The 252509-nt window shown below is 43.5% G+C and overlaps 3 protein-coding genes across 3 annotated transcripts; 1 reads left to right on the forward strand and 2 right to left on the reverse strand.

Annotated features, from left to right (window-relative positions):
* The first annotated feature begins 10756 nt into the window (after positions 1-10756).
* On the forward strand, positions 10757-106316 carry ACSBG1 (acyl-CoA synthetase bubblegum family member 1). Its single transcript, XM_069765564.1, has 14 exons — positions 10757-10930; positions 38587-38661; positions 54207-54427; positions 58333-58421; positions 62590-62710; positions 63748-63828; positions 66753-66902; positions 68101-68277; positions 74364-74545; positions 94465-94698; positions 102349-102566; positions 103431-103570; positions 104024-104270; positions 104575-106316. The coding sequence occupies exons 2-14, from the start codon at positions 38604-38606 to the stop codon at positions 104655-104657; spliced, it is 2001 nt and encodes a 666-aa protein (XP_069621665.1). The 5' UTR covers positions 10757-10930; positions 38587-38603; the 3' UTR covers positions 104658-106316.
* LOC138676364 (lamina-associated polypeptide 2, isoforms alpha/zeta-like) lies at positions 91318-92756 on the reverse strand. Its single transcript, XM_069765566.1, has 2 exons — positions 92634-92756; positions 91318-92556 (listed from the first exon to the last, which is right to left on the reverse strand). The coding sequence occupies exon 2, from the start codon at positions 92515-92517 to the stop codon at positions 91423-91425; it is 1095 nt and encodes a 364-aa protein (XP_069621667.1). The 5' UTR covers positions 92518-92556; positions 92634-92756; the 3' UTR covers positions 91318-91422.
* Position 106317: 1 nt separating the features above from the next.
* On the reverse strand, positions 106318-146017 carry IDH3A (isocitrate dehydrogenase (NAD(+)) 3 catalytic subunit alpha). Its single transcript, XM_069765565.1, has 11 exons — positions 145895-146017; positions 141557-141619; positions 132888-132971; positions 118327-118441; positions 118051-118238; positions 112909-113042; positions 112483-112585; positions 112310-112374; positions 110138-110222; positions 107901-108053; positions 106318-107411 (listed from the first exon to the last, which is right to left on the reverse strand). The coding sequence occupies exons 1-11, from the start codon at positions 145925-145927 to the stop codon at positions 107328-107330; spliced, it is 1107 nt and encodes a 368-aa protein (XP_069621666.1). The 5' UTR covers positions 145928-146017; the 3' UTR covers positions 106318-107327.
* Between the last annotated feature and the right edge of the window lie 106492 nt (positions 146018-252509).

Below are 252509 nucleotides of genomic sequence, written 5' to 3' on the forward strand. Positions count from 1 at the left end.
TCAATGTAGAATTGTCTGGAATTGAGATTGGAAGCCATGTCGCGTTTGGAGAGCCCCTGATGTGCCTAAACAGTGGAAACCCCCCACAAGTGACCCCATTTTGGAAACTAGACCCCCCATGGAACTTATCTAGATGTGTGGTGAGAACTTTGAATGCCCAAGTGCTTCACAGAAGTTTAGAATGCAGAGTCGTGAAAATAAAAAATATTTTTTTTTCCACAAAAAAGATATTGTAGCCCCCAAGTTTTTATTTTCAAAAGGGTAACAGGAGAAATTGGACCGCAATAGTTGTTGTCCAATTTATCCCGAGTACACTGATGTGCCATATGTGGGGGTAAACCACTGTTTGGGCGCAAGGCAGAGCTTGGAAGGGAAAGAGTGCTGTTTTGGAATGCAGACTTAGATAGAATGGTCTGTGGGCGTTATGTTGCGTTTGCAGAGCCCCTGATGTACCTAAACAGTAGTAACCCCCCACAAGTGACCCCATTTTGAAAACTAGACCCCCCAAGGAACTTATCTAGATGTGTGGTGAGAACTTTGAATGCCCAAGTGCTTCACAGAAGTTTAGAATGCAGAGTCGTGAAAATAAAAAAATATTTTTTTTTCCACAAAAAAGATTTTATAACCCCCAAGTTTTTATTTTCACAAGGGTAACAGGAGAAATTGGACCCCAAAAGTTGTTGTCCAATTTATCCCGAGTACGCTGATGCCCCATATGTGGGGGTAACCCACTGTTTGGGCGCACGGCAGAGCTCAGAAGGGAGGGAGTACCATTTGACTTTTTGAGCGCAAAATTGGCTGTCGTGTTTGGAGACCCCCTGATGTAACTAAACAGTGGAAACCCCCCAATTCTAGCTCCAACCCTAACCCCAACACACCCCTAACCCTAATCCCAACCCGATCCATAATCCTAATCACTAACCCTAACGATAATCACAACCCTTACCCCAAAACAACCCTAATGTCAACCCTAACCATAACCCTAATCAAAACCCTAAATCCAACACACCCCTAATCCTAATCTCAACCCTAACCTCAAACCTAACCCTAATCCCAATACACCCCTAATCACAACCCTAACCTTAACCCTAATCCCAAACCTAAACCTAATCCCAAGCGTAACCCTAATGCCAACCCTAACCCTAATACCAACTCTAATCCAAACCCTATCCCCAAATCTAACCCTAACTTTAGCCCCGACCCTAACCCTAGCCCTAAGGCTACTTTCACACTTGCGTCATTTGGCATCCGTCGCAATCCGTCGTTTTGGACAAAAAACGGATCCTCCAAATGTGCCCGCAGGATGCGTTTTTTTGCCCATAGACTTGTATTGCCGACGGATCGTGACGGATGGCCACACGTCGCGTCCGTCGTGCACTGGATCAGTTGTGTTTTGGCGGAGCGTCGGCACAAAAAACGTTCAATGTAACGTTTTTTTGTACGTCGCGTCCGCCATTTCTGACCGCGCATGCGTGGCCGTAACTCCGCCCCCTCCTCCCCAGGACATAGATTGGGCAGCGGATGCGTTGAAAAACTACATCTGCTGCCCACGTTGTGCACAATTTTCACAACGTGCGTCGGTATGTCGGGCCGACGCATTGCGACGGCCCCGTACCGACGTAAGTGTGAAAGAACCCTAACCCTGAATTTAGCCCCAACCCTAACCCTACATTTAGCCCCAACCCTAACCCTAACCCTAGCCCTAACTCTAACTCTAGCCCTAACCCTAACCCTAGCCCTAACCCTAGCCCTAATCCTAACCCTAGCTCTAACCCTAGCCCTAACCCTAGCCCTAACCCTAGCCCTAACCCTAACCCTAGCCCTAACCCTAACCCTAATTTTAGCCCCAACTGCTCTTCTCCTGTCGGCCGGCAGATGGTGATAGATGGCGGGCGCACTGCGCATGCGCCCGCCATTTTCTTTTCCCCGACATCCAGGAGGAGCAGCAGGAGGATCATGGGACATCGGTGAGTATGGCAGGGTCCCCGAATCCCCCTATTTCTCTGTCCTCTGATGTGCGATCACATCAGAGGACAGAGAATTACACTTTGATTTTTTTTTTTTTGCGGTCGCCGGTAAACAGTTAATTACCGGCGATCGCAAAACAGGGGTCGGTAAAACCGACCCGATCATGTTCCTTGGGGTCTCGGCTACCCCCGGCAGCCGAGACCCTAAAGATTCTCCCAGTGCCGGCCGGCGGGCGCACTGCGCATGCGCCCGCCATTTTTAAGATGGCGGTGCCCACCGGGAGCCACGAGGAGCACCGGGGGAGATAGGTGAGTATCGGTGGGCTATCTGGGACCCCTTTTCTCTGTCCTCTGATGTGCGATCACATCGGAGGACAGAGAAATTAAAAAGAGATCGCGTTTTGTTTTTTTTGCGATCGCCGGTAAACGGTTAATTACTGGCGATCGCAAATGCGGGGTCGGTTAAAAACCCCCCGAATCATGTTCTCTGGGGTTTCGGCTACCCCCGGCAGCCGAGACTCCGGAGAAAATCAGACTTTGGGGGGCGCTATTCACTTTTTCCACAGCGCCGTTAATTAACGGCGCTGTGGTTTAAGTACCCTTAGCGGCCGCCGTTAAACGGCGTATCGGCGGTCGCTAACGGGTTAAGTTACATGCTGTCCATTTCCTTGGGATCCTCCTTGAGATGGTTCTACTCCTTCATTGGAGTCCAGCTGTGTTTAATTAAACTGATAGTACTTGATTTGGAAAGGCACACACCTGTCTATATGTCTTTATATTTCAACGAGAAGGGTCTATGTAATAAAAGAGGGCACTGTGAATATACTAAAAGCCGGGGCTATCTATAATATAACGCTGGGAGAATCACTCTGTCCGAAGCCTTTATAGACTGCGCAGGCGCAAGATGGGGACGCAGGATGGTTGCAGCACATACCAGGATGGGGACGCAGGATGGGGACGCAGGATGGTTGCAGCACATACCAGGATGGGGACGCAGGATGGGGACGCAGGATGGTTGCAGCACATACCAGGATGGGGACGCAGGGTGGGGACGCAGGATGGTTGCAGCACATACCAGGATGGGGACGCATGATGGTTGCAGCACATACCAGGATGGGGACGTAGGATGGGGACGCAGGATGGTTGCAACACATACCAGGATGGGGACGCAGGATGGGGACGCAGGATGGGTGCAGCACATACCAGGATGGGGACGCAGGATGGGTGCAGCACATGACAGGATGGGGACGCAGGATGGGTGCAGCACATACCTGGATGGGGACGCAGGATGGGTGCAGCACATGACAGGTTGGGGACGCAGGATGGGTGCAGCACATGACAGGATGGGGATGCAGGATGGGGATGCAGGATGGGTGCAGCACATGACAGGATGGGGACGCAGGATGGGTGCAGCACATGACAGGATGGGGGCGCAGGATGGGTGCAGCACCTGACAGGATGGGGACGCAGGATGGGTGCAGCACATACCAGGATGGGGACGCAGGATGGGTGCAGCACCTGACAGGATGGGGGCGCAGGATGGGTGCAGCACATGACAGGATGGGGACGCAGGATGGGTGCAGCACATGACAGGATGGGGGCGCAGGATGGGTGCAGCACATGACAGGATGGGGGCGCAGGATGGGTGCAGCACATGACAGGATGGGGACGCAGGATGGGTGCAGCACATGACAGGATGGGGACGCAGGATGGGTGCAGCACATACCACGATGGGGACGCAGGATGGGTGCAGCACATGACAGGATGGGGATGCAGGATGGGGATGCAGGATGGGTGCAGCACATGACAGGATGGGGACCCAGGATGGGTGCAGCACATGACAGGATGGGGGCGTAGGATGGGTGCAGCACATGACAGGATGGGGACGCAGGATGGGTGTAGCACATGACAGGATGGGGCGCAGGATGGGTGCAGCACATGACAGGATGGGGACGCAGGATGGGTGCAGCACATGACAGGATGGGGACGCAGGATGGAGCAGCACATACCAGGATGGAGACCATATACCAATGTAAATGCTCGCCACTCGGGCGTAGAACGGGTTCAATAGCTAGTACATAATAAGGCTACATTCCTGTATGCATTGAGCATGTCCTATTCTGATCCTCAAAATCGCATCAGAACAAAACATTCTCTGACCCTCACAGATCTTATTCTCAGATCCATGACTTTCGCAGATGTGTGAGTGGATCCATAAGACTCTATGAGTCTGTGTGTCATACGATAAAAAAGTCTGGAAGCACACGGACATTTCACACAAATGTGAGACTGTAGAATAAGGGATTTTACAGATAACATTATCTCTCCACATCACACAGTGCAGATACAGAATAATATTTACATCCAGGCACTTACTGCTGACGTCCCGTCTGATTAGAAGCGTTTTCTACTGTTTCTTCTCCATCTGGTCAGACCTTCATGTCGACATCTCCCATCCACAACTTGTCTTGTCACAATGATCGCCGCAGCCGGTGGCAAAAAAATAAATGTGTATTTCCTGCCAACACATTAGGACATGCAGCAGAATATTCTCCTGCAAATCCTGAATGGCTGCACATAGCCTTAGTCCCTGTCCTTTGTCCCTTCCATTCATTATAAGTTCTTGATAACATCATAATGAATTTGGGGGTGGGAGACTTAAATGAGTTGTGAGACAAAGGAGGACACTATCAGGGGCTTAGCAACCTCCTCCACCACCTAATTCATTTTACATCCATATCTAATGTTCTCCTCCCCCTCCCCCATTCATAAGTCCATTATAAGCCCCCTTTACTCTGCCCTCTCCACCACCTCCATAATTGCCCTCTCCACCACCCCCATTATTGCCCTCTTCACCACCCCAATCATTGTTCTCCCACACTACCTCCATCATTGCACTCTCCACCACCCCAATCATTGTTCTCCCCACCACCTCCATCATTGCCCTCTTCACCATCCCAATCATTGTTCTCCCCATCACCCTCATCATTGCCCTCTCCACCACCTACTTCATTGCCCTCTAGACCACCCCAATCATTGTTCTCACCCACAACCTCCATCATTACCCTTTTCACCACCCCAATCAATATGCTCCCCACCACCTCCATCATTGCCCTCTCCAACACCCCAATCATTGTCATCTCTACCACCTCCATCAATGCACTCTCCACCAACCCAATCATTTTTCTGCCCCACCACCCCATCATTGCCCTTTCCACAACCCCAACTAATGTTCTCCCTCACCACCTCTATCATTGCCCTCTCCGCCACCTCCATCATTACTCTCAACACCACCCAAGCATTGTTCTCCCCACCACCTCCATCATTGTTCTCCCCGACCACCCCAATCATTGCCTTCTCCACCACCTCAATCATAGTTCTCCCCCACCACCTCCATCATTATCATTTCCACCACCCCAATCATTATTCTCTCTCACCACCCCTAACATTGCCCTCTCCACGTCATTGCCCTGTCCCCCACCACCTCCATCATTGCCCTCTCCCTCACCACCCCCATCATTACCCACTCCACCCCCAATCACCTCTATCCGCACGTTCTCACACAGCCGCAGCATCATTGTTGCTGGCAGCTTTCTCTCAGACACAGGCGCGTGCTGAATGCTGATGTCATCCAGCTGCGCAGCTGTGCCAGACAGAAAGCGCGAGGCAGGAAGCAAAGAACGGATCCCTGCAGATCTGCTCTGCTGCCATTTTCTCCTGTAGGCAGTGGAGCTGCAGGAATACCTCCCTGCCCACCTCACGTGAGAGTAATCTGGCCATGGTCCCCCCCAGAGCCTCAGTGAAGGATAAACAGGCCAGATTGCCCTTATTATTAGCTGCCTTGCAGGGCCCCCCCTCCACCTCCAGGCCCTGGTGCAGCTGCATCAGCGGTATGTCTGTCCTTGTCCCCAGACATGGATTATGGTGTGGGACAGAAAAACGCACATGTGAGGGATATGATTGTTTTTTATTTTTGTTTTATTACAGGAGACAAGCGCTTCAATGGAATGGGCGTTAAGTGAGTATAACTGTGTTTGTTATTTTTAAATAGAAAGGAAAAGTGTGTTTTGTTTTTATTTCAAATAAAGGACTTTATTCTGGCTGTGTGTTTATTTACAGTATATCTAAAGGATTAGTAATGGAGAGGTGACTTAAATTGCCTCTCCATTACTAAGTAGTGGGCTTGATGGCACCGAACATGCTGCTTAGTATCTCGTGGTGAACTCCTATGACCTGACTGACGTCACCTTGAGCGTGAGAAACTTCTCATACTCGCGGTGCCATTAAAAAGGTTCTTGGTATTCACAGCCAGTGAACTCAATTCAACTCACTGACGTCAGCGCAAGCGCCGTTACAATTTTTCCCATGGCGCTCGCGCTGACGTCAGTGAGTTGAACTGAGTTCATTGGCTGTGAACTCCCAGGACCTTTCTGATTGCACCGCGAGCATGCAAACTTTTTCACGCTCATGGTGACGTCAGTCAAGTCATAAGAGTTCACTGCGAAACACTAAGCAAGTGATGGCGAACCATTTAGAGACTGAGTGCCCAAACTGCAATCTAAAACCCACTTATTTATTGCAAAGTGTCAACACGGCAATTTAACCCTGAATACTGAGGTTTTAGATTAGAACAACTCTTACATTAGCACGCTATTGCGTCTATAGCAAAGAGCTGCACTCCAAGCCTAAGATACTAGCCACCGATTGCAGTGGAGGTCTGTTCTTGAGAATGAAGGGGATTTTTATTCAAAAGTAAAATTGACAAGTTGCTTGTTTTTTACAACCTCTTTGCAATTGAAACCCTTTATCATGATGAGAATAACCCTGTAAGCATGGGATGTCAAACTAAATACACAGAGAGCCAAAATTAAAAGCTTTGACAAAATTGCAGGCCAGCCTTGATATTTATTAAAGAAAATGGCTACAATTCAGAAAGTTTTTCCTTATCAAATAAAACAATTAGCTTTTGGAATTATAGTGGAATAATATAATAATGTTATGTAACAGCGGTAAAGAGCATATGGCCCAATGGCCGGATATAAATATGTAAAGGATACATAAACACAGTATTCCTCCATACACAGTATGATGACCCTACTTTATCCCCCTCCCTCAATTCCCCCAACAAAGAGTGATGACCCCATCACAGTGTGATTCTCCAAAGGTATTCCCCACACAGCTCTCCATACAGTATAATGTGCACAAAATGTCCTCCATAAAGTAAAATAATTCCACATAGTCCTCCATACAGTGTAATGGGCCCCACATAGTGTTCAATACAGTATAATGGGCCCCATATAGTCCTGCATAAAGTGTAATGGACTCCACATAGTGCTCTATGCAGTATAAAGGGGGCCCTGCATTGCCTTCCATACAGTATTATGGCCCCACATAGTGCTTGATACAGTACTATGGCCCCACATGATGCTCAATTATGTATAATGGCCCCACATAGCGCTCTATACTGTATAATGGCTTCACATGATGCTCCATAATGTGTAATGGCCCTACATGAGGCTACATTCTGTATAATGACCCCACATGATGCTCCATACTGTATAATGGCCCCACATGATGCTGCATACTGTATAATGGCCACACATAGTGCTCCATACTGTATCATGGCCACATATGATGCTGCATGCAGTATAATGGCCCCACATGATGCTCCATACTGTATAAAGGCCACACATAGTATTCCATTCTGTATAACGGCCACATATGATGCTGCATACTGTATAATGGCCACACATGATGCTGCATAATGCATAATGGTCCTACATGATGCTCCATACCGTATAATGGCTTCACATGATGCTGCATACTGTATAATGGCCACACATAGTGCTCCATACTGTATCATGGCCACATATGATGCTGCATGCAGTATAATGGCCCCACATGATGCTCCATACTGTATAAAGGCCACACATAGTATTCCATTCTGTATAACGGCCACATATGATGCTGCATACTGTATAATGGTCACACATGATGCTGCATAATGCATAATGGTCCTACATGATGCTCCATACTGTATAATGGCCTCACATGATGCTGCATACTGTATAATGGCCACACATAGTGCTCCATACTGTATCATGGCCACATATGATGCTGCATGCAGTATAATGGCCCCACATGATGCTCCATACTGTATAAAGGCCACACATAGTATTCCATTCTGTATAACGGCCACATATGATGCTGCATACTGTATAATGGCCACACATGATGCTGCATAATGCATAATGGTCCTACATGATGCTCCATACTGTATAATGGCCCCACATGATGCTGCATACTGTATAATGACCCCACATGATGCTTCATACTGTATAATGACCCCACATGATGCTCCATACTGTAAAATGACCCCACATGATGCTGCATACTGTATAATGGCCCCACATAGTGCTCCATACTCTATAATGGCCACATATGATGCTGCATACAATATAATGACTCCACATGATGCTGCATACAGTATAATGGCCCCACATGATGCTCCATACTGTATAATGACCTCAGATGATGCTGCATACTGTATAATGGCCCCACATGATGCTGCATACTGTATAGTAACCCCACATGATGCTGCATACAATATAATGGCCCCACATGATGCTGCATACTATATAATGTCCCCACATGATGCTTCATACAGTATAATGGCCCCGCATGATGCTGCATATAGTATAATGGCCCCACATGATGCTTCTTACTGTATAATGGCCCCATATGATGTTGCACACTATATAATGGCATCACATAATGCCGAATACAGTATAATGACCCCACATGATGCTGCATACTGTATAATGGCCCCACATGATGCTGCAAACGGTATAATGACCCAATATACTGCTCCATACCGTATAATGGCCTCAAATTAAAAGAAAAAACTACTCACCTCTGCCCGATCCAATGCTGATCTGGTCTCTTCATATATCAGTCCTACCTGTGGGCACACGCGCCATCTCAGCAATAGCACCGCCACTCTCCTCAGCCCGCACGTCATCCCCATCCTCAGCATGTGCGCAGACTCGTGGAGCGGCACGCGGCCTGATGGGAGAGTTAGGAGAAGAGTAGAGTGACTGCAGTGTCAGTGCTAGTGATGAGGGAGACTACGAGCGGGCTGAGGAGAGTGGTGGCGGCATTAGTTTTGAGGAGATGGCACGTGTGGCTACCGGGAGGGCTCTGCGTGCCACCTCTGGCACGCATGCCATAGGTTCGCCACCACTGCACTAAGCAGTGGTAGCATATGCTGCATAGTGTCTCTGCTGGATGACAGGCTGTATAGATCATGCAACAATGCAGCCTGCCATCTAGATGTAGCAGGGCTAGACCTGTCGTGGAACAATTGGATTATTAGCTACTCAGCGAACAGGTGAGGAATATGGTCGTTTAATATTTTAATTCTCTTACAGGGGACAATGGCTTCACTGGAACGGATGAGCTTCATGTGATATTTTTATTATTTATTTATTTATAGCATGGACTCTGTACACAGGCAACAAGCAACGAGTGATGTCACATGCCAACTGCTCTCACACGTGGCACAGACCATATCAGGTGCGTCACCGGCCAATACTCCCTGTATTGAGGTTTGATGCAACGCAACTCCTGGACTTTCTTGCCAACAAAAGAAAGTTTATTCCTCTACATTGACTGCAACTTGGATGTGAAGGTATTTGGCCATTATCCCTAAATGGCATAAGCACTGCCTCAAGCATATTTATACATAGGATTTGACTATCAATACTAGTTGCCTGAAACCTATTGAATAATTCTACGTGACCATCACAGCCTATTAAAACCATAAACTACACAGGATCGTGTGCAGACCTCAGGACATTGTTTTCTATTGAAGTTGAAACAACAACCCAAGCTGTAGAAAAACCACATTAACTTTATGAGACTTTTTGAAGTATGTTTGCCAATTGTGGTAACCAACTCAGATATGAAGACAATGCATGCATGTAATGAGGTGCTTATTGGTTTTTGATCACTATTGTATACTGCATAGTGTATAACTATAAGTGCATGGTATTTCTGATTTTTTTTAATTTACTTGTCTGTGTTTGATCATCACTGTCAATACCAAACCGATTCCAGTGCTTTACTTTTTAGCTCCATATGGGTTTGTACAGTGCTAGGCTCATGACCACTTTGTTGAGGTTTGGCCCCATTATTGTGTCAGAACTTTGGATCCTTTCATTATTTGGTTTACTGGGCATACACTGGAGTTTATGCAAAGTGATTGAAAGATGAAAAGTATTTTAAGAGAATAAAACGTTTGATACAACAACCATAATACAAAATCAGGGAGTTAATACTGCCCAGTGGTCATGACAGTATCAATTAGAAAAGTTACTCGTTATCATCAATATGTATCCAACTGAATGAAAATGGAAGACTCATTACTCAACTAAAAAAAAAGAAAAAAAAAATACAAAACTTCTTATTGTGCTGAAAAATCCCACTAGAAGTGTTCCCCCTTTTACTAATGGCCACAATTAATGCTTTGGCACTATTGGCTGATTTTCAGGGAAAGGCATTGGGGAAAGATTGTAAGCCTCAACGTCTCACAAAGATCTGCTTGTTCACTGCTCTAAATCTCATCCTAATTCCACTGTGTCTCTTTTATCCGTCCACACAATGACTTATAGAGAGGCGCTGATTTCCACAACTTGGAAAATATCACTGATTGGTCAATGTGTGGAGAAAGGTCGGATTTGCATGTAAATAGCTTAGTTCTCATTGAAATTCTTCACATGTCCAAACAGGGAGAAAGCAAGAACTTTGAAGGAATCCAAACATATTTTAGACAAGTTCAATCAACTTCTCAAGGGAGAAACGTCCTTGGTGTCTAGTCCGGTGTCTTGTGGATTAAAAATAATATCAATGTGCTGATATCATTCCCTCTGAGGATCACCCTGCAAGTTTCCTTTACCTCCCAGGTAAATATTGCATTTTGGGTCAAGCATTGCAGTATAGGAATGAAACATTTCAGATGTTCTCTGTAGAAAAAACATGGAAGAAGAATTTCTAAAAAAAAATGATGCAATGCACATTATTCTATATTTAAATAATGACTAATTTATATTAAACAACTATTGTACTTTGGCTTACTTTTCATAGGAGTTTCTTCATTGGTATTTGACTTTTACAATTCATATACATTTAGTGATATTACCTGAGCTGTTTTGATTTAGCACTCTTCTTAGGACTCTTTATTAGACTAGGATCAGTGATTTGCTGTATGCAAATATACAGTTATATGAAAAACTTTGGGCACCCCTATTAATCTTAAGCTTAATGTTTTATAAAAATTGGTTTTTTTTTGCAACAGCTATTTCAGTTTCATATATCTAATAACTGTTGGACACAGTAATGTTTCTGCCTTGAAATGAGGTTTATCATACTAACAGAAAATGTGCAATCTGCATTCAAACAAAATTTGACAGGTGCATAAGTATGGGCACCCTTATAATTTTCTTGTTTTAAATACTCCTACCTACGTTTTACTGACTTACTAGAGCACTTTTTTTTTTGTTTTCTAACCTCATTGAGCTTTAAACTTCATAGCCAGGTGTATGCAATCAGGAGAAAAGCTACTTAAAGTGGCCACTTGCAAGTTGTTCTCCTGTTTGAATCTCCTCTGAAGAGTGGCATCATGGGCTCCTCAAAACAACTGTCTAATGATCTGAAAACAAAGATTATTCAACATAGTTGTTCAGGGGAACGATACAAAAAGCTGTCTCAGAGATTTAACCTGTCAATTTCCACTGTGAGGAACACAGTAAGGAAATGGAAGAACACAGGTACAGTTCTTGCTAAGGCCAGAAGTGGCAGGCCAAGAAAAACATCAGAAAGGCAGAGAAGAAGAATGGTGAGACCAGTCAAGGACAATCTTCAGACCACCTCCAGAGAGCTGCAGCATCAACTTGCTGCAGATGGTGTCACTGTGCATCGGTCAACTATACAACGCACTTTGCACAAGGAGAAGCTTTATGGGAGAGTGATGCGAAAGAAGCCGTTTCTGCAAGCACGCCACAAACAGAGTCAGCTGAGGTATGCAAAAGCACATTTGGAGAAGCCAATTTCTTTTTGGAAGAAGGTCCTGTGGACTGATGAAACCAAGATTGAGTTGTTTGGTCATACAAAAAGGCGTTATGCATGGTGGCCAAAAAACACAGCATTCCAAGAAAAACACTTGCTACCAACAGTAAAATTTGGTGGAATTTCCATCATGCTTTGGGGCTGTGTGGCCAATGCCAGCATCGGGAATCTTGTTAAAGTTGAGGGACGCATGGATTCCTCTCAGTATCAGCAGATTCTTGACAATAATGTTCATGAATCAGTGACAAAGTTGAAGTTACGCAGGGGATGGATCTTTCAGCAAGACAATGATCCAAAACACTGCTCCAAATCTACTCAGGCATTCATGCAGAGGAACAATTACACTGTTCTGGAATGGCCACCCTAGTCCCCAGACCTGAATATCATTGAACATCTGTGGGATCATTTGAAGAGGGCTGTCCATGCTCGGCGACCATCAAACTTAACTGAACTGGAATTGTTTTGTAAAGAGGAATGGTCAAAAATACCTTCATCCAGGATCCAGGAACTCATTAAAAGCTACAGGAATTGACTAGAGGCTGTTATTTTTGCAAAAGGAGGATCTACTAAATACTAATGTCACTTTTCTAGTGGGGTGTTCATACTTATGCACCTGTCAAATTTTGTTTGAATGCAGATTGCACATTTCTGTTAGTACAATAAACCTTATTTCAAGGCAGAAACATTACTATGTCCAACAGTTATTAGATATATGAAACTGAAATAGCTGTTGCAAAAAAACAATTTTTATAAAACATTAAGCTTAAGATTAATTGGGGTTCCCCAAACTTTTTCATATAACTGTATACCCTGCATTATTTACATGTGTTATTATATATTTTTGTGTGACTAAGCCAGCTCTCATATACGCTATTCTCTACTCATATATACAAATATTCCATTTGAGTCTATCTTATGTTAGCTTACATTGTTTTTTTTCTTTATGTTTTCCTTGGTCTGATGAAGGTCCTATTAGACCGAAAAGTAGCGTAATATTTGGATTGCTATCTCAATAAACAAAGATATAGAAAATCTGTTGTCCGAGTTAAGCTGAAGGATGTTCTGGTAGTATCGGTCCTTCTAAAGATCGAATGACATGCGATGGAATAGTAATGCAGTGCTCGCCATATAGTATGTGTCTAATGAAAGAATAATAAAGTAGTATATGGCATGCAGAATCTGTATAATGTAGTGGATTGTAGTGTACTACCTGCCATATAACAAGTATCTCATGTAGTGGGATAGTGATATAACGTATAGAATGTGTAAAATGTAAGAGGACAGTAATGTATTGTCTGCCATATAATATGTGTATAATGTATAGGCATAGTAATGTAGCAGCTACCCCATAATATGTGTATAATGTGCATAAATGAATGGCCTACATTGAACTTAAAACAAGAGGTCATATACTGTTTTTACAGAGTCCTTGTGCTTTATGTGTACTCACATGTAATAGGAATGGGATAGTGATGTACCGCCTGTCATTGAGTAAGTCTATTATGTAATGGATTTGTACTGTGGTACATACCATGTAGTGATGTAATTGGATAGTAATGTAGTTGTAATATAGCACATGCCATGTAGTATGTGCATAATGTGATGGGATAACACATACCATGTAGTGATGGGATAGTAATACCATGTATTGTCATGGGATAATAATATATCTGCCATATAGTATAGAAAAAGGAAAAAGTAGCACCGGTTATATAGCAGACAAGAGCAAATGGGGGTACAAAGCTTCCCAGGCAAAAGCCTAACCTGAATAATAGAATCAAAATATGGAAGTAGCACTGCAGAACTCCAAAAATAGTGTAAATTATAGGACTGTAATGGCACATGCCATGTAGTAAGCAAACAATGTCTGTAAGTGTATAATGTGATGGGATAATAATGTACCACCTGCTATTAAATGATAAAAAAAGAAATAAAATTGTATTTATATATAAATATATAAAGAGATGTAAAGTAGCACATGCCATGTGTTAAGTACATAATGTAATGGGATAGCTATATATGACCTACGGTACCATAGAGTATGTATATAATATATTAACGTTGCAAAATAGCATGTGCCATATATTAAGTGTACAATGTGGTGGCAGGACATCACATGCATGTGGGAACCCCTGCAAGATTAAACCTTATGAGTCCGGGTAAGCATACTGTCTAGCGAGAAGGGGACCTTGGGACAAGGTAGTGCCCTGCTGTGGGTACTGAAACAGGGAGCAACGTCTCTACGAGCAGTCCCTGTGAATGAAGCAAGGGCACAGGGTATCGGGGTCATATCAACACACCAAGACCCAATTGACTCTACACCTAGTAAAATGCAGGCATTTCAAACTTTCACCCTTTCCTTTGCTGTACCTGCTGCAGGGAACAAAATGCTAACTGTAACTCTGGGAAATGAGCTGGTATATTGTATGAGGGGCGATGAAGAATGCATAACCTGTTACTCCCTGTTCCCCTGTTTGGCCAGGCATAAAAAGGATATTGTAAGAACTGGTCTGGCTTCCTGATTGAAAGGGTTAGAGAGAGCACTGCATCAAGTATATCAGAATGGACTGATATCCGATTCAGGAATAAAGTCGCACATTCATACCCACGACACTCAATCTTCGGTAACTGGCCCTTGTGAGGAAAGGGTGGCCCACTCACGTGACTACTGTCAGGGCCAGCTTACAAGCACACACTGCAAACATGTTTTATCAAGCAGAAGACTTCTATCCATTTAGCCAAACAAGCCTTTCCAAGAGAAAATTAACCATATCCATCAGGACATTTTCACACAAGCCTCTCACATCTTGAATCCCCTTCCCTCCCTCACCTCAAGTTCATGTTCTACCTTGGTAAAGGTCACAGAAGAAGGAGTTGTCAGGCTCCTCACATCTTCTTGACCAGCAACCTGCACCAATGACCCTATACTCTCACATCTCCTTCAGTCTATTTCAACAGTTGTCACTGCCCACATAACTAAAATAGTTAACATCTCTATTTCTTCCATAACCTTTCCCTTCATTCAATCATGCAGTCATATTTGGTCCCACAGATTGAAAAAGGTTAATAGTAGGAGTATATACAATGTGTGCAGAGTGCAAGTTGTATTTTGATCACATGATCCTTTTATACATGTTGTCCTACTCCAAGCTGTTCAGGCTTGAGAGCCAGCTACCAATTAAGTAAATCAGGTGATGTGCATCTCTGTAATGAGGAGGGGTGTTGTCTAATGACATCAAAATCCTATATAAGGTGTGCTTAATTATTAGGCAACTTCCTTTCCTTTGGCAAAATGGGTCAGAAGAGAGATTTGATGGGCTCTGAAAATTCCAAAATTGTGAGATGTCTTCAGGGGCGGACTGGCCCAGGTGGAAAAGGGGCATTTGCCCCCTGGGCCGGTCACTAAGCAGCTGATTAAGGCCGCCAGGGGGCCGCCTTGTTTTAGCTGTGCAGGCAGCATCACAGTGGAGGAGACACAGACGCAGGCACAGCTCCCTGTGTGCGGCCGTCTGCTCTGCTGGAGTGGGGGAGCGCGGCTGTATATCTTCTTCAGGCCGGAGAGGAGCTTGTGGGCGGCTCAGACAGGAGACCTGATGGTGAGTGCTGTAGAGCTTCTGTGTGGTGAGCAGGGGATGCTGATAAGTCCAGGGCGGCTTCTGTATAGAGTCAGCGGCCGCTCTGCTGATCACTGAGATTTATTGCAGGAGAGTGAACTTTCAGGGTCGCCCTGTCAGTGACAGGTTATCAGCTCCAGGGTCACCAGATCTGGAGGAAAGTTCAATCTCCTGCAATAAATCTCCATCCCTGTACCTCAGAGTGACCAGAGACACAATACTGAATCCTGCCCTGGACTGATCCAGCCGGAGCCTGGTACAAAGAATAATACAGAGATCAGTGGTTATACCCTGTACACACTATCCTAGATCTGTATTATACATACAAAAATGCATATACTGTATAAGGCTAAGTTCACATTAGCGTTTGAGTCCCCTGCGTGGTGCTGCGGACTTCTTTCCTTAAGTTCCACCTACTCTGCATGCGTCCTGCGTACCTATCTTTAACATTGTGTACGCAGGGACATGCATTGTATGTGGATGCATCCGCGTGCATCATTTTGACGTCCCCTTAGAACACAAGAAAATGCAACATGTTGCATTTGGCAGGCACATCAAAACGTCGCACCGCATACAACACATGTCCCTGCGTACACAATGTTAAAGATAGGTAGACAGGACGCATGTGGAAGTAGGCAGAGCTTAAGGAAACAAGTCCACAGCACCACGCTGGGGACTCAAACACTAATGTGAACCCGGCCTAACAGTATATCAAATGCCACTTATATGTTATGTTGTATGTGTTAGGGCCTGTGCACACGCTGCAGATTGTCGCAGATTTTTCTGCACAGATTTGTCACAAAACCTAAAGGGATTCCTAATGCCATCAAGTGACTGAGAATCCTGATGTCTCGTGCAAACATTCCTTATGTTTTTTCCTTGCAGATTTGGTAGAGATGTAAATCTTCAGCATATCACTTTTATCAGTGCTTTTGCTGCAGATTTCACGCAGACTAAAGGTACCTTCACACTGAGCAACTTTAGAATGATAACGATAGCGATCCGTGACGTTGCAGCGTCCTGGATAGCGATCTCGTTGTGTTTGACACGCAGCAGCGATCAGGATCCTGCTGTGACATCGCTGGTCGGAGCTAGAAGTCCAGAACTTTATTTTGTCGCTGATCACCCGCTGACATCGCTGAATCGACATGTGTGACGCCGATCCAGCGATGTGTTCACTTGTAACCAGGGTAAATATCGGATTACTAAGCGCAGGGCCGCACTTAGTAACCCGATATTTACCCTGGTTACTATTGTATATGTAAAAAAAACCCCACTACATACTTACATTCCGGTGTCTGTCGCGTCCCCCGGCGTTAGCTTCCCTGCACTGTGTCAGCGCCGGCCGGCCGTAAAGCAGAGCACAGCGGTGACGTCACCGCTCTGCTTTACGGCCGGCGCTTACACAGTGCAGGGAAGGTGACGCCGGGGGACAGACAGATACCGGAATGTAAGTATGTAGTGTTTTTTTTTACATTTACAATGGTAACCAGGGTAAACATCGGGTTACTAAGCGCAGGGCCGATATTTACCCTGGTTACAAGTGAGCACATCGCTGGATCGGCATCACACACAGGGTGGCGCAGGGCCGCGCTTAGTAACCCAATATTTACCCTGGTTACCATTGTAAATGTAAAAAGCTCTCCAGCGACCACACAACGACTAAACAGCGACGCTGCAGCGATTGGCATCGTTGTCTATATCGCTGCAGCGTCGCTTAATGTGACGGTACCTTAAGGCCGGAGTCACACTACAGTGAGATACGGCCGAGTCTCGCAGGTTAAAACCAAGCTCTGGCACCGACACTCCAGAGCGTGCGGCTCCATGTATTGCTGTGCGGCCGCATGCTCCGCTCTGGAGTGTCGGTGCCAGAGCTTGGTTTTAACCTGCGAGACTCGGCCATAGCGCACTGTGTGTGATCCCGGCCTAATAAGTGGGGACAAATCTGCAATAAAATTGCATGTAAAAAACACCTCAAAAACTACTATATGCAGCCTTTTTCCTGCAAAGAAAGACAGAAATGGGGCAGAAATATCTGTGGACATACCCTTGGGGAATGTGCACAAAGTAAAATTTCAGCCTTTCTTTGCAGGAAACACGCAGCTACAAAACCAGTATTTTTTATCCCTGCGCTTTTAACTGATTGTGAAATCAATGGTGAAAAACGCAGGGAAGAATGCACAGAGAATTGACATGCTGCAGATTATTCTCTGCACCAAATCTGAAAGGGTAAGTTCACACTATGCGGTTTTTCTGCAGCAAAACCTGATCTCTTGGCAGGAAAGAAGCTGCAGAAAAACGTTTGTTTTTCCTGCGTTTTTTGCTGCGTTTTTAATGAGGTTTTTGCTGCGGTTTTGGCATCCTAGATTTGTCTCTTGTGCATGCTGATAAAGCTAAGTGTTGAAAAAAAAAGTCCTATTCTATAGAATCAGGGTTTTGGCACAAAAACGCAGCAAAACCTGATACCTGAGTTTTTGGTGTGTTTTGTCAGCATTTTTTCACCACCCATTCATTTCAGTGGGTAAACAAATGGTGAAAGTGACATGCTCCATTGTGCAAAAAAACATGCAAAGCACAAAATCCTGATGACAAAAAAACAGTGTGCATGAGATTTCTGAAATCTCATAGACTTTGCTGGTTCTGTAAAATGCAGCTGAAAATTTGCATAAGAAAAGCATCAACAATAACATACATTGCAAAAACGCCCTGTGTGAACTAAGTCAAGAAATACTCAACATCTGCAGGACACTTCACGTTTCTCATTCACTTTGCTGGCATCAGGTTTTGTTAACAAATCTGCGCAGAAAAAAAACATGGCAAATATGCGCAAGTGTGAACATGGCCTTATACTTTGCGTACAGACATGAGATGCTATACAGTATACACACTGTCATGTATACGTATCTACATACATACACATGTGTATACCGTACAACATCTGATGTTTGTATGACAATGTTTCATATGCAAGTAATATATTATCCTGTATGTGTAAGGGCATGTTTCCACGTGGCATAATACATCAGGATTTGCTGCGGATTGGACACTGTGTATATCCGCAGCGTCCAGATATTACAGCATAGTGGAGGAGATTTTATGAAATTCCATCTCCACTATGCGTGCAGGGACGCATCTGGCGGCCCTGCATTTATGCACATGCAGCGCGTCTTTCTAGATCGCAGCATGTCTATCTTGCGGAGAAGACGCTCCGTCTCCGCAAGATAAATAACCCACTCTATGTACAGGATGCGGTGATTCCGCATGCGCATGTGCTCAATGAACACAGGCGGAATCACCACGCGTACAAAGGGGGGCAGCACTTTGGGCGGAGCGGGGTATCCGCTGCATCCAAAGAGCTACGTTTCCTGACCATGGAAACATACCCTTATACTATGTGTACAGATATCAGATGTTATATAGTAGATAATATTGTATGTGATGGTCAAACACCTGATGTCTGTACTCGTAGTATTATATACAGTATACCAGTCACATACTATCCTGTATATGACATCTGATGTTTGTAGACATATCACCCACCAGTCACATATCCTGTATACTATATGTAATATACTACGTGCACAGACATCTGATGGTATATACTGGATATGTGACTGGTGTAATATCTGATGTCTGTAGTCATTGCGTAATATACACCACTTACATATTATCCTATATACATAGTGGGTATGGAAAGTATTCAGACCCCTTTAAATTTTTCACTTTTTGTTTTATTGCAGCAATTTGGTAAATTCAAAAATCTTCATTTTTTTCTCATTAATGTGCACTCTGCACCCCATCTTGACTGAAAAAAAACAGGAAGGTAGAAATTTTTGCTAATTTAATAAAACAGAAATACTGAAATATCACATGGTCATAAGTCTTCAGACCCTTTGCTCAGACACTCATATTTAAGTCACATGCTGTCCATTTCCTAGTGATCCTCCTTGAGATGGTTCTACTCCTTCATTGGAGTCCAGCTGTGTTTAATTAAACTGATAGGACTTGATTTGGAAAGGCGCACACCTGTCTGTATAAGACCTCACAGCTCACAGTGCATGTCAGACCAAATGAGAATCATGAGGCCAAAGGAACTGGCTAAGGAGCTCAGAGACAGAATTGTGGTAAGGCACAGATCTGGCCAAGGTTACAGCAGAATTTCTGCAGTTCTCAAGGTTCCTTATAGAACAGACGCTTATAAATGGAAGAAGTTTGGGACCTCCGGAAGTCTTCCTAGACCTGGCCGTCCAGCCAAACTGAGCAATCGTGGGAGAAGAGCCTTGGTGAGAGAGGTAAAGAAGAACCCCAAGATCACTGTGGCTGAGCTCCAGAGATGCAGTAGGGAGATGGAGTCAACTATCACTGCAGCCCTCCACCAGTCGGGCCTTTATGGCAGAGTGGCCCGACAGAAGCCTCTCCTCAGTGCAAGACATAGGAAAGCCCCAATAGTTTACTAAAAAAACACATGAAGGACTCCCAGATTATGAGAAGTAAGATTCTCTGGTCTGATGAGATGAAGGTAGACCTTTTTGGTGATAATTCTAAGCGGTATGTGTGGAGAAAACCAGGCACTGCTCATCACCTGCCCAATACAATGCCAACAGCGAAATATGGTGGTGGCAGCATCATGCTATGGGGTGTTCTTCAGGTGCAAGGACAGGATGACTGGTTGGCATTGAAGGAAACATGAATGCGGCCAAGTGCAGAGATATCTTGGATAAAAACCTCTTCCAGAGTGCTGTGGGCCTCAGACTTGGCCAAAGGTTCACCTTCCAAAAAAACAATGACCCTAAGCACAAAGCAAAAATAACAAAGGAGCGACTTAAGAAAAACTGTGACCATTCTTGACTGGCCCAGCCAGAGCCCTGACCTAAACCCAATGGTCATCTTTGGAGAGACCTGAAAATGGCGTCCACCAACGTTCACCATCCAACCTGACGGAACTGGAGAGGATCTGCAAGGAAGAATGGCAGAGGATCCCCAAATTCAGGTGTGAAAAACTTGTTGCATCATTCCCAAGAAGGCTCAATACTGAGCAAAGGGTCTGAATACTTATGACCATGTGATATTTCAGTTTTTCCTTTTCAGTCAAGATGGGGTGCAGAGTGTACATTAATGTGAAAAAAATAAACTTTTTTGAATTTACCAAATGGCTGTAATGAAACAAAGAGTGAAAAATGTAAAGGGGTCTGAATACTTTCCGTACCCACTGTATACAGAGCTGGTTGGGAACCCAGAGGACATTATTTGTTATAAATAGGGAAATTAATAGTTTTCATAGGGGCACCTGAATCAGAAAAAAACGTCATCTGTAAGTTACTATATATGACTGTACTGTAATCACATGTATGTGCAGGGCTGGGATCTACCAATATACGGTTACTATAAGGTGGTATTATTGCTCTTTAGTAGCATTTTTGTTTTCTTTTTTTTATTTAGTAACAGCTTAATGTGTTTCAGTCATTATGTAGTAGAAGGTGTATAGTGGTGTCATTGGTATTTATATAAAGTGTTTTGTTATGTAGAGGTAATGGTAATATGATAATATTATGTATTCGCTGTGTAGTGGTTATGGTAGTTGACATTGTGTAGCCGTATTATTTGTCATTTTATAGCCGTAATTTTATAATATTGGTCATTGCATTGTGTGTTTTTGGTTAGCAACAGTATATACTGTAATTATACACGTATAGATGCTATTTTAAATAGCTAGAGGGGGGTCGTATGGGGAGACATGCACTTTGGGGCTTGGGCCCCTGATCTTTTATGACCCTAGCAACACCCCTGCCATACTGTGTGTTTTACATGTCCGTGTTTCTGGAGTTGTATGTATGTTTGTAAATCAGCTCAGTTATAGTACCATATGTAAGCAGTAAGCTTGGTTCTGGCACTGTATCAATGTAGTAATCTAGATTCTGGTACCATATGTATGCGGTAAGCTTGGTTCTGTTCCCATATCTACGTAGGAGTCTTGGTTTTATTGCTCTATCTATGTAGTAGACTTAGTTAGCGAAAGCTTGGCTCTGCTCCCTTATCTCTGTAGTAAGCTCCGTTCTTTTCCCATAGCTTTGTAGCAAGCTTGATTCTGCTCACATATCTTTTTTGTAAGCTCATTTCAGTTCAGGTATGTATGTAGTAATCTTGGTTCCATTCTCGTGTCTATGCAGTCAGCTTTCTTCTGTTGCAGTATCTATGTAGGTAGTAAGCTTGCTTGTGTTCCCATATCTATTCAGCAAGCTCCGTTCTGTTCCCATATCTATATACCTTCCCATTTTTTAAAGCATGTTATTTCTGCTGCTTTAATGCAGGGACCAGAGATAAGGAGGGCAGGGGTGGTCCACCGCAACTGGTGGGCCACTGCCTTGTGATTGCCCCCCAGGCTGAAAAGTGCCAGCCAGCCCCTGGATGTCTTGCAGAGGGATGCAGCAGTCTTGAAATTGCCAAACTTTTGAAGCGTGATCACCGAACTATCAAGCGTTTCATGGCAAATAGCCAACAGGGTCGCAATAAGCATGCTGGACAAAATAGGCGCAAAATAACTGCCCATGAATTGAGGAAAATCAAGCGTGAAGCTGCCAAGATGCCATTTGCCACCAGTTTTGCCATATTTCAGAGCTGCAATGTTACTGGAGTAACAGAAAGCAGAAGGTGTGAGATACTCAGGGACATGGCTAAGGTAAGGAAGGCTGAAAAACAACCACCTTTGAACAAGAAACATAAGATAAAACGTCAAGACTGGGCCAAGAAATATCTTAAAACTGACTTTTCAAAGGTTTTATGGACTGATGAAATGAGAGTGACTCTTGATGGGCCAGAGGCTGAATCAGTAAAGGGCAGAGAGCTCCACTCCGACTCAGACGCCAGCAAGGTGGAGGTGGGGTACTGGTATGGGCTGGTATCATCAAAGATGAACTTGTTGGACCTTTTCGGGTTGAGGATGGAGTGAAGCTCATCTCCCAGACCTACTGCCAGTTTCTGGAAGACAACTTCTTCAAGCAGTGGTACAGGAAGAAGTCGGTATTGTTCAAGAAAAACATGATTTTCATGCAGGACAATACTCCATCACATGCCTCCAACTACTAAACAGCGTGGCTGGCCAGTAAAGGTCTGAAAGAAGAAAAAATAATGACATGGCCCCCTTGTTCACCTGATCTGAACCCCATAGAGAAGCTGTGGTCCCTCATAAAATGTGAGATCTAGAGGGAGAGAAAACAGTTCACCTCTCTGAACAGTGTCTGGAGGCAGTGGTGGCTGCTGCACGCAATGTTGATCTTAAACAGATCAAGCAACTGATAGAATCTATGGATGGAAGGCTGTTGAGTGTCATCATAAAGAAAGCTGGCTGTATTCGTCACTGATTTTTTGGGGTTTTGTTTTTGCATTTCAGAAATGTTTATTTCTAAATTTTGTGCAGTTATATTGGTTTACCTGGGGAAAATAAACAAGTGAGATGGGAATATATTTGTTTTTTATTAAGTATAAACAAGGAAAACAAAACAGGCAAAAATATACACACCCTCTAATCATGATATCATAAAAAGTATAAGTGAGAAATAACTAACGCCTGTAAATGGAGTTGTGCAAGACACACCAAATGCTAAAAAGCAAAGAGACACTGAAAAAATGGTGCAATAAAGTCCGAGATATAATATTAAATATCTTTATTAAATATACGTATAACAATACAAGGTATCAAAATAGTAAAGAGTTAAAAACTGCAAACACAATGCATGAAACGCATGGAGTCAGACTCCGTAACCCACACTTAGTAACTGAGTACAGCATACTGGGAAATTTAGACCACAATATTGCCCTTGCATACTCCATCATAGTGCCAGTACATAGTATCAAAGCAGGAGTATACAGGTAAAAGTAACAGGATAATATATATTACAGTATCAGGAGATAGTAGCCCAGATAAATACCATATCAGCAGATGATGTGGGGAACGTGTCCACTCCAAACCCACTGGGTTTAATAAAGATATTTAATATTATATCTCGGACTTTATTGCACCATTTTTTCAGTGTTTCTTTGTTTTTTATTAAGTTGCCTAATAATTCTGCACAGTAATAGTTACCTGCACAAACAGATATCCTCCTAAGATAGCCAAATCTAAAAAAACCCCACTCCAACTTCCAAAAATATTAAGCTTTGATATTTATGAGTCTTTTGGGCTGATTGAGAACATAGTTGTTGATCAATAATAAAAATAATCCTCTAAAATACAACTTGCCTAATAATTCTGCACTCAGTGCACACACGTGGTCAAAATTGTTGGTACCCCTAGTTAAATGACAGAAAAAACCACAATGGTCACAGAAATAACTTGAATTTGACAAAAGTAATAATAAATAAAAGACCTTTGAAAATGAACAAATGAAAGTCAGACATTGCTTTTCAACCATGCTTCCACAGAATTAAAAAAAAAATAAATCTCATGAAATAGGCCTGGACAGAAATGATGGTACCCCTGGAAATACTGTGACAAAAGGGACATGTTATATCATGATGTGTCCCCTAACTATCATCACAGGTGTCTACAATATTGGAATCAGTGAGTGGGCCTGTATATAGGGCTACAGATACTCACTGTGCTGTTTGGCGACATGGTGTGTATCACACTGAACATGGACCAGAGGAAGCAAAGGAAGGAGTTGTCTCAGGAGATTAGAAAGAAAATTATAGGCAAACATGTTAAAAGGTAAAAGTTATAAAACCATTTCCAAGCAGCTAGATGTTTCTGTGACTACAGTTGCACATATTATTTATTTATCTGGACGTGGCTGCTATTCAGAAGTGTAAAATCCATGGGACTGTAGACAACCTCTCTGGACGTGGCTGAAGGAAAATTGATGAGAAATCAAAGAGATGAATAACACAAAGGGTAGCAAAATAGCCCAGAAAAACTTCTAAACAGATTATAGGTGAATTTCAAGCTCAAGGAACATCAGTGTCAGATCGCACCATCTGTCTTTGTGTAAGCCAAAGTGAACTTCATAGGTGACGACCAAGGAGGACACCATTGTTGAAAAAAATCATAAAAAAGTCAGACTGGAATTTGCCAAACTACATGTTGACTAGCCACAAAGCTTATGGGAGAATATCCTATGGACAGATGAGACAAAAATGGAACTTTTCGGCAAGGCACATCAGCTCTATGTTCACAGAAGGAAAAATGAAGCATATCAAGAAAAGAACACTGTCCCTACTGTGAAACATAGAGGAGGCTCTGCTATGTTCCGGGGCTGCTTTGCTGCATCTGGCACAGGGTGTCTAGAATCTGTGTAGGGTACACTGAAATCTCAAGACTATAAAGGGATTTTAGAGAGAAATGTGCTGCCCATTATGAGAAAGCTTGGTCTCAGTCGCAGATCATGGGTCTTACAACAGGATAATTATCCAAAACACACAGCTAAAAACACCCATGAATAGCTAAGAGGAAAATCTTGGACTATTCTGAGGTGGCCTTCTATGAGCCCTGACCTAAATCCTATTGAGCATCCTTGGAAAGAGCTGAAACATGCCGTCTGGAAAACGCAATCTTCAAGCATGAATTAATCTCACTAGTTCCAAAGCCGGATATTATTTTAGTGAATGGGCACTTCTACAAGAATTACATTACACAAGGGAGTGTACCGTGAAGTAATTAAAGAAAAACTACAGCTCAACGAAGAGATCCCATATAAAAGTTATAAATTTGTTGGTTTACAGACAATTAAAATTAGTACACTAACAAAATGTCATGTAGGGGACTCTGTTAAAAGAAGACACAGATACATCCATTATACGAGGATAGATAGAAAAAGAGGCACTAAGTCATATGCATTTATACCGATCAACATATTTCAAAAGTCCATCTATATACAGTATTTTATCAAGCATTGAGGTAAATCATGATAATTTGTACCAAGAGGAGGATCAAATCACCATAGGTATATAGATACGGTGCTCTAATATACTAATGCATTCAATTATTTAGATTGATATTGATATAGAAGGGTTAATAGTTTGCCTTTAAGTGCCTTTTGCCTTTAATTGTTAGAATTACTAGAATCTGTTGATGCAGTAGTCTGATGGTCTCCACTTCAAGGAGACTACCCTTCTTATCATGTATGTTCTCAATAGTCAGTCACAACATGTTATTTGGTACGTGAGAAAATAAAGGTCAGTATGACCCTGGGTGATGGTGGGGGCTACATGCATTGCATTGAGAATTACATTTGTTGTAAATGGTATAAAATATTGCTTCTTGCTCTATTACTTCAAATAAAAGTGACTTGCACACAGGATATGTGTGAGGTGTCTTTTTGTCTCCAAGCGCGCTTGTAAAATGACGGGCGTAATTCTACAATTTGGCCCTCACTGGTGATCTGTCAGCTGACATTGGTCAGAACGAAAACAGCTATAACAAGATTGTCGAATATAATGAATCAAATGCTCTATTGCACTGTTGTAATGGCTTGTTAAAAAGGGTTGAATAGTAAGCAGCATATAAGCAGGCATCCGGCCTCTCTGACCTTTCCCAGCGCCTGCGCACTGCAGTACTTTGCTCTGCCCTCAACATGGCAGACAAAGTACGCCTGTGCCAAAGCCGCAGCGTGAAGACAAGAAGAGGACGTCATCGAAAGAAGATGGGAGGCCCGGACCGGACCGCGACACCCATCGGACCGGACCGCAGCAGGAACGCCCCTGGGTGAGTATAATCTATCTATTATTCTGTGGAAGCATGGTTGAAAAGCAATGTCTGACTTTCATTTATTCATTTTCATAGATTTTTTTTATTTATTATTACTTTTGTCAGATTCAAGTTATTTCAGTGACCATTGTGGTTTTTTCTGTCATTTAACTAGGGGTACCAACAATTTTGCCCATGTGTGTAACAAGTAGCTCACTGTAGACTCTATACTGTATCTTGGAAAATAAAATAAACTTTTAATTTTTCCAATAAAATATATATACAGTGGGGCAAAAAAGTATTTAGTCAGTCAGCAATAGTGCAAGTTCCACCACTTAAAAAGATGAGAGGCGTCTGTAATTTACATCATAGGTAGACCTCAACTATGGGAGACAAACTGAGAAAAAAAAATCCAGAAAATCACATTGTCTGTTTTTTTTATCATTTTTTTTGCATATTATGGTGGAAAATAAGTATTTGGTCAGAAACAAACAATCAAGATTTCTGGCTCTCACAGACCTGTAACTTCTTCTTTAAGAGTCTCCTCTTTCCTCCACTCATTACCTGTAGTAATGGCACCTGTTTAAACTTGTTATCGGTATAAAAAGACACCTGTGCACACCCTCAAACAGTCTGACTCCAAACTCCACTATGGTGAAGACCAAAGAGCTGTCAAAGGACACCAGAAACAAAATTGTAGCCCTGCACCAGGCTGGGAAGACTGAATCTGCAATAGCCAACCAGCTTGGAGTGAAGAAATCAACAATGGGAGCAATAATTAGAAAATGGAAGACATACAAGACCGCTGATAATCTCCCTCGATCTGGGGCTCCACGCAAAATCCCACCCTGTGGGGTCAGAATGATCACAAGAACGGTGAGCAAAAATCCCAGAACCACGCGGGGGGACCTAGTGAATGAACTGCAGAGAGCTGGGACCAATGTAACAAGGCCTACCATAAGTAACACACTACGCCACCATGGACTCAGATCCTGCAGTGCCAGAAGTGTCCCACTGCTTAATCCAGTACATGTCCGGGCCCGTCTGAAGTTTGCTAGAGAGCGTTTAGATGATCCAGAGGAGTTTTGGGAGAATGTCCTATGGTCTGATGAAACCAAACTGGAACTGTTTGGTAGAAACACAACTTGTCGTGTTTGGAGGAAAAAGAATACTGAGTTGCATCCATCAAACACCATACCTACTGTAAAGCATGGTGGTGGAAACATCATGCTTTGGGGCTGTTTCTCTGCAAAGGGGCCAGGACGACTGATCCGGGTACATGAAAGAATGAATGGGGCCATGTATCGTGAGATTTTGAGTGCAAACCTCCTTCCATCAGCAAGGGCATTGAAGATGAAATGTGGCTGGGTCTTTCAACACGACAATGATCCAAAGCACACCGCCAGGGCAACGAAGGAGTGGCTTCGTAAGAAGCATTTCAAGGTCCTGGAGTGGCCTAGCCAGTCTCCAGATCTCAACCCTATAGAAAACCTTTGGAGGGAGTTGAAAGTCCGTGTTGCCAAGCGAAAAGCCAAAAACATCACTGCTCTAGAGGAGATCTGCATGGAGGAATGGGCCAACATACCAACAACAGTGTGTGGCAACTTTGTGAAGACTTACAGAAAACGTTTGACCTCTGTCATTGCCAACAAAGGATATATTACAAAGTATTGAGATGAAATTTTGTTTCTGACCAAATACTTATTTTCCACCAAAATATGCAAATAAAATGTTAAAAAAACAGACAATGTGATTTTCTGGATTTTTTTTTCTCAGTTTGTCTCCCATAGTTGAGGTCTACCTATGATGTAAATTAAAGACGTCTCTCATCTTTTTAAGTGGTCGAACTTGCACTATTGCTGACTGACTAAATACTTTTTTGCCCCACTGTATATATATATATATATATATATATATATATATATATATATATATATCATACAGAACGTGAATAAACACACCACCACCAAAAAATATATACTTGGACACTATTATAAAAACCACAGGGAGGTGCCTGCTCCTGTATTATCACTGAGTAGCCCTACCTACCAGCAGATGTTGGCACCCTATCCCTGCGCATTGGCACCCCCGCTCGTCGACGGCTCACCCAGCTGGCCCTGCAAGGCCCTTGATGGAAAAGGGGAGCAGAAGATTATAGACAAGAAAAGCATATAAATTGTCTATGTCAGCAGAAATGTAAAAAGGGATATTATTACATCCAAGATATGATGATCTGTTCAATGGAGTCTATACAATCTTTGTCATGTAATATTTCCAGGATGGTCTAGGAATAGAAACATCACCCTAGTTACTCCTATATATATTTGCTTGCCTGGCTGCAGGGGTTGGCACCATGTAATAGCGAGATTGGCGCCCCTGATCGTCTGCAGCTATCCCTCCTGTTCTGAATTATGACAGAATCACCGACTTGGTGGATCAGGGAAATGCTGTAGATATAGTATATCTTGACTTCAGCAAAGCAGTTGACAAAGTATCTCACACAATCCTTATTGAAAAAATGACTAAGTATGGAATGGATAAGGCAACTGTTAGGTGGATTCATAACTGGCTTAGTGATGGGACCCAAAGAGTGGTCGTAAATGGCTACACATCCAGTTGGAAGAATGTCTCAAGTGGGGTACCAAAGGGCTCTGTCCTGAGCCCTGTATTGTTCAACATCTTTATCAATGATTTAGATGAAGGAATTGAGGGTAAACTGATAAAATTTGCTGATGACACAAAGCTAGGAGGGATAGCTAGTACTAGAGAAGAGAGAGGATTCAAAAAGATATAAATAAACTGGAGCAGTGGGCAGCAACTATCAGAATGGTTTTTAACAGGGAAAAATGCAAAGTGCTACATCTGGGCAATAAACATGAAAATGCATATGCGGAATGGGAGGAATAGGGCTAAGCAACAGCACATGTGAACAAGACTTGGGTATACTAATAGATCACAGACTGAACATGAGTCAACAGTGTGATGCAGCAGCGAAAATGGCAAATACAATTCTGGGATGTATTAACAGAAGCATACAGTCTAGATCACGTGAAGTCATTATTGCCCTTTACTCATCTTTGGTCAGACCTCATCTGGAATACTGTGTCCATTTTTGGGTACCGCAATTTAAAAAAGACATCAACAAACTGGAGCAAGTTTAGAGAAGAGCGACCAGAATGGTGACCGGTCTGCAAACCATGTACTATGAGGAACGTTTACAGGATTTGGGAATGTTTAGCTTGCAAAAAAGAAGACTGAGAGGAGACTTAATAGCTGTCTACAAATATCTCAAGGGCTGTCACATTGAGAAAGGATCATCTTTATTCTAATTTGCACAAGGAAAGACTAGAAGCAATGGGATGAAACTGAATGGGAGGAGACACAGATTAGATATTATAAAAAACTTTTTGACAATTAGGGTGATCAATGAGTGGCACAGGCTGCCACGAGAGGTGGTGAGTCTCCTTCAATGGAAGTCTTCAAACAGAGGCTGGACAGACATCTGTCTGGGATGATTTAGTGAATCCTGCTTTGAGCAGGGGGTTGGACCAGATGACCCAGGAGGTCCCCTCCAACTCTACCATTCTATGATTCTATAAACTGATGTGTTGGGAAATAAAGTGATGAGGAGGGGACATAGGGAATAAATTGCTTAGTGCTTCACAAAGATATAAAAGATAACTCTGCTGATATGCCCATTATGGCGCATTTCAGTGGAGGTAGACAGTGATAGACTAACATAAAAAGGGATTCCAATGTGGAAATAAAAGACTTTAGAGTCAGTTATAGAGAGGCATAAGGTATGGTATGCAAAATTTTACACAAGAAGATAATAAACCCACTTAGTACAATGGGTGCAGTACAAAAAAAGCACAACTGGAGGAGTGGAAGATGCCACTCAATCTTGCTCAACAATCCATGTGGTAAAGTACATTAATATTACAGCTACAGGGAAGGATTAGAAAACCACAAGCTCTATATCCTTATCTATATCTTATCTATACGCTCATAATGCCACTCGACGCGTTTCCCCTCTTCCGAGGTTCATCAGGAGTGAGATATTTAAAGCATGACTACTTAGCTTTCAGTCGTCCATAGTCTGAAGCAGCAAAGTGTCCGTGTGATTTGGGACATATAGGGTCAATACCCACTGATGAAATGCCTATGTATATGTAGGGGGGTTGCCATAGTTTAGCCTTTCTTGCGTTAACCTCTTCAAGTGACGTCCTGGCTTGAAGTAATATTAATGATGTATATTACTGTGTATTTATGTAGAAATATTTGCTGCTGCTGTTGAACTATATGTGTGTTTAGATAGGGAAAGTGCAGTGTTTACAATTGGCCACTAGATGGGGGTATTATAGTACCTAGTTGAAATAGTTAAACATAGGAGGGGCACGGTGGATAAGGCAGGGAAGACTTCCTGGCAGAGTCAGTGAGGCCCAAGGCGCCATTTGAGCGCAGAAGGGCTCTATAGCCCCTGGGCAGCACCATGTCACATAACGTTTGCCACAAGGAAAGGGCCCAGCCATCTTTTTTCTGGGTGGAACATCAGCAGTGGAAACAGTGCAGCAGTGCTAGTGGTGCAGTATAAGTGGGACTGCAGTTGCTACGGGAAGACTAAGCAGTATGGGCAGGTCACTTATGTGGCAGCTTATGGCGTGGGCAGATGCCCTCAGAACCGCGGTGAAACGGCTGAGGGAACAACTTGAGCCTGGCCAGGTAGGACGCTGAGGAACCGAATGGTACGGTTCATCCCGGAAGCGAGCTTAGTGACCAGAACAAGAATGCAGGGAAAGAGACAGAATCGTGTAATGTGAATACCTGTAAATCGTATAAGACGTAACTGCAGTGAAGAGAATCGTTTCCATAAGGAGGCAAGATCTCTCACATCCTGCTTTAAAGAAAGGGGTTATCCTAAACGAATCATTGCACAGGCCTTTCAAGCATCGGCACATAAAGAACAAAGTGAATTATTGAAATCTAAACCCAGAAATGGACTCTCAAGTACCAACATCATTACCCCGTACAATAATCATTGGACATAGATCTATGGTACCTTGAGAAATAATTGGAACATATTACTGAGTGAACCAAGAATTGTTCCTTTCATTAGTGATCGCCCAAAGCTTATTGCAAAACAGGCTAAAAACTTTAAAGGCCCATTATGTTCCAGTCACTTTAGACCCCCAACACAATCTTTGGGAAGGGAGGTCAAACTTGTTCGCACATACCCTTGTGGAGGATGTACTATTCGTCCGTATGTTGTTTTAAATAGAACAATTTCCGTTTCAGTGTTTCCAGGGCAGGTTCATACAAATTTTTATTCGAAGAAATATGATGATGTACTGTATGTTCTTGTTTGTAGCTGCCCCAAGATATATGTGGGGTAGACAGGCCAAGAACTTCATTGACGCGTTCAACATCATGTCTCCAATATTGCATGTGCATGAAAGAACAAGGGCAAACCAATCACGTCATTGGCCAATCATTTTCTAGTACATCACAATGGTGCTCCTGGACATTTATGTATTATGGTAGTGGATAAGGTTGAAACTTCAATCAGAGGAGGCTGTTGTACTGATGAACTACTCAGAAGAGAGTCAAATGGATTTTCAAATTGAACAGTTTGGCACCTAATGGCCTAAATGAGGAACTATTATTTACTGGTTACTATAAAAAATAGATTTGTTATATTTTTCATTTGTGTCACTGTTATTTCAACTATGATGACCTCGTTTTGACTATTTATATATTTTTCACTACTCCACTGTGTTAGTTTATATCACAAACGGCGCTGCACATGATATATTCTCTCAGATTTTTCTATAGTATCCTGCTTATTTCAGCTGTTTTTCAAATATTATTATACTTAGGCCATTAGCTACTAAGGGAGTTTTCAAAGGGGAAAGGGCATTAGTACTAAGAGTTAAAGAAAGGGGTGAGTAGAGGGAATAGGATGCGCGGGTTCCTTCCTCCGACTGCCGTCTCTATGTCAGCTTCCGTGGTTACGGCTTCCTGGTCCCGGATAGCCGCGCATGCGTGGCTGCTGCTTCCAGACGCCGTTCCTCGGACGCATCGGCTCATGTGAAAGGTATTTCTAATCTATTATGTATATAAAAAGGACATGAATCTGGACAGATTAATCCACTTCTTCTTTCCCTTGAGGAAGCCACGCTTAACTACAAAATGTCCGTGTCTGCAGTTATTGATGCAAATCGATGAAAGCTGGTGAACCACTAAGCAAAAAGCCAGGAGGTTTAGTTTATCATGAAATACATTGCTCAATTTGCCTGTATGTTAGAGAATATTGTGCATCTTGCTGAACGATGGCAATAATCAGTTCTTAATGAAAAATCAATCACATGCCTGCAACCTTAAAGGGATTGTTCAGGCTCATGATGAAAGTTTACAACCCACGCTGTCAAGATTCTCCTGTATGCGATTTACATACATGCGGTTATGTGTCGACTAGACGTGCGCGGCCTCGCTCTAGTCGGACTGTTTACTTGCGGTCACATGACCAGCCACTGGAGAATCCTAACAACATGCAGTGCGCTCACTGTGATGAACAAAAGTCTGCAGTCATGTAAAGTGACTGCAGACTCTCATCACAGGCCTGAACAACCCATTTCAGGCTATGGTCTGTTTTTACACACAAAACTGTTATGTCAAAAAAAGTGATGTGCAGGTAACAACCATTTTTTCCAGTGGGATTCAGTTTTGATTTTCCATTTCCATTTCAATGTTCAACTGGACCAGACCACTTCTAATCTTCTGTAGTTGGAGGAAAAAACATTTCAAATATCATGAGTGGCAACTAGGTGATGCCATTAGAATGCTGTCTAAGTACTTTTATATATATATTGTGAGATAGCGCTTACTGAATGTGTTGGGGGACACTCGCTTAGCAACGGGACTCAGTCACACAGGCACGTTTTTCTCACAAAAGCAGTCCATCCAGTTTATTTTAGGCAGCATAAATCACACTGCAGGCCATGTTGCACATCACAGGTCTAACACACAGTTCATTTATATACATTTTAACTTTGATACTTCATATACGGCTTTGAAGCGCAGTCAGTAAACACGCCGGACCACTTTGTCCAGTTACCGTGGCCGACCGCACGCCGAACAGTTCATTAATGTCCATGGAGCACAACAGGCACCAACACAAGACATTAGGTTGCAGGCACTACACATGCTGGACATTACTCCGTCCAGTTACCATGGGAGACCACACAGTTCATTACTGACCCCCTGTCAGTGCACACAGTTCTCCATACTCTGGGTTACCTTCCAGGAGCTCCTGCTCCACACGCTGACTCCGATCAGTCCTCTCTCTCTCAGGGAAGCTGCCGACCAGGGATCACCATCCTGGACAATGTTTTGCTCACTAGGCCGCTTGACAGTCCAGATCCTCAGACGGGCTGTAGCTTCCCCAGTGCAGTGCCGTTGCAGACTCTGCCTCCACTCCTTCCCATGTGCTCCTCAGGAATCCTACTCCCAGGACTTCCAACACAGGTTGTGCTATTCAGGAATCCTACTCCCAGGACTTCCAACTCACAGGAAGTCTGTCCCCACCTGGGACCGTCCACCACACAAGTCTCTAAGTGTGTTTTATCAGGGATCCGAGCCTACTCTCAGGATTTGCCAACACACCAGTCTTCAGATCCACGGCCTCCCAGTGCGCTATTCAGGGATCCAGTCCACACACAGGAACTCCCAACACACAAGTCATCCAGGATCTACACAGTCTCCATTACCGAGACCATTACACCACCATGTGACCACATCATGATTACATTATGCAGTTGTAATCACTCCCATAGATGGAAGCAGGTCCGGACTGGGACTAAAATTCAGCCCTGGCATTTGAAGTTACACAGGCCCACTTGTCACACCGTGACTGTATAATATCTTTGTAAACTTGTAGGCAGGGCCGGTTTTAGGCAAAGTGGGGCCCTAGGCAAAGTTTAAAATGGGGGCCCAAATGCTAACATATTGCACATCACACAAAAGCAAGTATTTACAAGCTCTGAGTTCAGGCCGCTAAATGAGTTTGATCGACAATACTGAAGTTATTCAACACTTGTTTCCCGGCCTCTTTCCACCAGCTGAGGAATAATAATGGGACAGAACCATCACTAACAGATCACTAACAGATCACCATACAGTATCATGTTATAAGCAGCACATCTACAGTTTATGCTGGCGATGTGCTGCTGAGAACAAGGATTTTTGTTCCGGCAAAAACAATCTGAATATGCAGCATTTTACTTGTTTAGTAAAATACACCCCATAGTCCTCCATATATTATAATGTGCACCACAGTCCTCCATATAGTATAATACACTCCCTATAGTCCTCCATATATTAAAATACACTGCTCAGTCCTCCACATAGTATATTACAGTCCTCATAGTCCTTCATACAGCATAATACACTCCTCATAGTGCTCCATATAGTATAATGCTCTGCCATAGTCATCCATGTAGTACAATTCACTTCCCATAGTATAATGCACCCCATAGTTCTTCATATAGTATAATGTATTCCCCATAGTCCTCAATACAGTATAATGCAGCCACCACCCTACAGAGTATAAAGCAGCCACCCCAGAGTATAATGCAGCCACCCCAGAGTATAATGTAACCCCCCAAAGAATATAATGCAGCCCCCCCATAGAGTATGATGCAATCACCCCTCATAGAATATAAATATAATACAGCCCCCCATAGAATATAATGCAGCCCCGAATAGAATAGAATACAGCCCACCTCCCAATAGAATATAATGCAGCCCCATCAAAGAGTATGATGCAATCATCCCTCATAAAATCTAATACAGCCCCCCATAGAATATAATGCAGCCCACCTCCCCATAATATACTGTATAATGTAGCCCCCCATAGAATATAATGCAGCCCCCCATAGTATATAAGACAGCCTCCCCCATAGAATATAATATACCCCCCATAGTATATAACACAGCCTCCCCCATAGAATAGAATATACCCCCGCAATAGTATATAACACAGCCACATAGTATATAACACGGCCTCCCCCATAGAATATAATATACCTCCCATAGTATATATCAAAGCCCGCATATAATATAGCACAACTTGCATAGTATAGACAGTAGCACAGCCTGCATAATATAGCACAGCCCGCGTAGTAGTATACAGCACAGCCCGTGCAGTAGTATACAGCACAGCCCACGTAGTAGTATATACAGCACAGCCCGCGTAGTAGTATACACAGCACAGCCCACACAGTGGTATATACACAGCACAGCCCACACAGTGGTATATACACAGCACAGCCCACACAGTGGTATATACACAGCACAGCCCACACAGTGGTATATACACAGCACAGCCCACACAGTGGTATATACACAGCACAGCCCACACAGTGGTATATACACAGCACAGCCCACACAGTGGTATATACACAGCACAGCCCACACAGTGGTATATACACAGCACAGCCCACAATGTGGTATATACACAGCACAGCCCACACAGTTGAATGCGGTGGCGGTGCCACTGGTGGGGGGAGGGGGGAAAGAGTGCAGCGGCCCACTACTGGCACCGGCCCTTCTGGCATTTGCCAGAAGTGCCCGATGGCGAGTCCGTCCCTGGATGGGAGTTGTGTGTGGATAGTCCAACCCACCCAGCTCTCGAACTAGCCCAGTAAGCCTCCCTTGACTATTATACAAACACTTGTGGGACTACAGGTCCGAGAACAACAACATTACTTCAGGCTTACAGCACAGACTCCCTCTGCGACACATATATATAACAATAGTAATGTTATATTACAAAACTAATAATCTAAAAGAAAAATATGTAGACAAAACTAACTTTAGAAATTAAATGAAATTTGTCTTCCATTAAAAAAGAACAATGAAAGCTAGAGAGATGCATTATTTATTGCTTTGTTCAAGGATTGAGAACGAATTAATCCCAAGGTCTTAAGTAAGACAAACAATCCTATTGAGTTTTTTTTCTTGTATTTCTTGGTGAGAACACTGTGATAAGGTGCAGTGCTCATAATGAACACAATTGAGGAGAAAACATATTGTCAAGAACCAGTACATGAAATTAACTGATAATAGATAGGCCTTGAAATGTACTATAGCCTTGAAAAGAAGACTTAAGGTACCGTCACACTAAGCGACGCTGCAGCGATACCGACAACGATCCTGATCGCTGCAGCGTCGCTGTTTGGTCACTGGAGAGCTGTCACACAGACACCTCTCCAGCGACCAACGATGCCGGTAACCAGGGTAAACATCGGGTTACTAAGCGCAGGGCCGCGCTTAGTAACCCGATGTTTACCCTGGTTACCATCGTTAAAGTAAAAAAACAACCACGACATACTTACCTAACGCTGTCTGTCCCCGGCGCTCTGCTTCTCTGGTCTGGCTGTGAGCACAGCGGCCGGAAAGCAGTGCGGTGACGTCACCGCTCTGCTTTCCGGCAGCCAGGCGCTCACAGCCAGACCAGAGAAGCAGAGCGCCGAGGACAGACAGCGGTAGGTAAGTATGTAGTGGTTGTTTTTTTACTTTAACGATGGTAACCAGGGTAAACATCGGGTTACTAAGCGCGGCCCTGCGCTTAGTAACCCGATGTTTACCCTGGTTACCAGCGAAGACATCGCTGAATCGGTGTCACACACACCGATTCAGCGATGTCAGCGGGAGAGCCAGCGACGAAATAAAGTTCTGGCCTTTCTTCCCCGACCAACGACATCACAGCAGGGGCCTGATCGCTGCTGCCTGTCACACTGGACGATATCGCTAGCCAGGACGCTGCAACGTCACGGATCGCTAGCGATATCGTCTAGTGTGACGATACCTTTACCTTTTACATACGATGCATATCATATCTTTGCAGCACAATTTGTAGAGTAAATTTTATATGAATCTCATTATCATGTGCACACATACAGACATCTCATATAATCCATTAGATTATGTTATCACCAATGCAAGTAGTAATTGTCAATCATTTCTATAATTTTCCCATGTGTTTAGGCATGTAGGTCATAGAAAGTTTAGAAAGTTAAATAAATGGCACTATGATATCTGTGATCCGATGTCTTATTCCAGGGAAATCCACATTTTTTTAATATGTAAATAAGCTGTTAAGATCTATAGGCCGGACACTGATCTGCATGAGAATCTGCCTACAGAGCTTATTTTAATGAAAGGAGGAGTTACCAGTGTAGGACATGTAATGACTGACAGTCTGCTCTCCTGATCTACATGTCTCACACTGGTAACTCCACCCTTCATTTAAAATAAGCTCTGGAGGCATATTCGTGGCGAGATCTCTGTCCCGCCCATAGATCTTAGCATATTAAGAAAAATGTGGATTTATCTGAATGAAGACATTGGACTAACTAACTAATGGCATCATTCTTCTACTATTCTTCTATTTTTCTATGAGAGCTTTCAAAATGCGGTCTCCAGTGCAATCAAATGATCGCCCTTGGTCCTGCAAACAGCAGTGTGGGCCTGCCCCTTCAGTGGAAATGCAGTTGTGTAAGGCTACGTTCAGACTAGCGTTGTGCGCCGCTGCGTCGGCGACGCAACGCACAACGCACGCAAAAACACTGCGTTTTGCGACGCGTGCGTAGTTTTTTGACGAAAATCGGACGCAAGAAAAATGCAACTTGTTGCGTTTTCTTGGTCCGACGCTTGTGGCAAAAAAGACGCATTTGTCGCAAAACGCAACAAACAAAAACGCATGTGTCTCCCATGTTAAACATAGGGGCACATGACGCGTGCGTCGCCGCTGCGTCGCCCGACGCTAACCCGACGCACACTAGCACAACGCTAGTCTGAACGTAGCCTAAGGCAGCCAGCAAACAAATAGCAGTCCATTCAGTACAATGACTGCTTGAGACCATCAGTACAGGTAATCTTTAGCTTGGATTATTGAGGACAGATCCAAGTACCGTAATTGATCCACTCTCTATAATGTGCATATGGCCAAGTAGGACAGATAGACAGGGGATGTGTCAGGGAGACCACTCCCATAAATATCTCTCTTTTCCAACTAAAATGTATAAAGCTAATCATATTTATGTTTATGATAAAGCAATGTAATAATATATGTAATGTATTTTAAAGTAAATAATTTCATTTCCTCCATTTCTTGTAATTATTCCCCCGGTATAATCTGCAGGTTAGATCCTAAGGGCCATGGACTCCCCTGATGCTGAAGCAATCCTGGAAGTTTCCAGCGCAATTTCTCATAAAGGTGAAGAGAGTAATAGCGGTAATAGTAATAATTGGAGAATGCCGAAATGTTAACTGTTATCTATATCTAATTACAGTTTTTCAATAAAATTGCATAGGCAAATTAATGTCTAATTGATTTAGATGGCAGAGTCAAATAGCCTGTAAATTTGGAATCTGTGAGGTAAAGCTTACTCAGTACCTGGTGTACCACTGCTCCTTGGTCCTCTCAGTCTGTTACTGTGCAAGAAGGACTGTAACAATTATGTAGGTGCTAAGGAATCTGATAGCGTGGAATAAAACCAGTCTGAGAACAAAGCTGCAGCAAAAGTGTACTTAACAAAATAAAAATGGAAACAGAACTAACATTATTATTATTATTTATTTATTTATATAGCACCATTAATTCCATGGTGCTGTACATGAGAAAGTGGTTACGGAGTTATAGATATCATTTACAGTAAAAATGTTTACAGTGACAGACTGGTACAGAAGGGAGAGAACCCTGTCCTTTTGGACTCACATTCTATGGGATAGCGGGGAAGAGGCAGAAGGTAGGGGCGAGGCAGTGGCGATGGCAAGGCGGCGGCTCTGGCAATGGCGAGGCGGCGGCTCTGGCGATGCGGCAAAATGGTTATTGCAGGCTGTAGGCTTTCTTGAAGAGATGGGTTTTCAGGTTCCGTCTGAAAGATCCGATAGTGGTGGATAGTCAGACGTGTTGAGGCATGGAATTCCAGAGGATGGGGGAAATTCGGGAGAAATCTTGGAGGCAGTTGTGTGAGGAACGATTAAGTGTGGAGGAGAGTAAGAGGTCTTGGGAGGATCGGAGATTACGTGAGGGAAGATATTGGGAGATTAGTTCAGAGGTATAGGGAGGTGAGAGGTTGTGGATGGCTTTGTAGATCAGTGGTAGTAGTTTGAACTGGATTCGTTGGGGAATTGGGAGCCAGTGGAGGGATTTACAGAGGGGAGAAGCAGGGGAGTAGAGAGGAGGTGGATTAGCCGGGCAGCAGAATTGAGGACAGACTGGAGTGGTGCAAGAGAGTTAGCGGGGAGGCCACAAAAGGGGGGTGTTGCAGTAGTCAAGGCGGGAGATGATAAGGGCATGCACAAGAGTTTTGGTAGATTGTGGGCTGAGGAATGAACGGATTCTGGCAATATTTTTGTTGGAGGCAACAGGAGGTGGCAAGAGTTTGGACGTGCGGTTTGAAGGACAGGGCAGAGTCGAGAGTTACCCCGAGGCAGCGGATTTCAGGTGCAGGAAAGAGCGTGATGCCGTTTACCATAATAGATAGGTCAGGTAGGAGGGATACGTGAGATGGGGGAAAGATGAGGAGTTCGATTTTGTCTACATTGAGTTTTAGGAAGGGAGTGGTGAAGAAGGAGGATATGGCTGACAGACACTTCGGGATTCTGGACAGCAGAGAGGTGACATCTGGGCCAGAGAGGTAGATCTGAGTGTCGTCCGCATACAGGTGGTACTGGAAGCCATGGGACTTTATGAGCTGTCCTAGGCCAAGGGTATAGATGGAAAAAAGTAGGGGCCCTAGGACAGAGCCTTGAGGGATTCCAACAGAGAGAGGGCGGGATGAGGAGGTGGTGTGGGAGTGGGAAACTTGAGCATGGACATGCTGCTCAAAGAGTTTTGAAGCAAACGGGAGCAGTGATATGGGGCGGTAGCTGGGCATAGCCGTTGAGTCAAGGTTAGTTTTTTTGAGGATGGGTGTGATGGTGGCATGTTTAAAGGCAGAGGGGAAGGTACCAGAAGATAGCGATAGGTTGAAGAGATGGGTTAGGGCTGGAATGAGCGTGTTAGTGAGGTTGGGGAGCAGGTGGGAAGGGATGGGGTCAAGTGCACAGGTGGTGAGGTGCGATTTGGAACAGAGGCGAGTAAGCTCTCCTTCAGTGATGTTGGAGAGGGAGCTTATTAGGGAAGGGCAGAGGTCTGGTATATGGAGTGGTTGGGGTCGTGGAACAGTTAGGGTTTGCCTTGTTTGGTCGATCTTGTTTTTGAAGTAGGTGGCAAAGTCCTTGGAAGAGATGAGGGGAGTTGTAGGTGGCATTGGTGGGCGGAGGGAGGTAAATGTGCTGAATAGTTGTTTTGGGTTGTAAGATAGTGAAGATACAAGATTAGTGTTATAGGTCTGTTTAGTGGAGGTGAGGGCTAATTTGAAGTCAAATGTAGCTTGTTTGAAAGCAGTGAAGTCGTCTGGCAAACGTGTTTTCTTCCAATGCCGCTCCGTGCTTGTTGAAGTTTTTTTAGTGAGATTGCTATGCCAAGGTTGCCTATTGGTTCGTCGCACTGTGGCATGCATGAGAGGGGCGACTGAGTCTATGGCTGATGTGAGGGTGGAGTTATAGAAAGCGGTGGCGCTGTCCGTGTCGTGGAGTGAAGATATGGAGGCCAGGGGTAGGAGAGAGTCTGAGAGTCTGTGAATGTCTAGATGTGTGAGGTTTCTGCGATGATGTGGTAATGGCTGGACATGGGGGGCAGGTGAGGAGGACAAGGATGAGGTGAGTAGATGGTGGTAAAATAGGGGGAAGGGAGAGGTTGTGAGATTAGATAAGGAACAGAGGTGGGTGAAGATGAGGTCTAGTGTATGTCTGTCTGTGCGGCTGGCTGTGGAGGACCACTGAGTGAGTCCAAAGGATGAAGTAAGGGCCAGTAGCTTGGAGGCTGCTAGCTGGCGGGTGTCAGCAGGGATATTAAAGTCACCCATGATGATGGTGGGGATGTCAGCAGAGAGAAAGTGAAGAAGCCAGGTGGAGAATTGGTTGATGAAGGCAGTGGCTGAGCCCGGTGGTCGGTATATGACAGCCATTTGGAGATTGGAGGGAGCGTAGATACGGACAGAGTGAACCTCGAAAGAAGGGAGGATAAGGGAGGGTGGGGGTTGGATAGGGTTGAAGGAACAGTTTTTAGAAAGAAGGATACCCACTCCTCCACCATGTCTGTTGCCAGAGCGAGGAGTGTGAGTAAATTGGAGGCCACCGTAGCTCAGTGCTGCAGGCGAGGCCGTGTCAAGGGGCGTCAGCCAGGTCTCAGTGAGGGCCAGGAAGGAAAGGTTGCGGGAAGTGAAGAGATCATGGACCATGTGGAGCTTGTTGCAGACAGAGCGGGCATTCCAAAGTGCCCCAGAGAGAGGAAGCAGGTGGGTGGGGGTCAGTGGCACAGATTTTAAGTGTGAGGGTTTGCCATAGTTTCTCATAGTGTGAGAAGGATAGGGGCGAGGATTAGTGATGAATGAGGGGGGGGGGGCAGGATTGGGGGATGTGTCGGCCGCAGTGAGAATAAGCAGGGAAGGAAGCAGGTGGGTGAAGGAGAGTGATTGGCTTATATTATATTTTGGTGGTAGAGGTCTGAGGTTAGAGAGCAGGTCTGCAGATGAAGCGAGGTGGGGGATAAGAGAGAGGGGGAGATAGTTATGTGGTTTGAGAGTGCGAGGGTATGGGGTTAGTGGAGGAGAGTGAGGATTAGTGGAGCAAAAACAGTGGGGGAAATGCGAGCATGGTTAAAGAGCAGGGGAGAAAAAGAAAGGCAAGTAAATTTAGAAGACAGAGATTAGTCTTACCGTCTGCCCGATTTCTGGACTATTTCTGGTATATTTCAGATGATACACTTAAAATATGTCACTTGAAATTATGTCACATCTGACTAAAGTCAGATCTGACCCGTTCCATGCAACTTATACCATTCAAATGTCCAAGAAATGAAGCCAGGTGAGAGAGGGAGGGGAGGAAGGAGGTTGTGGAGGACAGTCCACAGCAGGGGACAATTAGCAGATTGCAGTTAATACAACATTTGACTACCCAAAATGAAGACAGAGGTATTAACATAGATATTCCTGCAATTGAAACGAGGTGCACAGCACAATATAGTAAATCACAACAAACTGAATAGCGCGGTGCGACCACTAGTACGAACCAGTCCAGCAAGGATATGACGCGGGAGCGAACAAGACACTTAAACGAGGAAGTCCAGTAAGGATATTGGTTTGAATGCACAAAGTACTTAAACGCGAGAATCCAGCAAAAGTGTAGTGGGAATGCACACAATACTTAAATGAGGAAGTCCAGCAATAACTTGATCACACGTGCGCACAGTACTTGTTTGTGGAAGTTCAATAATACGCAGATGGTACGTTGTGAGAATGAAGTCCTGGGAAAAAGAGGATAAGGGGAAAAAGAGGGAGAGCGCTATCTAAGCATACCAGATGAGGAAATCTTTCTTGGAGAGAAAAATACAACTTTAATCTTGCTCATCTGATGAGGTTGTGCAAGGAGACACAACACTATTAAAAGTATTGCAACCTTCCACTGGTGTGCTGCCCATCACAGCAGTTCCAGAGGCGAGAGGAGCACCCAAGACAACCCCGGTCAGGATCCAGGAGCACACAGGAGACGGAAGGCAGCTGAACGTGGCGAGGCAGACAACCGAGTAATGTACAAAGAGAAAAGATGAACAGCGCTCCAATCGGGTGTAGTAGTATCAAAACGAAATCTTTATTGATCCATGTAGAAGCAACGTTTTGACCAGTATCCTGGTCTTTATCAAGCATACAAATGAGTGCAATGTGCCGGCTTAAATGGTGTGGATACCACGCAGGGCACCAATCACCAAACAGCCACTAATTACATATACAAACATAACAAATAACATCAATCAGACCACACCAATTGCATTAAAAATAGATGCAAACAATGTCCGCAGTGTATAAGTAAAGAAAAACATAGCACAAAACATAAATCATATAGCACTACTGCAATGTTTATATTCCGTCCAACCAATTAGGTTCCGGCATACTCATAGCCATGGATACAAAGCTCCAATGGAAAGGTCATATCAGCGGTCCTCATAACCAATCCAAATCCTTCCCGTGAGTGGCGCCAGATTCCAACCAGCCTATCCGGCCCCTTCATGTTCTTGATAGAGACCTAAATAGCAAATCAGGCAACCACTTACAAAATGTAACAGAGCCGCATCATCATCCAGCGCCAACCCCCCGGCGGATCACATGACCGCAAAACACTCAGGGACACCATGGCGTGTAAGGCCGCGCGTCATGGCAACAGTCGACTCCCCCTCTCATGTGACCACGGCATAGGAATCACCCCGCTGTGACGCAACCATCCGTCAACCCCGGTGAGAGGGAAACCATGGACGTGCGCAGGCGCAGAACCGCCGGAAACCGCAACATCGCAAGTCGCGATGTAAGCAGATCCAGCGGCGCCGCGAGCACCACACCTCCCCGGCCACTCCCACACAGAAGAGACGCAGGCGTGCCGCCACCAGGACGTCGCAGCCGCGACGTCACGGAGAAGGCAAAGTGCCTAGATGCCAGTGCGCAAGCACCCAACACACCCATGTGTCTGATTAACCATGGCTAACAGAAGTTGCCATGGAAACTCAGAGGGCATGCATGGACTATTAACTATTATGAAAAATGCAGCTCAGATGTAATACACAAAAATAACCATCATGAATATATATGTTTTTCACAGTTATAGTAACCGAGGACGAAAAAAACAGCAAACATTGTTATCTATAATTAAAAAATATTAAAATAGACACATTAAAAACAAAATACCGATGAAGATGCCATAGCCTAGGGGAGAGAAATCATCTAGGAATACAAACCTGTAAATTAAAATCTAAATTCAAACCCCCAGGTTGTAAGGTCCCCAATGAGTAAATCCACCTCATTTCCTTTTTTCTAAGCAATAATAGCCTATCCCCTCCTCTCCTCAAAGCTGGGACACTATCTATTACTCTAAAGCGTAACTGATTGACAGAGTGTTTATTGTCCAAAAAATGTCTGGGGATCGGCAAATCTGTAAGACCCGTACGTATCGTGCTCTTATGTTTACTGATTCGTGCCCGTACCTCCATTGTGGTCTCCCCCACATAAGCCAACCCGCACGGACACGTAATCATGTAAACAACGAAGCTAGAAGAGCAAGTGTACCGTTCCTTCAGATACATTTTCTTACCCGTATGAGGGTGATGAAAAAACTCCCCTTTTAGCATATTGTTGCAACTCGCACAACCCAGGCATGGAAAATTTCCAAGCCTGGGTGTGCTAAGAGTTGTCTGAATGGAGGAGCTCTTAGATGACCCAATATCAGATCTCACTAGACTATCACCCAAGTTGCGTCCCCTCCTATACGACATTAATGGATAGTTGTTAAACGCCGGTATCGATGGTAAACCGCGCTGTAACCCCAACCAGTGTTTCCTCAAAATTTTATCAATGTGACAGCTAACTGAAGTATAGGTGGATACAAAGGGGATACGTTCCCCAGGACGTTTAGGGGAGCCTGGTTTACAAATAGATTCCCGTGTTAAGCTCCGAGCCTTACAGCTAAATCTACGCAGCTCCTTCTTAGGATAACCCCTGCTCGAGAACTTGAGACACATCTCATCCAGCCTCCGGTCGACCACAGTGTCATCAGACACTATTCTCCGCACCCTCAGGAGTTGGCTCCACGGTAAGGAGTTAACCATTCTCCGGGGATGGTTGCTATCAAATAGCAACAGGCCATTTCTATCCGTCTCTTTCACAAAGATGTCTGTCTTCAGTTTATCTCCTTCCTTGTATACAAGGGTATCCAAAAACTGGATCTGGGAAGAGGAAGATGTCAAGGTAAACTGTAACTCCACATAAATCCCATTAAGATACTAATGGAACTCATTCAGCTCTGTTATGCTACCGTCCCAAATAAAAAAAATATCATCAATGTAGCGCCACCAGGCTCTGACGTGGCGCCAAAGGTTGGAACAGTACACGAACCTGTCCTCGAATACCGCCATGTAGATGTTGGCATAAGTGGGGGCCACATTGGACCCCATGGCGGTACCCCTTAACTGCAAAAAGAACTCATCCCCAAAGAGGAAATGATTCCTCATGAGGATGAGCTCCAACAGTGTGAGGACAAGTCGTGCACTCTCCGGGGCCACGTCAGAGCCCGATAGCGCACAAGAGACCGCATCAAGACCCTTGTCATGCTCAATCGACGTGTACAATGATACAACGTCGAATGATGCAAGTAGGGTAGTTTCAGACACAGTGATGTCTTCAAGTTTTTTAAGAAAATCGTTTGTGTCACGAATATAGGATTTGGCAGATGTGGCATAGGTACGTAATACTTTATCCAAAAAGATTGCCGTCTTGTTAAATAGAGAACCCCTCCCCGACACAATGGGTCTGCCGGGGGGGTTTAGCAGGTCCTTATGAATTTTCGGTAGTACATATAATACCGGAATTACCGGTGCATCAACGATCAAATATTCAAACAACTTGTGGTCAATGAGTCCCATGGCCAGGGAGTCACTGACCACAAGTTGTAATTCCTTCTGGAACCGATTGGTAGGATTACTAGGGGAACGTATCCCCTTTGTATCCACCTATACTTCAGCTAGCTGTCACATTGATAAAATTTTGAGGAAACACTGGTTGGGGTTACAGCGCGGTTTACCATCGATACCGGCGTTTAACAACTATCCATTAATGTCGTATAGGAGGGGACGCAACTTGGGTGATAGTCTAGTGAGATCTGATATTGGGTCATCTAAGAGCTCCTCCATTCAGACAACTCTTAGCACACCCAGGCTTGGAAATTTTCCATGCCTGGGTTGTGCGAGTTGCAACAATATGCTAAAAGGGGAGTTTTTTCATCACCCTCATATGGGTAAGAAAATTTATCTGAAGGAACGGTACACTTGCTCTTCTAGCTTCGTTGTTTACATAATTACGTGTCCGTGCGGGTTGGCTTATGTGGGGGAGACCACAATGGAGGTACGGGCACGAATCAGTAAACATAAGAGCACGATACATACGGGTCTTACAGATTTGCCGATCCCCAGACATTTTTTGGACAATAAACACTCTGTCAATCAGTTACGCTTTAGAGTAATAGATAGTGTCCCAGCTTTGAGGAGAGGAGGGGATAGGCTATTATTGCTTAGAAATAAGGAAATGAGGTGGATTTACTCATTGGGGACCTTACAACCTGGGGGTTTGAATTTAGATTTTAATTTACAGGTTTGTATTCCTAGATGATTTCTCTCCCCTAGGCTATGGCATCTTCATCGGTATTTTGTTTTTAATGTGTCTATTTTAATATTTTTTAATTATAGATAACAATGTTTGCTGTTTTTTTTCGTCCTCGGTTACTATAACTGTGAAAAACATATATATTCATGATGGTTATTTTTGTGTATTACATCTGAGCTGCATTTTTCATAATAGTTAATAGTCCATGCATGCCCTCTGAGTTTCCATGGCAACTTCTGTTAGCCATGGTTAATCAGACACATGGGTGTGTTGGGTGCTTGCGCACTGGCATCTAGGGACTTTGCCTTCTCCGTGACGTCGCGGCTGGGACGTCCTGGTGGCGGCACGCCTGCGTCTCTTCTGTGTGGGAGTGGCCGGGGAGGTGTGGTGCTCGCGGCGCCGCTGGATCTGCTTACATCGCGACTTGCGATGTTGCGGTTTCCGGCGGTTCTGCGCCTGCGCACGTCCGTGGTTTCCCTCTCACCGGGGTTGACGGATGGTTGCATCACAGCGGGGTGATTCCTATGCCGTGGTCACATGAGAGGGGGAGTCGACTGTTGCCATGACGCGCGGCCTTACACGCCATGGTGTCCCTGAGTGTTTTGCAGTCATGTGACCCGCCGGGGGGTTGGCGCTGGATGATGATGCGGCTCTGTTACATTTTGTAAGTGGTTGCCTGATTTGCTATTTAGGTCTCTATCAAGAACATGAAGGGGCCGGATAGGCTGGTTGGAATCTGGCGCCACTCACGGGAAGGATTTGGATTGGTTATGAGGACCGCTGATATGACCTTTCCATTGGAGCTTTGTATCCATGGCTATGAGTATGCCGGAACCTAATTGGTTGGACGGAATATAAACATTGCAGTAGTGCTATATGATTTATGTTTTGTGCTATGTTTTTCTTTACTTATACACTGCGGACATTGTTTGCATCTATTTTTAATGCAATTGGTGTGGTCTGATTGATGTTATTTGTTATGTTTGTATATGTAATTAGTGGCTGTTTGGTGATTGGTGCCCTGCGTGGTATCCACACCATTTAAGCCGGCACATTGCACTCATTTGTATGCTTGATAAAGACCAGGATACTGGTCGAAACGTTGCTTCTACATGGATCAATAAAGATTTTGTTTTGATACTACTACACCCGATTGGAGCGCTGTTCATCTTTTCTCTTTGGACTACTCGAATATCCAGGTTGGTTCCCTGGATTAAGGAACGAGCGCCCCTTTGTGTGAGTGCTGTCAGCCCCACTTTTTCTCTACTACATGGACTGAACCTGGACTGATGTGCACCCCTACCATAAATATGGACGTGAATACTAATCTAGAGGTGGGTGGCCTAGATAATGCCATGATTTTTTCGTATACCGATGATGATGCCAGACGGATACTTTCTGGCTCTAGTGCGGACATGTCTTTCTTGAGTAAACCCACGGCAGACATGCTTAAGAAGAAATGGGAGAATGACAAGAGGAGATACATTTCCCTGGAACTCCATGTGGTGACTCTGATGGAGTATTTCAGAGCGAGGAGGATTCCTCGTGGGTTACGACCACATCTTAGGCCTACCCTGTTGCCAGATAATGAACAATTTTGCTCTAAGTTTGAATCAATTACCAATAAGTTTGCATTTGACATCATGCTATTGAATATTGAATTTTTAAAAAAGGAAATGGAGGTGTTGAAGAGAGGTACTATGGAACTGGAGGAACAACTTAAGTCACAACTGACAGCACAGGATTGGGGTTCTTTACAGAGTAAAGCCGAGGCGAACTTGGCGAAATTCCGATCAGATATTGAATCCACTAAACGTGTTAAGTGGTTCCGTGATATGGAGGACTACAAGGCTGGCTGGGTTTTCTCATGGCACATAGGTCCTAATCATCTCCCCTACAATGGTAGGGGTAAACCCGGGTTGCCAAGGAAACGTAGGAAGCCACAGATGAGGAAACACGCAAATTTTGGCTTTACCTCTGCTGAATCTGACTCTAAGGAGGATTCCAATATGGAGGGTGCTAGGCGATTGCATTTTTTAGAGAGAGAAAAAATGGACAAAGCAGATCCAGGAGGAGGGGCCGAAGAGGAGGCCGGAAGCATAGAAAATCGGAGTATGCACAGAGAACAACGTCCAACGAGGAAGAACACGATGAAAATGAGGAACATGAAGGACAGTTAATGGACAGTAGGAGCTTGGTGGTAAATATTTCTTCTGTTACACTGTCAGAGACTGAACTTAAAGTATTGTCGAAAGGTCTGTCATTTTGCCCGTCCAGTAACCCTGATTGGTTTTCACTAGAGATTGATTTACATGCCTTCTTTAGGAGGTTAAGATTATCTTCATTTTTTGCGGACAAACGCAATGATGTATCCTCTAGTATGTGTAGACCTTCACAGGGTTTTGCTTTACGTGAGTTGGGGTTGTACACTAAAAGTGATTTCCAGCCACCCAATAGAGATCACTTTGTAGAATCTTATGTTGAACTAGTACAGAGAGATAGTAATAAATTGAAAAAGACATTTAAACCTCCGGGCAGTCAAAATATGACACTAACTGACAGGAAGGTACTCAGGGCCTTGGCAGACAATACTTTATTGACCATCAAACAGGCCGATAAGGGTGGGGCGGTTGTCGTTATGGACAGTGTAAAATACAAAGCAGAAATTTTGCGGCAATTGGGGGACCGATGTGTCTATGAAAAACTACCTAGTAATCCTACCAATCGGTTCCAGAAGGAATTACAACTTGTGGTCAGTGACTCCCTGGCCATGGGACTCATTGACCACAAGTTGTCTGAATATTTGATCGTTGATGCACCGGTAATTCCGGTATTATATGTACTACCGAAAATTCATAAGGACCTGCTAAACCCCCCGGCAGACCCATTGTGTCGGGGAGGGGTTCTCTATTTAACAAGACGGCAATCTTTTTGGATAAAGTATTACGTACCTATGCCACATCTGCCAAATCCTATATTCGTGACACAAACGATTTTCTTAAAAAACTTGAAGACATCACTGTGTCTGAAACTACCCTACTTGCATCATTCGACGTTGTATCATTGTACACGTCGATTGAGCATGACAAGGGTCTTGATGCGGTCTCTTGTGCGCTATCGGGCTCTGACGTGGCCCCGGAGAGTGCACGACTTGTCCTCACACTGTTGGAGCTCATCCTCAGGAGGAATTATTTCCTCTTTGGGGATGAGTTCTTTTTGCAGTTAAGGGGTACCGCCATGGGGTCCAATGTGGCCCCCACTTATGCCAACATCTACATGGCGGTATTCGAGGACAGGTTCGTATACTGTTCCAACCGTTGGCACCACGTCAGAGCCTGGTGGCGCTACATTGATATTTTTTTGATTTGGGACGGTAGCATAACAGAGCTGAATGAGTTCCATGAGTATCTTAATGGGATTTATGTGGAGTTACAGTTTACCTTGACATCTTCCTCTTCTCAGATCCAGTTTTTGGATACCCTTGTATACAAGGAAGGAGATAAACTGAAGACAGACATCTTTGTGAAAGAGACGGATAGAAATGGCCTGTTGCTATTTGATAGCCACCATCCCCGGAGAATGGTTAACTCCTTACCGTGGAGCCAACTCCTGAGGGTGCGGAGAATAGTGTCTGATGACACTGTGGTCGACCGGAGGCTGGATGAGATGTGTCTCAAGTTCTCGAGCAGGGGTTATCCTAAGAAGGAGCTGCGTAGATTTAGCTGTAAGGCTCGGAGCTTAACACGGGAATCTATTTGTAAACCAGGCTCCCCTAAACGCCCTGGGGAACGTATCCCCTTTGTATCCACCTATACTTCAGTTAGCTGTCACATTGATAAAATTTTGAGGAAACACTGGTTGGGGTTACAGCGCGGTTTACCATCGATACCGGCGTTTAACAACTATCCATTAATGTCGTATAGGAGGGGACGCAACTTGGGTGATAGTCTAGTGAGATCTGATATTGGGTCATCTAAGAGCTCCTCCATTCAGACAACTCTTAGCACACCCAGGCTTGGAAATTTTCCATGCCTGGGTTGTGCGAGTTGCAACAATATGCTAAAAGGGGAGTTTTTTCATCACCCTCATACGGGTAAGAAAATTTATCTGAAGGAACGGTACACTTGCTCTTCTAGCTTCGTTGTTTACATGATTACGTGTCCGTGCGGGTTGGCTTATGTGGGGGAGACCACAATGGAGGTACGGGCACGAATCAGTAAACATAAGAGCACGATACGTACGGGTCTTACAGATTTGCCAATCCCCAGACATTTTTTGGACAATAAACACTCTGTCAATCAGTTACGCTTTAGAGTAATAGATAGTGTCCCAGCTTTGAGGAGAGGAGGGGATAGGCTATTATTGCTTAGAAAAAAGGAAATGAGGTGGATTTACTCATTGGGGACCTTACAACCTGGGGGTTTGAATTTAGATTTTAATTTACAAGTTTGTATTCCTAGATGATTTCTCTCCCCTAGGCTATGGCATCTTCATCGGTATTTTGTTTTTAATGTGTCTATTTTAATATTTTTTAATTATAGATAACAATGTTTGCTGTTTTTTTCGTCCTCGGTTACTATAACTGTGAAAAACATATATATTCATGATGGTTATTTTTGTGTATTACATCTGAGCTGCATTTTTCATAATAGTTAATAGTCCATGCATGCCCTCTGAGTTTCCATGGCAACTTCTGTTAGCCATGGTTAATCAGACACATGGGTGTGTTGGGTGCTTGCGCACTGGCATCTAGGGACTTTGCCTTCTCCGTGACGTCGCGGCTGGGACGTCCTGGTGGCGGCACGCCTGCGTCTCTTCTGTGTGGGAGTGGCCGGGGAGGTGTGGTGCTCGCGGCGCCGCTGGATCTGCTTACATCGCGACTTGCGATGTTGCGGTTTCCGGCGGTTCTGCGCCTGCGCACGTCCGTGGTTTCCCTCTCACCGGGGTTGACGGATGGTTGCGTCACAGCGGGGTGATTCCTATGCCGTGGTCACATGAGAGGGGGAGTCGACTGTTGCCATGACGCGCGGCCTTACACGCCATGGTGTCCCTGAATGTTTTGCGGTCATGTGACCCGCCGGGGGGTTGGCGCTGGATGATGATGCGGCTCTGTTACATTTTGTAAGTGGTTGCCTGATTTGCTATTTAGGTCTCTATCAAGAACATGAAGGGGCCGGATAGGCTGGTTGGAATCTGGCGCCACTCACGGGAAGGATTTGGATTGGTTATGAGGACCGCTGATATGACCTTTCCATTGGAGCTTTGTATCCATGGCTATGAGTATGCCGGATCCTAATTGGTTGGACGGAATATAAACATTGCAGTAGTGCTATATGATTTATGTTTTGTGCTATGTTTTTCTTTACTTATACACTGCGGACATTGTTTGCATCTATTTTTAATGCAATTGGTGTGGTCTGATTGATGTTATTTGTTATGTTTGTATATGTAATTAGTGGCTGTTTGGTGATTGGTGCCCTGCGTGGTATCCACACCATTTAAGCCGGCACATTGCACTCATTTGTATGCTTGATAAAGACCAGGATACTGGTCGAAACGTTGCTTCTACATGGATCAATAAAGATTTCGTTTTGATACTACTACACCCGATTGGAGCGCTGTTCATCTTTTCTCTTTGGACTACTCGAATATCCAGGTTGTTTCCCTGGATTAAGGAACGAGCACCCCTTTGTGTGAGTGCTGTCAGCCCCACTTTTTCTCTACTAAACCGAGCAATGTACAGCAGAAGCAGGGGGTTCTCCAGCAAGCAGGCAGAAGCCCTGGAGCCAACAGCACAAAATACTCAGGCACAAGAGAACACATGACCTGGACTTAAATTATCAGAACAGACAGGAAGTTCTGTGATAGGGCGAGATACAAGACTCCATCTTGGATGAGGGCGAGCAGGCACAAAGGAAAGTCTGGAATCCTTACAAGGACATTGGATCAAGTAGATGTTCCCACCTCCTGTCGAACTGAGCAAGAAGAGGAAGTCTGAGATCAATTGCATGTTCAATTTGTCCGAAAGCGGACACAGTGACTCTGTCGCTGATTGGGTGACTGCGTCACATGTCACCACAACCGCACGTAAGTCCTGGGACCACGAGTGCCAACACCGCGGGAACTGCAACGGCATTGGAGGTGAGTATAGGCGTTTTTATTTTATGGGGGCCAAACATTTTGATCAAGAAGGGGTTGTTCTAGTAGGGACAACTCCTTTATTGTGATGACCTATTTGGGAACAGATTGTTTCCTAAACCTCTGTCTTAGGATCATTATCACATTTTACTGCCCAGACGTTGAGAAGTTCACACTTTCAGTTACTGTGAAGCTTCTAAAGGATTAATAGACTTCTTGAATGTGGTTTGAGTATTTTGAAGGGTGCAGTTTTTAGAATGGTGTCAATTTTGGGTATTGTCTGTCACATACATAGGTCCCCAAAAGTCAATTCAAAAGTGATGTGGTTTTTCAAAAAAAAAAAAATGGTTTTGTAAATTTTGTTGGAAAAATTAGAAATTGCTGAACAACTTTTAACCCTTCTAACTCCCTAACAAAAACTTGTGCTTCAAAAATGATGCATATGTAAAGTAGACATGTGGCAAATGTTATTTATTAACCATTCTGTGTGACATAACTCTCTGCTTTAAAGGCATAAAAATTCAAAGTTTGAACACTGTAAAATTTTCACCAAGTTTCCAAAATTTTCACAAATATCAAGTCATATTGCACAAATTTTACCACTATCATGAAGTACAATATGTCATGAAAAACTGTCTCCGAATCAGTGGGATCCGTTAAAGCTTTCCAGAGTTATTTCCACATAAAGTGACACTGATTAGATTTTAAAAATTTGGCCTGGTCATTTCGCTCTGTCACTAAGGGGTCAAATCCTCCATACAGTTCCAGAGGTATAAAACGTTTTATTTAGTGCTAATTTTTATTGTCGTTAGCAAGAGGGCGTGCCTCACAGGACTCTGGGGCGTGTCTTTAGATGCACGCCATTAATACCCTGTGCGCTTTCCCCCTTGGTAAAAAAATTAAAAATTAGCACTAAATAAAAAGTCCTATATCTCTGGAACCATATGGGGATTTTTAAAAAGCTACAAAATATAATTCTCAGAGGAGCAGTGAAGGTAACAAATATCCATATGATAGGTGATAACTTGCTGATTGCTAAGGGTCCGATAGCTGAGTCCCCCAGCGATCCTGGGAAGTGGGGCTCTGCATCTCGTTGTGCATCGAGCGGAAGTGTGCATGCCCAGCCTCCAATCCATTCATCATATATGGTTCTGTCAAGCACTGCGCTCGGCTATTTCCACTAGATGAACTGACAATGAATAGAGGCCACATGTGCGCACCTATGCTCTATTCATGCTGGGGATAATTTTATTTTTTGGGGAATAACATTTTAATACTTTGTTTCCTCTTTATGTGTTATTTTGTGTATAAGCAGATCATTTTAACCATGCTTTTTACCATATTATTTTATTATTTTACGTTTCATTATGCTCAGAAGAGAAATTATGGACCACAATAGCCGATGGGTCAGTTCGACTTCGAATTGACTCCTCCTGTCCTCAGACACCTGTAACTGTGCATGAAATGTTTTTGGACTCAGTGGATAAATATGGCTCTCTAAATGCACTTTCAAGTAAGAAGAATGGCGTGTGGGAACATATTACGTTCAAGGAATATTATCAGCTATGTCGTCAATCTGCCAAGGCATTTCTGAAGGTGAGATTATTACAAGTGCTGTTTTTTTCTCAGAAAAAGGGTACCTTTGGAATATCATGCCTCTCCTGCTGCATACAGCTGCTATGTATTCTCTTGTACAAAAATCGGATCCGTTTGTATCATGTTTATCAATTGGACATCAAAAAGGAGCCTGATTCCTTTTTGTCCAGTTGCTTTCTGTTTTAAGGTTCATTTTGATACAATAAAAAATACTTATTATTAAAAGGGTTGTCTGGCCATACAGTATTGATGACCTATCTCCATGATAGGTCATTAATAGCAGATTAGTTGGGGTCCAATATCTGACGTCCCCACTGATCAGCTGTTGTGTTATCTGCTACTGGCCAGATGTAAACACTTTCAACGCAGCTTCTAAGTGCTGCTCCGATCAAAGTGTTGTGTCTGCTGTTGGCCATTGCCGGCTACTGCGGCACAGCTTTTATGCAAATGGATTGGAGCTGCGCTACACTTTGATCAAAGCTGCACTGAGCCGAAAATAGTCGGAGGAGTCAGGTACCAGATCCCCACCAATCTGCTATTGAAGACCTATCATGTAGATAGGTCATTAATACTGTACATCCGGACAACCTTTTAAAGAAAAATGTGGTCTGAACCTACTATAACGCATTGAGAAATATATTCATGTTATAAATGTCTGTTACCAGGCAGCAAGAAATAACATTCAATTGCATGATAAACAGGGATGAGATGGACTTAAGGCCTCTACATTAGAAGCAGTGAGGGAGGCGGCTGACCGTCTACTGTTTATGGGGACCTCAGGACTCTTCCTTGACAGAATCGGGTAGTTTAAGTTGAAACACCCATGCCCATTGTTCTTCCTGGATAATAATAAAGTTAATCTTCCTCTCTCCACCACATACAGATCACATGTAGGGTCAGATTAGCTGGTCATACTGTATATTTGTAGAGGTAAGTTAGCAGAGATGACTCATGGCCTTTAGTGACCTATTGGTCAAAATGTATACAGACCAGACCATTCTCAATACATGTCGATGAGGCTAGGTTCACACATATTCACTGTTCTACGCTGAGCATAGCATTGGGTTTTCTATCGGAATCCCTGATGAAGCCATTCTATGAAATGGAAACCAACAGAGTCACTTATGACTCCATCGGTCCCCCTTCTTGGCAGTGTTTGTCTTTTTCAGACATCCATATTAGAGTGGTCTGCCACCGTTTTGTGCACATCTGAAAAAACAAACACTGCTGGGAAGGAGGCCAGATGGATTCCAAAATGACTCTGTTGACCTCATAATTATTGATGAGTGCAAGTTCTCGTTACTTGAGTTTGTGTAGGTTGCTCAGGTTTGTACAGAGTATCGCGGGTGACATGTTCGAGTCCCTGCGCTCGCATGTTTTGTGGCTGTTAGACAGCCACAAAACATGCAAGGATTGCCTGACATACCCGGGCAACGGCCACATGTTTTGTGGCTGTCTAACAGCCACAAAACATTCGGGTGCAGGGACTCGAACATGTCACTTGAGCACCTGCGATACTCGGTGCATACCCGAGCAACCTACACAAACTCACGAAACGAAAACTTGCACTCATCACTACTCATAATAGCGAATGACTCTGTTTGATTTCCATCAAAATGATGTGTATATCATGTACCGTATATATGTGTGAACCAAGTGTGATCTGTACACCATTTAAATTTAATGCATTTTTTAAACACATCCTCCTTGGATCAAATCTTCTTTACCAGTTACAGTATTTTCCATTTTTTGCAATTTGGATTAATCTTCCCAGTGTCCCTGTGTGTGGAGTTCTGCATATGGCAGTGCTATGTGCACAGCGCCTGTATAGCAGTACGCAGAAAAGTTTTGTAAAATATAGGTGCTCCATGGGCTGCCATCTGTTGCCTTTGTCAGGCATTGTGTTCTATGCTACAAGCAGTGCTATATGTCTGTGTCCACAAGCATTAGTTCTACAATAAAAATATTTAGAAGGGACTGAACAGTGTTTTTTGTAAAGTTGGAATATAATGCTTTACACTGCATAGTCTTCCAGTTACTGGCCAATATCTGGAATCAATTCAATATTCTCCTAGTTTGAACCTGATCAAAAGTGATTTCTCCTGATTACTGTACTTTCTGAGTGCTCCAAAAGTTTTACCCATAAGGCCATGGTTTGCTTAGCAGAAAACGTGGAACAGCTATAGTCCTCCTTCAGATATAGTGCTACACATATCAATCGATTACACACAGTATGTATTTACAGTTAAGTCCATATATATTTGGACAGAGACAACATTTTTCTAATTTTGGGTATAGACATTACCACAATGAATTTTAAACAAAACAATTCAGATGCAGTTAAAGTTCAGACTTTCAGCTTTCATTTGAGGGTATTCACTTTAAAATTCGATGAAGGGTTTAGGAGTTTCAGCTCCTTAACATGTGCCACCCTGTTTTTAAAGGGACCAAAAGTAATTGGACAGATTCAATAATTTTAAATAAAATGTTCATTTCTAGTACTTGGCAATTTGTTGGCAATGACTGCCTGAAGTCTTGAACTCATGGACATCACCAGACGCTGTGTTTCCTCCTTATTGATGCTCTGCCAGGCCTTCACTGCGGTGGTTTTCAGTTGCTGTTTGTTTGTGGGCCTTTCTGTCTGAAGTTTAGTCTTTAACAAGTGAAATACATGCTCAATTGGGTTGAGATCAGGTGACTGACTTGGCCATTCAAGAATATTCCACTTCTTTGCTTTAATAAACTCCTGGGTTGCTTTGGCTTTATGTTTTGGGTCATTGTCCATCTGTAGTATGAAACTACGACCAATCAGTTTGGCTGCATTTGGCTGGATCTGAGCACACAGTATGGCTCTGAATACCTCAGAATTCATTCGGCTGCTTCTGTCCTGTGTCACATCATCAATAAACACTAGGGACCCAGTGCCACTGGCAGCCATGCATGCCCAAGCCATCACACTGCCTCCGCCATGTTTTACAGATGATGTGGTATGCTTTGAATCATGAGCTGTACCACGCCTTCTCCAGACTTTTCTCTTTCCATCATTCTGGTAGAAGTTGATCTTGGTTTCATCTGTCCAAAGAATGTCCTTCCAGAACTGTGCTGGCTTTTTTAGATGTTTTTTAGCAAAGTCCAGTCTAGCCTTTTTATTCTTGATGCTTATGAGTGGCTTGCACCGTGCAGTAAACCCTCTGTATTTACTTTCATGCAGTCTTCTCTTTATGGTAGATTTGGATATTGATACGCCGACCTCCTGGAGAGTGTTGTTCACTTGGTTGGCTGCTGTGAAGGGGTTTCTCTTCACCATGGAGATAATTCTGCGATCATCCACCACTGTTGTCTTCTGTGGGCGCCCAGGTCTTTTTGCATTGATGAGTTCACCAGTGCTTTCTTTCTTTCTTTCTCAGGATGTACCAAAGTGTAGATTTTGCTACTCCTAATATTGTACCAATTTCTTGGATGGGTTTTTTCTGTTTTCGCAGCTTAAGGATGGCTTGTTTCACCTGCATGGAGAGCTCCTTTGACGCATGTTTACTTCACTCCAGGCCTTTTATCTGCTTAATTGAGAATAAGATAACAAAGGGATTGCCCACACCTGTCCATGAAATAGACTTGGAGTCAATTGTCCAATTACTTTTGTTCCCTTTAAGAATAGGGTGGCCCATGTTAAGGAGCTGAAACTCCTAAACCCTTCATCCAATTTTAATGTGGATACCCTCAAATGAAAGCTGAAAGTCTGAACTTCAATTGCATCTCAATTGTTTTGTTTAAAACTCATTGTGGTAATGTCTATAACCAAAATTAGAAAAATGTTGTCTCTGTCCAAATATATATGGACTTAACTGTATGTATGTCTTAGGATAGTTAATTCTGTCTGCTAAGCCATTTGTATTTTCTATTTGCAGCTGGGATTGAAGCAATTTTATAGTGTCGGTATTCTTGGCTTTAATTCACCAGAATGGTTTATTTCAGCAGCTGGAACAGTGTTTGCTGGGTAAGTACCATCCTTTACTTTAACAGGAATCACTACAATAATGGTCAGCAGCACTGCAGGATTAGTGTTGAGAAGATTGAGCAGCAGGCATGGTACACTGTGCAACAAGTATTAGATCATTTGTATTTTTTACGATAATTTTATTATTGACTACAGTGCCTTCAGTGAATCCAAGAGGTTATTAAACCTGAATATTTAAAAAAGTGAGGTTTTATCTTTCTTAGAAGAATATCTACAGTGGGGGAAATAAGTATTTGACACACTGTCGATTTGCAAGTTTTCCCACCTACAAAGAATGGAAAAGTCTGAAATTTTTATCGTACACACACTTCAACTGTGAGAGACAGAATCTTAAAAAAAAAATCCAGAAAATCACACTGCATGATTTTTTACATAATTAATTTGCATTTTATTGCATGAAATAAGTATTTGATGCAATAGAAAAGCAGAACTTAATATTTGGTACAAAAACCTCTGTTTGCAATTACAGGTCAGACGATTCCTGTACCTCTTAACCAAGTTTGCACACACTGCAGCAGGGATTTTGGCCCACTCCTCCTTTCAGATCTTCTCCAGATCTTTCAAGTTTCGTGGCTGTCGTTGGGAAATGTTGAGTTTCAGCTCCCTCTAAAGATTTTTTTTATTGGGTTCAGATCTAGTTAGGCCACTCCAGGACCTTGAAATGCTTCTTACAGAGCCACTCCTTAGTTGTCCCGGCTGTGTGTTTTGGGTTATTGCCATGCTGGAAGACCCAGCCATGACATATCTTCAATTCTCTTAGTGTGGGAAGAAGGTTGTTGGCCAAAATCTTGAGATAAAACGACCTCATCCATCTTCCCTTCAATACGGTGTAGTCATCCTGTCCCCTTTGCAGAAAAGCACATCCAAAGTGTGATCTTTTCCCCACTATGCTTCACGGTTGGGACTGTGTTCTTGGGGTTGTACTCATCCTTGTTCTCATCCTTCTTCTTCCTCCAAACACTGCGAGTGGAAGTGGTACGAAAAAGTTTTATTTTGGTGTCATGCGTGCCTTGCGGGATTTTAATCCATGACGGTGTAGTGTTAGTACAGGTAATGTTTGAAACTGTTGTCCCAGCTTTTTTCAGGTCATTGACCTGGTTCTCCTATGTAGTTCTGGGTTGATTTCTGACCTTTCTCAGAATCATCCTTACCCCACAAGGCGAGATGTTGCAGAGAGCCCCAGACTGAGGAAGATTGACAATCATCTTGTGTTTCTTCCATTTTCTAATAATTGTTCTAATAGTCATTGCCTTCTCACCAATCTGCCTTCCTATTGTCCTGCAGCCCACCCCAGCCTTGGGCAAGTCTACAATTTTGTCTCTGGTGTCTTTAAACAGTTCTTTGGTCTTGCCATGGTAGAGAGGTTGGAGTGTGATTGACAGAGTGTGAACGTGTGGACATACAAAAACACATACCTCGCTCCCATTCCCCTGCACTCTGTTCCGGTCCCCAAGACTCCACTTCTGATGGCTGGCATGTACATGCTAGTGCGATGACGTCACAGCAGAGGCGTGAGCTCCCCTGGAGTTGCACTGCCATTTTGTATCATTGGCGGTGCAGTGCCAGGAAAGCTCCATGCTGAGATATGTGCGTTATAATGAGGGCAATCTGGCGATGAACCCCCCAGAGTCATGGGCCCCGGGCTGTAGCCCAGATTACCTTCATTATAATCTGCCTATGAAAGAAGAAATATCTTTGTATGGTTGTCAAAAATATTTTCATATCGACAACTGAATTCTTCAAAACAAGTTTCAGCTTCATTTACGAAATAAGAAACATTCTTCCTGGTACATGGCACATTTTACTTAGTAATTTATCTCTGGACACACCAAAACTCTACCAACTATGCATGTCATAGACACAATGTAGCATAAACTATCAAGTCTCTCCACAATTATCTGGCCTTATTTATGATAACAACAAACAGCCTTTCTATTGTTCTATTCTCACAATGGACTCAAAGCTCCTGATACATACAGGCGTACAGCTCAGTTTTTTTTCTAGATCTCTTTCACTGTCATAGGTTAGCACTCCAAAGCTCAGCAACCTGTGGCACTCGGGCTGTTGCAAAACTACAACTCCCAGCATGCCATGACAGCTGCCGGGAGTACTGCAGATTGCTGGTGCCTGCCCTACAGATGCAGGATGGAATGCTGCTTGTCTGGTTGTGTGATGTCTATAGTTAATATACATAACTTGTGATTTCTGAAGGAATGCAGCATAGTATGCTAAAGGTGTATTCCCATTTAAAAAATGAGTATTATTAGATCATTCTTCTAGTTTTGCAATTTACTGCTTTGTAACATTTTTGCCCATTCTTGACGTATTAACATGTTTGTTTACAGCTTGTTGCCTTGGAGACCGACCACCATTGCTGGAAAGCATTGCATAATTAGTGCTTACAAGCTCTTTTCTATTGAACTTTTTGTTTTGACGCTCTCTAGAATCTCTGGAACGTGTTGTTTCCTCCGCTCGGGACCCACACATACTCAGTCCTGTTTAGGCCTGTTACCTTGTTACCTTCTGCTTTACCAACTCTTGGGTTTGTGACTCAACGTTCTTCCCAAGGACCCTTATCCGGGCAGCACAGTGGCGCAGTGGATAGCACAGCAGCCTTGCAGCGCTGGAGTCCTGGGTTCTAATCCCACCCAGGACAACATCTGCAAAGAGTTTGTATGTTCTCTCTGTGTTTGCGTGGGTTTCCTCCGGGCACTCCGGTTTCCTCCCACATTCCAAAGACATACTGATAGGAATTCTAGATTGTGAGCCCCAACGGGGACAGTGATGATAATGTGTGCAAACTGTAAAGCGCTGCGGAATATGTTAGCGCTATACAAAAATAAAGATTATTATTATCCAGGAGACCGCTCTGTCTCGTCGGTAATGTCTCTTCACAATCTCACCATCCCTACCCCTTGCTATACTCTTACTATGGATCACCCATTAGGCAGTTATGTCCACTTTGAACTCCAAAGGCTTTCTCACTAACTTGCTGAAAGCAGTGACTTCCCCTAACACTAATCCTATCCCTATGGACTAGTCCCAAACAACAACTGTCTCTGACCCTGCAGTATGTTGCTGGGCAGACTTAACCTTTCAGACAGTGCTATGCAAACCTTAACACCTATCTCTATCATGCATTACTTTACTATATATTAAATTACCTTACATTATCACATATTTTATTATTTCTTACCAGCATTATCTATAACACTGCTGCACACTATGCATATTATACGTCACATTGCAATACAAAACAGTTCACATTACATCACAATAACACATTTCAACAATGAAGTTGTCTCTTCAAGGGGTAAACGTTAGTAGCATGTCCATATCCTTACATATACACACTGGAGATTCTGAATATGACAGGTCTACCTACCTGCAGTCCATGATAAAGTCATATGAATGTCATAAGTCATAGTGCAGGACTCGTTAAAGCGTTGATTGTGACTTGTAGGATAGCTACTTCCAACAGGTGGCGCTATAGAGTTTAAGTCCTCTTTTTCTCTGAAGAGGCAATTTGCATATTATATTTCCCAAAGGAACATTGCACGGTGAATAAGCCTCCTTACCTTGACAAGCCAGAGCTGGTATGTCAATCTCCATAAAGAGAAACATTACCCCTTAGACCCCAGTCCAGAGCCTCTCACCTAGCCAAATCAGTTCTCATGCTTCGCACTGACGAGGGCCAACAGCCCGAAACACCGTGTCTGCGAATTGAGATACTGATTTGGCTTTTATCCTAAGTCATATTGCACGACTCGTTAAAGGGTTGATTGTGACTTGTAGGATTGCTACTTCCAACAGGTGGCGCTATAGAGTTTAAGTCCTTTTTTTCTCTGAAGAGGCAATTTGCATATGAAAGGTTAGACATCAGCGGTATCTAATATCTTCAGTGTCTTTTATGGATACTAGAAAATTAAATTTTATTGTCTTAGTTAATATACTTTTATCCCGCAGTCCGTTCTCCTACTATTTTATAATGACAAGCTTATGAAGCTTATGCACACACCAGAACTTTTAGAAGAATTTTTTTCTATGGCCAAGTACACAAAGCCATAATCAGTTGTGAAAAGCTTTAATTAATGAATGTTGCTTCATGTAGGTATAGAACATATTTCTTTCTCACTTTATGCTTTAGGGGAATTACAACTGGGATTTATTCAACCAACTCCCCTGAAGCTTGCCATTATGTTGCAAATGACTGCAGAGCAAACGTTATTGTGGTTGAAAATCACAAACAGTTGGAGAAGATTTTACAGGTAAACACAATTTTCATCTTGTTTCTTCATCCTATTCAGATAATCATGGCCATTCCACTACACTTTCAGAAAGAGGCAGCAAATGCATGGCTGGCGCAAATGTTTAAAAGAAACAGTGACCACTGACCAGTGAAACAAAGATATTCAGTAAGGCTGGGTTCACATTTGGCAACAGATTCCAAACTGAGCGCTGTCAATCAACATAAGTTAAAAAGTGAACAATGGTAATTGAGGGGGTGCAACGGCACACTGAGTCTGTATGACTTTTATAGGGGCCTCCCACGGTGAGCTTTCAGTGAGTTTTTCATGCTGAAGAATTTCTGCACCACTTCTGTACCTGTCATGTAGATTACAACACTTGCGGATTTTCATTGCCTTTTTGTGATCGCGTTTTTATGTCGTTTTTTTACTCTGAGCTTTTTTTTTTCTCTTTTTGATGGTGTGTCATTCTTTGCATAAAGTTGCTTTGTTTTTGACATACCATTACGTTATTGATGCGCTTCCACGGTGGATTTTCTGCATCTAATGAAAGTCTATGGGGAAAATCTGCACATAAAGCTCAGTGTATCCCCAAGGGAAATTAATATCCTGCGGATTTGAAACATGCACCAAAGGTCAGTTTACGCTGAGTTAAAAAAAAAGCACAGTGGTCATGAGATTTCTATAAATCCCATCCACTTTAATGTAGCAAAATTACACAGCGTCAGAAATGCACCAAAACTCATAGTGGGAAAGTAGCATCATTGTGGATTGGAGATCAGCAGTTACTTTATGCTGCTGCCACAGGATTTAAAGGTCCCTGCTTAACTCTACTGTTTTAACAACGACATATGCAGCAGATACTTTGTGGGAATGTACCCTTACTATACAAATTTCATATATATCTATGTATGTGTATGCCTGTCTGTAAGTGGTTAGGTCAAATATTACACTCTATTGTGTGGCTGGTTATATTCATATGAGTATTGAAATGTCTTGACTTTTGTTTTAAGCAGTCGATAAAACCTTATTAAGAACAGAAATTAATTTATTCACAGATATGGGAGAAGTTGCCACATCTTAAAGCTGTTGTGCAGTATAAAGGCAGTTTACAAGTCAAGCGCTCAGATCTATACACGGTATGTCATAAATGCAGGTTTCACCAAGGACATCAAGTTCAGACCTTTGGTTGGCAGTAAACAACATCAACATTTATGTCTATACCTGTACTCACCCTTTACTTCAGGAGGTAAAAGAGAGACGTCTTAAGTTGTTCTATGATGTACACTGCATAGCCACAGTACATGTAAGAGATCACAAATGTATACATAGTCTACGATCCCTGAATCATCGCATTGTACCCCTTTGTCTATAGCCGATCGGTGGCTGTTTAACGGCCTGGATCAGCCATTTATAAATCTTACAAATCTATATGCAAGCCAATCAGAGGCCATATACTGACTTGGTTACAGAGGATGACGAACATTGTACGGGCACAGATCGATCTTTAATACAATATTCATGTAGAATATTATGTACTGATGACTTTTCAACTGGCTTAAGTCATCACACACATGAACACACGTTTTGCTCATTTATCACCTTATCGTCAGCCTGTGCATATGCAGATATTGACTTTAAATTACCGTATAGTAGATGTAATATATACAAGATTGTATTAATCCCTTAATGCACCGTGATGGATATAGCTGTAATGGAGCCATTCAGAGTGTGTGGAGCAAACTTAGGATCTGAGCCTGCTCCACACGCGCAATTCGCCATCCATGTTAAAGCACCACTCCAGCATTAATATGTCATTAATCTACGTTCCCTGCCCCTAGTCTTATACTTACCAGCCTCCATCTTCAACTCTGACAGCTCCGGTCAGTCTTCTGCAGGTTGTGACCTGACAAATGGCTCCAGTGTTTGCTGGGTTGAGCCGGATGTCACAACTCAATGTAAGACTGTGAGAGGCAGAACGAGGCCTTCATAGATTTACATTGAGAGCTTACTTGGCCATTACGTCTAACTTCCGGTGACTCAGGAGTTGCGGTCACGAGATGGCGGAATGGGACCAGAGTGGCACCAGGAAGAGCAGAAGACAGCAACCAGTAAGTATAATACTAGATCAGGGACCTTATGTTTGTGGCACCACTACTGCGCTGAAATAAAAAAACATTGGAGTGGTGATTTAAATAGCCAGCCTCTGCTTATAAAATCAGGAGCTGGAACTAAGCTCTGTCTGTGGCTGTTAACCATTTAGATGCCGCTGTCAATCTCTGATCTCTCCCGCGATCATTGGGCACCAATGGTTAAAATGGTAACTTGTTGAAGGTGTCTGGTTGCTGCCATCTTAGTACTCCTGTGATGCCATCCACAAACCGGGCATCATAGGAGTCCATGATTCACACCATATACTAAAATACACTTTTATTTCAGTATGTGATATAAGCAATCAAACAATCGCAGGTCAAAGTCCCCCTAACCTTCATCAGGCTGCATAATTTTACAACGTTAAGAGGCTGCAGAGGTACAATTGTACCTTCATATATATTTTATTGAAATTTTGCCAATATATTCTGGACCAAAACTGCAGAGATGTCACGAAATTTCAGCCCTCTACGGCTTTTCGAAAAAAAAAGTTATTGCAATTTTAAAACGGAATAGTTACAATTGTACCTACTCAGCTGGACAAAGGTTAAGGGACTAACAAATGGAGTAAATAATAAAAAAAAGTTTAAAAAATATAATTCAAATCACCCAGCTTTTCCCCATCAAATATGAAGAAAAAAGAAAAATAAACATATTCGGTATCGCCATATTCTTAAAAGTCTGGTCTATGAAAATTAAAAATTAACAAACCCATAAAGGATACACTATAAGGAAAAATATAAATCAAAATGCCAGAATTACAATTTATTTGTTCACCATGCCTCCCAAAAATACAGATCAAAATGTCATACTGTATATATCCCAAAATAGTATTAATAAACCGTCCTCCCAGAAACCAATTTTTTTTCTTTTTTTTACAAATTTCAGATTTTTTTTTCACCATTGAAATAAAAATAATAATTACAGAATGTACGTCTGGCATCAGTTCGTAATTGTGCTGACTGGGAGAGTAATATTTCTAGATCACTTTTACCTTTCAATAAATGTAAAAAAAAAAAAAAGAAATGGCGGAATTATTTTTTTTACCATTTTATCCTAATTAGATTTTTTTATACCCAATTTTTAATACATAATATGGCAAAATGAATGTTGTTACTCCAAACTACAACTCATTTGTCAAAAAGAACGAGCCATCAAACAGCGGTGTAGATGGAGAAACAAAAAAGTCATGACTCTTGGAAGAAGGAGAGGAGAAAAGTAAAGAACAAAATGCAAAAATTGCCTGGTCCTTAAGGGGTTATTATTATTATTTATTATTATAACGCCATTTCTTCCATGGCGTTTTACATGTGAAAAGGGATATACATAACAAAAACAATTACAATCAAAGGGGTTAATGGGAAATACACTGTACTGCATGTAAGACGCCCCCTGAAGGAATACTCCGAAACGCGCGTCGGGGTGGGTTGGAGTGGACACGTTCCCCACATCATATCACTGGTATGTTATCCATCTGGGCCACTGTCTTCGGGCATTGGTGTGTATATACCTTTATTACTTTTACCTGTATGCTCCTGGTTTAATACTATGTATGGCTACTATGATGGAGCATGTAGGGGTATTATTATCGATCAAGTTTCCCAGTATGATTGACTCAGTTGTTGTTGTAGGGTACTATGTCTGACTCCAGGCGTTTCATACACTGTGTTTGCAATTTTTAACCTGCTATTGTCCTGACACCTTGTGTCTATATATTTATATTCAATAAAGCTATTTAATATTATTCTTTGGACTTTATTGCACCATTGTTTTAGTGGTTTGTTGCATGTAAGATATACCAAGTCATGTATACATTGTAACACAAAATACTAGGGAACATAGAGTATACAAATAAGATATATAACCCTTTATAAGGTACTCCTCAGTAATTCTGCTTTTTATTATATTCTAGTGGAAAGAGTTTATGGAACTGGGAAATGACATCAGTGATGAGCACCTGGATGACATCCTACAATCACAGAAACCCAACCAATGCTGCGTCCTAATCTATACCTCAGGGACCACGGGAAACCCAAAAGGAGTGATGCTAAGTCATGATAATGTATGCAGAAGATGATGACAGACCCTAGGCTGTGGCACAAAGTTTGATTTTTCAGCCTGAGATCCATAGTGCATAGTACTGAGCAGTATTTCACAATCAGATTTTACCAACATTTTGGAGAATCCCATCGTAGTGACCTGATTCTTCCTTTTTCTATCAGATTCCTACTTCACTATAGGGAGGTCCTGAGAATGCTTATACCAAATCTATATGTCAAATGCGATGTATCACTACATATATACAGTATATGGCATCTGATCATACTTTCAATGAACCGTGTATCTCTTTAAGTCCGTCTTACGGAATGTCAGACAGCCTGACTGTCCTTCATTTACAGACATAATAGATATATTTGGCCGAGCTGAATGTGCAAGTTGAGGATATGAAAAAGCTGATAAATGTGCAAACATCAGGAAAGCAGAAAATGCAGTCTCTAGCCTTTCATTGCATAAATAATTGTGGGCAGTAACACATCACAAATGTTACAAAGGTGATTTACATTATAGGACCTTTTTTAATGAATGTTTATGAGAGGGCAAGAAGACTAAAGTTGGTCAATTTGGCCAATATTGTCAAAGTGGTTTGACCATTTAATGTGTATGGGGCATCAGGGGAGAGAAGGAATGGGCAGTTGGAGTGTAAAAAGCTGATCCTTACGTTTCAGCAAGAAATAAGCTGCTGCCAAAGATGTCTGCCAGCAGCTTTTTCCTCTTTTTTTATTGACAACACATGAGCACTCGACCAAGTCTTCACGTGTATGGGAGAGTCAGGGGAGCGTTTGCCTAAAGCTGTATGGGCAGTTTTAGGGCTTATGCACACATAACAGTCCAGAGGTTGATGCCTTTATGGCAGTGTCCATTGGCTATATGGCTTTATAATATGGAGTCATACAGCTTCAGTGCACTGATGTCCAGGTTTTGTTCTGTATGTATAGGCATATTCTCCTCTGGAAGCAATGAGGGTTTTTTATAAGCTACAGAGAAAATTAGAGTACATGGGGTAGAAAAAGGTAGCAAAATAGCCCAATGGAATGAAGCAAACCAGATGGCTAATTGCATTAGAGTAAAATATCCTTCATATAGTCTAAAGTGATAGAGAAAGTGTATGCGGAAAGAGATTATACATTTTCAGAAATTTGATCGAGAAACATTACATTTATATGTTAGAGGAAAGATAACAATACATTATTCTCACACAGATCACCTGGACAGCCGCTCACGCCAGTCGTGCCGGAGACATGCAGCCTGCAGAAGTCCAACAAGAGTCTATTGTCAGTTACCTGCCACTTAGTCACATCGCGGCTCAAATCTATGACCTGTGGACAGGAATCAAGTGGGGAGAACATGTGTACTTTGCAAATCCCGATGCTCTAAAGGTATTATGTGTATGTATTTTAAGTAGTGATGAGCGACGGTGTTATAGGATAAGGTGTTATCGGGCATGCTCGGGTGCTAACCCAGTGACTTCGGCGTGCTCAAACAATATGTTCCCCGCGTCTGCATGTCTCACGGCTGATTGACAGCTGCAGCACATGCAGGGATCGCCTAACAAACAGCCATACCCTGCATGTGTTGCGGCTGTCGAACAGCTACGAGCCATGCAGGCACGGGGGCTTGAACATATTTTTCGAGCACGCCAAAAACACTCGGTTAGCAAATGAGCGTACTCGGATAATACCTTATTCTATGACACCTTATCCAAGCACGTTTTCTCATCACTAATTATAAGCTGCAAAGAAGCAGTGCTAAATCAAGGCAACTCTGGCTTCATGGATTGGCTCTCATACCTGTCCTTTTATAGTCCCCTGATACTAAGAAAAGAAAATCTGATCTATCTATTTGTATGTTATATTCCTGTGAAATCATGTTTTATCTCCTCCTTTGCCCTGTTCCTATACTTCTTTCATATACTGCATCCACAGTTATGCTAAAAAGTTTTGCTTTCTTGGCATTTTTTTCAGAGAATATGAATGATAACACCAAAACTTTTGCTTTCCCCATGGCTCACAATCCAGAAATGCCAGTGGCTGGATGAAAGATGCCAGAGTCTGTCTGGATCCCAGAAACTCACTCAGCATTTATGCACACACACTGATTACAAGCAAACAGGTCACAAGTGAGGATGTTACCTTTAGTAGCCATTCAAACCCATTTGTGCCAACTTCTGTGCATGTTATCAGGCCAAAATCACCAGGTTAAGTGAATTTTTGATCAGGGTCATTTGGATGTTTTGGGTTGTCATTATGATTTAAAAAGAGAAAACATAGTAGTTTGACTGTAAATGGCTTCACCCAACCACTAACCATGAGTGCAGAAAAAGTTTTGGTGTTATCATTCATATTCTCTGAAAAAAGGCCAAGAAAGCAAAAATTCTGCCGGGTGTGTAACCTTTGAGCACAACTGTATACTATACTGTATACTATGCTGTATACTATGTGTTCACTGAAAATAGTTTGAAACTTGAAAGTTCACCTCCAAACACTACAAAAATGTCCCCTGAGCTGTTCTGTTCTCCACTTTTTCCTTAACCCTGCTGTTGTCTTCGGTCTGGGGAGACTGATTTTGAACTTTGGTATTTTTTGGGGCGTTCAAGATGCGGTTCTGAAACTTGTGGTTGATTAATTGACTTAAATGAGGATGGGTCAGTTGGCCACGGGTTCCAGAGCCGCATCTTGAATATTTTAAAGAATATTGAAGTTCAAGGTCGGTCGTTTTTGACCGAAGACAACAGCAGGGTTAAGTAATAAAAGTTAACAGTCCTTTTTCCATGTCATGTTCTAGATTTTAATGTATTACTCTGTCTGAAAAATATGTGCTTAAAACACTTAAAGTGGTCATCTCACAAAGAAAGTGCATTTTAATAGATCTTTGAAAGAAAAATAAGTTGCGCAATTGGATGTGTTAAAAAATGTTCCTGTGCTGAGATCTTATAAATGTGCCCTTGCTGTGTACTGTGTAGTGGTTGTGTCTGACCGCACGGGAACATGGTCTGATCATACCACAGCTCCTGGTAAGGGGAGGAAGCAAAAGAGAATATACAGACATTACAGCACGGGATTGCAGCTGATTCTTTCTGTGAGATAAAACAAGCAGGGGAATATTTTTTCTTACAGAAAGCAGCATCAGTGATCCCGTGCAGTCCTGTCTGTTTACTCTATTTTGCTTCCCTTGCCAAGGAGCTGAGGTATGATAAGGTCACGTTCCTGCACGGTAAGATACAGCCATTACACAGTACACAGCAGGGGCACATTTATAAAATTATCGCAGCACAGGAACATTTTTTTGAACACATTGAATTGTAGAACTTATTTTTATTCCATGATATATTAATTAAAATGTACTTTGCTTGTGGGACAACTTCTTTAATCCCTTTCTGACATCGGACGAACTATCCCGTCGAGGTGGGGTGGGCCCATATGACCACCGACGGGATAGTACGTCCAGCGCGATCGGCGGCGCTCAAGGGGGGAGCGCGGCCGAGTGTCAGCTGCCTACTGCAGCTGACATCCGGCACTATGTGCCAGGAGCGGTCACGGACCGCCCCCGGCACATTAACCCCCGGCACACCGCAATCAAACATGATCGCGATGTGCCGGCGGTGCAGGGAAGCATCGCGCAGAGAGGGGGCTCCCTGCTGGCTTCCCTGAGCCCCCCGCAGCAACGCGATGTGATCGCGTTGCTGCGAGGGTCTTACCTCCCTCCCTGCCTGCTCCAGACCCGGATCCAAGATGGCCGCGGATCCGGGTCCTGCAGGGAGGGAGGTGGCTTCACAGAGCCTGCTCAGAGCAGGCACTGTGAAGCCTGCAGCACTGTAAGTCAGATCGGTGATCTGACAGAGTGCTGTGCAAACTGTCAGATCACCAATCTGTGATGTCCCCCCCTGGGACAAAGTAAAAAAGTTAAAAAAAAAATTTCCAAATGTGTAAAAAAAAAAAAAAAATATTCCTAAATAATGAAAAAAAATAAAAATATTATTCCCATAAATACATTTCTTTATCTAAATAAAAAAAAAACAATAAAAGTACATATATTTAGTATTGCCGCGTCCGTAACGGCCCGACCTATAAAACTGGCCCACTAGTTAACCCCTTCAGTAAACACCGCTTTATTATCATACCGCCGAACAAAAAGTGGAATAACACGCGATCAAAAAGACAGATATAAATAACCATGGTACCGCTGAAAACGTCATCTTGTCCCGCAAAAAACGAGCCACCATACAGCATCATCAGCAAAAAAATAAAAAAGTTATAGTCCTGAGAATTAAGCGATGCAAAAATAATTATTTTTTCTATAAAATAGTTTTTATCATATAAAAGCGCCAAAACATAAAAAAAATGATATAAATGAGGTATCGCTGTAATCGTACTGACCCGAAGAATAAAACTGCTTTATAAATTTTACCAAACGCGGAACGGTATAAACGCCTCCCCCAAAAGAAATTCATGAATAGCTGGTTTTTGGTCATTCTGCCTCACAAAAATCGGAATAAAAAGCGATCAAAAAATGTCACGTGCCCGAAAATGTTACCAATAAAAACGTCAACTCGTCCCGCAAAAAAACAAGACCTCACATGACTCTGTGGACCAAAATATGGAAAAATTATAGCTCTCAAAATGTGGTAACGCAAAAAATATTTTTTGCAATAAAAAGCGTCTTTCAGTGTGTGACGGCTGCCAATCATAAAAATCCGCTAAAAAACCCACTATAAAAGTAAATCAAACCGCCCTTCATCATCCCCTTAATTAGGGAAAAATTTAAAAAATGTATTTATTTCCATTTTCCCATTAGGGCTAGGGTTAGGGTTAGGGCTAGGGCTAGGGTTAGGGTTAGGGCTAGGGCTAGGGCTAGGGCTAGGGTAAGGGTTAGGGCTAGGGTTAGGGCTAGGGTTAGGGTTAGGGCTACAGTTTGAGTTGGGGCTAAATTTAGGGTTAGGGTTGGGGCTAAAGTTACAGTTAGGGTTTAGATTACATTTACAGTTGGGAATAGGGTTGGGATTAGGGTTAGGGGTGTGTTTGGATTAGGGTTTCAGTTATAATTGGGGGGTTTCCACTGTTTAGGCACATCAGGGGCTCTCCAAACGCGACATGGCGTCCGATCTCAATTCCAGCCAATTCTGCGTTGAAAAAGTAAAATAGTGATTCTTCCCTTCCGAGCTCTCCCGTGTGCCCAAACAGGGGTTTACCCCAACATATAGGGTATCAGCGTACTCAGGACAAATAGGACAACAACTTTTGGGGTCCAATTTCTCCTGTTACCCTTGGGAAAATACAAAACTGGGGGCTAAAAAATAATTTGTGTGGGGAAAAAAAAAGATTTTTTATTTTCACGGCTCTGCGTTATAAACTGTAGTGAAACACTTGGGGGTTCAAAGTTCTCACAACACATCTAGATAAGTTCCCTGGGGGTCTAGTTTCCAATATGGGGTCACTTGTGGGGGGTTTCTACTGTTTAGGTACATTAGGGGTTCTGCAAACGCAATGTGACGCCTGCAGACCATTCCATCTAAGTCTGCATTCCAAATGGAGCTCTTTCCCTTCCGAGCCCTCCCATGCGCCCAAACAGTGGTTTATCCCCACATATGGGGTATCAGCGCACTCAGGACAAATTAGACAACAAATTTTGGGGTCCAATTTCTCCTGTTACCCTCGGGAAAATACAAAACTGGGGGCTAAAAAATAATTTTTGTGGGAAAAAAATTTTGTTTTATTTTTACGGCTCTCCATTATAAACTTCTGTGAAGCACTTGGTGGGTCAAAGTGCTCACCACACCTCTAGATAAGTTCCTTAAGGGGTCTACTTTCCAAAATGGTGTCACTTGTGGGGGGTTTCAACGTTTAGGCACATCAGTGGCTCTCCAAACGCAACATGGCGTCCCATCTCAATTCCTGTCAATTTTGCATTGAAAAGTCAAATGGCGCTCCTTCCTTTCCGAGCTCTCCCATCCGCTCAAACAGTGGTTTACCCCCACATATGGGGTATCAGCGTACTCAGGACAAATTGTACAACAACTTTTGGGGTCCAATTTCTTCTCTTACCCTTGGGAAAATAAAAAATTGGGGGCGAAAAAATAATTTTTGTGAAAAAATATGATTTTTTATTTTTACGGTTCTACATTATAAACTTCTGTGAAGCACTTGGTGGGTCAAAGTGCTCACCACACCTCTAGATAAGTTCCTTAGGGGGTCTACTTTCCAAAATGGTGTCACTTGTGGGGGGTTTCAATGTTTAGGCACATCAGGGGCTCTCCAAACGAAACATGGCGTCCCATCTCAATTCCAGTCAATTTTGCATTGAAAAGTCAAATGGCGCTCCTTCGCTTCCGAGCTCTGCCATGCGCCCAAACAGTGGTTTACCCCAACATGTGGGGTATTGGCGTACTCAGGACAAATTGTATAACAATGTTTAGGGTCCATCTTCTCTTGTTACCCTTGGTAAAATAAAACAAATTGGAGCTGAATTAATTTTTTGGTGAAAAAAAGTTAAATGTTCATTTTTATTTAAACATTCAAAAAATTCCTGTGAAGCACCAGAAGGGTTAATAAACTTCTTGAATATGGTTTTGAGCACCTTGAGGGGTGTAGTTTTTAGAATGGTGTTATACTTGGGTATTTTCTATCACATAGACCCCTCAAAATGACTTCAAATGAGATGTGGTCCCTAAAAAAAAATGGTGTTGTAGAAATGAGAAATTGCTGGTCAACTTTTCACCCTTATAACTCCCTAACAAAAAAAAAATTTGGTTCCAAAATTGTGCTGATGTAAAGTAGACATGTGGGAAATGTTACTTATTAAGTATTTTGTGTGACATATCTCTGTGATTTAATTGCATAAAAATTCAAAGTTGGAAAATTGCGACATTTTCATAATTTTCGCCAAATTTCCGTTTTTTTTCACAAATAAACGCAGGTACTATCAAAGAATTTTTACCATTGTCATGAAGTACAATATGTCACGAGAAAACAATGTCAGAATCACTGGGATCCGTTGAAGCGTTCCAGAATTATAACCTCATAAAGGGACAGTGGTCAGAATTGTAAAAATTGGCCCGGTCATTAACGTGCAAACCACCCTTGGGGGTAAAGGGGTTAAGTGTTGGAATTTCCATCTTAAAAATGATTAACCTGCCTCTAGAATATGCCTTCTCTCATTGATTCATTGAAGTTCAAGTTGTGGGAACCTGTCTTTTCCTGGGAATAATGGGTGCAGGGAAATGCGGTACTGTATCATTCAAGTGAATGAGGCTGCTGCATTTTCCTGCACAGTTGGGTAGCCAAGAGCTGAGAAGTCCAGCACTGCAACGTCTTAATTCCCAGAATAGGTGGAGCGCCAGTGATTGAACCTGCACCAATCATAAAGCGATGATGTATCCTAGTGTGTGCCATCACTTTAGAAGATAGAAATACCCCTTTACTGTAGACCTTTGTGATTTAGTAGTGAATGTGCTGTATTGTGGTAACAGGGGACCTTGGTGGATACACTGAAGGAAGCACAACCAACGTCCCACATGGGAGTCCCAAGAGTTTGGGAGAAGATCAAGGAACGTATTAAAGAAGCGTCAGCACAAGCAGGAACAGTCAAAAGAAAGATGTTGTCCTGGGCAATGTCTATCAACTTGGAAAGAAACTTGAATCTATCAAGGAAGTATGAAATACATAAAACTGATATTTCTTTTAGAAACATTACACTCTGGTAAAAAAATAACTTACGGTATTTGCTTTTTGAAGTGGACCTACAGTCATTGATATAAAGTTTCAAATGGTAATGTCCTGCAGTATATTGTTATATGGCTGGGTTCACACAAGCACATTTAGCGCTCTGTATGCGGACCACAGGCCCGGTCTGGCGAGGGAGAGGTCTACTGATCTGAACTTATGATGCATTTCTGTGGATGGTGCAGTGAGTGCCTGGTTCCCCCCACGCAGACTGATTGAGGCACTGACTCCTTTATAATATTGGGGGGTTTTCCTAGTAGCTTTTTTGAGTACAGCACTCAAAATGACTTTGTCAGTGGTTACTGCATTCTTTATAGGCTGTGATCAAAATAACAAAGGTCAGTGTAATCAAGTTTTGAATGAGCTCTCATTTTTCACATCAATACTTTAACATACTGCGCATCATCATCTCGTTTGCTGCCTATGCATAAGAATCCAGGACACCAGATGTTCTCCTTTATATAATCATTTTATTGATAACCGCGTACAAAAAAAAAAACTTACACATAGCCTTTATTAAGCCATAAAAATAAGATATGTGCAAGCACACCTCTTTTTTATGGGTTTATTATTTTTATGGCTTAATAAAGGCCCTGTGTGGCAGACACAAAGGGGTGGATTAAGGGTAGCCAGGGCCCTGGGCTGTTCAGACACTGTGCTACCCCCCCCCCCCCCCCCGATCATGTGACGGGGGTCATGTGACAGGGGTCATGATATACCTGAACCAGATTATTCCAGAAAAATGGCCGGGCCCTACTCTACTGTAACCTATTAAATATTTGTTAAAATATGCAATACAATTTAGGTATATTTTGATTTATTTTTCAATTTTTAAAATGACCAATAATCTAACATACAAGGAACAAATACCACCACACCATGACCACACCACAAATTACAACCACAGTGATCGAATAATTTCACATACAAGGAACAAATACCACAGCACCATGTCGAGACCACATATTACCACCACACAGTGACTGAATACTACAATACTGATCAGTAATAAAGAAAAACAAAAACACAATACTATCACCACACGAAGTCGGGGTCCCACACGGCGTCTGCGATTAGCGAAAAGCTGAGCCTTCTCCTGGGACAAGGTCAAATTGTCCACTACCTGAGTCCAGATCTGCTGCAACCTGTCCACCACAGAATCCACACCAGGACAGTCCGAAGACTCAACCTGTCCTGAAGAGAAACGAGGATGGAACCCAGAATTGCAGAAAAATGGAGAGACCAAGGTAGCCGAGCTGGCCCGATTATTAAGGGCGAACTCAGCCAACGGCAAAAATGACACCCAATCATCCTGGTCAGCGGAAACAAAACATCTCAGATATGTTTCCAAGGTCTGATTGGTTCGTTCGGTCTGGCCATTAGTCTGAGGATGGAAGGCCGAGGAGAAAGATAGGTCAATGCCCATCCTACCACAAAAGGCTCGCCAGAACCTCGAGACAAACTGGGAACCTCTGTCAGAAACAATATTCTCAGGAATGCCATGTAAACGAACCACATGCTGGAAGAACAAAGGCACCAAATCAGAGGAGGAAGGCAATTTAACCAAGGGCACCAGATGGACCATTTTAGAAAAGCGATCACAGACCACCCAAATGACCGACATTTTTTGAGAAACGGGAAGGTCAGAAATGAAATCCATCGAAATATGTGTCCAAGGCCTCTTCGGGACCGGCAAGGGCAAAAGCAACCCACTGGCACGTGAACAGCAGGGCTTAGCCCTAGCACAAATTCCACAGGACTGCACAAAAGCACGCACATCCCGTGACAGAGATGGCCACCAGAAGGATCTAGCAACCAACTCCCTGGTACCAAAGATTCCTGGATGACCGGCCAGCACCGAACAATGAAGTTCAGAGATAACTTTACTAGTCCACCTATCAGGGACGAACAGTTTCTCGGCCGGACAACGATCAGGTTTATTAGCCTGAAATTTCTGCAACACTCTCCGCAAATCAGGGGAGATGGCAGACACAATGACTCCTTCCTTGAGGATACTCGCCGGCTCAGATAACCCCGGAGAGTCGGGCACAAAACTCCTAGACAGAGCATCCGCCTTCACATTTTTAGAGCCCGGAAGGTATGAAATCACAAAATCAAAACGAGCAAAAAATAACGACCAACGGGCCTGTCTAGGATTCAAGCGCTTGGCAGACTCAAGATAAGTAAGGTTCTTATGATCAGTCAAAACCACCACGCGATGCTTAGCACCCTCAAGCCAATGACGCCACTCCTCGAATGCCCACTTCATGGCCAGCAACTCTCGGTTGCCCACATCATAATTACGCTCAGCAGCAGAAAATTTCCTGGAAAAGAAAGCACATGGTTTGAACACTGAGCAACCAGAACCTCTCTGTGACAAAACCGCCCCTGCACCAATCTCAGAAGCATCAACCTCGACCTGGAACGGAAGAGAAACATCAGGTTGACACAACACAGGGGCACAGCAAAAACGACGCTTCAACTCCTGAAAAGCTTCCATGGCAGCAGAAGACCAATTAACCAAATCAGCACCCTTCTTGGTCAAATCGGTCAATGGTCTGGCAATGCTAGAAAAATTACAGATGAAGCGACGATAAAAATTAGCAAAGCCCAGGAATTTCTGCAGACTTTTTAGAGATGTCGGCTGAGTCCAATCCTGGATGGCCTGAACCTTAACCGGATCCATCTCGATAGTAGAAGGGGAAAAGATGAACCCCAAAAATGAAACTTTCTGCACACCGAAGAGACACTTTGATCCCTTCACGAACAAGGAATTAGCACGCAGTACCTGGAAAACCATTCTGACTTGCTTCACATGAGACTCCCAATCATCTGAGAAGATCAAAATGTCATCCAAGTAAACAATCAAGAATTTATCCAGATACTCACGGAAAATGTCATGCATAAAAGACTGAAAAACAGATGGAGCATTGGCAAGTCCGAACGGCATCACCAGATACTCAAAATGACCCTCGGGCGTATTAAATGCCGTTTTCCATTCATCTCCCTGCCTGATTCTCACCAGATTATACGCACCACGAAGATCAATCTTAGTAAACCAACTAGCCCCCTTAATCCGAGCAAACAAGTCAGAAATCAATGGCAAGGGATACTGAAACTTAACAGTGATCTTATTAAGAAGGCGGTAATCAATACACGGTCTTAGCGAACCATCCTTCTTGGCTACAAAAAAGAACCCTGCTCCCAATGGTGACGACGATGGGCGAATATGTCCCTTCTCCAGGGACTCCTTCACATAACTGCGCATAGCGGTGTGTTCAGGTACGGACAAATTAAATAAACGACCCTTAGGGAATTTACTACCAGGAATCAAATCGATAGCACAATCACAATTCCTATGCGGAGGTAGGGCATCAGACTTGGACTCTTCAAATACATCCTGAAAGTCCGACAAGAACTCTGGGATGTCAGAAGGAATGGATGACGAAATAGACAAAAATGGAACATCACCATGTACTCCCTGACAACCCCAGCTGGTTACCGACATAGAGTTCCAATCCAATACTGGATTATGGGTTTGTAGCCATGGCAACCCCAACACGACCACATCATGCAAATTATGCAGTACCAGAAAGCGAATAACTTCCTGATGTGCAGGAGCCATGCACATGGTCAGCTGGGCCCAGTACTGAGGCTTATTCTTGGCCAAAGGTGTAGCATCAATTCCTCTCAACGGAATAGGACACCGCAAAGGCTCCAAGAAAAATCCACAACGTTTAGCATAATCCAAATCCATCAGATTCAGGGCAGCGCCTGAATCCACAAACGCCATGACAGAATACGATGACAAAGAGCACATTAAGGTAATGGACAAAAGGAATTTGGACTGTACAGTACCAATAACGGCAGAGCTATCGAACCGCCTAGTGCGTTTAGGACAATTAGAAATAGCATGAGTAGAATCACCACAATAGAAACACAGTCTGTTCAGACGTCTGTGTTCTTGCCGTTCTACTTTAGTCATAGTCCTGTCGCACTGCATAGGCTCAGGTTTACTCTCAGGCAGTACCGCCAGATGGTGCACAGATTTACGCTCGCGCAAGCGACGACCGATCTGAATGGCCAAGGACATAGACTCATTCAAACCAGCAGGCATAGGAAATCCCACCATTACATCCTTAAGAGCTTCAGAGAGACCCTTTCTGAACAAAGCCGCTAGTGCAGATTCATTCCACAGAGTGAGTACTGACCATTTCCTAAATTTCTGACAATATACTTCTACATCATCCTGACCCTGGCATAAAGCCAGCAGATTTTTCTCAGCCTGATCCACTGAATTAGGCTCATCGTAAAGCAATCCGAGCGCCAGGAAAAATGCATCAACATTACTCAATGCAGAATCTCCTGGTGCAAGAGAAAACGCCCAGTCCTGTGGGTCGCCGCGCAAAAAAGAAATAATAATCAAAACCTGTTGAATAGGATTACCAGAAGAATGAGGTTTCAAGGCCAAAAATAGCTTACAATTATTTCTGAAGCTCAGGAACTTAGTTCTGTCACCAAAAAACAAATCAGGAATCGGAATTCTTGGTTCTAGCATCGATTTCTGATCAATAGTATCTTGAATCTTTTGTACATTTACAACGAGATTATCCATTGAGGAGCACAGAGCCTGAATATCCATGTCCACAGCTGTGTCCTGAAGCACTCTAATGTCTAGGGGGAAAAAAAGACTGAAGACAGAGCTAAGAAAAAAAAATGATGTCAGGATTTCTTTTTTCCCTCTATTGGGAATCATTGGTTGGCTCCTTGTACTGTTATGGCTGGCAATCAGGCAACACAGCGTGCAGTAATCAGCGCACATACAGAGATCTGGCAATAACCAAAAACAATAGGACGAGCTCTGAGACGTGGAATCTCTGTAGACTGCAGTACCTGATCTATCCTCACACAACTATAAGCAGCAGTGGATTGCGCCTAACAACTACCTATGCAACTCGGCACTGCCTGAGGAGCTGACTAGCCTGAAGATAGAAATACAAGCCTGACTTACCTCAGAGAAATACCCCAAAGGAATAGGCAGCCCCCCACATATAATGACTGTTAGCAAGATGAAAAGACAAACGTAGGAATGAAATAGATTCAGCAAAGTGAGGCCCGATATTCTAGACAGAGCGAGGATAGCAAAGAGAACTATGCAGTCTACAAAAAAAACCCTAAAACGAAAACCACGCAAAGGGGCAAAAAGACCCACCGTGCCGAACTAACAGCACGGCGGTGCACCCCTCTGCTTCTCAGAGCTTCCAGCAAAAGACAATAGCAAGCTGGACAGAAAAAAACAGAAAACAAACTAGAAGCACTTATCTAGCAGAGCAGCAGGCCCAAGGAAAGATGCAGTAGCTCAGATCCAACACTGGAACATTGACAAGGAGCAAGGAAGACAAACTCAGGTGGAGCTAAATAGCAAGGCAGCCAACGAGCTCACCAAAACACCTGAGGGAGGAAGCCCAGAGACTGCAATACCACTTGTGACCACAGAAGTGAACTCAGCCACAGAATTCACAACACTCATTCCTGGCTCCAGCCATATGTTCTCGCATCCTGCCCTCATGAGTATCCATTCTACCCCATATGATCACCCCATCCTGCCCCATCTGTCTCCATCGTATCCATCCTGCCCCATGATCCAATCCTGCCCCATGTCTTTCATTCTGCCCCATGTCTCCAATCATGCCCCGTATCTACATTCTGCCCATGCCTCCAGTCCTGCCCCCAGTGTGTCCAGCAATCTGCCCCAGTGTGTCCTGCATATTACCCCCAGTGTGTCCAGCATATTGCCCCCAGTGTTTCCAGCAATCTGCCCCAGTATGTCCAGCATATTGCCCCAGTATCCAGCAATCTGCCCCGGTGTGTCCAGCATTGCCCCCAGACAGTGTGTCCAGCAATCTGCCCCAGTGTCTAACTCCAGCATATTGCCCCCAGTGTGTCCAGCAATCTGCCCCAGTGTGTTCAGCATTGCCCCCAGTGTGTCCAGCAATCTGCCCCAGTGTGTCCAGCATTGCCCCCAGTGTGTCCAGCAATCTGCCCCAGTGTGTCCAGCAATCTGCCCCAGTGTGTCCAGCATTGCCCCCAGTGTGTCCAGCAATCTGCCCGTGTGTCCACCATATTACCCCCAGTGTGTCCAGCAATCTGCCCCAGTATGTCCAGCATTGCCCCCAGTGGGACCAGCAATCTGTCCCAGTGTGTCCAGCATTGCCCCCAGTGTGTCCAGCAATCTGCCCCAGTGTGTCCTGCATATTACCCCCAGCGTGTCCAGCATATTGCCCCCAGTGTGTCCAGCAATCTGCCCCAGTATGTCCAGCATATTGCCCCAGTATCCAGCAATCTGCCCCGGTGTGTCCAGCATTGCCCCCAGACAGTGTGTCCAGCAATCTGCCCCAGTGTCTAACTCCAGCATATTGCCCCCAGTGTGTCCAGCAATCTGCCCCAGTGTGTTCAGCATTGCCCCCAGTGTGTCCAGCAATCTGCCCCAGTGTGTCCAGCATTGCCCCCAGTGTGTCCAGCAATCTGCCCCAGTGTGTCCACCATATTACCCCCAGTGTGTCCAGCAATTTGCCACAGTTATGTCCAGCATATTGGCCCAGTGTCCAGCATTACCCCCAGTGTGTCCAGCAATCTGCCCCAGTATGTCCAGCATTGCCCCCAGTGTGACCAGCAATCTGCCCCAGTGTGTCCAGCAATCTGCCCCAGTGTGTCCAGCATTGCCCCCAGACAGTGTGTCCAGCAATCTGCCCCAGTGTGTCCAGCATTGCCCCAGTGTGTCCAGAAATCTGCCTCAGTGTGTCCAGCAATCTGCCCCAGTGTGTCCAGCATTGCCCCCAGACAGTGTGTCCAGCAACCTGCCCCAGTGTGTCCAGCAATCTGCCCCAGTGTGTCCAGCAATCTGCCCCAGTGTGTCCAGCATTGCCCCCAGTGTGTCCAGCAATCTGTCCCAGTGTGTCCAGCATATTACCCCCAGTGTGTCCAGCAATCTGCCCCAGTATGTCCAGCATATTGCCCCAGTGTGTCCAGCATTGCCCCCAGACAGTGTGTCCAGCAATCTGCCCCAGTGTGTCCAGCATTGCCCCGGTGTGTCCAGCAATCTGCCCCAGTATGTCCAGCAATCTGCCCCAGTGTGTCCAGCAATCTGCCCCAGTGTGTCCAGCAATCTGCCCCAGTATGTCCAGCAATCTGCCCCAGTGTGTCCAGCAGTCTGCCCCAGTGTGTCCAGCATTGCCCCAGTGTGTCCAGCAATCTGCCCCAGTGTGTCCAGCATTGCCCCAGTGTGTCCAGCAATCTGCCCCAGTATGTCCAGCAATCTGTCCGAGTGTGTCCAGCAATATGCCCCAGTGTGTCCAGCATTGCCCCCAGACAGTGTGTCCAGCAATCTGCCCCAGTGTGTCCAGCATTGCCCCAGTGTGTCCAGCAGTCTGCCCCAGTGTGTCCAGCATTGCCCCAGTGTGTCCAGCATTGCCCCAGTGTGTCCAGCAATCTGCCCCAGTATGTCCAGCAATCTGTCCGAGTGTGTCCAGCAATATGCCCCAGTGTGTCCAGCATTGCCCCCAGACAGTGTGTCCAGCAATCTGCCCCAGTGTGTCCAGCATTGCCCCAGTGTGTCCAGCAATCTGCCCCAGTGTGTCCAGCAATCTGCCCCAGTGTGTCCAGCAATCTGCCCCAGTGTCTCCAGCAATCATCTGCCCCAGTGTGTCCTCCAGCATATTGCCCCCCGAAAGTGTCCAGCATTCTGGCCCGCCCGGGCCCCCCGGATTGCCGTTAACAAAGAAAAAAAAATCGAGTTCTCCTCTCCTGACCTGCGCTCCAGGCGGGGAGCTCCCTCCAGCAGCGTGCACTCGCCAGCGACTGACAATGACGTCAGACGCCGGCGACGTGTTTGCTGCGCCTGCGGCCGACTTCAGCTGCCAGACTCCAATTGTCTGGCGGCTGTTAACTATTGACGTGCGGGGCGCGCCCGCACGTCAATAGGTGAAACTGCCGCAGTGCCACTAGGGGCCCAGTGAGCAGACGAGACGGGGCCCGATGCGGGCCCCCTCTGCCCACCGGGCCAATACGCCAGACAGGGCAATAATGCCCTGATGGCGGCGGGCAATCTGAGCGGTAGCCCAGGGCCCCCCACACCACTGGGCCCTGGGCTACCACCCAGATTGACCCTATTATAATCCGCCCCTGCAGACACATTGCATGAATGTGTTTTTGTGTACACTGTTGTCAATAAAGTGATTATCCAAAGGAGAAGGTCTAGTGCCTTGGTTTCTGGATTCTTATATTGCTATGTTGGGCAAGGTTGTACTGCCATCGCAAGGACTACAGAGTTGTGCATAGGATATACCATTTGCATATGCAGAGTACAGAAGTCTATGACAAACTGATCTCGTATACTGCACTTTGGATTGGTAGTGACCAAAATGTCAAAGGCTGAGATTAATATAATGAAGTACTGAATCATGTGCACAGCGTAGTAGAGCTGCCAATGAAATAGTCTTCTCGCCTGATGCACTTGCTTATTATTAAGGAGAAAGCAAATTGCTCTGTTGCATAAAAATCTTGTTTTCTGTTGCATAGAATCCTATTGCTTTGTTGCATAAAAACCTTGTTCTTTGTGGCAAAAAATCATATTGCTTTGTGCTTTATAAACTTTGTACTCTGAGGCAAAAAATTATCATAGAATCATGGAATGTTAGCATCGGAAGGGACCTCCACGGTCATAGTGTTCAACCCCCTGCTCAATGCAGAATTCACTAAACAGTCTCAGACAGATGTCTGTCCTGCTTCTGCTTGAATAATTCCATTGAAGGAGAACTCACCAACTCTCGCAGCAGCCTGTTCCACTCACTGATCACCCTGTCAAAAAGTTTTTTTCTAATATCTAATCTGCATCTTCTCCCTATCAGTTTCAATCCATTGCTTCTCGTGTTTCCATGTGCAAATGAGAATGAACGACGATCCCTCTACACTGAGACATCCCTTCAGATATTTGTAGGCAGCTATTAAAGGGACACTGTCACCTGAATTTGGAGGGAACAATCTTCAGCCATGGAGGCGGGGTTTTGGGGTTTTTGATTCACCCTTTCCTTATCCGCTGGCTGCATGCTGGCTGCAATATTGGATTGAAGTTCATTCTCTGTCCTCCATAGTACATGCCTGCACAAGGCAATCTTGCCTTGCGCAGGCGTGTCCTATGGAGGACAGAGAATGAACTTCAATCCAATATTGCAGCCAGCGGGTAAGGAAAGGGTGAATCAAAAACCCCACCTCCATGGCTGAAGATTGTTCCCTCCAAATTCAGGTGACAGTGTCCCTTTAAGTCTCCTAGTGTTAGCTAACCCTCTTAGATTTGCATCGTCTGCAAATTTTGATTACTTTATCTTCAGTTCTCTTACCTAGATCATTTATAAAAATGTTGAACAACACCAGGGCCAGGACAGAGCATTGTGGTACCCCACTTGAAACACTTTTCCAATTGCATATGCAACCATTTATTAACACTCTTTCAGTATGATCTCTGACCAAGTTATGAATCTACCTAACCGTAGCCTTGTCAATGCCATTCTTGGTCATTTTTTCAATAAGGATAGCATGAGATACTTTATCATATGCTTTGCTGAAATCGATATATACTATGTCTACAGCATTTCCCTGATCTACGCAGTCAGTGATTCCATCATAGAAGGAAATTAGATTAGTCTAGCATGACTTGTATGCTACAAACCCACGCTGGCTCTGGTTAATTAATGTATTCTTATCCAAGTACTTACATACATGCTGTTAGCCAGCATAAGTACATGTGGGGATTCCCTAGCAACCAGGCAACCCCCACATGTACTTATGCTGGCAAACAGATGTAAATCATTCAGCTGCAGCAAGTAAACTAAATCTCCGAGCACTAAAAAATACTCGGAGGACCCCTGAGCATGCTTGGGAAATCTCGAGTAAAGAGTATTTTCGCTCATCACTAGTAATTTCCTTATCCACATTTGTTTGCAGAGCAATTGTCTTACCTCCATAATGCATCCTTTTTCAGCCACGTACCCCTTACTACCACCATTTCACAGCACAAAATATCAGGCACCCATTGCTTCTTGGGGTGAAATCTGAATCGGCGTCTGTGGTAGTATTGTTCCCCATGCTCTGTGGCTGAATTTTTTTATAATCTTATGTGGGGGTATTGTTCCGAATGCTCTGTGGGTGAAATTTGAATCAGCTTCTGTGGGGTTCTGTGCCCCATGGTCTGGGGGTGAAGTTTGTAAGCTGCTTCTGTGGGGATACCTTCAGCCGTGCTCTGTGGGTGAAATTTTTAATTGAACAGTCTCTGTGGGGGCACTGTTAAAATTTTTTATGTTATTCATTTACTTCCTATTTTACCATGATTGCTGTGGTGAAACAACCCCTTTAAGTCATTTCCCTATTTACATTTGTTTATAGTGAAATTGTCCTGCTCTTACCCCCACTTTGCTTGTTTTTGCAGCCTCCTAGCCCTTACTACAACCATTTTACCTGAAGTTCGGGTCTCCATTGACTTATATGGGATTCGGAATCAATTAAGATCAAGTTTGCGACCCAAACCAGACTTTTTTTATAAAAAAGTCTGCCCAAAGCAGACGAACACAGACATCTCTACCTCAGTCACCTATTGAATTACAAAGAATTTATATTGACAACCAGAAAAGTTTATTCTGTTCAGTAAAATACTGAAACACAGCCAGAATCAAAAGGATGTGAAATGGAAGCTTTAAAAAAAACTGTCTTGTTTTTAAATCAAATAAATTCATGTTAGAATGGAGAAAAATACTTAAAAGTTTGCATTTTTCTTTACATTTTTCCACTGTTGCTTCTGAGCCCGTGCTACACAGAGACCTAAGAGCATGAATCCCTTCTGTCTGTGTGTTGGGTGTGGGAGTCAGTACAGCAGGTAATTCCTACCAAGTAGCTCAGAAACTTGGCAAAAATAAGAGAGTATGCGCAAGGAGAATCTTAAAATATGACACAAGTCATATAATCTCCAGATAGTTTTTTTTTTTCTTTCATGCACGCACACAGGACAGTTTAATCTGGAAAGTCACCTGAAATGACAGGTATGCTCTAGCTATTTCCACCCTACATATCCATTAACTTATTTAAAGAGGTCCTCTATGAAATCTGTATATAAGCCCAAACCACTTTTAAAATTTGTTTGATTTGAAATTCCCTTACAGTTCTCCCTATGCTGCTCATCCCTTTTACTTCGTGTGACATTTCGTTTGAGGGGAGTGTCAAAAGGGACGCCGCAGTAGGACGGCACTGAAGTCACTTCCTTGCAGCTTATACAGTCATGGCTGAAAGTGTTGGCACCTTTGAAATTGTTCCAGAAAATTACGTATTTCTCCCAGAACATTATTTCAATTACACATGCTTTGTGAAACACATTTATTTCCTTCGTGTGTATTCGAACAACACAAAAAAATTACCATTACTGTAGCACCCCTCCAAAAACAGGACTTCATCAGGGGGCGATACTTAGCCCAACTTCTGTCACTGCTGTCCCCTGTTGACATCCGGAATCAATCGCAGTGATAGAGGCAGAAAAGTGATCACACCACCACAGATTCTATCACTGTCGCCACCCCGGTTCTGTCCCGGACACATCTTTCAATGCAATGAAACAAGACATCAGGCAGAGGTAGAAGCAGGAGAACTTCTGTCACTACCCTGAAATGAATAGTCATCAAAGGCCATCGCTGCTGTCACTCACCCTGCTTTTATCATATCAACGCTTCCTGTTGACATCTCCTTTCAGTAAAAGAACCTATGAGGCGGAGATGCTGTCACTTACCCTGCTTCTATCACCACCCCTTGATGACGACTCTTTTCAGTGAAAGAGGTGTCGGGGACAGAACTTGTGCAGCGGCAGTGAAACAAGCTGCAGAGCTGTAGTCCTCAAGGGAAGTTCAGCGAAAGAAGCTCTAATAATTGACAACACCGCCCAATGATGGCATCCTGTTTTAGTAATGATAGAAGCTGTGGGGAAGTGATTGCATAGACATCCTCCTGTGGTGTGACATTTAGATATTTACACAGGACATTTTATGTATCGGACAATTCCCTTAAGTTCATGCTTATTCCTGTTATTCATATTCCTCAGTGTAAGAATAGTTTAACTGGTTGTAAAATTCTATTTTATGCATCCATCAAAGGCTTTATGGCACCATAATCACTTTTTGATTCAGAGATTACTGAACCATAAAAGCAGTGGACTAAATACCAGTATTGTTTTACTAGCTCATAGATTGCATTTTGGTGTTGTATTCGCCTTGCTAAAATTGGAAATTCATCTAAAAGAGAGACATTAAGGCTATGTTCACACTTTGCGGATTTTGCTGCGGATCCGCAGCGGATTTGACCGCTGCGGATCTGCAGCAGTTTCCCATGAGTTTACAGTACAATGTAAACCTATGGGAAACAAAAAACGTTGTGCACATGCTGCGGAAAAAACCGCGCGGAAACGCAGCGGATTACATTCCGCAGCATGTCACTTCTTTTCTGCGGATTTTCACCTGCTCCAATAGGAAACTGCAGATGAAAAACCGCAGTAAAAATCGCGATAAATCTGCGGTAAAAACCGCGACGGGTTTTCACTGCGGATTTTGGAATTTTGCTGCGGAAAAATCCGCAGTGGAATCCGCAAAGTGTGAACATAGCCTAAAAGCTTTCTCTTAAAGAGGTTTTCCACTACTAATTTCACCCCTTTCATGTCCTAACACTATCTAACAATCAATATTCTAATATACTTCTATTACCTACGCTGCTCCTGTAATCTCATCGCTAAGTGGGTCATCTAGTCTTCTGTTGAGATTCTGGTCCTGCTACTTCCAGTGTGGAAACCGGAATCAGACATGCTGACAAGCATACATTATTGGTGGGGGCAGAACTACCTCTGTGAGTGACAGAAGCCTGAGCACACATGTTCATATCAAACTTCACTCTGCTCTGCCTGTATCCTGCCGATGCTTTGGAGTGCCGTGCCTTTAGTAGACAGCACTGTGATGTGCTGGTATTAGAAAGCATATCACAAGGCATGTCAGTTTAAGGTACCACACTCCAAAGTCTTAGCAGGATCCAAGCAGAGTGAACACACTCCAAAGTCTTAGCAGGATCCAAGAAGAGTGAAGCCTGAACTGAGCTCAGTCATGCGTGGTGCAGACTGACTTTGCTGATGCTTTGAAATGCCATCATTTCAATTGCGAAGCCCTGTGATAATCTTTCTCAGCTGCTTGTTCTGAGCATGCTTGTTCACATTACTGTCACCCACAAGGTAGCCCCACCACCACCAATGATGTGCACATCTCAGTACGTCTGATTCCAGTTTCCACACCAGAAGTAGCAAAGCCACAATCACTCACATAAATAGAGATGAGCTTACAAGAGCAGAGCAGGTAATAGGGGTATATTAGAAAATTGATAGGAAGAGTTACAACATATGAGGGGGTGAAATTAGTATTGGAAAAGCATTAAGCTACTTACTGGTAGCGGCATTTCTCGGAGGCCCATGACAGCACGACGAGAGAGGGGATCCGCCCATTAGGAACAGGAAACCTACAGATACAAAAGGGCGGTACCTCTCCCTTGCCTCAGTTGTATTTCAGAGTCTTGAGAGGACTACCGCGGTTAGTGGTACACAAAAATATACACTATATACAGATTATATACAAAAATAGCAGACATCTATTGGGACTGGTATCATATTGTGAAATATATACATTTATATGGAGTGCAACCCGCACGTGAATAGGGAGGGAACTAAGGGTGCTGTCATGGGCCTCCGAGAAATGCCGCTACCAGTAAGTAGCTTAATGCTTTACTCGGACTCCCATGACAGCACGACGAGAGAATTACAGAGATGTAAGCTTCCTTAGGGAGGGACTATGGCCTGTAGCACCCTTAACCCGAATGTGAGATCAGAGGAAGCCCCCAAATCCAACCTATAGTGCTTAAAGAAGGTGGACGGGGATGACCATGTGGCCGCCTTACATATCTGGTCGATTGATACTCCAGACTTTTCCGCCCAGGATGTAGCCATGGCCCTGGTGGAATGCGCCCTCAGATTCTGCGGAGCCGGACCCCCACCTGCAGTGTAAGCCAAAGAGATAGCCTCCCTAATCCACTTTGCTAGTGTGTACTTGGATACCCTAAGTCCCTTTCTAGGGTTTTGGAAAGATAAAAACAACGCATTATCTTTCTTCCAAGTGTCAGTAATAGAGATGTATTCTAGCAGGCATCTCCTAACATCTAATGTATGGAGTAGTTCTTCTTTAGGGTTGGAGGGATTGGGAAGGAAGGATGGTAAAACTATCTCCTGTGTCCTGTGAAACCGTGATGATACTTTTGGTAAATAGGCTGGGTCCGGTCTGAGGATTACTCTGTCTGGTAGAAACTCTGTATAAGGGGATACCCTGGAGAGCGCTTGTATGTCTCCAACTCTACGAGCAGATGTAATTGCCACAAGAAAGGCTGTCTTAAGAGATAGGGCCTTAATTGAAGCTGAATGTAATGGTTCAAACGGCTCTCTAGTCAATGCTGACAGGACTAGGTTGAGATCCCAAGGCATAGATCTATCTTTATGTATGGGTCTAGATCTAATAGAAGCTTTAATGAACCTTGAGATCCAATAATTATTGGCGATGTTACATGAAAATAGAGCCCCTAGGGCCGAGACCTGTACTCTTAGAGTACTAGTGGATAGATCTAGCTCTAGGCCTTTTTGCAGAAATTCTAAGATTTGTTTAATAGGTAATCCCTCTTCTAAATTAAAATCAGAAGAGGCCAGAAATTTCTGCCAGGTCCTAGCGTAGATTGTTGTGGTTATTTGCTTTCTACTTTTCATAAGGGTCTTAATTAGACTCGGGGAGAACCCTTTGCTTTTTAGTAACGCCCTTTCAAAATCCATGCCGTTAAATGGAGATTCTTTACTTGAGGATGGCTGATCGGCCCCTGGTAGAGCAGATCTGGAATGTCCGGAAGTACCCAGGGGTCCTCCACTGACATGATCCTGAGCCAAGTGAACCAGGCCCTTCTGGGCCAGAATGGGGCAATCAATATAACTCTGGCTCGATCTTCTCTTATCTTCCTGACTACTAAGGGTATCAGGCCTAGTGGAGGAAATGCATATGCCAGTTGAAAATCCCATCTGATCAGAAAAGCGTCTACCGACAGAGGATTTTCTCTGGGATTTAGGGAACAAAATTTTGTTGTCTTCCGGTTGTCCCTGGTAGCAAATAAGTCTACTTCTGGATGTCCCCATTTGTGGACGATCTGATCGAACACGTAATTGTTTAGGGACCATTCCCCTTGTCTCAAGGTGTTGCGGCTTAGAAAGTCCGCTTTGATGTTTTCTTTTCCTCTTATGTGTAGAGCAGTTAGGGATAAGAAGTGATTTTCTGCTGTCTGGAACAGACGATCCTCCACTCTCATCAGTGACTCGGAATGAGTTCCACCCTGATGATTTATGTATGCGACCGCCACCTGGTTGTCCGATAGGATCTTGACATGATGACCCTGTAGATATATGAGGAATTTTTTCACTGAAAGCTCTACTGCCATTAACTCTTTCTGGTTGGAGGAGGCTGATGTTAGGGGAGGGGACCATAGACCCTGAACCATCATGTCATCCATGTGTGCTCCCCAACCCGTAGGGCTAGCGTCTGTAGTTACCACACGTGTTACCTGTGACACCCAGGGAACTCCCGCCGATAAGTTTTTACTGTCTAGCCACCACCTAAGAGAAGTGAGTGCTTTTGGACCTAAGGTAATCTGATCCTGCAGGGACCCCTGTAAGATTCTATCATTAACCAGCACCTCGGATTGTAATGGTCTGGTGTGGAACTGGGCCCAACGGACAGCGGGAATGCAAGAGGTTAAAGAACCCAATAGTGACATAGCCTGTCTAAGGGTCATGGATGGCTTATCAATTGCCCTAGACACCTGTTGTTGGATATGTAACAACTTGTCGGGTGGAAGACAACACTGTTGGGATTCTGAGTTTAACAATAGTCCCAAAAATCTTTGTATTTTCTGGGGCTGTAAACGAGATTTTTCGTAATTTACGATCCACCCCAGATGCTCAAGTTCGGATGTGGCTGTCTCTAGCTGAGAACGGCAATGGTCTTCAGAGCTCCCTACTATAAGAAAGTCATCCAAGTAGGGAATAATTAGGATGTCAGACTCTCGTAAGTGTGCCATGACTTCTGCCACTAACTTTGTAAACACCCTAGGAGCTGCTGATAAGCCGAAGGGAAGAGCTCTGAACTGGAAATGGCGAATCTGGCCCCCCATTGACACAGCTACCCTCAGGAATCTCTGGAAGTGTTCATGTATTGGAACATGATAGTATGCATCTTTTAGATCTACCACTACCATGAAACAGTGATTAAACAACATTTTTATTGCTGAATTGATTGTTTCCATTTTAAATGATTCATTGACCAGGAACTCATTAAGACATCTGAGATTAATGATCGTTCTAAAAGATCAGTCTGGTTTCTTAATCAGAAAAAGAGGAGAATAAAATCCCCTTCCTCTTTCTGATTCCGGAATTTCAATCAGCACGTTCTTGGAACATAAGTTGATAACCTCTGCTTCCAGGGCTGCTTGCTCAAGGGGGGAGGAACGTAAAGGGGTTAATTTAAATTTTTCACGAGGCCAGTGATTGAAGTCCAGTTTTAGACCTTCAGTAATGATGCCTCTGACCCATTTACTGTTTGTAATGTCAAGCCAAGCTGAAGAGAATGCTGACAGTCTACCCCCCACAGGGATCGCTAGTCATTGGTCCGTTTTTTTCTGATCCTTTGAGGAACGGCGAAACATATAGCCCGTACCTCTACCGCGTCTGTCTTCCCATCTGAAACTTTCTCTAGTGGGAGAGGACCCGCGTTTTTTCCCGCGACCAAATCTCCTTCGATTGAAGGGCCGGCGGTAAGATGAATATAGACTGGGGAATTTCTTTTTGTCATCCCCTGCTTTTTCCAACAACTCGTCCAGAGTTGGACCGAAGAGATATTGTCCTTCGCACGGAATGGCGCAGAGCTTGGTTCTAGACTGAATGTCACCTGACCAGCATTTCAGCCACAAGGCCCTGCGAGCCGCGTTGGATAGTCCTGCCGCTCTGGCCGCCATTCTGACAGAGTCCACCGATGCGTCCGATAGGAAGGCTGCAGCATTCTGGATGGTCGGTAGAGCCTTCAGAATAGTATCCCTGGATGCACCGTCCTTAAGCTGAGACTCTAACTGATCTAGCCAGACCATTAAAGATCTGGCCGTACATGTTGCCGCTACGGCTGGTCTGAGAGATCCAGCCGCCATCTCCCAGGTACCTTTAAGGAATATATCTGCCTTTCTGTCCAGAGGATCCTTGAGGTTTCCCATATCCTCAAAGGGTAATGAGGCCTTTTTTGACGCCTTTGCAACAGCCGCGTCCAGTTTAGGAGCTTTATCCCATGTATCCACAACCGGATCGTCAAAGGGATACCTGCGTTTTAACGCTGGTGGTAAGGCCCCCTTTTTTTCTGGTTTCTTCCATTCTCTAAGGATTAAGTCCTGAATCTTTTCGTTTACCGGGAAAGATCTATGTTTTTTACGATCAAGTCCGCTAAACATCATCTCCTGTTTCGAGGGCTGTGATTTAGGTTCCTCTATACCCATGGTGCCTCTGACTGATTTGACGACTTTGTCGATTCTATCCAAGGGTAGACAGAATCGTCCTGACTCCTCATCTGATGAAGAGGAGAGAGGACTGGAGAGATAGGAATTCTCCTCTCTTTCTTCCTCTGAAGAATTAGAGTCCAAGAGAGTCCTATGCTTTGAGCCTTCCGCTTGGGATAGGGACCGTAGTGATTCCCTTACTTCCAGCCGGATCATTTCCCTCAGATTTGCCGGAGTTACGGACTCTTCTGCTACCTAGGGGAGGACAATATAGGAGATAACTAATATCTGACCTAAAGTCACTACCACCAACCCGCTCCTGTAGACCTCACCGTCTGCTGTATACAGGGGGCACATAATTTTTTTGAACAAGAGTCAGGTAGAGGGACTCCACAGAGGGCACATTCCTTATGTTTAGACTTCCCCGTACTCTTCTTCCCCTGGAATGATAAAGTATAAAGGGGCCCGCGTCACAGAGTGAACTTTCACGTAGATCACTTACCCGTGCGCCAAAGTACAATACCGGAATCCGAGGGGTCTCTTTAGTCGAAGCTCTGGATCCTTGTTCAGAAGAGCTCTTACGACTGGGCTGGTCGCCTCTATCCTTCTGTTTGGGCTTCTGACGTACCTCGTCTGGCAGCTGCTGCTGCTCACCACCACTCTCCATGACGAAATGCGACCAAAAGCAGGGATCTGACATCTCCACCTGCATAAATACCCCTTGGATCCGGTCAGCAGATGGGCCAGCGCTGTCCCTATTGGCCCAGGATACAGCAGAGGGCAGGAGATCTTGCGGTCAAAAACCGGCACACAGACGCGATGGGCGCCGCCATATTGGAACGACTGCGCATGCGCAGACGTCCGGCGACCCGGAAGCGGCCGCTAACTCCGCCCCCCCACGTCACTGCACCCGGAAATGCTCCAGCACGCGCTGAGAGCTGTGCAGGACGCCGGGGAATGGAGCGCAGCGCTCCGGGAGCTCACCCACACGCCTGAGCCCGGCACCCGCAGCCCCACCATACCGCTGCACCACCAATGGGAATACTTACCTGCGCTGACGCTGATGGAGGCAGGAAATCCTCCGGACTCCACTCCCTGCTGCGAACGCCACTGCCGTGAAGTCCAGCAAGGACCACCGTGGCGTCTCCAGGGATCTCCGCACCGGCCGAGGTAGGAGACCCCCCCGCTACCGTAATCGGCCGGCCGGCCTGGGCCTTCTGTCTGTAGGCACCCGTCCCCTCAGGAACAGGAAACCAACTGAGGCAAGGGAGAGGTACCGCCCTTTTGTATCTGTAGGTTTCCTGTTCCTAATGGGCGGATCCCCTCTCTCGTCGTGCTGTCATGGGAGTCCGAGTAAACCTCATGTATTTCAGTGGAGCCATGCATAGTGCCATACAAATATACAGTGGTATACAGAATACACAGGGTTTACATAAAAAGATACAACACTTAATATGGAACTATACATCCTAGAAAACACTTCCATATTGTGCACCGTATAGTTAGTTGAAATGACCATTGGAAGCTTTAGGCTCTCACAGAAGGGATGTTTTAGCTGTGGGTCCCACTTGCAGGTGGGAAAAAATCTCAGACTGATGATAAGGCTGTGTGCACACGTTCAGGAGTTTTTGCGTTTTTTTCGCTATAAAAACGCAATAAAAATGCTTATAAAACGCATACATATGCATCCCATTATATATAATGCATTCCGCAATTTTTGTGAATATCGTGGTAAAAAACGCAGCATGTTCATTAATTTTGCGGATTTCCCACTATATTATTGCATTGGGAACCTCTGGAAAAACGCAAAAAAAAAAAGCGCAAAAAACACATGTGGATTTCTTGCAGAAAATATCCGGTTTTGTTCAGGAAATTTCTGCAAGGAATCCTGATGTGTGCACATAGCCTAAAGGGAAATCTTTATCAACCACTACTCTCTTGAACAAGATCTTGCTTTTCCTAAGAATATCTAAAGTGCAAAACCAGTTTTAATAGAAATTTATTTGCAATTCCAAGTCTACAAATTGTTGACACGGCCCATACTGTTTTCATTCATTAAAATATGACTTATCTTTATTGTTGGTAGTAGTACTTGAGTTTTATTAACGAGCCCATGAGAAAATATACAATGCTTTAACCATTGGTGTTCTCATCTGTTCTCAGTGGTGAACTAAAGACGTTTCTCCCAGCCGTGGCTGATTTCTTGGTCTTGTCCAAAATTCGCAAGATGTTGGGCTTTTCCCACTGCCAAAAACACTTCTCAGGTGCAGCTCCAATCTCTGCAGAAACACTGGAATTTTTCCTGGGACTCAATATTACTTTATATGAAGCATATGGCATGAGTGAGACCTCAGGGCCCCATGTTATGTCTGGCCCTCACAACCATCGCTTTCAGTGGTAAGAATGCTTTATTTTTTTTAGCCTTTAAGGATCATTTAGACGAACCTACATTAGGTCAGTGTGCTGCCCATGTGCTGATTGGAGAGCACACTGATCCAATAACTGGTAGGAAAGTACACAGGAATGAGTTTTCATATGAACCAATAGTCCATGTATAAAAAATGACAGCAATGACAAGTCTGGTCTGTTTTATTGCCTTGACTCCTGCATATGTACACTATCTGGATGAACCCAAAGAGCTAGTCACATCTGCCATCTGTAGCTGTGATGGGACCAAGATATAGTGCAGGTCACATGAACCCTGGACTTAGACCTCCAAATGTATTGTTAGTTAAACATTCCTTTTCTTACAGTATTTTCCATGTAATAATTAGTGCTGCCGAGCAATTGCTTATGACAAATGTAGTTAGAATTATCCATCTTTGTCCAGAGCTGCTCCCTTCCCCATCAGAACTAAGTGGTGTTTGTAATATAACTTATCAGAGAAATCTGCTTCTTTCTCTACCAGGACTGATCTTTCATTTTCAATTTTCTCAATTCACAGGCAAAATTTGTCTGCAGTGAAGACATTTTTCCCATTACTGGTATAAGAGATGGCTGTGGGGATATTATACTGTGTGAGCGACACCATACTTGTTTTTGGGACCATTATACTATGTGATAAATTACAGGAACATCATACTGTATGTGGGACAACATATTGTGTGAGGGGCTGTGAGCATATCATACTTGTGTGTGGGGCCATGGGAAAAAAACTTGAGTATGGGGATACCATACGGTGTGAGGTGCTTTGAGAACATTATACTTGTGTGTGAGGATACCATACTATGTGAGATGTATTGAGGATATCATACTTGTGTGTGGGGATACCATACTGCGTGAGAGGTAGTGAGGATATCATACTTGTGTGTGGGGATACCATACTGCGTGAGAGGTAGTGAGGATATCATACTTGTGTGTGGGGATACCATACTGCGTGAGAGGTAGTGAGGATATAATACTAGTGTGTGGGGATACCATACTGCGTGAGAGGTAGTGAGGATATCATACTTGTGTGTGGGGATACCATACTGCGTGAGAGGTAGTGAGGATATAATACTAGTGTGCGGGGATAACATACTGCGTGAGAGGTAGTGAGGATATCATACTTGTGTGTGGGGATACCATACTGCGTGAGAGGTAGTGAGGATATCATACTTGTGTGTGGGGATACCATACTGCGTGAGGGACTGTGGGAGCATCATACTTGCGTGTGGTGGAGTCAAACTGTGTGGGGGATGTGTGGCATCATACTGTGTGCATAGGACTGTGAAAACATTATACTGTGGCTGGAGAGGTGGCTGTGGGGACATCATACTGTGGGGTTGGCATTTACACCCCATTGCCAGCCAACTATGCTGACATGGGTGTGGCATGGATGTGAAAGCCAATGGTCATGCTAGCCCGTCAAATTCATTATAAGTTGCGCCACTAAAGTGGTGTTACTCATTCCACAAAGCATAAAAACTGTAAAAACAAATGGGTTATTCTGCGCTGCAGTTAAAGGATGAAATATACCAATACAATTGCAGGTTATTTTATTCGTCAACACGTTTTGAAGTAAGAAACTTCATCAGGACAAACCACGAGCGTGGTTTGACCTGTTGAAGAAGTTGCATACTTTGAAATGCATTGACGAATAAAACAACCTGTAATTGGATTGGTCTCTTTCATCCTTTCTTCTACGGCAGTGCAGAATAACGCATGTTGTTCTAGTTTTTATGCTTTTATCTCCTCGTGGGTCTGCAGCAGCCTCACACCTCAAGAGTGGTTGCTTGCACACAACCCAACCAGGTGAGCTCAATCGTGCATATCTTCCAACACTGTCACCCAGATAAGACCCTGTTTGCGCTTTGTCTCCTCTCCAGTTTCTCTTTCTTGGACTTACCCCACAAAGGTTCACCAGCCCCGGCTGGCGTACATTTCTGGTGACGGTGCACACTGGGTACCAGACCTGCCTGAAACAAGCGGCGAACGTCACTTAATGAATCAGGTCATTATACTCCAGGAAGCACATCTTTAAGACTGACATGCACTTTGCAAGTCTGAATGAATCACCCCCAGTGTTTCTTCCAGTAGAACTGAAAAGTGAAAGTTGCATCCAATCGGCTGCTACTGACTGGCTGTAGTGATCACATGCCAATGTTTGTCAGGAGGTCGTAGGGGGACACCGGGCTGGGAGCAGAGGAGTGATACTGGGCTGAGGCCATTAATTTGGAGGCATGGGAAGGCTATACAAATCCAAAATGAAGGCAAAAAATGCAACATGCAAGCATACCCATTCTCTCTGTGTGGGTATGGTTGTACCATGTAATAATAAACCAATTTATCTCTGAAACGGTGTGCATAGGCATTCAACATATGTCCACACCCTCATATGGTTCTACATAAGGTTATGTAAACAGCTTTTAACAAACAGAACAATACAGAGGACATGACAAAGTTCACAAGACACTAATACTTTTATGCTTTAAATTGCCTGAATGTGTAAAGGGTTTTTCACCTCTTTTTTGAAAACTTGCCAAGAGGAAATGATCTTCATAAATGTAAAAAATGAGGGTTACTTACCCCTCCAAACCTACACCATTGCATTGGTCTCTGTCAGGACCGAAGTGATGGTGAGTTGTCCATTCAGTCACTTGACCACTGTTTCGCTGCAGGCAGGGCCGGACTGGCCATCTGGCAAATGCCAGAAGGGTCTGTCTGGTTGTGGGCTGTGTTGCCTCCTACGTTGTTAGCAGAATCTAAGTTCTCAAGACATCCATACTGCTAAGAGTTGTGATGAAGCACAAGGTCGCTGACTTCGTCACTTACCCCAAGCAGGCCACGGGTATCATTAGAAATATTGGTCTTGTAATAAATCTTCCTTTCCTCCATCCAGGGTAATATTAGTAAAATATGCCCATACGGTGCTCAGGGGCGGGGACACCATGGGCCTGTGTGATTTCTAATGCCAGGGCTGAACCTCAGTCCCAGTCCGTACCTGGCTGTAGGGTATAGTGACTAACAGGAAGAATGTTATGACTTCTGGTCCTGGCATAGAAGACCAAAGCAGCAGGATTTTGGAACTGTAACTATTTCTTTATGTTATAAGGGTCCATTCTTTCTAGCCAGATTGGGGGAAAAAAAGCAGTGGAGAACTGCAATAGACAAACATTTAGTTCCAAGATGCAATTTTTTGGTTTAGGTGAAAAAATTCTAAACATTGAACAGTCACATTGTTCTGTCACTGTTCAAAGGCCCAGTAATCTTAGCTACCCTTCTCCAAATTTATAAGTAGTAAATAGTAGTAAACATATATGATACGTAGAGATGGGCGAACCCAAACAGTAAAATTCGGCGTCCATCCCTACTGTTCGGGCACGGACACCGAACATGGACTTCACCAGGAAGTCCATGTTACTGTTTGGGTTCAGCTCCCCGAACAGCGGGTGTTTGCATGAGCATGACAGCACAGCAAACACTGCTTCTGTCAAATAATAGTACGAACCTGCTGCTGTGATCGGAGGTATAAAGTTTAACTCCGGTCACTGGGTCCAGCTGAAAGGGACTACTGCTCCAATCAGCATATGCCTACTGCTGCTAACAGTGAGAGCAGTAGCAGCTGATGGGAGTATTCATCAGCCGGTGCCTGCACTCTAAATAATAAAAAAAAAAAACGACATGGGTGCCCCTGCATTTTTGATAACCAGCCAGGCAAAACTGACAGCTGGGGGCTGCAACCCTCAGCTGTCAGCGTTAGTAAAGTTGGTCAATAAGACTAGATGGGTCTCCACGTTGTTTTTTTTTCTAATTCTTTCAATAATTTTAACAAACAGCGTGGATTCCCCATTTTTGACAAAAAGCCTTGCTAAACCAGACAGCTGGGGGCTGGTATTCTCAGGCTGGTAAGGGGCCATTGATATTTGCCCCAGCCTAAAAACAGCAGCCCGCATCCACCCAAGAAAAGGCGCATCTATTAAATGTGCCAATTCTGGTACTTTTCCCACCTATTCCCACTTGCCCTGTAGTGGTGGCAAGTGGGGTGATATTTGTGGGGTTGATGCACCAATTGATCCTTTAATTTAAAGAATGACACAGACTGCTTTAATGATTCTAAATTAAACCATACTCACGTCATTGCCCATTCTTTTGAAGCCATGGTCTCCTGTAATAAAACTAAAATAAAAAACAGTCATATCCCTCACCTGTACATTGTTCTGTCCTATGCCGTAATCCATGTCTGGGGATAAACAGTTTTCAACCTGGAAGGTGCTAAGATGCGACCGTGCAGGCTGAGAACCACTGGGAGAATGAGCTGCTGCGAGAGCAACATTAGCGGGGATGTCATTGATGTTAAAGCAGGTCACTGAGGCTGTGTTTCCAGCCGAGCCCCTGAACTGCGGTGACCTTGGGGAGATACCCACTATCACAGTGAGAAAAAGCCTCACAGCGCAGCGGTGAGTTCACAAGGAGAAATATCTCACAGTGAACTGCGGTGAACTCTCTGAGCTCAGCGTTGCACCAAGAGACTTTCTCACTGTGCTAGCGAGGATCTCACTGAGGTCACCACAGTTCAAGGGCCCCCTGCTGGGAATGCAGTCTCAGTGACCTGCGGTAACCTCAATGACATCACCGTTGCTCACTGATGCTGAGACTTATTCATCGGTGGTTTTCAGCCTGGACCGTTGCATCTTGGCACTGTCCATGTTGTAAACTGTATATCTCCAGACAATGGTACGGACATAGCTTCCCCACTTTCTTACAGGCACCACCTTTATTGGACTGATTCCTTTTTTCCTCTCTGCACCCTTACCACAAGTGAGGTTTTGACAAAGACCGCCCCCGGTCAAAATGTTAACTTTATTGTCCGCAACCCATATACGTCATAAAGCACCTGGTGATGTCTGTACGCACAAATAAAGATATAATATTTTTGGCATAAATCTTCAAACTACTTGAGTGCGGCTGCTTTTCATGAACACTGGATGCGATCATGACGGCATCCGGTCACCATGGCAACGATCGGGACCCCGCGTCACGCCGGGGGGTCTCCAATCCAAAGGTAGAGGGACTGTCAGCCCTCTGCCAGCTCCCGGAATGCTAACTATCTCTCAATGTTAAAATTAACCTACCCTTAAAATTATAGTCTGTTCATGTCTGTCAGTGGGCAAACTTACAAAATCAGCAAGGAATCAAATACATATTTCCTTCACTGTACATATCCACATATTGCCTTATTATTTAATCTACACTGTGTGCAGAATTATTAGGCAAGTTGTATTTTAAAGGATTATTTTTATTTTTAATCAACAACTATGTTCTCAATCAACCCAAAAGACCCATAAATATCAAAGCTTAATATTTTTGGAAGTTGGAGTGGTTTTTTTTTTTTAGATATGGCTATCTTAGGAGGATATCTGTTTGTGCAGGTAACTATTACTGTGCAGAATTATTAGGCAACTTAATAAGGCTACGTTCACATTTGCGTTGTGCGCTGCTGCGTCGGCGACGCAATGCAAACAAGAACGCATGCAAAACGCATAGTTTTGCGACGCATGCGTCCTTTTTTTGCCGGATTTTGGACGCAAAAGAAAATGCATCTTGCTGCGTCCTCTGCGCCCTAATGCTTGCGGCAAAAAAGACGCATGCATCACAAAACGTCCATGCGCCCCCATGTTAAATATAGGGGCGCATGACGCATGCGTCGCCGCGGTGGCGCCCAACGCACCACCGCAAGACGCTAGTGTGAACGTAGCCTAAAAACCAAATATATTCCCATCTCACTTGTTTATTTTCACCAGGTAAACCAACATAACTGCACAAAATATAGAAATAAACATTTTTAACATGCAAAAACAAAACCCCAAAAAATCAGTAATCAATATAGCCACCTTTATGATGACACTCAACAGCCTTCCATCCATAGATTCTGTTGATCTATTTACGATCAACATTGCGTTCAGCAGCCACCACAGCCTCCCAGACACTGTTCCGAGAGGTGGACTGTTTTCCCTCCCTGTAGATCTCATTTTATGAGGGACCACAGGTTCTCTATGGGGTTCAGATCAGATGAACAAGGGGGCCATGTCATTATTTTTTCTTCTTTGAGACCTTTACTGGCCAGCCATGCTGTGGAGTAGTTTGAGGCATATGATGGAGCATTGTCCTGCATGAAAATCATGTTTTTTCTTGAACTATACCGACTTCTTCCTGTACCACTGCTTGAAGAAGTTGTCTTCCAGACACTGGCAGTAGGTCTGGGAGTTGAGCTTCACTCCATCCTCAACCCGAAAAGGTCCCACAAGTTCATCTTTGATGATACTAACCCATACCAGTACCCCACCTCCACCTTGCTGGCGTCGGAGTGGAGCTCTCTGCCCTTTACTGATCCAGCCTCTGGCCCATCAAGAGTCACTCATTTCATCAGTCCATAAAACCTTTGAAAAGTCAGTCTTAAGATATTTCTTGGCCCAGTCTTGACGTTTTATCTTATGTTTCTTGTTCAAAGGTGGTCGTTTTTCAGCCTTCCTTACCTTGGCCATGTCCCTGAGTATCGCACACCTTGTGCTTTGTGTTACTCCAGTAAGGTTGCAGCTCTGAAATATGGCAAAACTGGTGGCAAATGACATCTTGGCAGCTTCACGCTTGATTTTCCTCAATTTATGGGCAGTTATTTTGCACCTTTTTTGCCCAACACGCATCTTGCGACCCTGTTGGCTATTTGACATGAAACGCTTGATTGTTCGGTGATCACGCTTCAAAAGTTTGGCAATTTCAAGACTGCTGCATCCCTCTGCAAGACATCTCACAATTTTGGACTTTTCGGAGCCCGTCAAATCTCTCTTCTGACCCATTTTGTCAAAGGAAAGGAAGCTGCCTAATAATTAAGCACACCTTATATAGGGTTTTGATGTAATTAGACAACACCCCTCCTCATTACAGAGATGCACATCATCTGATTTACTTAATTGGTATTTGGCTCTCGAGCCTGAACAGCTTGGAGTAGGACAACATGTATAAAAAGTATCATGTGATCAAAATACAACTTGCCTAATAATTCTGCACACAGTGTACCTATTTTGGTATTTTACCATATACTCTTACTAGTCTGTCTCTTTCAGGTGGTCTGTTTTCTTGATTTTCCCAGTTCTAGCTATATACACCTTTTGCCGTATTGTGTTGTATGCCTCCTGGCCTAACGTGGCACTTTGATGTCTCTCTCCCTTCTTTTATTCCATTTTTGGAAGTTGTATGTTTTTTGTGTATTAACGAAGATAGTTGTTTTTACCTGATACGCTAATAATTCCTTTTGGGTTACACGTGCATATACAGTTATACAGTATATGTATGTGAGGTGGTTAGGCAATCAAGCATGTGTTCAGGCTGTCGAACAACCATGAGACATGCAGCCGGGGGGGACCCAAACATATTATTCGAGCATGAATAAGTCACTCGGTTAGCACCAGAGCATGCTCTGATAACACCTTATTGGAGCACGTTCGCTCATCAGGACGTTGTTTCCTCAGTCATATTCACAAATATCTTACTGCAGGGACACCTAGACAATAGAATGGTTGTCTCCTTTTCCATACCTGAATTAATTCTGCAGTCATGCTATTGTTACAGTTGTGGCAAGGCTGTACCTGGATGCCAAATGAAGCTTGAGAATAAGGATCTGGATGGAAATGGAGAAATCTGTTTCTGGGGGCGGACCGTCTTCATGGGCTACTTGAATATGGAGGATAAGACTAGAGACGTTTTCGACAAAGATGGTTGGTTGCACTCAGGAGACATTGGGAAGATAGATTCTGAAGGTTTTCTGCAAGTGACAGGCAGAATCAAAGGTACGTTGGAAATGTACAAAGAAAATTTAAGTTTTAGGCCACATTCAGTATTTTATATCAGTAGTTGTAAGCAAAATCCACGAGAGAAGTATAATAGAAACACGTCTCCACTTCTGTATTTATCACCCACTCCTGGTTTTGGTTCTACAAACACAGATGTAAAATACTGACCAAATATTGAACATGTGAACGTGGCCTTAAAGGGACTCTGCCAGCACAGAATGACTGTTCAAACCAAGCACAGGCGCTCGGTGCATCATGGCGGGGCCAATGATTTAAGTGCACCTTTCCACATGCTTATTTTCCCTCCATCTCCTCCTTTCTCTGGCTCTATTTAACCATAGCAGCCAATCAAAGAAGGTAGGTGGACGTAAGGGGAAACTGAACAGGTAGGAAGGTGTATGTAAATGAATGGACCGGCCATAGAGCACCGAGAGGTATTACTTTGGCTAAACAGTCATTCTGCATTGACAGAGTCCCTTTAAGGTGACTGTTAGTACAAAATGACTGTTCAAACCAAGTACAGGCACTCTGTGCACCCTTTGGAGTTGACGAACATTTAAATGCACCTTCTCACCTACTTGTTTTCCCTTTATCGCCAGGCCCCCACCCTCCTCTTTGATTGACAGCTCTGGCTTCATAGGTGCACTTAAACATTTGGCCACGCCATGGTGCACCGAATGCCTGTACTTGGTCTGAACAGCCATTTTATGCTGACAGAGCCCCTTTTAGCGGACTTGGACCATTGAGGAAATTCTGGGGCTGACTTTGGCACTTTTCTATACAGCTAGCGGCGGGTTCTCGATTTAGGAAGTCACCTTCAGTCCATTGTAATGGATTCTATTGCTATGTTTGTATAAGCAGAGCTGATTATTACCGCTGGTGGAGAGAACATTCCTCCAATCCTCATTGAAGACGCCGTGAAAAGACATTTACCAATTGTGAGCAATGCAGTGCTGATTGGAGATCGAAGAAAGTTTCTTTCTATGCTGCTTACTCTGAAGGTACTGTAAATACGGTAATAGATAGTGAGCAGATTTTAAAGGGATTTTCCAATTTAGAAAAACTCAATCAGGCTGCAGCATATTTAAAAAAAAGAACAACTTTGCCTTACTCGCCCTCCCCAGGTCCAGCGCCAAGTTGCTGTAGTTTCCGGTTATTGTCTGCAGCACTGACATGTTGACAATTCTGCAGGCAATCAATGAGATCAGCAGCAAGGAGCAGCTTTTGCCATCAACTCAGGGAAAGACATTGAGCTCAGTAATTGGCTGACATAAGTTCTGCAGACAATAAGAGACCGGCAGCAGCAGGGGATACTCAGTACTAGACCCATAGAAGGTGAGGGAAGCACAGGTTTTCTTTGAAAAACAAAACCGCAGCCAGAGATTTCCCGAAGATGGAGAACCCATTTAATATTGAGAGCATATAATAATATAACTTCCTCTGTTCATTACCAGAGCACTGTGGACCAAGATACATTGGAGCCATCGGATAGACTTACTTCAGAGGCAATACAGTTCTGCCAGCAAGTTGGCAGTAAGGCAACAACAGTATCCGAGATTGTGGCACAGAACGACAGGGCTGTGTACACAGCTATTCAAGAAGGCATCGATAAAGTCAACAATGAAGCCGTGTCAAACGCGCAGCGTGTCCAGAAGTGGACAATCCTCTCCAAGGACTTCTCAATAGCGGGTGGTGAAATGGGTGAGATCTCCATAGCATTATCTGATGATTGCTCATCGCCATAATCTGCACAGATTAGATTAAAGGGGTTGTGCCAGCCACAATACACTGATTGCAATCTGTCCGATTGCTTGGGGGTCCCGACTGAGCAGAAGAATGATGGTCAAGTACCTTCTATTCAAATGGGAACATAGCGATCAGACACCCATCACCCATCCTGTGGGAAATGTAGGGCGACCCCTTTAAGAGTATGCTGTATATCTTTAGGGAAACGTTTCATTGTTTTATTCTATACTTATATATTTTTCCCCCTACAACTCTTTAGGACCCACAATGAAGATAAAGCGACATGCCATCTTAGACAAGTACAATAAAGATGTAGAAGCTTTCTATTCACCAGAACATTAGAAATATCCAAACATGAAGCCAAAATGCTGTCCAGTATGTAAATCTATCCGAGAAAAGCACCGTCCAGCAACACAAACAATCAAAATCAGTACGGTGAAGAAATATAGCTGTAGTATTCTAGAAATTAAAAAAGATAACCTATATTATCATGAGTTAAAATGTTATAAAAAAGTTTTTACTTTTGTAATGTTTTTACAAATAATGCAATCTAGACTATCTTAAAGGGAACCTGTCACTTCCCCCCCCCCCCCCCCCCCCCCGGCGTTTTTAACTAAAAGAGGCACCTTGTGCAGCACTAATGCTGCATTCTGTGAAGGTGGCCCTTTGTGTGCTCCCTTCCAACGCAGCAATATTAATTTTTATAATGTTGGCGCCATACCTTTAGTCTGTCCGGGGGGGCACGTCCCAGCCATTAGTCAGCCCCTCCACGCGCCTGCTCCTCTGTCTTCAGTAACGTACCCGGCGCCTGCGCTGTGCTTTTCTTTCGGGAGCACAGAATGCAGCATTAGTACTTCACAAGGTGGCTCTTTTAGTTAAAAACGCAAGAGGGGGGGTGACAGGTTCCCTTTAAATAAGAACTATTACTTCCTGCCGTGAATGTCCCAATAACCTGGCCATACATATCAGATATCTGTCATGTCAACCAAATGCTCATTCAGTCAACTGCCATTTCAAATGGCCCTTTCCACCAAACACATGCACTCCCGGTAGGACTGAGCATGCATGTGTTTTATCTCATCTTTCCTGGGAACAAAAGGATCAGACATTGAAAATCAACACACTTCTTTTCCTTCGGCATTAATACTACTAATCCAGAAATCTGCTGGGTTTTTTTTCTCACCGACGCCAATATACTGAGTAGTTAAAAATGAACAATTTGCTCACTCAAACCCAAGTATGTCTTCAATGTTTCATCCATGTCCCCATAGACTTTAATGACGGAGGCCAATCCGGAAAACGGATGAGTGTAGCACCTCATCTGAATCTCATTGACTGGAGACATGGCTCCATTTTTTAAACAGATGTGTGTACGGATCACAAACTCTGTGGGTCCAAGTGCTGTCCGAGAAAAAAAAAAACAAAACAAGACAGTACATGGAAATGTCATACAGATATATGAAAAAAGCCTCAGTGCAGGTGCAGACGGCTGTATTATCGGTCTGAGTGCAATCCGACTGCACCCAGACCAGTATTAGACAATAGGGCCGTGCACATGTCTATGATTTTTTCCTCAGACAGAGATTGTCCGAAATTGATCTAATATTTGGGAATCAATGAGTCTGTGGAAATCGTACTGCACTCTGTTGACATCTGAGTGCAGTCCGATTTCCAAGCACTGATACAATGAAGATGGAGACATTTTGTTCTCACAGCGTGCTACAGTTCTCCTGTCCAAGAGAATCTGTACACACTAAGCTGACACTCTGAGAAAACTTTGATCAGAGTGTTACTTGCATAATCGGCCCCCGATTCTCTTGGATGAGAGAATCTACGAACATCTGCACGAGCCCTAGGAATGCATGGTGTATAAATGGCAATTTAAGTCAATAAAAAGCGCTGAATGCGTCACCGAATGGGTGTACCATGAGAGCTACTGTAGAACTGGTGTCTTGGTCCTCAGTAGAAATTGGGATCAGAAATAAACAGTATACAAAACAAGTTGTTTTTTTTCTTTTTTAAACACTTTGCACATTTAATGAATCTGCGTAAAAAAAGAAGTGCAATAGGAACACAGAGCGGCGCATATTTCACAAGTACAGCATGAGTTCCCCAAAACAGTATAATAAATAGAACCTCAAAAATAAAAAGATTAAGGCAAGACAAGACATTCATAAAGGTGGGCTCTGATATGGACTGTGCTTTATCCCGCAAGTGAACAATGTGCTGCAGCACCCTCTAGTGGCGGATGGGACCACTATTCTTCAGCAAGGAGTGCGATCCGGTATGGGACGATACAACTAACATCGCTTTCATTCATAGCGATAAAGACTAAGCAATCCAGTGGCTTTCAGATGCAAACTTGCAAAACCATTAGCCTGCACTGCCTTAAATAAATGACTACTTTTGCAAGCATAAAGAATTCACTTGTAAGGCGCTACCAAGAGAGTATCAACAAGCTGCCCATATAGTCCTTATGAGGGGAAAAAGATGCAAGTATAATGTACTGTTGTTGGGATGGTAGTTGAAATAAATGGAGTTGATATGATAGATTAATGTCGGATATGCACTGCAGAAAGGATTAGATGAAGAAATGGTGCAGAACTAATGAATAGATAAGGAATCTTTGGCCTCCCTGTATATGTAAATTATATACAGTGGAGCAAACAATTCAAGAAAACGGCACAGTATATTCGAGAGAACACATCAGGACCTTCAACCTTATTTTAGAACAAACTTAGAGTTCTTCTTTAATATAAAAGCCTAAACCCGTAAACTCCTCTCCTTTGTAAATGTGACGGTAGAGATTAGCTGCAGATAATTAGAATTGGTGGGTTAATATTTTCTTCCCTTCGCTTTCAGACAGATCTCCAGCACATTGAGTCACATCTTTGTATTTTCCATTGCTTGGGTTAATGAAGGGGTACGGTTTTTGGTAACTGAAATCAGGGTCAGCAGAACAAGATGTGCGTGTGATATCAGCTGGCCAGGCTGGGTACACGAGACAAAGACTTAGTCGCTGTCTCGTATTCTGCGGCAGATCTCTTCTGTAAAATCAGAGCACTTTGCGTTGCCGCCTAAGTCTTTAGTTAGAGCCTAGGAGAAATTAAAAAAAAAAAAAAAAAATTACACGGAAAGTGGAAAAATATTTAGTAAACAAGTGAAACACGTTTTTAGACAGTGGCACAAAGCATCTATTACAAAACAGCAAAAGTTCCGAAACTGTTTTATTATTTTTTTTTAAAGGTCGTAAACCAAGTGCATAGAGTTGAGCAAAAGAATTTGCAGGATCCTAATCCATCCTTCAATTAGGTAGTCCACAGTGCCCCGGACCAGAGATCTGCAAACGTCTTCCTATCTGCCGGCATCCCAATGCCTTTTCAGATTCATAGTCACAGCACGTCGTCAGCTAAAGGTAGGAGGTTCATAGAGCTCTGGTCCGGCAGCCATGGGCGTCAAGTACAAAAAGACTTGACATGTAACCTCTGTGGTGCACATAGCCTTGGTTGAGAATTTAGGATATAAATGCATTTAACTAAACACCACTGTCTCCTCAATCTCATACCAGATGGAATCGTCTCTTACCTTGCCAGCTTTTATGGTTTCAAAGCAGGCGCTCTCTATTTTTCGCGCATGGTCCTGCAGCTTCATGTGTCGTAGCATCATGACAGCACTTAACAGCAGGGCAGTAGGGTTGGCCAAGTCTTTACCAGCTATATCTGGGGCAGTGCCGTGGACCTAGAAAAGAAGAAAGAACTTGGTTTGCCTTTGGATAGGGATATTCTTTTCTCTGATTAAGGGCTCACTCACACCCCATATAGATCGGACAAGTGCTATACGTTTTTTTGGGGGGCTGCTATTCTGTCATCCGAGAGCGTTGGTTCTCACTATGCTGACACGTGGATCAAACTCTGAGCAGGAGTTTGACCATAATGTCCACAGCACAATCAGCCCGATTTTCTCGGATGAGCGAATCGATGGGTGTCTGACCATAGCCTAAAGGGTTTGTCCTCTACTGAACATCCCCTTCTGAAATGCTAAGGTGCCCCAGATAAAATAACACATACTTATCTCCCAGACTCAAGCAATTCCAGCGATTTCGGCCCTGTGCCCCCAGCAGGCACATGATATTGTTATGTCCCATGAAGGTTGCAGTTTATCAGCGGCTGATGGGCTGCAGCCTTCACAGATGGAAGACTAAAGGCTGTAGCCAGGAGAAACAGAACCAGTCCAGCGGACGAGTATGCGTTTTAGTTATTTAATCTGGAGCACTTTGGCATTTAAGTAGGGGCTATCCAGGATTTTTCAGACTACAAGACATATCTGAATACAAGAAGCAGCCAGAAGAGAAAATATAAAACTAAATATTTCATACCAATAAAAAACACATTTTAGGTTTGTTTTTCCTTTAATTCCCCCACTTTTATTACCTATAAAACAGAAATTTATATCTCCATACTTTTGAAATTGCCAAAAATATTGACCTTTGTTAAAGTGACCCTTTTCTCCATTCACAGTAAGGCCTCATTCAGATGTCCGTTTTTTCACATACATAAAAAAAACTGACCGAGTTTCATCAGTTTTTCAGTAATAAATATAAAAAAAAAATAGTTTCTCCGCCTTCTCCTTTTTATCAGTCAGTGAAAAATCTATGGCACACAGATGCCTTCCGAGTGCTACCCGCCTGATTTTTCACAGAATTATAGATTTGCATTGCCAAGTTTGATCCGACACTAGACAATGATGATTTTGCGTGGACCACTCAAAAAAAAATAAAGAACACAGACATGTGATTATATCATATACCTATGATGTGATCCATCATAGGTATAGAAAAACACGGATAGCACTTACATGTGATAAACTGATGTGTGAATGAGGCCTTAAGGTACCTTCACACATAACGATATCGTTAACGATATCGTTGCTTTTTGTGACTTAGCAACGATATCGTTAAGGAAATCGTTCTGTGTGACAGCGACCAACGATCAGGCCCCTGCTGGGAGATCGTTGGTCGCTGAGGAAAGTCCAGAACTTTATTTCGTCGCTGGACTCCTGCTGACATCGCTGGATTGGCGTGTGTGACACCGATCCAGCGATGTCTTCACTGGTAACCAGGGTAAACATCGGGTTACTAAGCGCAGGGCCGCGCTTAGTAACCCGATGTTTACCCTGGTTACCAGCGTAAAAGTAAAAAAAAAAAAACACTACATACTTACCTACCGCTGTCTGTCCCTGGCGCTCTGCTTCTCTGCACTCCTCCTGCACTGGCTGTGAGCGTCGGTCAGCCGGAAAGCAGAGCGGTGACGTCACCGCTCTGCTTTCCGGCCGCTGTCCTCAGTCAGTACAGGAGGAGTGCAGAGAAGCAGAGCGCCGGGGACAGACAGCGGTAGGTAAGTATGTAGTGTTTGTTTTTTTTACTTTTACGCTGGTAACCAGGGTAAACATCGGGTTACTAAGCGCGGCCCTGTGCTTAGTAACCCAATGATTACCCTGGTTACCCGGGGACCTCGGGATCGTTGGTCGCTGGAGAGCTGTCTGTGTGACAGCTCTCCAGCGACCAAACAGCGACGCTGCAGCGATCGACATCGTTGTCGGTTTCGCTGCAGCGTCGCTGAGTGTGAAGGTACCTTTAGGGAGAGATCCAATATAAACCATGACAGAGAAACAGGTTCAAAGCTCTGTGGCCGGAGGATTCGGCTCAGAGGTGCATAGAGTACAATGAAACTTCTATTACCATATTGTGCTCATTATTACGCAATGATCCTGTATGGAGATTGGAAAATTAATACATCTAAAATAAATATTAAATGTTTATTTACCGACTCAAATATTGCAATGCCATTAGCACCGATGTTTCCACTTGGTGTAACCCCAAGACCACCGATCAGTCCAGCACACAGATCGCTATGTACGGAAAAAATAAATAAGTACACTTGTGCAAGTAAATACCTTTAGATTTATTTTTTTTACTTTTAGTCTCTTTGAAATATATATTGTGCAGAATTGCAGGCAGTAAACTTAGCAATCGCTGCTTTCTCCCATTATCAGGGCAGTTGCAGATTGATGCCAAAGGAGCCCGGACTAAGTATTGAGCGCATTTACTGAACATACATTTCAGTAGGCCAACATTTCAGATTTTAAAATCATTTTTTCAAGCTGGTGTTATAAAGTATTCTAATTTACTGAGATAATGACTTTTGGGTTTTCATTGGTTGTAAGCTATAATCAACATTAACAGAAAAACACTTGAAATAGATCACTCGGTTTGTAATGACTCTATATAATATAGGAGTTTCACTTTTTGTATTGAAGAACCGAAATTAACTTTTTGATGATATTCTAATTTTGTGACATGCACCTGTATGTTACAATTAAATAGTGGTGAAGAAAAAAAAAAAAAAAAACACACGTGGCCTAAATCTGATTTCCATATTTAAAAATAAGTTTTGTGGTTAAGATGCTGATTAAAAAAAATAAACAATCACTGAACCTTATTACTGATTTAAAACAGCAGAAATAATAATGATTAGAGGAAATCCAATATACCGTATATACTCGAGTATAAGCCGACCCGAGTATAAGCCGACCCCCTAATTTTGCCACAAAAAACTGGGAAAACTTATTGACTCGAGTATAAGCCTAGGGTGGAAAATGCAGCAGCTACCTGTGAATTTCAAAAATAAAAATAGATGCTCCATACCGTTCATTATGGCCCCATAGCTGTGCCATATAGTGCTCTGCACCGTTCATTATGGCCCCATAGCTGTGCCATATAGTGCTCTGCACCGTTCATTATTGCCCCATAGCTGTGCCATATAGTGCTCTGCACCGTTCATTATGGCCCCATAGCTGTGCCATATAGTGCTCTGCACCATTCATTCTTGCCAAATAGATGTACCTTATAGTGCTCTGCGCAGTTCATTATTGCCCCATAGCTGTGCCATATAGTGCTCTGCACCGTTCATTGTTGCCCCATAGCTGTGCCATATAGTGCTCTGCGCCGTTCATTATTGCCCCATAGCTGTGCCATATAGTGCTCTGCGCCGTTCATTATTGCCCCATAGCTGTGCCATATAGTGCTCTGCACCGTTCATTATTGTCCCATAGCTCTGCCATATAGTGCTCTGCACCGTTCATTATTGTCCCATAGCTCTGCCATATAGTGCTCTGCACCGTTCATTATTGTCCCATAGCTCTGTCATATAGTGCTCTGCACCGTTCATTATTTCCCCATAGCTGTGCCATATAGTGCTCTGCACCGTTCATTATTTCCCCATAGCTGCCATATAGTACTCTGCACCGTTCATTATTTCCCCATAGATGCTCCACATAAAGCTGTGCCATTGCTGCTGCTGCAATAAAAAAAAAAAAAAGCCATACTCACCTCTCTTGTTTGCAGCTCTTCTGCGTCCGGTCCCGGCGTCTCTCCGCACTGACTGATCAGGCAGAGGGCGGCACGCACACTATATGCGTCATCGTGCCTTCTGACCTGCACAGTCAGAGCCAGAGGACGCGAAGACAGAGCGGCGCCCGGCGGGTGGAACGCGGACAGGTGAATATAAAATACTTACCTGGTCCCGGCGTCCGGCTCCTTCTCCCGCACAGCTGGTCTTCGGTGCCGCAGCCTCTTTCTCTATCAGCGGTCACCGGCACCGCTGATTAGAGAAATGAATATGCGGCTCCACCCCTATGGGAGGTGGAGCCGCATATTCATTTCTCTAATCAGCGGTCCCACGTGACCGCTGACAGGAAGAGCTGCAGCACCGAAGACCGTGGGACGGGCAGAGGGAGCGTCAGGACCGCCGGGACTAGGTGAGTATGCCTCAGCGCCCTCACCCCCTCACCCGCCGACCCTGCCGCCCACCATGACTCGAGTATAGGCCGAGAGGGGCACTTTCAGCCCAAAATTTTGGGCTGAAAATCTCGGCTTATACTCGAGTATATACGGTAATCAGGTCACATATAGAAGACATAACATACGCAGAACAAACCTTAAAATGTCTCCATACAAGTTTGGCATTACAAGAACATCAAAGTTTGTAGGATCCTGGACCATCTGCAGACAGAAAAAAAAAAGTTATGGGAACAATTACACATGTGGTTGCAGTTCAGAAAACAGCATCCTTGAATAGCAATGGTGCTGGGCTTTAATTTAAGAACTCACATTGAGACACACGGTATCCAAGTACATTTCATTAAATTTAATATCTTTGTAGTTTTCAGCAACTTCTCTACACTTCTTCAAAAAGAGTCCATCAGACATTCTCCTGGAAAAGAAAATGAGCACAAACCTAACAATCTAAGAGAAATTTTAAAATACCTCTGAAATAATCTGATTGTGACGCAAAAGTAGTAAACCAGTATAAATAGTACGTGACAGACCCTTTATACGTAATCTGACAGCCAATGACAAAGCCTAAGTTACCTTTATCAGCTCCTGTCCATAGAAACAAAAGCGAATGGTCTGACCATTGTTGAGATGACAGGCTAAGCAGCCTCCAGATAGGAGCTTATGGATTTGTGCTCCAAGAATTAATATTCTCTCCATACAGAAATATTTTTCTATCCCTGTGTGAGAACAGAAACTTACATGATATTGGCTTTGTGCACTGCAGTCACTGTGCTTCTTTGGTTGTTTCGGGCATACTCAAAGGCAAATTCTGCAATTCTGAGGCTGGCGTCCTCTGTGATCAACTTGATGCTCTGCACTACTCCATCCACAATCTGAAAGACACCAAATAGTGTTAGATGAAAAGAAATGTAACAAACTAAAGAAGGAACGGAAGAAATAATGGAATGAAGAGATTGAATGGGAATGTTCTAATATAAATCGACATATTTTAGATATGCTGGCTGATGGCCTCTGGAAACGACCATAAGAATGACAGATACAGTGGAGAAAATAAGCATTTGATACACTGCCGCTTTTGCAAGTTTTTCCACCTACAAAGAATGGAGGGGTCTGTAATTTTTATTGTAGGTACACTTCAACTGTGAGAAACAGAATCTAAAAACAAAACCAGAAAATCACACAAGATGACTGTCAATCCTCCTTTGTCTGTGGCTACATGCAAGTTCTTGCCTTGTGGGGTAAAGACAATTCTGAGGAAGGTCAGGAATCAACCCAGAACTACACGGGAAGAACTGGACAATGACCTGAAGAGAGCTGGGACCATAGTCTCAATACCATTAGTAACACACTACGCCATCAAGGAATAAAATCCGGCAGGGCACTCAACATCCCCCTGCACACGCCAACACATATCCAGGCCCATTTGAAGCTCGCCAATCACCATCTGGATGATCCAGTGGAGGCATGGGAGAAGGTCATGTGGTCAGATGAAACCAAAATTGAACTTTTTGGTATCAACGCCATTCGTCGTGTTTGAAGGAAGAAGGATAAGTACAATCCCAATAATGATGTCCCAACCGTGAAGCATGGTGGGGGAAACATCATACTTTGAGGATGATTTTCTGCAAAAGGGGACAGAATGACTGCACCGTTTTGAAGGTATGATGGATAGGGTCATGTATCGCGAGATTTTGGCCAAAAACTTCTTTCTCTCAGTAAGAGCATTTTAGATGGGTCGTGGCTGGGTTTTCCAGCAAGACAATGACCAGAAACAAACAGCCCTGGCAACTAAGGAATTGCTCTGTAAGAAGAATATCAAGGTACTTGAGTGGCTTAGCTGGTCTCCAGACCTGAACCCAAGAGAAAATCTTTGGAGGGAGCTGAAACTCAATGTTGCCCAGAGAAAGCGCCGAAACATGAAAGAACTGGAGAAGATCTGTATGTAGGAGTGGGCAAAAATCCCTGCTGCTATGTGTGCAAACTTGGTCAAGAACTACAGGAAACGTCTGACCTCCGTAATTGCAAACAAAGGTTTCTGGACCAAATATTAAGTTCTGCTTTTCTATTGTACCAAATAATTATTTCATGCAATAAAATGCAATTGAATTATTTAAAAATCATACAACGCGATTCTGATTTTTTTCCCCGAGATTCTGTCTCTCAAAGTTGAAGTGTACCTACAATAAAATTTACAGACCTCTCCATTCTTTGTAGATGGGAAAACTTACAAAATCAGCAGCGTATCAAGTACCTATTTTCCCCACTGTTGGTCTTTTAATTAATAAAATAGCATTTTTTAGGGTCCTATGCATCTAAGAGTTATGCAATGAAGCCATTTAATTACTATTAAGCACGGTTAGGCTAGGGTCACATTGCGTTAGTGCAATCCGTTTAGCGCTAGCGGATTGCGCTAATGCAATGTTTTTAACGGGGCCGCGTCCCGGGGTCGCGGTAACGTCCCAGCTCGCGCAGATCCCCGATCTGCGAGAGCGGGGAACGGACCGCGGGCGCGCCTCAGACGCTGCAAGCAGCGTCCGCGGCGCGCCAGGAAACACCGGGGCGTCGCTGGCGTGTTCCCATTGCCGCGAATGGGCGCGCTAACGGACGCGTTGCACGGCGTTAATTTCGCCGTGCAACGCTGTCCGTTAGCGCGTTCCCATTAACTCAATGGGAACCAAGCCTAACTCAAACTGCTGCCCAGGAACCACAAGCAGCCTGCAAAAAGATTCTGTGCAGACCTGAACCATCCTTAGGCTACTTTCACACTAGAGTTAACTGCAATCCGTCACAATGCGTCGTTTTTCAGAAAAAACGCATCCTGCAAAAGTGCTTGCAGGATGCGTTTTTTTCCCCATAGACTTGTATTGACGACGCATTGCGACGGATTGCCACACGTCGCATCCGTCGTGCGACGGATGCATCGTGCTTTGGCGGACCGTCGGGAGCAAAAAACGCTACATGTAACGTTTTTTGCTGCCGACGGACCGCTTTTTCCGACCGCGCATGCGCAGCCGGAACTCCTCCCCCACCTCCCCGCACCTCACAATGGGGCAGCGGATGCAATGAAAATCTGCATCTGCTGCACCCGTTATGCGGCGCAAACAACGCTAGCGTCTGTAACCTCGGCCCGACGCACTGCGACAGGCCGAGCCCGACGCTAGTGTGAAAGTAGCCTTATCCATGTCTGCTCACATTTCCACATCAGAGAGAAGAGTCCTGGGATCAGGAATGTGGCCATCTGCAGGATAATGGACATTTCCTGACTCAGTTGTCACAGTTGTAAAAAATAGTCCAGTCTTATCTATAAATCCCAGGTGTGACTCACAATTTGTGCAGCTCTATGTGCTCATATAAATCACAGAAGAGTGTAGGAGCTGCATGCTATTTCAAGGAGAAGAGAAATGTGACACATTGGAATCCTGGAAGTGAAAACCGTGCCAATCTTGCATTTTTTGGCTTATGCGGAGCTGTGCACAGTGAACCTCAATTTCCCTGATTTGCTGGATTTCCAGAAGAGGAAACAGTGCCTATCATATTTTATGGCACAGGATAAAAATATACCATAAATGTTTGGAATAGTAATGCCTCTTTCTGCGTTAGTGTGTCTCTAAGGCCTAATTCAGACATCTGTGTTACATGTACAATTTCTCACAGATAAAATACGTAACCATTATATAGTCTAAGAGGCAGCTCAAATGTCCATGTTTTTTTACGGACTGTGTCTCCATGCAAAATGCATGAAGAAAGACATGCCAGTTTTTCTCTGCTATCATGGATGAAAAAGGCCACGAGTCTATGGATCTGTGAAAAACACATACAACCCACTAATGGCATCCAAGTGCTGTCCATGTTTAACACTGCAAAGGATAGAAGCTTTGCAATTTATTCATCTATACATGAAAAACACTGAAGAGACGCTGACCAAACACCGAAGAAACACAGACAATAAGCTGACCAAACAGAAGAAACAACGACGAGACGCTGACCAAACCAGGGCTGTGGAGTCGGTAAGCCAAACCTCTGACTCATCAATTTCCATGACACTGACTCCACGACTGACTCCGACTCCACAGCCTTGGACCAAAAACCGAAGAAACAACAATGAGACGCTGACCAAAAACCGAAGAAACAACAACGAGATGCTAACCAAACACCGAAGAAACACAGATAACACACTGACCAAACACCAAAGAAATAGGGATTTTTGTGTACTCACCGTAAAATCCTTTTCTCTGAGCCAATCATTGGGGGACACAGAACCATGGTTGTTATGCTGCTGCCACTAGGAGGACACTAAGTTAACACAAAGAATAACTCCTCCCCTGCAGTATACACCCTCCTGCTGGCTCTAAGTGAACCAGTTCAGTAACAAAGCAGTAGGAGCTTAAAATTTAACAAGAATGAACTATGTCAAAACCAAGTCAACACAGAAAAAACTAAAGCCAATAGGCTAACAGGGTGGGTGCTGTGTCCCCAATGATTGGCTCGGAGAAAAAGATTTTGCGGTGAGTACACAAAAATCCCTATTTGTCCTACGCCCCATTGGGGGACACAGGACCATGGGACGTCCTAAAGCAGTCCCTGGGTTGGAAACAATCCACTGCAATTGCTCCTCGTACCACTGCAATTGCTCCTTGTATCCACAAGTTACAGATGCGGTACTGTCGCCGGACGCATCTGCTGAGGCCTGGACATGGTAATGTTTCGTAAACGTATGCAGGCTGGACCAGGTCGCAGCCCTGCAGACTTGTGCTGCCGATGCCTGGTGCCGGATGGCCCAAGACGCACCCCACTGACTGAGCAGAATGAGCCTTAATCCCTGCTGGGACGGAGTGACCTCTAACTCTGTAGGATTCCTGGATAGCTGAACGAATCCACTTGGCTATCGTAGCCTTGGAAGCGGCTAGACCTTTCCTTGGCCCTTCCGGGAGCACAAACAGGGCATCTGACCTGCGGAAAGACGCTGTCCTCGAGACGTATCTCCTAAGAGCTCTCACGAAATCCAGTGTGTGGAGAGCCATCTCGGTGCGATGTATCGGCGCCGGGCAAAGAGAAGGCAAGACAGTGTACTCACTGTAGATGCGGTGGGCCGGTGCTCAATCCACCGTCGCCATAGTCAGGGAGGGTGTGGAGAGCTTCTGCCGCCTTGCGTCATCCAATATTTCAGTGGTGATGCAGAGGGGGGCTGCACGGACGCCATGCACATTATGTCCGGTTATGCACCTGGCTCCAGGAGAGGTAGATGGAGGGCTACTCCATGTGATTGCCTGCTATGGAGGGGGGAGATCGGAACGCGAAGGAACCGTCACCCGGAAGATGAGCTCAGGGCTGGCATCCAACATTGCAGGAAAGGATACGGGAGGAACGCTCCACGTACTTGCTTGTTGATGATTCGGGGGAGATCGGAACCTAGAAAGGATCCGTCGCCCCCATTCGCTCCGTTAAGGGAAAAAATAGAACAAAAAATAAAAAATTTAAATAAAAACGGTGGGGTCTGAAATAGACCCAAGTGCCTCCTACAGACACTAAGCAAGAACTGGTTCACTTAGAGCCAGCAGGAGGGTGTATACTGCAGGGGAGGAGTTATTCTTTATGTGTTAACTTGGTGTCCTCCTAGTGGCAGCAGCATAGCACCCATGGTCCTGTGTCCCCCAATGAGGCGTAGGAGAAACACAGATGACACACTGACCAAACACCGATGAAACACTGATGACACCTGTACCATGTACATGTACGTGAAATACATGTATGTCTGAATGAGGCCTTAGGATTGTTTGAATATCAAAATGTCACTCTTGGACCAGAAAAAGGTTATGCATCCCTGATACAAAGAGAATTAGTACTTATGTCTGGCAGCATATAAACTACAGAGTGACGTACCACATGTTCAATCCCACTGTATTCTCCTTCAGTGTTCTCCCGTATGGTAACCAGGTCCACATCAGTGTAAGGAGTTTTGAAACCCTCAATTGAGACACATGGCCGCACATTAGCGTAAAGGTCAAATGTTTTTCGAAGTAACAGGTTCATGGAAGGATGTCCAGCAGCAATTGGTGTTTTCAAAGGCCCTGAGGAGCATGAGAGGAGAGTCATTACGTCATGGTACATAATTAAAACACACAAACTTATTAAAATTATTTCAGAATTGGAAGCTACCTTTAAGCCCCATCTTATTTTTATCCATGGATTCTTTGGCTTCCGGAGGGATCATCCACTTGCCACCAGGTCCCTTAATAGCAGTAACATTCCTCTCTTCCCACTGGACAGGTGCCTAGAATAACAAGCGATACATTGAGAGAGCTATTGATTACATTAAGGCAGTGTTCCCACATTCAGGCTGGAATATATTTTTGGCTGCAATCACTTGAAAAACAGATAATGGTTGCCACAATATTCTATTATTACAGCAAAAATGTTGTGATTTTACAACAATCGCGGCAATCACCGCAACGTCTCAACGCAGCAAAACATTGTTTGTCAGTGTACATTCCCATGTGTTCTAATAAAAATACCAAGTTAACTACACATGATATTAATAGATTTTAGGTATCTACACGAACGCTCCACTATCTAAAACATGTCACTGAAATGGAATATGAAACTAAATGTACCCAACTAATGACTTTAGTAAAGATTGTGAAAGTCCACAATTCACCAAACTGGAATTTTATACAATAATTGTTACACATATATATGGGAACATTGGGTAACAGTAATATACCGTGCTAATGTTCTCTTATCAGATGGTAGGAAGCAACCAATCATGTTGTATATTCTTGGTAAGGGGAAAACCAGAGTACATGCAATCTACAAAAGTAAAAAAATAAAGTGAAATGCCAGAAAGGCGGAAGGAGACTATATACGACAGAACAGAATGGAAGCAAGTGGACAACTATTTCTCTTAAGAAAGCCGCTTATCACTACTTCTGCACCCCTAGATGTACATAAAGTGAGGGCCAGTGACCGAGTCTTTGTGATTTGGGCTCTGCATGCCACAATTTTGGATTTAAATGAAAACGGAGATGCAAAGTGTAGACTTTCAGGTTTAATTAAAGGGGTTAAACAAAAATATCCTGTGAAACATTTAGGAATTGCAACCATTTTTCTACAAACCCTCCTCATTTTAGAGGCCTAAAATTAATTAGACAAATTATCTATCACACATAAAATGCTCTTTTTTTAATAGTTTGTAGAGAATCGTTTGCAGGTAATTACTGGTTGAAGTCTGGAAGCCATGGATGTCACCAGACGTTGGGTTTCCTACTTTGTGATGCTTTGCCGGGCCTTTATTGCAGCTGACTTCAGTTGTTGCTTGTATCTTGGTCATTCGGCCTTATGTTTTGTCTTAAAAGGATTTGCGCACAAACAAATGTTCATTTTAATCAATAGATCTTGGAAGAATAATATTATTATTATTATTATTATTATGTTCCCCAACTGGATGTCTTTATTAAAAAAAAAAAAAAAAGTTTGCTAAGATAATCTTATAAATGTGCCCCTACTGTGTAATGGCCGTGTCTGATCATACAGGAACATGATCTGATCACACCACAGCTCAAGGGCAGGGGAGGAAGCAAAAGAGAATATACAGACATTACAGGATGAGATCACAGCTGATTCTTTCTGTTAGGTAAAACATTTCCCTGCCTGTTTTAAAACAATGTTTTACTTCAAAGAAAGAAACATTTGTGATACCCTGCTGTAATAATACTAAGTATACTTTTCTCTCTCCTCCTGCTCTAGAGCTGTGGTATGATCAGACCATGTTTCTGTACGGTGAGACACAGCCATTACACAGTACACAGCAGGGGCACATTTATAAGATTATCTCAGCACAGGAACATTTTATTTTAACACATCCAATTGTTATTATTCCAAGATATATTGATTAAAATGAACTTTTGTTCATAGGGAAACCCCTTTAAGAATGTGAAATGCTGCTCGATGAGGTTGAGACATCTGGTGACTGACTGGGCCATTGCAGAATATTCTACTTATTTGTCTGGGTTGCTTTCACATCATAGTAACATAGTTATTACGGTTGAAGGAAGACTTTAAGTCCATCTAGTTCAACCCATAGCCTAACCTAACATGCCCTAACATGTTGGGCAAGTTTTAGGCAGTTGTCCATCTGTACTGTGAAGGGCCGTTAATTAACCTTGGTGCATTTGATTGAATCTGACCTGACAGTATATCCCCGTACACTTCAGAATTCATCCGGCTGATTCGGTCTTCAGTCACATCATCAATAAATACTAGTGACCCAGTGCCGATGGAAGCCATGCATGCCCATGCCATCACACGGCCTCCACCATGTGTTACAGAGGATGTGATGTGCTTTGGATCATGAGCCGTTCCAAGCCTTCTCCATACTTTCTCCTTACCATCATTCTGGTACAGGTTGATGTAAGTTTCATCATTCCAGGAACTGGGCTGGCTTCTTGAGACATTTTTTTTGGCAAAGTATAATCTGGCTTTTCTATTTTGAAAGCTGATTATTGGTTTGCACCTTGTCTTCTCTTTATGGTAGACTTAGATACTGAAACACCTACTCCCAAGAGTGTTTTTTGCTTAGGTGGATTTTTTGAAGCTGTTTTCTTCACCATGGAAAGGATTATGTGATCACTCACCACTATTGTCTTGCGTGGATGTCTAGGCCTTTCTGAGTTCACCAGCTCACCTGTGCGTTTTTTTGTACAATGTACAAAACTGTTGATTTAGCCACTCCTGACTTTCTGCTATCTGATAGATTTCATTTTTTATCAGCTAAATGATGGTCTGTTTCACTTCAAATTGAGAGCTCCTTTGACCACATCTAGTGGGTTCACAGCCCATTCTCCCAAATGCAAATGCCACACCTGCCAGACCTTTTACCTGCTTAATTGATGACGGATTACGAGGAAATAGCCTAAGCAGCCTATTAAAGAGCTTTGGGGATAAGTGTCCAATCACTTTTGGTCCCTTGAAAAAGAGGCAGCTACACTGGCTTGCTTAAGTATTCACTCCCTTTGGCATTTTAACTATTTCCTACATTACAACCTGTGCATACATATTTTTGTAATCTGATTTATATGTGATGTATCAGCACTAAATAGTCTAAATTGGTTAAGTGAAGTGAGAAAACTATAGAAATAAATAATATTATGGGATCAAATAACTAAAAATTGGCATGAGTACATGCATTCACCCCTTTTACTATGAAGCACAAGTCACATGCTTAGTGAAAGGTAGTCCACCTGTGTGCAATCTAAGTGTCACATGGTCTATCAGTATATATACACATCTTTTCTGAAAGGCCACAGAAGCTGCAACACCATTAAGCAAGAGGCAGCACTAACCAAACAATACAATGAAGAGCAAGGAGATCTCCAAACAAGTCAGGGACAAAGTTGTTGAGAAGTACAAGTCTGGTCGTGTTTCACCTCCCAACGAAGCTGCGGGGGCATTGAAACGCGCGTCGAGGTGCGTGTCAGAAGACCATATACCCTGCTAACTATAGCTACAAGTACTTGAACTGATTTACAGATGACTCCATGTGCCTTACTATTTCACTGTGATATTGTGGTAAAACCTTATGGTTGTGTCTATTATTGTACTAGTGACTCCAGGTGCCCCACTGTCCTACTACAGTATAATTAATTGGCAAATCCCATGGATGTCTCTGTCATCATACCATTATAACCTATCTCTTACCTGCACCATAGTACTATCCACTTTGATAGACATCATTTAGACACATCATTGCTTGACATATCGTCACTAATGTTAAATACTTCTGATATGTCTAGTCATCTATTATTATACATTTTTATAGCGCCATTTATTCCATGGTGCTTTACATGTGAAAAGGGGAAAATTCAAGCAACCCGCATAGAAAGAAATCCCATAAAAAGCAATCAGAGCAAGGATATAATTATAAAAAAATGCTTTATTTATTAAATAACAGAATAGACTATACCATACAAACGAGCAACAAATTGCATATATATATATAAAAAATGTGTATTTAAAATGTACAAAAATCTATATAAGTGCCTGTAGTTAACTGGTGTCCCTATCTATATAGGTCTTGTGTCCATCATGTCATACCATATGGCCGAAGAACTATATAATAAAAAAAATATATAATAAAAGTTCTCAAAGAGATAAGCCGGATTACTCACCGGTAATACTCTTTTAGTGAGTCCACGACAGCACCCCACTGGAGAGAGGGATCCGCCCCGCAGGAACTGGAAACCTACCGAGAAATAAAAGGGGGCGGTCCGCCTCTCCTCCTCAGTTTTGATTTCAGAGTACCCGGAGGACCGCCAGTATTAGGCAAATATAATTTATTTCATTTTCAAACTTATTTGCTCATGTATGATTAAAAGAATTTTACTCAATAGTAAGTACTATATTAATATAGGGAGGGATGTAAGAGGGTGCTGTCGTGGACTCACTAAAAGAGTATTACCGGTGAGTAATCCGGCTTTTTCCCTTTCACCACGACAGCACCCCACTGGAGATCTTACAGAGACCATCACCTAGGGGGGGACCACCGTGCTGAGGACAGTCCTGCCAAAGTCTAGGTCAGAAGTTGACGATAGGTCAAGCCTATAGTGATTATAGAATGTAGAGGGATTTGACCAAGTTGCCGCCTTACATATAGTCTCAATTGGGACCTCTCCCCTTTCTGCCCAGGAGGATGCCATAGCTCTGATAGAGTGCGCTGTTATGCCTTCCGGAGGGTTTTCTTTACTCGCGGAATAGGCCAGTCTGATAGACTCTCTGATCCACCGGGATAACGTGCTTTTTGTTATTCCATGACCCTTCTTGTGACCCTGGAAGGAAATAAACAGAGTCCTACACTGTCGCCAGCTACAGGTTCTTTCAATGTACTTTAACACTACTCTTTTAACATCTAGAGTGTGGTACTTTTGTTCTTCAGGAGTGGAAGGATTACTGAAGAAAGTGGGCAAGATTATTTCCTGAGACCTATGAAATCTCTTAACTACTTTGGGAAGGTAGGAAGGGTCTGGTTTAAGGACCAACTTATCCTGAAAAGTTAGCAGGAAAGGTGGATCTATAGAGAGTGCTTGGATGTCACTGATTCTCCTGGCTGAAGTCAGTGCTACCAAGAGGGCCGTTTTTAGCGATAGGATTTTGATTGGTATTGAATCTATTGGTTCGAATGGAGAATCTGTTAGGGCTTGTAAAACTAAATTTAGATCCCAGGGAGGAACTCTAGGTATATTAACTGGATTTATCCGTTCGCAGGCTGTAATAAATCGGGATACCCATCTATCCCCCGCAATGTTATGGCCATAGAGAGCTCATAGTGCTGAAACATGGACTTTTAAGGTGTTTGCAGTTAAACCTAGTTCTCTCCCTTTTTGAAGGAATTCCAGGATAGACTGTATCGGAATTTCTGACGTGTTTGAAGATGTATGGAATTGTAGGAATTTCTTCCATATTTTTGTATAAGTTTTTGTAGTGGAAGGTTTTCTACTCTGGAGGAGTGTGTTTATCAATCCCTCCGAGAACCCCCTTGATTTTAGCATCTGCCTCTCAAATTCCAGGCCGTGAGATGTAGACTGTCCACTTGAGGGTGGAAAAACGGACCCTGGAAGAGAAGATTGGGTGTTGAGGGGAGGACCCAAGGATCTGAGACCGACATGGTTTGCAGCCACGAGAACCAAGGCCTCTTCGGCCAGAATGGAGCTATTAGTATCACCCTCGCTCCTTCGGTTCTGATTTTGCGAATGACTTGGGGTAGTAGTATGATCGGCGGAAAAGCATATGCTAGACTGAACTGCCAAGGGGCTTGGAGAGCGTCCAGAATGTCCGGATGATCCGCTAGAGATAGGGAGGCAAATTTCCGGACTTTTTTGTTTTTTCTTGTGGCGAAGAGATCTACTTGAGGCCGACCCCATAGGGATACTATGTCTTGAAAAATCTGTTGGTTTAGGCACCACTCTCCTTGTTTCAAGGTGTGTCGACTTAAGAAGTCTGCCTGCTGGTTGTTTTCCCCTCTTATGTACAGTGCAGTAAGGGATGTTAGGTGACTTTCTGCTAGATTCAGGATTTCTGTAGCAGAAGACATCAGAGTCTCTGATCGCGTGCCTCCTTGCCTGTTTAGATACGCCACTGTGGTGGTGTTGTCGGAAAGGATTCTGACGTCTTTCCCTCGTAGCTGTGGGAGAAAATGGCATAAGGCGTATTTTACTGCATTTAATTCTTTAACATTAGAGGAGTAGCAACTTTCCTCCATGTTCCATAACCCTTGGCAAAAATCATTCCCCATATGAGCGCCCCATCCATGAGGACTGGCGTCCGTGGTTATGGTATGAGATGGCATTATTATCCATGGAACACCACTCATCAAATGGTCTGAATTCAGCCACCACGTTAAGGAAGTTAAAATTTCCTGAGATAAGGTTATTTTTACATTTAGGTGACCAGATAACCGTCTATCTTCTTGTAAAATCTGGTGTTGCAGTGTACGGGTATGATGTTGAGCCCATTTTACCGCAGGTATACAAGAGATAAGGGATCCTAGTAAGGACATAGCTTGTCTTAGGGATATACGTGGATTGTTTATTGCCGCTAGGACTTTGTGTTTGATCAGTAGTATTTTTACCTGAGGCAGGAGACACTTTTGAGATACGGAGTCTAGATGGAACCCCAAGAACGCCTGACAGGATAGCGGAGTGAGTCTGGATTTGTTGGTATTGATTATCCAGCCTAGATCCTGTAGAGAGGAAATTGCATGAGCCAAACGATCAGCACATTGAGTAACTGAATTTCCAATGACCAAAAAGTCATCCAGATAGGGAACAATAAAGGTTTCTTTTTGGCGAAGGTAGGCCATCACCTCTAGCATTATCTTGGTAAAGATCCTCGGTGCTGTTGAAAGGCCGAAGGGCATGGCTGTATACTGGAAATGATGAATCTCGCCGTTGATTGTCACCGCTACTCTGAGGTACCTTTGGTATCTGTCATGGATAGGGAGATGATAATAAGCATCTTTCAAATCAATGCCCCCCATCATACAGTTTGGAAAGAGGAGTTTTATAGTGGATCTAATGGATTCCATCTTGAATGTATGGTTTTCAACAAATGAATTGAGTTTTTTAAGGTTTATGATGGTCCTGAAAGAACCGTCGGGTTTAGAAATCAGGAATAAGGGAGAGTAGAATCCTCTGCCTTCCTGTCCCTCGGGGACTTGGACTAAAACCCGCTTTGATAATAGGGTTTGAATTTCCAGCTCTAGAGCCTGTTGTTGTGCAGGCGAGCTGAGGGATGTTATAATATATGACTCGTGGGGAACACGAGAGAATTGTAATTTAATTCCATCTCGGATGATGTTTAAAACTCACGAGCTAGATGTTACTTTTTCCCATTGGGTGGCGAAAAACTTCAGTCTGCCCCCTACTAGTATATCCTCAGAATTTATTGTCTTTTGGGGGGTTGGGTCTTCTAAACATGGTACCTCTTTGCCTGTCCTCTTTAGCAGTCCATGTTGTAGACCTATCCGTTTGCCTCCTTTTACCAAACGGTCTCCTCTTAAAGGCTCTCCTGTAAAAGGGAATAGAGGAATCAAGAAAAGCTTTCTTCCTGTCCTTTGCCTTTTTGAGTATCTCATCTAAGGTTTTACCAAAGAGGTACTCACCCTCACATGGGATTGCGCATATCTTAGATTTAGACTGCGCGTCCCCTTTCCAACTTTTCATCCAAAGTGCGCGTCTTGCATTGTTCACAAGGCCTGCAGATCTCGCTGCTAACCGAAGAGAGTCGGCAGATGCGTCCGCCATAAAAGCTGCTGCTCCTCGTATTAAGGGGATGGCTGCTCGTAGTTTCTCTCTAGAAATTTTATTTTCGATCTGCTGGTCCAATTGATCAATCCAAATGATCATTGACCGGGCAGCGCAGGTGCTGGCTACTGCAGGTTTAAAGATTCCTGTAACCGCTTCCCAAGATCGTTTTAGGGATGATTCAGCTTTACGATCTAATGGATCGACCAGAAGTCCCGCATCCTCCACAGGCAGAGTGGATTGCATGGAGGTAGAAGCTACGGCTGCATCGACCTTAGGAACTTTGGTCCATGTAAGAAGCTCCTCATCACTAAACGGATATTTACGTTTAGACGCGGAGGGCAAAAAGCTTCTTTGATCCTGCTTCTCCCACTCTCTTTTAATTAATGCTTTCACCGCTGGTATAACCGGAAAACATCTCCTCTTTCTCTCTGCCAAACCCGCAAACATAATTTCCTGCGTGGTTTGCGCTCCCTTTACCTCCTCACACCCCATGGTATTGCGGATTGACTTTACCAAGTTGTCCACACTGTCTAAGGGGAAACATGAACGACCCTCGATTTCTGATGAGGAAGATGATGATGATGATGATGATGATGATAGGGAGGCTTCTGACAGTACCATCTGGTCACTTTCGGAGTCTGACATAAGTGTTGGTGTTTTGGACTTAGCTTTACGCGGTTTTTCCTGGGCCATATTTTTTAACTCCTCCCTAATAATGGCCCGTAAGTCCGTAACGGACACTGTCGCTCCCTGAGTTGTTTCCTTAAAACAGTCTTTGCACAGTTTTTTGGGGTATGAGTCCGGAAGGGGCTGGCTACACAAGGCACATTCCTTATGCTTGGACTTTTGTAGTTTTTTAGACTGGGCGTAATAAGTAGCGAGAGAGAGAGAAAAGAGAGAGAGATAGGGAGACAACGTCAGCTTAATAGGCAGAGTTTTAACCCTCACCCAGTGAAGCGAATAGTACCGGATCAGAAGGCCGAGATCCTGTTCTGGAACCGTCACTCTTACGAGCGGTCTCCGAGGATCCTTTGTGATCTTTGGCGGGGGGCACTGGATCTCCAGCTGTGGGGTCCATGGCACCTGGGGACGACATCTCTGCATAACCGCATTATTGCTTCTTGGCGTTTTAAATAGTGCGCCTTTTTTTTTCCCCCCCCCCTGCGCGGATCGTCGCTGGCTCCCCCGCCCCAGATCCGGCCTAGGCGCCCCGGAAGTGACTCCTTCAGTTCCGGGGTAGCCAATATTGTGGCGGTCGGCGCATGCGCAGTCCGGGATTTAGCGCCGGACCGCAATGGAGATCACCTTACCCGCTCCTGGCCGCACCGCATGCAGGGGAAGACGCCAGGTGGCCCTCCCCGGACCCGGCCGTCTGCCCGCTCCACCAGACGAGGAGGGAGCCGTCTAACGGAACTCCCCCGACGCTGCTTCTGAGCTGCAGCCCCTGCCGTTCTCAAGGACACCGCGCAGGCGGCATGCTAGCCCAGGTACGTGTAGTCCTGTCGTTCCTGGATGTTCCCGCAGGAACAGGAAACCTAAACTGAGGAGGAGAGGCGGACCGCCCCCTTTTATTTCTCGGTAGGTTTCCTGTTCCTGCGGGGCGGATCCCTCTCTCCAGTGGGGTGCTGTCGTGGCGAAAGGGAAAAATGTGAATTGAGTGCCAAGTAAAAGCAGGAATCTGCGAAGATGGAAGTGTAAAAAATACTACTCAATCTGGATGTGCAACACCCGTGCATAGATGTGAAAGGATTTGTATACCGCATAAAGCGGCAACCAACAAAAAAAGTGAATAAGCCAGTAGGTAATATAAGGGGACACTTACTAATAATATATGACTCCAGTTCCAGGGACCACCAGTAACTATCCAGGGCACCCCGACGCGCGTTTCGGACGCACCATCCTTCATCCTTCATTGTATGTAGTGTTATACTACAACATTTGCACACTGGGTGTCCCTAGGGTAATTTTATTTACTAATTTACATTATATATATATATATATATATATATATATATATATATATATATATATATATATATATTTTGGCTATTTTTACCCTATGTACATTAGTGTGTTTTATTAATTAATGTGAAAAGGGGGCAAATATAGACAAATACAATAAAACATGAGCAAAAACAAAGCACTAACAGGTACAGAAGGAGATAGAGGAGGCTCACAGTCTACTTTTACATGTCTGTTTTTTAGTTCTTGTCTCTATGTCCCATTGTGATTTTAATTCCGTGTCATATATGCAATTGATTACTATATATATTTAAATAAAATTGTTATACTTTATTATTGTTGATCATTTGGATTCTTCGTTGTTGCTATTGGTTTTTATAACTTCTAACATCCCAGCCAGCTCAGTTCAGTCCATGAATTTTTCTACAGCCGTTAGCTGCTCACCACCCGCTCAGCTCCTGACCAAGCTCTTCTCATCTATATATAATTGTCAAAGGGGTACTTCCATCTGTCTGTCTAACGGAAATCCCGCGTCGCCGATTGGTCGCAGCCTCGACCAGTCAGCGACGGGCACAGTCCGGCCGAGAATTAGTTCCTCCCTACTTCCGTCCAGTCAGTGCCCGATGCCCCCTCCACACTCCCGTCCAGTCAGCGCTCACACATGGTTAATGGCAGCGTTAACTGACCGCATTACGCCGCGGGTCCGTTAACGCTGCTATTAACCCTGTGTGACCAACTTTTTTACTAATGATGCTGTCTATGCAGCATCAATAGTAAAAAGATCTAATGTTAAAAATAATAAAAAACCTGCTATTCTCACCATCCGTCGTCTGCCGATGAGCGCGCAGCTGCTGCCAGCTTCCGTTCCCAGAGATGCATTGCGAAATTACCCAGAAGACTTAGCGGTCTCGCGAGACCGCTAAGTCATCTGGGTAATTTCGCAATGCATTGTTGGGAACGGAAGCTGGCAGCAGCAGTGCGCGCATCGGGACAGCTTTGCTGGACGCCGGCGGGTGAGTATATAACTATTTTTTTTTAACAGGGATATGGTGCCCACACTGCTATATATTGCGTGGCCTGTGCTATACACTGCGTGGCCTGTGCTATACACTGCGTGGCCTGTGCTATACACTACATGGCTCCTATATACTACGTGGCCTGTGCTATATACTATGTGGCTGCTATATACAGGGTGGAGCGCGGTAATTTGCTTTTTTGCACTGCATGCTGTGGCGGCACTGTCGGTCGAAGAGAGGGGAGAGTGGGTGTGGCTTACAGTGGCTGATGGGAGATTTGTATTCCTCTGCCTTTCAGTTGCCATCATGCAGTGGACACGTGAGGAGAGGTCATTTTGTGTTGAAGCGTATTTTTCAAATGCCCACTCGATCATTGCAGTGCAGCGTGCTTTTCGTTTACAATTCGCTGTTCCTCCACGCGGACGTGTTCCTGGACGGCAATCAATTGTAAATTGGGTGAATGCATTCAGAACAGCAGGGAATGTGTCATGTGTACGAAGGGGACCTGAGAGAAGGATTACAACACCACAAAACATCGAGAGAGTTAGAGCAGCAGTACTGCAATCTCCGAAACGCTCTGCTCGGAAGCAATCATTTGCTCTTGGCATTTCAAGACGTTCTCTCCACCGGATTCTTCATGATGAACTGAATTTTCACCCGTATAAAATGTGCGTGGTCCAACATTTGTCAGCATGGGACTATTTGACACGGCGGACCTCTTGTGAAGACATGTTAGCAACGATACCCCGTGACGCAATTGTGTTTTTTTCTGATGAGGCACATTTTCACCTCAGTGGGTGTGTAAACAAACAAAATATGCGTTACTGGAGTGAAACAAACCCCAGAGAAGTTCACGAGAGACCTCTGTATTCGGACCGCGTCACTGTGTGGTGCGCCATATCACGAGTAGGCATCATTGGTCCTTACTTTTTTCAGGATAATGGTCGTGCCATAACTGTGAACTCCGAACGGTACTTGTCTATGATACAGGATTATTTTCAGCCGGCTCTTGAGGCAATGGAACTAGAGGATACATGGTTCCAACAGGATGGTGCCACTGCACACACAGCGAGGGTTACCATGAATTGTTTGAGGCAAATGTTTCCTGGACGGCTTATCTCTTTGAGGGGAGATGTGAACTGGCCAGCACGCTCACCAGATTTAGCCCCATGCAAATTTTTTCCTTTGGGGTTACCTGAAGTCTAAGGTGTATATCAACCGTCCCAACACCTTGGAAGACCTAAGGAACAATATTGAAGCTGAAATTGGCAGAATACCAGTGGACATGCTTGTTAGAGTTCACGAAAACTTCAGAAAACGTATGCAGCAGTGTGTGGATAGCGAAGGTCGACATTTGCCAGATACACTATTTAACACTACTTAAAACCATGTAATTTAAAAATTCCATTACTGTTCAGTATAATTAAAATATAAAATAAATTTTTCTAATGATCTTAATTTTTTTATTTCATTCCCAAATCAGCAAATTACCGCGCTCCACCCTGTACATACATATTCTAGAATACCCGATGCGTTAGAATCGTGCCAACCTCTGGTTCCTTCATAATCACAATCCCCTACTTCCCTCCCCCTTCCTCAGGTCCCCAGTATCAGCAGCTTCCATAACAGTGCTCCTAATCAGGCCCTCACTTTCCCCAGCCATGTGCTTGTACAAGTGCCCTGTTACTATATATATATATATATATATATATATATATATATATATATATATATATATATATATATATATATATATATATACAGTGGGGCAAAAAAGTATTTAGTCAGTCAGCAATAGTGCAAGTTCCACCACTTAAAAAGATGAGAGGCGTCTGTAATTTACATCATAGATAGACCTCAACTATGGGAGACAAACTGAGAAAAAAAAATCCAGAAAATCACATTGTCTGTTTTTTTAACAATTTATTTGCATATTATGGTGGAAAATAAGTATTTGGTCAGAAACAAACAATCAAGATTTCTGGCTCTCACAGACCTGTAACTTCTTCTTTAAGAGTCTCCTCTTTCCTCCACTCATTACCTGTAGTAATGGCACCTGTTTAAACTTGTTATCAGTATAAAAAGACACCTGTGCACACCCTCAAACAGTCTGACTCCAAACTCCACTATGGTGAAGACCAAAGAGCTGTCAAAGGACACCAGAAACAAAATTGTAGCCCTGCACCAGGCTGGGAAGACTGAATCTGCAATAGCCAACCAGCTTGGAGTGAAGAAATCAACAGTGGGAGCAATAATTAGAAAATGGAAGACATACAAGACCACTGATAATCTCCCTCGATCTGGGGCTCCACGCAAAATCCCACCCCGTGGGGTCAGAATGATCACAAGAACGGTGAGCAAAAATCCCAGAACCACGCGGGGGGACCTAGTGAATGAACTGCAGAGAGCTGGGACCAATGTAACAAGGCCTACCATAAGTAACACACTACGCCACCATGGACTCAGATCCTGCAGTGCCAGACGTGTCCCACTGCTTAAGCCAGTACATGTCCGGGCCCGTCTGAAGTTTGCTAGAGAGCATTTGGATGATCCAGAGGAGTTTTGGGAGAATGTCCTATGGTCTGATGAAACCAAACTGGAACTGTTTGGTAGAAACACAACTTGCTGTGTTTGGAGGAAAATGAATACTGAGTTGCATCCATCAAACACCATACCTACTGTAAAGCATGGTGGTGGAAACATCGTGCTTTGGGGCTGTTTCTCTGCAAAGGGGCCAGGACGACTGATCCGGGTACATGAAAGAATGAATGGGGCCATGTATCGTGAGATTTTGAGTGCAAACCTCCTTCCATCAGCAAGGGCATTGAAGATGAAACGTGGCTGGGTCTTTCAACATGACAATGATCCAAAGCACACCGCCAGGGCAACGAAGGAATGGCTTCGTAAGAAGCATTTCAAGGTCCTGGAGTGGCCTAGCCAGTCTCCAGATCTCAACCCTATAGAAAACCTTTGGAGGGAGTTGAAAGTCCGTGTTGCCAAGCGAAAAGCCTGCTCTAGAGGAGATCTGCATGGAGGAATGGGCCAACATACCAACAACAGTGTGTGGCAACCATGTGAAGACTTACAGAAAACGTTTGACGTCTGTCATTGCCAACAAAGGATATATTACAAAGTATTGAGATGAAATTTTGTTTCTGACCAAATACTTATTTTCCACCATAATATGCAAATAAATTGTTAAAAAAACAGACAATGTGATTTTCTGGATTTTTTTTTCTCAGTTTGTCTCCCATAGTTGAGGTCTACCTATGATGTAAATTACAGACGCCTCTCATCTTTTTAAGTGGTGGAACTTGCACTATTGCTGACTGACTAAATACTTTTTTGCCCCACTGTATATATATATATAAATACGATCCAAAAAAAATTGTATATGAATTATTTATTCAACTATATCAAAAAGTGCATTTTTATATGGGAAAATAAATCATTTTACTTGATTTTTTGGAGTGCTGCTAATGTTTTAGATTCAGAACAGACAGGGTTTTTTAATAGGACAGAGCTCTTGACCAGGATGGTCACTGAAGGAGTGTTGTCCTCCTGGGTGTCTTCTACTGAGAGAAGTAAAAAGACTGCAGAGCTCTAAGCTGGGCAGCAGACAACTTGAGAAGACCCCCTAAAGGCATAAGCTGGGGATGAATGTAGGAGAAAAGAATGTGCTTTGAAACTAACTCTTGAGAACACTAAAATGGTAGCAGAGCAAACATGCCAATTAGATAACTCACACTGTAAACCCTGACATATCTTAGAACAGAGTATTCATGTTGTCAGTATAAACATACAGGTTTACACATATACAGCCTTTGGGGCCTTTACAAGCACAATACTCCACATTTTCACAAGCATGACACTTACACAACACATTTTACTATGTCACTATCGTTACAAATAACAAATATGCTTAGTTACCCATCACACTTACTTTGGCTGCCTCGAAAATCTTCATTACTGCAGAAGAAATCTCGGGTCCTATCCCATCGCCTGGTATCAGTGTGACAGTCTGCACCTGAGAAGAAAATGGGACACTCAAAGATTCTCTTTCCATCTGCCAGAGGGTATTACATTACGTCTCTGTCGCACACTTAACATGGAGGCCATATCGGAAAACAACCTGGGTCCTCACTATACTAGAATGCCTGATTTAGGAAACATGCTCATCTTCTACCTATAGCTTATCCATCTGTGAACTAGTCAACCAATCATCTCCAAATTGATCACAAGAGTCCCTAATGGTCCCCTAAAGGACCCAACGTCTTATCAAAGGTCGGGTCTGAACTTCCAGGTTATGGGTTCCTGGCATGCAGAAAAGGGTCCACAAACACCTGCGGCCTCACATGCGGTGACCGATCTCTCGTGTTATCACAAGGTCGCGGCCTTTGTCCTAACTAACCAAGGGCTGCCACATACTTTATTAAGCAGTTACCTAACAGCAGCCGCTCTAAAGACGTTACGGTTTGGTATCCACTTAGTAAAGTATGTGGCAGCAGTGGGAGCTAGCTCTGGTCGCCGCTGCTAGAACCACATGTTGGTTGTGAAATCAGCTCTATGTAGATAGGCAAGCTTCATCTGAAATATGAACATTGGTCTGAGTGCTGTCTGTGTGGTCAGATTTTATATACACAGCACTAGGACCAAAAATACAGTCTTGTGAACATACCCTAAGGGACAGGAGAGTTCAGAAAAGATTTAATAGGGGGGCGTGGCTATGTAGCAGAGGAGAAAGAACGCACCCTGAGAGAACTCCTGGAATCCTGAACTTATCCTGCCATTAAGACCCCTTTTTAGTAAGTTATACCTGCCGGTATCAGAACCCCGGGACCTTGGGAGGCTTGTGACCTCTGCGGAAGGGTGCTGCGAGGATCCGGGACGTCGGAGATCGAGGAGACCTGGACGGACGGCGGGATCCATGTGTGGTGGTGGCCATTTTCTAAAGCACGTGCTCCGACAGGACGGGACGCGGCGCAAACCTCTGTCAGCGGTGGGACTCTCCCCTTGGGCTCCGGGAGTCTCCCGACACCTGCGGGTGAGTGCTGTGGAACTCTGGTGCACCAGGAGTCGGAAGACCTGGGCGGGCGGCGGTGCCTAAGTGGGACAGCGGCCATTTCTAAAGCGCGCGCCCTGACAGGAGGAGAAGCGACGCTACTTGCCATCCTTGCGGTGCTGCTCAAGAGGTGAGCATACATCCTGAGACAATAAGGGGATGTGCGGTGTGTGCTCTGGAAGATTGGGCCCTGCGCTCCCCTATTAGATAGACACTCAACCTGCCAGCGCCATTATTTTGGAGGGATTAACTCCCTCCCTGCTGCTGCCCTGTGGGGACTGTGAGCCCGCTCTGATGCACAGAGCCTTGGTGAAGACTTAAAGCTGCTACATTTACAATTCTCAATATCCCATTTATTCAGAGTCACTAAGATATAAACTCTGCATTTAACCCTGCTGTGTCCGCGACTGGAACGTGGATACTTCACAAATACAATCGTAATCATTTTTTGGTACCTTGTTGCTGTTAGCCATGCACCATTCCAAGGGAGCAGGATCTGCTGACAAATTAATAAGGTATGCCAGGGATGATCCCCCTGATACTGTACAAACTCTTAAAAATAACCCCTCACTGGCCCAGCGTAAAAACCGCCTCTCTGATAGTAATGAGGAGGGTGAACAAGACGAATTGACTCTTAAAACAGGCATCTGAGCAATTAATGCAGGCTATATCCCTAACTAGATCATCTCTTACTGAAAAAAATAGAGGATGTGCACACTGAGGTGGGTCGTCTGTGGCATGATATGCAGGCCATGAGGGGGCGCAATACAGAGGTGGAAACAAGAGTGTCCCATATAGAAGATACCATCACTCCCATGGAGGCTAAACTGACGAAAGTGGCTGGCTCTAAACGCCTGGAAATAAAAGGCAGACGATTTGGAGACTACAACGAAATAATATCCGAATTATTGGCCTGCCGGAACGTTCAGAGGGTGAGCAACCTGAGCAATTTTTGGAAGACTGGCTCAGGGCCTCTCTGGGGGATGAATTTTCCTCAACATTCTTGGTGGAGAGGGCCCACAGGGTCCCTACAAGACCTCTCCCCCCTGGAACTCCACCTCGACCTTTTCGGGCACGTCTCCTTAACTGTAGGGATAGAGATGCTATTCTTCGTTTGGCATGGCAAAAAGTCCCTATCAAATTCAACAATGCTACAATTTCGATTTTTCCAGACTTTTCTATGGAACTCCAAATACAGCGGGCACAGTTTATGGAAATCAAGAAGCAACTTAGAGACAAAAATGTCATCTACTCTATGCTTTATCCAGCTCGACTCCGAATTGTCCATGAAGGTTCTTCCATATTCTTTACAGACCCAGCGGAAGCAACTGAATGGTTACGGTCTCACAAGGGGTCTAATGCAAAATTGTGGAATAACCATGATTTTTAAACACAGTTTTCATGCATCTTGGATTCTTGGCATGCTTTCCACCAGTCTTTCACACTGCTTCTGGCGCAAAAATGTAAGCAGTTCTTCTTTGTTTGATGGCTTGTGACCATACATCATCCTCTTGATGAAATTCCAGAGATTTTCACCGGGGTTCCGGTCTGGAGATTGGGCTGCCCATGACAGGGTTTTCTTGTGGTGGTCTCTTAATTTTTGCCAGAGCTGTATATACCAGATACTATGCACATACATAGTTCCTCTAGACTCCTGTACTTAAATGGCCTTTGGTAGCATCATGATCAAATTACCATAATGTCACAGAAGGTCCTTAAGCAGTCTTAAGGTACCGTCACACTAAGCGACGCTGCAGCGATACCGACAACGATGTCGATCGCTGCAGCGTCGCTGTTTGGTCGCTGGAGAGCTGTCACACAGACAGCTCTCCAGCGACCAACGATCCTGAAGTCCCCGGGTAACCAGGGAAAACATCGGGTTACTAAGCGCAGGGCCGCGCTTAGTAACCCGATGTTTACCCTGGTTACCAGCGTAAAAGTAAAAAAAAAAAAAAAGTACATACTTACCTACCGCTGTCTGTCCTCCGGCGCTGTGCTTCTCTGCACTCCTCTGCACTGAATGAGCACAGCGGCCGGAAAGCAGAGCGGTGACGTCACCGCTCTGCTTTCCGGCCGCTGTGCTCACAGCCAGTGCAGGAGGAGTGCAGAGAAGCACAGCGTCGGGGACAGACAGCGGTAGGTAAGTATGTACTGTTTGTTTTTTTTTACTTTTACGCTGGTAACCAGGGTAAACATCGGGTTACTAAGTGCGGGCCTGCGCTTAGTTACCCGATGTTTACCCTGGTTACCAGTGAAGACATCGCTGGATCGGTGTCACACACGCCGATCCAGCGATGTCAGCGGGAGATCCAGCGACGAAATAAAGTTCTGGACTTTCTTCAGCGACCAACGATCTCCCAGCAGGGGCCTGATCGTTGGTCGCTGTCACACAACGATTATGTGTGACGGTACCTTTAGCCTCAGAGTAAAGATGCTGGGGTGAGAAATTGCCCAGTTTGCCCCCCCCCCTCCTAACGACGGACCTGCATACCATCCTGTTTCCTCTTCAGTTCCTATATATCCCTTGATGACAACATGGTCACACGACCGTGACATCACAAAAGGTCTATTAACAGTCTTAACCTCGGAATATATACGCTGGGAGCGCCTAAAAGAGTGGGGTCCTCTAAAATAGTGGGGGTACTGTGCAATTGTCCAAACCCACCCCAACACCGGCACTGACTGTAACTAGGACTTATTTTTGAAGTAGGGCTTATATTTAAAGCAAACTCTAAAAATCCTATAAAATAATGCTTGGGCTTATTGTAGGGGTAGGTCTGATTTTCGGGGAGGCATGGTAGTTCTCATTTCCAAAACCTAAAATGCAATAAATCCATACAAGAATGCACTTTAGCAGCATTATTGACAACTAAACATGTGAACATTTTCTTAGAGGCTGAAAAGCTATATAAAGTCGGGGTCATACTAGCGATGAATATAGACGAGTGCTATGCAATAAAACATCGCATAGCACTCGGACCAGTATTCATCTATGGGGAAGCTCACATCACTGTTTTTTTGCTCAGCCGTTTTCAATGTGCGAGAGAAATCGCAGCATGCTGCGATTGTCACCGACACTCGGCCGAGTCTCAGCTCACTTGCACCCATATAAGCCTATGGGTGCGAGTGAGACAACACACATCACTCGGATATCATCCGAGTGCTGTGCAATATACGCTGACCCTGGCAAGAAGAAAATGAAGGTATTTTCACAGATTAAACGTTATTATCCTCACGTTGTAGCACTGGTGGAGACACACCTGACGAGGGATACAGCCCGATGTGTACAAAAGGCATGGGTACAGTGGTTTATCCACGCATTCCATACTAGCTATTCGAGAGGGGTTTCCCTCTTAATACATAGAGCTGTCAGATGGGAAGCCAGGGAGGCTCGGAGGGATCCCGAGGGTCGCTTTTTTTTGTGCATGCATTAATGAACTCCCGTGAATATGTGATATTATGTGTCTATAATCCTCCCCCGGCTAACACATCGGTTCTTCGTATGGCAATGAGTTTCTCCTTAAATTATCCAGATGCAAGTGTAATTTGTATGGGAGATTTTAATTTAGTCATGGATAATCATCTTGATAGACTGAGATTGGATGACACGATATCTGGGGAACCCCCGTCTCAAGCTCCGTCCCAACTGGCACTATTTATGGGAGGTAGCGCATGGTTGGATTTATGGAGAATGTCACCCCGAGACTAGGGGATATACTTGCCACTCATCCACTAGGCGATCTCTATCTCGTATAGACTATATATTTGGATCCAGTGGGTTGGCATTGTGGGTGGACAGTGTTGAACATGCCAATAAGGGGATCTCGGACCATAGTCCAGTTATTCTTAAACTTAAATATGGGAAATCAAATAAATGGCATGTTCTGGAAATTGAATCCATTCTGCCTGAAACTAATAGATTCTAATGATAGGACGGTTGATCAGTTGAACTTTTTCACCTCAGCTCACCCAGAACCCCAGAATACCAGTCTATTTTGGTACACCCTAAAGGCATACTTAAGGGGGTGCTTGTCTTCTACAATTTCTTATATCAAAGGGGTGACCACGAGAGAGGATGAGGTGATAGAGCAACGGTTGAAAGACTTGGAGGCTGCATATATATCTAATCAAACTAATGGTAATAGGGTTGAGTGGCTAGCTTCTCAAAGGTTATATACTCAGCATGCAGACAGTAAGTCTAAACGCAAATTATTCTTTACTCATCAATCCTATTTTGAACTGGGAAATCAAGCAAGTAAATTCTTGGCTTTCTTAGTGCGTCAACATAATACTTCTAACACAATACTGCAGATTCGTGCACCGGATGGCTCATTAGTATCTTCAACTGATGAAATACTCCATTGTTTTCATGATTACTATAAGTCGTTATATAAATCTAGTTGCGGCCTTGATATTTTGGAATGTTTAGATTATCTATCAGATGTAATATTTCCCACATTGAGTTCAGCCCAACGGGCCTTTATGGATGCTGAGTTTACCCTGGAGGAGATAGAATACGCTATAGCGGACATGGCTTCTGGGAAGGCCCCTGGACCAGATGGGTTTCCCATTGAGCTATATAGGAAGTATCGAGATATACTAGCACCACTCCTATTGAAAGTGTTTCGGGGGGTTTGGGAGGGAGCATTTATGCCTGAAACATTTTAAGAAGCAAACATTATTATGCTCAGGAAAGAGGAGAAGGACCCTTTGGAAGGTGGATCTTATCGCCCCATATCACTAGTAAATGTAGACTATAAAATTTTCACTAAAATCTTGGCCACAAGACTGAGCACGATCATATTAGATCTTATACACCCACACCAAACTGGTTTTATGCCTGGTAAAAGTACTTCTATCAATATTAGGCGGGTTCAGTAAGTGATTCAATATAGCTCTCTGGTATCAGATAATAACTGGGCACTAGCATCGCTCGACGCGGCCAAGGCTTTTGACTCCCTTGAGTGGCCCTTTCTGTCTGCATGTTTGACAAAGTATGGTTTTGGGGACAAATTCTTAAGATGGATTGGTATACTGTATATGAAACCTAAGGCACGTATAATTGTAAATAATTCCATTTCTGAGCCCTTTTCATTACACAGGGGAACTCGTCAGGGGTATCCTCTATCCCCAGCTTTTTTTGCCCTGGCGATAGAGGCATTGGCAATACGCATAAGGTCTTCCACTGATATTATGGGAATAGATATAGCGGGTCGTGTAGACACTGTTGGTCTTTATGCTGATATTTATGAATAGAGCAGAGGAAACACTACCACAAATAATAGTCACTATAGATAAATTTTGTAAATTCTCCGGCCTATATATAAACTAGGACAAATCTACTCTATTACCTCTTTGTCATACCCCAATGCCCTATCTTGAAACTCTCTCGTTGTTACCTATTGTCTCTAATTTCAATTATCTAGGCATCCACATGTCTCAACATAGTCACTTTGATTTACAACTTAATATCTACCCATTACTAGATTTGGTCAAATCTAAATTCACAATTTGGAATAAACTCCCGCTCTCTGTTGCTGGTCGTATTAATCTAATTAAAATGATATTGCACCCCAAGCTCAGCTACTGCCTTCAACACAGTGCTGTGCCAATACCTAAATCCTTTTTTTGCGAATCTAAACTCCCAAACTAAGTCCTTTATATAAGGGAAAGCTAGGCCCAAACTCAAGCTATCTGCTCTACAAAGACGAAAGCAGGGGGGTAGAGCGGCTCTACCAGATTTTTATTTATATTACTTGGCAGGGCAGGCTAAGGCAATAAATAAATGGATGCCCAATAATTCTCTTCCTAACTCTGAGAGCCATCTGCTCCATTCTGCCCGGATTAATTGCCCACTGGGTTTTCTGGAACTGGAAAGAGTTAGTGTTCGTCGTTTGTTGCCCTTACTCCGGCTGGCCCGAACAATTTGGAGGCAAATTTAAAAAAAAGTCATTAGATTTGTAGATATGGTAGCCAAAATGCCCTTGTAGAACAATAATTATTTTCCAGTACTGTTGAACCACCCATCCACTGACTTTTGGATCTCACATGGTGTCTTCTCGGTAGGTGATCTACATAACCAGGGGACCTTTATGTCTTTTGAACAACTACAGAATAAATATGATATCCCGAGATCTCAATTCTTTCGTTATTTACAGCTAAGATCAGCCTTTCAATCACAAATGAGGAATATGGATACAGGTCGAGCCATCTCATCTCTACCTTTAATAGGAATTCTCAATTTGCAAGGTCCTCAAGGCCTTATATCCTCTTTATATACCTATCTGCTGTCTGTGGGAGTTGAGTCTACTATACAATCGATTAAGGGGAAATGTGAGGGACTTCTTCCTGATGTACTAGGAGAAGAATGGGAAGATATCCTAGAATCTCCAACTAGGGTCTCCCCATCAATTAACAATAGGATGACACAGTTGTATATATCAATCCTATTTGACACCGACGCGACTTTTTAAAATGGGTCGTCTCCACTCACCAGAATGTTTGCGATGTCACTCAGATGCAGATTTTATCCATATGATATGGAAATGCCCTATTATTTTTCATTACTGGAAAGAGGTGACGACATTATTAACATCTCTGTTGTCAATTCCTGTCTGTCTTGAGCCATTGACCTGCTTATTCGGGGTGTGGGATGCGGAGACCTGGGACCATTAGACTGGGGTTTTTCTACGAGAGACGCTTTTTATGGCACGGAAGTAATTGGCGCTACGGTGGATGGGTGGTTCTTGCCCATCTCTTAGAGCTTGGGGTGAATTGGTGAATTTGGCTATCCCGTATGAATGTACATTGTATCAAAATAGAGGATGTCCAGGCAAATTTGAGAAGATCTGGGGTAGATTGAACTCCTCTTACCGTACTCTATAGATCCATACTAATTAGATATCAGTGCAGGAAGCTGGGTTTATGGCTTTGGGGGCATCGCATGAAGGACAAAATAATGCAGAGTTTTCTTTTAAGCAGCAAACTAGTAGTTATTGTAGTTGATGTTATATAATATGTGATTTACAGGGCATCTGTGATTTGACGTACACAATTTGCTGTCCTTGAAATACTTTATCAATAATAGGTACAATATTTTTTGTTATGAATAAAGTACACACCTTTTCACATTCAATAATGCAATATAATTATCTGTACTTTGTGCTGTACTTGATAATAACAAATGCAAACGTGTGTATTGTATGGTTTATTCTGAAATTAATAAATAAATTTATAAAAAAGAAAAGATTTAATAACTCATTTTCTATCACAGTTAGAACTTCTACGGTATGACTGCATTTTTCATAAGAAACATATTAATAGGACATAACATTTGTTAACATTTCTAAACGTATTTAAAATGATACCAAAGTTATTTTTTAGTTATCTTTTTTTATTTATTTTTTTTTTTTACACAACAGATATATATTTTTAAAGCCATAATCAGAAGATTTCTACCATCTTAAGGACACAGACTCTTTAGCCCTTAAAAATATATTAAAAGTGCAAGATCTGCAAGTAACATAGCGGAAAGTCTCAAGTATACTCACATGATTAGAGAAGGCCCTGACTCCATTCTGGGGAGTACTGATGGCTCCTGCCAAACGATTGACCTGTAAAAATAGTAACAATGCAAGCACTTAACGAAAAGACTTAGGAAGCCATTGTAAATAAGCTGAAAGGTAAGGAGAGGTTCACACTGGCGTTACCAGAACAGTTAGGCCTTGTTCACACTTCCGTCTTTACAGATCCGCGGCAATGCGTCGTTTTGGGGAAAAAATGGATCCTGCAAATGTGCCTGCAGGATCCATTTTTTTTCCCATAGACTTGTATTAGCGACGGATCGGGATGGATGGCCACACGTCGCATCCGTCATACGACGGATCCGTCGTGTTTTGGTGGACCGTCGTCACAAAAAAAGTTCAATGTAACGTTATGTTGTACGTCGCGTCCGCCATTTTTGACGGCGCATGCGCAGCTGAAACTCTGCCCCCTCCTACCCGGACTGCAGAATGGGCAGCGGATGTGTCGAAAAACTGCATCTGCTGCCCCCATCGTGCAACAAATTCACAACGTCCATCGGTACGTCGGCCCGACGCATTGCGACGGGCCCGTACCGACGGAAATGTGAAAGAGGCCTTATTCTGCTCCATTTTAGAAACTGCAAAATAGAGCTGCTGCAAGAAATGTTGCAGGTCAGGTGTACAGGCTTACCTATGGAGTCAGCTGGGAGACCCTCATACTTGTAAATCTCTGTGTTCGTCAGCATGGTCTCTAATGTGTATGGCTACAGCTGAGCTACAATTTCAGCATAACATCTCAATACATATTTGTTTAAATAGAAAATTGAATCCCAGGAGGTCCCTGATAGTTTCCACTTCAAGAAATGCTAGTGTAGGGATGTATATACTACTAGAAAATTAGCAGACCCTGCCCAAATGTTCTGTCAGAGCACAAGGATGATATAAGGGGCAGGGGCACTACCTCCTCTAAGACTGAGCTCGTATTCTGGACGTGGCCATTGTGAAACACGACATTTGTAAATGTACGCTGGCTGCACAAAGATGAGCTCCATTTCACTTTCAGGAAAGATTTTATACTGAGAACAAGGTAACGGGATGAAGCCATAACTGTCAACAGATTTGTAAATCAAAACGGCCCCTCTGGGTTCAGTCCTGCAGCACCATTCTCCAGACTGCTGTCACATAAGGGGCATTTATACTGAAAGATCATCGCGGACAATGATTCCTCGGCACACTTGATTTGTTTTACCTTGCAGTGTAAACCAGCTGCCGATCACCTGAGAGCGAGAAAAACCCTCCTTCAACCAGTAAAATGACCTTTTGTGCTGCACAAAAGGTCATTGTTCTAGCAGCACATTGTCCTGTGTCACACTGCTGGGAACCACGGCAGCCTGTGTGCACGGAGCAATCTACTACAGACTGAATATTCCCACATCGTTTTTAAGAGGTTTTCCCACAAACAAAAGGTCATTTTAATCAATAAAGCTTTTGGAATAATAAGTTCCACAACTGGCTGTGTTTAATAAAATGTTCCTGTGCTGAGATAATCTTAGAAATGTGCCCCTGCTGTGTACTGTGTAATGGCTGTGTCTGACCGTACAGGAATGTGGTCACACTGCACACACCTCTATACACACGCACACTACCAGCCTAGTTCCTCCAGCCCCCTGCAGTTAAAGGACCTTTGGCAACATCATGGTCAAATGACCGTGAGGTCACCAAAGGTCCTTAAAGGGAACCTGTCACCCCCAAAATCGAAGGTGAGCTAAGCCCACCGGCATCAGGGGCTTATCTACAGCATTCTGTAATGCTGTAGATAAGCCCCCGATGTATCCTGAAAGGTGAGAAAAAGAGGTTAGATCATACTCACCTTGGAAATGGGCAGTCCGATCCGATAGGCATTGCGGTCCGGGGCCTCCCATCTTCATAGGATGACGTCCTCTTCTTGTATTCACGCTGAAGCTCCGGCGTACTTTGTTTGCCCTGTTGGCAGAGCAAAGTACTGCAGTGCGCAGGGCCTCTCTGACCTTTCCCGAAGCCTGTGACCTGCAGTACTTTGCTCTGCCCTCAACACGGCAGACAGAGTACGCCTGCGCCGGAGCCGCAGCATGAAGACAAGAAGAAGTCATCCTATGAAGATGGGAGGCCCCGAACCGTGACACCAATCGGACCGGACCGCAGCAGGACCGCCCCTGGGTGAGTATAATCTAACCTCTTTTTCTCCTCTTTCAGGATACACTGGGGGCTTATCTACAGCATTACAGAATGCTGTAGATAAGCCCCTGATGACGGTGGGCTTAGCTCACCTTTGATTTAAAGGTACCTTCACACATAACGATATCGTTAACGATATCGTTGCTTTTTGTGACGTAGCAACGATATCGTTAAGGAAATCGTTATGTGTGACAGCGACCAACGATCAGGCCCCTGCTGGGAGATCGTTGATCGCTGAGGAAAGTCCAGAACTTTATTTCGTCGCTGGATCTCCCGCTGACATCGCTGGATCGGCGTGTGTGACGCCGATCCAGCAATGTCTTCACTGGTAACCAGGGTAAACATCGGGTTACTAAGCGCAGGGCCGCGCTTAGTAACCCGATGTTTACCCTGGTTACCAGCATAAACGTTAAAAAAACAAACAGTACATACTTCCCTTCAGCTGTCTGTCCCCAGCGCTCTGCTACTCTGCACTCCTCCTGCATCCTGTGTCAGCGCCAGCCAGCCGGAAAGCACAGCGGTGACGTCACCGCTCTGCTTTCCTGCTGACCAGCGCTGACAGTACAGAGGAAAGCAGAGCGCCGGAGGACAGACAGCTGAAGGTAAGTATGTAGTGTTTGTTTTTTTAACGTTTACGCTAGTAACCATGGTAAACATTGGGTTACTAAGCGCAGCCCTGCGCTTAGTTACCCGATGTTTACCCTGGTTACCCGGGGACTTCGGGATCGTTGGTCGCTGGAGAGCTGTCTGTGTGACAGCTCTCCAGCGACCAAACAGCGACGCTGCAGCGTCGCTTAGTGTGAAGGTACCTTAAGGCATTTTAACCTAGCAATAAATGCCGTGGGGGCCTTAAGAGATTGACCAGTTTCCCCTAACACTGGTCCTGCATGCCAGCCTGTCTCTTCAGATCCTCTAGGCTGCCCACAGCTAAAGCTGCACCACATATTCTGGGGTCCTCATATCTGCCACAATGTAACTAAAGCCGCACCACATATTCTGGGGTCCTCACATCTACCATAATGTAACTAAAGCCGCACCACATATTCTGGGGTCCTCACATCTGCCACAATGTAACTAAAGCCGCACCACATATTCTGGGGTCCTCACATCTACCATAATGTAACTAAAGCCGCATAACATATTCTGGGGTCCTCACATCTGCCATAATGTAAATAAAGCCGCACCACATATTCTGGGGTCCTCACATCTGCCATAATGTAACTAAAGCCGCACCACATATTCTGGGGTCCTCACATCTGCCACAATGTAACTAAAGCCGCACCACATATTCTGGGGTCCTCAGATCTGCCATAATGTAAATAAAGCCGCACCACATATTCTGGGGTCCTCACATCTGCCACAATGTAACTAAAGCCGCACCACATATTCTGGGGTCCTCACATCTGCCACAATGTAACTAAAGCCGCACCACATATTCTGGGGTCCTCACATCTGCCACAATGTAACTAAAGCCGCACCACATATTCTGGGGTCCTCAGATCTGCCACAATGTAACTAAAGCCGCACCACATATTCTGGGGTCCTCAGATCTGCCATAATGTAACTAAAGCCGCACCACATATTCTGGGGTCCTCACATCTGCCACAATGTAACTAAAGCCGCACCACATATTCTGGGGTCCTCAGATCTGCCACAATGTAACTAAAGCCGCACCACATATTCTGGGGTCCTCACATCTGCCACAATGTAAATAAAGCCGCACCACATATTCTGGGGTCCTCACATCTGCCACAATGTAAATAAAGCCGCACCACATATTCTGGGGTCCTCACATCTGCCACAAACCAGTCTGGGCCCTCAGGGCAGCTTGCAGGACCAATACCTGCACCTATATGTCACCTACAGGGGGCAGGCAGAGAGGGGTGGCGTATACCAGGACCTGCCATAGTCACCCACTGCGCCAAGGACTGGCACTAGGACCCGGTATGTCAGGGCCGGCTGTGGTGTGGCCCTGGCTCCGGGCACATATTACACACTGGCGGAGTACAGGAGGTCCCCTCACTGCTACCCCCGCTCCTTGGCCGTGCGCGCCCCTCCTCCCCACCAGGTCACCTTCACCAGCACCCTGAGGGTCACGCTGCCCAGCACACCACGGCTGTGCCCGCTACATTCTCCTGCACCAGAACTCACCAGTGACCTCCAGGCGCTGCTAGCCATCTTCATGAGGGACCGTGAGGGGGAGGAGTAAGCAAGAGACGTTTCCAGGACACGCCCATGCTTTACCGGAAACGGCTTTAGCGCGCCGGAAGTGAATGTTGCTTAGCAACTAGAGGCGACCTATCAGCTGATTAGTCTATGTGGGAGCTGTGGTGACCCGCCCACCAGTGTATACAGTGCTGGACAGTAATAGAGGAGCCGCAATGGCAGAGCTTCCCGCTGTTTCTGCAGAAGATTCTGCTTCTGGGCCTGACATACAGTGTGATGTGCGAGTGCTGCAGTATCAGATATTCTGAATTAGCAAATGTTCAGGTTAGGCTCTAATATGAAGGCGCTGATGATATAGGAACAGTTAATCAACCAAATAAACAACTATATCTGTGGTCGTGTATCTGTATAAATACATAACCTATAAATATGAAACAAAAACACTATGGTTGTTTCATATTTATAGGTGTTATGATAAAGGAACAGGACAGATGTTCAGGTTAGGCTCTAATATGGCGCTGATGATATAGGAACAGGACAAATGTTCAGGTTAGGCTCTAATATGAAGGCGCTGGTGATATAGGAACAGGACAAATGTTCAGGTTAGGCTCTAATATGAAGGCGCTGATGATATAGGAACAGGACAAATGTTCAGGTTAGGCTCTAATATGGCGCTGATGATATAGGAACAGGACAAATGTTCAGGTTAGGCTCTAATATGATGGCGCTGGTGATATAGGAACAGGACAAATGTTCAGGTTAGGCTCTAATATGAAGGCGCTGATGATATAGGAACAGGACAAATGTTCAGGTTAGGCTCTAATATGAAGGCGCTGGTGATATAGGAACAGGACAGATGTTCAGATTAGGCTCTAATATGATGGCGCTGATGATATAGAAACAGTACAAATGTTCAGGTTAGGCTCTAATATGGCGCTGATGATATAGGAACAGGACAGATGTTCAGGTTAGGCTCTAATATGATGGCGCTGATGATATAGGAACAGGACAGATGTTCAGGTTAGGCTCTAATATGATGGCGCTGGTGATATAGGAACAGGACAAATGTTCAGGTTAGGCTCTAATATGGCGCTGATGATATAGGAACAGGACAGATGTTCAGGTTAGGCTCTAATATGGCGCTGATGATATAGGAACAGGACAGATGTTCAGGTTAGGCTCTAATATGGCGCCGATGATATAGGAACAGGACAGATGTTCAGGTTAGGCTCTAATATGATGGCACTGATGATATAGGAACAGGACAAATGTTCAGGTTAGGCTCTAATATGATGGCGCTGGTGATATAGGAACAGGACAGATGTTCAGGTTAGACTCTAATATGATGGCGCTGGTGATATAGGAACAGGACAGATGTTCAGGTTAGACTCTAATATGATGGCGCTGATTATATAGGAACAGGACAGATGTTCAGGTTAGGCTCTAATATGATGGCGCTGGTGATATAGGAACAAGACAAATGTTCAGGTTAGGCTCTAATATGATGGCGCTGGTGATATAGGAACAGGACAAATGTTCAGGTTAGGCTCTAATATGATGGCGCTGGTGATATAGGAACAGGACAGATGTTCAGGTTTGGCTCTAATATGAAGGCGCTGGTGATATAGGAACAGGACAAATGTTCAGGTTAGGCTCTAATATGGCGCTGATGATATAGGAACAGGACAAATGTTCAGGTTAGGCTCTAATATGATGGCACTGATGATATAGAAACAGGACAAATGTTCAGGTTAGACTCTAATATGATGGCGCTGATGATATAGGAACAGGACGAATGTTCAGGTTAGGCTCTAATATGATGGCGCTGATGATATAGGAACAGGACAAATGTTCAGGTTAGGCTCTAATATGAAGGCGCTGGTGATATAGGAACAGGACAGATGTTCAGGTTAGGCTCTAATATGATGGCGCTGGTGATATAGGAACAGGACAAATGTTCAGGTTAGGCTCTAATATGATGGCGCTGGTGATATAGGAACAGGACAGATGTTCAGGTTAGACTCTAATATGATGGCGCTGGTGATATAGGAACAGGACAGATGTTCAGGTTAGACTCTAATATGATGGCGCTGATTATATAGGAACAGGACAGATGTTCAGGTTAGGCTCTAATATGATGGCGCTGGTGATATAGGAACAAGACAAATGTTCAGGTTAGGCTCTAATATGATGGCGCTGGTGATATAGGAACAGGACAAATGTTCAGGTTAGGCTCTAATATGATGGCGCTGGTGATATAGGAACAGGACAAATGTTCAGGTTAGGCTCTAATATGATGGCGCTGGTGATATAGGAACAGGACAGATGTTCAGGTTAGGCTCTAATATGATGGCGCTGGTGATATAGGAACAGGACAGATGTTCAGGTTTGGCTCTAATATGAAGGCGCTGGTGATATAGGAACAGGACAAATGTTCAGGTTAGGCTCTAATATGATGGCACTGATGATATAGAAACAGGACAAATGTTCAGGTTAGACTCTAATATGATGGCGCTGATGATATAGGAACAGGACGAATGTTCAGGTTAGGCTCTAATATGATGGCGCTGATGATATAGGAACAGGACGAATGTTCAGGTTAGGCTCTAATATGATGGCGCTGATGATATAGGAACAGGACAGATGTTCAGGTTAGGCTCTAATATGAAGGCGCTGGTGATATACGAACAGGACAAATGTTCAGGTTAGGCTCTAATATGAAGGCACTGGTGATATAGGAACAGGACAAATGTTCAGGTTAGGCTCTAATATGATGGCGCTGATGATATAGGAACAGGACAGATGTTCAGGATAGGCTCTAATATGATGGCACTGATGATATAGGAACAGGACAGATGTTCAGGTTAGGCTCTAATATGATGGCGCTGATGATATAGAAACAGGACAAATGTTCAGGTTAGACTCTAATATGATGGCGCTGGTGATATAGGAACAGGACAAATGTTCAGGTTAGGCTCTAATATGATGGCGCTGGTGATATAGGAACAGGACAAATGTTCAGGTTAGGCTCTAATATGATGGCGCTGGTGATATAGGAACAGGACAAATGTTCAGGTTAGGCTCTAATATGATGGCGCTGGTGATATAGGAACAGGACAAATGTTCAGGTTAGGCTCTAATATGATGGCGCTGGTGATATAGGAACAGGACAAATGTTCAGGTTAGGCTCTAATATGATGGCGCTGGTGATATAGGAACAGGACAGATGTTCAGGTTAGGCTCTAATATGATGGCGCTGGTGATATAGGAACAGGACAGATGTTCAGGTTTGGCTCTAATATGAAGGCGCTGGTGATATAGGAACAGGACAAATGTTCAGGCTAGGCTCTAATATGATGGCACTGATGATATAGAAACAGGACAAATGTTCAGGTTAGACTCTAATATGATGGCGCTGATGATATAGGAACAGGACGAATGTTCAGGTTAGGCTCTAATATGATGGCGCTGATGATATAGGAACAGGACAAATGTTCAGGTTAGGCTCTAATATGAAGGCGCTGGTGATATACGAACAGGACAAATGTTCAGGTTAGGCTCTAATATGAAGGCACTGGTGATATAGGAACAGGACAAATGTTCAGGTTAGGCTCTAATATGATGGCGCTGATGATATAGGAACAGGACAGATGTTCAGGATAGGCTCTAATATGATGGCACTGATGATATAGGAACAGGACAGATGTTCAGGTTAGGCTCTAATATGATGGCGCTGATGATATAGAAACAGGACAAATGTTCAGGTTAGACTCTAATATGATGGCGCTGGTGATATAGGAACAGGACAAATGTTCAGGTTAGGCTCTAATATGATGGCGCTGGTGATATAGGAACAGGACAAATGTTCAGGTTAGGCTCTAATATGATGGCGCTGATGATATAGGAACAGGACAAATGTTCAGGTTAGGCTCTAATATCATGGCGCTGGTGATATAGGAACAGGACAAATGTTCAGGTTAGGCTCTAATATGATGGCGCTGGTGATATAGGAACAGGACAAATGTTCAGGTTAGGCACTAATATCATGGCGCTGGTGATATAGGAACAGGACAAATGTTCAGGTTAGGCTCTAATATGATGGCGCTGATGATATAGGAACAGGACAAATGTTCACTTTAGGCTCTAATATGATGGCGCTGGTGATATAGGAACAGGACAAATGTTCAGGTTAGGCTCTAATATGATGGCGCTGATGATATAGGAACAGGACAAATGTTCAGGTTAGGCTCTAATATGATGGCGCTGGTGATATAGGAACAGGACAAATGTTCAGGTTAGGCTCTAATATGATGGCGCTGGTGATATAGGAACAGGACAAATGTTCAGGTTAGGCTCTAATATGAAGGCGCTGATGATATAGGAACAGGACAAATGTTCAGGTTAGGCTCTAATATGAAGGCGCTGGTGATATAGGAACAGGACAGATGTTCAGATTAGGCTCTAATATGATGGCGCTGATGATATAGAAACAGTACAAATGTTCAGGTTAGGCTCTAATATGGCGCTGATGATATAGGAACAGGACAGATGTTCAGGTTAGGCTCTAATATGATGGCGCTGATGATATAGGAACAGGACAGATGTTCAGGTTAGGCTCTAATATGATGGCGCTGGTGATATAGGAACAGGACAAATGTTCAGGTTAGGCTCTAATATGGCGCTGATGATATAGGAACAGGACAGATGTTCAGGTTAGGCTCTAATATGGCGCTGATGATATAGGAACAGGACAGATGTTCAGGTTAGGCTCTAATATGGCGCTGATGATATAGGAACAGGACAAATGTTCAGGTTAGGCTCTAATATGATGGCGCTGGTGATATAGGAACAGGACAAATGTTCAGGTTAGGCTCTAATATGATGGCGCTGATGATATAGGAACAGGACAAATGTTCAGGTTAGGCTCTAATATGATGGCGCTGGTGATATAGGAACAGGACAAATGTTCAGGTTAGGCTCTAATATGATGGCGCTGGTGATATAGGAACAGGACAAATGTTCAGGTTAGGCTCTAATATGAAGGCGCTGATGATATAGGAACAGGACAAATGTTCAGGTTAGGCTCTAATATGAAGGCGCTGGTGATATAGGAACAGGACAGATGTTCAGATTAGGCTCTAATATGATGGCGCTGATGATATAGAAACAGTACAAATGTTCAGGTTAGGCTCTAATATGGCGCTGATGATATAGGAACAGGACAGATGTTCAGGTTAGGCTCTAATATGATGGCGCTGATGATATAGGAACAGGACAGATGTTCAGGTTAGGCTCTAATATGATGGCGCTGGTGATATAGGAACAGGACAAATGTTCAGGTTAGGCTCTAATATGGCGCTGATGATATAGGAACAGGACAGATGTTCAGGTTAGGCTCTAATATGGCGCTGATGATATAGGAACAGGACAGATGTTCAGGTTAGGCTCTAATATGGCGCTGATGATATAGGAACAGGACAGATGTTCAGGTTAGGCTCTAATATGATGGCACTGATGATATAGGAACAGGACAAATGTTCAGGTTAGGCTCTAATATGATGGCGCTGGTGATATAGGAACAGGACAGATGTTCAGGTTAGACTCTAATATGATGGCGCTGGTGATATAGGAACAGGACAGATGTTCAGGTTAGACTCTAATATGATGGCGCTGATTATATAGGAACAGGACAGATGTTCAGGTTAGGCTCTAATATGAAGGCGCTGGTGATATAGGAACAGGACAAATGTTCAGGTTAGGCTCTAATATGATGGCACTGATGATATAGAAACAGGACAAATGTTCAGGTTAGACTCTAATATGATGGCGCTGATGATATAGGAACAGGACGAATGTTCAGGTTAGGCTCTAATATGATGGCGCTGATGATATAGGAACAGGACAAATGTTCAGGTTAGGCTCTAATATGAAGGCGCTGGTGATATAGGAACAGGACAGATGTTCAGGTTAGGCTCTAATATGATGGCGCTGGTGATATAGGAACAGGACAAATGTTCAGGTTAGGCTCTAATATGATGGCGCTGGTGATATAGGAACAGGACAAATGTTCAGGTTAGGCTCTAATATGATGGCGCTGGTGATATAGGAACAGGACAGATGTTCAGGTTAGACTCTAATATGATGGCGCTGGTGATATAGGAACAGGACAGATGTTCAGGTTAGACTCTAATATGATGGCGCTGATTATATAGGAACAGGACAGATGTTCAGGTTAGGCTCTAATATGATGGCGCTGGTGATATAGGAACAAGACAAATGTTCAGGTTAGGCTCTAATATGATGGCGCTGGTGATATAGGAACAGGACAAATGTTCAGGTTAGGCTCTAATATGATGGCGCTGGTGATATAGGAACAGGACAAATGTTCAGGTTAGGCTCTAATATGATGGCGCTGGTGATATAGGAACAGGACAGATGTTCAGGTTAGGCTCTAATATGATGGCGCTGGTGATATAGGAACAGGACAGATGTTCAGGTTTGGCTCTAATATGAAGGCGCTGGTGATATAGGAACAGGACAAATGTTCAGGTTAGGCTCTAATATGATGGCACTGATGATATAGAAACAGGACAAATGTTCAGGTTAGACTCTAATATGATGGCGCTGATGATATAGGAACAGGACGAATGTTCAGGTTAGGCTCTAATATGATGGCGCTGATGATATAGGAACAGGACGAATGTTCAGGTTAGGCTCTAATATGATGGCGCTGATGATATAGGAACAGGACAGATGTTCAGGTTAGGCTCTAATATGAAGGCGCTGGTGATATACGAACAGGACAAATGTTCAAGTTAGGCTCTAATATGAAGGCACTGGTGATATAGGAACAGGACAAATGTTCAGGTTAGGCTCTAATATGATGGCGCTGATGATATAGGAACAGGACAGATGTTCAGGATAGGCTCTAATATGATGGCACTGATGATATAGGAACAGGACAGATGTTCAGGTTAGGCTCTAATATGATGGCGCTGATGATATAGAAACAGGACAAATGTTCAGGTTAGACTCTAATATGATGGCGCTGGTGATATAGGAACAGGACAAATGTTCAGGTTAGGCTCTAATATGATGGCGCTGGTGATATAGGAACAGGACAAATGTTCAGGTTAGGCTCTAATATGATGGCGCTGGTGATATAGGAACAGGACAAATGTTCAGGTTAGGCTCTAATATGATGGCGCTGGTGATATAGGAACAGGACAAATGTTCAGGTTAGGCTCTAATATGATGGCGCTGGTGATATAGGAACAGGACAAATGTTCAGGTTAGGCTCTAATATGATGGCGCTGGTGATATAGGAACAGGACAGATGTTCAGGTTAGGCTCTAATATGATGGCGCTGGTGATATAGGAACAGGACAGATGTTCAGGTTTGGCTCTAATATGAAGGCGCTGGTGATATAGGAACAGGACAAATGTTCAGGCTAGGCTCTAATATGATGGCACTGATGATATAGAAACAGGACAAATGTTCAGGTTAGACTCTAATATGATGGCGCTGATGATATAGGAACAGGACGAATGTTCAGGTTAGGCTCTAATATGATGGCGCTGATGATATAGGAACAGGACAAATGTTCAGGTTAGGCTCTAATATGAAGGCGCTGGTGATATACGAACAGGACAAATGTTCAGGTTAGGCTCTAATATGAAGGCACTGGTGATATAGGAACAGGACAAATGTTCAGGTTAGGCTCTAATATGATGGCGCTGATGATATAGGAACAGGACAGATGTTCAGGATAGGCTCTAATATGATGGCACTGATGATATAGGAACAGGACAGATGTTCAGGTTAGGCTCTAATATGATGGCGCTGATGATATAGAAACAGGACAAATGTTCAGGTTAGACTCTAATATGATGGCGCTGGTGATATAGGAACAGGACAAATGTTCAGGTTAGGCTCTAATATGATGGCGCTGGTGATATAGGAACAGGACAAATGTTCAGGTTAGGCTCTAATATGATGGCGCTGATGATATAGGAACAGGACAAATGTTCAGGTTAGGCTCTAATATCATGGCGCTGGTGATATAGGAACAGGACAAATGTTCAGGTTAGGCTCTAATATGATGGCGCTGGTGATATAGGAACAGGACAAATGTTCAGGTTAGGCTCTAATATGATGGCGCTGATGATATAGGAACAGGACAGATGTTCAGGATAGGCTCTAATATGATGGCACTGATGATATAGGAACAGGACAGATGTTCAGGTTAGGCTCTAATATGATGGCGCTGATGATATAGAAACAGGACAAATGTTCAGTTTAGACTCTAATATGATGGCGCTGATGATATAGGAACAGGACAAATGTTCAGGTTAGGCTCTAATATGATGGCGCTGGTGATATAGGAACAGGACAAATGTTCAGGTTAGGCTCTAATATGATGGCGCTGATGATATAGGAACAGGACAAATGTTCAGGTTAGGCTCTAATATGATGGCGCTGATGATATAGGAACAGGACAAATGTTCAGATTAGGCTCTAATATGATGGCGCTGATGATATAGAAACAGGACAAATGTTCAGGCTAGGCTCTAATATGATGGCGCTGATGATATAGGAACAGGACAAATGTTCAGATTAGGCTCTAATATGATGGCGCTGATGATATAGAAACAGGACAAATGTTCAGGCTAGGCTCTAATATGATGGCGCTGATGATATAGAAACAGGACAAATGTTCAGGTTAGGCTCTAATATGATGGCGCTGATGATATAGGAACAGGACAAATGTTCAGGTTAGGCTCTAATATGATGGCGCTGATGATATAGGAACAGGACAAATGTTCAGATTAGGCTCTAATATGATGGCGCTGGTGATATAGGAACAGGACAAATGTTCAGGTTAGGCTCTAATATGATGGCGCTGATGATATAGGAACAGGACAAATGTTCAGGTTAGGCTCTAATATCATGGCGCTGATGATATAGAAACAGGACAAATGTTCAGGCTAGGCTCTAATATGGCGCTGATGATATAGGAACAGGACAGATGTTCACTTTAGGCTCTAATATGAAGGCGCTGATGATATAGGAACAGGACAAATGTTCAGGTTAGGCTCTAATATGATGGCGCTGATGATATAGGAACAGGACAAATGTTCACTTTAGGCTCTAATATGATGGCGCTGGTGATATAGGAACAGGACAAATGTTCAGGTTAGGCTCTAATATGATGGCGCTGATGATATAGGAACAGGACAAATGTTCAGATTAGGCTCTAATATGATGGCGCTGGTGATATAGGAACAGGACAAATGTTCAGGTTAGGCTCTAATATGATGGCGCTGATGATATAGGAACAGGACAAATGTTCAGGTTAGGCTCTAATATGATGGCGCTGATGATATAGGAACAGGACAAATGTTCAGGTTAGGCTCTAATATGATGGCGCTGGTGATATAGGAACAGGACAAATGTTCAGGTTAGGCTCTAATATGATGGCGCTGGTGATATAGGAACAGGACAAATGTTCAGGTTAGGCTCTAATATGATGGCGCTGATGATATAGGAACAGGACAAATGTTCAGGTTAGGCTCTAATATGATGGCGCTGGTGATATAGGAACAGGACAAATGTTCAGGATAGGCTCTAATATGATGGCGCTGGTGATATAGGAACAGGACAAATGTTCAGGATAGGCTCTAATATGATGGCGCTGGTGATATAGGAACAGGACAAATGTTCAGGATAGGCTCTAATATGATGGCGCTGGTGATATAGGAACAGGACAAATGTTCAGGTTAGGCTCTAATATGATGGCGCTGGTGATATAGGAACAGGACAAATGTTCAGGTTAGGCTCTAATATGATGGCGCTGGTGATATAGGAACAGGACAAATGTTCAGGTTAGGCTCTAATATGATGGCGCTGGTGATATAGGAACAGGACAAATGTTCAGGTTAGGCTCTAATATGATGGCGCTGGTGATATAGGAACAGGACAGATGTTCAGGTTAGGCTCTAATATGATGGCGCTGGTGATATAGGAACAGGACAGATGTTCAGGTTAGGCTCTAATATGATGGCGCTGGTGATATAGGAACAGGACAGATGTTCAGGTTAGGCTCTAATATGATGGCGCTGGTGATATAGGAACAGGACAGATGTTCAGGTTAGGCTCTAATATGATGGCGCTGATGATATAGGAACAGGACAGATGTTCAGGATAGGCTCTAATATGATGGCACTGATGATATAGGAACAGGACAGATGTTCAGGTTTGGCTCTAATATGATGGCGCTGATGATATAGAAACAGGACAAATGTTCAGGTTAGACTCTAATATGATGGCGCTGATGATATAGGAACAGGACAAATGTTCAGGATAGGCTCTAATATGATGGCGCTGGTGATATAGGAACAGGACAAATGTTCAGGTTAGGCTCTAATATGATGGCGCTGGTGATATAGGAACAGGACAAATGTTCAGGTTAGGCTCTAATATGATGGCGCTGATGATATAGGAACAGGACAAATGTTCAGGTTAGGCTCTAATATGATGGCGCTGATGATATAGGAACAGGACAAATGTTCTGGTTAGACTCTAATATGGCGCTGATGATATAGGAACAGGACAAATGTTCAGGTTAGGCTCTAATATGATGGCGCTGATGATATAGGAACAGGACAGATGTTCAGGTTAGGCTCTAATATGATGGCGCTGATGATATAGGAACAGGACAGATGTTCAGGATAGGCTCTAATATGATGGCGCTGGTGATACAGGAACAGGACAGATGTTCAGGTTAGGCTCTAATATGATGGCGCTGATGATATAGGAACAGGACAGATGTTCAGGTTAGGCTCTAATATGATGGCGCTGGTGATATAGGAACAGGACAAATGTTCAGGTAAGGCTCTAATATGATGGCGCTGGTGATATAGGAACAGGACAGATGTTCAGGTAAGGCTCTAATATGATGGCGCTGGTGATATAGGAACAGGACAGATGTTCAGGTTAGGCTCTAATATGATGGCGCTGGTGATATAGGAACAGGACAGATGTTCACTTTCGGCTCTAATATGAAGGCGCTGATGATATAGGAACAGGACAGATGTTCAGGTTAGGCTCTAATATGATGGCGCTGATGATATAGGAACAGGACAGATGTTCAGGTTAGGCTCTAATATGATGGCGCTGGTGATATAGGAACAGGACAAATGTTCAGGTAAGGCTCTAATATGATGGCGCTGGTGATATAGGAACAGGACAGATGTTCAGGTAAGGCTCTAATATGATGGCGCTGGTGATATAGGAACAGGACAGATGTTCAGGTTAGGCTCTAATATGATGGCGCTGGTGATATAGGAACAGGACAGATGTTCACTTTCGGCTCTAATATGAAGGCGCTGATGATATAGGAACAGGACAGATGTTCAGGTTAGGCTCTAATATGATGGCGCTGGTGATATAGGAACAGGACAATAGTTCAGGTAAGGCTCTAATATGATGGCGCTGGTGATATAGGAACAGGACAAATGTTCAGGTTAGGCTCTAATATGAAGGCGCTGATGATATAGGAACAGTTAATCAACCAAATAAACAACTATATCTGTGGTCGTGTATCTGTATAAATACATAACCTATAAATATGAAACAAAAACACTATGGTTGTTTCATATTTATAGGTGTTATGATATAGGAACAGCACAAATGTTCAGGTTAGGCTCTAATATGAAGGCGCTGATAATATAGGAACAGGAGAAATGTTCAGGTTAGGCTCTAATATGATGGCGCTGATGATATAGGAACAGGAGAAATGTTCAGGTTAGGCTCTAATATGATGGCGCTGATGATATAGGAACAGGACAGATGTTTAGGTTAGGCTCTAATATGATGGCGCTGGTGATATAGGAACAGGACAGATGTTCAGGTTAGGCTCTAATATGATGGCGCTGATGATATAGGAACAGGACAGATGTTCAGGTTAGGCTCTAATATGATGGCGCTGGTGATATAGGAACAGGACAAATGTTCAGGTTAGGCTCTAATATGATGGCGCTGGTGATATAGGAACAGGACAAATGTTCAGGTTAGGCTCTAATATGATGGGGCTGATGATGTAGGAACAGGAGAAATGTTCTGGTTAGGCTCTAATATGATGGCGCTGATGATATAGGAACAGGACAGATGTTCAGGTTAGGCTCTAGTATGATGGCGCTGGTGATATAGGAACAGGACTAATGTTCAGGTTAGGCTCTAATATGATGGCGCTGATGATATAGGAACAGGACAGATGTTCAGGTTAGGCTCTAATATGATGGCGCTGGTGATATAGGAACAGGACAAATGTTCAGGTTAGGCTCTAATATGATGGCGCTGATGATATAGGAACAGGACAAATGTTCAGGTTAGGCTCTAATATGAAGGCGCTGATGATATAGGAACAGGACAGATGTTCAGGTTAGGCTCTAATATGATGGCGCTGGTGATATAGGAACAGGACAGATGTTCAGGTTAGGCTCTAATATGATGGGGCTGATGATGTAGGAACAGGAGAAATGTTCTGGTTAGGCTCTAATATGATGGCGCTGATGATATAGGAACAGGACAGATGTTCAGGTTAGGCTCTAATATGATGGCTCTGGTGATATAGGAACAGGACAAATGTTCAGGTTAGGCTCTAATATGATGGGGCTGATGATGTAGGAACAGGAGAAATGTTCTGGTTAGGCTCTAATATGAAGGCGCTGATGATATAGGAACAGGACAGATGTTTAGGTTAGGCTCTAATATGATGGCGCTGATGATATAGGAACAGGACAGATGTTCAGGTTAGGCTCTAATATGATGGCGCTGGTGATATAGGAACAGGACAAATGTTCAGGTTAGGCTCTAATATGATGGCGCTGATGATATAGGAACAGGACAGATGTTCAGGTTAGGCTCTAATATGATGGCGCTGGTGATATAGGAACAGGACAAATGTTCAGGTTAGGCTCTAATATGATGGCGCTGATGATATAGGAACAGGACAAATGTTCAGGTTAGGCTCTAATATGAAGGCGCTGATGATATAGGAACAGGACAGATGTTCAGGTTAGGCTCTAATATGATGGCGCTGGTGATATAGGAACAGGACAAATGTTCAGGTTAGTCTCTAATATGAAGGCGCTGATGATATAGGAACAGTTAATCAACCAAATAAACAACTATATCTGTGGTCGTGTATCTGTATAAATACATAACCTATAAATATGAAACAAAAACACTATGGTTGTTTCATATTTATAGGTGTTATGATATAGGAACAGCACAAATGTTCAGGTTAGGCTCTAATATGATGGCACTGATGACATAGGAACAGGACAGATGTTCAGGTTAGGCTCTAATATGATGGCGCTGGTGATATAGGAACAGGACAGATGTTCAGGTTAGGCTCTAATATGATGGCGCTGATGATATAGGAACAGGACAGATGTTCAGGTTAGGCTCTAATATGATGGCGCTGGTGATATAGGAACAGGACAAATGTTCAGGTTAGGCTCTAATATGATGGCGCTGATGATATAGGAACAGGACAGATATTCAGGTTAGGCTTTAATATGAAGGCGCTGATGATATAGGAACAGGACAAATGTTCAGGTTAGGCTCTAATATGATGGCGCTGGTGATATAGGAACAGGACAGATGTTCAGGTTAGGCTCTAATATGAAGGCGCTGATGATATAGGAACAGGACAAATGTTCAGGTTAGGCTCTAATATGATGGCGCTGGTGATATAGGAACAGGACACATGTTCAGGTTAGGTTCTAATATGATGGCGCTGATGATATAGGAACAGGACAGATGTTCAGGTTAGGCTCTAATATGAAGGCGCTGATGATATAGGAACAGTTAATCAACCAAATAAACAACTATATCTGTGGTTGTGTATCTGTATAAATACATAACCTATAAATATGAAACAAAAACACTATGGTTGTTTCATATTTATAGGTGTTATGATATAGGAACAGCACAAATGTTCAGGTTAGGCTCTAATATGAAGGCGCTGATGATATAGGAACAGGAGAAATGTTCAGGTTAGGCTCTAATATGATGGCGCTGATGATATAGGAACAGGAGAAATGTTCAGGTTAGGCTCTAATATGATGGCGCTGATGATATAGGAACAGGACAGATGTTTAGGTTAGGCTCTAATATGATGGCGCTGGTGATATAGGAACAGGACAGATGTTCAGGTTAGACTCTAATATGATGGCGCTGATGATATAGGAACAGGACAGATGTTCAGGTTAGGCTCTAATATGATGGCGCTGGTGATATAGGAACAGGACAAATGTTCAGGTTAGGCTCTAATATGATGGTGCTGGTGATATAGGATCAGGACAAATGTTCAGGTTAGGCTCTAATATGATGGGGCTGATGATGTAGGAACAGGATAAATGTTCTGGTTAGGCTCTAATATGATGGCGCTGATGATATAGGAACAGGACAGATGTTCAGGTTAGGCTCTAATATTATGGCGCTGGTGATATAGGAACAGGACAAATGTTCAGGTTAGGCTCTAATATAATGGCGCTGATGATATAGGAACAGGACAGATGTTCAGGTTAGGCTCTAATATGATGGCGCTGGTGATATAGGAACAGGACAAATGTTCAGGTTAGGCTCTAATATGATGGCGCTGATGATATAGGAACAGGACAAATGTTCAGGTTAGGCTCTAATATGATGGCGCTGATGATATAGGAACAGGACAGATGTTCAGGTTAGGCTCTAATATGATGGCGCTGGTGATATAGGAACAGGACAGATGTTCAGGTTAGGCTCTAATATGATGGGGCTGATGATGTAGGAACAGGAGAAATGTTCTGGTTAGGCTCTAATATGATGGCGCTGATGATATAGGAACAGGACAGATGTTCAGGTTAGGCTCTAATATGATGGCGCTGATGATATAGGAACAGGACAGATGTTCAGGTTAGGCTCTAATATGATGGCGCTGGTGATATAGGAACAGGATAAATGTTCAGGTTAGGCTCTAATATGATGGCGCTGATGATATAGGAACAGGACAGATGTTCAGGTTAGGCTCTAATATGACGGCGCTGGTGATATAGGAACAGGACAAATGTTCAGGTTAGGCTCTAATATGATGGCGCTGATGATATAGGAACAGGACAAATGTTCAGGTTAGGCTCTAATATGAAGGCGCTGATGATATAGGAACAGGACAGATGTTCAGGTTAGGCTCTAATATGATGGCGCTGGTGATATAGGAACAGGACAAATGTTCAGGTTAGGCTCTAATATGAAGGCGCTGATGATATAGGAACAGTTAATCAACCAAATAAACAACTATATCTGTGGTCGTGTATCTGTATAAATACATAACCTATAAATATGAAACAAAAACACTATGGTTGTTTCATATTTATAGGTGTTATGATATAGGAACAGGACAAATGTTCAGGTTAGGCTCTAATATGAAGGCGCTGATGATATAGGAACAGGACAGATGTTCAGGTTAGGCTCTAATATGATGGCGCTGGTGATATAGGAACAGGACAAATGTTCAGGTTAGGCTCTAATATGAAGGCGCTGATGATATAGGAACAGTTAATCAACCAAATAAACAACTATATCTGTGGTCGTGTATCTGTATAAATACATAACCTATAAATATGAAACAAAAACAATATGGTTGTTTCATATTTATAGGTGTAATGAAATAGGAACAGCACAAATGTTCAGGTTAGGCTCTAATATGAAGGCGCTGATGATATAGGAACAGGAGAAATGTTCAGGTTAGGCTCTAATATGATGGCGCTGGTGATATAGGAACAGGACAAATGTTCACGTTAGGCTCCAATATGATGGCGCTGATGATATAGGAACAGGACAGATGTTCAGGTTAGGCTCTAATATGATGGCGCTGGTGATATAGGAACAGGACAAATGTTCAGGTTAGGCTCTAATATGGCGCTGATGATATAGGAACAGGACAAATGTTCAGGTTAGGCTCTAATATGAAGGCGATGATGATATAGGAACAGGACAGATGTTCAGGTTAGGCTCTAATATGATGGCGCTGGTGATATAGGAACAGGACAAATGTTCAGGTTAGGCAATAATATGGCGCTGATGATATAGGAACAGGACAAATGTTCAGGTTAGGCTCTAATATGATGGCGCTGATGATATAGGAACAGGACAAATGTTCAGGTTAGGCTCTAATATGATGGCGCTGGTGATATAGGAACAGGACAAATGTTCAGGTTAGGCTCTAATATGAAGGCGATGATGATATAGGAAAAGGACAGATGTTCAGGTTAGGCTCTAATATGATGGCGCTGGTGATATAGGAACAGGACAAATGTTCAGGTTAGGCAATAATATAGCGCTGATGATATAGGAACAGGACAAATGTTCAGGTTAGGCTCTAATATGATGGCGCTGATGATATAGGAACAGGACAAATGTTCAGGTTAGGCTCTAATATGAAGGCGCTGATGATATAGGAAAAGGACAAATGTTCAAGTTAGGCTCTAATATGATGGCGCTGGTGATATAGGAACAGGACAAATGTTCAGGTTAGGCTCTAATATGGCGCTGATGATATAGGAACAGGACAAATGTTCAGGTTAGGCTCTAATATGAAGGCGCTGGTGATATAGGAACAGGACAGATGCTCAGGTTAGGCTCTAATATGATGGCGCTGGTGATATAGGAACAGGACAAATGTTCAGGTTAGGCTCTAATATGATGGCGCTGGTGATATAGGAACAGGACAAATGTTCAGGTTAGGCTCTAATATGATGGCGCTGATGATATAGGAACAGGACAGATGTTCAGGTTAGGCTCTAATATGATGGCGCTGGTGATATAGGAACAGGACAAATGTTCAGGTTAGGCTCTAATATGGCGCTGATGATATAGGAACAGGACAAATGTTCAGGTTAGGCTCTAATATGAAGGCGATGATGATATAGGAACAGGACAGATGTTCAGGTTAGGCTCTAATATGATGGCGCTGGTGATATAGGAACAGGACAAATGTTCAGGTTAGGCAATAATATGGCGCTGATGATATAGGAACAGGACAAATGTTCAGGTTAGGCTCTAATATGATGGCGCTGGTGATATAGGAACAGGACAAATGTTCAGGTTAGGCTCTAATATGAAGGCGATGATGATATAGGAAAAGGACAGATGTTCAGGTTAGGCTCTAATATAATGGCGCTGGTGATATAGGAACAGGACAGATGTTCAGATTAGGCTCTAATATGATGGCGCTGATGATATAGGAACAGGACAAATGTTCAGGTTAGGCGCTAATATGATGGCGCTGATGATATAGGAACAGGACAAATGTTCAGGTTAGGCTCTAATATGATGGCGCTGGTGATATAGGAACAGGACAGATGTTCAGGTTAGGCAATAATATAGCGCTGATGATATAGGAACAGGACAGATGTTCAGGTTAGGCTCTAATATGATGGCGCTGGTGATATAGGAACAGGACAAATGTTCAGGTTAGGCTCTAATATGAAGGCGCTGATGATATAGGAACAGTTAATCAACCAAATAAACAACTATATCTGTGGTCGTGTATCTGTATAAATACATAACCTATAAACATGAAACAAAAACACTATGGTTGTTTCATATTTATAGGTGTTATGATATAGGAACAGCACAAATGTTCAGGTTAGGCTCTAATATGAAGGCGCTGATGATATAGGAACAGGACAAATTTTCAGGTTAGGCTCTAATATGATGGCGCTGATGATATAGGAACAGGAATGATGTTCAGGTTAGGCTCTAATATGATGGCGCTGATGATATAGGAACAGGACAAATGTTCAGGTTAGGCTCTAATATGGCGCTGATGATATAGGAACAGGACAAATGTTCAGGTTAGGCTTTAATATGATGGCGCTGATGATATAGGAACAGGACAAATGTTCAGGTTAGGCTCTAATATGGCGCTGATGATAAAGGAACAGGACAGATGTTCAGGTTAGGCTCTAATATGGCACTGATGATATAGGAACAGTACAGATGTTCAGGTTAGGCTCTAATATGAAGGCGCTGATGATATAGGAACAGTACAGATGTTCACTTTAGGCTCTAATATGAAGGCGCTGATGATATAGGAACAGGACAGATGTTCAGGTTGGGCTCTAATATGATGGCGCTGATGATATAGGAACAGGACAGATGTTCAGGTTAGGCTCTAATATGAAGGCGCTGATGATATAGGAACAGGACAGATGTTCTGGTTAGGCTCTAATATGAAGGCGCTGATGATATAGGAACAGGACAGATGTTCAGGTTAGGCTCTAATATGATGGCGCTGGTGATATAGGAACAGGACAAATGTTCAGGTTAGGCTCTAATATGAAGGCGCTGATGATATAGGAACAGGACAAATGTTCAGGTTAGGCTCTAATATGATGGCGCTGATGATATAGGAACAGGACAGATGTTCAGGTTAGGCTCTAATATGAAGGCGCTGATGATATAGGAACAGGACAAATGTTCAGGTTAGGCTCTAATATGAAGGCGCTGATGATAAAGGAACAGGACAAATGTTCAGGTTAGGCTCTAATATGATGGCGCTGATGATATAGGAACAGGACAGATGTTCAGGTTAGGCTCTAATATGAAGGCGCTGATGATATAGGAACAGGACAGATGTTCAGATTAGGCTCTAATATGATAGCGCTGATGATATAGGAACAGGACAAATGTTCAGGTTAGGCTCTAATATGGCGCTGATGATATAGGAACAGGACAGATGTTCAGGTTAGGCTCTAATATGATGGCGCTGATGATATAGGAACAGGACAGATGTTCAGGTTAGGCTCTAATATGAAGACGCTGATGATATAGGAACAGGACAGATGTTCACTTTAGGCTCTAATATGAAGGCGCTGATGATATAGGAACAGGACAGATGTTCAGGTTAGGCTCTAATATGATGGCGCTGGTGATATAGGAACAGGACAAATGTTCAGGTTAGGCTCTAATATGATGGCGCTGGTGATATAGGAACAGGTCAAATGTTCAGGTTAGGCTCTAATATGAAGGCGCTGATGATATAGGAACAGTTAATCAACCAAATAAACAACTATATCTGTGGTCGTGTATCTGTATAAAAACATAACCTATAAATATGAAACAAAAACACTATGGTTGTTTCATATTTATAGGTGTTATGATATAGGAACAGCACAAATGTTCAGGTTAGGCTCTAATATGAAGGCGCTGATGATATAGGAACAGGACAAATTTTCAGGTTAGGCTCTAATATGATGGCGCTGATGATATAGGAACAGGACAGATGTTCAGGTTAGGCTCTAATATGATGGCGCTGATGATATAGGAACAGGACAAATGTTCAGGTTAGGCTCTAATATGGCGCTGATGATATAGGAACAGGACAAATGTTCAGGTTAGGCTCTAATATGATGGCGCTGATGATATAGGAACAGGACAAATGTTCAGGTTAGGCTCTAATATGGCGCTGATGATATAGGAACAGGACAGATGTTCAGGTTAGGCTCTAATATGGCACTGATGATATAGGAACAGGACAGATGTTCAGGTTAGGCTCTAATATGATGGCGCTGATGATATAGGAACAGGACAAATGTTCAGGTTAGGCTCTAATATGGCGCTGATGATATAGGAACAGGACAAATGTTCAGGTTAGGCTCTAATATGGCGCTGATGATATAGGAACAGGACAAATGTTCAGGTTAGGCTCTAATATGATGGCGCTGAAGATATTGGAACAGGACAAATGTTCAGGTTAGGCTCTAATATGGCGCTGATGATATAGGAACAGGACAGATGTTCAGGTTAGGCTCTAATATGGCGCTGATGATATAGGAACAGGACAGATGTTCAGGTTAGGCTCTAATATGATGGCGCTGATGACATAGGAACAGGACAGATGTTCAGGTTAGGCTCTAATATGAAGGCACTGATGATATAGGAACAGGACAGATGTTCAGGTTAGGCTCTAATATGAAGGAGCTGATGATATAGGAACAGGACAGATGTTCAGGTTAGGTTCTAATATGATGGCGCTGGTGATATAGGAACAGGACAAATGTTCAGGTTAGCCTCTAATATGAAGGCGCTGATGATATAGGAACAGGCCAAATGTTCAGGTTAGGCTCTAATATGATGGCGCTGATGATATAGGAACAGGACAGATGTTCAGGTTAGGCTCTAATATGAATGCCCTGATGATATAGGAACAGGACAAATGTTCAGGTTAGGCTCTAATATGATAGCGCTGATGATATAGGAACAGGACAGATGTTCAGGTTAGGCTCTAATATGAAGGCGCTGATGATATAGGAACAGGACAGATGTTCACTTTAGGCTCTAATATGAAGGCGCTGATGATATAGGAACAGGACAGATGTTCAGGTTAGGCTCTAATATGATGGCGCTGGTGATATAGGAACAGGACAAATGTTCAGGTAAGGCTCTAATATGATGGCGCTGGTGATATAGGAACAGGACAAATGTTCAGGTTAGGCTCTAATATGAAGGCGCTGATGATATAGGAACAGTTAATCAACCAAATAAACAACTATATCTGTGTTCGTGTATCTGTATAAATACATAACCTATAAATATGAAACAAAAACACTATGGTTGTTTCATATTTATAGGTGTTATGATATAGGAACAGCACAAATGTTCAGGTTAGGCTCTAATATGAAGGCGCTGATGATATAGGAACAGGACAAATGTTCAGGTTAGGCTCTAATATGATGGCGCTGATGATATAGGAACAGGACAGATGTTCAGGTTAGGCTCTAATATGATGGCGCTGATGATATAGGAACAGGACAAATGTTCAGGTTAGGTTCTAATATGATGGCGCTGATGATATAGGAAAAGGACAAATGTTCAGGTTAGGCTCTAATATGGCGCTGATGATATAGGAACAGGACAAATGTTCAGGTTAGGCTCTAATATGATGGCGCTGATGATATAGGAACAGGACAAATGTTCAGGTTAGGCTCTAATATGAAGGCAATGATGATATAGGAACAGGACAGATGTTCAGGTTAGGCTCTAATATGGCGCTGATGATATAGGAACAGGACAGATGTTCAGGTTAGGCTCTAGTATGATGGCGCTGATGATATAGGAACAGGACAAATGTTCAGGTTAGGCTCTAATATGGCGCTGATGATATAGGAACAGGACAAATGTTCAGGTTAGGCTCTAATATGATGGCGCTGATGATATAGGAACAGGACAAATGTACAGGTTAGGCTCTAATATGGCGCTGATGATATAGGAACAGGACAGATGTTCAGGTTAGGCTCTAATATGGCGCTGATGATATAGGAACAGGACAGATTCTCAGGTTAGGCTCTAATATGAAGGCGCTGATGATATAGGAACAGGACAGATGTTCAGTTTAGGCTCTAATATGAAGGCAAAGATGATATAGGAACAGGACAGATGTTCTAGGTTAGGCTCTAATATGATGGCGCTGATGATATAGGAACAGGACAAATGTTCAGGTTAGGCTCTAATATGAAGGCGCTGATGATATAGGAACAGGACAAATGTTCAGGTTAGGCTCTAATATGATAGCGCTGATGATATAGGAACAGGACAAATGTTCAGGTTAGACTCTAATATGGCGCTGATGATATAGGAACAGGACAGATGTTCAGGTTAGGCTCTAATATGCCGCTGATGATATAGGAACAGGACAGATGTTCAGGTTAGGCTCTAATATGATGGCGCTGATGATATAGCAACAGGACAGATGTTCAGGTTAGGCTCTAATATGGAGGCGCTGATGATGTAGGAACAGGACAGATGTTCACTTTAGGCTCTAATACGAAGGCGCTGATGATATAGGAACAGGACAGATGTTCAGGTTAGGCTCTAGTATGATGTCGCTGGTGATATAGGAACAGGACAAATGTTCAGGTTAGGCTCTAATATGAAGGCGCTGATGGTATAGGAACAGGACAAATTTTCAGGTTAGGCTCTAATATGATGGCGCTGATGATATAGGAACAGGACAAATGTTCAGGTTAGGCTCTAATATGATGGCGCTGATGATATAGGAACAGGACAAATGTTCAGGTCAGGCTCTAATATGGCGCTGATGATATAGGAACAGGACAGATGTTCAGGTTAGGCTCTAATATGGCGCTGATGATATAGGAACAGGAAAAATGTTCACGTTAGGCTCTAATATGATGGCGCTGATGATATAGGAACAGGACAGATGTTCAGGTTAGGCTCTAATATGATGGCGCTGATGATATAGGAACAGGACAAATGTTCAGGTTAGGCTCTAATATGGCGCTGATGATATAGGAACAGGACAAATGTTCAGGTTAGGCTCTAATATGATGGCGCTGATGATATAGGAACAGGACAAATGTTCAGGTTAGGCTCTAATATGGCGCTGATGATATAGGAACAGGACAGATGTTCAGGTTAGGCTCTAATATGGCACTGATGATATAGGAACAGGACAGATGTTCAGGTTAGGCTCTAATATGATGGCGCTGATGATATAGGAACAGGACAAATGTTCAGGTTAGGCTCTAATATGGCGCTGATGATATAGGAACAGGACAAATGTTCAGGTTAGGCTCTAATATGGCGCTGATGATATAGGAACAGGACAAATGTTCAGGTTAGGCTCTAATATGATGGCGCTGAAGATATTGGAACAGGACAAATGTTCAGGTTAGGCTCTAATATGGCGCTGATGATATAGGAACAGGACAGATGTTCAGGTTAGGCTCTAATATGGCGCTGATGATATAGGAACAGGACAGATGTTCAGGTTAGGCTCTAATATGATGGCGCTGATGACATAGGAACAGGACAGATGTTCAGGTTAGGCTCTAATATGAAGGCACTGATGATATAGGAACAGGACAGATGTTCAGGTTAGGCTCTAATATGAAGGAGCTGATGATATAGGAACAGGACAGATGTTCAGGTTAGGTTCTAATATGATGGCGCTGGTGATATAGGAACAGGACAAATGTTCAGGTTAGCCTCTAATATGAAGGCGCTGATGATATAGGAACAGGCCAAATGTTCAGGTTAGGCTCTAATATGATGGCGCTGATGATATAGGAACAGGACAGATGTTCAGGTTAGGCTCTAATATGAATGCCCTGATGATATAGGAACAGGACAAATGTTCAGGTTAGGCTCTAATATGATAGCGCTGATGATATAGGAACAGGACAGATGTTCAGGTTAGGCTCTAATATGAAGGCGCTGATGATATAGGAACAGGACAGATGTTCACTTTAGGCTCTAATATGAAGGCGCTGATGATATAGGAACAGGACAGATGTTCAGGTTAGGCTCTAATATGATGGCGCTGGTGATATAGGAACAGGACAAATGTTCAGGTAAGGCTCTAATATGATGGCGCTGGTGATATAGGAACAGGACAAATGTTCAGGTTAGGCTCTAATATGAAGGCGCTGATGATATAGGAACAGTTAATCAACCAAATAAACAACTATATCTGTGTTCGTGTATCTGTATAAATACATAACCTATAAATATGAAACAAAAACACTATGGTTGTTTCATATTTATAGGTGTTATGATATAGGAACAGCACAAATGTTCAGGTTAGGCTCTAATATGAAGGCGCTGATGATATAGGAACAGGACAAATGTTCAGGTTAGGCTCTAATATGATGGCGCTGATGATATAGGAACAGGACAGATGTTCAGGTTAGGCTCTAATATGATGGCGCTGATGATATAGGAACAGGACAAATGTTCAGGTTAGGTTCTAATATGATGGCGCTGATGATATAGGAACAGGACAAATGTTCAGGTTAGGTTCTAATATGATGGCGCTGATGATATAGGAAAAGGACAAATGTTCAGGTTAGGCTCTAATATGGCGCTGATGATATAGGAACAGGACAAATGTTCAGGTTAGGCTCTAATATGATGGCGCTGATGATATAGGAAAAGGACAAATGTTCAGGTTAGGCTCTAATATGGCGCTGATGATATAGGAACAGGACAAATGTTCAGGTTAGGCTCTAATATGATGGCGCTGATGATATAGGAACAGGACAAATGTACAGGTTAGGCTCTAATATGGCGCTGATGATATAGGAACAGGACAGATGTTCAGGTTAGGCTCTAATATGGCGCTGATGATATAGGAACAGGACAGATTCTCAGGTTAGGCTCTAATATGAAGGCGCTGATGATATAGGAACAGGACAGATGTTCAGTTTAGGCTCGAATATGAAGGCAAAGATGATATAGGAACAGGACAGATGTTCTAGGTTAGGCTCTAATATGATGGCGCTGATGATATAGGAACAGGACAAATGTTCAGGTTAGGCTCTAATATGAAGTCGCTGATGATATAGGAACAGGACAAATGTTCAGGTTAGGCTCTAATATGATAGCGCTGATGATATAGGAACAGGACAAATGTTCAGGTTAGGCTCTAATATGAAGGCAATGATGATATAGGAACAGGACAGATGTTCAGGTTAGGCTCTAATATGGCGCTGATGATATAGGAACAGGACAGATGTTCAGGTTAGGCTCTAGTATGATGGCGCTGATGATATAGGAACAGGACAAATGTTCAGGTTAGGCTCTAATATGGCGCTGATGATATAGGAACAGGACAAATGTTCAGGTTAGGCTCTAATATGATGGCGCTGATGATATAGGAACAGGACAAATGTACAGGTTAGGCTCTAATATGGCGCTGATGATATAGGAACAGGACAGATGTTCAGGTTAGGCTCTAATATGGCGCTGATGATATAGGAACAGGACAGATTCTCAGGTTAGGCTCTAATATGAAGGCGCTGATGATATAGGAACAGGACAGATGTTCAGTTTAGGCTCTAATATGAAGGCAAAGATGATATAGGAACAGGACAGATGTTCTAGGTTAGGCTCTAATATGATGGCGCTGATGATATAGGAACAGGACAAATGTTCAGGTTAGGCTCTAATATGAAGGCGCTGATGATATAGGAACAGGACAAATGTTCAGGTTAGGCTCTAATATGATAGCGCTGATGATATAGGAACAGGACAAATGTTCAGGTTAGACTCTAATATGGCGCTGATGATATAGGAACAGGACAGATGTTCAGGTTAGGCTCTAATATGCCGCTGATGATATAGGAACAGGACAGATGTTCAGGTTAGGCTCTAATATGATGGCGCTGATGATATAGCAACAGGACAGATGTTCAGGTTAGGCTCTAATATGGAGGCGCTGATGATGTAGGAACAGGACAGATGTTCACTTTAGGCTCTAATACGAAGGCGCTGATGATATAGGAACAGGACAGATGTTCAGGTTAGGCTCTAGTATGATGTCGCTGGTGATATAGGAACAGGACAAATGTTCAGGTTAGGCTCTAATATGAAGGCGCTGATGGTATAGGAACAGGACAAATTTTCAGGTTAGGCTCTAATATGATGGCGCTGATGATATAGGAACAGGACAAATGTTCAGGTTAGGCTCTAATATGATGGCGCTGATGATATAGGAACAGGACAAATGTTCAGGTCAGGCTCTAATATGGCGCTGATGATATAGGAACAGGACAGATGTTCAGGTTAGGCTCTAATATGGCGCTGATGATATAGGAACAGGAAAAATGTTCACGTTAGGCTCTAATATGATGGCGCTGATGATATAGGAACAGGACAGATGTTCAGGTTAGGCTCTAATATGATGGCGCTGATGATATAGGAACAGGACAAATGTTCAGGTTAGGCTCTAATATGGCGCTGATGATATAGGAACAGGACAAATGTTCAGGTTAGGCTCTAATATGATGGCGCTGATGATATAGGAACAGGACAAATGTTCAGGTTAGGCTCTAATATGGCGCTGATGATATAGGAACAGGACAGATGTTCAGGTTAGGCTCTAATATGGCACTGATGATATAGGAACAGGACAGATGTTCAGGTTAGGCTCTAATATGATGGCGCTGATGATATAGGAACAGGACAAATGTTCAGGTTAGGCTCTAATATGGCGCTGATGATATAGGAACAGGACAAATGTTCAGGTTAGGCTCTAATATGGCGCTGATGATATAGGAACAGGACAAATGTTCAGGTTAGGCTCTAATATGATGGCGCTGAAGATATTGGAACAGGACAAATGTTCAGGTTAGGCTCTAATATGGCGCTGATGATATAGGAACAGGACAGATGTTCAGGTTAGGCTCTAATATGGCGCTGATGATATAGGAACAGGACAGATGTTCAGGTTAGGCTCTAATATGATGGCGCTGATGACATAGGAACAGGACAGATGTTCAGGTTAGGCTCTAATATGAAGGCACTGATGATATAGGAACAGGACAGATGTTCAGGTTAGGCTCTAATATGAAGGAGCTGATGATATAGGAACAGGACAGATGTTCAGGTTAGGTTCTAATATGATGGCGCTGGTGATATAGGAACAGGACAAATGTTCAGGTTAGCCTCTAATATGAAGGCGCTGATGATATAGGAACAGGCCAAATGTTCAGGTTAGGCTCTAATATGATGGCGCTGATGATATAGGAACAGGACAGATGTTCAGGTTAGGCTCTAATATGAATGCCCTGATGATATAGGAACAGGACAAATGTTCAGGTTAGGCTCTAATATGATAGCGCTGATGATATAGGAACAGGACAGATGTTCAGGTTAGGCTCTAATATGAAGGCGCTGATGATATAGGAACAGGACAGATGTTCACTTTAGGCTCTAATATGAAGGCGCTGATGATATAGGAACAGGACAGATGTTCAGGTTAGGCTCTAATATGATGGCGCTGGTGATATAGGAACAGGACAAATGTTCAGGTAAGGCTCTAATATGATGGCGCTGGTGATATAGGAACAGGACAAATGTTCAGGTTAGGCTCTAATATGAAGGCGCTGATGATATAGGAACAGTTAATCAACCAAATAAACAACTATATCTGTGTTCGTGTATCTGTATAAATACATAACCTATAAATATGAAACAAAAACACTATGGTTGTTTCATATTTATAGGTGTTATGATATAGGAACAGCACAAATGTTCAGGTTAGGCTCTAATATGAAGGCGCTGATGATATAGGAACAGGACAAATGTTCAGGTTAGGCTCTAATATGATGGCGCTGATGATATAGGAACAGGACAGATGTTCAGGTTAGGCTCTAATATGATGGCGCTGATGATATAGGAACAGGACAAATGTTCAGGTTAGGTTCTAATATGATGGCGCTGATGATATAGGAACAGGACAAATGTTCAGGTTAGGTTCTAATATGATGGCGCTGATGATATAGGAAAAGGACAAATGTTCAGGTTAGGCTCTAATATGGCGCTGATGATATAGGAACAGGACAAATGTTCAGGTTAGGCTCTAATATGATGGCGCTGATGATATAGGAAAAGGACAAATGTTCAGGTTAGGCTCTAATATGGCGCTGATGATATAGGAACAGGACAAATGTTCAGGTTAGGCTCTAATATGATGGCGCTGATGATATAGGAACAGGACAAATGTACAGGTTAGGCTCTAATATGGCGCTGATGATATAGGAACAGGACAGATGTTCAGGTTAGGCTCTAATATGGCGCTGATGATATAGGAACAGGACAGATTCTCAGGTTAGGCTCTAATATGAAGGCGCTGATGATATAGGAACAGGACAGATGTTCAGTTTAGGCTCGAATATGAAGGCAAAGATGATATAGGAACAGGACAGATGTTCTAGGTTAGGCTCTAATATGATGGCGCTGATGATATAGGAACAGGACAAATGTTCAGGTTAGGCTCTAATATGAAGTCGCTGATGATATAGGAACAGGACAAATGTTCAGGTTAGGCTCTAATATGATAGCGCTGATGATATAGGAACAGGACAAATGTTCAGGTTAGACTCTAATATGGCGCTGATGATATAGGAACAGGACAGATGTTCAGGTTAGGCTCTAATATGCCGCTGATGATATAGGAACAGGACAGATGTTCAGGTTAGGCTCTAATATGATGGCGCTGATGATATAGCAACAGGACAGATGTTCAGGTTAGGCTCTAATATGGAGGCGCTGATGATGTAGGAACAGGACAGATGTTCACTTTAGGCTCTCATACGATGGCGCTGATGATATAGGAACAGGACAGATGTTCAGGTTAGGCTCTAGTATGATGGCGCTGGTGATATAGGAACAGGACAAATGTTCAGGTTAGGCTCTAATATGAAGGCGCTGATGGTATAGGAACAGGACAAATGTTCAGGTTAGTCTCTAATATGATGGCGCTGATGATATAGGAACAGGACAAATGTTCAGGTTAGGCTCTAATATGATGGCGCTGATGATATAGGAACAGGACAAATGTTCAGGTCAGGCTCTAACATGGCGCTGATGATATAGGAACAGGACAGATGTTCAGGTTAGGCTCTAATATGGCGCTGATGATATAGGAACAGGACAAATGTTCACGTTAGGCTCTAATATGATGGCGCTGATGATATAGGAACAGGACAGATGTTCAGGTTAGGCTCTAATATGATGGCGCTGATGATATAGGAACAGGACAAGTGTTCAGGTTAGGCTCTAATATGATGGCGCTGATGATATAGGAACAGGACAAATGTTCAGGTTAGGCTCTAATATGATGGCGCTGGTGATATAGGAACAGGACAAATGTTCAGGTTAGGCTCTAATATGACGGCGCTGGTGATATAGGAACAGGACAAATGTTCAGGTTAGGCTCTAATATGATGGCGCTGGTGATATAGGAACAAGACAAATGTTCAGGTTAGGCTCTAATATGATGGCGGTTTTTATATAGGAACAGGACAAATGTTCAGGTTAGGCTCTAATATGAAGGCGCTGGTGATATAGGAACAGGACAAATGTTCAGATTAGGCTCTAATATGAAGGCGCTGATGATATAGGAAAAGGACAAATGTTCAGGTTAGGCTTTAATATGATGGCGCTGATGATATAGGAAAAGGACAAATGTTCAGGTTAGGCTCTAATATGATGGCGCTGGTGATATAGGAACATGACAGATGTTCAGGTTAGGCTCTAATATGATGGCGCTGGTGATATAGGAACAGGACAAATGTTCAGGTTAGGCTCTAATATGAAGGCGCTGGTGATATAGGAACAGGACAGATGTTCAGGTTAGGCTCTAATATGGCGCTGATGATATAGGAACAGGACAGATGTTCAGGTTAGGCTCTAGTATGATGGCGCTGATGATATAGGAACAGGACAAATGTTCAGGTTAGGCTCTAATATGGCGCTGATGATATAGGAACAGGACAAATGTTCAGGTTAGGCTCTAATATGATGGCGCTGATGATATAGGAATAGGACAGATGTTCAGGTTAGGCTCTAATATGAAGGCGCTGATGATATAGGAACAGGACAAATGTTCAGGTTAGGCTCTAATATGATAGCGCTGATGATATAGGAACAGGACAAATGTTCAGGTTAGACTCTAATATGGCGCTGATGATATAGGAACAGGACAGATGTTCAGGTTAGGCTCTAATATGCCGCTGATGATATAGGAACAGGACAGATGTTCAGGTTAGGCTCTAATATGATGGCGCTGATGATATAGGAACAGGACAGATGTTCAGGATAGGCTCTAATACGGAGGCGCTGATGATGTAGGAACAGGACAGATGTTCACTTTAGGCTCTAATACGAAGGCGCTGATGATATAGGAACAGGACAGATGTTCAGGTTAGGCTCTAATATGATGGCGCTGATGATATAGGAACAGGACAAATGTTCAGGTTAGGCTCTAATATGGCGCTGATGATATAGGAACAGGACAGATGTTCAGGTTAGGCTCTAATATGGCGCTGATGATATTGGAACAGGACAGATGTTCAGGTTACGCTCTAATATGATGGCGCTGATGATATAGGAACAGGACAGATGTTCAGGTTAGGCTCTAATATGATGGCGCTGATGATATAGGAACAGGACAGATGTTCTGGTTAGGCTCTAATATGAAGGCGCTGATGATATAGGAACAGGACAAATGTTCAGGTTCGGCTCTAATATGATGGCGCTAGTGATATAGGAACAGGACAAATGTTCAGGTTAGGCTCTAATATGAAGGCGCTGGTGATATAGGAACAGGACAAATGTTCAGGTTAGGCTCTAATATGATGGCGCTGGTGATATCGGAACAAGACAAATGTTCAGGTTAGGCTCTAATATGATGGCGCTGATGATATAGGAACAGGACAAATGTTCAGGTTAGGCTCTAACATGAAGGCGCTTTTTATATAGGAACAGGACAAATGTTAAGGTTAGGCTCTAATATGAAGGCGCTGGTGATATAGGAACAGGACAAATGTTCAGATTAGGCTCTAATATGAAGGCGCTGATGATATAGGAAAAGGACAAATGTTCAGGTTAGGCTTTAATATGATGGCGCTGATGATATAGGAACAGGACAAATGTTCAGGTTAGGCTCTAATATGAAGGCGCTGATGATATAGGAAAAGGACAAATGTTCAGGTTAGGCTCTAATATGATGGCGCTGGTGATATAGGAACATGACAGATGTTCAGGTTAGGCTCTAATATGATGGCGCTGGTGATATAGGAACAGGACAAATGTTCAGGTTAGGCTCTAATATGAAGGCGCTGGTGATATAGGAACAGGACAAATGTTCAGGTTAGACTCTAATATGATGGCGCTGATGATATAGGAACAGGACAAATGTTCAGGTTAGGCTCTAATATGAAGTCACTGATGATATAGGAACAGGACAAATGTTCAGGTTAGACTCTAATATGATGGCGCTGATGATATAGGAACAGGACAAATGTTCAGGTCAGGCTCTAATATGGCGCTGATGATATAGGAACAGGACAGATGTTCAGGTTAGGCTCTAATATGGCGCTGATGATATAGGAACAGGACAAATGTTCACGTTAGGCTCTAATATGATGGCGCTGGTGATATAGGAACAGGACAGATGTTCAGGTTTGGCTCTAATATGATGGCGCTGATGATATAGGAACAGGACAGATGTTCAGGTTAGACTCTAATATGATGGCGCTGATGATATAGGAACAGGACAGATGTTCAGGTTAGACTCTAATATGATGACGCTGATGATATAGGAACAGGACAAATGTTCAGGTTAGGCTCTAATATGATGGCGCTGATGATATAGGAACAAGACAGATGTTCAGGTTAAACTCTAATATGATGGCGCTGATGATATAGGAACAGGACAGATGTTCAGGTTAGGCTCTAATATGGCGCTGATGATATAGGAACAGGACAAATGTTCAGGTTAGGCTCTAATATGATGGCGCTGGTGATATAGGAACAGGACAAATGTTCTGGTTAGGCTCTAATATGATGGCGCTGGTGATATAGGAACAGGACAAATGTTCAGGTTAGGCTCTAATATGATGGCGCTGATGATATAGGAACAGGACAGATGTTCTGGTTAGGCTCTAATATGAAGGCGCTGATGATATAGGAACAGGACAAATGTTCAGGTTAGGCTCTAATATGATGGCGCTGGTGATATAGGAACAGGACAAATGTTCAGGTTAGGCTCTAATATGATGGCGCTGGTGATATAGGAACAAGATAAATGTTCAGGTTAGGCTCTAATATGATGGCGCTGATGATATAGGAACAGGACAAATGTTCACGTTAGGCTCTAATATGAAGGCACTGATTATATAGGAACAGGACAAATGTTCAGGTTAGGCTCTAATATGAAGGCACTGATGATATAGGAACAGGACAAATGTTCAGGTTAGACTCTAATATGATGGCGCTGATGATATAGGAACAGGACAGATGTTCAGGTTAGACTCTAATATGATGGCGCTGATGATATAGGAACAGGACAAATGTTCAGGTTAGGCTCTAATATGATGGCGCTGATGATATAGGAACAGGACAGATGTTCTGGTTAGGCTCTAATATGATGGCGCTGATGATATAGGAACAGGACAAATGTTCAGGTTAGGCTCTAATATGATGGCGCTGGTGATATAGGAACAGGACAAATGTTCAGGTTAGGCTCTAATATGAAGGCGCTGGTGATATAGGAACAGGACAAATGTTCAGGTTAGGCTCTAATATGATGGCGCTGGTGATATCGGAACAAGACAAATGTTCAGGTTAGGCTCTAATATGATGGCGCTGATGATATAGGAACAGGACAAATGTTCAGGTTAGGCTCTAACATGAAGGCGCTTTTTATATAGGAACAGGACAAATGTTCAGGTTAGGCTCTAATATGAAGGCGCTGGTGATATAGGAACAGGACAAATGTTCAGATTAGGCTCTAATATGAAGGCGCTGATGATATAGGAAAAGGACAAATGTTCAGGTTAGGCTTTAATATGATGGCGCTGATGATATAGGAAAAGGACAAATGTTCAGGTTAGGCTCTAATATGATGGCGCTGGTGATATAGGAACATGACAGATGTTCAGGTTAGGCTCTAATATGATGGCGCTGGTGATATAGGAACAGGACAAATGTTCAGGTTAGGCTCTAGTATGAAGGCGCTGGTGATATAGGAACAGGACAAATGTTCAGGTTAGACTCTAATATGATGGCGCTGATGATATAGGAACAGGACAGATGTTCAGGTTAGACTCTAATATGATGGCGCTGATGATATAGGAACAGGACAAATGTTCAGGTTAGGCTCTAATATGAAGTCACTGATGATATAGGAACAGGACAAATGTTCAGGTTAGACTCTAATATGATGGCGCTGATGATATAGGAACAGGACAAATGTTCAGGTTAGACTCTAATATGATGGCGCTGATGATATAGGAACAGGACAAATGTTCAGGTTAGGCTCTAATATGAAGTCACTGATGATATAGGAACAGGACAAATGTTCAGGTTAGACTCTAATATGATGGCGCTGATGATATAGGAACAGGACAAATGTTCAGGTTAGACTCTAATATGATGGCGCTGATGATATAGGAACAGGACAAATGTTCAGGTTAGACTCTAATATGATGGCGCTGGTGATATAGGAACAGGACAGATGTTCAGGTTAGGCTCTAATATGATGGCGCTGATGATATAGGAACAGGACAGATGTTCAGGTTAGACTCTAATATGATGGCGCTGATGATATAGGAACAGGACAGATGTTCAGGTTAGACTCTAATATGATGACGCTGATGATATAGGAACAGGACAAATGTTCTGGTTAGGCTCTAATATGATGGCGCTGGTGATATAGGAACAGGACAAATGTTCAGGTTAGGCTCTAATATGATGGCGCTGATGATATAGGAACAGGACAGATGTTCTGGTTAGGCTCTAATATGAAGGCGCTGATGATATAGGAACAGGACAAATGTTCTGGTTAGGCTCTAATATGATGGCGCTGGTGATATAGGAACAGGACAAATGTTCAGGTTAGGATCTAATAAGAAGGCGCTGGTGATATAGGAACAGGACAAATGTTCAGGTTAGGCTCTAATATGATGGCGCTAATGATATAGGAACAAGATAAATGTTCAGGTTAGGCTCTAATATGATGGCGCTGATGATATAGGAACAGGACAAATGTTCAGGTTAGGCTCTAATATGAAGGCACTGATTATATAGGAAAAGGACAAATGTTCAGGTTAGGCTCTAATATGAAGGCACTGATGATATAGGAACAGGACAAATGTTCAGGTTAGACTCTAATATGATGGCGCTGATGATATAGGAACAGGACAGATGTTCAGGTTAGACTCTAATATGATGGCGCTGATGATATAGGAACAGGACAAATGTTCAGGTTAGACTATAATATGAAGGCGCTGATGATATAGGAACAAGACAGATGTTCAGGTTAGACTCTAATATGATGGCGCTGATGATATAGGAACAGGACAGATGTTCAGGTTAGGCTCTAATATGGCGCTGATGATATAGGAACAGGACAGATGTTCAGGTTAGGCTCTAATATGATGGCGCTGATGATATAGGAACAGGACAGATGTTCTGGTTAGGCTCTAATATGATGGCGCTGATGATATAGGAACAGGACAAGTGTTCAGGTTAGGATCTAATATGATGGCGCTGATGATATAGGAACAGGACAGATGTTCTGGTTAGGCTCTAATATGAAGGCGCTGATGATATAGGAACAGGACAAATGTTCAGGTTAGGCTCTAATATGATGGCGCTGGTGATATAGGAACAGGACAAATGTTCAGGTTAGGCTCTAATATGAAGGCGCTGATGATATAGGAACAGGACAAATGTTCAGGTTAGGATCTAATATGAAGGCGCTGGTGATATAGGAACAGGACAAATGTTCAGGTTAGGCTCTAATATGATGGCGCTGGTGATATAGGAACAAGACAAATGTTCAGTTTAGGCTCTAATATGATGGCGCTGATGATATAGGAACAGGACAAATGTTCAGGTTAGGCTCTAATATGAAGGCGCTTTTGATATAGGAACAGGACAAATGTTCAGGTTAGGCTCTAATATGAAGGCGCTGGTCATATAGGAACAGGACAAATGTTCAGATTAGGCTCTAATATGATGGCGCTGATGATATAGGAAAAGGACAAATGTTAAGGTTAGGCTTTAATATGATGGCGCTGATGATATAGGAAAAGGACAAATGTTCTGGTTAGGCTCTAATATGATGGCGCTGGTGATATAGGAACATGACAGATGTTCAGGTTAGGCTCTAATATGATGGCGCTGATGATATAGGAACAGGACAGATGTTCAGGTTAGGCTCTAATATGAAGGCGCTGATGATATAGCAACAGGACAGATGTTCACTTTAGGCTCTAATATAAAGGCGCTGATAATATAGGAACAGGACAGATGTTCAGGTTAGGCTCTAATATGATGGCGCTGGTGATATAGGAACAGGACAAATGTTCAGGTAAGGCTCTAATATGATGGCGCTGGTGATATAGGAACAGGACAAATGTTCAGGTTAGGCTCTAATATGAAGGCGCTGATGATATAGGAACAGTTAATCAACCAAATAAACAACTATATCTGTGGTCGTGTATCTGTATAAATACATAACCTATAAATATGAAACAAAAACACTATGGTTGTTTCATATTTATAGGTGTTATGATATAGGAACAGCACAAATGTTCAGGTTAGGCTCTAATATGAAGGCGCTGATGATATAGGAAAAGGACAAATGTTCAGGTTAGGCTCTAATATGATGGCGCTGATGATATAGGAACAGGACAGATGTTCAGGTTAGGCTCTATTATGATGGCGCTGATGATATAGGAACAGGACAAATGTTCAGGTTAGGCTCTAATATGGCGCTGATGATATAGGTACAGCACAAATGTTCAGGTTAGGCTCTAATATGATGGCGCTGATGATATAGGAACAGGACAAATGTTCAGGTTAGGCTCTAATATGAAGGCGATGATGATATAGGAACAGGACAGATGTTCAGGTTAGGCTCTAATATGGCGCTGATGATATAGGAACAGGACAGATGTTCAGGTTAGGCTCTAGTATGATGGCGCTGATGATATAGGAACAGGACAAATGTTCAGGTTAGGCTCTAATATGGCGCTGATGATATAGGAACAAGACAAATGTTCAGGTTAGGCTCTAATATGATGGCGCTGATGATATAGGAACAGGACAAAAGTACAGGTTAGGCTCTAATATGGCGCTGATGATATAGGAACAGGACAGATGTTCAGGTTAGGCTCTAATATGGCGCTGATGATATAGGAACAGGACAGATTCTCAGGTTAGGCTCTAATATGAAGGCGATGATGATATAGGAACAGGACAGATGTTCAGGTTAGGCTCTAATATGATGGCGCTGATGATATAGGAATAGGACAGATGTTCAGGTTAGGCTCTAATATGAAGGCGCTGATGATATAGGAACAGGACAAATGTTCAGGTTAGGCTCTAATATGATAGCGCTGATGATATAGGAACAGGACAAATGTTCAGGTTAGGCTCTAATATGGCGCTGATGATATAGGAACAGGACAGATGTTCAGGTTAGGCTCTAATATGGCGCTGATGATATAGGAACAGGACAGATGTTCAGGTTAGGCTCTAATATGATGGCGCTGATGATATAAGAACAGGACAGATGTTCAGGTTAGGCTTTAATATGGAGGCGCTGATGATATAGGATCAGGACAGATGTTCACTTTAGGCTCTAATATGAAGGCGCTGATGATATAGGAACAGGACAGATGTTCAGGTTAGGCTCTAATATGATGGCGCTGGTGATATAGGAACAGGACAAATGTTCAGGTTAGGCTCTAATATGAAGGCGCTGATGATATAGGAACAGGACAAATGTTCAGGTTAGGCGCTAATATGATGGCGCTGATGATATAGGAACAGGACAAATGTTCAGGTTAGGCTCTAATATGATGGCGCTGCTGATATAGGAACAGGACAGATGTTCAGGTTAGGCTCTAATATGATGGCGCTGATGATATAGGAACAGGACAAATGTTCAGGTCAGGCTCTAATATGGCGCTGATGATATAGGAACAGGACAGATGTTCAGGTTAGGCTCTAATATGGCGCTGATGATATAGGAACAGGACAAATGTTCAGGTTAGGCTCTAATATGATGGCGCTGATGATATAGGAACAGGACAGATGTTCAGGTTAGGCTCTAATATGATGGCGCTGGTGATATAGGAACAGGACAAATGTTCAGGTTAGGCTCTAATATGATGGCGCTGATGATATAGGAACAGAACAGATGTTCAGGTTAGGCTCTAATATGATGGCGCTGATGATATAGGAAAAGGACAGTTGTTCTGGTTAGGCTCTAATATGATGGCGCTGATGATATAGGAACAGGACAAGTGTTCAGGTTAGGCTCTAATATGATGGCGCTGATGATATAGGAACAGGACAGATGTTCTGGTTAGGCTTTAATATGAAGGCGCTGATGATATAGGAACAGGACAAATGTTCAGGTTAGGCTCTAATATGATGGCGCTTGTGATATAGGAACAGGACAGATGTTTAGGTTAGGCTCTAATATGATGGCGGTGATGATATAGGAACAGGACAAATGTTCAGGTTAGGCTCTAATATGATGGCGCTAATGATATAGGAACAGGACAGATGTTCAGGTTAGGCTCTAATATGAAGGCGCTGATGATATAGGAACAGGACAAATATTCAGGTTAGGCTCTAATATGAAGGCGCTGATGATATAGGAACAGGACAAATGTTCAGGTTAGGCTCTAATATGGCGCTGATGATATAGGAACAGGACAGATGTTCTGGTTAGGCTTTAATATGAAGGCGCTGATGATATAGGAACAGGACAAATGTTCAGGTTAGGCTCTAATATGATGGCGCTTGTGATATAGGAACAGGACAGATATTTAGGTTAGGCTCTAATATGATGGCGGTGATGATATAGGAACAGGACAAATGTTCAGGTTAGGCTCTAATATGATGGCGCTAATGATATAGGAACAGGACAGATGTTCAGGTTAGGCTCTAATATGAAGGCGCTGATGATATAGGAACAGGACAGATGTTCAGGTTAGGCTCTAATATGAAGGCGCTGATGATATAGGAACAGGACAAATATTCAGGTTAGGCTCTAATATGAAGGCGCTGATGATATAGGAACAGGACAAATGTTCAGGTTAGGCTCTAATATGGCGCTGATGATATAGGAACAGGACAGATGTTCTGGTTAGGCTTTAATATGAAGGCGCTGGTGATATAGGAACAGGACAAATGTTCAGGTTAGGCTCTAATATGAAGGCGCTGATGATATAGGAACTGGACAAATGTTCAGGTTAGGCTCTAATATGATGGCGCTAATGATATAGGAACAGAACAAATGTTCAGGTTAGGCTCTAATATGATGGCGCTGATGATATAGGAACAGGACAAATGTTCAGGTTAGGCTCTAATATGATGGCGCTGATGATATAGGAACAGTACAAATGTTCAGGTTAGGCTCTAATATGGCGCTGATGATATAGGAACAGGACAGATGTTCAGGTTAGGCTCTAATATGGCGCTGATGATATAGGAACAGGACAAATGTTCAGGTTAGGCTCTAATATGATGGTGCTGATGATATAGGAACAGAACAGATGTTCAGGTTAGGCTCTAATATGATGGCGCTGATGATATAGGAACAGAACAGATGTTCAGGTTAGGCTCTAATATGATGGCGCTGATGATATAGGAAAAGGACAGTTGTTCTGGTTAGGCTCTAATATGATGGCGCTGATGATATAGGAACAGGACAAGTGTTCAGGTTAGGCTCTAATATGATGGCGCTGATGATATAGGAACAGGACAGATGTTCTGGTTAGGCTTTAATATGAAGGCGCTGATGATATAGGAACAGGACAAATGTTCAGGTTAGGCTCTAATATGATGGCGCTTGTGATATAGGAACAGGACAGATGTTTAGGTTAGGCTCTAATATGATGGCGGTGATGATATAGGAACAGGACAAATGTTCAGGTTAGGCTCTAATATGATGGCGCTAATGATATAGGAACAGGACAGATGTTCAGGTTAGGCTCTAATATGAAGGCGCTGATGATATAGGAACAGGACAAATATTCAGGTTAGGCTCTAATATGAAGGCGCTGATGATATAGGAACAGGACAAATGTTCAGGTTAGGCTCTAATATGGCGCTGATGATATAGGAACAGGACAGATGTTCTGGTTAGGCTTTAATATGAAGGCGCTGATGATATAGGAACAGGACAAATGTTCAGGTTAGGCTCTAATATGATGGCGCTTGTGATATAGGAACAGGACAGATGTTTAGGTTAGGCTCTAATATGATGGCGGTGATGATATAGGAACAGGACAAATGTTCAGGTTAGGCTCTAATATGATGGCGCTAATGATATAGGAACAGGACAGATGTTCAGGTTAGGCTCTAATATGAAGGCGCTGATGATATAGGAACAGGACAAATGTTCAGGTTAGGCTCTAATATGAAGGCGCTGATGATATAGGAACAGGACAAATGTTCAGGTTAGGCTCTAATATGGCGCTGATGATATAGGAACAGGACAGATGTTCTGGTTAGGCTCTAATATGATGGCGCTGATGATATAGGAACAGGACAAGTGTTCAGGTTAGGCTCTAATATGATGGCGCTGATGATATAGGAACAGGACAGATGTTCTGGTTAGGCTCTAATATGAAGGCGCTGATGATATAGGAACAGGACAAATGTTCAGGTTAGGCTCTAATATGATGGCGCTGGTGATATAGGAACAGGACAAATGTTCAGGTTAGGCTCTAATATGGTGGCGCTGGTGATATAGGAACAGGATAAATGTTCAGGTTAGGATCTAATATGAAGGCGCTGGTGATATAGGAACAGGACAAATGTTCAGGTTAGGCTCTAATATGATGGCGCTGGTGATATAGGAACAAGACAAATGTTCAGGTTAGGCTCTAATATGATGGCTCTGATGATATAGGAACAGGACAAATGTTCAGGTTAGGCTCTAATATGAAGGCGTTTTTGATATAGGAACAGGACAAATGTTCAGGTTAGGCTCTAATATGATGGCGCTGGTGATATAGGAACATGACAGATGTTCAGGTTAGGCTCTAATATGATGGCGCTGGTGATATAGGAACAGGACAAATGTTCAGGTTAGGCTCTAATATGAAGGCGCTGGTGATATAGGAACAGGACAAATGTTCAGGTTAGACTCTAATATGATGGCGCTGATGATATAGGAACAGGACAGATGTTCAGGTTAGACTCTAATATGATGGCGCTGATGATATAGGAACAGGACAAATGTTCAGGTTAGGCTCTAATATGAAGTCACTGATGATATAGGAACAGGACAAATGTTCAGGTTAGACTCTAATATGATGGCGCTGATGATATAGGAACAGGACAAATGTTCAGGTTAGACTCTAATATGATGGCGCTGATGATATAGGAACAGGACAGATGTTCAGGTTAGACTCTAATATGATGGCGCTGATGATATAGGAACAGGACAGATGTTCAGGTTAGACTCTAATATGATGACGCTGATGATATAGGAACAGGGCAAATGTTCAGGTTAGGCTCTAATATGATGGCGCTGATGATATAGGAACAGGACAGACGTTCAGGTTAGACTCTAATATGATGGCGCTGATGATATAGGAACAGGACAGATGTTCAGGTTAGGCTCTAATATGGCGCTGATGATATAGGAACAGGACAAATGTTCAGGTTAGGCTCTAATATGATGGCGCTGGTGATATAGGAACAGGACAAATGTTCTGGTTAGGCTCTAATATGATGGCGCTGGTGATATAGGAACAGGACAAATGTTCAGGTTAGGCTCTAATATGATGGCGCTGATGATATAGGAACAGGACAGATGTTCTGGTTAGGCTCTAATATGAAGGCGCGGATGATATAGGAACAGGACAAATGTTCTGGTTAGGCTCTAATATGATGGCGCTGGTGATATAGGAACAGGACAAATGTTCAGGTTAGGATCTAATAAGAAGGCGCTGGTGATATAGGAACAGGACAAATGTTCAGGTTAGGCTCTAATATGATGGCGCTGGTGATATAGGAACAAGATAAATGTTCAGGTTAGGCTCTAATATGATGGCGCTGATGATATAGGAACAGGACAAATGTTCAGGTTAGGCTCTAATATGAAGGCACTGATTATATAGGAACAGGACAAATGTTCACGTTAGGCTCTAATATGAAGGCACTGATGATATAGGAACAGGACAAATGTTCAGGTTAGACTCTAATATGATGGCGCTGATGATATAGGAACAGGACAGATGTTCAGGTTAGACTCTAATATGATGGCGCTGATGATATAGGAACAGGACAAATGTTCAGGTTAGACTATAATATGAAGGCGCTGATGATATAGGAACAAGACAGATGTTCAGGTTAGACTCTAATATGATGGCGCTGATGATATAGGAACAGGACAGATGTTCAGGTTAGGCTCTAATATGGCGCTGATGATATAGGAACAGGACAGATGTTCAGGTTAGGCTCTAATATGATGGCGCTGATGATATAGGAACAGGACAGATGTTCTGGTTAGGCTCTAATATGATGGCGCTGATGATATAGGAACAGGACAAATGTTCAGGTTAGGCTCTAATATGAAGGCGCTGATGATATAGGAACAGGACAAATGTTCAGGTTAGGCTCTAATATGGCGCTGATGATATAGGAACAGGACAGATGTTCTGGTTAGGCTCTAATATGATGGCGCTGATGATATAGGAACAGGACAAGTGTTCAGGTTAGGCTCTAATATGATGGCGCTGATGATATAGGAACAGGACAGATGTTCTGGTTAGGCTCTAATATGAAGGCGCTGATGATATAGGAACAGGACAAATGTTCAGGTTAGGCTCTAATATGATGGCGCTGGTGATATAGGAACAGGACAAATGTTCAGGTTAGGCTCTAATATGGTGGCGCTGGTGATATAGGAACAGGATAAATGTTCAGGTTAGGATCTAATATGAAGGCGCTGGTGATATAGGAACAGGACAAATGTTCAGGTTAGGCTCTAATATGATGGCGCTGGTGATATAGGAACAAGACAAATGTTCAGGTTAGGCTCTAATATGATGGCTCTGATGATATAGGAACAGGACAAATGTTCAGGTTAGGCTCTAATATGAAGGCGTTTTTGATATAGGAACAGGACAAATGTTCAGGTTAGGCTCTAATATGATGGCGCTGGTGATATAGGAACATGACAGATGTTCAGGTTAGGCTCTAATATGATGGCGCTGGTGATATAGGAACAGGACAAATGTTCAGGTTAGGCTCTAATATGAAGGCGCTGGTGATATAGGAACAGGACAAATGTTCAGGTTAGACTCTAATATGATGGCGCTGATGATATAGGAACAGGACAGATGTTCAGGTTAGACTCTAATATGATGGCGCTGATGATATAGGAACAGGACAAATGTTCAGGTTAGGCTCTAATATGAAGTCACTGATGATATAGGAACAGGACAAATGTTCAGGTTAGACTCTAATATGATGGCGCTGATGATATAGGAACAGGACAAATGTTCAGGTTAGACTCTAATATGATGGCGCTGATGATATAGGAACAGGACAGATGTTCAGGTTAGACTCTAATATGATGGCGCTGATGATATAGGAACAGGACAGATGTTCAGGTTAGACTCTAATATGATGACGCTGATGATATAGGAACAGGGCAAATGTTCAGGTTAGGCTCTAATATGATGGCGCTGATGATATAGGAACAGGACAGACGTTCAGGTTAGACTCTAATATGATGGCGCTGATGATATAGGAACAGGACAGATGTTCAGGTTAGGCTCTAATATGGCGCTGATGATATAGGAACAGGACAAATGTTCAGGTTAGGCTCTAATATGATGGCGCTGGTGATATAGGAACAGGACAAATGTTCTGGTTAGGCTCTAATATGATGGCGCTGGTGATATAGGAACAGGACAAATGTTCAGGTTAGGCTCTAATATGATGGCGCTGATGATATAGGAACAGGACAGATGTTCTGGTTAGGCTCTAATATGAAGGCGCGGATGATATAGGAACAGGACAAATGTTCTGGTTAGGCTCTAATATGATGGCGCTGGTGATATAGGAACAGGACAAATGTTCAGGTTAGGATCTAATAAGAAGGCGCTGGTGATATAGGAACAGGACAAATGTTCAGGTTAGGCTCTAATATGATGGCGCTGGTGATATAGGAACAAGATAAATGTTCAGGTTAGGCTCTAATATGATGGCGCTGATGATATAGGAACAGGACAAATGTTCAGGTTAGGCTCTAATATGAAGGCACTGATTATATAGGAACAGGACAAATGTTCACGTTAGGCTCTAATATGAAGGCACTGATGATATAGGAACAGGACAAATGTTCAGGTTAGACTCTAATATGATGGCGCTGATGATATAGGAACAGGACAGATGTTCAGGTTAGACTCTAATATGATGGCGCTGATGATATAGGAACAGGACAAATGTTCAGGTTAGACTATAATATGAAGGCGCTGATGATATAGGAACAAGACAGATGTTCAGGTTAGACTCTAATATGATGGCGCTGATGATATAGGAACAGGACAGATGTTCAGGTTAGGCTCTAATATGGCGCTGATGATATAGGAACAGGACAGATGTTCAGGTTAGGCTCTAATATGATGGCGCTGATGATATAGGAACAGGACAGATGTTCTGGTTAGGCTCTAATATGATGGCGCTGATGATATAGGAACAGGACAAGTGTTCAGGTTAGGCTCTAATATGATGGCGCTGATGATATAGGAACAGGACAGATGTTCTGGTTAGGCTCTAATATGAAGGCGCTGATGATATAGGAACAGGACAAATGTTCAGGTTAGGCTCTAATATGATGGCGCTGGTGATATAGGAACAGGACAAATGTTCAGGTTAGGCTCTAATATGAAGGCGCTGATGATATAGGAACAGGACAAATGTTCAGGTTAGGATCTAATATGAAGGCGCTGGTGATATAGGAACAGGACAAATGTTCAGGTTAGGCTCTAATATGATGGCGCTGGTGATATAGGAACAAGACAAATGTTCAGTTTAGGCTCTAATATGATGGCGCTGATGATATAGGAACAGGACAAATGTTCAGGTTAGGCTCTAATATGAAGGCGCTGGTGATATAGGAACAGGACAAATGTTCAGGTTAGGCTCTAATATGATGGCGCTGGTGATATAGGAAAAGGACAAATGTTAAAGTTAGGCTTTAATATGATGGCGCTGATGATATAGGAAAAGGACAAATGTTCTGGTTAGGCTCTAATATGATGGCGCTGGTGATATAGGAACATGACAGATGTTCAGGTTAGGCTCTAATATGATGGCGCTGATGATATAGGAACAGGACAGATGTTCAGGTTAGGCTCTAATATGAAGGCGCTGATGATATAGGAACAGGACAGATGTTCACTTTAGGCTCTAATATAAAGGCGCTGATAATATAGGAACAGGACAGATGTTCAGGTTAGGCTCTAATATGATGGCGCTGGTGATATAGGAACAGGACAAATGTTCAGGTAAGGCTCTAATATGATGGCGCTGGTGATATAGGAACAGGACAAATGTTCAGGTTAGGCTCTAATATGAAGGCGCTGATGATATAGGAACAGTTAATCAACCAAATAAACAACTATATCTGTGGTCGTGTATCTGTATAAATACATAACCTATAAATATGAAACAAAAACACTATGGTTGTTTCATATTTATAGGTGTTATGATATAGGAACAGCACAAATGTTCAGGTTAGGCTCTAATATGAAAGCGCTGATGATATAGGAAAAGGACAAATGTTCAGGTTAGGCTCTAATATGATGGCGCTGATGATATAGGAACAGGACAGATGTTCAGGTTAGGCTCTAATATGATGGCGCTGATGATATAGGAACAGGACAAATGTTCAGGTTAGGCTCTAATATGGCGCTGATGATATAGGTACAGCACAAATGTTCAGGTTAGGCTCTAATATGATGGCGCTGATGATATAGGAACAGGACAAATGTTCAGGTTAGGCTCTAATATGAAGGCGATGATGATATAGGAACAGGACAGATGTTCAGGTTAGGCTCTAATATGGCGCTGATGATATAGGAACAGGACAGATGTTCAGGTTAGGCTCTAGTATGATGGCGCTGATGATATAGGAACAGGACAAATGTTCAGGTTAGGCTCTAATATGGCGCTGATGATATAGGAACAAGACAAATGTTCAGGTTAGGCTCTAATATGATGGCGCTGATGATATAGGAACAGGACAAAAGTACAGGTTAGGCTCTAATATGGCGCTGATGATATAGGAACAGGACAGATGTTCAGGTTAGGCTCTAATATGGCGCTGATGATATAGGAACAGGACAGATTCTCAGGTTAGGCTCTAATATGAAGGCGATGATGATATAGGAACAGGACAGATGTTCAGGTTAGGCTCTAATATGATGGCGCTGATGATATAGGAATAGGACAGATGTTCAGGTTAGGCTCTAATATGAAGGCGCTGATGATATAGGAACAGGACAAATGTTCAGGTTAGGCTCTAATATGATAGCGCTGATGATATAGGAACAGGACAAATGTTCAGGTTAGGCTCTAATATGGCGCTGATGATATAGGAACAGGACAGATGTTCAGGTTAGGCTCTAATATGGCGCTGATGATATAGGAACAGGACAGATGTTCAGGTTAGGCTCTAATATGATGGCGCTGATGATATAAGAACAGGACAGATGTTCAGGTTAGGCTCTAATATGGAGGCGCTGATGATATAGGATCAGGACAGATGTTCACTTTAGGCTCTAATATGAAGGCGCTGATGATATAGGAACAGGACAGATGTTCAGGTTAGGCTCTAATATGATGGCGCTGGTGATATAGGAACAGGACAAATGTTCAGGTTAGGCTCTAATATGAAGGCGCTGATGATATAGGAACAGGACAAATGTTCAGGTTAGGCGCTAATATGATGGCGCTGATGATATAGGAACAGGACAAATGTTCAGGTTAGGCTCTAATATGATGGCGCTGCTGATATAGGAACAGGACAGATGTTCAGGTTAGGCTCTAATATGATGGCGCTGATGATATAGGAACAGGACAAATGTTCAGGTCAGGCTCTAATATGGCGCTGATGATATACGAACAGGACAGATGTTCAGGTTAGGCTCTAATATGGCGCTGATGATATAGGAACAGGACAAATGTTCAGGTTAGGCTCTAATATGATGGCGCTGATGATATAGGAACAGGACAGATGTTCAGGTTAGGCTCTAATATGATGGCGCTGGTGATATAGGAACAGGACAAATGTTCAGGTTAGGCTCTAATATGATGGCGCTGATGATATAGGAACAGAACAGATGTTCAGGTTAGGCTCTAATATGATGGCGCTGATGATATAGGAAAAGGACAGTTGTTCTGGTTAGGCTCTAATATGATGGCGCTGATGATATAGGAACAGGACAAGTGTTCAGGTTAGGCTCTAATATGATGGCGCTGATGATATAGGAACAGGACAGATGTTCTGGTTAGGCTTTAATATGAAGGCGCTGATGATATAGGAACAGGACAAATGTTCAGGTTAGGCTCTAATATGATGGCGCTTGTGATATAGGAACAGGACAGATGTTTAGGTTAGGCTCTAATATGATGGCGGTGATGATATAGGAACAGGACAAATGTTCAGGTTAGGCTCTAATATGATGGCGCTAATGATATAGGAACAGGACAGATGTTCAGGTTAGGCTCTAATATGAAGGCGCTGATGATATAGGAACAGGACAAATATTCAGGTTAGGCTCTAATATGAAGGCGCTGATGATATAGGAACAGGACAAATGTTCAGGTTAGGCTCTAATATGGCGCTGATGATATAGGAACAGGACAGATGTTCTGGTTAGGCTTTAATATGAAGGCGCTGATGATATAGGAACAGGACAAATGTTCAGGTTAGGCTCTAATATGATGGCGCTTGTGATATAGGAACAGGACAGATGTTTAGGTTAGGCTCTAATATGATGGCGGTGATGATATAGGAACAGGACAAATGTTCAGGTTAGGCTCTAATATGATGGCGCTAATGATATAGGAACAGGACAGATGTTCAGGTTAGGCTCTAATATGAAGGCGCTGATGATATAGGAACAGGACAGATGTTCAGGTTAGGCTCTAATATGAAGGCGCTGATGATATAGGAACAGGACAAATATTCAGGTTAGGCTCTAATATGAAGGCGCTGATGATATAGGAACAGGACAAATGTTCAGGTTAGGCTCTAATATGGCGCTGATGATATAGGAACAGGACAGATGTTCTGGTTAGGCTTTAATATGAAGGCGCTGGTGATATAGGAACAGGACAAATGTTCAGGTTAGGCTCTAATATGAAGGCGCTGATGATATAGGAACTGGACAAATGTTCAGGTTAGGCTCTAATATGATGGCGCTAATGATATAGGAACAGAACAAATGTTCAGGTTAGGCTCTAATATGATGGCGCTGATGATATAGGAACAGGACAAATGTTCAGGTTAGGCTCTAATATGATGGCGCTGATGATATAGGAACAGGACAAATGTTCAGGTTAGGCTCTAATATGGCGCTGATGATATAGGAACAGGACAGATGTTCAGGTTAGGCTCTAATATGGCGCTGATGATATAGGAACAGGACAAATGTTCAGGTTAGGCTCTAATATGATGGTGCTGATGATATAGGAACAGAACAGATGTTCAGGTTAGGCTCTAATATGATGGCGCTGATGATATAGGAACAGAACAGATGTTCAGGTTAGGCTCTAATATGATGGCGCTGATGATATAGGAAAAGGACAGTTGTTCTGGTTAGGCTCTAATATGATGGCGCTGATGATATAGGAACAGGACAAGTGTTCAGGTTAGGCTCTAATATGATGGCGCTGATGATATAGGAACAGGACAGATGTTCTGGTTAGGCTTTAATATGAAGGCGCTGATGATATAGGAACAGGACAAATGTTCAGGTTAGGCTCTAATATGATGGCGCTTGTGATATAGGAACAGGACAGATGTTTAGGTTAGGCTCTAATATGATGGCGGTGATGATATAGGAACAGGACAAATGTTCAGGTTAGGCTCTAATATGATGGCGCTAATGATATAGGAACAGGACAGATGTTCAGGTTAGGCTCTAATATGAAGGCGCTGATGATATAGGAACAGGACAAATATTCAGGTTAGGCTCTAATATGAAGGCGCTGATGATATAGGAACAGGACAAATGTTCAGGTTAGGCTCTAATATGGCGCTGATGATATAGGAACAGGACAGATGTTCTGGTTAGGCTTTAATATGAAGGCGCTGATGATATAGGAACAGGACAAATGTTCAGGTTAGGCTCTAATATGATGGCGCTTGTGATATAGGAACAGGACAGATGTTTAGGTTAGGCTCTAATATGATGGCGGTGATGATATAGGAACAGGACAAATGTTCAGGTTAGGCTCTAATATGATGGCGCTAATGATATAGGAACAGGACAGATGTTCAGGTTAGGCTCTAATATGAAGGCGCTGATGATATAGGAACAGGACAAATGTTCAGGTTAGGCTCTAATATGAAGGCGCTGATGATATAGGAACAGGACAAATGTTCAGGTTAGGCTCTAATATGGCGCTGATGATATAGGAACAGGACAGATGTTCTGGTTAGGCTCTAATATGATGGCGCTGATGATATAGGAACAGGACAAGTGTTCAGGTTAGGCTCTAATATGATGGCGCTGATGATATAGGAACAGGACAGATGTTCTGGTTAGGCTCTAATATGAAGGCGCTGATGATATAGGAACAGGACAAATGTTCAGGTTAGGCTCTAATATGATGGCGCTGGTGATATAGGAACAGGACAAATGTTCAGGTTAGGCTCTAATATGATGGCGCTGGTGATATAGGAACAGGACAAATGTTCAGGTTAGGATCTAATATGAAGGCGCTGGTGATATAGGAACAGGACAAATGTTCAGGTTAGGCTCTAATATGATGGCGCTGGTGATATAGGAACAAGACAAATGTTCAGGTTAGGCTCTAATATGATGGCTCTGATGATATAGGAACAGGACAAATGTTCAGGTTAGGCTCTAATATGAAGGCGTTTTTGATATAGGAACAGGACAAATGTTCAGGTTAGGCTCTAATATGAAGGCGCTGGTGATATAGGAACAGGACAAATGTTCAGATTAGGCTTTAATATGATGGCGCTGATGATATAGGAAAAGGACAAATGTTCAGGTTAGGCTCTAATATGATGGCGCTGGTGATATAGGAACATGACAGATGTTCAGGTTAGGCTCTAATATGATGGCGCTGGTGATATAGGAACAGGACAAATGTTCAGGTTAGGCTCTAATATGAAGGCGCTGGTGATATAGGAACAGGACAAATGTTCAGGTTAGACTCTAATATGATGGCGCTGATGATATAGGAACAGGACAGATGTTCAGGTTAGACTCTAATATGATGGCGCTGATGATATAGGAACAGAACAAATGTTCAGATTAGACTCTAATATGATGGCGCTGATGATATAGGAACAGGACAGATGTTCAGGTTAGACTCTAATATGATGGCGCTGGTGATATAGGAACAGGACACATGTTCAGGTTAGGCTCTAATATGTTGGCGCTGATGATATAGGAACAGGACAAATGTTCAGGTTAGGCTCTAATATGAAGGCACTGATGATATAGGAACAGGACAAATGTTCAGGTTAGACTCTAATATGATGGCGCTGATGATATAGGAACAGGACAGATGTTCAGGTTAGACTCTAATATGATGGCGCTGATGATATAGGAACAGGACAAATGTTCAGGTTAGACTCTAATATGATGGCGCTGATGATATAGGAACAGGACAGATGTTCAGGTTAGACTCTAATATGATGGCGCTGATGATATAGGAACAGGACAGATGTTCAGGTTAGGCTCTAATATGGCGCTGATGATATAGGAACAGGACAGATGTTCAGGTTAGGCTCTAATATGATGGCGCTGATGATATAGGAACAGGACAGATGTTCAGGTTAGGTTCTAATATGATGGCGCTGATGATATAGGAACAGGACAAGTGTTCAGGTTAGGCTCTAATATGTTGGCGCTGATGATATAGGAACAGGACAGATGTTCTGGTTAGGCTCTAATATGAAGGCGCTGATGATATAGGAACAGGACAAATGTTCAGGTTAGGCTCTAATATGATGGCGCTGGTGATATAGGAACAGGACAAATGTTCAGGTTAGGCTCTAATATGATGGCGCTGGTGATATAGGAACAGGACAAATGTTCAGGTTAGGATCTAATATGAAGGCGCTGGTGATATAGGAACAGGACAAATGTTCAGGTTAGGCTCTAATATGATGGCGCTGGTGATAAAGGAACAAGACAAATGTTCAGGTTAGGCTCTAATATGATGGCGCTGATGATATAGGAACAGGACAAATGTTCAGGTTAGGCTCTAATATGAAGGCGCTTTTGATATAGGAACAGGACAAATGTTCAGGTTAGGCTCTAATATGAAGGCGCTGGTGATATAGGAACAGGACAAATGTTCAGATTAGGCTCTAATATGATGGCGCTGATGATATAGGAAAAGGACAAATGTTCAGGTTAGGCTTTAATATGATGGCGCTGATGATATAGGAAAAGGACAAATGTTCAGGTTAGGCTCTAATATGATGGCGCTGATGATATAGGAACAGGACAAATGTTCAGGTTAGGCTCTAATATGAAGGCGCTTTTGATATAGGAACAGGACAAATGTTCAGGTTAGGCTCTAATATGAAGGCGCTGGTGATATAGGAACAGGACAAATGTTCAGATTAGGCTCTAATATGATGGCGCTGATGATATAGGAAAAGGACAAATGTTCAGGTTAGGCTCTAATATGATGGCGCTGGTGATATAGGAACAGGACAGATGTTCAGGTTAGGCTCTAATATGATGGCGCTGATGATATAGGAACAGGACAGATGTTCAGGTTAGGCTCTAATATGAAGGCGCTGATGATATAGGAACAGGACAGATGTTCAGGTTAGGCTCTAATATGATGGCGCTGGTGATATAGGAACAGGACAAATGTTCAGGTAAGGCTCTAATATGATGGCGCTGGTGATATAGGAACAGGACAAATGTTCAGGTTAGGCTCTAATATGAAGGCGCTGATGATATAGGAACAGTTAATCAACCAAATAAACAACTATATCTGTGGTCGTGTATCTGTATAAATACATAACCTATAAATATGAAACAAAAACACTATGGTTGTTTCATATTTATAGGTGTTATGATATAGGAACAGCACAAATGTTCAGGTTAGGCTCTAATATGAAGGCGCTGATGATATAGGAACAGGACAAATGTTCAGGTTAGGCTCTAATATGATGGCGCTGATGATATAGGAACAGGACAGATGTTCAGGTTAGGCTCTAATATGAAGGCGCTGATGATATAGGAACAGGACAGATGTTCACTTTAGGCTCTAATATGAAGGTGCTGATGATATAGGAACAGGACAGATGTTCAGGTTAGGCTCTAATATGATGGCGCTGGTGATATAGGAACAGGACAAATGTTCAGGTTAGGCTCTAATATGATGGCGCTGGTGATATAGGAACAGGACAAATGTTCAGGTTAGGCTCTAATATGAAGGCGCTGATGATATAGGAACAGGACAAATGTTCAGGTTAGGTTCTAATATGATTGTGCTGATGATATAGGAACAGGACAGATGTTCAGGTTAGGCTCTAATATGATTGTGCTGATGATATAGGAACAGGACAAATGTTCAGGTTATGTTCTAATATGATTGTGCTGATGATAGAGGAACAGGACAGATGTTCAGGTTAGGCTCTAATATGAAGGCGCTGGTGATATAGGAACAGGACAGATTTTCAGGTTAGCCTCTAATATGAAGGCGCTGGTGATATAGGAACAGGACATATGTTCAGATTAGGCTCTAATATGATGGCGCTGGTGATATAGGAACAGGACAAATGTTCAGGTTAGGCTCTAATATGATTGTGCTGATGATATAGGAACAGGACAAATGTTCAGGTTAGGTTCTAATATGATTGCGCTGATGATATAGGAACAGGACAGATGTTCAGGTTAGGCTCTAATATGAAGGCGCTGGTGATATAGGAACAGGACAGATGTTCAGGTTAGGCTCTAATATGATGGCGCTAATGACATAGGAACAGGACAAATGTTCAGGTTAGGTTCTAATATGATGGCGCTGGTGATATAGGAACAGGACAAATGTTCAGGTTAGGCTCTAATACGATGGCGCTGATTATATAGGAACAGGACAAATGTTCAGGTTAGGCTCTAATACGATGGCGTTGATGATATAGGAACAGGACAGATGTTCAGGTTAGGCTCTAATATGATGGCGCTGATGATACAGGAACAGGACAGATGTTCAGGTTAGGCTCTAATATGATGGCGCTGATGATATAGGGACAGGACAGATGTTCAGGTTAGGCTCTAATATGATGGCGCTGGTGATATAGGAACAGGACAGATGTTCAGGTTAGGCTCTAATATGATGGCGCTGGTGATATAGGAACAGGACAAATGTTCAGGTTAGGCTCTAATATGATGGCGCTGATGATATAGGAACAAGACACATGTTCAGGTTAGGCTCTAATATGATGGCGCTAATGATATAGGAACATGACAGATGTTCAGGTTAGGCTCTAATATGATGGCGCTGGTGATATAGGAACAGGACAAATGTTCAGGTTAGGCTCTAATATGAAGGCGCTGGTGATATAGGAACAGGACAAATGTTCAGATTAGGCTCTAATATGATGGCGATGGTGATATAGGAACAGGACAAATGTTCAGGTTAGGCTCTAGTATGATGGCGCTGGTGATATAGGAACAGGACAAATGTTCAGGTTAGGCTCTAATATCATGGCGCTGATGATATAGAAACAGGACAAATGTTCAGGCAAGGCTCTAATATGAAGGCGCTGGTGATGTAGGAACAGGACAGATGATCAGGTTAGGTTCTAATATGATGGCACTGATGATATAGGAACAGGACAGATGTTCAGGTTAGGCTCTAATATGATTGTGCTGGTGATATAGGAACAGGACAAATGTTCAGGTTAGGCTCTAATATGAAGGCGCTGATGATATAGGAACAGGACAAATGTTCAGGTTAGGTTCTAATATGATTGTGCTGATGATATAGGAACAGGACAGATGTTCAGGTTAGGCTCTAATATGATTGTGCTGATGATATAGGAACAGGACAAATGTTCAGGTTATGTTCTAATATGATTGTGCTGATGATATAGGAACAGGACAGATGTTCAGGTTAGGCTCTAATATGAAGGCGCTGGTGATATAGGAACAGGACAGATTTTCAGGTTAGCCTCTAATATGAAGGCGCTGGTGATATAGGAACAGGACATATGTTCAGATTAGGCTCTAATATGATGGCGCTGGTGATATAGGAACAGGACAAATGTTCAGGTTAGGCTCTAATATGATTGTGCTGATGATATAGGAACAGGACAAATGTTCAGGTTAGGTTCTAATATGATTGCGCTGATGATATAGGAACAGGACAGATGTTCAGGTTAGGCTCTAATATGAAGGCGCTGGTGATATAGGAACAGGACAGATGTTCAGGTTAGGCTCTAATATGATGGCGCTAATGACATAGGAACAGGACAAATGTTCAGGTTAGGTTCTAATATGATGGCGCTGGTGATATAGGAACAGGACAAATGTTCAGGTTAGGCTCTAATACGATGGCGCTGATTATATAGGAACAGGACAAATGTTCAGGTTAGGCTCTAATACGATGGCGTTGATGATATAGGAACAGGACAGATGTTCAGGTTAGGCTCTAATATGATGGCGCTGATGATACAGGAACAGGACAGATGTTCAGGTTAGGCTCTAATATGATGGCGCTGATGATATAGGGACAGGACAGATGTTCAGGTTAGGCTCTAATATGATGGCGCTGGTGATATAGGAACAGGACAGATGTTCAGGTTAGGCTCTAATATGATGGCGCTGGTGATGTAGGAACAGGACAAATGTTCAGGTTAGGCTCTAATATGATGGCGCTGATGATATAGGAACAAGACAAATGTTCAGGTTAGGCTCTAATATGATGGCGCTGATGATATAGGAACATGACAGATGTTCAGGTTAGGCTCTAATATGATGGCGCTGGTGATATAGGAGCATGACAGATGTTCAGGTTAGGCTCTAATATGAAGGCGCTGGTGATATAGGAACAGGACAAATGTTCAGATTAGGCTCTAATATGATGGCGATGGCGATATAGGAACAGGACAAATGTTCAGGTTAGGCTCTAGTATGATGGCGCTGGTGATATAGGAACAGGACAAATGTTCAGGTTAGGCTCTAATATCATGGCGCTGATGATATAGAAACAGGACAAATGTTCAGGCAAGGCTCTAATATGAAGGCGCTGGTGATGTAGGAACAGGACAGATGATCAGGTTAGGTTCTAATATGATGGCACTGATGATATAGGAACAGGACAGATGTTCAGGTTAGGCTCTAATATGATTGTGCTGGTGATATAGGAACAGGACAAATGTTCAGATTAGGCTCTAATATGAAGGTGCTGGTGATATAGGAACAGGACAGATGTTCAGGTTAGGCTCTAATATGATGGCGCTGATGATATAGCAACAGGACAAATGTTCAGGTTAGGCTCTAATATGAAGGCGCTGATGATATAGGAACAGGACAAATGTTCAGGTTAGGCTCTAATATGAAGGCTCTGATGATATAGGAACAGCACAAATGTTCAGGTTAGGCTCTAATATGATGGCGCTGATGATATAGGAACAGGACAGATGTTCAGGTTAGGCTCTAATATGATGGCGCTGGTGATATAGGAACAGGAGAAATGTTCAGGTTAGGCTCTAGTATGATGGCGCTGATGATATAGGAACAGGACAAATGTTCAGGTTAGGCTCTAATATGAAGGCGCTGATGATATAGGAACAGGACAAATGTTCAGGTTAGGCTCTAATATGAAGGCTCTGATGATATAGGAACAGCACAAATGTTCAGGTTAGGCTCTAATATGATGGCGCTGATGATATTGGAACAAGACAAATGTTCAGGTTAGGCTCTAATATGATGGCGCTGATAATATAGGAACAGGACAGATGTTCAGGTTACGCTCTAATATGAGGCTATAATATGATGGCGTTGATGATATAGGAACAGGGCAGATGTTCAGGTTAGGCTCTAATATGATGGAGCTGATGATATAGGAACAGGACAAATGTTCAGATTAGGCTCTAATATGATGGCGCTGATAATATAGGAACAGGACAGATGTTCAGGTTACGCTCTAATATGATGCTATAATATGATGGCGCTGAAGATATAGGAACAGGGCAGATGTTCAGGTTAGGCTCTAATATGATGGAGCTGATGATATAGGAACAGGACAAATGTTCAGGTTAGGCTCTAATATTTAGGCGCTGATGATATAGGATGGAGAAACATGACAGTAACACTGTAGCCTGGGACCGTCAGTAATCTGCCAGTGCAAACAGGCCACCATCACCCAGCGAGGAACCAAGCGCGTCTTCATCAGGTGACTGATCGTTTATGCTGCACAGAGATGATCATTCTCGGCAGCACATCATCCTGTGTAAGGACCCGCGGTGCCGATAACAATGGCAGCCTGTGCTCAGTGATCCGTCTGTTACTGATTGTTCTGCCTGTGTGAACCTGAACCGTCTGCCGATCAGTATCTACTATTTAATGTCTGCGCATGACAGTCTGGGAAGCTGATAATCCAGCACTTGTTTATAGGACAGCAATGTAAATCCTGCACAACCATGAACCCATATTACACTAGAAAGAAGAAAAACGCAGAAAAAGGTCTCATTAATCCATGTAAGCGCTTGCTCCTCAGAGGTGGTAGAGAACATGTTCCCAAATTAGTGTTTACAGAGAGCCAGTTGCAAAACTGAAGATGGCAGTCGTAATAAATGAATGATTGGCCTCAGATCTACCAGTAAAGTTTAGCGCTGGTAGGACGGGAAGATTGGCCCACGTATTATGTTGTAATGCAATTACACTGACCTTCCTGATAAGGAACATGTCCTAATACTGCACTGATGATCCGGGCATGGTCTAGTCACTGCATTCTAGGTGTATGTATAGCTAACGTTTACATGAAATCAGTACTGCAACAAGCAATGGAAAATATGTCTGCAGTTTTGGGCCCTTTAAAAAAAAGGATATATTGTATATATATCTGGCAAAAATTAAAATAATAACAAAAAAAATGCATTGCTTGCAGACCACAAATAATGCAAAAAAACAACAACAAAAAACAAGTTCATGATCATTTAGAAACAACAATACTAATGTCTTAACTCAGGAAGAGTTCAGAAATGATTATTTTGTGGAATAACCATGATTATTAATCACAGCTTTTCCCTGACGAAGGAGAATCTTCCGAAATGCGCGTCGGGTGAGCGCAGGTTCGGGACTCAGCCTACCCCCCAGGTATATATAATATATATTGCTGTGCTATCTTATCCTTGGTGTATGGTTACACGTTGTCTGATCTTCATGCAGGTCCTTGCACTTGGGCACTTTAAATCTATTAGCTTGTGTTTTATACATAATCATTTACCTTTTTTTGCACAGTGCTGTTGAGCTTTTTGTGTTACATTCTAAAAAAAATTTTTGTATATATATTTATATATATACTAGATTGTGGCCCGATTCTAACGCATCGGGTATTCTAGGATATGCATGTCCCCGTAGTATATGGACAATGATGATTCCAGAATTCGCGGCAGACTGTGCCCGTCGCTGATTGTTCGAGGCAACCTTTATGACATCATCGTCGCCATGGCAACCATTATGACATCTATGTCGATACTGTGCCCGTCGCTGAATCAGAAACGTGAGATGTCAACGTCCTTTATGACATCATCGTCGCTGTGCCCGTTGCTGATTGGTCGAGGCCTGGCGGCCTCGACCAATCAGACGCGGGATTTCTACGTCCTTTATGACATCATCATCGCTGTGCCCGTTGCTGATTGGTCGAGGCCTGGCGGCCTCGACCAATCAGAGAGCCGGGATTTCCAGGACAGACAGACAGACAGACAGACGGAAAAACCCTTAGGCAATTATATATATAGATATATATATATATATATATATATATATTTTTATACACATTTTTTTATATATATCGCACTATAAATGGTATATCTTTTTGCACTCTTTGATATGCACAACTGAAAAATCCTTTTATATATATATATATATACAGTGGGGCAAAAAAGTATTTAGTCAGTCAGCAATAGTGCAAGTTCCACCACTTAAAAAGATGAGAGGCGTCTGTAATTTACATCATAGGTAGACCTCAACTATGGGAGACAAACTGAGAAAAAAAAATCCAGAAAATCACATTGTCTGTTTTTTTATCATTTTTTTTGCATATTATGGTGGAAAATAAGTATTTGGTCAGAAACAAACAATCAAGATTTCTGGCTCCCACAGACCTGTAACTTCTTTTTTAAGAGTCTCCTCTTTCCTCCACTCATTACCTGTAGTAATGGCACCTGTTTAAACTTGTTATCAGTATAAAAAGACACCTGTGCACACCCTCAAACAGTCTGACTCCAAACTCCACTATGGTGAAGACCAAAGAGCTGTCAAAGGACACCAGAAACAAAATTGTAGCCCTGCACCAGGCTGGGAAGACTGAATCTGCAATAGCCAACCAGCTTGGAGTGAAGAAATCAACAGTGGGAGCAATAATTAGAAAATGGAAGACATACAAGACCACTGATAATCTCCCTCGATCTGGGGCTCCACGCAAAATCCCACACCGTGGGGTCAGAATGATCACAAGAACGGTGAGCAAAAATCCCAGAACCACGCGGGGGGACCTAGTGAATGAACTGCAGAGAGCTGGGACCAATGTAACATGGCTTACTATAAGTAACACACTACGCCACCATGGACTCAGATCCTGCAGTGCCAGACGTGTCCCACTGCTTAAGCCAGTACATGTCCGGGCCCGTCTGAAGTTTGCTAGAGAGCATTTGGATGATCCAGAGGAGTTTTGGGAGAATGTCCTATGGTCTGATGAAACCAAACTGGAACTGTTTGGTAGAAACACAACTTGTCGTGTTTGGAGGAAAATGAATACTGAGTTGCATCCATCAAACACCATACCTACTGTAAAGCATGGTGGTGGAAACATCATGCTTTGGGGCTGTTTCTCTGCAAAGGGGCCAGGACGACTGATCCGGGTACATGAAAGAATGAATGGGGCCATGTATCGTGAGATTTTGAGTGCAAACCTCCTTCCATCAGCAAGGGCACTGAAGATGAAATGTGGCTGGGTCTTTCAACATGACAATGATCCAAAGCACACCGCCAGGGCAACGAAGGAGTGGCTTCGTAAGAAGCATTTCAAGGTCCTGGAGTGGCCTAGCCAGTCTCCAGATCTCAACCCTTATAGAAAACCTTTGGAGGGAGTTGAAAGTCTGTGTTGCCAAGCGAAAAGCCATAAACATCACTGCTCTAGAGGAGATCTGCATGGAGGAATGGGCCAACATACCAACAACAGTGTGTGGCAACCTTGTGAAGACTTACAGAAAACGTTTGACCTCTGTCATTGCCAACAAAGGATATATTACAAAGTATTGAGATGAAATTTTGTTTCTGACCAAATACTTATTTTCCACCATAATATGCAAATAAAATGTTAAAAAAACAGACAATGTGATTTTCTGGATTTTTTTTTCTCAGTTTGTCTCCCATAGTTGAGGTCTACCTATGATGTAAATTACAGACGCCTCTCATCTTTTTAAGTGGTGGAACTTGCACTATTGCTGACTGACTAAATACTTTTTTGCCCCACTGTATATATATTTTTTTATATCGGGGGCTTTTTGCTGGGTATGATTATTATCCTATGTAATCCTGTTCTTGCGCTTTTCTTTACATTTTTAAACAATTTTTATGTAATCATTGCCATTCTTATAAATAAAGGCTTATTTTAATTATTCCCGTGCTCATTTACTATCTGGTGACTTCTTGTTCCGTGTTGGTTCGGCTTTTGTCTCTTCTCTAGAGACGTTGTCAGTAGTTTATACAATAAAAGAACAATTTACATTTTACTCAAAAATATACGTATAAAGAGAAAAATCAGACAAACTGAAAATTTTACAGTGGTCTCTTAACTTTTGCCAGAGCTGTATATGTATACACATGGGCAGACATACCACATGTGCAGCCGATGCAGCTGCACAGGGGCCCAGGAGGACAGGGGGCCCGATCAGCTGCTGAAATAATATGCTCTCTCATAGAGCCAGCGGCTGCATCTACACTAAGAGGAGAGGAAGGGGGCCCGTACCTGAGTCTTTTGCTGTCAGGAGGGGCCTCTTCCTCTCCTCTGAGTTGATGCTGCCGCTTGCTCTATGGTGAAGGAGCCCAGGATCTCTGGACATGCCCCCGGCTTCTCTACAGCTTGTAGGCAGGAACAGGCCTGGTAAGTATAGCTGATCTTAGCCAGTCCTGCCTCTGACTGCTGCTGGGAACAGCCTCTGAGCAGTCAGTACATCTGACACCTCTCCTGCCTCCTAAGCAGTTCTGACAACTGAACTGCCTAATGTTCATATGAGCTATCACACCAATCCCCCCTGCCCCTGTATCTACCTCCACCCCCTGTACTGAGGGGGCTTTATTGGAAAACCGCTGCACGGGCCCAGTCAGAAGCAGGAGCTGCAGTGTGAATACTGCCTGAGTGGGCCAGTGCAGCCATTCCTCAATAAATACCCCTCAGTGCTACGGGGAGGGGAAGTTGAGGTGATGGCTGATGTTCACATGGGTCAGGCACCTGCCAGAACTTCTCAGGAGGAAGGAAGAGATGTGTCAGCTGTACTGACTGCTGGAAGGCTGTTCTGTGCAGCTATCAGAGGTAGTGAAGAGGCAGAAGGACTGGTGACAGCTGGAGATCTGGCCAGTAAGAGCTGATAGAGGACTGAAGACCCCCAGGATGGCGCAGCCGCAGATGGAAGAATGCACCTGCCAGAGGGACGACATGTGTAAGTAATAATATGTGTGCAGACTTACCTGAGTAACAGTAATCTCTGTGTGTATAATGTATAATATATACACACACTGTCATTTATCGACATGTACTTTGGTTATCTGTGCAGGTATGTTATATATATACAGTACAGACCAAAGGTTTGGACACACCTTCTCATTTAAAGATTTTTCTGTATTTTCATGACTATGAAAATTATACATTCACACTGAAGGCATCAAAACTATGAATTAACACATGTGGAATTATATACTTAACTAAAAAGTGTGAAACAACTGAAATTATTTCTTATATTCTAGGTTCTTCAAAGTAGCCACCTTTTGATGACTGCTTTGCACACTCTTGGCATTCTCTTGATGAGCAACAAGAGGTAGTCACCGGTGTTATGATCCGGTGACCTTGGAGCAGCATGAAAACTTTCACTGGAGTAGGTGGTAACTATACTGACCGCAAATCCTGATCTTAACACCGCAACTAGAAGTAGCCGTGGGGTGTACCTAACAAGCCCTAGACACCTCGTCACAGCCGGAGGACTAAATACCCCTAAAGATGGAAATAGGAATACTACCTTGCCTCAGAGCAGAACCCCAAAGGATAGGCAGCCCCCCACAAATATTGGCTGTGAGTAGGAGAGGAAAGACACACACAGTCAGAAAACAGGATTTAGAACAAGAGTCCACTCTAGCTAAAATAGTAAAGGATAGAACAGAGTTCTGTGCGGTCAGTATTAAAACCCTTCCAAAAATATCCACAGCAGATTATACAAAAAATTCCTCCATCTAACTGAAGACGTGGAATGTATATCTGCAACTCCAGAGACTACTAAACTCAGAGCAGGAATACAATAAAAAAACAAGCACACAGCTTGTGTGCCATAGAAAAAGAAACAGACACTTATCTTTGCTGAATTGGCAGCTAAGCAGGAGAAGCCAGACAGAGATCCAAGACTTCCGAAGAAACATTGACAACTGGCAAGGACTAATGAGTCCTGCAAACCTAAATACCCCAGTCAGAATTGCAATCAGCAGAAACACCTGTCCAGGACTGCAGCCCAGAGACAACTGCATTACCACCTACAACCACCGGAGGGAGCCCAAAAGCAGAATTCACAACACACCGGGAATGGTCTTCCAACAATCTTGAAGAAGTTCCCAGAGATGCTTAGCACTTGGCCCTTTTGCCTTCACTCTGCAGTCCAGCTCATCCCAAACCATCTCGATCGGGTTCAGGTCTGGTGACTGTGGAGGCCAGGTCATCTGGCGTAGCACCCCATCACTCTCCTTCTTGGTCAAATAGCCCTTACACAGCCTGGAGGTGTGTTTGGGGTCATTGTCCTGTCGAAAAATAAGTGATGGTCCAACTAAAGGCAAACCGGATGGAATAGCATGCCGCTGCAAGATGCTGTGGTAGCCATGCTGGTTCAGTATGCCTTCAATTTTGAATAAATTCCCAACAGTGTCGCCAACAAAGCACCCCCATACCATCACACCTCCTCCTCCATGCTTCACGGTGGGAACCAGGCATTTAGAGTCCATCCGTTCACCTTTTCTGCGTCGCACAAAGACACGGTAGTTGGAACCAAAGATCTCAAATTTGGACTCATCAGACCAAAGCACAGATTTCCACTGGTCTAATGTCCATTCCTTGTGTTCTTTAGCCCACACAAGTCTCTTCTGCTTGTTGCCTGTCCTTAGCAGTGGTTTCCCAGCAGCTATTTTACCATGAAGGCCTGCTGCACAAAGTCTCCTCTTAACAGTTCAAGTTACTAATACTGACCTACAAATCCATCCACAACCTGTCTCCTCCATATATCTCTGAACTAATCTCCCGATATCTTCCCTCACGTGATCTCCGGTCCTCCCAAGACCTCCTTCTCTCCTCCACACTTATTCGCTCCTCATCCAACCGCCTCCAAGACTTCTCCCGAATATCCCCCATCCTCTGGAATTCTTTGCCCCAACACGTCCGACTATCAACCACATTCGGATCTTTTAGACGGAACCTGAAACCCCATCTCTTCAGGAAAGCCTACAGCCTGCACTGACCCCGCTGCCGCCTCATCACTACCGAAGCTACCACCTCACCAACGCCGGAGCTCCTGCAACCCTCAACCTACTGTCTCCTTCCACATAATCCTGTAGAATGTAAGCCCGCAAGGGCAGGGTCCTCGCCCCTCTGTATCATTGTCATTGTTAGTTTGTTTACTGTAAGTGATATCTGTAACTTGTATGTAACCCCTTCTCATGTAAAGCACCATGGAATCAATGGAGCTATATAAATAAATAATAATAATAACAGTTGTTGTAGAGATGTGTCTGCTGCTAGAACTCTGTGTGGCATTGACCTGGTCTCTAATCTGAGCTGCTGTTAACCTGCGAGAGGTGACTCTTGGTCTTCCTTTCCTGAGGCGGTCCTCATGTGAGCCAGTTTCTTTGTAGCGCTTGATGGTTTTTGCCACTGCACCTGGGGACACTTTCAAAGTTTTCCCAATTTTTCGGACTGATTGACCTTCATTTCTTAAAGTAATGATGGACACTCGTTTTTCTTTACTTAGCTGCTTTTTTCTTGCCATAATACAAATTCTAACAGTCTATTCAGTAGGACTATCAGATGTGTATCTACCAGACACAACACAACTGATGGTCCCAACCCCATTTATAAGGCAAGAAATCCCACTTATTAAACCTGACAGGGCACAGCTGTGCAGTGAAAACCATTCCCGGTGACTACCTCTTGAAACTCATCAAGAGAATGCCAAGAGTGTGCAAAGCAGTCATCAAAGCAAAAGGTGGCTACTTTGAGGAACCTAGAATATAAGATATTTTCAGTTGTTTCACACTTTTTTGTTAAGTATATAATTCCACATGTGTTAATTCATAGTTTTGATGCCTTCAGTGTGAATGTACAATTTTCATAGTCATGAAAATACAGAAAAATCTCAAAATGAGAAGGCGTGTCCAAACTTTTGGTCTGTACTGTATGTACGTGAGACACAGTAAACAGTATGTGTAAAGGTAAAAATCACTTAAGGTAGATTTCCCGGGGCCAAGCAAATCGTCAGTGCAGCTGCATCGTGCCCAGAAGTGGAGTGCGGCCACTGACACCAGCGAATATTTCAGCTCCATCTGCATCCTCGGACTCACATTCAGCTGAAATATATTGCAGCGGAGGTGATCCACCAGTTCTGCTGCAGTACACGCACTGACCAGTTTGCGTCCAGGATCTGTCTCGTTGTGCCTATGAATGGGCATATGGCAGTGACAACATGAGCGATGGTGGGGATGCTGAAGTCAGTTGGCTGCTCTTGCACCGGTTGCAGATGAGAACGCCGTGTGGCATGGGAGCGGAGAAAGGTGAGTAGAATTGAGGTTTTTTTCATGTGTTTTTTCATGTGTTACAGAAGAAAAATGATTCATTAATGATCTGGTAGAAGGTTTACACAGTAAAATATCGATATTTGCAGATGATACAAAACTATGTAAAGCAGTTAATACAAGAGAAGATAGTATTCTGCTACAGATGGATCTGGATAAGTTGGAAACTTGGGCTGAAAGGTGGCAGATGAGGTTTAACAATGATAAATGTAAGGTTATACACATGGGAAGAAGGAATCAATATCACCATTACACACTGAATGGGAAACCACTGGGTAAATCTGACAGGGAGAAGGACTTGGGGATCCTAGTTAATGATAAACTTACCTGGAGCAGCCAGTGCCAGGCAGCAGCTGCCAAGGCAAACAGGATCATGGGGTGCATTAAAAGAGGTCTGGATACACATGATGAGAGCATTATACTGCCTCTGTACAAATCCCTAGTTAGACCGCACATGGAGTACTGTGTCCAGTTTTGGGCACCGGTGCTCAGGAAGGATATAATGGAACTAGAGAGAGTACAAAGGAGGGCAACAAAATTAATAAAGGGGATGGGAGAACTACAATACCCAGATAGATTAGCGAAATTAGGATTATTTAGTCTAGAAAAAAGACGACTGAGGGGCGATCTAATAACCATGTATAAGTATATAAGGGGACAATACAAATATCTCGCTGAGGATCTGTTTATACCAAGGAAGGTGACGGGCACAAGGGGGCATTCTTTGCGTCTGGAGGAGAGAAGGTTTTTCTACCAACATAGAAGAGGATTCTTTACTGTTAGGGCAGTGAGAATCTGGAATTGCTTGCCTGAGGAGTTGGTGATGGCGATCTCAGTCGAGGGGTTCAAGAGAGGCCTGGATGTCTTCCTGGAGCAGAACAATATTGTATCATACAATTAGGTTCTGTAGAAGGACGTAGATCTGGGGATTTATTATGATGGAATATAGGCTGAACTGGATGGACAAATGTCTTTTTTCGGCCTTACTAACTATGTTACTATGTTACTATGTAAAAAGACAAATTATCAGAGAAAGGGGCATGTAGTGCTATGCCCGGCATGGTGTCCCCTCCTCTCTAAATGAAGGGATGCCAGCTTACTCATCGGCCCATGGCGCTGTCCCCAGCATGCTCCTGCCTTCTACCTCCACTATGCACTCTGCACTGTGTCCCAACAGTGTGCCTAGGGTGCGTGTGCCCGCGCTCCCCTGTTCTAAAAGGGGCAGCATGGGCAGCATGGTAAATGCTCCCAGCAAGAGCTTGGAGGCATTTAGTTAAATGTGTGTTCACTCCCAGTCGATAGCTTGGAAAAATCCTGTATAAAAATATCTTGTATAAAAATCACCGTCCCCAACAGGGTGCCTAAGCAATCCCTGTAGTTACGGTGGGGGAAATAAGTATGTGATCCCTTGATGATTTTGTAAGTTTTCCCACTGGCAAAGACATGAACAGTCTATAATTTTAAGGGTCTGTTAATTTTAACATTGAGAGATAGAATATCAAAAATAAAATCCAGAAAATCATTTTGTGTAAAATATAAATATATATACAGCTGTCTTTACTGCAGGTAACGAGTTGATTAGGAGCATCTAACTGGTCTGTAGAAGTCAGAACTCTTAATGGTTGGTAAGGGATCCAATACTTATTTTTCACTGCAAAATGCAAGTAAATATATATATATAATATATAAAGCTGAATGTGTGTGTGTGTGTGTGTGTGTGTGTGTGTGTGTATGTGTGTATGTCCGGGATTGGCAACTGCACCATCGCAGCTACAGCCACAAAATTTGCACAGTCACACGTCTGGACCCCGAGAGCGTCATAGGCTATGTTGTGAGGTGAAATTTTAACCCCGCGCTTTCCAATTCACCAATTTTGCCCCTATCTACATAATGGGGAAAAAGTGAAAGGAAAAGTGTTGGAGACAAATTGACAGCTGCCAGATGTGAACAAGGGGGACTTAAAGAGTGAGAGCGATGGCGCCAAAGAGTATATACCGTACAGTTGCTAAGATGGGGCCCCGACATGGGATACTCACCACACACGGGGATATGAATACACACACAAAACGCGCCAAACACTACCACGTGCTTGAACACATATACCACCCTACGGTAGTAATGGACAGGACTGATTACCTTGAGGAAGTATTTAGACAATTAGGTGACACTACGGTGTACAAGGTAATATCACACAACCCTTTAAACCGGTTGGTCCAAAAAATTGCGCCTATCGTAGACTTTCACTTCCAAACAGGCACTATAGATAGCAAAATGAGGGATTTCCTCATTAAAAGGGATCCCATTACCCCCATATTTTATATTTTGCCTAAAATACATAAAAGACTAGTCAAACCACCTGGCCGGCCTATTGATTCGGTCCTGTCACCATTATCGATGGCGCTTGAGAAAATTCTAACGCCACTAGTTAAAACCACCCGCTCCTTTCTGTTGGATACTAATGACTTTATTCAAGTCATTAGATCTTTAGGCCCCATATCCCCTTCTTCCCTTTTGATTACCTGGGATGTTAATAGCTTGTACACATCGATAGTCCATGAGAAAGGCCTAGCAGCTATGGATAGACTCCTGAGTGAGAACAAAGTAGACCTCAAAATCCGTCATCTCTGTGCCGACCTTTTGGGCCTGGTACTCAAAGAAAACTACTTCATGTTTCAGGACACCTTTTATGCCCAACTACAAGGCACAGCAATGGGCGTGAATGTAGCGCCTCCCTACGCTGTAGCATATATGGCGGCCTTCGAAAATGACTTTGTGTACAACCATCCCTTATTCATTACTCACTGTAGGGTTTGGTGGAGATATATCGATGATATATTTTGCGTATGGGACGGTTCAATTGAATCACTTCTGCCTTTTGACCAACACATCAATAGTATCTGGCCTGAACTTAAATTCTCTATACAACATGACACACACAGGATCAGCTTTTTGGACACCTTGATTTACAAGGAGAGGGGGGGCATTTTGGCTATTGACCTATTCATTAAACCAATGGATCGCAATGGTCTATTACACTTCACCAGCTGCCACCCACCCTCTATTAAGAACTCTATTCCTAAATCACAGTTTCATAGGGTTGACAGGATTGTCTCCGATGAAAATATCAAAAAACTAGACTCACTGAGATGGAAAAAAAATTCACTGACAGGGGATATCCCCATGGGGTACTGACAGAGGCCAAATGGAATTTATCAAATAGTAAACCCAAGGATAATCAAAAGAGAATCCCCTATGTCACAACTTTCCACCCGTTCTCTGGCCTAGTACAGTCTACCATTAGGAAACACTGGAACATTTTAACAAAAAGCTATCCGAAAATTCCAGAGTTCAAAGTGCCTTTCCTGTCATGTTTTAAGCAGGCAAGGAACCTTAAGGATAGGTTAGTCAATGCAGATGTTGGCCCAGGCACAATGGTCCCCAAACAAGCCTTCTTACAAACTCAGAGACAAGGCACATTTCCCTGCCTAAACTGCCTTCAGTGCAGCAACGTACAAAAGGGTCCCTCGGTTTTTTACCCACAAACTGTTAGGGCTATCCCTATTAAGGGTTTTTACACCTGTGAGTCCACATTTGTTGTCTATCTTATCAAATGCCCTTGCAGCTTGGCTTATGTGGGCGAAACTACACAAACAGTTAGGGATAGAGTGACCCAACATAAATCCACCATTCGATGCAATAAGACGCACCTCCCCCTCCCACATCATTTTTCCGAAAAGAATCATAACATTGCCCAACTCCGGTTCCAGGTTCTAGAACAGATAGACATCCCTAGAAGGGGCCAAAACCGTATTAAAATGATCCAAAGGAGGGAAGCATGCTGGATTTACACACTACAGACCCTAGAACCAAAGGGATTAAACAGGGACTATGACATCTCAGCTTTTTTGTAATATACTGTGTACATTTATAGTACAATTGTGATGTATATTGACCTTGTCTGACTAGTAATGTCTTGGTTTTAACTGTTTTAGGTTTTCTCCTTGTTCCCCCACAGAACCGTTAATTGCACCTCACGCACCGAGCACTGGTTTTACCCCATATGGTACAGTATTCCTGCAAAATGCCGTTTGATATAGAGTGTTAACCTCATCTCTATATCGCACCTGTGTGACCACCATTTAGGGACCTGTACAGATTTACATGGTTATTGTTGCCACTTTGCATATTGTTTTGGGCGCTTGTCCTCAGCCTTGCCCGTATACCAGTTCTAGCCTCCCACACAGCGGTCCGGTCACCATGTAATCCGCCCTGCCCTGCGGCTCTGTCTATACACAGCCTCTATTTGCGCAGACACAGCTCCTCTAGTCCCTGCTTCCTGTGCGCAGGCGCCGCAGGCCCCGGGGACCTTAATGGCTTTCCCCTTATCCCGGAGCCTACTCTGCGCGTGTGCAGCTTCGCCGGTCACGTGTCCTCTATGACGCGGCGGGTCAGGTGACCCGCTTGCAGCGCGCACTTAAACCCGGAAGTGCCGCTGCCTGTCAGCAGTCCTGGGAGCAACGCGACCCCTGCAACACGGCGCCGGTCTTCTGAGAGATTACAGGTACAGCAGCGCCCCTTCACAGCAGCGCTTGTCCCCCTCCTGTACTTCCCACAGCCCCGTTACCCACTCCCTGCTTCTATCTTTCACAGCGCTACCACTCCTGCGAGTGTCTCGCCCCACAGCAGCGCTTCCCCATACCTCCAGACTTTTCAAGGTAATAGCGGCTAATAAGGGGTGATTATCCTTGTGTTGGGCAGCTCAGCCAGTGCCATATGATATGTCATTCTCCTCCTCCCTGTTATGTTTTTCAGGCGCTTACTTCTCCCGGACTCTGTCTTACGCTGGCACCTTTGTGGGCCCATACATGTGTTTTGTGGCTTCCAGGTATTATTTTGGGCCTCTGGGGACGTATAACCCTGGTTATGTGCACTGCACTGTTTGTTTGCACCTACATATTCATGACCATGGCATACAGGCATAAGGTGGTCACACTTAAGGGTGGATCTGGTATTCTAGATTGATAAACAGGGCCTTATGCCCATTCGCTCCGTACGGTACCTATACAACGGCAGCAGTGTGTATATTCATGCTTTCATATTTTTATGTTTTAGGCATTCACCTTGCACCTTAGCCCTTTGACCCCGCGTCTTGGGAGGTCACTTCGTATTCTGTATCCTTTGGGGGCGGTCAGTCTGCATCCCACTCTGATAGTCCTTCGGCAGGACTTGATATCTTCACCTTACAACAATTTTCCTATACACGTTCACAGTCCATAGCATCTCTTGATCGAGGCTCACGACTCACGGAGCATCAGGCCGGATCCGTTCAAACCGCCACAATTGTTGTCTGTTACGCAACAAGTGATGTATTTTATTCTTTTGAGCAGAATGTATCACGTTTGTATCTATATCATGTACTATTTCTAAAAGAATTCTTTTGTGTTATTTTGCATATGTATTTCAGTACTCCAAAAACTATTTCTGATGAAGGTCTTGTGATTAGACCGAAAACGTTTAATTTTGAACTGGGTGCACTAAATAAACAAATTGTTCACCTCTCATCTTGCAATAAGATCTCCTGAGTGCCAAGTAATTTATTGCGTACATATACCACCCTCAGCACACATTTCACCACAAATACACCAACCTCGCCACATAAAAGTAGAAACACAAAAGTCGCCACTCAAAACTCGCCACGCGCAAAATTTGCCTCATGCAAAACTAGGCTCATGCAAAACTCGCCACACGTGCAAAACTCACCTCATGGAAAACTCGCCACATGCAAAATTTGCACACGCGGAAAAATTGCCACATGCAGAAAAGTTGCAACACATGCAAAAGTTGCCTCACACAAAACTTGCACATACTCAAAATGCACCACACATAAAACTCGCCACGCGCAAAACTCGCCATGCGCAAAACTTGCTGCACACAACTTGCTACACTCACCTGTCACATGCAACTCGACACACAAAAAGTTGCTACACGCATGTCGCCACACAAAACTCATCTCACAAAAGTCGCTACATGCATGTTGCCACACGCAACTCAGCACACACAAATTGACACATGAAACACGCCCTAAAACACACACAAGTCTGGTATTATCATTCAAAAATAAAAATCTGATTAATAAGCAGACAAACTACAAGAGCAACAAATGTACCATATAGGAAATCCGGCAGCTGGCAGTCACATGACCTGTCTATTATGTGTTGTGAATTCTGTGGCAGAGCTCCCTCCTGTGGTCACAAGTGGTACTTCGGCTGATTCTCTCTATGAGCTTCCGTTGGTGGAGGAAAGTGGTACTGCGGCTTCTGAGTTTCCTTCCTCAGGTGATGTGGTGAAGTCGTTAGGTGCTGCTCTATTTAACTCCACCTAGTGCTTTGATCCTGGCCTCCAGTCAATGTTCTAGTATTGGACTTGCTTCCTCCTGGATCGTTCCTGTGGCTTGCTGCTCTGCATAGCTAAGTTTCGCTTGTGTTATTTTTGTTATCTGTTTTTTCTGTCCAGCTTGCTTATTTGGTTTTTCTTGCCTGCTGGTAGCTCTGGGACGCAGAGGGTGTACCTCCGTGCCGTTAGTCGGTACGGAGGGTCTTTTGCCCCCTTTGCGTGGTTGTAGGGTTTTGTGTTGACCGCAAAGTTACCTTTCCTATCCTCGCTCTGTTCAGAAAGTCGGGCCTCACTTTGCTAAATCTATTTCATCTCTACGTTTGTCTTTTCATCTTAACTCACAGTCATTATATGTGGGGGGCTGCCTTTTCCTTTGGGGTATTTCTCTGAGGCAAGGTAGGCTTATTTTCTATCTTCAGGCTAGCTAGTTTCTCAGGCTGTGCCGAGTTGCATAGGGAGTGTTAGGCGCAATCCACGGCTGCCTCTAGTGTGGTTGGAGAGGATTAGGGATTGCGGTCAGCAGAGTTCCCACGTTTCAGAGCTCGTTCTATGTTTTTTGGTTTTGTCAGGTCACTGTATGTGCTCTGACTTCTATGTCCATTGTGGTACTGAATTACCAAATCACAACAGTACTGGAGGCCCAAAGTACTAATGATTCTCAATAGAGGGAAAAAAGAAGTTCTGAGACCATTTTTTTTTCTCTGCACTGTGTTTTGCCTTTTTTTCCCCTAGATATTTGGGTGGTTCAGGACACAGGTGTAGCGATGGACATTAAAGGTCTGTCTTCATGTGTGGATCAGCTCACGGCAAGAGTACAAAATATTCAAGACTTTGTGGTTCAGAATTCTATGTTAGAACCAAGAATTCCTATTCCTGATTTGTTTTTTGGAGATAGAACTAAATTTCTGAGTTTCAACAATAATTGTAAACTATTCCTGGCTTTGAAACCTCGCTCCTCTGGTGACCCAGTTCAACAAGTTAGGATCATTATTTCTTTTTTACGTGGCGACCATCAGGACTGGGCATTATCTCTTGCGCCAGGAGATCCTGCATTATGTAATATTGATGCGTTTTTCCTGGCGCTCGGATTGCTGTACGATGAGCCTAGTTCGGTGGATCAGGCAGAGAAAAATGTACTTACTCTGTGTCAGGGTCAGGATGAGATAGAGGTATATTGTCAGAAATCTAGAAAGTGGTCCGTGCTCACTCAGTGGAATGAAGGTGCGCTCGCAGCTATCTTCAGAAAGGGTCTCTCTGAAGCCCTTAAGGATGTCATGGTGGGATTTCCTATGCCTGCTCGTCTGAATGAGTCTATGTCTTTGGCCATTCAGATCGGTCGACGCTTGCGTGAGCGTAAATCTGTGCACCATTTGGCGGTATTATCTGAGCATAAACCTGAGCCTATGCAGTGCGATAGGACTTTGACCAGAGTTGAACGGCAAGAACACAGACGTCAGAATGGGCTGTGTTTCTACTGTGGTGATTCCACTCATGCTATCTCTGATTGTCCTAAGCGCACTAAGCGGTTCGCTAGGTCTGCCACCATTGGTATGGTACAGTCAAAATTTCTTTTGTCCGTTACCTTGATCTGCTCTTTGTCATCTTATTCTGTCATGGCATTTGTGGATTCAGGCGCTGCCCTGAATTTGATGGACTTGGAGTATGCTAGGCGTTGTGGGTTTTTCTTGGAGCCCTTGCAGTGTCCTATTCCATTGAGAGGAATTGATGCTACGCCTTTGGCCAAGAATAAGCCTCAGTATTGGACCCAGCTGACCATGTGCATGGCTCCTGCACATCAGGAGGTTATTCGCTTTCTGGTGTTGCATAATCTGCATGATGTGGTCGTGTTGGGGTTGCCATGGCTACAAGTCCATAATCCAGTATTAGATTGGAAATCCATGTCTGTGTCCAGCTGGGGTTGTCAGGGGGTACATGGTGATGTCCCATTTCTGTCTATTTCGTCATCCACCCCTTCTGAGGTCCCAGAGTTCTTGTCTGATTACCGGGATGTATTTGATGAGCCCAAGTCCGATACCCTACCTCCGCATAGGGATTGTGATTGTGCTATCGATTTGATTCCTGGTAGTAAATTCCCAAAAGGTCGACTGTTTAATTTATCTGTGCCTGAGCACGCCGCTATGCGGAGTTACGTGAAGGAGTCCTTGGAGAAGGGGCATATTCGCCCGTCATCGTCGCCATTGGGAGCGGGGTTCTTTTTTGTGGCCAAGAAGGATGGTTCGCTGAGACCTTGTATAGATTACCGCCTTCTAAATAAGATCACGGTTAAATTTCAGTACCCCTTGCCGCTGTTATCTGATTTGTTTGCTCGGATTAAGGGGGCTAGTTGGTTCACCAAGATAGATCTTCGTGGTGCATATAATCTTGTGCGTATTAAGCGAGGCGATGAATGGAAAACTGCATTTAATACGCCCGAGGGCCATTTTGAATACCTAGTTATGCCATTCGGACTTGCCAATGCTCCATCAGTGTTTCAGTCCTTTATGCATGACATCTTCCGAGAGTACCTGGATAAATTCCTGATTGTATACTTGGATGATATTTTGGTCTTTTCGGATGATTGGGAGTCTCATGTGAAGCAGGTCAGAACTGTGTTTCAGGTCCTGCGTGCTAATTCTTTGTTTGTGAAGGGATCAAAGTGTCTCTTTGGTGTTCAGAAGGTTTCATTTTTGGGGTTCATTTTTTCCCCTTCTACTATCGAGATGGACCCTGTTAAGGTCCAGGCCATCCATGATTGGACTCAGCCGACATCTCTGAAAAGTCTGCAAAAGTTCCTGGGCTTTGCTAATTTTTATCGTCGCTTCATCTGCAATTTTTCTAGTATTGCTAAACCATTGACCGATTTGACCAAGAAGGGTGCTGATGTGGTCAATTGGTCTTCTGCTGCTGTGGAAGCTTTTCAAGAGTTGAAGCGTCGTTTTTCTTCTGCCCCTGTGTTGTGTCAACCAGATGTTTCGCTTCCGTTCCAGGTCGAGGTTGATGCTTCTGAGATTGGAGCGGGGGCTGTTTTGTCGCAGAGAAGTTCTGATTGCTCGGTGATGAAACCATGCGCCTTCTTTTCCAGGAAGTTTTCGCCTGCTGAGCGAAATTATGATGTTGGCAATCGAGAGTTGCTGGCCATGAAGTGGGCATTCGAGGAGTGGCGTCATTGGCTTGAGGGAGCTAAGCATCGCGTGGTGGTCTTGACTGATCATAAGAACTTGACTTATCTCGAGTCTGCCAAGCGGTTGAATCCTAGACAGGCTCGTTGGTCGCTGTTTTTCGCCCGTTTTGACTTTGTGATTTCGTACCTTCCGGGCTCTAAAAATGTGAAGGCGGATGCCCTGTCTAGGAGTTTTGTGCCCGACTCTCCGGGTTTGTCTGAGCCGGCGGGTATTCTCAAAGAGGGAGTAATTGTGTCTGCCATCTCCCCTGATTTGCGGCGGGTGCTGCAAAAATTTCAGGCTAATAAACCTGATCGTTGCCCAGCGGAGAAACTGTTTGTCCCTGATAGGTGGACGAATAAAGTTATCTCTGAGGTTCATTGTTCGGTGTTGGCTGGTCATCCTGGAATCTTTGGTACCAGAGAGTTGGTGGCTAGATCCTTTTGGTGGCCATCTGTCGCGGGATGTGCATTCTTTTGTGCAGTCCTGTGGTATTTGTGCTCGGGCTAAGCCCTGCTGTTCTCAGGCCAGTGGGTTGCTTTTGCCCTTGCCGGTCCCGAAGAGGCCTTGGACACATATCTCTATGGATTTTATTTCAGATCTTCCCGTCTCTCAAAAAATGTCAGTCATTTGGGTAGTTTGTGATCGCTTCTCTAAGATGGTCCATTTGGTACCCTTGTCTAAATTACCTTCCTCCTCTGATTTGGTGCCATTGTTCTTCCAGCATGTGGTTCGTTTACATGGCATTCCAGAGAATATCGTTTCTGACCGAGGTTCCCAGTTTGTTTCGAGGTTTTGGCGAGCCTTTTGGGCATTGACTTGTCTTTTTCCTCGGCTTTCCATCCTCAGACTAATGGCCAGACTGAACGAACCAATCAGACCTTGGAAACATATCTGAGATGCTTTGTTTCTGCTGATCAGGATGACTGGGTGTCCTTTTTGCCTTTGGCTGAGTTCGCCCTTAATAATCGGGCCAGCTCGGCTACCTTGGTTTCGCCGTTTTTCTGCAACTCTGGGTTCCATCCTCGTTTCTCTTCAGGGCAGGTTGAGTCTTCGGACTGTCCTGGTGTGGATACTGTGGTGGACAGGTTGCAGCAGATTTGGACTCATGTTGTGGACAATTTGACCTTGTCCCAGGAGAAGGCTCAACGTTTTGCTAATCGCAGACGCTGTGTGGGTCCCCGACTTCGTGTTGGGGATTTGGTTTGGTTGACTTCTCGTCATATTCCTGTGAAGGTTTCCTCTCCTAAGTTTAAACCTCGTTTCATTGGTCCGTATAGGATTTCTGAGGTTCTTAATCCTGTGTCTTTTCGTTTGACCCTTCCAGATTCTTTTTCCATCCATAACGTATTCCATAGGTCATTGTTGCGGAGATACGTGGCACCTATGGTTCCATCTGTTGATCCTCCTGCCCCGGTTTTGGTGGAGGGGGAGTTGGAGTATATTGTGGAGAAGAGTTTGGATTCTCGTGTTTCAAGACGGAAACTCCAGTATCTGGTTAAGTGGAAGGGTTATGCTCAGGAAGATAATTCCTGGGTCTTTGCCTCTGATGTCCATGCTCCCGATCTTGTTCGTGCCTTTCATATGGCTCATCCTGGTCGTCCTGGGGGCTCTGGTGAGGGTTCGGTGACCCCTCCTCAAGGGGGGGGGGGTACTGCTGTGAATTCTGTGGCAGAGCTCCCTCCTGTGGTCACAAGTGGTACTTCGGCTGATTCTCTCTATGAGCTTCCGTTGGTGGAGGAAAGTGGTACTGCGGCTTCTGAGTTTCCTTCCTCAGGTGATGTGGTGAAGTTGTTAGGTGCTGCTCTATTTAACTCCACCTAGTGCTTTGATCCTGGCCTCCAGTCAATGTTCTAGTATTGGACTTGCTTCCTCCTGGATCGTTCCTGTGGCTTGCTGCTCTGCATAGCTAAGTTTTGCTTGTGTTATTTTTGTTATCTGTTTTTTCTGTCCAGCTTGCTTATTTGGTTTTTCTTGCCTGCTGGAAGCTCTGGGACGCAGAGGGTGTACCTCCGTGCCATTAGTCAGTACGGAGGGTCTTTTGCCCCCTTTGCGTGGTTGTAGGGTTTTGTGTTGACCAGAAAGTTACCTTTCCTATCCTCGGTCTGTTCAGAAAGTCGGGCCTCACTTTGCTAAATCTATTTCATCTCTACGTTTGTCTTTTCATCTTAACTCACAGTCATTATATGTGGGGGGCTGCCTTTTCCTTTGGGGTATTTCTCTGAGGCAATGTAGGCTTATTTTCTATCTTCAGGCTAGCTAGTTTCTCAGGCTGTGCCGAGTTGCATAGGGAGCGTTAGGCGCAATCCACGGCTGCCTCTAGTGTGGTTGGAGAGGATTAGGGATTGCGGTCAGCAGAGTTCCCGCGTTTCAGAGCTCGCTCTATGTTTTTTGGTTTTGTCAGGTCACTGTATGTGCTCTGACTTCTATGTCCATTGTGGTACTGAATTACCAAATCACAACAATTATGTGTATGTGTGAGCTAATATATACTGCCAGGGGGGAGGGCTTCCTGTTGGCTGGGGATTTATCAGGCTGCCAATCACAGCTCAGCTTCTATTTTGCTACAGTTAATTAATCTGAGCTCTGATTGGTTAATATAGGCAACAAAGGACATTCTCAGTATAACAAAGCTTGTGTGAGGTAATAGCATGTCAGTTAGGGTGTGTTGGTGGAAAGGCTGATGTCAGTCACATTACCTCTATGTGAGAGGATATAGAAACTGCCAGTTACAGACTATTTTTACCACAATAATGCATCATAAGAAAAGGAATTCCATGGCACGAATGTCAGCTGATGCAAAAAGAAAAGCTGCATTACGGGCCAATGAAAAATGTGAAGACCGAGAAACAAGGCTGACACACATGAGAACAGCAGCTGCTTCCTCAAGAGCCAATGAACTTTCTGAGGAGAGGGAAGTGAGGCTTGTAGACATGAAAACAAGAGCTGCTTCCTCAAGGGCCAATGAACTTTCTGAGGAATGGGAAGCGAGGCTTGCAGACAAGAGAACAAAAACTGCTTCCTCAAGAGCCAATGAACTTTCTGAGAAGAGGGAAGCGAGGCCTGCAGATAAGAGAAGAAGAGCTGCTTCTTCAAAGGCCAATGAGTCATCTCAGCAGAGAGAAGGCCGACTTGCCACTAAGAGAATTGCTATTTCTTCCACAAGGGCACAGGAAATGGTTACAGATTTGAAACATGCTGCCTTTTGTTACCAGTCAGACAAACTATCAGGATAATCCTAAAGTTCAGATAGGAAAAATGGAGGTGGTCTGCATGTACTGCAGTGCCCTGAAATGGAAAGATGAACCGCCAGGTTTATGTTGTGCAAATGGCAAGATAAAACTTCCACCTCTCCTGTCACCACCAGATCCCCTAAAGTCTCTGATGACAGGTACCAGTACAATATCAAAGCATTTCTTGGACAACTTCAGGAAGTACAACTCCTGCTTCCAAATTACATCATTTGGGTCAACAAAAGAAATGTTTACAACAGGATTTATGCCGATAATTAAAGTTCAAGGACAGGTTTACAACTCAATTGGCTCACTGCTTCCATTACAAGGAGAAGAACCTCAATTTCTTCAACTCTTCATGTGAAATGCAGAAGCAGAGGCTCATCGGAAATGCTCTTTAATTCCTAACACTCGCCTTGATATTGTCACTATTTTGCAGCAGTTCCTTCACTCCAACAATCCATATGTTCAACTTTTCAAGACTGCACTTGAATGCATGCCAAATCACGATTACAAGGTTGTCATTCGAGCTGACAAAACACCACAAGGTGAACATCAGCAACGTTTCAATGCTCCCACATTTGATGAGGTAGCTGTCATGCAGCTGCAGTGCAGTACAGCGCAACCTCCACCAGGGGGAGTCTGGTAGTGAAGCCAGACTGCACACACAGAGCAACTGAACAGACGCCACCTAGTGGCGAGAGCAAGGTCAGGAAAACCAAGTCAGAGCACAACAGTACAAACGGATTCAGACAGAACGGATAGTCAGGATATAGCAAGGGATCAATAAACCAGGACGGGCAAAATACGGTACCAAAGGGATAAACTGAAACAGAGTCAAAGAGCCAAGCCAAGATATCATAACCAGGGAGTCAAGCAGATAAACAGACAGACAAAGAGACACTGGGAAAGGGCAGGCGGGGGGATAACAGACACAGGACAAGTCAGGGTTCAGTAGGACAAACCAAGGGCTTCCAGAGTCAGGTTCACACGCCAAAGACAGAGCTATAGCTGACACCACCCTCAGGATACCTGGGAGCTAAATAGCAAACCCGAATGAGGCAGATCAAAGTTAACCCTTGACATGATCCACCCAGAGAAAAGGCAGACAGAACTAAACTCCGGAACGGATCATGACAGTACCCTCCTCTCAAGGGGGAGCCACCGGACCCCCAGGTTTCCCAGGATAACGTGCATGAAATGCCCGGACCAATCGATCAGCATGGACAGATCGCGCCGGGACCCAAGATCGATCCTCAGGACCATAACCCCTCCAATGGACCAAATACTGAAGGGAACTACGGACCATGCGAGAATCCACGATCCGTTCTACTTCAAACTCGGTCTGACCATCCACAGAGACAGGAGGCGGAAGGGATGGAGGCCCAGTGGAAGATGGTACAAAGGACTTAAGAAGGGATTTATGGAACACATTGGGGATCCGAAGTGACTGAGGAAGGCGTAAACGAAAAGCAACTGGATTGACCACCTCAATGATCTCGTAAGGACCAATAAACCTGGGACCAAGCTTAGCAGAAGGAATCTTTAGACGAATGTTCTTGGTAGACAACCACACTTTATCTCCTACCAGGAATATAGGTCCTACAGACCGTCGCTTATCAGCAAAAAGTTTATGTTTGCCCTGAGCTTTCTCAATGTTCTTCTGGACCTCCCTCCACACCTCCCCCAACCGTTGCACTGCCGTATCAGCCCCTGGACATCCTGAATCCAGCCTAGAAAATTCACCAAAATGGGGATGAAAACCATAGTTACAGAAGAATGGAGAGGTGCCCGTGGACTGGTTAATCCGATTATTAAACGCAAATTCAGCCACGGGCAATGAAGAACACCAATCATCCTGCTGAGAGGTAGCAAGACACCTCAAAATCTGTTCAAGTGACTGATTGGTCCTCTCCGTCTGCCCGTTGGTCTCAGGATGGTAAGCAGAGGAGAAGGTCAAACAAATACCCAATCTCTTACAAAATGCCCTCCAAAATTTGGACACAAATTGAACCCCTCTATCAGAAATCACATTCAAAGGCACACCATGCAGCCGTACTACATGCTCAACAAACAATCTAGATAGTGTCTCAGCATTAGGCAATCCTGCCAGAGGTACAAAATGTGCTTGCTTGCTAAATCTGTCAACCACTACCCAGATTACAGTTTTGCCATTGGAAGGAGGGAGATCAGTGATAAAATTCATGGACAAATGAGTCCAAGGTCTATCTGGAATTGACAATGGCACCAATTCCCCGGCCGGCCGGTTATGGGAGCTCTTAGCACGGGCACAGGTATCACAAGCAGACACAAACTCAATAATATCAGAATTCATGGAGGGCCACCAAAACAGCCTAGCAACAGCTTTTCGGGTGGCAGAGATCCCCGGGTGACCACTAAGAGCAGAATTGTGGAACTCTTGGAGAATCCTCAATCGGTACTGAACTGGGACAAAAAGCTTATTGTCAGGCAAAGAGGGAGGAGCAAGAGACTGAGCCTTTCGAATCTCCTGCTCCAATTCAGAGGATACCCCTGCAACAACCACCCCATGCTGAAGAATGGAGGAAGGAGTTTCGGGGGGTGATATCGGATCAAAACTGCGAGATAAGGCATCAGCCTTGACATTCTTGAAACCAGGCCGAAAAGTGATTGAAAAATGAAAACGAGAGAAAAACAGTGACCACCTAGCCTGTCTAGGAGTTAACCGTTTGGCGGTTTCAATATAAGACAAATTCTTGTGGTCAGTAACCACCGTGATCCGATGAACCGCCCCCTCCAAAAAATGCCTCCATTCCTCAAAAGCCAATTTAATGGCCAATAACTCCCGGTTCCCAACATCATAGTTCCTCTCAGCAGAAGAAAACTTACGGGAGAAAAAGGCACATGGTCTCAAGTTGGTCAAAGTAATGGGTCCCTGAGACAACACCGCCCTTACTCCCACCTCTGATGCATCCACCTCTACAATAAATGGTTTAGATGGATCGGGCTGAACTAACACAGGAGCAGACATAAAACATTTTTTTAAAGTAATAAATGCTTCAACTGCCAAGGATGACCAAACTTTGAGATCAGCCCCTTTGCAAGTGAGATCGGTGAGTGGCTTGACTACCTGAGAAAACCCTTTGATGAATTTTCGGTAATAATTGGCGAAACCCAGAAAACGTTGCAACCCCTTGAGGTCTCTGGGTTGCACTCAATCAACAATGGCCTGTACCTTTCCGGGATCCATCAGAAACCCATTCGCAGAAAGGATGATCCCCAGAAAAGAAAGCTCCTGGACACAAAACAAACATTTCTCTGGTTTAGCAAACAAAGAATTTCCCCGTAACCGGTGAAGAACAGCACGTAAATGACCAATGTGAGATTCCTTGTCAGGCGAGAAAACAAGGATATCATCCAGGTATACAACCATAAAGCGCCCGATAAAATCAGAAAACACATCATTCTTGAAGTTCTGAAACACCGCGGGCGCGTTTGTGAGACCAAAGGGCATGACCAAATTTTCAAATAGACCCTCAGAGGTGAGAAATGCCGTTTTCCACTCATCCCCTTCCTGAATACGGATAAGATTATATGCTCCCCTAAGATCGAGTTTGGAAAACCACTTAGCCCCAGACAATTGGTTATAGAGATCAGGAATGAGTGGGAGAGGGTAGGTATTTCTCACCGTAATTTTATTTAGTTCCCGGAAATCGAGGCATGGGCGTAAACCACCATCTTTCTTCTTGACAAAGAAAAAATCCGCGGCCACAGGTGAGACAGAGGGACGGATGTGACCTTTGCGTAAACTATCAGAGATATAGTTTTTCATAGCAGTACGTTCCGGGCCAGAAAGATTGTACAAACGGGCTTTGGGCAATTTAGAACCCGGAATAAGGTTGATGGTACAATCATAAGGACGATGGGGTGGTAAGACCTCAGCCTCTTTTTCGGAGAACACATCACCAAAGTCCTTTAGGTACTCCGGAATACCCTCCGGACTAGTGGTGGACACAAACACAGCAGAAAGACAACCATTGAAACAATTAGGACCCCATTTAACAATATCACGGGATCCCCAGTCTATAACAGGATTATGTCTCTGCAGCCATGGGAACCCCAGCACCAGTCCCGCAGGAAGATTATTCATAACATAACATGAAATTCGTTCCTGGTGCAAAGAACCCACTTTGAGGAGGAACTCCTCAGAGACAAATTTAAGGACATTTTGAGCCAACGGTGTCTTATCAATGGCAACGATATGGATGGGAGTCTCTAACCTAACTGTCCCTAACTTTAACTTGGACACCAGACTATAGTCAATGAAGTTCATGGAAGATCCACAGTCCACAAATGCTGAAGTGGATGCAAAGACACCTCCATAACACAGTTCCACCTCTAACAACACTTTTTGAAATGACGAAAATGGTACCTGTGAGTCTGGATGACCTCCTAGACCATCACCCAGACTCGGCAGCTTGTTAGACGATGGACAAGAGGGGCAGTCCTTCTTCCAATGTCCCGGATCTCCACAGTAAAAACATAGTTTCCCATCACGTCGCCGTTTTCGCTCCTTCTCCTTGAAATTGATGGCACCAACTTCCATAGTCTCCTTGAATGACATCACCTCAGACTTGGCAGGCAAAGCAGAAATCTCACGCGGGATAATTCTTCTCTCCCGTAACCTCCGGTCCATACGAATGGCCTGAGTCATGGCCTCTACCAGGGAACTGGGTGGTGTATGAAGGGCCAGCGCGTCCTTGAGATGATCAGAAAGTCCTCTCTCAAACAGGCGCTTCAGAGCAGAGTCACCCCAAGACACCTCAACAGCCCACCGCCTAAACTCAGAACAGTACTGTTCAGCGGTGAGTTCATTCTGGGAGAGACTCATGATCATGTCCTCTGCTACCCTGACCCGGTCTGGTTCGTCATAAATCAGTCCCAAAGCCTCAAAGAATTTGTCCACAGACACACGTTCAGGGGCAGAAGTAGGTAAAGAGAAGGCCCATGACTGAGGTCCCTCCCGCAGTAAGGAAATAATTATCCCCACTCGCTGACTCTCATTACCACAAGATCTAGGTCTAAGAGAAAAAAAAAGCTTGCAACTCTCCTTAAAAGTAAAAAATCTCTCCCTCTCCCCAGAGAAGGTATCTGGGAGCTTGACTGTAGGTTCAGGAGAGTGCAAAGAGACATCAACAGTGTCAGAGCGCTTACAGTCAGTCTGCAATGATTTAACTGTGTCTGAAAGCTCCCTTTGCAGATGGTTATGAGAAGAGGACAAGGCCCTCTGTTCCACAAACAGGTCTTGTATCATAACAGTCAAGCTATCCATTTGATCTGCCAAGGTATGTAGCGGATCCATAGTAAACAGAGCAGAGAAAAAAAAATGCAGAAATCGCTTTAATATGTGTTGGTCAGCTATAATGTCATGCAGCTGCAGTGCAGTACAGCGCAACCTCCACCAGGGGGAGCCTGGTAGTGAAGCCAGACTGCACACACAGAGCAACTGAACAGACGCCACCTAGTGGCGAGAGCAAGGTCAGGAAAACCAAGTCAGAGCACAACAGTACAAACGGATTCAGACAGAACGGATAGTCAGGATATAGCAAGGGATCAATAAACCAGGACGGGCAAAATACGGTACCAAAGGGATAAACTGAAACAGAGTCAAAGAGCCAAGCCAAGATATCATAACCAGGGAGTCAAGCAGATAGACAGACAAAGAGACACTGGGAAAGGGCAGGCGGGGGGATAACAGACACAGGACAAGTCAGGGTTCAGTAGGACAAACCAAGGGCTTCCAGAGTCAGGTTCACACGCCAAAGACAGAGCTATAGCTGACACCACCCTCAGGATACCTGGGAGCTAAATAGCAAACCCGAATGAGGCAGATCAAAGTTAACCCTTGACATGATCCACCCAAAGAAAAGGCAGACAGAACTAAACTCCGGAACGGATCATGACAGTAGCCATCTTGATTGTAGGTAATGATTTTCAAAGCCGTGACATTGTGCTTCAGAAAAGGAACAATAGTTTGCAACGAGTAGCAGAAACTCACAGGTCCTATGATGGTCTGCAATATCCAATCATCTTTTGGCAGGGACAGGATGGCTATCACTTTGGAATACCTCAGACAGATCCTACAACAGGCAACCCTTCAGGGAAAAAAGTGTCTGCCATGGAATTCTATGCATATAGGATCATGACAAGATTTGCAGAGGAAAATCACATCTTGAAATGCAAACACCTCTTCCTCCAATTTATTGTTGACATGTATGCAAAGATTGAGAGTGAACACCTTTTATATATCCGACTAAATCAAAAGAAACTCAGGGCAGAGGAATATATTCACCTTAGAGATGCTGTTGCAAATGATGCTGATCCAAAAGAGTTAGGGAAAATGATTATTCTTCCATCAAGTGTCTCTGGAAGCCCACGACACATGCATGAATACACACAGGATCCAATGACTTATGTGAGAAAGTATGGCCGTCCAGATCTTTTCATCACCTTTACTTGCAATCCTGCCTGGGAGGAAATTGGAGGGCACCTGTTGCCAGGCCAAAAAACAGTGAATCTCCATGACCTTATTGCTTGGGTTTTCAAACAAATACTTTCAAAAATGACTAATCTCAACACAAAATCACATATTTATGGTGAGACGCAGTGCTGGATGTATTCAGTTGAATGGCAAAAATGAGGCCTTCCTCATGCCCACATCTTGATCTGGCTGAAGCAAAAAATAAAGGCTACCGAAATTGACAATATCATCAGTGCCGAATTGCCAGACCTTCAGATGGACCCATTGCTGTTTGACACCATCACAAAAAACATGCTCCATGGTCCATGTGGGAGTCTCAACAAAAATTCTCCCTGTATGATTGATGGCAGGTGTTCAAAGCATTACCCACGATCCCTGGTCCAAGAAACCCAAACAGGGCAAGATGGATATCCAGTCTACCGAAGAAGAAAGCCAGGGGATGGTGGTTTCACAGCAAAGCTCAACATACGTGTTGGATCATCACTCCAAGAGATAGAAATTGACAACAGGTGGGTAGTGCCTTACAACCCTTTGCTCTCAAAAATCTTCCAGGCCCACATAAATGTCGAATCTTGCCACTCTGTTAAATCAATCAAGTATATCTGCAAATATGTCCACAAAGGAAGTGATCAAGCAGTTTTTGGACTCCAGAAAAATGGACCTATTATTGATGAAGTGGAGGCATTCCAGATGGTCAGGTACATAAGCAGCAATGAAGCTGTTTGGAGAATACTAGGATTCTCCATTCATGAGCGCTACCCACCAGTTGTGCATCTGAGTGTGCACTTGGAAAATGGACAGAGAATTTACATTAACCCAGCAAACTTGCAGCAGCAGCTCCTAACACCTCCTAAGACCACCCTCTTGGCATTTTTTAAGCTGTGTCAACAAGACCCTTTTGCAAAAAGAATTCTCTACTGTGATTTACCAAAGTAATACACTTGGAATGCCTCCAGGAAAACACTGGAACGGAGGAAACGGGGGCTTGATATTGAAGGCTATCTAGGGGTGAAAGCAACTGATACTCTTGGTCGCGTCTACACTGTTCATCCGTCAAATGCAGAGTGCTTCTACCTGCGCCTGTTACTTCATGTTGTCAAAGGCCCTACATCATTTTCTGACCTGAAGACCGTCAGAGGCCATGTGTGTGTGAAACATTCAGGGAAGCTTGCCAAAGAAAAGGACATCTGGAAAATGATGGACACTGGGACATGACCCTCAGTGAAGCAGCAGCCACACAAACCCCAAAGCGACTAAGACACCAATTTGCTATTATTCTAACAACCTGTAGCATTTCAAATCCTCTTGAGATTTGGACAGAGTACAAAACTGATCTCAGTGAGGACATCCACATGCAGATTAGAAGGGAAAATCCTCAGCAACTCATCAACTTCACTGAGGAAATGTTCAATTAAGCTTTAATGCTCCTTGAAGATCAGTGCATAGCAATGTCAGGAAAAGCCTTACAATTGCTTGGTTTGCCTGCTCCAATAAGAAATCCTGAAGGCATCCAAATGTGTAGGGAGATTTTCATAGAAACAAACTACAATATTGATGAACTGACAGCATTTGTGTCTCAGAAGGAGCCAATATTGGTACCAGATCAAAGGGACACCTATAACTACATTTTAAGTTTCAGTGAAACCAACAAAGGTGATTTGGGATGATTGCACCATGTCACACAAAAGGGCACTGGAAGTGGTGGACAGATTACTGCAAGACCTGCGTAGCAACAAATATATCATGGGAGGAGTAGTTGTTATTTTGGAAGGTGACTTCCGCCAAACACTAACTGTTATTCCAAGATCAACCCCTGCAGACGAACTCAATCCCTGTCTCAAAGCATCGTACCTTTGGAGAAAAGTAAAAAAAATGTCACTGAACACAACCATGAGGGTCTACATGACAGGCGATGTTTCTGCTGGACTGTTTTCGAGCCAGCTGTTGACTATTGGAGATGGCAAGGCACCAGTAAACTCAACCACTGGACAGATCACCTTCCCAAGCAACTTTTGTTGCATTGTGACTTCCATTGAGGAGTTGAAAGCAAAGGTTTTTCCAAACATTCAACTCCACTTCAAAAATTCTGGCTGGCTGTGGGAAAAGGCTATTCTAGCTCCCAAAAATGACAGCATCAACAAGATCAATCTTCAAATTCTAAATCTGCTTCCAGGTGTGTGCACAACCTACAAGTCAGTGGATACAGTAATAGACCCTGCTCAAGCATTATTTTATCCAACTGAGTTCTCCTCAGTTCCTTGGAGCCACAAGGACTTCCTCCTCACAAGCTCTTTCTAAAACCTGGAGCACCTATTCTGCTATTGAGAAATTTGGATCCACCAAAGCTGTGTAATGGAACAAGACTCTTGATTAAGAACCTGTTTCCACATGTAATTGAGGCAACCATTTTGACAGTATGTGCCACAGGAGAAGATGTTTTCATTCCAACAATTCCTCTCATCATTCCATCTGATTTGCCTTTTGATTTTAAACGCCTCCAGTTTCCTGTTCGACTGGCATTTGCTATGTCCATCAACAAGGCTCAGTGACAGTCCTTGAAAGTAGTTGGAATTGATTTACAATCTCCATGCTTTTCTCATGGTCAACTTTATGTGGCCTGTTCAAGGGTTGGAGTTCGTCTTTGCACCTGAAGGAAAAACTAAGAATGTCGTTTGTCAAAATACTTACTCGAATAAGTAGTAGAAGATTACTTCACATTACTTGGCCAATTTAGTTAAATTTGTGTAGAATATCTCTGTTGTTGAAATATATGTTGTTAAATGCTTCTATTAGCTTAGTTTTTGACTTTTAATAATAACATTTCTATCTATTTGTTTTGTGGTTTTTGTGTGCAGAATAAATTTTTGTTAACACATTCTATTTTGCTAACAGCAGTTATTAACCCGGGCGAAGCCGGGTAGTACAGCTAGTATATACAGTATATATATATATATATATATATATATATATATATATATATATATATATTGTATAGAATGTGATTTTCTTAATTTTATTTTTAATATTCTCTCTCTCAATGTTAAAATTTACCTACCCTTAAACTTATAGACTGTTCATGTCTTTATTAGTGGGCAAACTTACAAAATCAGCAAGGGATCAAATACTTATTTCCCCCACTGTATGTTAGGTGGTTGGTGTGTATACAACTGTATGTTGCCAGGTCCACCATTCCTAGTCAGATATAGTATCCCATACCCTGTGTACTGTTATTAGTGCTCGCTTCCTGTGACTGCTTCGGCGGTTTCCGTATCCTGAATTCATGTCTGCGGTATCGGTAGCCTCTCATCCCTTATTAAGTAACATCCTCTCTATGTATGGTGCCGTCCTTTATTAAATAGCGTTCTGTTATGTGGAGTGCCTTCCATTAATACACAGTATCATCTCTTGTCATCTACAGCACCATCCCTTAAATTGAGAATTCTCATTATTTTTGTTATTCACAGCACCCTCTCATTATTGTATAGTGTCATCTTCTGTAAAATGACAGCTGATTGAGCAGCATCTCACCAGAAGACCAGTCTATCTGCCGCATCCATCACAAAAGAAGCTTTCCCATGCTCCATCAGCCATCATTTCAGTTTATATCTAACAAGAATAAAGAACAGGGAGGTATAAATAACAAAAATAACCACAATCCGATATGTAAGCGACGGTGCTGTACATAACAAGAGGGAACTATGTGATAAGGGACGGCGCTATACATAAAGAGAGGGTACTGTGTAATAAGGGGTGGCAATATATATAATATATACAGTATATCTGTAGCTTGGTCACCATAAAGGAGGAGGGCCCAGATACATTTCTTGTACAGGGGCCCCAAGCTGTCTGTGTCCGCCTCTGTGTATATACACAGTATAAGTTCAGTCTACAGATCTATTGAACAGATACTTTTTTCTCTTTCATTTTTACATTTAACTAGACTGTAGTCATATTGCATGACTTTGCCTATTGACTGATAATTGTAAAGAATAAAAACAATTATTACATAAACAGAGGTCCTGTTATATGTGCTTTCTAGTGGTGAGGAATAGTAGAACACTGTTTTGTACGTATATACATTCATAGCAGAAAGTATCAGCACCCTTGAAATTGTTCCAGAAAATGAAGTATTTCTCGCAGAACATTATTACAATTTTACATGTTTTGTTATACACATGGTTATTTCCTTTCTATGTATTGGAACAACACAAAAAATTGGACATAATTTCACACAAAATTTTAGAACCAAAATTTTTGAAAAATATCAACAACCTCAAGGTTACAAGTTGATCTCCAGAGATTGTCTACGGTGGACAACATAATCAAGAAGTTTACAACCCATGGCAATGTACCTAATCTCCCTGGATGTTAACAGCAGAGAAAAATTGATGAAAGGTTGCAACGCAGGATAGTCCGGATGATGGATGATCAGCCCTAATCAAGTTCCAAAGAAATTCAAGCAGGCCGGCAGGTACAGGATGCATCAGTGTCAGTGCAAAGTATCCGTCTACATTTGAATGAAATTAAACACTATGGCAGGAGACTCAGGAAGACCCCACTGCTGACATTGACATATAGACTGCAGTTTGCCAAAATGTATGTGACTAAGCCAAAATCCTTTTGAGAAAGTGTCTTGTGAATAGATGAGACCAAGATAGTAAAGCACATCATTCTACTGTTTACCAAAAACAGAATGAGGCCTACAAAGAAAAGAACAGAGTACCCACAGTCAAATATAGTGGAGTTTCAAAGATGTTTTGGAGTTTTGCTGCCTCTTACACTGGGTAGAAAACCAAAAAAGATGGACACTTGAGCTAAAATTGACAATTTTTATTGAAAAAGCTATTAAAAATATAAGTACAACAATAAGAACGTAGAATAAAAAGACACAATGAAAAAAGAGGCAACACTAGTGCCACGCACGGATGCTATGACCAGATATAATAAGAAAGTGCATATATGTATGAATAATTTCATACCAAGCTATCTGGAGGAGCAAATCATCATAATTAACCATACAGAAAATATATATAAATAAATAACGTGGTTACACTGTATTCATATAAAAAAAAATGACAGACTGTTATGCCGATAAATGGCTGAACATAAAGGCAACCACACCTGTAGGTAAGCTCCAAGATAATATACGGATGAAGGAAGGTTCTGATATATAAATACAGATACAATAAAGTGCCTAATGCAGTCCTTATATAGCAAGGTACCCAATATAGCTTATTAATGCATGGTCTAAAATATCCTGGAAAGTCCCATATGCATTAATAGATTAGACTTAGGCTACACCTGCATAATAGCAGAAAGAGGAGACGCAGGGAGAATCAAGTGAAAAAGAACCAACCTGCTGCCGTGCGTGGAAGGAGGGGCCCCGACGCGCGTTTCGCAATTGTTGCTTCCTCGGGGGGCGCCAGTGTGAGGTGAAGTGGGGGTCTCCTTTTATATAAGACATCAGAGCTCTAAGCGGCTATGGCGGCGCTTGCCCGGGCACTGCGGTGACCGGAAGTGGTGGAGTCGGCGTCCAACGTCACACAGCCGCGCACCGCACTGACGCGTCAGTGGGAGGGGCCAGATGTGCGACGCAGCAAGGGCGCGTATCCACGGCAACCGAGTCACGCCGGCAAGGAGAAGCGCACACCGCTCAGAGGGAGGTAAGAAGCAGGAACCGAGGCGACTAAACAAAGAATACAAACCGAAAGCCGACAGTGAACAAGTGCACATACCTGACCAGTGACAGTGAAATGACAAAAAGAGGAAGGTGAGGGTGAGTGAGGTGCTCACGAGAATACCGGAATCAGGCTGGAAATAAGAAAGACAAATATATGAGAATATGCAGATAAATATGTTTATATAGATATAACAATAGATATAAGCCTGTATACCGCCGATTAAACATGAACACTGGAAAATTGGCTTAGAGATATGTGGCAAAAAAGTGGAGGATACAGTGAAGAAAAATAAATACACTAAGTATTGGTGAGACCGTGTGTCTTTTTATTCTACGTTCTTATTGTTGTACTTATATTTTTTTAATAGTTTTTTCAATAAAAATTGTCAATTTTAGCTCGTGTCCATCTTTTTTTGGTTTTCTACTAAACTTATTATGGCGGAGCATATACTCTGGTTGCCCTCCTTGTTGGTTTATTTCTCTTACACTGGGTGCCTTGACTGTGCAAGGCATCGTAAAATCTGAAGATTACCAAAAAATGTAGGGTCGCGATGTAGTGTCCAGTGTCAGAAACCTGGGTTAGCCTCCTAGATCATGGGTCTTCCAACAGGACAATGACCTGAAACATACTTCAAGAAGCACCCAGAAATGGATGTAAACGAAGCGCTGTTGTGTTCTGAAGTGGCCAGCACTTAGTCCGGATCTAAATCCCATTCAACACCTGTGGAGAGATCTTGTAATTGCTGTTGGGAGAAGGCTCCCTTCAAATATGAGAGACCTGGAGCAGTTTGTGAAAGAAAAGTGGTCAACAATTCCAGTTGAGGTGTAAAGGTACCGTCACACTTAGCGACGCTGCAGCGATACCGACAACGATCCGGATCGCTGCAGCGTCGCTGTTTGGTCGCTGGAGAGCTGTCACACAGACCGCTCTCCAGCGACCAACGATCCCGAGGTCCCCGGTAACCAGGGTAAACATCGGGTAACTAAGCGCAGGGCCGCGCTTAGTAACCCGATGTTTACCCTGGTTACCATCCTAAAAGTAAAAAAACAAACGCTACATACTTACCTACCGCTGTCTGTCCTCGGCGCTCTGCTTCTCTGGTCTGGCTGTGAGCGCCGGGCAGCCGGAAAGCAGAGCGGTGACGTCACCACTCTGCTTTCCGGCCGCTGTGCTCACACCAGACCAGAGAAGCAGAGCGCCGAGGACAGACAGCGGTAGGTAAGTATGTAGCGTTTTTTTTTTTTACTTTTAGGATGGTAACCAGGGTAAACATCGGGTTACTAAGCGCGGCCCTGCGCTTAGTAACCCGATGTTTACCCTGGTTACCAGCGAAGACATCGCTGAATCGGTGTCACACACGCCGATTCAGCGATGTCTGCGGGGAGTCCAGCGACGAAACAAAGTTCTGGACTTTCTTCCCCGACCAGCGACAGCACAGCAGGGGCCTGATCGCTGCTGCCTGTCACACTGGACGATATCGCTAGCAAGGACGCTGCAACGTCACGGATCGCTAGCGATATCGTCTAGTGTGACGGTACCTTTAGAAAGTTTGTTGATGGTGATAGGAAGTGATTGAGTGCAGTTCTTAACTGGAACAATTTCAACGGTGCCAATACTTTCGACCAGACTGTACATGCAGTGGATAGGTGATAGCTTTCAATGTTTGAAATAAATCTTTAATCACACATCTAAACATCACTGTAAAGACCATGGGGGTCAGCAAGAAAAATATATATATCCTCCCTGCAATCAAATACTTTATTGGATACTCTTTATATATATAAATATATAAATATAAAATTCAAAAACCGCGCAGAACAAAAATGGAGTACATCACAGAGATGGAAGATAGAAGTACTATATAATACTTATATAGCATATACTGTTAAAGTATATAGCCCTTTAACCCCTTCATGATCCAGCCTATTTTGACCTTAATGACCTGGCCATTTTTTCCAATTCTGACCAGTGTCCCTTTATGAGGTAATAACTCAGGAACACTTCAACGGATCCTAGCGATTCTGAGAATGTTTTTTCGTGACATATTGGGCTTCATGTTAGTGGTAAATTTAGGTCGATAATTTTTGCATTTCTTTGTGAAAAAAAAAAAACGGGAATTTGGTGAAAATTTAAAAAATTTCTCAATCTTCAAATTTTGAATTTTTATTCTGTTAAACCAGAGAGTTATGTGACACAAAATAGTTAATAACAACATTTCCCACATGTCTACTTTACATCAGCACAATTTTGGAAATAAAAATTTTTTTGGCTAGGAAGTTATAAGGGTTAAAATTTGACCAGCGATTTCCCATTTTTACAGCAAAATTTACAAAACCATTTTTTTTAGGGACCACCTCACATTTGAAGTCAGTTTGAAGGATCTATATGGCTGAAAATACCCAAAAGTGACACCATTCTAAACACTGCGCCCCTCAAGGTGCTCAAAAACACCTTCAAAAAGATTCTTAACCATTCAGGTGCTTCACAGCAGCAGAAGCAACATGGAAGGAAAAAATGAACATTTAACTTTTTAGTCCCAAAAATGATCTTTTAGCAAAAATGTTGTTAGTTTCTCAAGGGTAAAAGGAGAAACTGGACCCCGAAAGTTGTTGTGCAATTTGTCCTGAGTACGCTGATACCCCATATGTGGGGGGAACCACTGTTTGGGCCCATGGCAGAGCTCAGAAGGGAATGAACGCCATTTGACTTTTTGAATGGAAAATTGGCTCCAATCTTTAGCGGACACTGTGTCGCGTTTGGAGAGCCCCTGTGTGCGTAAAGGTTGGAGCTCTCCCACAAGTGAACCCATTTTGGAAACTAGGCCCCCCAAGGAAGTTATCTAGATGCATAGTGAGCACTTTAAACCCCCAGGTGCTTCACAAATTGATCCGTAAAAATAAAAAAGTACTTTTTTTCCACAAAAAAGTTCTTTTAGCCTCAGTTTTTTACATTTTCACATTGGCAACAGGATAAAATGGATCCTTAAATTTGTTGGACAATTTCTCCTGAGTACATCGATACCTCACATGTGGGGGTAAACCACTGATTGGGCACACGGCAGAGCTGGGAAGGGAAGGAGCGCCATTTGACTTCTTGAATGAAAAATTAGCTCCAATCGTTAGCAGACGTGTCGCGTTTGGAGAGCCCCTGTGTGCCTAAACATTGGAGCTCCCCCACAAGTGACCCCATTTTGGAAACTAGACCCCCCCCCCAAGGAACTTATCTAGATGCATAGGTAGCACTTTATATTTAAGAAAAAAGGAGCGCACTCAGCTGTCTTAAGTTGGTGCTGGCTGTAATTGGGAAAACCCAACAACAAGTCCAATAAAGAAAAATCAGCCGCACTCTTATGGTATATCTTTGCAAAAATGTGATGTATTTCTTCACATGTGTTGAGACAAAAATTGTATATATATACACACACACACAGCAGGGAGTATAAACGAAGTAGTAACGTTTCGACCCTGCCTCGGGTCTTTCTCAAACTGCGTCTTCTAGATAGTGTGCAAAATTAGAAGCGTGGTCCCTTTAAGGGCTCCAATTGTTGTCAGGACGTCTTGCTTGTGTGGGCGTGTGTATGTACAATGTATATAATGGCATACGTTATGGATGCATTACATACATTGCGGTCAATGGGTGCGCTAACGGATCCGTTACATTGCGTTAGTGGCTCTATGTAACGGATTCTGTCAGTGGACACGCAATGTGAACCACACGCTGCCGGAAAGTGCGGTCTCCCCCACTGAATCCCCCTGGGACGGGATCTATACTCACCCGGGTGGAGGCTTCTGCTGCGGCATCCCGGGGTCACTACTCGTGACCAGCACCATCTTGGAGTAAAGCTCTTTAGTGCTCTGGGAGCCTGGGGCTGCAGGTACGGGGTCTGCTCCCTGGCAGGTGCTTACGGGGTACACTAAAGGTACTGTCACACTCAGCAACTTTCCAACGATCACGACCAGCGATACGACCTGGCCATGATCGTTGGAAAGTCCTTGTGTGGTCGCTGGAGAGCTGTCACACAGACAGCTCTCCAGCGACCAACGATGCCGAAGTCCCCGGGTAACAAGGGAAAACATCGGGTTACTAAGCGCAGGGCCGCGCTTAGTAACCCGATGTTTACCCTGGTTACCACTGTAAATGTAAAAAAAACAAACACATACTTACATTCCGGTGCCTGTCACGTCCCCGGCGTCAGCTTCCCTGCACTCCTCCTGCATCCTGTGTAAGTGCCGGCCGTAAAGCAGAGTGGTGACGTCACCGCTGTGCTCTGCTTTACGGCCGGCGCTGATTCCTCTTTATAAAAACCTTTGGACTCTCACAGCTCTCCTCATAGGCCATAGTGGCTGGATATACCTTTATTACTATACTTTTCCCTCACTACGATTGAACATAATACAAAATTCTGGGAGGAGGTGGTACTCCACTGCCACCTACTGGCTGATAAACAGCACAATTTGCAATACCACTCTTTATATCTCTCCTAAATAAGTGGCTCCTGATGGGCTTCAGGAGGCAGGAACCCAGTGTGACCGCCTTTTAAATTAGCTCCTGCCTGTATAACCCAGTCTGTTGAATATTACCACTATAGGCGGAGAATCAGATTGACTGTGTATGAGATTTCCCTCCTCAGAACCGCTATCTTTCAGGAGTTGAAGTTTTTCTTTCTGGAGGCCCTGTGTGTGGCTCACACGACATTGTAAAGGAGGAACCTGCAGACCGGGCTGAGGTGCTGGGGTGGTTTTCTTGACAATCACCCCTGCCAACCGTAACAGAGACAATGAGACCAAGGCCAAATACGACACCCACCGAGTGCACAACTCTCCTCATACTCGCTATCTGAAGATATATTTGACAAATGTATGCCATTACTCATCTGCTTAGTCCCCACTTCCGGGACTATGATATTACTGTGACAGTGTTCCTACTCCCCAGCCCACTGTGGCCTATAACCTCTTATTCCAATTGCTCCTTCTACTGTCCACTGACCGGTTGCCTCACCCTAATCGTGGGGAGTTGTAATGGACAGATACTTAATAAAAACCCAAGCTGAGAGGTTTACACATTCGCAAGTGTCTGCTTCACTCAACACGCATCTACAATGCACAAAACCAGACCCACCTTGAAACCACCTAAACAATCCGCTAAAACACACGTCACCAACCCGCCTCTCCACCACCTGTACTACAGATGGACAACAATTCAACTCCACTGCAGCTATCTCCATTGTCAAGCTGCTCTGAGTCCTCTGCACAAGACTCTATACAGGCAACTTTGGTGGCCCAAGAGATCTATAAACTATTGATGCCATTATTTGACAAATGGTTTGACGTTCTTCACGCCTCTATCAATACAGCTATGGCTAAAATCACCACTAACTCTCAAAAAAAAACTGTGGAATTGCACTTTTTTTGCAATTTCACCACACATGAAATTTTTTTTTTCCCCGTTTTCCAGTACACTATGTGGTTGAATCAATGGTGTCATTGGAAAGAACAACCCGTTCCGCAAAAAATAAGCCTTTATATGGCTATATTAACAGAAAAATTAAGAAATTATGGCTCTGGGAAGATGGGGGGCAAAAAACGAGAGCGCAAAAATGGAAAATCGCAACGTGGTGAAGGGGTTAAGCATTGGGTGAGAGAAGCATAGAACTACAAAAGTCACAAGTTTTAGCACAGAATTTAGCACCGAGAGTTATGACTTTTTTTTACACCAGAAAACAGGCGTAAATTATAGATCACACCTTACTGTCTGTCAAATAAGTCCCATTTCCTAACATTTACAGGACAGTGACACAGTGAGTGCTGTAGAATCTGCAGCCGTTTGTGATGCCAAATAATAATAATAATTAACCAAAATAGATATTGGTTCTTCAAAAAGATTTATTATATACTGGGTACCGTATTTTCATGTACTTACATGTGGGAAATCCTACTAAAGGCCGGGATCACACACAGCGAGATATGGCCGAGTCTTGCAGGTTAAAACCAAGCTCTGGCACCGGCACTCCAGAGCGGAGCGTGCAGCTCCATGTATTGCTATGCGGCCGCACGCTCCGCTCTGGAGTGCCGGTGCCAGAGCTTGGTTTTAACCTGTGAGACTCGGCCGTATCTCGCTGTGTGTGATCCCGGCCTAAGGGCCATAGATACAAGGAAAGGAAAATGGGTGGTAAGAGACAGTAGAGAAACGTAGACATTGCCTAACTAGCTCTGCACACTACTTTTATATATCAGCCACAAATGCAAGCATAGCCCATGCATCCTCCATCCCTGTAACACCTCCACATACTATCACCATCCAATCATATCACTGTGTCTGGGTTTTCCAGGGATCCAGGAACAGAAAAGAAAGGATGTGGGTTTTTGGGGAAATGTATTGACATACAAATTTGTTTGGTGGGCAATCAATTGTAGGACTTCTGTAAAATTTTCAAGGGGGGTAAAATTAGTTACATCAATTTTTATAACATGGGCAGCTGATGGGGTCACTCTCCAGAAGGTGGCGCTCTTAGGTCCAAAATAAACTAGAAGTTCAATGGTTTCAGCCTTTATTACCTCCTAGTGGATGGTATCCTTGCACTTCATGGTTACCAATTGTCCACTGCCAGTATAGGTGTGCCCACTTCCAAAGCTATTTAGCAAACTTAAAGCCTTAGAGGGGGTATTTTTCACAAAAGCCTTAAAAAGTTGTTTATCTTACACCCTAGTGTGCAGCCCATTGGTATTGAGATATAGTTACCAGAACAAAAGATGAGAATGAAGAACACCACAGGGGTTATTTATATGTTAATCCTGTTATCATTGTTGCTTACTTATGACCCCTACCAGCTACAGTCTGACTCTTTTGTAGTACTTTTGAATAGCTTTGTTGTAAATCAGTCATCAGATTGTATGTTCAGTGCTTGATTTTACAAATTGACCTGATTTCATCATTTGCGATTTGTTTTAGGTCACTTTTCTTTTTTGTCTTGTGGCATTTGTTGATGTTTTTTGAGCCAATTTCTTCAGAGCAGTGCAAGCGGTTCATGAATGCTTTTTTGTCTTCTATTTTAACTTTGTTTGTGACTCTTTATTTTAAAAAGTTTCACATTTTGCAAAATAGCTCAAACGTTAGGACACACTACTTCTACATAAAATCTCTCTTGGTGGGGGATTATTGAACAATTGCAATAAATTTTTTGACTTTTTCAAAAAGTCACATTTTATGAATCAGTATAAAACACCTCTAAAAGCCACACTGACATAAAAATCAGTAGTAAACTATGAAAGACAACTTCGAAAAAAAAGAACCAAATCATTTAGTGAATTATCTCAAATCGAAAATGGAAAAGTATTCATGGCCAAAAAATACAATGGTGAATCGGGCCCTAAAATGTTTTACAATAGTCAGAGATATAAGCTGAGTCAATTTTAGAAAAAAAAATAACAATTGATCTACAATCTTTCCCACTGCAGTATAATCTTCCTGGAAATAGCTGCTGGCAGACAATAGGTATAGGAGTTTATTGTAGTAAAGATGGCCCCTTAAAGTCCACTCTATGGTTTCACTTCTGGGTATCGTACTCCAGGTTTATCATTTATTCGTGAACCATGGCCCTTGTAATTGTCCCTACACTTAATATGGGAGAGAAGTTAAGAAGTGAAGGCGGTCAGTTTATGATATTTATAGTATTACTAGATGGTGGCCCGATTCTAACGCATCGGGTATTCTAGAATATGCATGTCCCCGTAGTATATTGCCCAGCCCACGTAGTATATTGCCCAGTCCACGTAGTATATTGCCCAGCCCACGTAGTATATTGCCCAGCCACGAAGTATATTGCCCAGCCACGTAGTATATTGCCCCCAGCCACTTAGTGTAGTGTATTGCCCAACCACGTAGTATATTGCCCAACCACGTAGTATATTACCCAGCCACGTAGTATATTGCACAGCCACGTAGTATATTGCACAGTCACGTAGTATATTGCCCAATCACGTAGTATATTGCCCAACCACGTAGTATATTGCCCAGTGACGTAGTATCTTGTCCAGCCACGTAGTATATTGCCCAGTTACATAGTATATTGTCTAGTGATGTAGTATATTGCACAGCCACGTAGTATATTGGCCAGTTACGTAGTATATTGCCCAGCAACATAGTATATTGCTCAACCACATAGTATATTGCACAGTCACGTAGTATATTGCCCAGTCACGTAGTATATTGCCCAGCCACGTAGTATATTGCCCAGTCACGTAGTATATTGCCCAGCCACGTAGTATATTGCCCAGCCATGTAGTATATTGCCCAGTCACGTAGTATATTGCCCAGTCACGTAGTATATTGCCCAGCCACGTAGTATATTGCCCAGCCATGTAGTATATTGCCCAGCTGCGTAATATATTGTCTAGTGATGTATATTGCGCAGCCACGTAGTATATTGGCCAGTTACGTAGTATATTGCCCAGCAACGTAGTATATTGCTCAACCATGTAGTATATTGCACAGTCACGTAGTATATTGCACAGTCACGTAGTATATTGCCCAACCACGCAGTATATTGCCCAGCCACGTAGTATATTGCCCAGTTACGTAGTATATTGCCTAGTGACGTAGTATATTGTGCAGCCACGTAGTATATTGCCCAGTTATGTAGTATATTGCCTAGTGACGTAGTATATTGCGCAGCCATGTAGTATATTGCCCAGTGATGTAGTATACAGCACAGAGCCACGTAGTATATTGCACAGCGATGTAGTATACAGCACTGAGCCACGTAGTATATTGGCCTGTCACGTAGTATATTGTCCAGTTACGTAGTATATTGCCCAGTGACGTAGTATACAGCACAGAGCCACGTAGTATATTGCACAGCGAAGTAGTATACAGCACAGAGCCACGTAGTATATTGGCCAGTCACGTAGTATATTGCCCAGCCAGGTTTGTCACAGGTTAAAAAATAAAAAATAAACATATACTCAGCTTTCCGAGGGGCCCTTGTAGTCCACGGCAGCTTCCGGTCCCAGGGTTGGTATGAGCGCAGGACCTGTGATGACGTCGCGGTCACATGACCGTGACGTCATGGCAGGTCTTTCTAGCACAGGCGCGCAGGGCCTGTGATGACATCGCGGTCACATGACCGTGACGTCATGACAGGTCCTTCTCCCGTACCGTCTTTGCCACTGGAACCTGCAACGGAAGATGGTGGCCGGCGCGAGCGGCTCAACGGACTACAGAGTGTGAGTATAGCAGGTTTTTTTTTTTAAATTATTTTTAACATTACATTTTTTACTATTGATGCCGCATTGGCAGCGTCAATAGTAAAAAGTTGGGGACACACAGCGTTAATAGCGGCCGTAACGGAGTGCGTTACCCACGGCATAACGCGGCCCGTTACCGCCGGCATTAACCCTGTGTTAGCTGTGACCGGAGGGGAGTATGCGGGTGACAGGCACTGACTGCAGGGAGTAAGGAGCGGCCATTTTCTTCTGGACTGCGCCCATCGCTGATTGGTCGCGGCAGCCATGACAGGCAGCTGGCGAGATCAATCAGCGAATGAATAACTGTGACAGAAGGACAGACAGAAAGACGGAAGCGACCCTAAGGGTATGTGTCCACGTTCAGGATTGCATCAGGATTTGGTCAGGATTTTATGTCAGTATTTGTAAGCCAAAACTAGGAGTGGGTGATAAATGCAGAAGTGGTGCATATGTTTCTATTATACTTTTCCTCTAATTGTTCCACTCCTGGTTTTGGCTTACAAATACTGACATAAAATCCTGACCAAATCCTGATGCAATCCTGAACGTGGACACATACCCTTAGACAATTGTATAGTAGATATTGGTTACATACCGTACATATATCATATCTAAATAAGCTTTAGGCCTGTCCCACACGTCCAGATAATTCCGTTACCGGAAAAATTGGTACCGGAGTTATCCGTGTGCTCACGTGGCACACGTGCGGCAGCCGTGTGCCGTCCATGTGCCGACTGGGTACCACACGCACCGTGCAGGAAACAGCGACACAGTAAGCGCTGTCCCCTGCTTTGGTTGCTGAATCCAGAATTCATTCCTTCTCCCCAGCAGCGTTCGCTGGAGCGAAGGAATGAAAAATCTTTTTTTGTTGTTGTTGTTAAAATAAAGTTCCCGGTAATCTTCCCCCTTCCTCCCCCTGTGCGCCGCCCGCTGGCATTAAAATACTTACCCTGAGGAGGTGGTGATGGCGAACTCAGTCGAGGGGTTCAAGAGAGGCCTGGATGTCTTCCTGGAGCAGAACAATATTGTATCATACAATTATTAGGTTCTGTAGAAGGATGTAGATCTGGGTATTTATTATGATGGAATATAGGCTGAACTGGATGGACAAATGTCTTTTTTCGGCCTTACTAACTATGTTACTATGTTACCCAGCTCCCTCGATGCTTCCTCTCAGCGTTGCAGCTCTTCCTGTATGAGCGGTCACGTGGTGCCGATTATTACAGTGATGAATATGTGGCTCCGCCCCTATGGGAGGTGGAGCCGCATATTCATCACTGTAATAAGCGGCACCATTCCTTCATCACTGTAATAAGCAGAACCACGTGACCGCTCATACAGTAAGAGCTGCGACGCTGAGAGGAAGCATCGAGGGAGCTGGGTAAGTATTTTAATGCCAGCGGGCGGGCGCACAGGGGGAGGGAGGGGGGAGATTACCAGGAACGTTATTTTAACAAAAAAATTGATTTTTCATTCCTTTGCTCCAGCGAACGCTGCTGGAGAGAAGAAATGAATGGGGCTTCAGCACCACAAGCTGGGGGGGCAGCGCTTACTGTAGCGCTGTCTCCTGCACGGCACACGGACTGCACACGGACAGCATCTGTGTGCGGTACGTGTTTTACACGGACCCATTGACTTTAATGGGTCCGTGTGATCCGTGCACTCCCACGAACACTGACATGTCTCCGTGTTTTCCAAACACGCTGACATGTGCAGAGACGCATTGATTTTAATGTGTCTACGTGAGTCATTGTCTCCGGTACATGAGGAAACTGTCACCTCATGTACCGGAGCCACTGACATGTGAAACCGGCCTTAAATAGTGTTATATACTTTGCTAATATACTTTTATTAAAGTCAAGTTCCCACATTCAGTATTTGGTCAGTATTTTATCTCAGTATTTAGTAGCAAAACCCAGGAGTGGAACAATCAGAGGAAAAGTATAATAGAAACTCTTCACCACTTCTGTATTCATCACCCACTCCTGGTTTTGGCTTAGGCTAGGTTCCCATTGCGTTAATGGGACTGCGCTAATGGACAGCATTGCACAGCGAAATTAACGCCGTGCAACGCGTCCGTTAGCGTGCCCATTGGCAGCAATGGGAACACGCATCGCTAGCGCGTGCCATTTTCGGCACGCGCTAGCGATGTGCCGGTGTTTTGTGACGCGCCTCGGACGCTGCAAGCAGGGTCCGAGGCGCGCCCGAGGTCCGTTTCCCGCTCTCGCAGATCGGGGATCTGCGCTAGCGTGGACGTTAAACGCGACCCCGAAAAAGACATTGCGTTAGCTCAATCCGCTAGCGCTTAGCGCTAAACGGATTGCCCTAACGCAATATGAACCTAGCCTTACAGATACTGAGGTAAAATACCGACTAAATACTGAATGTGGGAAATTGGCATAACCCAGATATCCTGACTCTCCAGTAACTGCTCCACCTCATGTCCTGGCAGCTTTGGTTTTAGTCCTATGCACCTATCACATACAGAAAGGGTTCAACTTAGCAACTGAATTAACTCCTTAGCGACCGAGCCAATTTGGTGCTTAATGAGCAGGCCAAATTTTTTTTTAAATCTGACCACTGTCACCTTATGTGGTAATAACTCGGAATGCTTCAACGGATCCCACTGATTCTGCAACTGTTTTTTTTCGTGACATGTTGTACTTCATAATAGTGGTAACATTTGTTCGATATGACTTGCGTTTATTTGTGAAAATATAGGAAATTTAGCAAAAATGTTTGCAATTTTCAAATTTTAATTCTTATGCCCTTAAATCAGAATGTTACATTGCACAATAGAGTTAATAAATAACATGTCCCACATGTCTACTTTACATCTGCTTCATTTTTTAAATATATATTTTGGGTTTGGAAGTTATAAGGCTTAAAAGTTGATTTCTCATTTTTCCAACAAAATTTACAAAAGTATATCACATTTGAAGTGACTTTGGGGGGCCTATATGACAGAAAATACCCCAAAGTGACAGATTCTAAAAACTGCACCCCTCAAAGTCCTCAAAACCACATTCAAGAAGATTATTAACCCTTCAGCTGCTTTACAGGAATTAATGGAATGTGGAAGGAATAAATGAACATTTTACTTTTTTCACAAACAGTTTACTCTAGCCCCAGACTTTTTATTTTCACAAAGGTAATAGGAGAAAACAAACCCTAAAATTTGTTATGTAATTTCTCCTGAATATGTCGACACCCCATATGAGGGGAAAATTCACTGTTTGGGCGCACGACAGGTCTTGGAAGGGAAGTAGCACTGCTTGACTTTTTGAACACAAAAATGGCTGGAATTGAGAGTGGATGTTTTGTCGCATTTGGAGAGGCCCTGATGAGCCTAAACAAAGGAAGCCCCCCAGAAGTGACCTTATTTTGGAAACTAGACCCCTTATAGAATGTATATAGATATGTGGTGAGCACTTTGATCCCCCATGTGCTTCACAGCAGTTTATAAAGTAGAGCTGTGAAAATAAAAAAAAATCACCTTTTACACCACAAAAATGTACTTTTAGCCCCAAATTTGTTATTTTCCCAAGGGTAACAGGAGAAAATGGACCCCAAAATTTGTTGTACAATTTCTGCTGAGTACGCTGTTACCTAGTATGTGTGGGAATACTACTATTTGGGCGCACGGCAGGTCTCGGAAGGGAAATAGCACCGTTGACTTTTTGAACTCAAACCATCTGGAATCGAGAGCTGAAGCCATGCTGTGTTTGGAGAGCCCCTGATGTGCCTAACCAGTGGAAACTCCCCACAAGTGACCTCATTTTGGGACCTAAATCCCTTAGTGAATTTATGGAGATGTGTCATTTTGGAAACTACACTCCTCAAGGATTTTATCCAGGGGTATAGTGAGCATTTTGAACCCACCAGTACTATACAGTATTTGATAATATTAGGCCATCATATTGAAAATTTTCATTTTTTTACTGAAAATGCTGTTTTGGCCCCAATTTTGTAATTTTCACAATAAATAGGAAAAAAGAACCTCAATTTGTTGCAAAATTTGTCCCGAACGAAACTATACCCCATATGTGGTCAAAAACTTCTGTTTGAGCACATAGCAGGGCTAGGAAAGGAAAGAACACTATTTGCTTGAGATAGATTGTGAATGCCATGTCACATTTGAAGAGCTCTTGATGTCAAAACAGCATAACCCCCCCCCCCCACCACCACCACAAGTGACCCCTTTTTGGAAACTAGACCCCTCAAAGAATTCATCACAGCATGTAATGAGTATTTTGAACCCATAGGTGCCTCACAGAATTTTTATAACATTGAGACGTGGAAATATGACATTTTAGCGGTGAAAATGTAATTATTGTATTTGCTGCAAATTTGTCATGTACACAAGGGTTAATAGGTGAAACTAGGCCCTACAATTTATTGAGCAACTTTTCCCAAACATGGTGCTGCCACATATGTTGTCAGAAATTACTTTTAGGCCGCACGTCAGGGCTGAGACGGAAGGAACGCTATTTGTCTTTTAGAGCATAGATTTTGCTAGAATAGTTTGCCAGTGACATTTGCAAAGCCCCGAAGGTGCTAGAACAGCAGGAAAAAAAGCAAAAAGGACCCCACAGTAGAAACTTCACTTCTCAATAAATTAATCTAAGGCTGCAGTGACTATTTTGTAACAACCATGCCAAGCTTTTTTTCTGGAGAATTGAAAATATGCCAGTTTTGTGCCCATAAATTGTGCTCCCATACAGTGTAATGCCCGCATATATTGTAGCACCCCCATACAGTGTGCACAGCTTGTGCTTCTAGCGATACACACCCGTAAATTGTTAAGTGCCTTCTCTCCATTGCAATAATGGGGCTCAGAAGGAGGGGGGCCATTTGGATTTGGGAGCACAGAATTCACTGGATTTCATGAGGGGGCGGAAGCCATGTCTCTTTTCCAGAGACTTTGTTCTGCCAGTAACGTGGGAACCCCTATAGTTCTACTGGCAGATGACTGACCTGAGTGAGGGCTGGTTTTCTGAGGGATAAATTTGGGTTTTTATTGGTAACATTTTGGTGTACATAATATTTTTTTATCCCTTCTAGAATAAAGGTGGGATCACATTCTTGTGTTCTACGCTGAGCACTTATGTCGGGGTAAATCTCACAAAAATGCAATTTAGACGAAACCCCCAATGGAACCACCCACCATAATGAGGCAGATAGAGACATTCTGTACTCCATATGGGGTCTGCTCTGGTGGTATAAATCTCTTTAGGCATGCACAGATCTGTGGTCGCCCACACTTGTGAACTAAAAAGATGCCTAAAATGATGGGACACTGCTGGAACACAGACCGTCCAAATTGACTCCATCTGCCTCATAAGGCTAGGTTCACATTGCGTTCATTGACAACGTTAAACGCACTAACGTTACACCGCGGCATAACGCGGTGTTATGTAGTCAGTTAACGCCGCCATTAAATGCAATGGCGAACGCATCGCTAGCGCACGCCCACAATGGGCATGCGCTAGCGATGTGCCATCATTTGAGTGATGGACCCGAGACGCTGGCTGCAGCATTTTCGGGTCCGTCACTGCTAGCACAGATGGAGCTAGCAGATGCTCCATCTGCGCTAGTGTGATGTAGTGCAGGCACTTGCGCTAGCAGCAGCCCACTAGCGTATGTGCTGAACGGGCTGCTGCTAACGCAATGTGAACCTAGCCTTAGTGAGTGGTTCTGTCTGGGGTTTTGTCTGAATTGCGGTTTTGGGGAATTTACATGGAAACTCCGACATAAGCACTCAGTGGAGAGCACAGGATAAATGTGAACCGAGCCTTATTCCGATTTCTGGTAGGTAGAATGAACAAATAGACAGCGGTACAAGAATAGTTCTTATTTTTATTTTTGTGCTGTTCACCGTGCAGTTGTGAGCAAGTAGCGGGATGCAGTGAGGCACAAAAGGCACCGCTGTGCTCTGCTTTCCGGCCGGCGCTGACACAGTCAGTGCGGGAAGCTGACGGTGGGGAACGTGACAGACATCGGAATGTGAGTATGTACTGGTTTTTTTTTTTTTTACTTTTACAATGATAACCAGGGTAAATATCGGGTTACTAAGCGCGGCCCTGCACTTAGTAACCCGATGTTTACCCTGGTTACCCGGGGACTTCGGCATCATTGAAGACAGTTTCAACGATGCCGGAGTCTTTCCCCTGATCGTTGGTCGCTGGAGAGAGCTGTCTGTGTGACAGCTCCCCAGCGACCACACAACGACTTACCAACTATCACGGCCAGGTCGTATCACTGGTCGTGATCGTTGGTAAGTCGTTTAGTGTAATGGTACCTTAATACACACAAATACACCAACTAATAAAAAAAAAAACATAAAACCAATTGAAAAGAGCAAATAGGGCAGTGTGGATACAAAATAAGTAAAGCATATTAATATTCCTTAAATCCAGAACAGGAAGGCATGTTCAATCAAAAATATCAGTCACTATATGGAAGCTCAATATAAAGAGATAAGAATTCAGTAAATTAAATGAATATACGGTAACTACCATAATAAAACTCCAAGAAAATATCAGTGCTTCAGTTATATATATACATTATAGTAAGCCTACCATAAAAAATTAGCCCCCCTTACATAAGCACTATAACAAAAGTTATGAGTAAACCATACCAGCCACATGTCATTGTATATCAGACCACACTGCCCCAATTTAGTGCCAATTTTTATGATCTTTACATGTGGGTGTGGCTCACATTTAAAGGGACACTGTCACCTGAATTTGGAGGGAACAATCTTCAGCCATGGAGGCGGCGTTTTTGGGTGTTTGATTCACCCTTTCCTTACCCGCTGGCTGCATGCTGGCTGCAATATTGGATTGAAGTTAATTCTCTGTCCTCCATAGTACACGCCTGCGCAAGGCAAGATTGCCTTGTGCAGGCATGTACTACGGAGGACAGAGAATGAACTTCAATCCAATATTGCAGCCAGCATGCAGCCAGCGGGTAAGGAAAGGGTGAATTAAACACCCAAAAACCCCGCCTCCATGGCTGAAGATTGTTCCCTCCAAATTCAGGTGACAGTGTCCCTTTAATAATCTTGTGAGCCATGCCCTCTTGGTAGATCATAAAAATTAGAACTAAATAAAAAAGTCCATATCTCTGGAACCGTATTGACAGATTAAAAAAAAAGTTACTCGGGAGCAGTAGGAATAAAATAAGAGTAAAAACAAGACACTTTATTTTAATTTTGGTAATAATTCATTATTGGCATAGTTTTTTTTCTCTAATCCATTTTTTATGGTTTCTATGTGTCATTAAATAAAAGTCTAAATAAATAGCTATTGTATAGGATTTAATTGAATGGAAGATAACCCTGGACAGTCAGCTCTACTGTTTCACTTCTAGGTGTATCACTTATTCATGAGCTCTGCCCCTTGTAATCACCCCTAGGCTTCAGTGATATAAAATACTACTTCACATAGGATATAGAAGAGTTGCGTTACAGGCAATATTAAACAAGACAAATACCCAACAGTATTTAATTACCGGTATGTTATACAAGGCATACAAGAAGTTTTATTTTCCTTAGAATCAGGTGCCTTGTTTGTACCATCTGTTCACACACCCTCCATGCACTTTATAGACCTCTGTATCTATATAATTAGCAAATAGGTGGGGACCCAACGAGAAGTATAATATGGTATAGCAGTTGGGGTAAAAATTAACTTTTTTACTTTACTTTATTACTGTACTTAAAATAATAAACCACGCAAACCACAAAGTGCAATGTGCAAGAACTAAGGCTTCTTTCACACTTGCGTCGTGTGACGTCCGTCGCAATCCGTCATTTTGGGAAAAAATGGATCCTGCAAATGTGCCCGCAGGATCCCCATAGACTTGTATTGCTGACGGATCGCGACGTATGGCCATACGTCACGTCCGTCATACACTGCATGTTTTGGTGGACCGTCGGCATGAAAAAACGTTCAAGGGAGCGTTTTTTCGTACTTCGGGTCCGCCATTTCCTACCGCGCATGCGCGGCCAGAACTCCGCCCCCTCCTCCCCAGAACTTTACAATGGGCAGTGGATGCGTTGAAAAACTGCATCCGCTGCCCACGTTGTGCCACATTTTCACAACGTGCGTCGGTACGTCGCGCCGACGCTTAGCGACGGACCCGTACCGAAGCAAGTGTGCAAGAAGCCTTACACACACAAAAAGATGTATGGTATACACAGTAATTTCTGTAGTCCTCCTAATATTCTCCAGAAATATAACGGGGTACGTTTGTATCTATACTGTACAGATACTAGCTGGTGACCAGTTAATGCAGCTTTATGTGAATACCCTATTTATTATATTGATGGCTGGAACATACAATACAGTTGCTTTTTACCATTTACCTTTTGTGTCTCCCCTAATTCCTCATAGATTGTGAGCTTGGAAGCAGGGCCCTCAATCCTCATGGTATCTCTGGAATTATGTGTTACTTTGTAATGTCTGACATTGCCGATACAAGTCACCTCTGAATTGTAAAATGCTGCAGAATATGTTGGCGTATAGAAAAAAAATTATTATTATTATTATTATTTTTCTATTACTGAGCCTTCTCCACAAATATAGCATATATTATTATTATTTATTATTATATGAACAGATTGTGCACCCACAAAATGTACCATTAGGCCTCTGCTATTGGCTCACTTGGTAAGATGGACTTGCAATGCTGTAAGTCAGTGTAAGCATCATGGACAGGAGGTGTTGATGCAGCGGAGATGGACTAGCCGGACAGCATGTAGAACAAGGAGGGTCAGTAGGCCTAGATATGGAGGACGGCATGTTGGTGAGGAAAAAGAATAGACAAGCAGGTATCTTGACGCAGCAGAGTTGAATGTGTGAACAGCGCCTTGAAATAGCAGATACAAGAGTGAATTGGTGCACCAGAAATTAGTGTAAGGAGTAAAGCCCCCGTCACACAAAGCGAGATCGCTAGCGAGATCGCTGCTGAGTCACAAGTTTTGTGACGCAACAGCGACCTCAGTAGCGATCTCGCTATGTGTGACACGTAGCAGCGACCAGGCCCCTGCTGTGAGATCGCTGGTCGTGTCGGAATGGCCTGGACCTTTTTTTGATCATTGAGGTCCCGCTGGGTAGCACACATCGCTGTGTTTGACACCTTACCAACGACCTCATGACAGGACGTCCCTCATTGAGGTCTGTTAATCGTCATGAAATAGCTGCCATGTGACATCGTTGTACAGGTCGCCGCATCGCTGCTGCGT

This window comes from Ranitomeya imitator, chromosome 4 (genome assembly GCF_032444005.1).
Source record: "Ranitomeya imitator isolate aRanImi1 chromosome 4, aRanImi1.pri, whole genome shotgun sequence".
Taxonomy (NCBI): domain Eukaryota; kingdom Metazoa; phylum Chordata; class Amphibia; order Anura; family Dendrobatidae; genus Ranitomeya; species Ranitomeya imitator.

Excerpts from the sequence above, each read along its gene's own strand:
- ACSBG1 (XM_069765564.1), top strand. The coding sequence starts at position 38,604 with ATGGACTCCCCTGATGCTGAAGCAATCCTGGAAGTTTCCAGCGCAATT. Across the intron at positions 38,662-54,206 it reads CAGCGCAATTTCTCATAAAG|AAGAGAAATTATGGACCACA; the intron begins GTGAAGAGAGTA and ends CATTATGCTCAG. Across the intron at positions 62,711-63,747 it reads AGTTGGAGAAGATTTTACAG|ATATGGGAGAAGTTGCCACA; the intron begins GTAAACACAATT and ends ATTTATTCACAG.
- LOC138676364 (XM_069765566.1), bottom strand. The coding sequence starts at position 92,517 with ATGATCCGGCTGGAAGTAAGGGAATCACTACGGTCCCTATCCCAAGCG.
- IDH3A (XM_069765565.1), bottom strand. The coding sequence starts at position 145,927 with ATGAAGATGGCTAGCAGCGCCTGGAGGTCACTG. Across the intron at positions 118,239-118,326 it reads AAATAAGATGGGGCTTAAAG|GGCCTTTGAAAACACCAATT; the intron begins GTAGCTTCCAAT and ends CATGCTCCTCAG. Across the intron at positions 112,586-112,908 it reads GTGCACAAAGCCAATATCAT|GAGAATGTCTGATGGACTCT; the intron begins GTAAGTTTCTGT and ends TTTCTTTTCCAG.